This window comes from Pinus tabuliformis, chromosome 3_2, assembly GCF_031772625.1.
Source record: "Pinus tabuliformis cultivar Carrire ecotype Pingquan chromosome 3_2, CPIR1, whole genome shotgun sequence".
NCBI lineage: Eukaryota > Viridiplantae > Streptophyta > Pinopsida > Pinales > Pinaceae > Pinus > Pinus tabuliformis.
Window position 1 is genome coordinate 445879802 of NC_142302.1, and position 288358 is coordinate 446168159.

At 39.1% G+C, this 288358-nt stretch overlaps 1 protein-coding gene across 5 annotated transcripts; it reads right to left on the reverse strand.

Annotated features, from left to right (window-relative positions):
- Window positions 1–17814: 17814 nt before the first annotated feature.
- Window positions 17815–219244, reverse strand: LOC149181219 (uncharacterized). 5 transcript variants are annotated; one of them, XR_016257001.1, is made up of 7 exons: window positions 219047–219241; window positions 218731–218955; window positions 126677–126979; window positions 22736–22942; window positions 22020–22103; window positions 21571–21733; window positions 17815–18453 (listed from the first exon to the last, which is right to left on the reverse strand). XR_016257001.1 is itself a non-coding variant. In XM_089416501.1 (7 exons), the coding sequence occupies exons 1-6, from the start codon at window positions 219083–219085 to the stop codon at window positions 21623–21625; spliced, it is 969 nt and encodes a 322-aa protein (XP_089272627.1). In that variant the 5' UTR covers window positions 219086–219241; the 3' UTR covers window positions 17815–18453; window positions 21593–21622. The 5 variants fall into 5 exon arrangements, 4 of the variants coding, with proteins under 4 accessions (XP_089272627.1, XP_089272628.1, XP_089272626.1 ...); XM_089416501.1 differs by having other exon boundaries at window positions 21593–21733; XM_089416502.1 differs by lacking the exon at window positions 17815–18453 and having other exon boundaries at window positions 21405–21733; window positions 219058–219244.
- Window positions 219245–288358: the final 69114 nt, after the last annotated feature.

The following is a 288358-nucleotide window of genomic DNA, read 5'->3' on the forward strand; positions in this document are numbered from 1 at the left end:
TTCAACCCAAATCAATTTTTCATTTAGCAAAGCATCCAATTATTAACAATGTTTCTAATTATAAATAGTAATTGAAGATAGAAAAATATATGCAATGATAAAGGAGACAATAGCACAACCACAAGAGACACTAGATTAGTCAAAGACTAGGGGAAAACCTGGGGGAAAACCCTTTCAAATCTTCTTCTTATTAGATTGTCATAAAATGTTTCAATAAAGAGTACAATGAGCCCAATACATAATCATCCAACAAAGATTTACCCAATACAAATTAGAAGCAGACTTCCAGAATTACTATACAACAAAGATAAACCTTCCAACCTTCAGACATTTGCAGTCAACTATGGTCAGCTGTCAAATCCTAGCTTAGAACCCTATTCGCACTCATAAAGTTATTCTGCGAGCGAATGCGTATTCTGGTCACTCCCTAAGACACTGTAAGTGAGTGACAGTTGCTTCCCTATGGTAAAACCCTAGCTCAGAACCCAGTTGCACTCATCAAGTTGTTATGCGGGCCACTGTAGCTTCCCAGTCTCTCTCTGAGACACTGTAAGCAAGCGACTTGGCTTCCTGGATGTCAAACCCTAGCTCAGAACCCAGTCCCACTCATCAAGATGTTATGTGGGCAAATGTAACTTCCTAGTCACTCCCTAAGGCACTACGAGCGTGCAACTACAGTCGGATCTGACCTACAACAAGCATGCGGCTGAAAAATAGAAACCTTAAACACGTGTGAACTTCAGACCTGTAATTTCGGACCTTGCGCAAGCTTCCTCCATCATACCTGTATGAACCCAAACAATAGAAGAAGAGAAGAAGATGCTTGATGATGATGTTCAAATGAGCTTGAAGTCTCTTATATTTATAGGCTTCCATGGGGGTCCATTTGGTGTTGAGGCTAACCCATCCAATTGTACATGTGTGTGAGGTCGACCTGTCCCAATGTACATGAGTGGGTACATAAATTCAAAAACCAACTTCTGCTTGTCCAAATGAGGTGATATTTAGGTCGATTTTGGTCCTCTGAAAAAGAGGAATTCAATGGAATCATTTGAGTTGTCCAAGTTGGAATTTGATTTTAGTTGCATAAATTAAAAAATATAACTGGGAAAAACTACCTATGTTGTTGTTTGCTTTCGTCTTCTATTATTATTAAAAAATATCTCTTTTACATCTTGCATGGGTGCAGGCTTTTACCAGTGCACAGACTCCTACCCACTGGAGGCTACTATCGCCAATAAATATCCAGCTACTACTGAAAGGAAACCACTACTCCCTCTCACTTCTTGTGATCCACATTTCAAAAGTTTTCACATTGGGACCACCTGTAATAATCTCATATCTAGTATGCCACGTTTCATCAAAAAAATTTAGACTAGACCCACATAAAACACTATGTTCATGAAAATTGAATACAAAAATTAATATTCTTTTCAATTTTCTCACTGCAATGTAACTCAATACGTCAACCAAAACTCTGACTTCAATACCTCTACCAAAGTCTAATGGCAGAATACTCTCATATACAAAAACACAAGAAATCGACAAATCTCAACACACTGCATATATCTTTCACAATTCAGCTGACATATGGAATATATATATATATATATATATATATCATGACCCCAATAATAGCACTAGATAATAAGTAAATATCCAGTGAAGGATTTCCCGCAACCACAACTTGTTATCTCAATCACCCAACCTATGTCACTCTTTCTCAGTTCAAATATATTTGCAACAATAATTTGACAGTGTTGTATGGTTTATCATAGATTTATCACATGCAAAGACATCCCCTCCACTAAAGCTTATGCTCAATCAAGCCCAAAGAGGTCTCTAATACATGAAAAATTATGTTCATTAATCAAAAGTACACCAACCAACAATCTGCATTTAGTATTGCATACAATTTCTTTACAAGGTGTGAACTCATCAAATGAAAAACTCAAGACAGTATGATCATAAGAACATTGAATTCATAGGCAAACAACTTTAACCAACAACTTTGTCATATAAAACTTCTACCCTTACTCTGGAGAACAAGGCATTGATCTCTGCACACAACAATCTCTAAAAGCAAAATTGTGCACCCATTAATGGCTTTCAACCCATATAACAAGTATATTAATATGCAAACACTACCATACCTCTATCAATGCAATCCCTTCTCCAATACAACAACAACAACTCAAATCATCAAGCATACAAGGTCGCAAAGACATATCACAAGCATCAATGTATATATTTACGCATGAATACCAATCAACAATTGTTTCTAATCCCTGCAAAAATCCTCATGATAGTCTCTACAAAACAATATAAAGCACATTAACTATACAAGACTCTGCCATAAACCTCTGCAACCATGCTCATATGGACATCAATATCAACCCGATGATTCAACTCCTACAGTCGCACTAGATAGATCTAAGGAGTGTTCACTGCACAACAAAATACCTAACAATCATTATCACTATTATTGGGTGCACATACACTGACAAATATAAAGGAACCCTCCAACTATTACACAGGTTGGATCGATCAAAACTATAAAGGGTTCAATTCAGTTGATCCAAAAATATAATTATGTTCCAGAATATGTTCACTCATAACAGATCAAACAAAAACAAACCATCACATCACTTAATGCTCAATCAGATATGGGTCCTTGTGCGTCAGGGAAGTTTGACACAACACTAACAAATTAGACCATAAGCGTAGACCTAGTTAATCCAAGCCAAATGGTCATATACACGTTCTAACTCTTGTTCCAGAACAAAGAAAAACATAAAAGAAAATATTTGTGTGGATTCTCATTTCCAAAGCCAATAGATCTCACGAAATACACACACAAACTGATCAAACTCGGATATTTATAGTTTCTCCACCTTATAATTACCACAGGAAAAACCATTGGGAAATTTGATGGTTTTGCCCTTGGTTTTTTTCTAATTTCTTCACTTATAGGAATATCCATGGGGATAAACTTGGCTCCCAGAGAAGATCTCCATAGGCATAATATGGGAAACCTAGATGAAGATATAGTAACTTTTCTTTGTGCATAACTGTCTCCCAGAGAAGATGCCATTAGAGGATATTTCAACCTAAAAGTGGCCTCCTATGGAAAAATAATAAAATAATAGTTAAAATAATAAAATAAAAGTTATGCATTTTGGAGGGAAAAGAAGAAAACTATTTTTTTAATTGTATTTTTGGTTTATCTCCTTATAGTTTTACAAACTATTTTTTTAATTGTATTTTTGGTTTATCTCTTTACAGTTTTACTCAAATTTCAAGTGTAGACATTCGTTGGATGCAGAATTAAATTCAATGTCCAACGAGTACCAATTATGCATAACTTTTAATGTATATTCATTTTTTTAATCAATGTGGGCCTTCTCAAAAGTATGCATAATGGGTACTCATTGGATGTGGAATTTAATTCTACATCCAAGGAGTGCCTACACTTGAAATTTGAGCAAACCTAGAAAAAGATAAGCCAAAAATACACTTAAAAAAAGTAGTCTTTCTTCCTTTCCCTCCAAAATATTTACATGTACCTCTTTTTAAATTTAAGGGATTTTGATTGGTTTACATATTATGACATGAAAATTTCATGGGCATGTTTCGGCTGAAATTTCCTCTATTGAAAATCACCTCCTCTTTGCCCAGAATTTTGCCATTTTTCTTCAATGCTTCTCCAACAAATGTAGAGCCTTTGCAAACATCAGAAACACCTTAGTACCACATTATGATCATAAGAGATCATTTTTCCAGGCACTTTTGCATCCTCTTGCAACTCCTCTGCAAACATCAAAGCAACATCGCATGGTTATTGACTTGTTGACATCAATGCCAACCATGCTGCCAACACTCTCCCCCTTTGGTGTTGATGTCAACCTATTATTCTTCTTTGAATTATGTCCTCCCCCTTTTACATCAATGGAAAAGGGCAGATTAGCACCATGTTAACATAACAAGCTTGTTGTCCTGCTGATTAAGCTCCCCCTAAACATGGAGTTGAACTTCAATATGTTGCACACATCACACAAGCTTGGCCTTGTTGTCAGTGATATTCAAGGCAATACAAGGCTACATCATGAAATTACATGGCCAAAGCTGTAAACCAAAAGCATACATGAACAATAAAGTACAAGGCTACAACATTGCACACATATGTGCTTTAAATGACATAGTTATGGACTATTGAACCAAAGATTATAATGCCAGTGAGATGCATAAGATAAACAAGAATGTATCATCATACAACCGCCTCCCCTTGAGGTCATGCTACCTTTTCCTCTTATTTATCCTTTTTCCATATGATCCTCCTAATATGAGCATTTTGTTGGAGAGATTTAGGAAAAAGAAGAAGTAGAGATCATCCCCAAGTGTTGTCCAAAACATTCAAAGGAGTCATAGGGAAGAGGTTTGGTAAATAGATTTGCAATTTTTTCACTTTAAGGGACATATTCCAACTTTATTTTATGATCCAAGATTCTCTCTAAGAAAATGATATGTAATTGGAATGTGCTTAGTCTTCAAATGCATATCTGGATTTTTAAATATACTAATTGCACTGGTGTTATCACAAAAAATAGGCATACGTTATGAACAATCAACTTGAATATACTACAGATTTTGAATCATCCAAAGTAGTTGTGTACAACATGTTGTAGCTGCAACGTATTCATCTTCAACAGTAGATAAGGAAATAGAGCTCTGCTTTTTGTTGAAGCAAGAGACTAAGCACCATCCCAAAAAGAAGGCTCCACCATTGATACTCTTGTTATCATCAATGTTTCTAGCCCAATCTGCACCAATATATGCTTGAAGTGTAAAATATACATTCTTTGGATACCATAGTCCAAAGTCTAGAGTTCCCTGCAGATACTTGAATATTCTTTTGACTGTTTTGAGGAGAGTCTACTTAGGCTTTGCTTAAAAGCGCCCGACTATGCCAATTTGTTAAGTTATGGTATGTTCTATGCTTATAACAGTTTACTTCTTTTTCTTATTATATTCCACCGATTAGCAATCACATGTACATAAAGTGAAGTGCAGATAGAACATTAAACGATCGACAGAAAACAAGCCAAGACAAGAGACACAAGATGTGGCGGCTAGCCAGGGACAAACCCCAAAATGTGTGGGGAAACCCTTTGATCAAATCTTCTTTTATCTTCAATAATTCAGCAGAGAGAAATAGTAAAATAAATCTGATTCATATCAGCAGTAGCAAATCCTAGATCAGTAGCATCAGCATTAGCGGCTTCATTATCAAACTAGGGCAGACCATATCTCACAAACCGACAGTCGGATTGACTTCATTCCACCATCAAAAGTTTCGGCTTCCAGAGGAGGTTCAGATGAACCTACAACGCAGTTCAGATGAGGAGATCTTCTAGGCCACACAAGTCAATCTTTACTTCTGCAGTTGCAGCTTCAGTTTCAGCAGTTTCCGGCTTCAAACTAGGGCAGTCGATATCTTGCAAACCGTTCGTCGGATTGACTTCATTCCACCACCAAAAGTTGCGGCTTTCAAAGGAGGTTCAGATGAACCTACAGCGCAGTTCCAAAGAGGAGATTTTCTAGGCCACGCAAGTCAATATTTACTTCTGTAGTTGCAGCTTCAAATTCAACAGCTTCCGGCTTCACATGTGTGAGAGAGAGAGACCCATTTCAGCGCAGTAGAGAAGAGACTCATATCTGCGCAGTAGAGAGAGAGAGAGATGTGATGAGATGAGTGAGTCCAAATGAGGAAAAGTCCTCTTATATTTATACACAACGTTGGTGGGTGAATAGATGCGACTGTTGGGCTTCTGAGCCTACATGAGTTGTAGGTCGGCTTGATAATAATTCCATAATCAAAATAAATTCATATCTCCATGAATACTTATCGGAATCGGATGATCTTTATATCAATCCTACACCTCTCGACGAGAGGAATCTAATAAAAATATTATCAGCCATGAATAAGATGACCCACATGAAGTTTTGCCCTGGTTGCCAATTTTAACACTCCCTCTCAACCATGGAGAACTTCATCTGCAATCTGTCTATCGGTCGTTACTATTCATCCATCAAATGCACTGCCTTGTACAGCCTGACCCTTGCCCTGCTCTGCTCTATTTTACTTGTTCTGCTTTGTCTTGTTCTGCCCTGCACTGATTTGTATTGTTTTGTTCTGTTCAGCTCTGCTCTTGCATTGTTCTGTTCTACTCTGCTTTTGTCCGAATTATGAAGAAGAAGAAATGATCGAGGATGTATCATACTGACTCAAAGTCAGTCTCAGAGTATGTACCACTGGTCCCAGACTAGTCTCAACCAACCCAAAGTCAGCGTCATAGTGAGTACAACTCCAATGGTCCCAGACCAATATCATCCTCCACTGACTCAAAGTCAGTCTCAGAGTATGTACCACTGATCCCAGACCAGTCTCAACCGACCCGAAGTCAGCGTCATAGTATGGTACAACTCCTACCATTGGTCCCAGACCAGTCTCATTGATCCCAGATCAATGGAGGTCATCCTAGCATAGGGAGTACGGTAGTTACAACGATGCGTCCATCGGTACTACTATGGTCCCTAACTTCATTTCCCTGCTCATTGATCAGATGAGAGGTACTTCCCATGAGTCCCAGACTGCATGGGTAGGATGCCTCGACAGGAGAACTAATCAATCCTGTCCTCACAAGAGAACACATCAATCCTGCTACAATTTCCATGGAGAACACATCAATCCAGGCCTCACAGGAGAACACATTAATCCTGCTACAATTGCCATGGAGAACACATCAATCCAGGCCGCCATGGAGAACACATCAATCCAGGCCTCACAGGAGAACTAATCATCCTGCTACATAGGAGAGCGAGTCATCCTATTCCACAAGAGAGCGAATCATCTTGTCCCACAAGAGAGCGAATCATCTTGTTCTAGTGCGCACCACCAGGGGAGGGTGAGTCACCCTGTGGTCGTATGTTGCTCCAGTAATAACCGCAAGCCCTCAGAGCTCCCAGAGCTCGATGTATGCAACATGCAAGACCCTTGTACAAGGGTTTCTCGCCGACTCCAAGTCGTTTGGGAAAATCACAGATTAGATCTTTCCTCGGGGCTTTGACAAGGTGTATCAACCTGTACATCATCTTAAAGCGATGGAGCATCCTTGCTCATCAAATTACCATATCCCAGATGATGTCTATCTGCTGGAGCAATCGATGAATACGAGATTCCTCAATATCAAATCCCACCTCTGGTTGTTATAGAGAATCACAGTGGTATCCAATGTAAATCCAAACAGCTCACTGAAGAGCTTTCGCAACCAGACTGCCTCAGACAAGGTCATGCTAGCAACAATATATCTTGCTTTGGCGTTGCTCAAAGCCACCGACTTCTGCTTCCTGCTCATCCAGGATATCGAAGTAGATCCCAAGGTGAAACAGCACCCGAAAGTGCTCTTATGGTCCACCACACTGCCTGCCCAATCAACATCAGTATATCCAAGTAGTCTCACATCTCCGGCAGTATATCTTAATCCATGAGAGATTGTGTCCTGAAGACATTTCAGAAGATTCCTGGCATCAATCCAGTGAGGCTCAACCAAATATGAGCTCAACGTGTTGACTACAAAGCATATATCTGGACGGGAGTTCACTAAGAACATTAATGCTCCGACGAGTTGCCGATACTCGGTAGCATTTCGTAAAACAGGTCCAGCAGCACTACCGCTCAACTTCTTGAAGTGAAGCTCCATCGGAGTAGTTACAGGCTTGCAGTCCACCATTCCGAATCTTTCCAATATCTTCACCACATATTTTCCTTGAGATAGGAAAATTTCTCCTGGCTTTTGCCACACTTCAAGTCCTAGGAAGTAGTGCATCAGTCTTAGGTCTTTCATTTCAAATTCAGAAGCCATCTCCCTCTTACATTTGTGAATGAGAGGGTTTGCACTTGTTAGAAAGAGGTCATCCACATACAACACCAGTATGAGAGGCTTGTCATCTTCAACCTTAAAGTAAAGGTTAGGATCAGCTTCACTCCTAGTGAATCCCAGCTTCATCAAGTAGCTATCAATCCTCTCATACCATGCTCGGGGTGCTTTCTTCAGCCCATAGAGAGCTTTCTTCAACTTGCATACATGAGATTTTCGATCATAAATCTCAAATCCTTCGGGTTGCTCCACGTAGACCTCTTCTTTGATCGAGCCATGCAAGAACGCAGTCTTGACATCCGTCTGATGTAGGTTCCATCCTTGTGAAGCGGCAAGGGCTATGATCGAGCGGATGGTCGTATATCTGGAAACAGGTGCAAATATCTCATCATAGTCTATACCTTCCTTTTGGGAGAAACCTCGAGCAACAAAACGAGCCTTATACTTTTCCGTGCTTCCATCTGCTGCATGCTTTATCTTGTAAAGCCATTTGGAAGTAACAACAGTCTTGTCCTGGGGTCTGGGAACTATTTCCCAAACATCATTCTTTATGATAGACTCATATTCTTCGGTCATAGCATCCTTCCATACTTGATGCTTGACGGCATCTGAGAATGACGAAGGCTCATTTTGTATGATCGTGCTCATGATGGTCAGGTATCCTTGATACCTATTAGGTTTCTTACTTTCACGAAAGGTTCCTCGGGGTGCAGCATGTCCTTCAGCATCATCAAGTAACCCCTTAAGCCATGAAGGCCTCTTCCTAGAAGAGGAAGGCTCATATGGAGGAGGATCAATCGGATCCATGGGTTCTTCTACATCAGGCATTGATTCATCATCCTTTTCTTTCGGTTCCCTGGTGTCGGCTTCTTGAGAGCTCCTCAAAGTCGGAAGATTGATCACCTTGCTGAGAGCCATATCTTCGTCAAAGGTGACATCATGACTAATTATGACTTCCCTTTGACCGGCTACATAGATTCTATAGCCTTTAGTATTTTCACCATAGCCCACAAAAATTCCCTTCTTTCCAGATGCTCCCAATTTATTTCTTTTCTCTTTCGGCACATGAAAGTATACAGGGCTTCCAAAAATTTTAAAATGAGAAACATCAGGTTTCTTACCGGTGAATTTTTCTTCAGGAGTCTTGGAACCCAATGCTTGATGAGGGCATCGATTTTGTACATATACGGCAGTGTTTGCAGCTTCAGCCCATAGAAACTTAGGAAGACTTTGATCATGTAGCATGGCCCGGACAACTTCCATAATTGTGCGGTTCTTCCTTTCTGCCACACCATTTTGTTCAGGAGTATATGGTGTAGTAGTCTCCCTCTTGATGCCAGCCTCTTTACAAAAATCATGGAACTCATTAGATTCATATTCAGTCCCATTGTCAGTTCTTAAGATCTTGATATTCTTTTCGGTTTGATTCTCGATTAGGGCTTTGAAGTGTCGGAACCAAGGGAACACTTCATCCTTCTTTTTCAAGAAGTATATCCAGGTCTTTCGAGAATGGTCATCTGTAAAAGTGAGATAATATGAGTATCCTCCCAAGGAGTTCACAGGCATCATACCTGATATGTCTGAGTGAACTAGTTGTAATATATTGAAGGTCTTGCTTTGACTTGAAGGGAATGGTCCCCTTTTGAGCTTTCCTTCGGCACATCCCGGACATACACCTTATTTCTCTACTTGGAATTCAGGCATCCCTGTTACCATCTGTCTTACATCGGGTAGAGATTTGTAATGAAGGTGGGCAAACCTCCGATGCCAAAGTTCGGACTGAAGCGATGTGTCACAAGACATGACACCTAGCGGACTTCCATCGACCTGATATAATGAATCAACACTAAACCCAAGAGTAAAGGCATCTTTAACATTATTTTTCCATATACATACCTTGCCATTGCTGAAGGTTACCTTGTAGCCTCTGTCTTCCATTGCCAAGATGGACACTAGGTTTCTTTTGAGGTGAGGTGCATTTAATACATCCTAGAATTTCTAGCCTTCTTGAATGGTTGTCCTCTTCCTCGATCTCCAGCTCTCCTCTTACCTTTGCTGTTGAATTTGTCATTCCTTTGATTTGCCATCAGAGGGATTTTGATCATCGTCCTGGTGTGAGTCATTTCTTCTCTTTGCATGAGAAGAAAAGGCAACAGGAGGACCTTTAGGCATGGGCATTTCTTGCACTTCTTCCCTTGTTTCTTCTTGAATGCATCTAGCCATTAATTCCTCGAAACCAAGAATTACATTATAGTTCAGAAGAGTAGTCTTGAACACGTACCATTCAGATGGTAATCCTCCAAGAGTTGTGAGTGCCATTTCTCTGTCAGTAATAGTTTCCCCAATAGATAGGAGATCATTCTTGATCTCGGTGATTCTTAAGAAGTATGCTTGCATACTTTCATCTTTACCCTTCTTGATTTCTCTCAACTTATTTCTAAGAAACAAAACTTGATTTGCATCATTAACTTTAAATAAACTCACCAGTCTGTCGTAGATTTCCTTGGAGGTGTCTAGATCAGAGATGTAGGCCACCAAGCGCTTGTCGATAGAGTCCTGGATGATCTTCTTTGTTTTGAATTCTCCATTTTTCCATTTGTTCTAGGCAGCAGCAGATGCATTTGATGAAGGCTCAACAATATTGCCTCTTACATGATCCAGCACGCCTTGATCTTCAAGGGTTAGATCGATAGACATCTTCCATCCGTGATAGTCAGCTTTCTCACGGAGCTTGTCTTCGGCAGGAAAGAGTGTTGAGGACCCCATAGTTCTTTTAGGATAGCCTTGCCAATCTTCTCTTCAATGATTGCTCTTGCTCTTGCTCGGGCTTTGTCTTCACCTCAACTTTGATACCATGTTAAGTTATGGTATGTTTTATGCTTATAACAGTTTACTTCTTTTTCTTATTATATTTCACCGATTAGCAATCACATGTACATAAAGTAAAGTGCAGATAGAACATTAAACAATCGACAGAAAACAAGCCAAGACAAGAGACACAAGATGTGGCGGCTAGCCAGGGACAAACCCCACAATGTGTGGGGAAACCCTTTGATCAAATCTTCTTTTATCTTCAATAATTCAGCAGAGAGAAATAGTACAATAAATCTGATTCATATCAGCAGTAGCAAACCCTAGATCAGTAGCATCAGCATTAGCGGCTTCATTATCAAACTAGGGCAGACCATATCTCACAAACCGACAGTCGAATTGACTTCATTCCACCATCAAAAGTTTCAGCTTCCAGAGGAGGTTCAGATGAACCTACAACGCAATTTAGATGAGGAGATCTTCTAGGCCACGCAAGTCAATCTTTACTTCTGCAGTTGCAGCTTCAGTTTCAGCAGTTTCCGGCTTCAAACTAGGGCAGTCGATATCTTGCAAACCGTTCGTCGGATTGACTTCATTCCACCACCAAAAGTTGTGGCTTTCAAAGGAGGTTCAGATGAACCTACAACGCAGTTCCAAAGAGGAGATCTTCTAGGCCATGCAAGTAAATCTTTACTTCTGCAGTTACAGCTTCAAATTCAACAGTTTTCGGCTTCACATGTGAGAGAGAGAGAGACCCATTTCAGCGCAGTAGAGAAGAGACTCATATCTGCGCAGTAGAGAGAGATAGATGTGATGAGATGAGTGAGTCCAAATGAGGAAAAGTCCTCTTATATTTATACACAACGTTGGTGGGTGAATAGATGCGACTGTTGGGCTTCTGAGCCTACATGAGTTGTAGGTCGGCTTGATAATAATTCCATAATCAAAATAAATTCATATCTCCATGAATACTTATCGGAATTGGATGATCTTTATATAAATCCTACACCTCTCGACGAGAGGAATCTAATAAAAATATTATTAGCCATGAATAAGATGAACCACATGAAGTTTTTCCCTGGTTGCCAATTTTAACACAATTGCATGCATAATATCTGGTCTAATACCTATAAGATAGAGTAAAGTGCTAATCATAGATATGTATTCAGATTGATTAAATTTTGTGGAATCATTTTCTTTGTTGAGATTACATCCTGTTACCATGGGTGTATAGATAGGTTTATAATCTTCCATCCCAAATTTTCTCAAGATATCATTGAGATATTTAGTTTGAGAAAGGAAGATGCCATCCTTAGTTTGATGTACATGTAATCCAAGAAAGAATGTTAGCTCACCAAGTAGGGACATTTCAAATTCTTGTTGCATGGATACTGCAAACCCTTGACTCATTCAATCAAAATTTCTACCAAATATGGTATCATCAGCATAAACGACTACCTCCAAGACTTTATCCATGTTTGTTTTGATATATAAGTTTCTATATGTTGATCCTTTCTTGAAGCCCTATTGTTGAAGATATTTGTTAAGACGGTAGCACCAAGCTCAAGGAGTTTGCTTTAACCCATACAAAGCCTTCTTGAGTTTTCATATGAGATTCTTATCATTACCAAGTATAAATCCTTCAAGTTGATCAATATAAACCCCTTCCTCTAGATATCCATTAAAAAATGTGGATTTAACATCTAGCTAATATACTTTAAATTTGTGGAAGTTAGAAAATGATAGGAACATTATGATAGCTTCAAGGCGAGCCATGGGTGCAAATGTTTCTTCAAATTCTATTCCTTCATGTTGAACATACCCTTTGCAGACAAGACGTGCCTTGTTCTTGACTACTTTTCCATCTTCATTTAGTTTGTTCTTAAATACCCATTTGGTACCTGTTACATTTTTATTTTGTGGCCTTCGAACTAGATCCCAAGTATGATTTTTCTCAAATTGATTAAGTTCTTCATGCATGGCTTTAATCCATAATTCATCTTGACTTGCTTGATTTAAATTTGTAGGTTCAATTGTTGATGTCAAAGCCAAATGACTAGATGAACCAATGAACTCCCTTCTAGTTTACACTCCAACCTCTTTATCACCTAGTATTTGACTTTCAGGATGATTTTTCTGCACATACTTGGATGGAGTCTTTTCTGGATCGCTTCTTTGTCCTCTTCTTATGAGGCTTCATATTTTTCTTCCCCTACGATTTCTTTGATTTCATTGTCAGGATGTTCGTCATCATATTGTATATGCCTTTTGGGGCATACAAATCCTTCATCTATTGTAACATTTATACATTCAGTAATTTTATGAATCATTTTATTGTAACATTTGTAGTCTTTGCTTCTGGAGGAGTATCCAAGAAGTATTCTTGCATTTCCCCTTAGTTCAAATTTGATAATCATATCATCATTTATTTTGATATAACATTTTCTTACAAATATATTAAAATACTTTACTAATGCAGGTTTTACATACCACAATTCATGCGGTGCTTTGTCATTGTTAACCCTCACATGGGCTTTGTTGAGTATGTTGACTTTTGTTTGTACTGCTTCTCCCCAAAAGGTATGAGGCACTCTTTATTCATCAAGCATTACACGAGCCATTTTCAGAACAATTACATTCACTATTTCTGCAACTTTATTTTGCTGAGGAGTTTTGGCTATTGAGAATTGTCTTTTGATACCATTTTGATCACAGAAATCAAATAATTCATTTGATATGAAATCACCCCCTCTATCGGATCTGAGACATTTTATTTTTAGATCCATTTTATTTCAACCAAATCCTTGAATATTTTAAATTGCTCAAAGTCCTCATCTTTAAATTTTAGTAGACTAACCTAACACATTCTAGTGTAGTCATCAATTAATAGCATTAAATACTACTCACCTCGAGGATATTTTTTCTTCATTGGTCTACATAAGTTTGTGTGGATAAGTTTAAGAGGTCTTTTTGAAGATTATTCTTTTTCCTTGAATTGAACCGTTGATTGATTACCGAATTGGCAAGATTTGCAGATTTTATCTTTAGGTGGTATGATATTTGGCATGTCACGTACAACTCCCTCCTTTCTTAGTTTAACCAGTTTACTGAAATTGAGGTGTCCCAACCTCTTGTGCCATAGATAACTTTATTCACTCTTTCTCAAATAATAATGTTCACTGTCACCTTCTAATATGTATACATTATCTGGAATCCTGGTTGCTTTGATTATAGTTTTCCCTGTGTCCAATTCTTTGACCACACATCCTTTGGACCTAAATATAATTCATGTCTCTAGTTACACATCTGACTGAAAATCAATAAATTATGTTTTAAGCCATCTACAAACATGAAATTTTGAGCCTTGGTTTTACCTCTTAAGACCATCGATCCTTTGCCTTTAATAGTGGCATGGGAGTTATTACCAAAAGAAACATTTCCTTTCTTAACTTCATTAAAAGAAACAAATTTATTTATGTCACTTGTCATGTGTCTCGAGCAACCATTGTCAACATGCCATAGGTTCTCTTGATCCCTAACATATAGAGCTAAACCACACTTTTTTGAAGGAGTCTCCATTTTCCTAACTTTAGGAGGTTTTGTCTTTCGTTCATACTAATAAGAAGGTATCAATATGCTTTTGCATTCACTTTCCTCATGCCCAAAGTTATTGCATATAGAACATTCAAATTCATCCATAAGAGGAGAGAAATCATTATTAAAGGACTTCCTAACCTCTATTGAATTATTTAAATTATTCTTGTCTCTTGTTTCTTTGGTCTTGATAGTTTCGTATGCTGCATTGTGATGGATTTGTGACCAAAATTATGACAAGAAAACCAGTGACCATAGAAGAAATATGAGTACCTGGGAGTAGAGAATTTCCTTAGATGACTTGGCTCTTGATTGTAGAAAGAATTCCTCTCTAATATTGGATTGCTCCCTTGTTTTAAGTTTGTATGGATTGATTGATTATGCTTTTGTTAAGCCTAGTTGCCTTGACCATTGATTCCCTTTACAGTATTGGCATAACTCATTGGACCTATGCCTATTGACATCATAGGATCTGAGTTTTTGTTGTTTTGATTCTGAGATGCATTGTATCTAATACCTGTCTTGATTAATGGAGAACATTGTTCATTGATAATCTTCCCCAATGTTTCAAATTCCTTTGCAAACTTGAGATTTAGGTTTAGATGAGCCTTTACTTTCTCAAATTATTTCCTTTGACCTACTATTTATGATTCCAAATTCTCATAGTGCTTTTATTTCTCTTGCAATTGTTTCCTTAGTACTTCCTCTATTATTTTATCCTCTTCTAGAAAAACCTTTAACTTGGTAATTTCTTCAACAAGGCTATTCTCTTTATACATTTTGTTTTCCTTTTCTTTATCTTTGTTTATACTTCTAAGCCTGCCAATCTCTTTCAATGCATCAATTCAATCATTTGAATCACAACTATCTTATTCACTTTCTAGTTGATCATCAAAAGCCATGAGGATTTTTTATTCATGATTAGAGTCAAATTCATTATCTTCATCATCATATGAACATTCACTATCTTCATGGGAATAAAACCTCTTCTTTTTAGTGAAATTATTTTTGGCATTCTTCTTAGAAATGTTCTTTCCCTTTTCAAAATTGTCTTTGTATTGACATTTAGCAGCATAGTGTCCAACCCTTCCACAACCAAAACATTTAAATGGGAGCTTACCTTTGAACTTTCTTATTCCCTTTTGCAGCTTCCTGATGAAGTTGTCCCCCCTTCATCTGAGATATAGCTAGTGTTTTCAAGTTCTTGATTTTGTTTGTCTTTGCTTATATCTTTGAACACAACTTCTCTAACTTCTTATTGGTCCCCTTTTGTCCTCATTTCATAGGATGTCAAAATCCCATGGATTCTTTCCAGGGATATCTGGCTCAAGTCCCTTCAATTTCTGAAAATTTGGCATTGAACTTGGGAGCTAGTGATCTTAATATCTTCTCAACAATCGTAGAATCCTCAAACTTATCACCAAGACCCTTCATAGTATTTACTACTTCATCTACTTTGAGGAAAAAATTGGCAACACTTTCATCTTCATGCATTTTAAGAGTTTCATATTGAATTCTATGTGATTGTAACTTAGCACCATTTTCCTTTGTATCCCCTTCACATATGTTTACCAATTTGTCCCACATTTATTTTGTTGTGTTGTACTGCATTGCCTTCACAGATTATGATTTTGCAAGACCTCCCAGAATCACATTGACTGCTTTGGCATTGTTTTCGTATTGTTTCTTTCCTGCTTTATCTTTTGAGATTGATCTAGGGTATTGGTATCCACTTCCTACTACTCCCCAAACATCTGCTCCAAGAGATTGCAAGTAAGACCTCATTCTAATCTTCCAAAATGTGAAACTTGTTCCATTGAATAGATGTGGTTTGGTTAAGAAATCTTCATCATGGTTGCTCATTTTGTAGGATATTCCTTCTAGTGATCAAGCTATTTCTTGAAGGACATGGCTCTGATACCAATTGTGAGAAATAATGAGGGGGGCGGGGAGGCGAAGGTGAATCAATATTTCATACAATTAGTAAAGAGAAATTTACAATGTTAATAGACAACAGAGTTAAGCATATGTAAACTATGAGTAGCGTATAAAAGCATATGAATCATAAAGGCACATCAATAGACCAATAAAACACATCATCACCTAGAGACACTTGATTTTGAGGTGGAAAACCCAATTGGGAAAAACTATTGTTGTTGTTATATACTTCTTCTTCTATTATTATTAAAAATTATTTCTTTTGCATCTTGCACTGGTGCAATATTTTACTAGCGCGCATACTCCTACCTGTTGGAGGTTGTTACCTCCAATAAATTCTCCAATGACCACTGAAAGGATGCCACTACTCCCTTTGACTTATTGTGATCAACGTTTCAAAAAATTTCACACTAGGACCACCTATAATAACATTAGATTTGTTAGGCCACGTTTCATCAAAATGTTTCAGACTGGATCCACATAAAATAATATGCTCATAAAATTGAATACCAAAACCAATATTCTTTTCAATTTTCTCACTGCAAAGTAACTTAATACTTCAACCAAAAATATGACAATACATTTGCCAAACCTTATTGCAATAATACTCTCATATACAAGAACATAAGCAATCAACAAATCTCAACACACTTCTTACATCTTTCACAATTCAGCTGACATATGGAAGATATATCTCATGACTCCAATAATAACACTAGACAATAAGTAAATATCTAGTGAAGGATTTCTTGCAACCACAACCTATTACCTCAGTCACCCAACTTATGTCACTCGTTCTCTGTTCAAATATTTATGCAACAATAATCTAATAGTGTTTTATGGCTAATCATAGATCTATCACATGCAGAGACAACCGTACACTAAATCTTATGCTTTGTCAAGCTCAAAGAGGTCTCTAATCCCTGCAAAAATATGTTCATTAATCAAGAGTACACCAATCAACAATATGCTTTTAGTATTGCATACAATTTCTATGCAAGACGTGAACTCATCAAATGAAAAACTTAGGATAGTATGATCATAAGCACATCGAATTAATAGGCAAGCACCTACAACCAACAACTTTGTCCTATAAAACCTCTGCCCTTACTCTAGCTAACAAGGGGGTACTCTCCGCACACAACAATCTCTGAAAGTAATATTGTGCATTCATTGATGGATTTCAACCCCTACAATAAGTATATTAATATGAAAACATTGACATAGCTATGTCAATGGAAGCCCTTCTTTAATACAACTACAACAAATCAAATCATCAATCATACAAGGTCATAAAGACAGATCAAAAGAATCAAAGTATATATTTAGGCATGAATATCAATTAGCGATTGTTTCTAATCCCTACAAAAATCCTTATGATAGTCTCTATAAAACAAGATAAGGAACATTAGCTGTAGAAGACTCTACCATAAACCTCTACAACCATGCTCATATGGACATCGATCTCAACTTGATGCTTCAGCTCCTGCAGTCGCACTAGATAGATCTAACGAGTGTTCATTGCACAACATAATAACAACAATCATTTTCACTATTATCTGGTGCTCATACACTGAAAAATCTAAAGGAACCTCCAGAAATTACATATGTTTGATCAATAAAAAATATAAAGAGTTCAATTCAATCGATCCAAAAATATAATGATGTTCTAAAGGATGCTTAGTCATAATGGGTCAAACAAAAATAACCATCAAATTTCTCAATGCTCAATCAAATATGGGTCCTTGCACACTGGTGAACCCTGACACATCACTAACACATTAGATTAAATGCAAAACTAGTTGATCCAAGCTAAATGGTCCTACACACTTCCTAACTCATGTTCCAGAACAAAGAAAAACATAAAAGAAAACGTGTGGATTATCGGTGCCAAAGCCATATAGATCTAATGAAATGCACACACAAACTGATTGAACTCCTTATATATTTATAGTTTCTCCTCCTTATGATTACCAAAGGCAAAACCATTGGTTTGAAGATGCTCTAACTTAGGGAAAATTACCTCCTCTCTAACCAAAACTTTTCCATTTGTCTTCAATGCTTCTCCAACACCTGTAGAGCCTCCTCAAACATCAGATGCACCTTAGTAACACATCATCATCTTCATAAGACATCACCTTGCCAGGCACCTATGCATCCTCCTACAACTTCTCTGCAAACATCAAAATAACATCACATGCTTATTGACTTGTTGACATCAATGCCAACCATGTTGCCAACATGTGAAATGAATAAACCTATTGTAGAGAGAAGGGGAAGATTTTCCCCTTAATTTGTGGAAGACTAAATTTAGAAGACAACCTTGTTCTCTTTGATAAAACTACATAGAAAAATGAGGACGACCTTGTTCCTTTTGATAATTTAGTTTTAGAATGATCTTGTTGGTTTAAACCATGAACAAGTTGAAGGTTGGCCAATTGGTCAAGAAGGTTGGTAGATATATCATCTGGTAAATCCATGTTGATAGATGAGATAAGAACCAAGAACTAAAGATGTTGCTAATGCCTTTGAATTTACAACTAATCCCCAAGCCAACAAATATTTCTGACATCCAATCAATTAAATAAAAAAGATAATACTTAGCCTCATAGAAATGAACAAGAACCTGATATTGATCTTCCTAAAAACAATATTGAACTTCTCATGTTAATCATGATTTTGCCTTCTTAATTGTTGTTTTTCAACAAATTCATATAAGACATTACTTCATGTTTAGAGTAGTTTTTGTTCCCAAACTTTGGCACTTGAGTTTGTTAATTGATTTTTGATAGTTAAAGAGTTGCATAACTTTATTTGTATTGTTGTTCATATTTGTAAGAAATATTCTCCCACTTAAGAGTATGCTTTTTTATAAAGTTAAAAGTGCAAAACCAGAGGGGTGTAGAGTTTGTACATGTTGATAACTTAATATTGGCCCAATGTGATGCGGCTAGAAGGGTAGGTGTCCCCCTCCGAGTAAGGCCTAGTGTCTCCAAATAAATCAACCCTTACCAAGTCATAAGTTACTGCTAATATTGATATTGATTTACAAATTGTTGATACTAGTTCCACCCAATTTTATGATTAAAAAAAATCTCATATATATATATATATATATATATACAACTAGTACAAAGATTATTAAGCAAATTTACTCCATAACTGAATTTTATAAAAAAATTATGATTAAATTAAATATTTAATAACAAATAAAATTTCAAGGATTTGAATTAATCATTAACTTAGATATATATAAATAAAAAACTATATGTCATGTTTCTTGTTTGATTACACCTCAAGATATATTTAATTAAAATGTTTAATATAGAGTATTTTATATTAATATATAATATATAATATGTTTTACCATTTATAATGTGAGTACTATATTATTATATAGTATAATTATTCATTTATATTATACTTGTACATAATATTATAAAATTAATATATATTTAATAATTGTACATAATATTTTAGAATTAATATATATTTAATTAATAGTTATTAAGCTGTCATATATTTATTGAGTATTATATAGTTTTTTATGACAATTAGTTTATAATATGTATAAAAAAAAATTATTTTAAATTTTTAATAATAAGTTTTTTATTCATAATTATATTAATAATAATAATAATAATAATTGAATTTTAAGGTCACAGTCAAGTTAGACACTAAATTGATATTTGATAATTTGTATTTAACTTGATGTATGAGAATTTGTAGTTGTGAGATAAGAGATTCTCTGGTTAGTGATTTGACTCCTAAAGTTTTGGTAAGACATTAAATTGGTTGATGTTTGAGAACTCACCTCCATTTAGTGATTTGATTCCTAAAGTCTACAGAGGTGCAGATAATGTACCCTCTCTGGATTTGAACTTGTGAGGGTGTTGGCACCATACAATCATGTTACTAGCAGAAATTTAAACATAGATAGAAAAAATAATAATCCTTCCCTACAACCGCTTGAGATAATCTGAATTGAGCAACTACATTCTCTAATACATCTATCACAATTATATTTTATTTTGTAATATAATAAGTTATAACAAAAACATCCTCTAATACATTAACTACATACACATTTATCACAATTATATTTTATGTTGTAATATAATAAATTATAAAAAAAACATCCTCTAATACATTAAATACATACACATTTATATAATAATATAGTAATTTAAATATACCTTTTAATACATTGACTACATTTATATTATAATATAAAAAGATACGATAAATATTAATATTTTCTTTTATATCTATTCATTTATATCATATTAAGATTATATTATAAAATATTTTAATATATTGATAATAAATTATTTATTTTATTTTAGTATTATAGGTTAACCATAAATATTTATTATAATTTATTACTGTATATAAAAATCTAAATTTCTCATTACTTATTTAAAATTTTATTTTATAATTTTAATTATTTTAATTTATATTGCAGCTCATATATATATATATATATATATATATAATTTATTATTTTATTTATTTTATAAGTTTTTTAGATGATATATTGGTAGAAAAAATTTACTTTGACATTGAAAATGGAATAACGACAAATTATGCATGATCATTATAAAATTTTCTATTGGATTATTTTATGTTATATTGTTGAAGAGTTTGTCATTGATGTCAATGCAAGGGGGAGACCGCACCCTTAGGAATAAGCTCATTGCAAGCGCAGGTTGCATAGTTTTATTGGTTGAGGAGTTACTCATTTTGATATCAGTCACTTTGATCTTTGTCCTAAGCATCCAGACAACATGAAATGATACTATCAACTTTGATGCTTTATTCAGTTTTTGTCTTCGGTATTTTTCTGATTTGCAAGCATGAGGTTGATGGGCATAATGAACAGCTTTTGTTACTCTGTTTGGGAGATGATACCCTCAAAGACAGGACTCTCATATCTCGAGCACACACAGTTGTTGACTTGTTGAGAGCTTGGAATGTCCAACCTATTACAACTGAAGAACAACTCCCAACATTAAGGAAAAGCCCATAGTGACAATCATGTGGGATTAATATTCATTTATGCCTACTTCAGTATTGATCATATGTTTTCATAGGCTTTCCTAATATTTCAAAAGGGGAAGCATATGGTATATCTAATACGAGTATATTAGGTATATTAATGGAAACATAAATATGAACGGTTTGTAGTCAAGATGACAGGCTATACTCTATTGTACTACATTACTATTCATACATCAATTCATTTATTATTAAGACATATTTCATGTCTCTAAACACTTTGCTAACTTACAATTGGGTATCTGAGAGATGACCTGGCTTATAAGTAATAGCAACCGGTATCTCTAGTCTGTTATAAGAATGCCTAACATGACTGTAACAGCTTCTCCTTGTAAAACTACACTTTTTGGGTCCTCAACTACTCGAAGGACCAACTTTCCACCTCTCTTCGATGCCTGATTCACAAATGATGTTGTGTTATATCTCAAAACCAAAAATCAATTTGCATTGTATTGCTTGCAACTGAACCATTATGCTTTTCAAGAAATCTAATAAAATGGAAGCAGCTATCACTATAATACTATGCATTGACAATTATGAATCCTCAACATAGAACGTTAATTAAAGATAAACCTTTTAGAGAGGCTACTACTAATTATGGATAAACACACAGCTGAGACCCCCTTCATATGCTCAAATGCTGAGATCCCATCGAAATATATCATGGGAAATGCAGCTTACCTGATAAGCAACCAACTCAGTTTTTCCAAGCTTTTTGGCCCAATATGGTGCCAATGCACAGTGAGCACTTCCACACACAGGGTCCTAAAAGATGAAACCAAAACATGAGAAACAAACCAAAGTCAAGGAGACTTGAAAACAAGCAAACAAATTTACAAATTCAAAGATATAAAAAGGATGGGTCAAGCATTCATCAAATAAATAAAAAAAATTTGATGGAAGCATAGACACTGCATTTTTGAGGAAGAAAGTAACATTAAAATTTTCTTAAAAGCCACTCAGTTAACTCTGTGTAAATCTCAAACCTAACTTGACAATTGAAGTATTTTTTTACATTATTCTTCTACTCCCTTTTATAGATAAAGATGCTCTTTCATGCTTTAGAAGATAGGGTAATTTATATTACTAATTCAGGTTTTAATGAGTCTATCAGTCAAGACAACGTTGCTACAAAGGCAATGTGAATGATTATTGATCCCTACAAATAACTGACCTCTAGTATTAGAAGTTTTATCCTCAAGATAGAGAGAAGCACATGCACACGAACCTTACTTTGTTTCGAGGAGAATAGGAAAAGTAACTAAATTATGCCATAAATTCATGTTTCAAATTAATTTAAAAAAGAAATCCGGAGGAAAGATTTATTTTGTTTCAAATCCAAGAAATAAATTTTGAGGAAATTTAATCATTGCATGTTAACATTTCACAGTTGTTACCTCATTAGTACCAAGTTTTGGACAAAAAAACCGAGAAAAAATGTCAAAACCAGATTGCTTGGGAGCAAGTCCTGTCACAATGATCCCTCTACCACTGCATCTCTGAATTTCGTCAAATTCAGGCTGTAGATTTTCAACAAGTTCTCCTGAAGCAAGCTCAACCTTCAAAAAAATGATAAAGTTAGCCACCACGGCACCTAATATCTCCTGCCACCAACAAAATATAAGAAAGCATTACAAATTTCCATAACATCCAATAGATCTTGTTCTTGGTATTGCAATGTTTTAGGTATCAGAAAATCATTAAAAAATTGACAGTTTAATCCTACAAGTGTGTGTGCATTTGTATGTACATGCCAGATGACATAGACTTTCTCTACTTACACAGACAAACAGGGCAAGAGGTTATTTTGACATAGTGATGACATTTTATTTTTTCTTTTATGGTTTGACATTTGCGTCTCTTCCAGTAATTACTAATAGGCATAAATTTTTCAAAAGAAACATTAAGTGTGTGCATGTGTTCTTTAGCCTCCTCCATCCATGGATTTGAATATGAAAATGCAGGGTAATGGTAACTAAATACAATTTATCAAAGGATTCATGTTATGTACCCTCTGTTTGATTCCAAGTTACTCTTGTAACTTTAGAATTAATTTTATGAGAGACATGTGCAATGTGCACTCTTCAAAAGCTAGAACTTTGATGAAGTTTGTACAGTTGGTTATAAAGTCATGCTCGCCATAATCTTGAGTAAAATAAAAAAGTTTAGGATATGGAGCCTTTCCCATTCCCTCAACCCATTGAAAATCTGAAGGTTACCAAACATCCTAAGGGTATACATCAAAGTCATTTTAAGTCAAAGGTGCCTGAGAAGTCGAAGGAAGCTCATCCTTTGCAAAGTGTTTGTCATATCACAACATCCATAAGAAAGACATTTTCAAAAAAACAGTGGGTCAGAAACCAAGTAGAGAATAACAAGTAGGCGATCTTGTGCTGGTTGATAGGAACCCCATCCCTGTTAGGATCCATGGAAAAGTAGGGGTTGGATACTTTTATATTGCTAAACTTGATGGTGAACTCTTGCACTCACCAATGACAGGGAACTGCCTCACTTTGATGGAAACTAATTGAATTATCTGTAGTTAGTTGCATTCTATGTTGTGTGAGCATCCTAACTCTTGCATTTTCATATTGTTGTGTTGCATCATAGGCTATATTGCATTTAGATAGATTTATATTTTTTGTATGGATTTTTATCATATAAAACTAGGGTAATAACCAATACCTAGTGCACATGCTTCCAAACAAGTTGATTCGAGTGTAGAGGTAACAGGTCTAAGAGCCCAAGGATTGTTGGAGTTCTCATGAACTCCCCATTCGAGCATATGTATCATGCGCTCTACGGTGAGCTCATGTCCCCGAGTTGGAGCTACATGTTAACCATCAAAATGGGTAACCCCATAAAAGAAAATTTCTCCTACATTTGACAGCTAACCAACCAGCAACCGCTAACATTCACTTTTTGTTGATGATATGCCTTGTGCCTTTTCCATCTGCATCAACCACACACCTCTCACCATTTGGAACTTCCTCTTGAATGAAGGTGGGTTGCTATTCAAAAAGTACTTTGATCATTTTGCAATCAGGTGCTTATACTTGTTTGTTTGTTTCGGGAATTTAGTATGGATAAAGGGGTGATATGGAAGATTGACCGATCTTGACTGTAAATTTGTTCTTTCACCTTACTAGGGGGGTTAATTTTTAGCCCTAGTCTAGTGGGACCTCCCTTGAGGCCTTAGGGTTATAGGAGAGGCACTACTTCGAAGACCCAGATTGATATAGTGTGGTCATTCTCCTTTACACCATACTTGACACTTTCCATGTCACATAACAAACCTCTTATATGTCATCTTTATTCTTTAGGTCTAACTTTTCATTGGTTCATTGGGATTCAGAACCCTCTTATCCACATCCTTGAGTAGGGTCGGGAAACATTGCCTTGGAGGTTGATGCAACTAAAAGAATGGAAAAGCATATTATGGCCACAATGAAAGAAAAGGAAGAAAATCAAAATGCAAAAGATGGTCGAGACATAAATTAGTGCGTGGGCAAAAGCCTAGCATGAGCCCTACCCTACTCATTAGCCATCACTTGGTTCTTGAGCACTTGATTCTCCCTTTCATCAAAAGGAACCCTTGCATGTCCCAACCCTAATGAGTGATAAACTGTCTCATCTTAAGGGGTGAAATTAAATGCTACATCATAAAAAGCAAGCTCTAATCCTTGAGCTATGCATTCAAAATAAAAGCATTATTAAAAAGAAGTAAAAGGTGCACTAGAGGGGTGGAAAAAGCAAGCCGAGCAACATAACTCATGCCTCCACGATTGTTCCCTCCAATACATCTATATACTCATGATGTGGAGTCCCATTAGTTGGTCCCCTTGACCATGGCACTTTGCCATGAAGCCTTTCCCCTCCATTTCCACTCATTGACACTAATGCCTATTTGATTGAAGGGTTGACCTTGGAAATGCCACTTTCCCTTCAGGGTTGGAAGCACCTAATAGGGTTGACTATTGGCCACTCCAATCAAGGTAGTGAACACCTTTACAGGATTCGGTCTAGTTAGATATTGGAAATTGATCCCAGTTTGAAGTATTAATATGCCCTTAACATACAAGCTTGGTCCACTTAGATGCTTATAATGTTGAAATTTGACAGTTTAGGGAGAAATTCCCTCCTTTGGGAAGCCTTCCTCATCTAGAGAAGACCCTAGTACGCCTTGGAAGAATTTAATTTGCACAAGGAAAAATGATTATTTTAATCTGGAACCACATTGTCACAAAAATTCAAGTCAGCCTCAAGGAGAAATTGAGTCTCCTCAACCTCATATAAATACACCTCATGTCACTTCATTTGGGGACATCACAACACACACCTCTTCTCTTGATTGGTTCGTACTACATCTGAAATTGCAAGTCTGATCTCACACATGCGAAGGGAAGGAAGAATCTTTTGTTTGGTTCGTTGACTTTCTGTTGGGACAGTGTTGACCAGCCTTGACTACACTTTGACTTGGATTTGTTTGACTTGAATTTATCTCTGTTTTGGAAGGCCGAATTGATTGGGAAAGAGACAGAACTTTTATGGGCTAGTTGACCAACTTTGACCATAGACATTGACTAAGTTTGACCACATATCTTTTGAAGGTTGACTACATGTTTCATCTCTTCTTTAACCAAGTTTTTGAAGGCTACTTTGACAAGGTTTGACTACGGAAAGAAGGCTGAGTTTTTTCACTGTTTGACTGAGACTTTTGGAGGCTGATTTGACCGTTGACCATTGACTGGTTAGTGCTTCTTTTGTTGCTGTTGATTTTGACCTTGTATCTATATCTTCCTTGGAAGACAAAGGGATGAAAGTTGTTTTCATAAGAGGGAAGGTCCTTTCTTGGCCTATGGAATCTCGCATGAGGGATGCATTCACTTTGGGATCAAGAATTGAAGGACTTTGTAGAGTCAATGGAAGACCAATCTGAGCATTGGTACATGATAGCAATCATCAAAGTTAGCTATGGCACTGTAGATTGGCTCACCTTCATTATGAAGCCCTACCTAAAGTAAGGAGTATGGTTTCTGGAATGCCTGAGGTTCAAGCTAATCAAGACGAAGTGTGTCAAGGGTGTGCAAGTGGAAAGAAATCAAAGGGACCATTCCCTTCTAGCAGGAGCAAGACTAGTAATATTTTATATCTCATACATTCTAATTTGTGGACCCATGCCAGTGAAATCTCTTGGTGGCTACCTATACTATATAATCTTTGTAGATGACTTTTCATGAAAGACATGGATATTCTTCTTGAAACACAAGGACGAGGCATTTGATATGTTCAAGGACTTCAAGGCACTGATAGAGAATCAAACGGAGAAGAGAATCTAAGTATTCAGGTCTAATAATGGTGGAGAATTCACTTCGAACGAGTTCATTGACTTTTGCAAGAAATTCGGGATCAAGGAGACCATCATACTTTACAACCCTCAGCAAAATGGAGTGGATGAAAGAAAGAATAGGACCATCATGGAAGTTTCTCGAGCCATGTTGTATGATTAAAAGTTGTCGAAGTTTCTATGGGGAGAAGCTGCTAACACTGCAATCTATGTTCAAAACAAGACCCCTCATCAAGCCTTGGGTGACAAGACTCCCGAAGAAGTCTTCACAAGTGTGAAGCCAAATGTTGGACACTTGAGGATCATTGGATGCCTTGTATACTTTCATGTGTTAAGGGATAAAAGGAACAAGCTAGAAGCTTCAGGGAAGAAAGGTTCGTTTGTTGGATATTGTAAAAATTCTAAATCTTTTAGAATATATGTGCCTGGTCAAAGGAATATAGAGTTTAGTAGGGATGCGACATTTGACGAAGATGTTGCCCTTGGGAAAGCAAGAGACACTCTTCCGCCTCCCATTATTGAGAAGAAGGATGATGATATGGATCTATTAGAAGGTCCTTTCGTGCCTGAGCTTGAGACAAATGTTGTTGATGGTCCCTTGCAACCCATGGACTCCTTGGATCCTCCTCCCAAGTGATCCTCCTACCAGGAAGAGACCACTTTGGCTCTGTGACACTTTACAAGATGTTGAGACATGCTACTGCCAGAAACCTTTACAAAAAGTAAGAAGCCATGTCGATATCAGGGTTATGTTGTGGGTCATGGCTATCAACAACATTGTACAAGATGAACCACACACCTTTGAAAAATTGGTGAAAGAGCAGGTCTTGAAAGATGTTATAATAGAGGAATATGAGTCTAGACTCTATAATGAAGAATGATGTGTGGGAAGTAGTTCCAAGGCCCAAAGGAAAGTATGTTGTGACTTCAAAATGGTTGTACAAGATAAAGCATGGAGCAGATGGAAGTATCGAGAAATACAAGGCAAGGTTCGTGGCTAGGGGTTTCTCCTAGAAAGAGAGAGAAGATTATGATGACATTTTTGCACTAATTGCCCGCTATACTATTATTCGATCTATTGTTTCCCTTTTTGCTAGTCAAGGATGGACTTTTCACCAAATGGATGTGAAGACCGCATTTCAACGTGGCATACTCCAAGAAGAAGTATATGTTGAGCAACCACAGGGATTTGAAGTACAGGACAGGAAGACTCATGTGTGCAGGTTGAAGAAGACACTCTATGGATTGAAGCAAGCCCTAGGGCTTGGTATGCTCGCATTGATAGCTACCTGATGAAGCTTGGATTCATAAGAAGCAATGTCAACCCGAACTTCTACTTCAAAGTTGTCCACTGTATGCCACTGACTTTGCTTTTATATGTTGATGACTTATTCTTGACAAGTGGAGAGTCTCTGATTCTCGAGTGTAAGAGGAAGCTAGCCTCTGAATTGAAGATGAAAGACCTTGGATTGATGCACTACTTCTTGGGTTTAGAGGTGTGGCAGAGACCTGGTGAGATTTTTCTTTCACAAGGGAAATATGTTGTGAAACTGCTGGAAAGATTTGGAATGGTAGAATGCAAGTCCATGGCCACACCGATGGAGATGAACTTCAAGAAGTTATGTGGAGAAGTTGTTGGACCTGATTTGGAAAATCCCTTTGAGTATCGATAGTTGATTGGGGCACTCATGTTCCTTGTGAACACCCAACCGGACATATGTTTTGAAGTTAACACTCTGAGTCAATTTATGATTGAGCCTCTACATGCAAATTAGGTCGATGCCAAGCATGTGTTGAGATATTTACATGGGACGATTAATCTTGGACTAAGATATATTGCTGAAGATGTAAGGCTACATGGATATACCGATGTTGACTGGGACGAAAATGTTATTGACAAGAAGAGCACACAAGGGTGTTGTTTTAGCTTGTGATCTGCCATGATATCTTGTATGAGCAGGAAGCAGAAGTCTGTTGCCCTTAGCACGGTTGAGGCAGAGAATATTGTGGCTAGCATGGCTAACCGTGAGGCAATATGCTTGAGGAAGCTCTTTGGAGAGTTGTTCGAACAGGTTCTAGATACGACAGTGATATATTGCGACAACAAGAGTGGGATCTGATTGGCAGAGAATCCCGTGTTCCATGACAAGTCCAAGCATATTGAGATTGATACCACTACATCCGAGATATGGTGCAAAGTGGAGCAATGAGACTCCATCACATTTCAACTGATGAGCAGATAGCAGATATTCTTACCAAGGCTTTGACTAAAGCGAAGTTCTTGGTCTTCAAAGAGCAGCTTGGACTGATGGATGTGACCCTCCGGGGGTCACGGCTGATCGAGGACACTGAGCTATGCTCTTCTCCCCTATTTGAGCTCACGGGGAGGAATTGAGTCGAAGAGCTCCTGGGGTTGAGGGAACTCTGGACAATAGGATAGGGTGTGATCCTTACCCATTGCAATAAGTGTATCTCACCTATTATCACTGTAGGACATGTGTGTGATCTTTGTCATTTATGACAAGTGGGTATCTCCCCCTACCATCAAGTCTAGGACTGTTGAAATTCTAATGTTCTATGTTGTAACAATCACTTATTACAAAACTTCTTTATGCTGCAATATTAGATAAGCAATTGTAGATAGAACATAAATCAAATGCACAATAGAAGACAACCAAGAATACAATGAGACACAAAGAATTTAGGTCCAATGACCAGGGCAAAACCCATAAGGGGAAAACCCAACTAGATTCTTCTTCTATTAGAAATCAATTGTTCAATAGAGATACAGAGTACAATGAGAGATCAAGAGAATGAGTAAGTTCACCCAAATCTGAACAAGTTGTAGCATGAATATCACTGGTAGCAGCAACAGATGCACACACTGAATCAAACTTCCCTTCAACTAAATCAACACTAAAACATTGAATCAACCTTGGCTCACCAAGTTTTGTTGTTACTGTCCAAGTCTCTCTCTCACAATCTTCTTCAACTCTCTCCAACACTCTCTCAAGTTCGAATTCTTCTTTCACAATGCACTAGTGAGGGGAGAAAGAATGAGGCACATATATATAGGAGGAGCAACAAATCCATGCCATAAAGGAGTAACTCACATGCCAAGAGGAGTCTAACTCATGCACATTTAGGAAATGTAATGTTAGCGCAAGGAGCTACTCCTAGACTGCAAAAGGAGTAAGCCTTACACATCATGATTTCATTTCAAAATTTAAAAGGGTTTTTTGAGTGGTGAGATGACTTCTGAAGGATGTTTTGAAATGATTGTGTTCCTCTTTAACTTTCATGCATTTGGCAAGTTGTGGCAAGCATAAATTGCGTGGTTAAGTGAGTAATATAGGGGAGCAGAGGAAAAGTAACAGGTAGCTGATAATTATCCTAAGAAACTAAGACTTAAGACAGTAACTTCAACTACATAAAGCCTTGTAACAAACTCAGTTTTTTTGGTAAAGAAAATAACAGTTAGAAAGTGAGAAAGTGTATAAAGTATTTCACAAATCCTTTGTGAAACCTTCACTAACAATTTCTACTTGAACTAATATTATGATTTATAGGAGACTGGATAGTAGATAAGTCATCATTAGATCCTCTTAATGATTCACACTCATACTATACTAGCCGCTGTAATTTGTCGTTTAAAAGATTAAAACAAGTTTGGCAAAGGAGACAACAACTAAAAAGTAGAAAACATGTATAAAGTATATCACAAATCCTTTGTGAAACCTTCACTAGCAAGTTCTACTTGAACATATATTATAATTTACAGAAAATTGGATAGTAGATAAGTCATCATCAGATCCTCTTAATGATTCTCACTCATACTATACTAGCTACTGCAAATTTATAATTTAGAAAATTAAAAACAGGAGATAAACAAACCACACATTAGATATAACTTGAATCACAAAATCCTCCAGCATGAACTGCAGAAAAAGCTATTTTATTACACTGAGTCTTCAAGTGAACCAAAATCCAACCATGAAATGATATTTACAAAAGATATATATAGGGAGAGAGGCACCAACTCCAACTCTCCTAAATTGGTGGTTCCACTATTTCCTGATTACATGGGTGTCTTTCAGATATTAAAAACATTTCCCATCGAATTGCAACAGAAAGTACAGGTGTAGATGAGAAGAAGAGGAAGAATGACACTTTGCTGCTGGAAAAACTGACTCGCTGCCCCTTTTGCTGCTGAATTTTCTCTTTATGGTCTTGACTATTGAATGACCATATGGCTTCATTAAATACAACCTTCAACAACCACATAACTATCTCATATCCATCATCTTTCTTATCCATATTGTTATGGGTTGCTATCTTTTCAAAACTGGCCAGAGGTTTTCTGCTGACAGCTATATATTTCTGTTGAGACAGGTGCTATTGGAAATTCCAGTAATACCTATAATAGTGAAAAAAACTGGAAACACTTCCAACATTTTTGGTAGGATAACGTTTCCACTTCAAAACTTTAACAGAAATGCTTCGAAAATACCTTTCATTCCATGTGAGTTGCAGCCTCTGCAAGCTTATCCAAATTTGTTTTAATTCTAGCAGATTTAGACCTTGTGATTTTGGTCGTTTCTCCTCTAATGATGGCCTCTTTCTTTTTTGCTTCTTTTTGGATCTTTCTTCTTTTGGAAGGCTTCGATGGCTGGTCCATGGGAGCTTTACCTCTTTGCTTCTTCAAGGATCTTCTGATTTTTGCAATTGAAGGATCCTCAGTCTGCAACTTTGTTGGTTGTTCTTCTATAACTATTACTTCAGTCAGTAAACTAGGATTATTTAGGGCCTTTGATTTCAATCTGTATTTATTCTTTTCCCTAGTATGTCTCCTCCTAGTTCCAGAAACTAGTTTTAGCTCTTCTTTCTTGTTTTTACTTGTTCTTGTATACCCTGCTTCCTTCAGTATTTCCTCATCAAAATCAAGAAGCTGGTTTTCTTGTTGCTATTCACGTGCTTCCGGAATTTTAGGAAACACCTGCACTTTAGATTTCTCTTCAGCTGCAAGTTTTCTTCTCCGAGTTCTTGTGTAAACCTTAGGAAAAGGTCTAACAGGGGAAACCATTTTTGAGCTTTTTGTTTTCTGGGCAGAAGAGCTTTCACCTTGCTCCTTTCTCCTTTCAGATTCAGCAACTAAGGGTTTCTCTTTGCTGCTTTTGGCACCTCTGCTCACACTTTCCCTCTTTGTCTTTCTTTTGGAGCTTCCTTAAACTGATACAGTTGATGTCCTCTTTGTCTGAACCTGTGTTGAAGAAGATTTAAAAATTTCTTGGGGTTTTCGTGCAGGTTGACTTGCCTTGTAAAACAAGAAATGGTCCCAGGTTTGGTTTCTGTTTTTCAGTTCTTCTTTAACTAGAACATTGATAATTGCTTGACGATACAAGCTGTATTCTGATGCTTCCTGATGTGTTTAAATCCTGGCTGCCATTTTGGTCAGGCTCTTCAATATGAAATAAGGCAGATTAAGAGTCCTCATACCTGCAAAATGAAAAAGAAACCTCATATGGTAAAGAAAAACTACTGTATATCTTCTCTCACAAGTGAGAAAAATCTTAACCAGTTTGACTGTTTCTTCCCATTCTTTCTTAAGATAATTGTTGGGAATTCCTTTGGCCCAGTTAGGATCTCTGTATTCATCTTTGATAAAAGCGTTGAGATCTCCCCCTGTAATGAGCTATCCTTTAAACCACTTTTCTCCTTCCCGAGGAAGGGTAAAAGCCTCTACAATTGACTGTTCTGAAACCTGCAACCTGAGATCGAAGATAGTAGCTTCCTGTCCATCGAAAGTTTGAGCAAACTCTTGGGCTACACCTTGATGTGAGTCTCCTAACCTTGTGCAAAGTGGATACTAGCCTGCTTGAATAAACAACCTTCTGACCTTCGGATTAGCATCAACTAGCTCAGCTCCTTGAGGTTCGATTCTCTTAAGCTTTCCACCTTTCCTAGACTTTGGTGCCATAGAATATCTGCTTGCTAGTTATGAAGAATAGGTGTCAAAGTGTGGAAGCTTATCCAACAGCTGTTGCAACTATCTTGAATTAGGCAGCCTGAAAATCTGGGATGTGTTCTTAACCTCCTCAATCAGTGTCTCCTTAGCTGCACTTCAAAAATTCGAAATAGTGACATTTCCTTTACTTTTGAATATTTGAGATGAAGTTATGGTTCAATCTCCCATGCATATAATCAGCATGTAGTAGTAATGATGAAGTAGAGTTGCCTTGGAGAGTCCAGCTGATTTGCTACAGGTGGCTGTACAAGATTTTTTGCAAATTTGGCAATTTTCCTGCATTAATTCGAACAAGCCGGAAATTCTAGTAGCGCATCACGCGGAACAAAAATACGGCCATCGAAATTCAAACAATTGGCTGAGACTGACGCTGCAGACACGCTTAAAATTTTGGGAAACACAAGTTATTTAAGATGGGTGGGGTAGGCAATGACTGTAACTGACACCTAGCAAACACGATCAACCCAAACGATTAACCACTACCACTTGACTTGACTTGAAGTTTGAGACCTATCCAATCACGAAACCTCGTGATTTGGATTAGATATTCCGCCATTATGACACGCGGACAATCGAAAACCGTTGCGTTTTCGGCTTTATTTTAAAAACGGAAAACGCTACCAGAAATTTCGGTAGCATCGGAAAATTAAAAAAAAAAAAACAAGAAATAACACAAGAACGGAAAGATTGTCCGAAAAACAGGGGAGGCTGTCTGAACGAGAAAATCGAGCGCTACCAGAAATTCTAGTAGCGTTTTAAATTTTTTTGAGAAATTTACAAAATTAATCCTAAAAAATAAAAAAATTTAAAACCTACTCACGACTTAACCTAGAACTATGCTAACATGTAACTCATGCCATTAAGGAGGTACACATGCCTTTGTAACTTAATCTTTTAAAAGAGAGTGTAACATATGCATTAAAGAGTGCGTAAGAGGAATCTTTTATGACATGCTTTTATTGAGTGTAAGAGAATCTTCTATGACGTCCTTTAATGAGTATAAGAGAGTGTAAGAGCCATGATTGAGTGACTTGAATTTCTTTTTAATAATAATAATAATATTGATGATTAAGTCAAAATTGAACTATTAGGATTGATTGATGATCAGAAGGGATTTTCCATCAAAAATATTTGATTACCAATTGATGCAAGGTGATTTATTATCTTGAGACTTTCTAATTTTAGACTTTCTATATTTTAGAAATTATATTTTTAGACTTTCTATTTTGGAAATTATATTTTTAGACTTTCTAGTTTTAGAAATTCATCCCTAAGCTACGAAATTTTCAACACTCCCTCTTAGCTAGGGAGGAATTTCTTTCTGCAACAAAAGATCTTTGCTTTCTCTGCTCATCTCTGTTCATCTCTGCTCTGTATCATCTAGAACAATGATGTCTCACTCTAATGAAGAAGAATCATCATAGGGGAGCTTCAACTACCACCCTATATCCACAAACAATAGGGGAGATTAATCTATCACCCTATATTCACTTGGAGGGATTACCACTTGCCAACATATGACAATGATCTCACACAACCAAGTCTCATCTCTGCTTGGGGGGATAACCCACTTGTCAAGGATCTCGCACAACCAAGTCACATCTCTGCTTGGGGGATAACCCACTTGACAAGGATCTCGCACAACCAAGTCTCATCTCTGCTTGGGGGGATCCACTTGTCAACACATGACAAGGATCTCGCACAACCAAGTGTCATCTCTGCTTAGGGGGGTCCACTTGTCAACACAAGGCAAGGATCTCGCACAACCAAGTGTCATCTCTGCTTAGGGGGATCCACTTGTCAACACATGACAAGGATCTCGCACGACCAAGGCTCATCATCCATGACCACCCTCTCTAGGAAGGGTCGCATCTATCTATCCAAGCTTCTCTCTGAAAACCAATAACTTCTCTTTCAGCAAAAACTTGGTTAGTATGTCAGCTATCTGATCATCAGTCACAATATGATGGAGCCTCACTGCTCCTCTCTACACCATATCCCAGATATGGTGATATTTGATTTCAATGTGCTTGGACTTGTCATGGAACACAGGATTTTCTACAAGTTGAATCCCACTCTTATTGTCACAACATATTACTGTTGTATCTAGCACATGCTTAGAAATCTCTCCAAAGAGCTTCCTCAGACATACTGCCTCACAACAAGCCATGTTAGTAGCAATGTACTCAGCTTCAATTGTGCTAAGGGTTACAGACTTCTATTTTCTGCTCATCCAAGATATCATGGCAGATCCCAAGCTAAAACAACATCTGTATGTGCTTTTTCTATCAGCAAAGTTACCAGCCTAATTAGCATCAGAGTAACCATGTAGTCTTACATCTCCAACAGTATATTTCAATCCAAGATTGATGGTCCCATGCATGTATCTCAACACATGTTTTGCAGCAATCCAGTGTGCATGAGATGGTTTAATCATATATTGGCTCAGAGAATTGACTACAAAACATATATCTAATCTAGTGTTCACTAAGAACATCAGTGTCCCAGTCAGTTGTCGATACTCAGAAGGATTTGCAAAAAATCAGGACTTGCAGCTTCACCACACAGCTTCTTGAAGTTCATCTTCATTGGAGTATTCATGGATTTACATTCTATCATACCAAATCTTTCTAGCAGCTTGACAACATATTTTCCTTGAGAAATGAAAATCTTACCAAGTTTCTTCCATACTTCAATACCTAGAAAGTAGTGCAATAAATGAAGATCTTTCATTTCAAATTTAGAAGCTAACTCCCTCTTACAATGGAGGGTAAGGGGTTCTCCACCTGTCAAGAATAAGAATCAATATATAATACCAAAATCAAAGGCACACCTTGGACCGTTTTGAAGTAGAGATTTGGATCAGCATTGCTTCTGGTAAAACCAAGCTTCATCAAGAAGTTATCAATGCAGGCATACCAAGCTCTTAGAGCTTGCTTCAAACCTTAGAGGGCTTTCTTCCATCTACACACATGATTTTTCCGGTCATGTACTTCAAAGCCTTGTGTTTTCTCCACAAATACTTCTTCATTGAGGAAGCTATGCAAAAAAGCAGACTTCAAATCCATTTAGTGAAGGGATTGTTACCCACCACCTGTGGGTGACACCCTTAGGAGAATTTTTTCTCCTAGATCGTCTTCAACAAACAGCTAGCATCCCCTTGCAACCACCAAATAGCTCGATGTGCCATCATCTCTGCCACCTGAGTCGACCATTATGCACCCTCGCCCATCTATCATGATCGTATGTTTGAAGGTGGGCCTTCCAATCCCGAAGGTATGGCTTTCATTATGTAATTGGGTATTTTTTCTTACTTATCATTGAAACTTGTGGGCATGAATTATTGGGGGGATCACTTTTGGGCATGGATTGGTGAGCGCAGAAAGAATGGGATTGGTTTGTACTCTTGTCCTCTTGTCCAACTTAGTGGTTAACCTTGTATCCTAGTCCTGTGGGATCTCCTCTATTGGCTACTAGCTTTAGCGGTGACACTACATGGGAAACCCTGATTTTGGTTGCGTGGTCTCGCTTCCCGACATCACATACATCACTCCCCTCTACTCATTATAACCCCTTTTCACATATTTCCCATCCGGCTCCACATTTGTCCATTGGGTCCATAAGAAGTTAGCCTCCCCCTCCCCTTGTCCATGTTGAAGATTGAAGGGCAATGATGTATGTTAGGATTCTTCACTTCTTGATAACAATTTGTGGAGAACTTTTACAATTATCTTAGCTTGATCTTCTTCTTATTATTAGTGTGTGTTTCATCAAACTGCCACCAAAAATATAAAGACAAGAACACAGATGTTGGCTCTCTACCAAGGCTAAAACCTCTCTCTCTTAGAGAGGAAAACCCTTTGGTAAGTTTCTCTTATTGAAGCTTCTTATTGATCACTGCCAAACCCTAGACCCTTGACTAGGATGTCCTCCAAGCACAAGTCAAGTCCTTCCTCTTTTCTGCACTTGGTTCCCCGACACATAGACTTCCTCCTTCTAGCACTTTGTCCTCCTTCTTTGTTTCTTGTCTAGAGATAGACCTTCCTTGAGTGAGCCTTCTAGATGAGATGTTCCTCTTCTATCCTTTGCTCAAGTAGACTTCTTCTTTTGTTGACCAAACGAGATCCTTCTTGAGGTATGGGTGTATGACTGTAATGTTGTTCTGCTGCCCTAGTTTTCCCACGTGTGGAGGGTACCCTTAGTGAATTAGGGTCCTTTCACCTTCGCTAGAGAGAGAGACTTCTTCGCTTGACTTGGGAGGCCTTGTATGCCTAATATCTAGCCCAAACACTAACGTATCTTGCAATGAAATGCTATTGTTGTTATATCTGCAATCTTCCCTCTTCTACCTCGCACATGTGACTGTTTTTTGCCCTAGAAACAGTCCCTTTACTTCATTTTGACTTCCTTCCTCGCTTTGCTTGGAGACCCTTAGACTTGTCTTTTTCTTCACTTTCCTTGGTTGTCCTTCTTCGTTGATTTCAGAGGAGAGTTGCTTGACGTTATAGTGGAGTGGATAACCTCTATATATAGAGGATTGTCCCTCCTTTTAGGCCAACTAGAAGGCTGACATGCTATCTTTAGGTCGACGTGAATTTATTCCATTGTTTCGCTTCATTTGGAGGACGTTGCTGTATGGAGAGGACTTGGACTTTGCTTAGAGGTATTCCTTTGAATCTTATATAATTTTATACATAGTGTAACATGTCCTCTAAGGGTCTTACATAAATACATTGACTTTTGACTTCCTAGAAGCACTTAAACATGTGCTTGACCTACTTCATTGACATATATTATAAAAATAATATTTCTTTTCTTGAATAAATACAAATATCAAAAGTACATTTATGAAGACCGAACCTAGTTACATTTCCTTCAACAGTCCACACTTTGGGTTGGGCTTGAAATGATGCCCGGAGGTTGATGTAGCTGAAAAAAATTGAAGCATAATTTGGCCACTCTCAACAAGAAATGTGTTGAGAAATCTAGGGCAGCATAGTTATGGCTTCTTATTAAATTGATTTCTCATTTACTTGACAATTTCTTGTGATTAGTTCTTATTTCTTCTTTGTTATTATATGTTTATCATCAAGACAATTGTCAAAACTTCAAAAACAACAAGAGAACACCAGATGTAGGCACTCAGCCAGGGCATAATCCCTAAAGAGGGGAAACCCAGTCAAACTCTTCCTTGGTAGAATCAAAATCAAATTGAGACCATCCTAGAGCCTTGACCTAGACCTCTCTCCATCCATCAAGTTATCCTTTTAGTTACAGTCTTCTTCCAAAACAGCACTTCAAGAACAAGGGTTTCGACCCTTTCTGTCATCCTTTATTTTCGGCTCCCACGGTGATAGAAACTTAGGTCTTGCAAGACCTTGAACAAACTTCAGTATTCTTCCTTTATTCCTCTTTATAGGTATTTCTTTCGTATTGCTTATATGAACTTCTTTATTCAATAGAATTGCAGATTGAATAGTGCCATCTTCAAGGTCAAATGCTTCTTTATATATATAGTCTTCATAAGGTGGACATGTCCCTTCATGAGGCCAACTAGAAAGCTGCTTGAGGCCAACTTCTTGTGTTTAGGGCCAACTTGATGGTGGAGGGGTTAACATGACTAAAATAAATTTCTTTCTTTGATACAATGAACCCAAGAAGGGTCTTATACATCATGACATTGATTTTTGACATAAGACACAAATCCTAGAGCACACAATGGGTGCTTTTGACCTATTGACCATTGACCCAAGCATGAAACCCATGCTTTAATAAGTCAATTTCTTTTTACAATAAAAATTCCTTTTTCTTTCTTTTGACAAATACATTACGTAATGACTCAAGTACAATTATGAAGACCGAAACTAGTTAAATTCTTCAACACTCCCTCTTAACTAGGGAGGTATTCATAATTACATATATACTTAGGTATATGGAAGATCTCAAAATGATATGCTCTATGAGGAGTCACAACACACGCAGTGCTACAGATTAGATACTTAACTAAGGTGTGTTCCAAACTTTTACCCATTCTGGGTACCATCAAGCTTCAACGCTAACACCAACCCAAGGATCTAGGTGCATATCCAAAGTCGAAGCTCCAAGACCAACGCCACCCTCCCTACTTCGGGATCTAGACATCATCATAGGTCAGGCAGATGTCCCCCCAAGCATCTTGTTGCCCCAAGATTCTTTATCTCTCCTTATCAACTAAACTAGATATATCCACCAATCCAAGCGTGCTTCAAATGTTCAACCTACTTACGAAAAGAACCTGCACAATCACAACCCCAATCAATAATAAACTTTTAATATATATATATATATAGAGAGAGAGAGAGATATAGATAGATATATATATAGCACAAACCTTTGGGGCCTTTAATTATTCTAATGTTGCTTAAATCATCATCATATTATCCAAATACATCTCGTCAGAAGTTGTTTGAAGAATGTAACTAGGTACAGTGTTCATAAATTGTATTGAAGTCATAATGAAATGTATTTATCAAAAGAAAGAAAATGATTTTTTTTTAATATTATGACTTATTAAAACATGGGTTTCATGCTTGGGTCATCATGTTTTAGGTCAAAGTCCCCATTGAGGTCATCATGTTTTAGGTCAAAGTCCCCATTGAAGACTTCTAGGTCTTGTCTTGAGTCATTAGAGTCATTGTCCATTTAATGAGACCCTTGGGCTTTTGAAAAATGTAAAAAGAATTACTATTGAGTAAAATAAGTCTTTTGTCACCTCTACACCAAGTCGGCCCTTACCTGATCAAGTCGGCCTACATGAGGGTAATTCGACCCACAAAATAGGGTATATATACAGTGAAATTCCATTCATTTGGAGGACTCACTCACACAAGTTCGATATAGGAGCAGAAAAAGTGTGAAATTCCAAGAGAAGGAGAATTGTTGGAGAAGGATAAAAGTCAAAGCTTTTGGGTTGTCTCTTTCACACGTAAGAATTTTCTGGGCTATTTTCTGGAATATCGAGGTGTTGCTTCTAGGTCGAAGTTTCTGGGTCGAATTTTTGTTGCTGCTACTAGATCGAAGTTTTGTTGTTGGGTCGAAGTTTTGTTGCTGCTACTAGATCAAAGTTCTGTTGCCGGGTCGAAGTTTTGTTGCTGCTACTAGGTCGAAGTTCTGTTGCTGGGAAAGTCGAAAGTTTGTTGTTGCTAGATCGAAGTGTTAGGTCGAAGTTGTTGTTGGAAGGTTATCATTTGCAGAAGAAAGGAAAGGATGACTTGGTGATTGGAGTAAGTCTGTGTCTAGGTCAAGAAGTCTTGGATCAGCTCGGGAAACTATTAAGGGAAGTGTTGTTGACTGGGTTTTCCCCTAGATAGGGGTTTTCCTTGGTTGTATGCCTACATCTGGTGTCTTTGATCTTCGTGTTATGGTTATTGATAATTGCTTGGCGAACTAAGTTAAAATAAGAACGCTCTAAAGTTAATAAGAACATAAGTACATCACAAGTAATTATCATCCTAAAGAAAATCTTTCTGCCTTTCTGATTTTCCAACAGAAGCTTCCTTCTTAAATTTTCCAACAACACCAAACTCAACCTTAGCACTTTTCAATGTAACAAAGTTTTTTGTTTGCAACTTCATCAATCATGAGCAACTTGTATGTAGTGTTTTAGCTATTCTCTGATCTTAATCATTCTTATGATCTTTATATCAAGTTATCAACTCGCAGAGATTAACTTTTCAACCAAGCTCGCTCTCAACTAGGAAAATATACACTTTTCCTTTATCCAAGTTTCTTCTTCACAAGGGAATAAGTCATCAACAATTTTTATTCTTTCAGCCACACAAACTCTTTCTTTTGCATCATCATTACATCGGAGAACTTCAATCTTTCAAAGCTTCATTCCTTTAGGAATATTATCCTTTATATGGCAACAAGATCATTTATTTTAATCAATGTTTTAAGACTCCGACTCCGACTCCGACTCGGCCGAGGATCGACTCCGACTCCGACTCCGAAACGGTAATGACTCGGCCGGCTCGATTTCAATGACTCGGTCGTTGTAAAAAATACATTAAATATTTATTTTTTTTATAAAAAAACATAATTTTAAAGATTTTCATTCATGTTTCCAAACACACAGCATTATAATATAGATGGAAGACAACATATGATCAAAGTAGGCTCATGAACCAATCCATTATATCAAAATGGTACCCAATGGCAATACATAGTCAACTGTCATACATGATCGAAGACTCAAAACAAAAAACACATAACCAAGGAGGCTAGAAATGGCCTCTACAACAAAAGTAAACTGTGACGGTGACCAGACTCCAGTACTAGTACTACAGTACTACTGGCTAGTAGCTACTGTCAGAGGAGCCAAGATCATGTCGATCAATCTCTGGATCATCATCATCAGAGTCAGACAGGGGGCCCCATGGCTCCTCATCATCATCATCATCCCCAACTGCAACTGTAGAAGTGGTACCACTAGCAAGTTGTGCAACTGTAGCAGATGCAACCTGAGATAGAGTAGATATGCAGCTGCGCTTCTATCGTGGCTGAGCAGAGGAAGCACCTACAACTGGAGTCCTTGCTGGCTGTGAGACTGAGGCTGGTGGATTGGGATTTGCATTCAACTGAACAGGCTGAAGTTGAACAACATGTTCAAGTTCAACTGATGTCTCCATATCTATATCTAAATCAAGATCCTCATCAGGATCAAACTCTGCTGGACAACTCTCCACTACCCAATCTGATGTTGGATCAATGTCTTCCAACACAATGGGATCTGAATCAGGTCTTTTGTTCAGCAAATGGTTTCGTCTGAGCCGAAGGTTGTATTGGACATAAACTAGATCATTTAACCGTTTTTTATCCAAACGGTTTCTCTTCTTTGTGTGAATCCTCACAAAGACAACCCAATTGCACTCACACCCAGATGCACTGCAAGTTTGACTCAAAATATGAATTGCAAACCTTTGCAATTCAGGACAATGGCCACCAAAGGCCTCCCACCATTGTGCTGCCAAAAACATAGGAGTGTAATGAGTTAGCTCAACAAAATTACAAATTATATCTAACTTTCAAATTATAAACGATTTAACAAACTTAAAAAAAAAAGTAAAACTATTAAGATTTTGAAAATTGAAATTTTTGTTTACCTAGCTCATCTGCTTCTCTTGCAATATTTGCTAGGTTCTTCCCAAAGGTACCTGCTGCATTGCTGAAGATATTGGCCTGTCGGTGTATCTCCAACTGATCAGACTCCAATGGGATCATGCGTTCAATGCAATCAACCAGTCCATCTCTGACCTCCCCCCTCAAAGCTCCTGACTCCTTAGCTTTATAATGATACCGTGGGTTCAAAAAATACCCAGCTGCATGTATAGGGCGATGGAGTTGATTTTTCCATCTTTCATCAATGATTGCCCAAATGGGCCCATACTTTGCCACTCTATCCTTGTATACCGTCTTTATTTGCTCCTTTGCTTGATCCATAGCCTCATAAATGAAGCCCATAGCCAACCTTTCCCCATCCACCAACCGCAACACCTTAACTAGTGGCTCAGCAAGCTTCACAATCTCTGCTGCCTTTTTCCAAAAAGTTTCTTCATGGACTTTCCTTTTCAATTCTTTGCCTTCTGGTTTGTTAGACCAATTGCTTTGATTCCATTCATCACTGGAAAACATCTTTTGCAAGTTTCTATGTTGGGAAAGCATAGATTGCAATGTCAAAAAATGTGTAGCAAATCTAGTGATGGCAGGCCTAATAATATCCTTGCCCCCAGTGTGTTTCCTCATGAGGCTCAAAACCAATGTATGGTTGTAGATAAATTTTGTTATGCTTTTGGCATGATTTATAGTGTTTTTGACCCAATCTAATTTTCCAATATCCTCAAGCATGAGTTCTATGCAATGTGCAGCGCATGGGGTCCAAAAGATGGTCTTGTGTTTTTCCTCTAACAATTTACCAGCAAGAACATAGTTAGAGGCATTATCTGTGATGATTTGAACAACATTATCCACCCCCACCTCCTCAACAACCTGATCCAATAGCTGAAACAACAAGTGGCCATCTTTTATCTTACTAGATGCATCAACTGATTTTAAAAACATGGTTCCCTGTGGGCAGAAGACAAGAAATTTTATGATGGTACGGTTTCTTTGATCAATCCATCCATCTAACATGATGGTACACCCTGTTCTTGCCCATGAGTCCCTGAACTCTTGCAAATACTCATTAATGGATTGAATTTCTTTCTGCAAACGAAACCCCCTTAGCTCATGCATAGTAGGGCCTTTGAAGCCTTTTCCAGCAACATGTATGGCATCAAACATAGGCTCATAATATGGTGAATGAGCAGCATTAAAGGGGATATCAGCATCATACCACCATCTAGCTATGTAATCACAAGCAGTCTCCCTCAATTCTTTCTTCCAATGGTCATCTAAAGTGGGCTGCATTTGAGTTTTACTAACTTCAGGACCATGTGCATCTGATGGAGAGGAGGGAGTGAAATAACTTTTGATAGTCACATCACCCTTTTTCATTGACATTCTACCCTTTCCCTTATCTTGAACAGAACCAAAAGAGGGAGGAACATATCGGAAAGGGTTGGATGTATCAGTTTGAGGGATAGAGGAAGAACCCTCAAAATCATAATGGGGGTTGGCAGCCATCATTTTTTGTATCTCCCTCTTCCTCCCAATTTCAGCCTGTATGTCTCTTTGCCTAGCCTTATCTTCTTTAAATTTCTCAAAGCTGGCCAACAAATTCTTCCTAATCTCCCCAATTTCTGGTGAGGTACATGGGGTAATTTGGCCTCTAATCCCTGCCAAGTGTTGTTTCAGCCTATTAATGCCCCCAGGACCTTCCTTAATTTTCCTATGGCAAAATTTGCATTGCATTTGACTATCAACCATTTCAACATATGCCCAAGCAGGATCTCTTGCTCTAGGTGCCATTTTTTGACTAGGAAATGAAAGCAAACAATCTGAAAATGAAAAAAAAAAAAAAACCTTGATTCAATGTTCATTTATTTGACAAAAAACACTCTCTAAGATTTCTAGATATGCACCTAAAATTTACTAAGCAAAAACAGATTTATAGAGGTGAAAAAAATACCTCCAGGCACAAACTACCTCCTCAAGCTTGCTCCAAGAATCAGCTCCTCAATGTTGCTCCAAATGGCTGCCCAAGAAGCTCCTCACTCCAGCTACAATGCTCCTCCAAGACTCCTCACTGCTGCTCCAAAACAAGCTCAAGAACTGCTCACTAACTCTCAAAGAAGACTCTCACTCAAATGCATAAGATTGTTGTGAGTGAATGAGAGCACTTGGGTGTGTTACATAGGGTTTGGGGGGAGGAAATGGACCCCAAAAATCATTTAGCAAATTCATATACCTATTTGGAGTCCAAACCAACCAAAAAACCATTTAAAAATCCATTAAACTTTTATAAATCCGCTATAATACATGTTGTTGGGCGGTTTCTTGTGACTCGGCCGAGTCATAACGGAAACGGCCGAGTTGACCGAGTCATGGCTGACTCGGCCAGCCGGACCGTTCCAAAGGCCGTTTCAATGTTGGAGATTGTGGCTCGGATCAACCCGGCCGTTTCGGTTTCGAAACGGCCGTTTCTTAAAACAGTGATTTTAATGTCATCATCTTTCTCACAGCGCCCTCTTTCCATCATGCTCAATATTATTATCAAATCATCTCTAATTATGAACATCTTCAACATCTTGATGATTATGTACCTGCAAATCTTGAGCTACTTCTTAAACCTTGTAGGGTTTCCTCTTAAAGGACTCCCTCTGAATCTGCTACTTATTCTTAAGAATATACCTGCAAGCTTAGTTCTTCAAGGAAAATAGTTAAGCAACAAAGATAAAGCCATAAATAGAAAAACAAATAATACTTATCTTTTGTTAGAATATGGAAGCACCCTTTGGTGGGATTCCCTTTTTCCATCAACATTCTTATTTCTATATGTACCTGTAATATTCACTGACAAGTGCCACAGAGAAAAATGTACAAGTACAAGTTTTGAAATATACCCTAGATTAATTACAAGCCCTAGAAAACAAGAGCTAGGGATTTTAAGAGAACCAGTTAGGGTTATGTTTTTCCTCAAGGGTTTCTTTAGGATTTACCATCCCGAAATGTTAATAATAAAAACCCTAAACTTTTAATATATTACAACACTCTAATGCTTTTAATGTTAGATCTTTAAACTATACATACCTCAAGATTGCATACCTTTATCTTCCATGATTGAAGGATTGCCGTTATAGAGCTTGTTGCTTCTTCTTGCAAAAAGCTGGTGCAAGACAATTTGAACAGCTTCTTCTTACCGCTTCCTTGATTCTCTTCAATGGTGTAGATTGTTTCTTTTCTTCAAGACTAAGATTTCAAGGCTTTTATATCACTATTCAGGTTCGGACTTCCACAGGTCTGTGACTTCTATTCCATGTATCTCGACTTCTAAATTGTAGCTTGATGACAGGCCTTCCAAAGCAGGCCTAAAATAGTTCTTTCAAAGAGACATAATTCGTGCTATAGGCCTTGTTTCAAAACTAATATATGCTTATCAATGATAGAGTTTTCCTTAATAGGTCTAGATACCTATAAATGTAGACCTTAATCACAAATTGCAAGATTAAAGGACTGAATTTAGACTTCAAAACTGTGATCCCTTTTGGTTGATTATTATAACATTGTGGAGATTGCAATCTCTTTCATAAGTAACTTTTTTGGTGGTTGTAGCTTCATAACAGATTCTCCAAATAGACCTTTCAAAGCTTCTAAACAACTCAGCCTATATTCATTACTTTGTTGGCTTCAAGTACTACTTTTAGTTACCCTCAAGTATGCACAGACTTCTGCAATTTTTGGAATCCTGAGGTGACACAGTGTTCAGATTTTAATGGTGATTTCAGATCATAGAATCTATGCCCGGGACTGCACTCTTTCTTTCAAGGGACTCGGCCTTGAATGGGCAATCAATCTAGCCTTTCAGTCTTCTAAAACAGAGTTGTTATATTCATGAAATTCTCTTCGTCCTCCTTAATTCAGGTCTGCGGCCTAGTCACTGGAATTAGGGCTTATCAGTGTGCCCCAAATTTGTTGTACTTTCTTTTAGGAGCTCGGCCCTATAGAACTAGCTTCTCTTCCTTGTCTTAAAGTCCTTGTGACCTTCTAACTGCCCTCATACTGATGTCCTTAGCTCTAATTCCATGTTGAGAAATCTAGGGCAGCATAGTTAGGGCTTCTTATTAAATTTATTTCACTTTTACTTGACAATTTCTTGTGTGTAGTTCTTAGTGCTTCTTCTTTGCTATTATATGTTTATGATCAAGACAATTGCCAAAACTTCAAAGACAACAAGTAAACACTAGATGCAGGTTCTCATCCAGGGAAAAACCCCTAAAGAGGGGAAAACCCAGTCGAACACTTCCTTAGTAGAATCAAAATCAAATTGAGACCATCCTAGGCCCTTGACCTAGACCTCTCTCCATCCATCAAGTCAGCCTTTCAGTTAGAGTAGTCTTCTTCCAAAACAACTCTTCAAGAACAAGGGTTTCGACCCTTTCTGTCATTCTTTATTTTCTACTCCTACAGCCATAGAAACTTCGGTCTTGCAATACCTTGAACATACTTCAGTATTCTTCCTTTATTCCTCTTTACAGGTATTTCTTCCTTATTGTTTATACGAACTTCTTTCTTCAACAGAATTTCAGATTGAATAGTGCCATCTCAAGGTCAAATGCTTCTTTATATATATAGTCTTCATAAGGTGGGCGTGCCCCTTCATGAGGCAGACTAGACAGCTGCCTGAGGCTGACTTCTTGTGTTTGAGGCTGACTTTTTGTGTTTGGGGCCGACTTGATGGTGGAGGGGTTAACATGACTAAAATAAATTTCTTTCTTTGATACAATGAACCCAAGAAGGGTCTTATACATCATGACATTGATTTTTGACACAAGACACAAATCCTAGAGCACACAATCGATGCTTTTGACCTATTGACCATTGACCCAAACATGAAACCCATGCTTTAATAAGTCAAATTCATTTTAAAATAAAATTTCCTTTTTCATTCTTTTGACAAATACATTACATAATGACTCAAGTACAATTAATTACAAAGACTGACACTAGTTACATTCTTCAACAATATATACCATAAAATGCAAAAGATGGTCAAGACATACAAATTTAGCACATGGGCAAAAGCCAACATGAGTTCTACCCCCTATCATTATGGCCATCACCCGGTTCCTAGGGCCCCTATATGAGCCCCCCTATATCGTTAAGAAACCCATGACTGTCCCAACCCCTGGTGGGCGATGAACTACCAAACCTTAATGGGGTATTCATTGTTATATCACTCACATCATACTTGCATTCCTGGAGCCCCAAGCAGTTATAAAAGAAAAATCAATAAAAGTCAAAAGGCATATGAAGAAGGGTGGAAAAACAAAGGTCAGGGTAACTCATGTACCACGATTGCTCCCTCCTACATCTATGCACCCAAGTGTGGGCTTCCTCCATTATAGCTACCCTTGTACCGTGGCATGTGACTTGGAGCCTTCCCCTGCTACCCCACTCTGCTCCACCATTATTCCACATGACACCTTCCATTTGACGAATGCACCATTGACCTATCACCCCTTTAAAGGTTGAAATCACCTAATAGGGTTCTTGATTAACCTCCTTCTTGAACATGGGGACACTTGTACATTCTAAAGGCCACTATGGAAGGGCATGCCACCATGAAGTGCGCACATGGTTCCATGAATTGTAAGCTCATTTGCACAATTGCACTAATGGATTGATGTATTGGAAGGTGAGAGGATGAATTAGAACTTATACAGGATTGCAAATGGGTTTTCATCTTGGGGTTTGGTCTCCCTATACAGGTACCCCTTGTAATGTCCCAAATGAGATAAATTTGAAACAAGCAAAAATTTTCTCCAAATTCTAACTCAAAATTTCTTCAGATAAAAATTCTATTCATAAACAAAAGATTGCCATGTAAAATAGAGACAAACTGAGCACTGCAATCCATAACACTGAATAAGAAAAATCCTCAGCTTTATTATATTAGATAAACTGGGGTTTTACATGCACATACAACCCCACAGAGCTGAGATGAAAAGCGGGCCTCAAATAGATCTATAATAATGCTGCAAATCGGCCTTCAAAACAAACTGAAAAATCAATACACTGCAACCTGTGAACCCTAAATGGATTCACCAAGGGAAGAGATGGGTGCTCGAACACTCTCACTGAATCACCCGAGTCCTAGGGCTACTGCTAGAGTAGAGAACCGGGTTCTCAACCTCTCATACAAGAAACAATATCAAATCCAAGATGTCTCCAAATGACCTTCTCCTCCTCTTTTATAGATGTCATGGATAGATCTCCAAGCCTCTAGAAGCGTCTTATTTTATTATTATTCTAGAAGCTCCTCCATTGACTTTATCAAGTGACCCTTTAATTTTATTTTATTTCACTTAAGTCACTTTTGGCCCTTTTTCTCCAATTAATTATTTTTCCTTAATTAAATGGCTAATTAAAGTCATTTTTAACTAAGGAAAATGGCGCCCACCATACTCACTTCGGCCACTGGAAGTCTCTTCTCAACATTCCATCCTATAGATCTTCTCGTCTCGGTTCCAACGAGCTATTACACTGAGGTGTTCCATCAATTAATCTCCCCGGAATGCCACCTCGAGCATAATTAATTAAGTTATGCCCAATAATAATGTTGATTTTTGAAAGTTGTCAGAATGCGACGAAACGAAAGGCAAACTGTGCAGATGATGGAATATGCCAAGCGAATGCCATCAAATCCCATAAAAACTCCTCAAAACTCCATCGGGACCCCTGATGACATAAACCTACTCCACTAACCTAGCCATCCCGTATCTTGGAAATCCACCCTGGCTATGCTATGAAGAAGAATAAAAATGGGGACATGACAGTCCTCCCGCCCCAAGATTGCTTCCCCTCAAGCAATCCAAATTTGTGGACCAATCCGGTGGCCCGACACAACTGAGACCCAATGCTTGGATCCCATACGAACCACTGGGTGATGCTCTGCTCCTATTTCAACCCATCGTGAACGAACCCCTTAGTGCCTGCATCCTAGACCAATCTCTGATTGAACCTGTCGTCAATGAATCCTCCTTGATCCCAGTGAAACCAAGAACAAATATCAAGGCTCCATGGCTCCTATTTTGTTATAACTCCTACTAGGAATGCTACTCCATCGACCACGTACCAACTCATCACCTCTCTCCAATCCAACTCTTGGCATAAACCAAGGTCAATCTCATCATGTTGATGTTGTGCTGAGATACTGATGAGTGGCCAGCCTACATCCTACTGCCAACTGAAGCATGTAATATCCCTCACCTCTAAGGGCTCCTGCAATACAATGCCTCTGACTAAAAATGATACTCCATCAGTAGGGTACCAACTCATGATCTCTCACCAATCCAATGCATGGACTCATGTGCAAGGAATACATCTGCTATGCTAACACTGGTCCATGCTCAAAACCTGATGCTCTACCTGGACAATCAAAACATGTCCAAGAAATCCTACCTCTCTCCCTCTAATGGGAAAAAGTGGGCAAACTGTGCTGCAAGCCTTGTCTATGAACTCCTGGAGAGGGTTGTTGCCTGAATATGTTGCAGCTTTGCTAGCTGCCACTACATCTGTTTGCACCTCATCAATGGGTAAACCCAAAGATGGATGCACTGCCACCTCCCTCGATTGATAGGAAGCTCCATGCTCCTCCAATCCACCAATCTCCTGCAAAATTGTCCTATCATACTCCAGCGTCTCCTGAAGACATGTGTCTGTGAATATGGCCTCCCTGGAAGCTACTTGCACATTTGTCTACTCCACTCCAATGGTTGGCCCCAAGGGTGTTTGCTCATCCTCCATCAGGGGCTCAACATGAGCCACTAGCTGACTCTCCAACACTCGCCCATCCCACACACTGTGTGTCGTCTGTCTCATGCTCCTCTATGTGCTCTCTATGTTGAATCATCAGTCGCTCATGTACTCCCGGATCTCCTTCTCTCATGGGAACAATCAGTGCTCACTATACTCCTCTACCACACATGGATGCATATCTGGGCTACTGCCATCAACTCCACACGACTGCTCGTGCTCCTCAGAGGTATCATTGTATGAACCCATGGATTCATCCAACGAAGAGTCCTCATCCTGACAAACATAAAGAATATCTCCCTGCTCTACCACTGTCATCTCCTCAGTGTCACTCAAGCATGAGTGGTCAGGTCCTTTGCAGATGAAGCAAAGTCCCTTCCTCCTCAGCTCATTCTTGCTGCATGATCCACCAAACCTGAGCAGCTCCTCCCTGGTCAACTGTCTCCTGAATAGCCCAATGTTCTGCTCAACCAACCTTTCGGCTAGCTCATAAGCAGCAGGTGAGACCAACTGCTCTCTCCTCCAAACAGACAACAATCGAGACTGCAACTCCCGACAAATGGCATCACGACCTCTCATACATGATGATAAGATGGACTGCATGTGTGCTATGACTGTGTCAGGATGATGTTTCCTAATGCTGAAGAAGCATTGGAACATCTGCAAGATCAAACCATCACACTCTAGATCAAACATGATTTCATAAGTCCTAGTCATGGCCATAACTCCTAAAATCTCAAGCTTCTTCCCAAAGGTAGAGCCTGCACTGTTGTCCAAGTCTCAGAAAGTTTTCATCACTGGTCTAAAAACTCTCCTCATAACATCATCATTATAAGGAGCTATAGGGGCGGTTAGTTTTATGTGTTACTGAGACAAGATACAACCGGAAGTTTGACCCCTTCACGAGGTTCCTCCAAGGACTTGACCTGTATTAAGGCTAGCATGGCTGGTTTCAAAGCCCACAACTTCTTCCCCTCTAATTGACTCACTTTTAAAAGGAGGGCATCTAGTTCATCAAGTTTCAAGAGAACTTTCCATGTGACCCTCATGTGCTTCAAATCTGTCCCAAGAACAAAAATCTTGTGTCTTATTTCCTACCCCTTCTGCACATCCTTGGTTTGTTCTCTTTGAAGAATGGCATAGACCCCTTTTGAGAAGGGTCTGATGTTTGTTGCTGCTAGTTTATTAAGGGATTTTAGGAAGGTTTGATCCATGTTTAGCTGAAGAACGACAAGTACATCAAGTTGCTCTATTCACGTCTTGATTGTCAAACTCAACAAAAGTTCATAATAGTAAAAATTCCTTCTAAGATGAATGCAACCAACCCACTTCAGCATACATGACTATCAGTAAGACACCTCACTAGCATCTCCTAGGATAGTGTGGGACAACACCCACTCTGATATTCAACTCAAATATTCTGACCAGCCACTAGAACTTGTCATATACAACAATACATATGATCTACCCCACTAAGATACGTTGCAATTTAAAATTTTCTTTTCAGATATTTTGTTGACATCTGACAAAAGATATTTTGCTTTTGAACAATTTGCAAAATACCGATGGCAGAAATATATCTCAGCCTTCAGGGGTACGATCCAGATTTATTAACTAGATTAAGGGCACACATGAAATATGTCAGACAACCATCCTGGAAACCCTTCTTTGGACTGAAGAATAACCTTCAGTAAATGGACAACTATGTGCTCCCTTTTGACTAATATCCACTTTCAGTAATGTATTTTTCCAATCTAATAATTTGCTCTAGCTACAAATATTCTGCATAGTACTGATTATATGCTCAAAAAATTTTGAACCTAGCTTGATGTTTCTTAAATGAAAACCAAAATAGACAACCATCACCAAAATATATGCTCACCACAAAGATCTTTCAAACATGATTAAATGTAGCATTAACTCACAAGCATAGATTAGATAGACATAGCGGAACCCAACTTACTATGAGCACAAATCTCTTACAGCTTCCAATGACAGGAGTGGTTACAATTCAGGCTACCCATCGTACTCTGTCTCAATGCACACCACCATCTAGTGTTCCACAGCTAATCGCACTTCACTTTTCCTTAGCGGTCAATCCACGTAACACAACAACCTGCTAATCGCATACTAATTGATATGTCAGCGGCAAGAGTCTAATCACATAGCTACACGTTGCTTTGCTTCCTTGCACACTCTGATCGCCATTCACTGGCTCATGTATGCATAAGCTCTATTCACAACTTGAACATACCAATAATCCAGGTAATCGCTCTTTCACTGCAACTCCTCGAATGAACACATACTACAAGTCTCTTTATTTTATATGCACTCTGCTACAAGTGTTCCCTAAGCACGGTTTTGCATCAACTCCTCAACGATCACACTTCTTAGACTAGATCTGTGCATCATATTTGCTCGCAGAGTGTCAACGATGCATCACTCAATCATGAGATAGAATTCCTTTAGGTCTTTCTATCACTGTGGGTATTGACTAATATGATACTGCAATTATGCTGCTTGGCCCAGTTGTATTACATCGATCAGCGTGACATTGACCAATAGCCTAAGAAGCGATCGATCCCCCCACTTGTGTACTCAATCAACCATGCCCAATTTCCTCCGATCACACCAGTGCTCTGTCAGCTACCTCCTCAATTAACTCATCCGATATGCACAACAATAATATAGCTAAGTGTCGGTGCATTACAGGAATGATACGGCCCTTCGTTCTACGCTCTGATTAGCGGCTCCCACAAGAAATTCGGTCATGTAACTTCAGAGCTTTAAATTTGGTCTTCAAGCAATGATATCCGGCCCAATACTAAATCATACCTCGGAAATTCGATCACTGAGATCAATTCCTCACAGTGTTACACTTATCAATCTACTTTTGTCTCATTACTTGACGCACGACATTTCTAAACCAGTGCAAACAGATCATTCATTGGTCTCCTCCAATCGCAGTCCTCCAACGTGGCTCACTAATACAACTGCAGTCGAATCATGTCCTCAACTTCCTATGTGCTACGTGGTCATAAATTTCGGCCGCTGAAAATTAGATACTAGTCTTGCTCAAAACTCGGCTCGATTACAATTTAAAACTTAATGCACTCGCACAACAAGTTCTCACACAACACAAGGTAATCTTTATCGATCTCCGACACCATCGTGACAACAACATCGGCCTGATCTGGGGTGATACTTTGATCATGGTTCTTTGATCTAACGGGGATGCGGTCCTACTACGAGATCATTGCCAAGTTCTTCCACGAGCTCTACCCAATTTCCATACTTGGCCGTCAACAACTCTTGATTGAATCGACCACTTTCAAAAACGATTTTAATGGCCCCACTTGATGAAATTTGGAAAATCATACAATCCTTCAAATTTGGCCTTTCAAAAATAACCCACGAATGTGAACTGCAGTAAAACCCTCAGACTAGCAGGAGGACCAGCTCTGATACCAGTGTAATGTCCCAAATGAGATAAATTTGGAACAAGCAAAAATTTTCTCCAAATTCTAACACAAAATTCCTTCAAATAAAAATTCTATTGATAAACAAACGACTACCATGTAAAATAGAGACAAATAGAGCACTGCAATCCATAACACACTGAATAAGAAAAATCCTCAGTTGTATTATATTAGATAAACTGGGGTTTTACATGCACATACAACCCCATAGCGCTGAGATGAAAAGCTGGCCTCAAATAGATCTACAATAATGTTGCAAATCAGCGTCCAAAACAAACTAAAAAATCAATACACTGCAACCTATGAACCCTAAATGGATTCACCAAGGGAAGAGATGGGTGCTCGCCCACTCTCACTGAATCACCCAAGGGTTTCCGTCCTGGGGCTACTGCTGGAGTAAAGAACCGAGTTCTCAACCTCTCATACAAGAAACAACATAAAATCCAAGATGTCTCCAAATGACCTTCTCCTCCTTTTTTATAGATCTCATGGATAGATCTCCAAGCCACTAAGAGCATCTTATTTTATTATTTTATTATTATTCTAGAAGCTCCTCCATTAACTGTACCAAGTGACACTTTAATCTTATTTTATTTCACTTAAGTCACTTTTGGCCCTTTTTCTCCAATTAATTATTTTTCCTTAATTAAATGACTAATTAAAGTCATTTTTAACTAAGGAAAATGGCAAATCGCCCACCATACTCTCTTCGGCCACTGGAAGTCTCTTCTTAGCATCCCATCCTGTAGATCTTCTCGTTTCGGTTCCAACGAGCTATTACGCTGAGGTGTTCCATCAATTAATCTCCCCAGAATGCCACCTCGAGCATAATTAATTAAGTTATGCCCAATAGTAATGTTGATTTTTGAAAGTTGTCGGAATGCGACAGAACGAAAGGTAAATTGTGCAAATGATGGAATATGCCAAGAGAATGCCATAAAATCCCATAAAAACTCCTCAAAAATCCATCGGGACCCCTGATGACATAAACCTGCTCCACTGACCTGGCCATCCCCTATCCTGGAAATCCACCCTGGCTATACTATGAAGAAGAATAAAAAAGGTTACATGACACCCCTTCAGAGGGTCATATTGGCATTCATAGGGCATCCACTGAGAGCCATGGGCCTCAACTATAGAAGAGAGTAGATAGCCATGCCATGGGATCCTTCAACACCATTCACTTCTCGCTCGTGTCCCACTTATTTGATGATGATGGTGCACCTAAACCACCTTGCCCAGCTGGCTACACTCTTGCACCACACACTTGGTAGTTGATCCAGGGCCCAGATGAGGTTGTGTCTCACCATGGGAGACAAAGGGAGGGCTTGCATCATTGTTCCAGCCCTTGCAGATGGGATACATGCTTGTTCGATTCAGTTGGAGACCCATGAGGATGATTTTGTGCCCCCACAACCATTTAGGGATGCCACAGGTCATTTGCTTGGAGATCAAGGGGCCATCCCCTTCATCACTATTTTTGGAGCCCTTCTATTCATTTTGGCACATGTTGGACTTCATTTGGCCTTCCAACAGCCCTCCTAGCTACTTATCTATCATTTCGGCCCTCTTGAGAGGCTAATTATTCTTATTATGGAGCTATTTGGTGGGCTTGTCACCAAAGTGTTGTTATTTGCACATTATTTTATTGTTAGGGGCATCATTAGGCCTAATTTAGCCATTCGAACTCCTTAGAGGAGTGTATAAATGTAAGAGAGGATCATTTCACCTCTCATCATCACTTGGATTTGTATCTTTCTCTTCTTGAGAATTTTGCACTTCCTATTGATGGACGAATTGGGGGATTTCTAATGCATTTTGATGTTTGGGTTACTGTTATTCTATCTTGGAGCTTCTTTATTGCAAATATGAAGGATGGATATACTCTTTTTGTCATGTAATTTTCTCTTTCATGCGAAATTTTCTTTCTTAATTATATGTCTAATGTATGGAATATTGCATCATGATATTGCTCGTGCTCTAAATTAATGCGAAATCTTGAATTGCTTGGTAATCTTGATCTTTTGCATGCATTATTCATTTGGCAATAAGAGTGAATGTTCCTAGGGGTTGACTTAGGTAATTCAACCTTGAAACTCCATCTAGCTTTGCAAAACGAAGTGTAAATTCCTTGTGTGACTTAACTAGCACCTTCCTAAGCTAGAGAAGTTGCATATTGGACTCCTTGATGAAGCAAATGTCTAAAAATCAAATTTCATTCTTGAATCTATTCTCCCAATAGGCTAGGCACTGATCCTTGTCTTGGTGATCACATTAAACCTTTCTTTTCTCCTCTTCTTTCCCTTTTCTTGCCCTAACCCTTGTACTCTCTAGGGCCTAGTGCAAATTGCCTTAGGGAGCTTCTCTTCAAGTGTGATTTGGTCTACTGCGCTAGGGTTTTCTCTAGGGGTCTTCCAAGTTTCAACGAAATCCCGTGGCTAGATCCCGAGATATCCTAAGCCCTTCCCCAGCTCCATTATTGTCCCTAGGTGTCCTTGGTTAGTGGCATCTTGGAAAGTCTACTTGCCCAAAAACTCAAAGGAAGTTAATCATTCATTTGATTTTCCTCCATCCTTGCTTAGCCTACACATCCTCTCAAGAATCATTCAAACCCTAGGCCAAGCTAGGAATTTCCCAAGGCTCCCTTCTGTGGACCCATAACATAACTTTTCCTTATTCCACAAGTTCACTTTGGGAATCTTGTTTCCTTAGAGATCTTTAGGTCTAGGATATATCTTTGTATAGGAATATCCCTATTCCCTAGGTCTAAGTCTCACTATAAAGCCATTATTGGAGAACCCTTACCTTACTTCCAAAGCAAGCAACCTATCATTTGGATCTCTCCCTTACTTGGCCTTTGGAAATCACATTATACCTTATCATTAACCTATCTCTCCTAGCGATTTCCCTCATACCAGGACTCCTCCCATCGGTGAAAATCCATAAAGAGTGGGAGCATTGACTGAGGTACAGTGGGTCCTTGTCCCCTTGTAACCATCTAGTCTAGTAGAAGACCTTTAGGAACCCCTAGGACCCCCTACTAGATTTTTTGGTAACATTTTTGGCGTCAATGCCAGGGAGGAAGCAGGTCTACCTCCCTTGTGAATCATTGAGGAATTGATTCATTAACGACATTTCAAACATTCCTCTAGTGACTCCATTTGTTGTCCAATCCCCTAGTCTACTCGAAGGAGACAATATTCCTCCTTCAACTAGGGATACTGCAAGAAGGGGAGAAAGAACTCCATCACCTATTAGAACCAACCTTCTCCCCAAATTTGATAAGGTTGGTAATTCCACTCCCAATATGGAAACCACTTCTAATGCCAACCAAACTCAAAACCAATCGAAAGTCCCAAGGAGAAAAGGCACTTGGCTAGTGTTTTTGGACCTTTGAAATTAAGCAACAATCCGGAGCCTTTGCCTAAAAAATATCATGATTGGTTGCCCAAGTTCAAAGGGGATACCACTAAAAGCGCTCATGATCATGTTGATGACTTCTATTGGATGATTTCCCCTAGGGGAATTGAGGATGATGACAGGATCAAGATGTTGTTTGCCTTATCGTTTGAAGGATCGTTGAGGGAATGGTATCTTAGTCTCCCTCCAGGTAGCATACGTGACCCTGAACAATTTGAAGATGCTTTTATGAGGAGGTGGTCATTTGATGCCCAAGGGTCTTTCAATGTAGAAAAGTTTTACCTTATAAGGGAAAATAAGACATCAAGGAGTTCATCCAAAAGTTTGACAAAGTGATTAGAGACATCCCTAACAACCTTAGGCCTCCTGATGCAATCATCCTTGACAATTTCAATAAGGATGTGGGTGGTCATCTAACATATGCATTAAAAGATAAGAAACCTAAGAGTCTTGTTGAGGCCAAAGAAATTGTCATAGAGGTTGAACAAAACTTGAACATTTCGAAAATGGAGATGTTTGAGCATCCTAAAGCTAAGGTGGAAGCTAAGAAGAATAAGTCTAAAGATCAAAATGAGGAAACCCTTGTTGTAGTCCTTAAGAAGCTTGACAAACTATCTGAGGAAATGAACTCAAGGGATAGGCTTTACATGAATAAGTTCATCGCCCTTGAAAAGGCTCAAAAGTCAAACTTCATTCCCAAGAACAAACCTTTTCCTAGGAAAACTAATGATGAAGGCAAGCCAAGCTCATCCCAAGTTCCTAACACTTTAGCCCCAACTAATGTTGTGGAACAAGAATCATCTTTTGAGAGTGAACAAAGTGATGAAGAAGAAAGTGAAGATGAAGAAGGTGATGAGCAAGCAAATATTGTGGAATCCCGCGCCTTCAACATTATGTTAGGTGGCACATACAATCATCCTTCAATTAGTGAAGTAACCCTCAAAGAAGAAAAGGATGAGCTAATCCTCAATGTCGATGATAGTGGGAGGTTTAAAGGGGTCCAATATTCACGAAAGAACAAAGACACCCCCACAAGCTCCGAAGAACCTAACAAGAAAGAATCTCCTCCTAAGCAGTCTCCTCCAAAAGAACCTCCTCCTAAGGAGCCTTCAAAGAAGGATCCTCCCAAGAAGAACAAAGCCCAAAAGGATCCTCCAAAGGAGGAACCCAAGCATAAAACTAAAGGAAAAGAGGTTGAAATAGATGTTGATGTAGGCACTGCTCTAGGAAAGATGACTATGCAAGTTCCCTTAAAGGAGCTAGTGAAATCCACACACCAGCAATGGCAACCAAGAAGGATTTAGGGTTACAAGAAGAGGACAGGCAAATCATATTGCAAAATATACACCTCTCCAATACTAACCTATTCCATGAGCCATTTATGCTCACCTTAGCTATTAATGACCTCTAGCATAATTGTATGTTGGATTCAGCGGCTTCTGCAAATATCATGACTTTGAAAGTCATGAAACAACTCAATCTTAACATCACCCAAACATACAAGAATGTGTTTGGTTTCAACTCCCAACTTGTCGAAGTAGAAGGCCTCATAAAAGATCTCAAGTTATCCTTAGCCATGAACCTGGACATATCATTGCTCATGGATGTTGTAGTCATAGATATACCTGAAGTCTAGGGCATATTGTTGTCTAGGAAATGGGGTGCCACCATAGGTGGTCAACTTCAAATGGATCTATCTTATGTTACCATTCCACAAACCAATGGAACCCCCTTTATTCTCTATAGATAACCTTTATATCCAACTCATGTGGTGAAACCAGGCCCAATCCCATATTATAAGATCCTTGAGGGCGAGAAACCATCTCATGTCCTTCCATCTCAAGAGGTGTGCACCCTTAAAAGGCCAAATCAAAGGCAAAGCAAGAAATGGATACATAAGGAGTTCAAAGCTGGGGAGGTTGTGTTGGTTGACAAAAATCCTATTCTCGTCAATATTCATGGGAAAGTCAGTGATGATTACTATTACATTGCGAGACTTGACGACGAACTTTGGCCACAACCGGTCAAATTAAGTTGTATCACCCCTTTCCTTGATACTTGATATTGTATTATATGCATGTTAGGGTAGGATGCATTTCATGTTGAATTTCGCATTAGAACGAACATTATATTGTTAATTTAACATGTATTTTTTTCAACAATTGTATATTTAAATCTTCCAATGACAGTAAAATTAAAAACAGTGAACAATAGAAGAAAAGACAAGATAAGGCACAGAGGTTTGGCAATGCCAGGGCAAAACCCACTTTGGGGAAAACCCTTAAAATTCTTCTACTTCTTCTTGTCAAAATCAATGTTTAGTTGTAAAATTTTGATTTACAAATACAATAGTCAACCACAGTCAACCCAATCAAATTTTGTACAAAAAGTCAAACCCAGTCAAGCCATTGCCTGCAATTTTCGGCCTCCACCTCAGGCCTGCAATTCGGCCCTGCAATAGCTCAGTGAACGCAGGTCAAAGTCTCAATCAAACAACCTTCAAATAGCCCCGAAAGACTTGGTCAAAGTCAGCGCAGAAGATGGACTGGTCAACGTATCCAACAGGGGTCAAATTCTTGGTCAAATAGTGCCCCGACCTCCTTTAGCAGCTCAGACAACCTCAAAAGATAAGTTAGCCCAAAACAGAAAGAGAAAATGCTCCAAAACAAGTCTGAAATCCATCCTTGCTCGCACGCGTGAGATCTTGTGAATGGATGATGAAATGAGTGAGTGACAAATGATGATGCTTGTCTTGTATTTATACCCTTTTAAGGAGGCCAAATTCCTTCATGTGCACCAACTTGTCCAAGTGTAGGCTACTAGACCAAAAATAAAATTTTGTGAGATTTGAGCTCCATTTGCAAGGGTTGAGAAGGGTTGATATATCTTCTAAGAGGGCTAGAGAGAGGAGATTAGTGCTTTAGATGCCCTAAACATCAACACTCCCTCTCAGCTAGGGAGTAATCTCTAAAGAAGATCATCAACATAATAGGAATAGTTAAGCTCCAATATCCAAATCAACTGCTCCAAGAAGAAGAATCCACATGACACTAGGAAGATCTGTCTACCACAACCAAGTCCATGGCAGTCCTCAATGACCTTGGTAGAGATCAAGAATCCTAGGTCTCAATTGATCCTCACCACATATGATCCTCATCAATCAAGTGGAAGAACACCTGCATCCAAATACTTAGGATGATCAAACCTAAGTCTCCACAAAATCCTGTTAGCCAAGCAGATGTAAACCTCACAAGCATTAACTGAGTCTCACCGGCCCTCTCCAAGGGTAGCTTATAGGTAGGATGCAAGCTAGGTGTGTACTTGGCCAAGTCCATCTCTCCAGGACTACTAGCACACCTAGGAGCCTCATTGCTACTCCCCCTCTACCAAGTACATAGGACAGGGGAGAGCATGCTCTATGTTCTTGATCAGTTGTGGCCCCTCTCATGGAGGGACACATTTTCCTACACACCAAGTTGCTCTCTGAATAGAAAAAACTTTGTCTTTGTCAATGGCTTGGCAAGTATATCAGCAATCTGCTCATGTGTAGGTACATGCTAAAGTTTCACTGCACCACGTAGCACCATATCTCGAATGAAGTGATATCTGATATCGATATGTTTTGACCTGTCATGAAATACAGGATTTTCTGAAAGCTTAATCCCACTCTAGTTGTCGCAATATATAATAGTGGTCTTGAGCATGGTCCCAAATAAGTCTCCAAATAGTTTTCTCAACCATACAGCTTCACAACTGGCCATACTAGTTGCAATGTATTCGACTTCAATTGTACTCAATGCCATTGATGTTTGTTTCCTGCTCATCCAAGAGACCATAGCTGATCCCAAGCTGAAGCAACATCCGGAGGTGCTCTTTCTATCAACCACATTACTGGCCCAGTCAGCATCTGTGTACCCATAGAGTCTCAAATCCTTGTCAGAAGTATATCTCAAGCCATAGTTAATTGTGCCTTGCAAGTATCTTAATACATGTTTAGCCGCTATCCAATGAACATGATGTGGTTCTACCATGAACTAGCTCAAGGTATTGACTACAAAACGTATATGGGCCTAGTGTTGACCAAAAACATCAAGGCTCCAATCAAGATAGGACCAACAACATCTCCACAAAGTTTCTTGAAATTGGCTTCCATAGGTGTTGCAACGGACTTGCAATCAACCATTGCAAATCTTTCCAAGATTTTGACAATATATTTTCCTTGACCCAAGAAAATTTTGCCAAGCTTTTGCCATACTTCCAATCCCAAGAAATAATGCATTAAACCCAAGTCCTTCATTTCAAATTCAGCAGCAAGCTCCCTCTTGCATTGATCAATCAATGAAGTGGCCCCAGTCATAAATAAATCATCAACATAAAGGACTAAGATCAAAGGTGTACCTTCTTTGATTTTGAAATATAGATTTGGATCAATCCTGCTTTTCTTGAATCCCAGCTTCCTCAAGTATCCATCAATTTGCTCATACCAAGCCCTTGGGGCTTGTTTGAGCCCATAAAGAGCTTTCTTTAATCTGCATACATGTGTTCTTCTATCATGTGTTTCAAAACCTTGTGGTTGTTCAATATACACTTCTTCCTTTAATATCCCATGCAAGAAGGCAGTTTTTACATCCATCTGATGTAAGGTCCATCCTTGATAGGCAGCAAGTGCAATGATAGATCTAATAGTAGTATATCGAGCAACCAGAGAAAATATCTCATCATAATCAATTCCTTCCTTTTGAGAGAATCCACGTGCTACAAATCTGACTTTGAATTTCTCAATGCTACCCTCTACTCCATGTTTGATTTTATAAATCCACTTTGAAGATACCACTGATTTTCCTTTAGGTCTAGGGACCACTTCCCAAACATCATTTTTGATGATAGATTCATACTACTCTGTCATGACATCCTTCCATACTTGATGTTTCACTGCATCCTCAAAATTTCCTGGTTCAGATTCGACAAGGTTGCTCATGAGTGTTGCATAAGATTGGTAACTTGTGGTACTTCTCTCTCTCTGAAAGTGCCTCTTGGGCTTGTATGTTTTCAGCATCTTGTAAAGTATCTCTTAACCACAAAGGTTTTTTTTCTAAAAGAGGATTATTTGGAGGATGATCTAGCGAATCCATGGGCTCAATAGGCTCATTATCAAGTTCAATCACAGCCTCATCATCCTTCTTTTCATCAATAGGAGAGAGAGGTAGATCTATAGCTTTAGCAAGTGCAGCATCTTCATCAAAAATAACATCATGATTGAATTCAACCTTTCTTTTACTAGGTACATATATGCGGAATGATTTGGAATCTTCACCATATCCCACAAGTTCCCTTTTGACCTGAAGCCTCAAGCTTATTTCTCTTTTCCCTTGGCACATGGAAATAAACAGGTGTTCCAAATATCAGAAATGACCAACCTCTGGTTTCATACTTGTGAATACTTCCTCTGGAATCAGATTATTCAAGACATGGTGTGGGCATCGGTTTTGGATATATACAGTTGTATTGTCTGCTTCTCCCCATAGAAAGAAAGGTAGATCTTGATCATGGATCATGGCATTTGCAGCTTCCATAATTGTCCTATTTTTCCTTTCAGCAACACCATTTTGCTCAGGATTGTATGGTACGGTAGTCTCCCTTTTTATGCCTGCTTCCCTGCAAAATTCTTCGAACTCATTTGATTCATATTCTGTCCCACTATCGATTCTCAATATTTTGATAGATTTTCCTGTTTGATTTTCAATGAGAGCCTTGTAATCCTTGAACTTCTTGAATGTTTGATCCTTGGATTTCAAAAAATATATCCATGTTTTACGAGAGAAATCATCAATGAAGATAACATAATACAAATATCCTCCCAAAGATGCCACTACCATTAGTCCACAGAGATTAGAATGGATACAATGAGGAATTTCTCTTGACCTGTTTTCTCTTGACCTGTTTTTGCTTTAAGGGAACGGTGATTTGACAATTTTCCCACTTGCACATCCACAACATATTCCGTCACAGTCCACATGAATTTATGGCATCTCAATAACCATTTTACTCAAAATAGGCAACCCTCTATAATGCAATCGTGCAAGTCTATGATGCCATAATTCACACTGACTTTGATGACTATGAGATAGAGCCTGAAGAGGTTTGCTCCAAACTTTGTAAAGATAATCCCTCTTAATTCCAATGGTGAGGGCATTTTTCATAGGAGAGTTCTTGGGCCATATAATAACTTTTCCATTGATGAAGGCAGTCCTGAAACCCTTATCTTCCATAGCAAAGACAGAAAATAAGTTTTTCTTTAGACCAGGAACATATAGAACATCATGAAGGCTAATGGATTCTCCAAAATTCAGATGAAAGTTAACATTCCCATATCCCTTTACAGGGTGAGAGGAGTTGTCTCCAAGTATGGTATTCATATTCATATCTTCTTCAACCAAATTAGAGAGAAGTTCTCGGTATCCAGTAAAGTGCCTAGATGCCCCACTGTCCACCAGCCAGCTAGAGGCTCCCTCTGGAGATGCATTTGCAATAGCAGCAATAAGAACATATTGAGTTTGAGAATTGTCATACCTTTTAGTCTTCTCGGGAGGAGGTTTCTCTTCTACCATGCTTTCTCTTCTACCATGCTTGCATTTGCAGCTAGCCTTTGTCCCTTCTTCTTGTTGTTGAAATTATTGCCACAACCATTGTTGAAGTTTCCTTTGTTGCTTCTTCTGTTGTTGTTGTTGCCATTATTATTTCTTCCATCATTTCTTCTGTCAGGACAATCTCTGGCATAGTGACCATAGTTGTCACACCTGTAGCACTGCACCTTGGACATATCCTTGTTGTTATTGTTGGAATTTGAAGACAAATTTCTTGACTCCCAATGAGGAGGCTTCCCTTTTCCTTTTCCTTTCTTAGCATGGGCAGAGAAGGTTGCTTGATCTTCTTCTTCTTTGATAATGCCATGATTGATTCTCCTTGATTCTTCTTGAGTACCCCTGCCTAGTAACTCATTAAAATCAGGTATTGTATTTTGATTGTTGATGGTTTGAATGAACGATTCCCAAGATTGAGGTAAACCTCCAAGAGCTATTTGTACCAACGCTTCATCATCAATTTCTTTTGCCAAAGAAAGAAGCTCATCCTTGATTTGAGAAATCCTCATGAAGTAGGTTGTGATGTTTTCTAATTTTTGCAATTTGATATCTCTGAGTTCGTTTCTCAAAGAGATGATGTGACTCAAGTTCTTCTTCTCATACATATTGTTGACCACTAAGTGTCAACGACCCATAGCAGTACACCCCCTTTTTTTTTGCAAAAGGGATAGAACCTAATCGACGTGTTTGTGTTGTTCATCTATCATCATTAGCCTGATTTCCAAGATGATATAATGTAAAATCATTCTGCATGTATATGATGTAAATAATTTTAGCAGATCTGTGTCATGTATGTAATGACCTAGGTAAACCTACTTTTCTAGTGACGATCTACATTTTGAGAGGTTTTTTGTCTCACCGATCCATTCTCGGATGGTTGGCAGAGTTTTCCTCTAGTCTTACCCCAAATCTGGAATGGATTTTGTCGCAAAGATATTAGGTGAGTCCTAATGTTCTAGATCGAGTCTATGTAAAAGTGATTTGGGAATAATCCTAACTATTTGGTTAGATTATTTTATTACAAATTGCTTGGTCTGCTGGAGTATATTTGTATCGCAGAAATGGGTAGTCTATGAGGGTCTATTACAAATGGGTTTTCCCCCTTATGATGTAAAAAATATGAAAATCATTATGTAAAGTGCCTTGAGGGTTGGAAAAATAATTTATCCCCTCATAGGTTAATTAATTAAATTTTTTGGCCAAAAAATTAATTAAAATCCTAAGCCAGAAATTTAATTAATTCTAGGTCCTAGGTAAATTTAAATTCTCCAAAGGCAAAATTCATCATTCCTAAAAAAATAAATTTTAAAAGGTCCCGGGACAAAGGTAAATTAATTATTTTGCCAAATTTTAAACCTTTGATCCCTGGGGGTAAGTCAAAGTCAAATTTTTTGGGAAATTAACTCAAAAATTTTATTTTTGAGTTAATTAAAATGCATTTAAGTAAAAATTTTGATTTTCCCGAAATATTTAAATATTTCGACAAATGAGATTAAAACAAATTTTAATCTTCTTCAATGATCGAGATTGCTTTGACGAGGATCACTCGAACTAGCCATTGGAGGGTTTATCTTTAAATAGGAAGTCATTTGTCAGTTGATCCATCCGATCTCTAAGTCGTGTGCTTAGCAAGCTCTTGTGTAATATTTTTTCTGGATAATAAAGAAAGACTTTGGGGTTAAATTCTACTGGTGTTACTCTTCATGGGAATACTGTAAGATGTGTTGTTTTCATGCATAATTTTTTTTAAAGCCATTGATGATAGCTTTTGAAGACTGATTTGAGTACAGGTATCTTGCTCAGTTGTTGGGGTTTGAATAATAATTTAACTTTTGAACATAATAGCAAGTATCTCTATTTCTCTAAATTTTATTATTATTTTCTCGCTCTATTTTTTATTTGGATTGAGTTTTGCAGGGAAATCTTGATTTTAGATCCTCAGGTGTTAGGGTAAGTTTTTAGTTGGACCAGCCAACTCCCGATCTGTGCTTTTTGAAGAGCCCAGCGAAATTAATCTTGGGCTTATCATAAGTTTTTTTTCTTTATTGATGCATAAAGGGTTTCGAGTTAGCGCCTCCTTTAAAATTTAAAAAATTTAATTTTTGTGTGGAAAATTGATAGATCTGGCTGTTGAGAGCCTTAGATTATCAGATCTTGGAGCGGAGTTGGACTCATACTCCTCAGATCTGATAGATCTACCATTTTTTGTGCATAGATCTATAATTTTTCTTGGTTTTCTAACTTGGGTTTTTGGGGTTTTATTTATTTTTGTATATCTGGGTTCTAGGTGTTTTTGTTTTCGTTTTTTGCAGGTACAAGGTGCAGATCTGAAAGAGAATTTTAATTTGAAGCCAGATCTAGGCCCTGGAGGGTAAGATCTGGCCTCAATACCATTTTGCAGGGATATTGTTCAAAAGATTTTACAGTCTGAAGGGTTTCAAATTTTCAGAGGATTTCGTAAGTTTTGTGAAAGGAAATCTGAAGCAGGAACATATCATTTAAAAAATATAAATTTCTGGATTTATCTTGAGTTTTTTTTGGCTAGCATTCTTCTGCTACGTATTTTTTCCTTTCTCTGAAAAAATCCGATTTTTTTTTCTTTTTACCCTCCTCTTTGCTACCATTTTCAATGTCTCTGCCAGCTTACACGTAGCTAAACGTTGCCTTATCTCCATTTACCCGCGTTTCTCTGCAGTTTCGCTGCCCAAGCTCCTTCGAAACCCTCATCCGCTAATCATTCCTCTCCTTCGTTCCCTTGCAGCTTCTCCCATCATTTCTATCTTGCTCGAGTTCTCTACGGCTCCCTTTCTCCATACGCTATTCCTCATCTGCAATCATCTACGTCTTCCCTTTCCTCACTCTTTCCTAAACCCTCGCTCTCTCTGCAGCCTCCCTCACCCGCGTGCCTTCCTTTTTTGCTATCCCTCGCAGATCCACAACTCCTTCCTCCATCCAACACTACATCCATGGCCCTCCATTCCATTCCTCCTGCCTCACGTCAGCTCCCTCGACCTACATTTCTTCCCACCATCGCTCCTCCTCCATCCTTCGTCGTCAAGCAAACCTACATAAAAAAACCTCAAACTTTCGATTTATTTTATTTTATTTTGTTTCTTTACTTTATGCATTAGGTTTAGGTTTTTGTTTTGGATTTCTCTTATTTACTTTAGTTTAGTTTAAGTTTCTTAAGTTTTTCAATTAATTCAATTTTATTTTTCTTTACTTTTCGGTTTGTTTAATTTTGATTTCTTTTTCTTTTATCTTCATTTCTTTATTTTTTTATTTTGCTTTAAACATTTAAAAAAATTCAAAAAGCATTAAAAAAAATCTAAAAATTGAAATTTTTTCATTTATGTGACTTTAAAATTCCAAAAATAATTAGATCAAAAGAGGATTTGCGCTTTCACATTTAAAATTTTAATGTGGCCTATGGCCCATTAAAATTTCAATTTACTAACCCTTTTGATTTGTTTTACTTTTGTCACATTAAAAATTTAATTTCTTCATTTACCACATTAAAGTAATCGCCTAAGGAATAATTAAAATTCTAATTTAAAGTTCCTTGGTGTCTTTGGTGTTAAGTGTGAAATTTTATCTTTTTGTGGTAGTGATTTTTCTATTGTCAAATGCGATTAATGCTTTAAACATCATATTGACTATAAGAAATCGATAATTTTTTCTAGATCTGGTTCATTAAAGAAAAATCATTTAAATTCTAGGATTGTGAATTGCTTAGCATTTGAATTTCATGGTTCTTCATGGTATTTAGATCTTTCAAAATTTAATTGCTATACTATTTTGCATGTTAAAATCATTGTTTCTCCTGAATAGCTTGATTTTGTTTCTTCAAAAGGTTTATGGTTAATTGAGCAAGGTTTGTTGTTAATTGAACATCTAAGGCACTAGTCTAAAAATCATTTATATTTTTGTGGTTGTGTCTCAGTTAATCAGAACTTGTCTCATTTTCATTAAGCGATTCAACCTTAAATCTCCTAGAGCCTGTGTTCCACAGACTATCTTTATCCATTCACCTCAGGGACTACCCCCCTTGACTTGTCCAAGAGAGAGTCTAAACGGAGTGAGTAAGGATAGGAGTGACAGCCCTTACTCTAAGCGTTGTCTCGATGCCTAGACACTTTGTGCGACAACACATACCAACCAACTTGTCGTACATCTCTTTGGTTTTCTACACCTTAGGTATATAAGTAATGAGTCATGACATGATCCCTTAGGGAATCAATACTAATTTCCTTGTTGTAGTTTCTCCCTTCTTGAATTTTGTCTTGACACTAGGATTTGCATTGGAAGGTGGTTCGACTGCTTCCCCTGTCATATATTCTTTAACACAATTTTCTTCTAAAGTCACATCAACTTCGGTTCTCCATGCAACATAGTTTGTTGTATCATTCAACTTATGCTCGGAACTGAAGAATGCAGAGGACATCTTGGCCCTTGTTTTGATGCTTGTTCACCAATCAAAAGAAGAGAAGATCTATGTGCTCCTTACACTTTCCTTCACCTCACCTCTGCTACCATGTTAATTTAACATGTATCTTTTTCAACAAGTGTATATTTAAATCTTCCAACAACAAAAAAATTAAAAACAGTGAACAATATAAGAAAAGACAAGATAAGATACAAAGATTTGGCAATGCTAGGGCAAAACTCACTTTGGGGAAAACCCTTAAAATTCTTCTTCCTCTTTTCAAAAACAGTTTTTAGCAACAAAATTTCAATTTACAAATGCAATAGTCAAAGCTTTGACTTGTCAAAGTCGACCACAATCAACCCAATCAAATTATGTCCAAAAAGTCAAACTCAGTCAAGCCAATGCCTGCAATTTTCGGCCTCCACCTCAGGCTTGCAATTCGGCCCTCCAATAGCTCAATCAACATAGGTCAAAGTCTCGGTCAAACAACCTCCAAATAGCCCAGAAAGACTTAGTCAAAGTCAGCGCAGAAGATGCACTAGTCAACGCATCCAACAGGGGTCAAATTCTTGGTAAAACAGTGCCTCGGCCTCCTTCAATAGCTCAGTGAACCTCAAAAGATAAGTTAGCCCAAAACAAAAAGAGAAAATGCTCCAAAACAGGTCTAAAATCCTTCCTTCCTTGCTTGCACATGTGAGATCTCCTTGTGAATGGATGATGAAGTGAGTGAGTGACAAATGATGATACTTGTCTTGCATTTATACCCTTTTGAGGAGGCCGAATTACTTCATGTGTGTCGATTTGTCCAAGTGTAGGCTAGTAGACCAAAAATAAAATTTTGTGAGATTTGAGCTCCATTTGCAAGGGTTGACAAGGGTTGATATGTCTTCTAGGAGAGTTAGAAAGAGAAGATTAGTCCTCTAGTTGTCGTAAACATCAACACATATTCTTTTATCATGCTAGAATAGCAGCATTCAATTGCATTTAGAATTTAAAATTTTATTTCTTCTTGATTTTTTATGGCCTAACATAAGCATGGGCGATCATAAGACACCGGAAAATCATGTTGCCCCATGTGCTTAGTATTTGATGTGTAGGAAACAGGTCTACGGTCCCAAGAGATTGTTGGTGTTCTCATGACCTCCCCGTTCAAGTATGTTTATGCACTCTACTGAGAGATCATGTCCCACTTGGAGCCAGACGTTACCCACTATCTGAGTGACACCCTTAGGAGAAATTTTTCTCCTAGATTGTCTCCAGCCGGCAACAAGCAGCACCTTGTAGCCATTAGATAGTTCGATGTGCCATCATCTCAGCCACTTAAGTCGGCCATTATGCACCCTTGCCCATCTATCATGATTGTATGTTTGAAGGAGGGCCTTCCAACACCGAAGGTATGGATTTCATTATGTAACTGAGTATTTTTGCTTACTTATCATGGACACTTTTGGGCATGGATTGGTGGGGGGATTCAGCAAAAAGAATGGGCTTGGTCTGTACTCTTGCCCTCTTGTCCAACTTGGTCGTTAACCTTGTATCCTAGTCCCATGGGATCTCCTCTATTTTCTACTAGCTTTAGGGGTGGAGCTACATGGGAACCCCCGATCTTGGTTGGGTGGTCCTACTTCCCTGCATCACATACATCACTCCCCTCCGCTAATTATAACTCCTTTTCACATATTTCCCATCCAGGTCACAGTTGCCCATTGGGTCCACAAGGAGTTAGCCAACATAAGCTCTACCCGCTATCATTAAGGTCATCACCCTGGTTCCTAGGGCCCCTATATGAGCCCCCCTATATCATTAAGGAACCCATGACTGTCCCAACCACTAGTGGGCGATGAATTTCCCAACCTTAATGGGATATTCACTGCTATATCACTCACATCATGCTCTCATTACCTGGAGCTGTTGGAATTTCTAAGTCTGACACATTAGAAACCCTTCATGCACTTTACTGATTTATTCCTACCTACTTGTTCTATTAATTAACAAGTTTTTTACCATGTAAATACTGGAAATAAATAAAAATTCATGCTCAACACATACAGATCATCAACTAAAGGAAATAGAAACAAGCACACAAGTGACACCGTTGTTTTTGGACTAATGTCCCCGAAAAATCCTAATGCGGGAAAACTGGTGCAGCTATCTGAGGGTTTGATTTATTAAGCAATTTCAAAATACAATCTAGGTGCCAAATCCGGCTCACCCAACAGCGAAAAATCTCAGCAGTAGTACCTCTATACTCAGAAGCAGATATTCTGGCTTAAACCCCAGATAAACACTCCGGCAACTCCAATTTGCCCCACGAAACCCCAGCGTCAGCCTCTAGGGACTACATCAACCTCTCTCTAGCCCAGTGTCACTCTGGCTTGGCCTGCGTCAGCCTCTGGAGGCACTGCGTCAGTCCTCTGGCCCTCTGCGTCACCCACGCTGGCCCTCTGAGGCATTGCGTAGCCCCTGGCTGCCTCTACGTGAAACCTTGGCTACTTCTGTGTCCCTCTCTCCGGCTACTGCGCTGATCCTCTCAGTGTTATTTGTGCCTATCTACTTCTGTATTCACTGCCCCTCATCTGCAACTTTGATCACTCTCTCAACTTTCTCAGCAAACCCAGTCCCAAAAAGTTGAAATATTGATCTCTTGGTATGTTCTCCAAGTGACCCTCAAGCCTCCTCTTATACTTTTCTCGTTGATAAATCAACGGTCGAGATTAAGTCCCTAATCAATGGCTAAGATTAGATCTACCATGATCCGTGACTTTTGGACCATTCTAACATAGTTTTATATTAATTCACATTAATATTTTATTTTCCCTAAGTTTAGACTTAGGGACTCCATTAAAAATATTAATTATTTTAATATCTCCCAAACTGTTTATAATCTGCCCAAACCCTTTCTGGGTATTGGAGATCTCATGTGCCTTAGCCTCTCCACCAATTTTCGTGGCTAGAGCACATCCGATGCTACCCCAAATCAACAGGAACCCCGAGCAATTATAAAAGAAAAATCAATAAAAGGTAAAAGGCATATGAAGAAGGGTGGAAAAACAAAGGTTAGAGTAACTCATGTACCATGATTGCTCCCTCCTATTGAAAAGTATAACTAGGTTCAGTCTTCGTAATGACATGTGCAATTGTGATTTTATGTAATTGATGAAAAAGAGAAAAATAAAATTATTATTGCAATGCTTGTCTCATGGGTTTCATGAGAAAGGAATTTAATTTTAGTAATGGCTCCCATTGTGAGCCTCTAGGTTTTGTCATCTAGTCATAAAAGTCAAATTGAGTCAATGTCATGTATGAAGGACCCTTCTTGGGCATGTTACATTTTGTATGAGTCATTAGATAAGTATAAATAGCCCTCCAAGACAAGCACAAGCATCTCCCTTCAAGTTGGCTTCAAAAGGAATAATATTATCTCTCTAGATGACAAGTCGACTTATTATGAGGCTACAACAACTATAAATAGGGCAGCACGTCCACATTTCAGAGCAGAAATTTCGGTCAAGGTCTAAAGTTGATAAGAAGTGTGAAGGTCATCATTAAGGAGTCCTATAACCAACGAGAAGGAAGGAAGGAGCAGTGAAGTCTTTTAGCCTTGTTTTGGACTGTTTTTGGGTCAAATAAACTCCACACGTGTGAAGTAAAGGGATTGTTTCCAGTGCAGAATAAGCCAAAGTAATTGCATACTTCTAAGACAACCGAATTCAAGAAGAAGTCAAGCATAAGGGTAGCTGAGTTGAAGGAAGAAAGTCTCCTTCTAGAGCGAGGAAGATAAAGGGTCAAAGTTGGTCAAACACATGTGCTAGGGTTTCTGAAATAGAGACAAGGAGTGTAATGTTGAACCAAGGACCGAAAATCTGAAGTATAGCCGAAGTACAAAGAAGACAAGCAGTTGGATCAAGTGTTGACTTGGGCACGAAAGAGAAGTAGTGAAAAGGGAACTTATGTCTTGGTCTTGGATTGGAAAATAGGTCAAGGGTCTTAGTCTTGGTATTCGTCAATTAGAATCTCTATCAAAAGAAGAATTTGATCGGGTTTTCCTCTCAAGTAAGAGAGGTTTTGGCCCCGGCTTATAGCCTATATTCTGTCTCTTGTCTCTTTATGGTTCATGCATTGGTAATTGTTTGATGAAGAATAATACTAAACTAACATAAGTAAAAGAAGATCCTAATCTAAGAAGTAAAAAGCATTCACAAGCAGTTACTAATAGAAGAGAAATCACTTAACCTTGATGCCCTAGATTTTAAGGTGACTAAGTCAAGGAAGAGCATCTTATCAAGGGACACTCAAGGATCAAATCACAAGGAAAGCATCAAAGTGAAGATCATCTTGAAGTCAAGATCTATAAAGAAAGCATCAAAACCTTAGATTCCTACCACTGAAGACATCATCAAGAAGTCATCATTGATCTTCATCAACAAGACTTCACCATCAAAAGGGATCTCCCTCTTTGTGGGATCAAGGATCATTATTGAAGAAAACTATCTTCATCAAGGAGAAGTTTTCTATTCTTTATATCATCATCAACATCAAGGAAGCAACAAGGAGAAGGAGCATCCTATCAAGTAAGTATATTTATGTCCACATCTGAATATGTCAAAATGTCTTTTTTGCAAGGAAAGCAACAAATTGGTTGGGGCTTCAAACTATCTTGCATGGAAGAAAAGGATAGATCTGAATCTCATTGAAAATGAGGTTATGGAACATGTCAAAGGATCTATCACTAAACCAAGAAAGGAAGATGCTCAAGCTCTTGCAAAGTATATGAAAGGGGAAGTTAGGGCTCAAAGGATTCTCATAGAATCTATCAAGGATCCCCTCATCCCATATGTATCCAAACTCGAAACTTCAAAAGAAATCTATGACAAATTGGTAGAGTTGTATTCCGTAAGCACTGCTGGAGAAGTCATCTCATTAAGGAAAGAACTCTACAAGCTGAAGATGTCAAGGGAAGATGGAATAGTCTCATACTTTATGAGGATATTTGAAATCCAGGATCAACTACAAGATATGGGAAAAGTCATGTCTGATAGAGAAATGACTACAATTGTATTAAATGCACTACTAAAAGAGTGGGATACCTTTACTTCAAGTATTTATGGGAAGAAGGAAGCTACTCCATTCCAGGATCTATGGTCACTATGCAAAATTGAAGAATCTAGACTAAAGGCCAAATCTGATGTGGGAGCAGTTGAGCAAAATTAGGCATATGCTGCTATGACAAAAAGAAAGGGAAAGTTTGGTCCTCAGAAAAAGAAGAAGAACATGGCTAAAATACAATGCTATGGGTGTCAATAATATGGGCACTATAGGAAAGATTTTCCTAAGATCAAGAAGGACAATAACAAAAGAGGAAGAGAAGAAGCCCACATCACTGAGGAAGTGGAAGAAGCTGAAAAGAAGAAATCCAAGGAGGAGGAAGTAATAGATCTCCAGTATTGAAATAGTCTTCCTCACATAAGTTCTTTTCAAGTTCCGAAGTCTTTTGTTGTAAGATATGGCTATCATGATTTACTAAGTAAAATAATGGGATGTATCAAGGCATCATGGAAGCATTGAAAGGAAGAGCTTTGGACATCATAGAGAAGCATGAAAGATGGTTAGAATCTATGGAAGTCAATGATATAGCTCTTGGGAATCTCATTGAAAACTCAAGTGACAAGGTCATCTAGTACAAGGTTCATCATACATTTGTCAGAAGGAAACATCTGCCAATGGGGATACTTTAGACCCTCAAGATTCTCTGATGGAATCTTCATTGAAAGGTTCACCAATCATGAGGGGAAGCAAGTGTTTCATCAAGAATTCCAAACTTGTGGAATTCATGATATGTGGTATGATGACATAAAAGTGAAGCAGATCAAGGGATTGAAGCTATTTCAATCAAGGAAGTTGTTGCAGGAAGTCTAGAAGACCCAAAGGAAAAATGAGGTATGTGTGCTTACATTTGATATTGTGGAAGTCATGTCATATGATTGCAGATATCATGAACCAATGCTCTATCTTAAGAGCAAGATCAAAAGAAAGGATCTCCTCCCTCAAAGGGATGCAGGGATGCATGGATCGCACATTCACTAGATGAAATCAACATAATATGTCCTCATATGAAGTATGAGGTGGTTAACTACAATTGATGAACATTGATTGGAAGCTCCTGGGAATGAAATGTGTGAAGAAAGGAAGGAAGAGATTGTGGAATATGCAACCATGGTAAAGGAAATCAACATCCAAAAGACCAAGAATATTTGACTAGGATATCTCCATGGAAGATATGAAGACTCTGATGGAGTCTGAAAAAAAAAGAGACCCTTGACAATATATATCTTTGGGAGATGTGTCGATATGTATGCAAGATGTTGATGCAAACTAGAAGATGTCATGATGAAAGACCATCACAAAGGTAATTTTGATTTATATGTTCATTTCTTATTTTTGAACAAATATCTGGATGGGCTTATGCAAAGCTGCCAAGGGAAGATCTATGGATATATTCCAAATGTTGCAAACATCGGCATCAGGATAAAATCGGCAAGGGTCCGAAAAATGAAAAAATCGTAAAAGTCGGGAAAATATCGGTAAAAATTGGCAAACATCGACAAAATCAAGATACCATCAAAATATTGGTAAAAATCGGCAAACATCGGCTAGGCCAAAAAATCGTGATTTCGAGATAAAATTGGGATGTTATCGAGATGTTCGCAACACTAATATATTCCACCATCGATGCCTATGTAGTAGGATGAAAGATCCTTATGGAAACATGGCATGAAGAAGGCAGCATGGCATGAAGGAAGGCCAGATATGAACAAATGGATCACTTTCTGATGATGACATGACTGACTCATGAATGAAAGTGATGGATGGCTTGTGCCCTATAAAGAAGTCCCAAACATGAAGACTCTTAGATAACAAAAAGAAGTTCATGACATCGTGAGGAGTTCTTCAAGAAGCTGGTTGTCCCATCATCTCCACCTAAGGAGCTACTGTAGGTCCCTAATTAAGAGGGAACCTGAAAACAAGTTTCTTACATGGAAGAAACTTGGAAATTCCTAAGCCAAAAGGGAGCTTAGGTACATTCCTTCCATAGGAATAAGTATATTCCTTTATTGAAATATGTCTCCCTAATTAAGAGGGAGAGATAGACACATCATTCTTGTCTTCACTTGGGAAGACAGAATGGAGGATTGGATAAACATCTGGCATATGATGCTCTTTGAGGATGAGTTAAGGCATCCAAGATAAGAGTAGTCGTAGAGGACTGACATTCTTTGAAGACTAGGAATCCAAGATAAGAATAGTCTTGGTGGAACACACCCTGAGAACCCGGGTGGGGTATGTTCCGAGAGAGACAATGATGAGGGTGTCTATACATCATTAGTCTCGCCAACATTATGCTCAGATCTCGTGGATAGATAGAGTTGTTAGTCAAAGTCTTCCTATGTGACAATGCTAGTTGATATGATGCTATACAGATGGGTTACCAATCCGACTCTTCTTATGAGAAATTCTTCAGACTGAGAATGACCAAGTACCATTATGAATACCTCCCTAGTTAAGAGGGAGTGTAGAAAAGTGTAACTAGGTTCGGTCTTCATAATGACCTGTGTAATTATGATTTTATGTAATTGATGAGAAGAAGAAAAATAAAATTATTATTGTAATGTTTGTCTCATGGGTTTCATGAGCAAGGAATTTTATTTTAGTAATGGTTCCCATTGTGAGCATTTAGGTTTTGTCATTTAGTCATAAAAGTCAAATTGGGTCAATGTCATGTATTAACGACCCTTCTTGGGCATGTTACATTTTGTATGAGTCATTAGATAAGTATAAATAACCCTCCAAGACAAGCACAAGCATATCCCTTCAAGGGCTTCAAAAGGAATAATATTATCTCTCTAGATGACAAGTCGGCTTATTATGAGGCTACAACAACTATAAATAGGGCAACACGTCCACATTTAAGAGGAGAAATTTCGGTGAAGGTCTGAAGCCGATAAGAAATGTGAAGTTCATCACTAAGGAATCCTATAACCAGCGAGAAGGAAGGAAGGAAGGAGCAGCGAAGACTTGTAGTCTTGTTTTGGACTGTTTTTTAGTCAAATAACCTCCACACGTGCGAAGTAAAGGGACTGTTTCTAGTGCATAATAAGCTGAAGTAATTGCAGACTTTTAAGACAACCGAATTTAGGAAGAATTCAAGCCTGAGGGTCGCTGAGTTGAAGGAAGAAATTCGCCTTCTAGAACGAGGAAGATAAAGGGTCAAAGTTGGTCAAACAAATGTGCTAGGGTTTCTGAAATAGAGACAAGGAGTGCAATGCTGAACCAAGGACCGAAAATCTAAAGTATAGCCGAAGTACAAAAAAGACAAGTAGTTGGATCAAGTGTTGACTTGGGCACGAAAGAGAAGCGATGAAAAGGGAACTTGTGTCTTGGTCTTGGAATGGCAAAGAGGTCAAGGGTCTTGGTCTTGGTATTCGTCAATTAGAATCTCTATAAGAAGAAGAATTTGATCGGGTTTTCCTCTCAAGTAAGAGAGGTTTTGTCCTTGGATTATAGCCTATATTCTATGTCTCTTGTCTCTTTATGGTTCATGCATTGGTAGTTGTTTGATGAAGAATAATACTATACTAACATAAGTAAAAGAAGATCCTAATCTAAGAAGTAAAAAACATTCACAAGCAGTTACTAATAGAAGAGAAATCACTTAACCTTGATGCCCTATATTTCTCAACACCTCCTACATCTATACACCCAAGTGTGGGCTTCCCCAATTATAGCTACCCTTGTACCATGGCATGTGGCTTGGAGCCTTCCCCTGCTACCTCACTCTGTTCCACCATTATTCCACATGACACCTGCCATTTGAGAGATGTACCATGGACCTGTCACCCCCTTCAAGGTTTAAACCACCTAATAAGGTCCTTGATTAACCTCCTTCATGAACCTAGGGACACATATACATTCTAAAGCCCACTATGGAAGGGCATGCCACCATGAAGTGCCCACTTGGTTCCATGATTTGTAAGCTCATTTTCTCAATTGCACTAATGGATTTTTGTACTGGAAGGTGAGGGGGCACATTGGAACTTATACAGGATTGCAGGTGGGTCTTCATTTTGGGGTTTGGTCTCCTTATATAGGGTCCAAGCCCTCCAAAGGGTCATATTAGCATTTATAGGGTGTGCGTTGAGAGCCATGGGCCTCCACTATAGTAAAGAGTAGACAGCCATGCCATGGGATCCTTCAGCACCATTCATTGCCCGCTCATGTCCCACTTATTTGATGATGATGATGCACCTGAACCACCTTGCCCAGTCAGCTACACTGTTGCACCACACACTTGGCAGTTGATCCAAGGCCTAGATGGGCTTCTGTCTCACCATGGGAGACAAAAGGAGGGCTTGCATCATTGTTCTAGCCCTTGCAGATGGGATACATGCTTCTTCGATTCAATTGGAGGCCCATGAGGGTGATTTTGTGCCCCCACAACCACTTAGGGGTGCCACAAGTCATTTGCTTGGAGATCAAGGGGCCACCCCCTTCATCACTATTTTTGGAGCCCTTCTATTCATGTCACCAAAGCATTGTTATTTGCACATTATTTTATTGTTAGGGGCATCATTAGGGCTAATTTAGTCATTCGAACTCTTTAGAGTGTATAAATGTAAGAGAGGATCATTTCACCTCTCAGCATCACTTGGATTTGTATCTTTTTCTTCTTGATAACTTCACACTTCCTATTCATGGACGAATTGGAGGATCTTTAATGCATTTTGATGTTTGGATTATTGTTATTCTATCTTGGAGCTTCTTTATTGCAAATATGATGGAAGGATATCCTCTTTTTGTCATGTAAGTTTCTCTTTCATGCGAAATTTTCTTTCTTAATTATATGTCTAATGTATGGAATAATGCATCATGATGTTGCTTGTGCTCTAAATTAATGCAAAATCTTGATCTATTGCAGGCGTTATTCATTTGGCAATAAGAGTGAATGCCCCTAGGGGTTGACTTAGGTAATCCAACCTTGAAACTTCATCTAGCTTTGCAAAATGAAGTGTAAATTCCTTGTGTGACTTAACTAGCACCTTCCTAGGCTAGCGAAGTTGCATATTGGACTCCTTGATGAAGAAAAGGTCTAAAAATCAAATTTCATTCTTGACTCCATTCTCCCAATAGGCTAGACATTGATCCTTGTCTTGGAGATCACATCAAACCTTTCTTTTCTCCTCCTTTCCCTTTTCTTTCCCTAACCCTTGTACCCTCTAGGGCCTAGTGCGAATTGTATTAGGGAGCTTCTCTTCAAGTGCAAGTTCGTCCACTACTGCGCTAGGGTTTTCTTTAGGTGTCCTCCAAGTTTCAACGAAATCCCGTGGATAGATCTTGAGATATCCTAAGCCCTAGCCCCAAGTCCATTGTTGTCCCTATGTGTCCTTGGTTAGTGGCATCTTGAAAGTCTACTTGCCCAAAAACTCAAATGAAATTAATCATTCATTTGACTTTCCTCCATCCTTGCTCAACCTACACATACTCTCAAGGATCATTCAAACCCAAGACCAAGCTAGGACTTTCACAAGGCTCCCTTCTGTGGACCCATAACATAACTTTTCCTTATTCCACAAGTCCACTTTGGGAATCTAGTTTCCTTAGACATCTTTAGGTCTAGGATATATCTTTGTATAAGAATATGCTTATTCCCTAGGTCTAAGTCTCACTATAAAGCCATTATTGGAGAACCCTTACCTTACTTCCAAACCAAGAAACCTATCATTTTGGTCTCTCCCTTACTTGGCCTTTGGAAATCACATTATACCTTATCATTGACCTATCTCTCCTAGTGATTTCCCTCATACCGGGACTCCTCCCATAAGTGAAAGTCCGTAAATATTAGGGACATTGACTAAGGTGACAATGGGTCCTTGTCCCGTTGTTGCCATCTGGCCTAGTAGAAGCCCTTTAGGAGCCCCTCCTAGGACCCCTTGCTAGATTTTGTGGTAACAGGGGACCATCCTTGGCTAGCAGCTAGAGACACGATAAATCGGATGGTTGTATAACGGGCAACAGGTGCAAAGATTTCATCATAGTCTATTACCTCTTTCTGAGAGAACCCTCTAGCCACAAATCTAGCTTTATATTTTTCAATACTGCCATCCACACTATGTTTAATTTCATACAGCCATTTAGAAGACACAAAAGATTTACCTTGGGGTCTATGAACCACTTCCCATACGGCATTATGAATGATAGACTCATATTCTTCAGCCATTGCATCTTTCAACACTTGAGCCTTCACAACTTCTTCAAAAGTGCATGGTTCAAATTGAATAATGTTGCTCATGGCTACAACATATCTTTGGAACCAGCATGGTTTCTTGCTTTCTCTAAAGGTTCCTCTGGGAGCAACATGTTTATCAGCATCTAGAAGGGTGTCACAAGCCATAAAGGTATCCTTTTAACAGGAGGATCACATGGGGGAGGATCCAAAGATTCCATGGGATCCATGGGTTCATTAGTGTAAGAACCGATAAACATATGTACAGAAAACAGTAAGGAATTTAAAGCATGAACCTGTAATATTTTCTTTTGATCTGACAAAATCAATTAACGGGACTGTTGAGGTACCTACCTAAACTGCTGCAGTTGAAGATGCCTCCAGCTATGCTGCTACAGTTACCGAGAGACCAAATCCACCCAGCCAGACTGAGCAGAGCCTGGCTGATCAATCCAATAAGCTTCTCAACAGAAGCTGACTGCCCCCTGTGCCCAGAACCTCCGAACGCTCAAGCTCTTCCAACGGTTGATTCCCTTCCCTTCCAAATTCTTGCTTCTGGTTTTCTTCCAGGTTTAGCCCCCTTCTAAAAACTCTGCCTACCTCTATATGTAGCTTTCCTTGGCGGTGACCGCCGTCTTCACCAGCGATCCCATTGTTTACCATCATAGTGACAACTTTTCCTTTATGAACGTGAGTCATAATTCTTTACAGGTGTATTTATCTTATATTTAGGGTTTAGTTTAATTTAAATGCCTTAGGTTCATATTAAATTCTTTTAATATGACCATCACATTTGGATATACACGTACCATTAGAACATTTATAACGTTATATGTATATTTTTAACATAACACTTAGTTTTATTTATATTTGTTTTAATATAACATTTATAAACTTTATACTTGGACCCTTTTTTAATTAATTATTTATATCAATAATTAACCTTTATTTATTAATTTATTAATATAATTTTATCAATAATCTGGAACATATAATATGTATAGTCCTCTTTTAAGATCTAACCATGCATTACGCAATATTGATGAATGAGTAGAACTTCTATTCCAAGAAGTGTCATGGTATTTAGCACTTATAATCAATTTAGTATAAAATACTAGTGCGGTGTATGCGACACATGCATATGTAGCTATCATATGCATGTACCGTATACCTGCTATTATGCTTGCGTTCTTTGTATTTATAGATAGGTCATTACAATTAGCAAGATCAGGCTCAAGCTTGAGATCTTATTGTGCATCCAAGGCATCATCATGTCTTTCAACATTAGCAGGAGGAGGAGTGTCTATGGCTTTTCAAAGAGCTTTCTTACATGAAGCTTCCAACTTGGTACTCGTTTCCTTTGGCACATGACTGTAGATAGAGAATTCAAAGATCCTTAAGTGCCCATTTTGTTCTGGGTTGTTGAAATATATAACTAGGTTCAGCCTTCATAATGACATATGTAATCATGATTTTATGTGTTTGATGTAAAGAAGAATAAAATTATTATTGTTATTATTAACGCATGGGTTTCATTCTCAAGGTTATTTGATTTATAAGTCAAGCACCCATTGAGTGCTTCTAGGGCTTGTCATTGAGTCTACAAGTCATAAAAGTCATTGTTGTGTATGGAAGACCCTTTTGGGTATCTTACATATTGTAAAGAAAAGTTATTTGAGTCAAAATTAGAGTCAAAGACCCTCCAAGACCTTGTCAAACAAGAAGCAACAAGTCAACCTACAAGGTGACAAGTTGGCCTTATGAAGGGGCTATTTGACCTACCAGAAAGATTGTATATAAGAGAGCTCGACTTCATTTGGAGGATCATCAATTAGCTCACAAGAAGTTCGATCTAAAAGGAGATCAAGACCTAGAAGGAGCGAAGAAGAGGAGAATCCAAAGAGGAGAAAAATCGAAGCAAAAGAAGATATTTTTGGGCCAATTTCTCTCACGCGTGTGGACTGCAGCTAGGGTTTCTAAAGTAAAAATTGCAAACCTCAAAAAGAAGTCGAAACCTAGCATTAAAGGATCACTCTTTGTTAAAATTGGCAACTAGGGCCAAACTCCATGTGAGTCTTCTTATTTATGGCAGTTGATATTTTTCTTGGATTCCTCTCATCGAAAGGTGTAGGATTGATCTAAAGATCATCCAATTCCGACATGTATTCATGGAGATATGAATTTATTTGTGTTACTTGACAATTTGTCAAGGTCGGTCAGCAACCAAATTACCCCCACTCATCCTCAACATTGCACCATAAGTAAAGGTGGCCTTCAAGTCATTTGGTCACTCATCTCTTGTGATCTCTCTCCATTTGTTCGAGTTTTGGTGGTAGGAGAGATCTAAAGGAGAATATGCTGCCCTAGAGGAGATGCCCTAGCCCTAGACGTTGTCTAAAGAGACCTATACGCTGCCCTAAATTACAATCATGAGACATCTAGACGCAAGCCCTATAGACGCAGTCATGGAGGAGTATTATCACAGTGAAGAGAGGCTCCTACTCTGTCCTAAAGGAGGCTCTTCTATGCAGCAAGGAGAAGCTTTAAGGAAGTCTCTATACGCTGCCAAAGGAAGCTCCAAAAGAGCCCTAGCCACAGTCTTCTACACACAACTAGCCGCAGTGCTAATGGGAGGATACTAGTCTTACCCTAACCATAGATAATGAAGAGATATGGCTGCAGTCTTAGAGGAGCTCTAACAGTCAAAGAGAGCTTCAATACGCTGCTTAAAAGGTCCCTAATCCGCGGTCTAATCCTCAGCCTAATCCGCAGTCTCAAGAGGCATCTATCTGCCCTAGCCATAGTGAAAGGAGAAGGTTCCAGCCACCAAAAATGGAGGTCTCTAGCAACTATCAAATTGTGCCTTAAACCGCGGTCCAAACAAGGAGTTTAATCTATTGTTTAGTGATGCCCTAATCCGCAGTTATGAAGAAGCCTTATCCGCAGCAAAGGAGGGTTGAACAGCAATGAAACATAAGCCCTATACACAGTAATGAGGAGGCCCTAAATCCGCAATTAGGGGTGGACCTAATCGTTGTTCAAAGAGGCCCCTATGCGTTGTATAGAGGAGGCCTAACCGAGACCTAAAGTGCCCTAAACACAGTAGGCTATCAGCGTGAGAGTGACATGGTTCAGGCATCTCTTTTGTGACAGTATAAGGTTGGTTTCTTCTTGCAATAGGACCAAGTTAGAAGAGCATAGTATCAGACCCGTTGAGGTGTTATTGAAGGGTCAAGCAATAATGAATATGTTGCCTGAACTATGTTAGGCCGCAGGCCATAACACCACAGTCAAGCATTTCATATGAGTGTATGAGGACCTATATATGCCTAGATCTTCAACTTAATCTAGGAGTTGTCTTGTGAGATAATCTTGCTGAGATCTAAGGCCATCTTAGTGACTATTGGAGGGTTGTATGATGTTGTTGTAATATGAAATGGGCAAAGCTATTATCATGGGTTAGTATTACTGCGTTGAGGATTAGTCAGCTAGCAAGGTGCAGCATGGTGATGGAATCACCTTGGAGAATCAATTGAATAATGAGGATTGATAAGTATGCCTTCACCTGAGTTCGGAACTGCAGTCCTTGTCATCAAATCTACAACCTCATTATGTCTTTTTCATGGTGAAGATCTCTGATGTCTGATCTCTTATTTTGGCAACTCAAAGTGTTGACTTCAAATGTATTTGTACTATATCTCTCTGCTGAACTATCGAAGAATATAAGAAGAATTGATCAAGAGTTTCCCCACATTGGGGTTTGTCCCTGGCTGGTGCCACATCTTGTGTCTTCTTGTCTTGGCTTGTCTTCTGATGTTTATGTTTATGTTCTATCTGCACTTTACTATCATGCTGATGTGATTGCTAATCTGAATATTGTCATTGAGCTAAATTGAAAAATTGAAGTAAATTGCTCTTAGCATAGAACATAACCTAAAATTAACACTCTTGCAAGCCGAATTCATGAGAAGAAAATGCCAAGCAAAGCGAAGGAGAGAAGCCTCTTAATTCTGCCCTAATCAACTCACACATGCGAAGTAGCAGTGATTGCAGGAGACCAAAAATTGCAAACCGAAATTACAATCAAAGTTGCAGGCCCGAAATCTTGGTCAAAGGAGAAGTGGAAGCTACTAGAAGGCCAATTTGACTTGGGTTGACTTTGAAGTGCTTCAAGGAGAAGTTTGACTTGGTCTTGGAGGGGTCTTGGTCAAGGGTCATAGGTCTTGGAATTCGTCATTTGAAGTTTTATAAGAAGAGAAGAGTTCTTGTGGGTTTTCCTCTCAAGAGGAGAGATTTTGGCCTTGGCTGATGGCCTATATCTTGTGTCCTCTTGTCTCATTGTTCTTTATTGTTTGGTAGTTGTTTGATGATATGAACACTAAATATAATCAAGTGAAATAAGAAGCTAATCAAGTTAATACATCACAAGCAGTTATCAAAATAAGAGAAATCACCTAATCTAGCTTCCCTTAGATTTCTCAACATGGGTTATATGGTACGGTCGTCTTTTTCTTGATTCCAGTTTCCTTGCAGAAATCTTGAGCTCTTGTCCACTCAAGTCATGGGATGGATCAACATCTTCCTCAATCTTGATACAAAGGACTTGGTTCTCACATTCATCAAATGTACTTGTTGATACTAGAACATGAGCAAAAGCAATAGTAGAACAATAAATAAACATAATGAAAGTATACTTGGTGACGAGGCAAGTCTTTTTTTATTTTCTAGATGTAAGAGTGGCTCTGTCATTATCCTTGCACCAGCTTGCTCTTGAAGTTTACTCTTCCTACACTATTTTGCACCTTGATGATCTTTAGGATATGCTTTTATTGATTGCATCATCATCAAGAAGTTAGTGAAAGAATAATTCAAATACTCATGCAATAAGAATAACCAATGATCTATAAAGATAAATCTAAACAAGAGCAGTAACACAGAAAAAACATAAGACTTGAAAATACTTTTTTTTAATGGGGATTGAAGGAAGTTGTTAGCTCCCTCTTGATCCGACCTCTAAAAGTTACCATTGTCCATCAGTGATATGTCATTGGCAGAAGAAATGCATCTTCGTGAACGCCACTTGGAAAACTCCATCATGATGCACTCTAATCTTAGGGATTTTGAAAACCATCTTTTTCACATAAAGTAATGCTTTATAGTGGAGATGAGTGAACTTTCGATGCCACAATTTATATTGATGATTACTTATCATGAATCAATGGATGGATAGGTCTTCCATTGATTTTATAAATATCTTCAAATCTTGATCCCATAGTGAAGGAATGTAATAATAATTATACATATTGATGTCATTGCCTACAATGATATTAGTTATAATCCATTTTTGTGTTGAAATGTGTAACTAGGTTTAGTGTTCACAAATATGAAATGTACTTTTGATTCTTGCATATTGTAAAAAGAAAGAAAATGTATTATTTTTATTTTTGTAGCATGGGTTTCATGCTCAAGGTCTTTTATTTAGAGGTTAAGCACCCATTGAGTGCTTCTAGGGTTTGTCCTAGGGTCAAGAAGTCAAAAGAGTCATTGTCATATGAAGAAGACCCCATCAAGCACATTGTAACTTGTAAAAAGAATTATTTTTGTATTTAAAAGTGTCAAAATACCCTCCAAGACCAAGTCAGCCTGACAGCTAAGAAGTCGGCCTCATTAGGGCATGTTGTCCTCCTTGGAAGCCTATATATAGGAGGGAACTCAACCTCCTATGGACACTCACTCATCTTCTCATCATCTAAGCGAAGGAGAAGCAGAAGAAGGCTAGTGAAGAAGGAAGAAGGACGAAGGATGAAAGTTTGGCTTGTTTCTCTCTCTCTCTCACACACATGCAAAGAGGAATGCTAGGGTTTCGATGTTGCAAGATTGAAGTTGAGGAAATTGCAGAAAGAAGGTCGAAGGAAGGTCTATTAGGTCACCTACAAGCCCTAAAAGAAGGAGAAACCCAAGTGAAGCTCAATGGAAGCCTTAGAAGGCCTGAAACTACTCACACATGTGGAGGCAACAATTGTTGCAGGGGTCGAAAATTTCAGACCTGCAGTGGAGGCTGGAATTTTGTAGTTGGGGGTCGAAGTTGTGTAGGTGGAAGAGATTTGACTGTGTTTGACTTAGACAGAGGAAGCACATCATCATGGAGGTCATACTTGGGCTTAGAAGGGTATTGGCCTTGGTCTAGAGGTCTTGGAATTCATCATTTGAAGAATCTGTAAGAAGAGAAGAGATTTGCGAGTTTTCCTCTCAAGTGGAGAGGTTTTGGCCCTGGCTTGCAGCCTACATCCTGTGTTCTTGTGTATTGTTTATCTTCTTGTTTTGGTAGTTGTTTGATGATAAGAACAACATAATAATAAGAGAAGAAGTTAATAATTAAGAAAATTAAAAATACATCACAAGCAGTTATCAAGTTGAAGAGAAATCATCTTAATTGTAGCCCTTTAGATTTCTCAACATGGTATTAGAGCTAAGGTTGGCTAAGGGCATGATGAAGATCACTACATCCTTGAAGAAATCTTTGAAGCAGTGTTCTATGGTAGCAAGTCATCTCAAGCAAGGTATCAAGGCATTGTGGAATCTCCTATTATCCATCAAGAATAGTATGACCAAGACTTCTACAAAGGACGAAGGGTTATTCTCAGCACTTATAGGCACATTTGAAGATGAGAATATTTGGGTAATCAATAGTGGAGCATCAAGACATATGACAGGTGAGCACAAACAACTAAAGACCTTATCAAGAGGAAAATCTTCCTACTCTGTTGAACTTGGTGATAAGAAGAGATATCATGTAAGAGGAATTGGATCAACCTCGCTGGAGCTAGAAAATGGAGGAAACATCCATCTCAATAACATTTTGTTTGTACCAGGTTTGCAAAAGAACTTACTTTCTATTTCATGTCTAGAAGATAAGGGAGATAGAATCACTTATAGATGGAAAAGTTGTGGTTTTGGACAAAATCTCTAGCATCGAAAATGCAAAGATCATTGGGATTCATGAAGGAAGATTCTATAGATTGTTGACCCCTCTCTCTCATGCTTTGGTTCACATTGAAGTAAGTCCATTTGAACTTTGGCATAGAAAGTTTGGACACCTTCACTACAAAATCTTACCAAATCTAAACTCAATGGCGAATGGCATCCCTGAACTCAAGGAGGATCATTAAGGAGTATGCAAGGGATGTGCATTAGGTAAAAATGTTAAGAGACCATTTGGAAGCAGTGCTTGAAGGTCAAAAGAAGTATTGGATCTCATTCATTCTAATGGTTGTAGTCCTCTTGTCGCTCAGATTGTACAGTTGTTGAGTCTCAAACCTGCATCTTCCCTATATACCTTTTCAGCCTTCTTTTCCATTTACTTGATCCACCAAGCTGTCAAATCATTGCATATTAGTCTAAAAAGAGCTTATGAAATGGTTTCCTAACTATGTTTATGACTGCTGTTTGATTTAGATTTTTGTTCAATCAGCTGCAGAAACTTGTCACTTTCTGCAGCCAACTCAAGTTTCCGCAGCCATTTTGTTAAAGACTATGTTACAGGTGTCCAATGGAGAATTCGGCCACATGGGCAAGCTGCAAATGACATGTACATGGAGCGTGTCCCCTTGGTTCAACCGAATCACTCACAAACAGCCATGGTCAAAGACGGTCAAAGGAGGGGTCAAACCAAGAGTTTTGCGGTGGCACGGCTCTGTTTTGCCCACGTGAAGTTTTGCGTGGCAAGATCCTCAATCTACGGAGGTGTGCTAACACCTGTGGATCAATCCTTGAACCGAATCGAGCAGCCACCACTCCATGGATTTATCTGTCATGATTACCATACCGCTAGATCTCAGGCCGTGGAGATTTACGTGTCTGTTTGGCAGCGTAGAATCTAGGAATCAGTTATAGCATTTTCACTTATAAATAACGCGTTATCATACGCTGGATAGTTAGCTTTGATATGTAATCTTGACTGTGTTTTCCGAGCCCACTGTACCGTGCTCTATTTCTATGTTTTTACTGCACTTTAATATATGAGAAGACAGCATTCTTGAATTCAATTTGTGACTGAGTATTGATTGGCCGAGGTTGCAGAGGGCCCCTGTACACCAAGGCTCTGTATCTACTGTATAATTTCTTGCCTTCTTTCATTATGTTACTGCTTTTATAATTAGTTGCTTGTATATACTTCCTGATATTTATACTAACTGTTGTTTATCTTTTCTTTTATGCTTTCTCATGGTTGCTAGCTGATCAGTCTTTGTCTTTCAGGTTCTTGTAGGCAGCCCGGGCAAATTACATAGTTTTAATGACTACTGACATGAGATCATCTTGTCCTTTCTGCTGATTCATTTTCTGAGTTTTAATTCCAGCATTGTCATTTCTTTCAGTTTTTCTTTGCTTATTTACTTTTTTGCAACTTAGATATCATATTACTCATCTGTTTATGATTTCCTTCCTATAGCCAAGCGACTCAATTAGTGAGGAATCAAAATATTATTTGATGTAGTATGATTTAGTTTGCTTTCCTGCAAGATAGTGATTAAATTACTTATGTCATTTTCAGGAATTGAAATATGAATGAGTAGTTAAATCTTAGTTTCATTTTATGCAATTTGATTTCCTGCAATTTAGATATCATATTACTCAGCTTGTTTATGATTACTTCCTATAGCCGGAGCGAGTCGAAAGGTGAAGGGTCAGAATGTGGGTTGAAGTAGTGTGATTTAGTTTGCTTTGCTTTCAGTCTTTGAGTTGCTTTGAGTTCAGTTTTTATTTTCTTTTCATACAGCAGTAAGGATACTGGGCCATTGTCACTAGTTCACTGTTTTGGTACATTTATTTTCTTTTGAGAATTGATTTCATCACAGTCAGTTTGAAACCTTCTTTTTGAGAACTTTAAAGTTTGGAAAATCATTGTAGAAATCACCATTACCATCCATACTTGAATCATTGTAGAAATCACCATTACCATCCATACTTGACTTTCAATTTTGCCATCTCACACTAGGGAATCCACAGAAGATAAACCCAAAAACAAACCAAAAACTCAAAAACGACAAAGAACTAAGAAATCGGTTATCTTGCATATACAGTGCACTTCACTTCAGCAGTTTACGACTCCCGGATTGACATTTTAAATAGCAATTTAGGACACACTAAATTGACCAAACAACAGGCACGATGCGACGACTCAAGGCGAGGGTTGTCACTCTGATCCTCGCCTACTTCGTTCTAATTGTCTCCCAACAACAAGCTATGGGGGTAGTCCCTATGGAATGTAAAGATGAAGGATAAGTTGGCAACCAACAAGTCTGGGAAATGCCATTGAATGGCCTAGCCACTTGGTTGATTTTAGCAAGTTACGAGATTAGATTGAATTATTAATGAAACCAATGCCTTATGGAGTCAACCACTTGTTTTATATCAATTAAAGACCAAATGACTAGATGAACAACCGTTGCTTAAATGTTTAACTATCCTATATGTTATACAAATTCTATGACTCAGGTGAGATGCAAGATCTTGGTTTATTTTAATTAAATGCCTAACTAAGTGTATCCCTTGATCTTTATCTATATTGAGCCTAGTCTCTAAAGTAAGTGGCAGAGAGAAGTCAAGGTGAAGCAAGCAAGAGCTTAGTTAACAATCCCTCTCCTTCAAATTTGACGTACCTGGTGCTGCAGAAACTGTGGCTCTGACGACTAGAGAGCCTAGACTTCTCAAGCAAAGATGAAAGGGTGTTCCTATCTCTCTATCAACCAAGCTTATGCTTGGAGGTAAATTATTAATGCAAGGCTAGTCCTAGGATGTCAATGCAAGATGAGTTGAGTGCTTCTTAAAGTGAGATTGTTTAATGTTCCTTTAACTACTTAATTATGATTGACCTTTAGTTATGGAAATAAGTACTTAACAATGGTAAATAAGGGACAATCTCAACCACAAGAATTATGTGCCAGTTTTACAAATGCCAACAAGTCACAAGAGATAACCAATATGTATTCAATAAGATAGATGCTCTTCACAATGATTTACCAATATAGAATTGTCATTCACAATAGATATCCACTTTAGACATGAACCATAAATCTAACGACAATTAAAGCACTTATCCACTTAGAACAATTAGCCAATGACACAATACAAGATGCCAATGATAATTACTCAAAGGAGACAATAAGATTATCAATGTTCTTATACAATTAGAAATTTTCCAAATAATTGCAATTAGATTCCTCAATGCCAATTATTCGAGAGATATTCAATTAGATTAGCAAGTCCTCAAGTTAAGAACACTTAGATCTTTAATGTTGATGTGTAAGAGAATAAGAGACACCAATATCCAACAAACTCTTAGATTAACTTAATCAATCATTCAAACAAGATTATTGGATTATATGTTAAGTGCTTTAGGGAGTGAGATTATTAGTGTAAATTTGAAACTTCTTGAGATCATGCAAGACAACAATATGTTAGTGCCTTTGAAATAATAGAAGCAATATGACAATTAACCAAACAATAAACTCACTTAAATGCTAGCTATCCCCTCCACAATATGCAATTACTATTAATAGGGCATAAGCAAATGACAACATTTATGTTACTTATGTGCTTATGATATTCAGTGAACCACAAGAAACTGTATGACAGCAGCAAGATAACAGTGAGTTATTCTTATGCCAAATGTATCAAACAGTCCCAAATTATTTAATTCCTTGAGAGCACTTTAAATGAGGATGCAAACCATGAAAAGATGCTTATTTCACTGTTTATATCAGACTTTAGTAAAGCTTATGACAGTCAGCAATAAATCATTGAAACAAGCCAATTAAGAGTTACCCAATTTATGCAATAATTAGTTGATGAACTTAGGAAATTCATTAATGATTTTAGAGCATTCAAATCAGATTTTTTACCATTGTTAAGAGAAGATTAGATTGCTGTAGCAAAACAGTGAGGGTTATGAGGGTTTAAGAGTCAAACCAATTAGCGGGGAGGCAGGAGCGGGAGGGGTGCTATATAACCTCGATGGAACAATTGAAACAAGGTTCACCTGGGGACTGGGGAAAGCAATGAACAATCAAGCTGAAGTTTTATCACTCTGGCAAGGTCTGAAGATCACTATCTCCAAAGGCATAAAGCATCTGAACATCGTTGGTGATTCAATGGTTGTCATTCAAAAGTGTACAAGGTCCTCCAAGAACAGGCACCACATTGATTCTGAATCTTCTCCTATGCTTATAAGGATTATGATTCTTCTTAGAAAATTAGATGAATTTAATTTCTACCATGTAAAACAGGAGAATAATCGTGAGGCAGATTTTCAAGCCAACATCGCCGTTGCATTGGAACAACTAGTCCTGATCATTGATCAATCCAATCAGATATGTCATGTCCCGTAATTGATAGTATAATTAAAGCATTGTTGGGAGACAGTTGGAACAATGCAAGAGTTAAAGAGCATAGAACAAACACGTTCGAGTTATGTCTCAAGGAAGGGCAGGAATTTCTTGGGAGGTGGAGTAGGCAGATGAGAGGTATTAACTACAGCTGTAGGCTTTTGGAACTACGAACCATGCTGAAGACCAGGTGGAAACCCTTCAGATTGATATTAAATGGGAAGACAGATTCGACAGATAGCATATCATTTCGAATGTAATATGGCAGTGGAGAGGGCGGATGATCATGCCTTGTCTAATTTGCAGACAGGGAAGGATATTAAATGTGATAGGATGTGCGCTTCGATCGACAGGAAGCAAGGAATTATATTAAGGAACTGGGTGATGCAGATAAACCATAGAATAATTCGGGTGTAGGGAAGGATAGCCCACAAAATGGCTTCTGCAAACCTTAATGGTAGTGGCGATAGTGCAGAAGAAAAGGGAAATTCAAGCAATGAAAATGTGGCAGCCATGGTAGAGAAGACAGGGAAGCAAGTAATTCAGGAGTTACAAGGTCAAATGACGGTGGTTTTGACTCACCTTGTAAGGATTGGCAAGGATCTGGAGTTGCTTTAGAAAATAAAGGAGCATTTGAACACTGGAATGATCAACCTAAGTTTTAAAGTGGATAATATGGAGATAAAAGTGGAATCAACTACTGTTAGCATGCTCAAGGAGGTCTTCGAGTTGGGAGAAACGCCCAATGCCATTGCTTAGGCGGAAGGGGAGGCCGAACAGGAGCAGCACGGGTCTAAGTTGAACCTGATCTCTGGTCAACCTATTGAAGTGGCCCAGGAGGATAATCCCATGGAAAAGACAGAAAGCAGTGGGTAGTCAATCATTCCACAGTCTATATGTTTTGTCGTGTTGTTAAATTTTGCGGTGTCTTTTGTAGAAGCTATAGTATAAATTCTATAAGCAGTTTAGTTATAAATAATAGGGGTAGAATCAGTACTATGTGGATTTATATCAACAAATCTTTGAATCATAGCAGATTTTGAATGTAAGGGACTTGGCAGGTTTCCAGCTTTGATATATAAAAATGCTACACATTTCTTTGAAAAAAAGAAACATCAAACCAATTAGGCACTAGGCCTAGAAGAATACAAATCCACTTGCCCAATTCTTCTCCAATAGTTAGGCTACCTATAAACACAAGATTTTGAACAATTTCTCTGCAAAACACACAAAGTATTAGCTCAAAAAATCCAATGATAGTCAAACAGTGATGAAGAGAGACAAAAATGGCAAGGAAGAGGCTAGGAAGGGGGCAGCAAGGCCTATTAGCCTTGTGGCTAGGGCAAGGAGGCCAGTGGAGGCCACAACCAATGTTGCACGAAGCGGGGACAAAACGGGGACGTTTTTTTGGAAGCGGGGATGCGGAAGCATCATTTTCCAAAAATCTCGGAAGCGTCTACTATATATATATATATATATATATATATATATATATTTTCATTTATATTCAAAACAAACATCCCGAATACAAAATTAGTTGTAGAAGACATGAAAACATGCATATTTTTACATAAATTAAGATAGATATATGGCATCCATGATTCCATTGTACATCAATGATTAATTATTCGAGCATCAACCATCTATATTCTAGCAATTACAAACATATATCAAATTTTTAAGCATATTATAAAACATAAAACATTTAAACATATTATAAAACATAAAACATAGAGCATATTATGATTTATCTAGCAAGTGAGCAACTGTCAACATTTGTCATGTCCAAAATTCAAATAATAATGTTTACAAAATAGGTCACTTGGTCACTGCCAAGACAAAAAGGTTCAAATTCACAACAAGCCTACAAGTTTAATGATTAATCTATGACAAAAGTAGTAGATTGTGAATATATCTACTAATCTCATCCTTCCACCACGAAGAGAACGTGGTGGTGGGCCTCCACATGGTGGCAATGAAGAAGATGGTGCCTATGGAAGTTGTGGCACTGAAACTGATGAAGACGAACCCCCTGTTGTTGGTGCTAAACCATGGACTTAGGGACCAAGGGACCAGATGGAGGTGGCATCTCAACTCGATCATCATCATGCTGGAATCGCTAAAAAAATTCATACAAAAAAAACCACTAGTTAACAAAAAAAATTAAAAACAGGAATTAGAGAAATGCTTTATAAGCAAAATTCATACCACAATGGATATACCTAGATAAGAGCATCCTCTAATTGATCTAATTGCAACACGCCATCCTCCAAATTGGGCTCCTCTGGATCCCTGTCCCAAACCTTAAGGTCTTTATTAGTCTTTGCATCATCACAGTAATGGGACAATAATTGCAAGTTGTAATGAACATAAACCAAGTTCTTTGCCCGGTCTAAACTCAACCTGTTCCTTTTAACATTGTGGATGAAAGAATAAGAGCTCCAGCCTCCAACACCTCTCTGCAGAAGAAGTGTTTACCAACTGTGATAGCACTCATAATGCCAAAGTCTGTAGAAGTGGAATAGCACCTCCACGCATGTTCCACCACTCAAGAGAAGAAAATGTCTCTCGATCTCTAATTGCATGCATGCTCCCAAATGGACTAGTGCTAAGCATATAGTTGCTCAATTGTCTCCGTACGAAACGCGTTTCGAAAAAAACCAAAATGCATATCGGATAAACCGAAACACGGATCAAGAAAACCGAAATGTGGATTGGCAAAAACCGAAACACGTTTTGGAAAAAACTGAAGCACGTTTCGAAAAAAATTGAAACGTGTTTCGGAAAAAACTTAAACGTGAATCAGATCGTATGGTTCCAAAATGGCAGGAACCATATTTTTCATCCCAATCCACGTTTCGATTTTTCCGAAACGCGTTTCAGAGGGCGGATCACCCACAGATCTATATGGATCGCGAATCGGGCTTTTGATCGGGGGGGGCACATTTCCTACAACACTGGCCACAACAAGCCTCCTAGAGGTTGTGGCCAAGGGAGAATACCCCACAAGAGGCTGTCGCAAGCCCTAGAGGGGCTCAGGCTTAGGGAGAAAGTCCCTTTGGGACTGCGGCAAGGGGCTAGAGGCCTAGTTATCGCTACAGCAGGGGAAATAAGGGCTGACGGAGGGAGGAATAAGGGAGACGGAGGGAGAGGAGGCCACGGGAGAGGGAGAAAATGGCAGCGGAGGAGAGGAGAGGCCCTAGCAGGCCTACGATAGGGAATAGGAGGGAGGTCGAGGGCCTTAGAGGCACCTCCAAGCCCACGACAAAGGGAAAGAGGGTAGGCCAAGGCTCTCTGAGGCCTACGGCTTGGCCAACTAAGAGGGTTGAGGCCCTAAAATGCCCTCAAGGGGCATGCAGCTCACCAAGAACGCTGACAGCTAGGCAAGAGGGCCATGTTGGGGCTAGGAAGACTTGACGTTGGGCTTGAAAAGGCCCTAGAAAATTTGCAAACCTTCACAAAAAAATTATTTTGCTTTAGATCTTCATTATTGCTCAATTTCACTGCAAAATTCTTTGATGTTGGCCCTGCAATGTAATATCCCCAATTTTGATTTTTTATTTGAGGGGATTAATGGAGTTTATTAGGGAGGTGCTAAGCATAGCACAATTTTGTAATTTGGGCATTGGAGGCATTTTTGGTGTATGGGACTTAGGAGAAATAGAAAATTATAGCTCTAGTGGAATGTGGGGGCCACAAGAGAAGGAAATTCGACCCAATGGAGCAATTCGCACTAGTGAGAAGAGAGAGAGAAAGGAAGGGGTGCGAATTAGTGGAAGGTGGGGACCACCAAGGGAGAGAGGGCCAACAATTATAAATAGAGCTTGGAGGTCTCCATTTGGTACTTTTGATAATTTGACAATTTAACATTAGTTCTCTTGAGCTGCTTAGCCAAGACAACCGTGTTGTTCAACACAAGGAATTTCTGAGCAAGAATTCCACCCTCATTTTGGAGAACTTCGAGTGTCTCCCTAGTGAGGCAATTAGGGAGCTCAGTTCAGAGTTTCCATTGGGCACATTTACAGTCATTTCCTTCAGCTGGAGCAAGTTTCCCTTGGACACAGAAGAGAAATTGTGGCTCTTGGGAGGGCTAGCAAAAAGGGGAATTTGGGCCAGCCAATTAGTAGAGAATCCTTCCACAAAGAGGGCTGGAGTTTCTTGTCAATTCGCAGGTCTGTATGTGAGGCGTCTGGGAGAGCTAAGTTGCTTCAATTCTTAGCTTGCACAGGGGCTCACTGGGCATTGTTATGCAATCACTTGGGCAAGGAGAGTCTATGGTGTGGCTATGGAGGAATAAGGGAAAATTTGGGAAGGAGATTTTCTAGGAGAGATTTGGAGCATTTTGTAGCACATTTCATCTACAGCCAGTTTTGCTAGCCAGTTAGAGGTCCACGCACAAATTGGGGTCACCAGGGCACGTTGGACTCAGCCCAAACCCTTTCTGGGTTTTTGTGGGTTTTATGAGAGGAGCCTAGGATTAATTTTAGAGAATTTTTTGATGACTCCTAAGGGTAGAATTCCTAGTTGCATTCAGCTGTCAGCAATAGAAATTATTGGAGGAGGACATAGTTATTTTGGGGACAATTTCCACCACTTAGGTTCGCGATGTTGAAAAAATGTGTAACTAGGTTCAGTCTTCATTAGGATGAAATGTATTCTTGTATATATAAAATGAAAAAGAAATTATTATTATTATTGAAGCATGGGTTTCATGCTCAAGTTCTTTTATTTTATAGGTCAAGCACCCATTGAGTGCTTCTAGGGTTTGTCCTAGGTACAAGAGTCATTGTCATATATGAAAGACCCTACGGGCACATTGTAAATTGAAAAAGAAAATTTATTTTGTCTTGAAAAAGTCAAATTACCTCCAAGATCAAGTCGGCCTACATGAGTTGCCAAGTCGGCCTAAGTGAAGAGACATGTCCACCCTTGAAGGAAGCCTATATAAGAGGAACTCATCCTCCATTTGGATCATTCACTCACTCATCTCTCATACGAAGGAGGCAGCAAAAGGATGAAGAAAGAAGTGCGAAAAAGAAGTTGAAGTGTTTTGGGTCTATCTACTTTCCTCTGGGAATGCAAAGTTAGGGTTTATGCACTAGGCAAGTCTAGAAGTTCTATTCTAGAAGCAGCATGAGCTATAGGGCAAGCAAAGGTTTCTTAGCGTTTCCTACTAGCCCTAAGACTCAAATCAAGGCAAGCGAGGTCAAGGGGAGAGCAGCAACAAGGAGATCAAAGTCTCCTATTGAAGCAGTAGCAGTTGCAGAGTTGCTGGGGAAAAATTTCAGATTTACTAGGGAGGTTGAGGAAGACTTGACCTTGGAGGGTACTTGTCTGAGTCTAGGTCATTGTATTCTTCAATTGAAAGATCTAAAAGATAAGAAGAGATTTTACGAGTTTTCCCCTCAAAAGGAGGGGTTTTGGCCCTAGCTTGGAGCCTACACACTGTCATTGTTCTTACTATTTTGGTAGTTGTTTCATGTTTTGCATATTGAACTAAGAAAGATAAGCTAATAAGTAAAAAGTTCACAAAAGCAGTTATCAAGAAAAGAGAATTAACATATATATGTTGCCCTACTAAATTCTCAACACACGAGATATTTCTAAGTTTTTTGAGCTAGTGGAGTAGTGCCCGTGGCTAATTTCTCAGAATTTTTGGAGAAATTTGGAGGACTAAATCAGCAGTTCCTTTCCAGCAGCAGCAACAATTTTCTGGGTGGACGCAGATTTGGTAGTAGAATCATTTCCAGCATTTGGGTACCATCACATTCACCTAGGGTCTTGCCTTGCTTGTTGTAGCAAGCCCAGGTTCTTCTATTCCTACTCATTGTACTCCATATGATTAATTTAATAAAAAGGCTCAGCGTTTTGGGTGTTATTTCTGGCATAATCTAGTATTTCTGCATGTGTACAATTTTTATTGCATGTTTATGATTTCACTATTGTTGTCACTTAATATTTTCACAAGGAATATTACAAAATAGAATAAAGACTAGATCTTACCCTCAAGTGCCTAGATCTAGCTCAAAACCCCAGCAAATCCTTTAGAGTGGCTTGAATCTCACCTGCACAAATGAAAATAAAAATACCCAAAACCCCAATATATACAAAAATTTAAAATAAAACCCCAAACCCCAATTGCTGCAAAACAAGGGTTAGAGAAAATTTATTTACAAAAAATATTTACAATTATCTACAAGATATATACAAATATACAATGCTTGTGAAAATAAAATATTTTTTGAGAAATAATTTTTAGATGATATTGACAATGGATCAAATGTGTTTCAAAAGTTACGGTATTGCCCACAACCTTAGCGAAGTAAGAAAATCAAACAAAAACTTATGGAGCCCAAACAAGGTCGACTCTTCTCCAAAGTCTGTGAACTTGGAGCCCAAGGGCTGGTGTACCTGCAAACTCTATATATTTCTTTAAGCAAACTTGTTAAACATATGGTGAATCAGATCACCTAAGATAGACCCAAAATCTACCAATAGAATGTTCTTATCACCGACAAATGAATAAACAAGTTTATAGATAAATTAAGCACAATATAGGAAAACACATAGCCAGCGAATATCACAAATCATCGGCCAAAGAACACCATGAACTGAACCCCAAAGTCTTTTTATTATGAAATTCAAACGATCCCAGCAAATCAGTGGATCAACACCAGCGTTACAAAATTGCATAGACTAGAGTCAGATATTTCATCATGACTTGAGAAATAAAACGACTTCTAACTTATAAATAAATCCTCCAAGTGGAAAATAATGGTTATTTGGCTTGATCCCCATCAAAATAATCTCGACCGTTGATAAATATTTAATCATCTTTTAATTCTGCCATAAAAAATATTTATCTTGAAGGAATTTTCGAATTTCTCATAAAACTCATTTTTTATTAATCCAAAAATTGATATTTTGGATTAATTTCCTCAAAAATTTGACTTTGACTTAACCACCAAGATCCAAGGGCTTAATTTTTCTTTAAAAAAACCATTTTTGCCTTGGTGGGGGACCTCCAAAAATTATCTTTTTTTGACCCACGAAGTTTTTGGTCATTTTCCACTTGGAGAAATTAAGTTCTCTAAAAATAAATTTGACTCTAAATTAATTAATTTTTTGGCTTAGGATTTAATTTTATTTTTGCCAGAGAAATTAATTAATTGACACTTGAGGGGATTAATTATTTTTTCACCCTCAAATACTTTAACCATGGTGTCTAATTGCGAGGGACCATGCACTAGGATATTTTTTACATCAGATGATTACAAATTCAACCATCAAAGGAGGAGTACCCATTCATTATAGACACTCATAATATTTACCCAATTCTGCAACACAATATGATCTAATAGACCAAGTGATTAGTAATAAAATAATTTATCCAAATAACTTAAATTTGTTGGGTCCCTATAATAATAGTGATTACCCCATTACTATTGTAGTTATACCCCTTATTTATATTGTTATGCCCCTATTATCCCCATATTGTTATTTCTGTGCCCCATAGAATCCCTCTATTGTTATTTTTGTGGCTTTATATTATTATTGTTAGGTCGGCTGGATTATATTGTGACTCCTTAGACTCCTATATATAGAAAGGAGGTTTTGTCATTTGTATCATCCAATAATTGTTCATTTATGTAATGTAAAGGAGGTTTCCCCCTCGAAGAGGCTGAATTCTAAGGCGTTGATCTATCTTTTCTATCTTTTCTTGAGCTGGTTTCATAACATTTGGTATCAGAGCTTTGGATTCTAGGGTTTCGCTGCTCCAAACAGGTCATCGTGGCATTTTCGCTATAACTTTTTTTCTGTGACGTTTCAGAAGTCGCAAAAAAACCCATTTGAGAAGAATTGGCGCTAAACCTTGGGTCCGAATTTCAGAGCGTTTCGCGCGATATTTTCGAAGATATGATCTGAGGAAGTTGGTCTTTTTGCAGACTCCTGAATTACACTCAAAACAGGTGACCTGGGGAAAATCGTCATAACTTTCTCTCTGAGGATCGGATTGAAATATAGTAAAATGGTACAGAAAGAGGACGGATTGTAGTTTCTTGTGTGTGTGTTTCAGATTCAAAGGTTGAAACAGTGACTCGTGGCACGTCGTACAAGCTCGCTCTACTGAACTAGTCTAAAAGCAAGTCACTGTGGGAGATTTCACATAACTCTTCGTTGAAGAATCCAATTTGGCTCAGACTTATGGCATTGGAAAGAGGACATAGAAGGCTACTACAGGTAGCAATTTCAGAACTGGATGATCCGAAATTACAGAGATACATCAGATTCAATATCAGGCTTCTATAAAGTGAAAAAAGGTGTGTAGTTTTTTTTTTAAATTTTTGTGTAAGCTTGGTTTAACGGAATTCAAAGGGCATAGTAAAGCATTATTATTAGTAACTGATGCCCCGAGGAAAGAAAATGCAAACACCTAGTAAGGAACCTGAAAGCTCTAGCATGACTCATGAAGAAGAAGAAGAAATGCTACATGATATATCAAAATTACAAGAACAAGTGCAACAAATGTCACGCTCACAAAAGCTAACAGAAGCTAAGATAAGTGGCGTGGAATCTAAGATAAAGGACATGGAAGCTAAGATGGATGATTCGAAGATAGATTTGAAGAGAGACATGGCAGATTTGAAGATAGATTTGAAGACAGATATGGAAGAATTGAAGAAGTTGCTACAAGAAAAGGTCACTAATGGTGAAAAGGTAGTAAAGGAAACTCATGATGAGAACAAAAGAAATGTTAATCATGATTCCATAGACGCTAATGTTGGATCGAAGAATCACCATATTCCAAAAATCGATATGAGGAAGTTTGATGGCAAGGATCCCGCTACATGGATATTACAGATGGAGCAATTCTTCGATCTCAATAATGTGCAAAATGCACAAAAGGTACGTATGGCAACTGTATATTTGGAACCAAATCAGTTTGTATGGTATCAATGGCTTTGCTCTCGTAAAAAATTTATCACTTGGGCAATTTTTACGGAAGAATTGATAGCACATTATGAAGATACAAAAAGCAACACTTTTTTTAGCCAATTGATAAGTCTCAAACAAAAGGGTTCAGTAATGGAGCACATTGAGGAGTTCCAAAAATTGAACATAAGGGTAAAAGATATTCCAGAGGAGCATAGGATTGATGTGTTCATAGGGTCTTTAAAAGATAATATCCAACATGATGTTTGCCCTTGGGAACCTGATTCATTAGAGAAGGCATTCAGGTTAGCAAGAAAAATGGAAAGCAAAATTATGGCAACCAGGAAGCATACCACTCACAACTATAAAGACGGAAGTGTTGTTGCCCCTAGTCTTCCACAACCTATAAGGTTGACACCACAACAATTGGAAGAAAAAAGAGCAAAAGGGCTTTGTTACAGTTGTGATAGCAAATACACTAAAGGTCATAAGTGTGCTGAGAAGAAATTATTCTACATAGATTGTGAAGAGGAAGAAAAAAAGGAGCAAGAAAGGTCAAAAGAAGAAGATATACTCCAGGAACAAAGCCTAGATGAAGAACAAATAAATCCGACCATATCTTGTAATGCATTGGCGGGAATTACCACTCCTCAAACCATCAAGATAGAAGGACAAATCAAGAAGAAAAAGGTAATAGTGTTGATTGATTCAGGAAGCACCCACAATTTTATTCATTGTAGGGTAGCAAAAGAATTGAATTGCTTCCTATATCCAGCACCAGAGTGTCAAGTGATGATTGCAAATGGAGGAACAATAAATTGCTCTGGAAAGTGCCATAATATCAAGCTATCCATGGGAGAATATGTATTGACTAGCCCAATGCTTTCCATTCCAATGGGAGGTGCGGATGTTGTACTAGGAGTCCAATGGCTACAATCCTTGGGTACAATAGCTTTTAATTTTCAAGAACTTTTCATCAAATTTTCTATGGAAGGAAAGGAAGTTGAATTAAGGGGTATTGCAGGGAAACCGGAAAGATAATCAGCTCTAATGGTATGACAAAGCTTCTAAAAAAGGAGCAAAGAGGTGTAATTGCACAATTATGTTCGCTAGATGTTTCCACATTGGAATCATCTATTTCTCCAGATCTCCAAAAAGTCTTGGACAATCATTCCAAGGTATTTGAGACTCCCAAGGGTCTCCCACCTATGCGTGATCATGATCATGCTATTCATCTGATTCCAGGAAGTGTTCCTCCAAACATCAGGCCGTACAGATATCCCTATGTCCAAAAAAGTGAAATTGAACGTATGGTTGCAGAAATGCTAGAGGCTGGTATAATTCAACCGAGTCAAAGTTCTTTCTCAGCTCCAGTAGTATTGGTGCACAAGAAGGATGGATCATGGCGCATGTGTCCAGATTATAGGGAGCTCAACAAGCTCACTATTAAAGATAAGTTCCCCATTCCTGTTATTGATGAATTACTGGATGAATTGCATGGATCAATTTACTTCACCAAGTTGGATCTTCGTTCAGGATATCATCAAATCAGAATGAAGATTGAAGACATTCCGAAAACGGCATTTAGAACTCATGAGGGTCATTATGAATTTTTGGTCATGCCTTTTGGCCTTACCAATGCACCTTCAACATTTCAAGGTTTGATGAATTCAATTTTCAAACCATTCCTTAGAAAATTTGTGTTAGTATTTTTTGATGATATACTAATCTACAGCAAGTCTTGGAAGGATCATGTTGAACATGTTGACAGGGTGCTACAACTATTGGAGGAGAAACAATTATATGCAAAAAGATCCAAATGTTTCTTTGGAGTCCAGGAGGTGGAATATTTGGGTCATATTGTATCTCATGAAGGAGTTAAGGTAGACCCTAGCAAAATTAAAGCCATTAAGGAATGGAAAATCCCCACATCCATAAAGCATCTGCGAGGATTTCTTGGGTTGACAGGGTATTATCGCAAGTTTGTTAAGAATTATGGGAGAATAGCAGCACCTCTAACAACATTATTGAAGAAAGATTCATTTTCATGGACTCCGGAAGCAACAAAGGCCTTTGAACATCTTAAAGAGGCAATGTGCCAAGCACCGGTCTTAGCTACACCCAACTTCACAAAAACCTTTATTGTGGAATGTGATGCTTCAGGAAATGGAATTGGTGCTGTTCTAATGCAAGATGAAAGACCCATTGCTTTTGAAAGTCATCCAATCAAGGGAAAGTTTTTAAGCAAAGCTATTTATGAGAAGGAAATGTTGGCAATACTCCATGCACTTAAGAAATGGCGACCCTACCTAATGGGAGGACACTTCAAGGTAAAAACGGATCATGATAGCCTTAAATACTTTTTAGAACAAAGATTATCCTCTGAAGAGCAACAAAAGTGGGTCACAAAGATGTTGGGTTATGACTTTGAAATCATCTACAAAAAAGGGAAGCAAAATGTGGTGGCAGATGCACTCTCAAGAAAGGATGAGGATGTGGAAGCATTGTTGTGTGCCATTTCTATTATCCAACCAGATTGGATAAACGAAGCAAGGGAGGAATGGAAGAATGACGAAGAAGTGTGGGCACTTATTCGAAAGCTACAACAAGATTCCAGTACTTCTGATACATTTAGCTGGCAAAATGATTCGTTATGGTACAAAGATCGCTTATACCTCTGTAAGAATTCCCAGCTAAAACAAAAGATTCTTATGGAATTGCACACTTCTCCCTTAGGAGGGCACTCAGGATTTTTAAAAACTTACCACAGGGTTAAGAAGGAATTTTTTTGGGATGGCCTTAAATCAGATATTCAAAAGTTTGTGGCGGAATGTTTGGTTTGCCAGCAAAATAAAGTTGAAACAATTAAGACACCGGGTCTATTACAACCTTTATCCATTCCAAGCCAACGTTGGGAGGAGGTTTCAATGGATTTTATCACAGGTTTACCCAAGTCTGAGGGAAAGAGTGTCATCATGGTGGTAGTTGACAGACTTACCAAGTATGCACACTTTTGTGCATTATCACATCCATTTAAAGCCAGTACAGTTTCTACTGCATTTATGGAAACAATTCAAAAGCTACATGGAAACCCAAAGATTATTGTAAGTGACAGAGATCCCATTTTCACTGGAAATTTTTGGACAGAATTATTTTCTTGTCTTGGTACTCAGTTAGCTCATAGCTCATCTTATCATCCTCAATCTGATGGGGAAACTGAGATAGTAAACAAATGTTTGGAAGGATATCTTCGTTGCTTTGTATCTGATAAACAGACACAATGGGTCAAATGGTTGCCTCTGGCTGAATGGTGGTATAACACTTCCTTCCATACAGCAACAAAAATGACCCCATTTATGGCACTTTATGGGTATCAACCACCATCCATCACATCATATTTAAGAGAAAATTCTAAGGTTCAGGCAGTGGAACATCACATCGAACATCAACAACAAGTCCTCCAACTCTTAAAGGATAACCTCGTGTTGGCACAAAATAGAATGAAACAACAGGCAGATCAACATCGCAGTGAAAGAAGTTTTGATGTAGGTGATTGGGTATTCCTACGGCTACAACCATATAAGCAAATGTCCCTAAAGCAAGCTAAGAAGGATAATAAATTATCACCAAAGTATTATGGTCCATACAAGGTGTTGCAAAAGATTGGTACTATGGCATACAAATTGGAGCTTCCTGCAGCTTCTCGATTGCACCCAGTTTTCCATGTTTCATGTTTAAAGAAGGTTATAGGTGACAAGCTCCCAATTCAAACAATATTGCCAGAACTTGACGAGGAAGGAAAAATTATATTGGAACCGGAAGCAGTCACAGAAACAAGAACTCGACAGCTACGAAATCGATCAATTTCGGAGTATCTTATCAAGTGGAAGAACTTATCCGCTGAAGATTCCACATGGGAGGATGAGAATTTTATGCAGAAGTATCCAGAACTACTCAAGCGTTGAGGACAACACTTTTTTGAAGGAGAGAGGCATGTTGGGTCCCTATAATACTAGTGATTACCCCATTACTATTGTAGTTATACCCCTTATTTATATTGTTATGCCCCTATTACCCCCATATTGTTATTTCTGTGCCCCATAGAATCCCTCTATTGTTATTTTTGTGGCTTTATATTATTATTGTTAGGTCAGCTGGATTATATTGTGACTCCTTAGACTCCTATATATAGAAAGGAGGTTTTGTCATTTGTATCATCCAAGAATTGTTCATTTATGTAATGTAAAGGAGGTTGCCCCCTCGAAGAGGCTGAATTCTAAGGCGTTGATCTATCTTTTCTATCTTTTCTTGAGCTGGTTTCATAACAAAATTATTCCCAAACCACTTTTACAAAGACTCGATATAACACTAGGACTCACCTAAGATCTTATCAATAAATTCCACCCTAGTTTTGGGGTTTAAGTTGGAGGGAAAAACTATGCCAATTATATGTGTTTAGAAACACACATAATGCGGTGAGACAAAAAACCTCCTATGATGAAATTTGTTGCCAAAATCATAGGCTTACCTAGGTTGTTACATAATTAAATGATCATACTAGCATCAGTTACATTATAATTTGCAAAAATTGGGTTTATAATGACATAAGAACTAGTTGGCTGATGATTCTGATCTTTGAAAAAAATTGTACAACTGCTTCCTTGGACTTGTGACAAAATAGGTACAATAGGTCCTATGTCTAGTAAGTCTCTTGGAAGTCATCTATATTATATAACATTCATCGATGACCACTCAAAGAAAACTTGGATCCATTTGCTGAAGTCCAAGAATGAAGTATTCGACAAATTTGAAGAATTTAAAGTTGAAGTAGAGAACCTTACAAAAAGAAGGATAAAGGTACTTACATCTGACAATGGAGGTGAGTACACATCAAAGGAACTCATAGCTTTCTGTAAGGAGACTGGGATTAAGAGGTAGGTGATATTCCCATATAATCTTGAACAAAATGGAGTTGTTGAACGAAAGAATCAATCAATTGAGGAAAGTGTAAGAGCCATGTTACATGATCAAGACTTGCCTAAATTTCTGTGGGGTGAAGCAACAAAAATTGTTGTGTATGTTCAAAATCGAAGTCCTCACAGATCACTAGACAACATGACTCCTGAGGAAGCATTCACTAGGAAGAAACCAAGTGTAGACCATCTTCGAATATTTGGTTGTCCTTTCTATATTCACATTCTGAAAGATAAGAGAAAGAAGTTAGATCCTACAAGCATGAAGGGTATATTTGTTGGCTAAATGCATATAAGATCTACATAAAGGAAGGACACTGAATAGAAGTAAGCCGAGATGTGATCTTTGATGAAAGTATTGCATTCAAGAAATCAAAGGACCTCCCGATGGACTCTGATGATGAAGAACTTCCAATATTTGAAGAAGAATGCACTAGGGAGGAAGAGAATTCAAATCATGAAGAAGAAGGTCCCAGTGAACCTGTGCAACAAGTGATCATCCCTGAAAGCAGAAAGAGACCTAATTGGTTGAAGTCTACACTTCTAGATGCAAAAGGACATGAAGCAGCCAAAGGGACATTCAGGGAAAGTAAGAAGACCAAAATATATTTAGGGTATGCAGTTATGTTGCATGAAACTTCTAGGAACCAGACATTTCGGGACGTACCCGTACTCGAAACTCCAAAACTCGACCATTATGTAATCATCTATGAGAGTTAATATAGACTTGGTTTTCCTTCTAAATTGTTATCTATGGGTCTTATTCCCTTTTTTCTTGCAAGATAATGTATTATTCACTTATTTATAAATTTATTTTTATATATATAAACATATATGCCGTTTCAACCAACGTTTCGACTAACGTTTCCATTTTTGGGAGGTGACATTTCTAAACGTACTCGTTTCGGAAACTCCGAAACATTTCGGCGTTTCGTGCAACTTAGGTATGCAGCCTATATGACGAAGTTAATAGAAGCAGAACCATCCACCTTTGAAGAGGTTGTCAAACATCAAGAATGGAAATATTCCATGAATGAAGAATATCAATCAATAATGAAGAATGGAGTTTGGGAGATCATACTTAGGCCTGAAAACAAATCTGTGGTAACTTCCAAGTGGCTCTACAAGATTAAACATGTAGCAGATGGAAGTATTGATAAATATAAGGCAAGATTTGTGGCTAGGGGCTTCTCCCAACAAGAAGGCATCGATTATGAAGATACATTTGCACCTACAGCAAGGTATACAACTATACGTTTGTTGGTCTCTTTGGCAGCATCGATGGGATGGAACATCCATCAAATGGATGTCAAGACAGCATTCCTGAATGGTACTATCGATGAATAAGTCTATATAGAACAACCCTTGGGATTTGAAGTAAAAGATAGAGAGATTTATGTTCGCAGGTTGAAGAAGGCACTTTATGGCCTTTAGCAAGTACCAAGGGTGTCGTATGCAAGGATGGATAGATACCTACAAAGATTGGGCTTCTCGAATAGTTCTGTTGATCCGAATCTCTATATCAAGGTTGTGAAGGATGAGCACGTAATCATTCTTTTGTATGTGTATGATCTTCTCATGACAGGTGTGGAAGGTCGTATTCAAGAGTGCAAAAAGCAATTGGCAGCAGAATTCGATATGAAGGATCTAGGGTTGATGCACTATTATTTGGGATTGGAAATTTGGCAAGTTCTTGATGAGATTTATCTAGACCAAGGAAGGTATGTGATCGAGATGCTGAAAAGGTTTGACATGATGGATTGCAAACCTATGACAACCCCTATGATCATAAACTTGAAGAGGCTAAGAAATTCTGAATCAAGCCCTGTAGATTCGACAAGGTATAGACAATTGGTTGTCTCACTAATGTATTTGGTAAATACTTGACCATACATTTGTTTTGCAGTGAATATTCTCAATTAGTTCCAGGTAGAGCCCAAGCATGATCATTGGATAGCAACCAAGCATATACTGAGATATCTGCAAGGAACAATCCACTACTGCCTAAAGTATGATAAAAGGAATGATGTCCACTTGATTGGATATACAGATTCTGACTAGGGAGGCAGTGAGATGGATGGGAGAAGCACTATTGGAGGATGTTTTAGTTTGGGATCCTCCATGATATCCTAGATGAGTAGAAAGAAAGAATTGGTTGCTTTGAGTAGTGTTGAGGTTGAGTACATTGCAGCCTATGAAGTAAGCAGAGAAGTTGTCTGGTTGAGGAAGTTGTTGTTCGACTTGTTTGAAGGACCAATGGACCCTACGATGATACATTGTGACAACACCAGCTATATAAGGTTGTCTGAAGACCTAGTGTTCCATGGAAAGACAAAGCACATAAATAACAAGTATCACTACATACGAAAGCTGGTGCAAGATGGAGTGTTGCAGCTATAGTATATCTCCACTGATGAACAGGTAGCTGACATCTTGACAAAATCTCTTCCTAATAAGAAGCTTGTGTATTTGAGAGACAAGCTTGGACTGGTTGATATATCCTCCCTAGTTGAGAGGGAGAGATAGACACATCATTCTTGTCTTCACTTCGTGAAGAAATAATGGAGGATTGGGTAAGCATCTGGTTTCCGATACTCTTTGAGGATGAGGTAGGGCATCCAAGATAAGAGTAGTTGAAGAGGAAATTCCTTGAGGATGTGTTATTCCAAGATAGTAATTGCCCTAAAAGGACATACCTTGTGAACACCCAGGTGGGGTACATGCCTTAAGAGACAATGATGATGGTGTCTATCAGTCATTGGTCTTGCCAGCATTGTGCTATGATCTTGTGGAGAGATAGATTTGTTAGTCAAGGCCTTTCTATGTGACAATGTTGGTTGATATGATGCAAAGAGATAAGCTGAATTGATAGGTTATGGGATGGCTTACCAATCCGACTCTTCTTATGAGATCTCTTCAGTTTGAGAATTTCCATGTAACATTATGAATACCTCCCTAGTTAAGAGGGAGTGTTGAAATGTGTAACTAGGTTTGGTCTTCATAAATATGAAATGTACTTTTGATTCTGGTATATTGGGAAAAGAAAGAAAATTTCTTATCGTTATTTTTGTAGCATGGGTTTCATGTTCAAGGTCTTTTATTTAGAGGTCAAACACCCATTGAGTGCTTCTAGGGTTTGTCCTGTTGAAGAATCTAGGGCAATGTAGGTTAATGAGATTCTTCTAGTCATGATAACTATTTGTGAGGTGTTTTTAATTTTTCTTATTGGCACAAGTCTTCACTTGTTATAATTAGAGTGTGTCCTCTCAATTCATCAAATAGTTACCAAAGCAAAAGAGACAAGGACACAAGATGTTGGCTTTCTGTCTGGGCCAAAACCTCTCACTCTTTGAGAGGAAAAACAGCCCAAAATTCTTCTTATAGAGATTCCAATTGACGAATACCAAGACCATGACCCTTGACCTATTAGGCCACTCCAAGACCAAGACACCAATCCTCTTCTTTGTCACTGTTGAGTTCATCATCGTCACTACTGCTTCACCAAGGTAATCATTATTGCATTACAGTTGCATCATTGTTGCATCTTCTCCTAGATCATTGTTGCACTCTCACTGAGATCATCACCATGTCAACGAGGTCTCTATACTGAGATATGTATGTATATACCGAGATCTTCATCAAGATTATGACCAAGATCATGGTTACCACTATGCCAAGATCATGACTGTGTCTAGTATGCCGAGTGTATTATGCCAAGACTGTGACTATGCCAAGAGTGTATAACAAAGAGATCACCTACATCTTCATCATCACAACTATACCGAGATTGTGAATGTGTTCGTTCCCTACACCGAGGTCTCCATCATCACAACTATGCCGAGAAGGTTGAGACTATAATTACCCACTGTAATCACAGGCATCCGAGTTTTTCTGCCCTCCTGTAATGCGGATTTCAGACTTGTACCCATCCAAAGAATTCATAGAATCTGAGTTCCTGTACCTCACTGTATCCACTGTAATTACCACCGAAGATTTCAGAGACATCTGAGATCCTGAACTGAACTTATACGAAAATCTCAACAAAGTATTTGCAGTAGTTTCATCTCCATAAATGAGCCGATGTGTCATGCTGAATGGGTGTGTCACCATAGGTGAGCCGACATGACTGTATTTAATTCATTTTGTTGGCCAACATCAAGAGGATTATGCTTGTCTTTTTGGAGGGCTTTTCTAGATACTAGGTTGACTCATATATATTTTTCATATGCTCAAGAAGAGCTCTTCATACATGACATTGACTCTTTTGACTCAATAATAAATCCTAAGGCTCTCAATGGGAGCCACTAACAAATATGTTAGAAAATTATACATTACAGAGCAATGGAACACATAAAATATATTGCAGAAATATAAACACAAAAAATGGATAAAACAAGAGAGACACAGATATACATGGTTCACCCAATTTGGGCTACGTCCACGGAGAAACAGTGAGTCCTTCCTTTTATATTATCCAACAAAATGAAGAGATACAACCTACAGCAGATCCGTTGTAATTCCCTCTTTGCTCTCACACAATCTCCTCTCTCTTTCTCGCTCAAAATACAGATCTCCATAGCCGCAATACAATTCCCTCATATATAGCGAGGTGTAGCCTTCTAGGGCAAAAAACCCTAAATTAAACATAACTTCTACCGTCAGATCTTTGCCTAATGAACGGCCCATATTGACTCAAGGAAATTTTACATCTATTTTTAGCTTCGACGGTGTTACCCCCAATCCCCTGCCGGGGGGGGGAGCTCCAAATAATCGTCGCCCCCCCTTGGACCCCCCCTGGCGGCGTACATTTATTTCCGGCGTTTCCGCCACATTACGAACTGGGGTCCAATGCGGCAATACCTCTGAATAAAGAAGATAATCAGGATCCACACCCAACAATAAACCTCTTGCTCATGAAACCCATGCAACAAGGCATACAAAAGTAATTTTATTTCTTTCATTTCATCATTTACAAAGATCGTGTCATTATGAAGACCGAACCCAGTTACATTTTCTTCAACACTCCCTCTTAACTAGGGAGGTATTCACAATGGTACTTGGTCATTCTCAATTTGAAGAATTTCTCATAAGAAGATGCCAGATGATTACCCAATCCTTCCATTCTTTCTTCCCAGGTTGTAATGTTCCTAGGTAGGACTGTGAGTGATATTAAGAAAACAAATAGTGCAGCAGCATACAAAAATAAAAACTCACATTAGACATCCATGAAAACGCTGCCAATCAGGAACTGTTGAGCCATATTATTAAAATCAGAGGGCCAAATACAATATGAAATGGAATGGTGCATCTGGGCTTGTCCTAATGAACAAGCAAGACCAGCCCCAAGTGGGAAAATAGTTGAGTTGAAGGCTGCCCAGCTACTGCACCACTCTACACTACGTTGCCCTAGTAAACTGCTGCGCTACTGAACTTTGACCTACTGGAATGTGCCCAAAACCTGCCCAGAAAATTATATCCTTTTAGCCACGGACTCCTTAGACAAAACCCAAAAAAACCCAGAAGGGAATTTCGTTGGTTTTGACTTTGGATTTTCGGCCTCCTTGGAGCCTCTCCCCAACTTCTGCTACCATATTCAACTTGCAGGAAACAGCCTAAAAAACCCTCTGAAAACACCTCTAAAATGTTGGTTTCACCTATGCTATCCAACTCCTTGCTCTCGGATGGCTCTTGGCCAGGTCTCTATGCAATCCCTATGCCCAAAAATTCGTATAACTGATGCACTAGCCTAGCTGGCTGCAAACCCCAACAAAAATGTCCTCAACAAGCAGCGGCCTCGGCTCTCGGAATTCCCAGCAAGCAATGAACCTCCGTGCTGGCCTCCAACTTCTCCTGCGTGTTTCTGGCTACCCAGGAAATACGTAGTTCCCTCTCTACGTTGTTGGCTGAAGTGTGTGATTGTGCTGAACTCCCTGAAACTCCTGTGGAACGGCCTCCCTAGGGCAGGCATGGATGGTCCCCCGAAGAAGAGGTTGAATCTCTCACGTGAGAGATTCGTAGGTGAACAACTGGTAGACTCGCTAAGCAATAGAGCGTACAAACGAGTGTTTGTTTGGAAATGTTCAAGATGAAAACAAAATGAGAGCTGATCTCTCTTTATAACTCCTTGGGCCCCCTTATCCTCATGTGGGCCCCTCCATCCACCCATTCGATTTTCCCTCCAAGCATATCGAATGGCTAATTCGAACTTCTATGTGGGTGGCCCCCACATTCCACTAGTAGCTAAATAAAGTTGTTTTGACCCCTAAGTCCCTAAGTCGAAAGTGTGGGGCCCTCTTCCTTAGTCAAAAATGTGCAAAATTGTGTAGCAGCACCATGTTACTAATGTGTTTGAGAAGGGACATGACACAGGTGAAGACAAGAATGTTGTGTCTATCTCTCTCTCTTAAATAGGGAGGATATGCCCATTCCTATAAAGGAATGTACCCAAGTTCCCTCTGACCATGAACTCGCCAAAGCTCCCTCTCAATTAGGGACTTGTCAGAGCTCCCTCTTAACTAGGGACTCTCTTTTTCATCAGCAGCTTCTTCTTCGTGGGTCCTTTAGCGGCTTGACCAATTTCCTTGATGTCATGAAATTCAGTCGAGCTTCTTCCTTGTAGGGCATTAGCCATCGATCGCTTTCCTTCTTGGTTCGTCATGTCATTCCTTTCTTCAGGGAAAGTGGCCTTCTTGATACATATCTAGAACCTTCGTCATATGGCTACTTCTTCCTTATCATGTTTCTTTTAGGAATTTCCATCCTCCACATGAATGATAGTTGTACTTGTACTTACAACTCTTGTGCCAGTAGCCCTGCATGAACTCATCTAGATATTATTCAAGAAATCAAAACATAACATTAAATCAAATTGTACCTTTCAAGATGGCTCTTCATCATGACATCTTTCTGTAGGTATCAGCATCCTGCATACATGTTGACACATCTCCCAAAGATATCCATAGTCAAGGGTCTCCATCTTTTTCAGACTTCCATCAGAGTCTTCATATCTTTCTGGGAGATTTCCTAGTCAAATCTTCTTGGTCTTTTGGATGTTGATCGCCTTCATCAGGGTTGCATATCTCACGATCTCTTCCTTCCTCACACATTCCATTCCTAGGAGCTTTCAATCAAAGTTTCTTCATTGTGGTCAACCACCTCATACTTCATATGAGGACATATTATGTTGATTTCATCTAGTGTGACTTATGCCTTCCTACATCCTTTCAGAGGAGGAGATCATTTTTCTCTTGATCATGCTTCTCAAGATAGAAGTAATGATCCATGTTACCTACAACCATATGACATGACATTATAATATTAAACACAAGCATACATACCTCATTTTACCTTTAGGTCATCTAGGCTTCTTCCAACAGCTTCCTTGATTGAAAAGATCTTCAATCCCTTGATCTGCTTCATTTCTCATGTCATCATACCATCATCTCATGAATTCCATAAGTTGGATTTCCTGATGAAACACTTGCTTCCTCTCTAGATCAGTGAACCCTCCAATGAGGATTCCTTCAGAGAATCTTGAGGATCTTGTATATCCCCATTTGGCAGATGTTTCCTTTTTGTATGATGAGCCTTGTCCTAGATGACTTCATCATTTTCTTCAATGTCCAATGAGGTTCCCAAGAGCTATATCCTTCATGTTTGTCTGCCATGGATTTTGTCCTCCATGATTCCCATGGTGATGTCCCGAGCTCTTGTTTCTAATGCTTCCATGATGCCACGATGCATCTTATTATCATGGTCATATCTGTAACTAAAGATTTAGGAGCTTATGATAGGACCCTTTTGTGAGGGATACCATCTCAATCATAGTAGAGATCTGTTACTCCCTCTTTCCTTTGTCCCTTTCTTCAGCTTCCTCCATCTTTCCGGTGATATGAGCTTTCTTTTTATAATCTTTCCATAGCATTGTTCTGTCTTGTTTGAGGACCCTTTCCTTTCCTTTCTGCACATGTTTGAGTCCTTTAACCTTCAACACTTTTGCCATCAACTTGTCTTTCTCTATCTAGCATAGAGACCACAAATTGTCGACTGAGGTAACCTTCTTGTTCATGGACATTTGTTACCTTGCTTATCAGTTAGAACAATGATGATTATCTTCTTATCATCTCTCCCAGATCTCTCAATTGAGATCTCATGAAGATATTCCTTCATTCTTTGATACCTTCAATCAGATCTAAGTGATATGACCTTCTTCACTGCATCATCATTTCATATATCTCTTTTATGTCTCCTCTCCTGCTACATAGGGATGAGAGGACCTTTGGCTGATTTTATAAGAATCCTATGAGTCCCTTGATCCTTTTCCATGCATTCAAACAATGCTTGACCTTCAGAGATTTTTCCATAGATATCAATGACTTCTCTTTTCTATGAGGACTATGACAATCCTCCTTACTCCATGCAAGGACCTTCGATGACCCATCCAACCTATAGATCTTTGTGCACTCATGAAGTCATTTTACCAAATTGATTAATGAGAATACTTACTTGGCATGTGAAGATAAAAGCTTCACCTTGATCATGTTGAAGATGCACTGATGCTTCCTCTGGGTGATCTTCGATTTGATGTGATTTTATTGTAGATCCTTGCTTGAGTTGAACAACTGAAATCATTTTTCAAAGATCTCTTTTGAGACCCTCTTGCACTATCCAGCACCAAGCACCGAAATTGCTCCTGACTATAAGTTATTGAGATCGTTGTGGTATAACAGAGATTGTAGTGACACCAAATTTTTGGCTAGCGCCGTGGTTATTTCAATACTGAATAGAGAGACTGAATTAGCAGCGAAAATTGCCTTCTCTTCTTTTGACTATGATTACTTAATCATATTGTGGCACTGAGATGTCAATAGCATAGCACTGTCACTATGGGTAGTATGAGACTATGAAATCATCTTCAAATAAGGATCCAAATCAGTCTTACTGTAGGACTAAATTGTCTTGCTGTTGTAGGTTGTTTTCTTGATTATATAGACAAAAGCCCTTGTTGTTGTAGATTGTTGTTGTAGACTGATCCTTTAATTTTGATATAGGTTTTGAAACACAAATCCCTTCAACTTGCTTTGATGCCCTTCTTGAAAGCTTGAATGTCTCTTTGCTGCCCTTCCTTTGATTTCAGCACCTTAGCTCTGATACCATGTTGAAGAATCTAGGGCAGTATAGTTTAATGAGATTCTTCTAGTCATGATAACTATTTGTGAGGTGTTTTTAATTTTGCTTATTAGCGCAATTCTTCAATTGTTATAATTAGAGTGTCCTCTCAATTCATCAAATAGTTACCAAAAAAAAGGAGACAAGGACACAAGATGTTGGCTTTCTGCCAAGGCCATAACCTCTCACTCTTTGAGAGGAAAACCCGCACAAAATTCTTCTTATAGAGATTCCAATTAACGAATACCAAAACCATGACCCTTGACCTATTAGGCCACTCCAAGACCAAGACACCAATCCTCTTCTTTGTCACTGTTGAGTTCATCATCATCATTGTTGCTTTACCGGGGTAATCATTATTGCATTACAGTTGCATCATTGTTGTACCTTCTCCTAGATCATTATTGCACTCTCACTGAGATCGTGACCATGTCAACGAGGTCTCTATGCTAAGATATGTATGTATATACCGAGATCTTCATTATGACCTTGTCTTCATCAAGATTATGACCGAGATCATGGTTACCACTATGCCAAGATCATGATTGTGTCTAGTATGCTGAGAGTGTATTATGCCAAAAGAATGTGATTGTGCCAAGAGTGTATAACAGAGAGATCACTTACATCTTCATCATCACAACTATACCAAGTTGTGACTGTGTTCTTTCCCTGCACTAAGGTCTTCATCATCACAAGGATTTCAGAGCTGTACCCATCCGAAGAATTCAAAGAATCTGAGTTCCTGTACCTCACTGTATCCACTGTAGTTACCATCGAAGATTTCATAGACATCCCAAATCCTGAACTGAACTTATACGAAAATCTCAGCAAGGTATTTATAGTAGTTTCATCTCCATAAATGAGTTGACGTGTCATGTTGAATGGGTGTGTCTCCGTAGGTGAGCCAACATGACCGTATTTAATTCATTTTGCTAGCCGACATCAAGAGGATTGTGCTTGTCCTTTTGTGGGGATTTTCCAGACAGTAGGTTGACTCATATATATTTTTCATATGCTCAAGAAGAGCTCTTCATACATGACATTGACTCTTTTGACTCAATAATAAATCCTAAGGCTCTCAATGGGAGCCATTAACAAATAAACCTCTTTCTCATGAAACCCATGAAGCAAGGCATACAAAAATAATTTTATTTCTTTCATTTCATCATTTACAAAGATCATGTCATTATGAAGACTGAACCTAGTTACATTTTTTCAACACGTCCTAGGGTCAAGAAGTCAAAAGAGTCATTGTCCTATGAAGAAGACCCCATCGGGTACATTGTAACTTGTAAAAAGAATTATTTTTGTATTTAAAGGTGTCAAAATACCCTCCAAGACCAAGTCGGCTTGGCAGCTAAGAAGTCAGCCTCATTAGGGCATGTCGTCCTCCTTGGAAGCCTATATATAGCAGGGAACTCGACCTCTTATGGACACTCACTCATCTTCTCATCATCTAAGGGAAAGAGAAGAAGAAGAAGGCTAGCGAAGAAGGAAGAAGGACGAAAGTTTGGGTTGTTTTTCTCTCTCACTCACACGTGCAAAGAAGGAAGGCTAGGGTTTCAATGTTGTAAGATCAAAATTGATGAAAATGCAGAAAGAAGGTCAAAGGAAGGTCTATTAGGTCACCTACAAGCCCTAGAAGAAGGAGAAACCCAAGCGAAGGTCAAAGGAAGCCTTGGAAGCCTTGAAGCTGCTCACATGTGTGAAGGCAACAACTGTTGCAAGGGCCGAAATTTTCAGACCTGCAGTGGAGGCCGAAATTCTGTTGCTAGGGGTCGAAGTTGTGCAGCTGGAAGAGATTTCACTGCGTTTGACTTGGATAGAGGAAGCACATCATCAAAGAGGTCAGACTTGCTCTTAGAAGGGTACTGGTCTTGATCTAGAGGTCTTGGAATTCATCATTTGAAGAATCTATAAGAAAAGAAGGATTTGCGTGTTTTCCTCTCAAGTGGAGAGGTTTTGGCCCTGGCTTGCAGCCTACATCCTGTGTTCTTGTGTATTATTAATCTTCCCATTTTGGTAGTTGTTTGATGATTAAAACAACATAATAATAAGAGAAGAAGCTAATAATCAAGAAAATTAAAAATACATCACAAGCAGTTATCAAATTGAAGAGATATCAACTTAATTGCAGCCCTTTAGATTTCTCAACACTTTGATCGCTGCAAAAGAGGTTAATTTAGAAAACTATCATTCCATCTTTTTCAAAAGACATGATTCTTACCTAGAACCACTATTGTTAGTAAACTCTAATATCAAAATTACCAAAACCCATAAGATTACGACCTTTCTCATATAATGCGAGAGAGTCAAAATCCTCCTATCTTCAACATTCAATTTCTATCAATTGTTCTTTCATAACCTTCTATAGATTATACTACTTTTCAAGACAACACTTCCTTGCACATGCATAAACAGAAGTAAAACTACTTTTTACTTTTGCAAGCATCAACAAGTACCAAAACCACAACTATTAAACACATGCAACACCTTAATTACTACCTGCAAAATTACTATCATATCTTGGGTTCCTTGAAATCTTGAAAGAATGGTAGCAGCAAAATTTCAACTGTAAGATTTCAGCAGTAAATTTCAATAGTAAAATTTAACAGTGAGATTTCAGTAGTAAATTTCAGCAGAAAATGAGCAGCAAATAGAAGGAACAAGTGATATTTCAACAAAAATGGGCTGCAAATAGAAAGAACAAGTGATATTTCAACAAAAAATGGGCTGCAAATAGAGTGGACAACACTTTATATTTCAGCAAAAAATGGGCTATAAATTATTAAATAGAGTGGACAACACTTGATATTTCAGCAGAAAATGGACTGTAAAGAAAGTGGACAGCAAGAGATATTTTAGCGAAAAATGGACTACAAATAGAGTGGACAGCAAGAGATATTTCAGCAGAAAATGGGCTGGAACAACACTTGTCTTCAACAAAGCTCTGATACCATGTTGAAATTCTGATGTTTTATGCTGTAAAAATCACCTATTACAAAACTTCTTTATGCTGCAATATTAAATAAGAAATTGTAGATAGAATATAAATAAAATGCACAATAGAATATAGCCAAGAATACAATGAGACAGAGAATTTAGGCACAATGACCGGGAAAAAACCCACAAGGGAAAAACCCAACTAGATTCTTCTTTTATTATAAATCAATTGTTCAACAGAGATACAGAGTACAATGAGAAATCAAAAAATTCACCAAAATCTAAACAAGTTGTAGCATGAAGATCATTGGCAGTGGCAACAGATCCACGCACTGAATCAACCTTCCCTTCAATTGAATCAACATTGAAACACCGAAGCACTAAATCAACCTTGGCTCACCAAGCTTTCCTCTTACTCTCCAAATGTTTCTCTCACGATCTTCTTCAACTCTCTCCAACTCTCTCTCAATTTTGAATTCTTCTTTCACAATGCAAAAATAGTGAGGGGAGAAAGAATGAGGCACATATATATAGGAGGAGCAATGAATCCATGCCATAAAAGAGGAGTAACTCGCATGCTAAGAGGAGTGTAACTCATGCCCATTTAGGAAATGTAGCTCATGTCATTAAGGAGGTACAATGCCTTTGTAACTTATGCTTTTAAGAGAGAGTGTAACATGTGGATTAAAGATTGCTTAAGAGGAATCCTTTATGACATGATTTTATTGAGTGTAAGAGAGTGTAAGAGTATCTTCTATGACGTGCTTTAGATAGTGTAAGAGCATTAATGAGAGTGCAAGAGGAATATGCCATGTCAATAATGAGTGTAAGAGAACATTATTGAGAGTCATGATTGAGTGACTTGAATTTATTTTTAATAATAATATAATAATATCATAATAATAATATTGATGATTAAGTCAAAATTGAACTATTATGATTAATTGATGATCAAAAGGGATTTTCCATCAACAATACTTGATTACCAATTGATGCAAGGTGATTTAATATCTTGAGACTTTCTATATTTTAGAAATTCTATTTTTAGACTTTCTATTTTTAGAAATTTTGTTTTTGAGCTTTCTATTTTTAGAAATTCATCCCTGAACTGCCAAATTTTCAACAAGGACTTAGCAGAGTATACCCCAATATGCATCCTACCCACAAGTTGGGCTTGTTGGGACTGCCACCCATCTGGCCAATGGGTGAGGAGACTTGAGATAGGGTGTGATCCTTACCATTTATGGTAAGTAGTATCTCGTTTAAGTGATGAGATGCAGGTGTTCTACCACTTGACTCTTGAGGGTTAAGGTGGGAAGGATCAATGGAAAATAGGATAGAGTGTGATCCTTACCTCTCATGGTAAGTTATATCTTGCCTATCGTCTTTAGATATAGGGTGGAAGTCGGAGCTCCCTTATGATAATTCTTCTTCTTTAGATTCGAGATTGTTCAGCAGATGAGCAAAGATGATATATGGTATGTGTTGGAATTTCTAAGTCTAACCTGTTAGAAATTCTTTCTGCACTATCTGGTTTATTTCACCTACTTGTTTAATTTCTTAACAAGTTATTTAACCATATAAATACTGAAAATAAACACAAATGCAGTCTCAACCATCTACAAATCATCAACTGAAAGAATAGACAAACACACAAGGGACATCGTTATTTTTGGACAATCGTCCCCGGAAAAACCCAACTTGGGAAAACCGGTGCAGCAGTTCTGAGGGTTTTATTATTAAGTAGCTTTCTTGAGTACAACTGGGTGCCAAACTGGCTCACCTGATAGAGAAATCAATCTGGCAGTAATACCTCTCTTCGGAAGCAGATATTCGGCAAGTCTGCTCCACGAAAAACTCTCCAACGCCTCTCTGAGGCTTTGCGTCAGCCCTCCTAGCTTCTGCATCGGCCTAGAACCCTCTACGTCAACCTTCTAATGGTCTGCACAGGCTCTCTGGCCCTCTGCGTGGCTCCTGCTAGCTCTGCGTAGCCTCCTTTGCCTCTGTGCTGGTCCTTCAGCACTATCTCTGCCTCTCTGCTATGCACTCACTGCTCCTCGCTGCAACTCAGATCACTTGTTTGATTTCTCTCAGCAAATCCTGCTCCAGGAAATCGAACTAACTAATCAATCTTGGTGTATCTCCAACTAACCCTCAAGCCTCCTCTTATACTTTTTCTATTGAGTCTTCAACAGTCGAGATTAAATCTCTAATCAACGGCTAAAATTAGATTTGGCTTGATCCATGTCATTTAGAACCTTCTCACCTAGTTTTATATTAATACCCATTAATATTTTTATTTTCCTAAGTTTAGACTTAGGAACCCATTAAAAATATTAATTATTTTAATATCTCTCTAACCGGGTGGAATTTCCCCAAACCATTTCTGGGTCTTAGAGATCTCATGTGCTTTAGCCTCTCTGCCAATTTTCATGGCTAGAGCACATCCGATGCTACCCCAAATCAACAGTATGATACAACGATGATGATGACTGAACATTTAAGATGTGTTTCATAATGCAGTCGGAAATTCCTCCCTAGCTGAGAGGGAGTGTTGAAATTTGACAGCTCAGGGAGAAATTCCCTCCTTTGGGAAGCCTTCCTCATCCAAAGAAGACCCTACTAGCCTTTGGAAGAATTTAATTTGCATAAGGAAAAATGATTATTTTAATATGGAACCACATTGTCACAAAACTTCAAGTCACCCTCAAGGAGAAATTGGGTCTCCTCAACCTCATATAAATACACTTCATGTCACTTCATTTCAGGACATCACAACACAAACATCTCTTCTCTTGATTGGTTTGTACTACATCTGAAATTGCATATTTGATCTCACAGTGCGAAGGGAAGGAAGATTATTTTGTTTGGTTCGTTGACTTTTTGTTGGGGTAGCATTGACCGTCCTTGACTACACTTTGACTTAGGTTCGTTTGGCTTGAATTTATCTCTATTTTGGAAGGCCAAATTGATTGGGAAAGGGACCAAAATTTTCTAGGCTACTTGACCAACTTTGACCACAGTCATTGACTGAGTTTGACCGCAAATCTATTGAAGGTTGACCATAGGTTTTATCTCTACTTTGACCAAGTTTTTGGAGGCTACTTTGACAAGGTTTGACTAAGGAAAGACGACAGAGTTCTTTGACTGTTTGACTGAGACTTTTGGAGGTTGATTTAACCATTGACTAGTAGGGCTTCCTTTGTTGCTCTTGACTTTGACCATAATTGAGAGATTTGACTTTCGATCAAATTTGACTTTTGGGCTCATCTTTGATTGGATATTCGATTGGTATTTTGGGATAGTCAAGGCTTTGACCTTTGACTCTTTGTTGATGAACTTGAACATTGTATCTCTCTGCTGAACATTTGTGATAATCTAATAGAAGAAGAATTTGGAAAGAGTTTTCCCCCTTGTGGGGTTTTTCCCTAGTCTTTGACCAAATCGTTGTGTCTTTATTGTTCTTAGTTGTCTTCTATTGTGCATTTGGTTTAGTGTTCTATCTATAATTGCTCACTGTTTTTGGAATTGGATAAAGTTATTGCTAACTGAAGAAGAATTGTAATAAGTGATTGTGTTAAGCATAAAACACAGGAAAATTAACATATATGATGTTAGTCTCTAATGAATGGTTGCTTTCACTTGAGTTTATGTTGGTCTTATAAGGTGGTCCACAGTAGCCCATGACTCGAGGGCACCCACTCTATAGGTACCCATGCCTTTCAGAGAGGTTGATGGCTTAGCAAATGCATCATTGCCCACTTACATTAGAGCTTTGGGCAATATGATGACTCGAGCAACTAATGCACATCCCAGAGTACCCCCAGGACCCAGGATGTTGATCTTCTTTGGCCTAGCACAAAGGATTCTTTATGATTGCACCACTAGACCTAGCATGTGCCTAGGTTGGCCTTAACACTACCTGATGGGCAGGCCATGATTCAGAGCCCAAATGAGGATGGTCTTCTATGAGATGCCTAGGGAGGGCTTGTTGCACCTGATGGATCCCTAATACTGGATAGGAAGAGCACTACGTTGACCATTGGACACCCATAGAGATGACGTGTGGACACCCCAACAGGATTTCGGACCTTTGGAGCTACTTTGAGGTTGGATTTGAGGACTACTCCTCAAATGATGGATGACCATGATGCTTGGAGACATCTTCAACCTTCTCTTCACCATCACTCAACATATGGAGCCCAAAAAGCGCATGATGTCAACATAATTGAGGGCGAGCGGATTTATTTTGGCATAATTTCAAGTTGAGCTAGTGGGTTGGCGTGTAACCCAAGATTTACTTGTGTTTACTCATTATCAAACTTGTTTTAGGGGCTTCTTAGCTAAAATTAGGTGAGATAGACATCATATAAATAAAAGGTCATCTCACATTTTATTTCATCATGACTTGTGGACTATTCTAGCCCTCTTCGAGATTTCTGCATAGCTCTTGTAGCATGCTACACTTGTGGAGATGTGATCTTTTGGATATTTTTGCTATTGGAGACTAGTCATTGTTGTGGAGATGTCACTTTGGGATAATGAAGGATTGTTCATTAATATCTTGTGGGTACTTTTATTGTTGAATATCTCTATTGCTTAGTGTATGCAATATATTTGCTTGGGTTTCCATCTTCCTTGTCTAAATGAATATCTTTTTATGAAATTTTGGTGAAATGTTGCATGCTTTAATTAAGAATCTTGAATATCCCATGAGAACCTCCTAGAGAGTTTTTTCTCTGGCCTTTATCCCCATATTAAGTGATAGTGAGGGTTTTGAAAGTGAAACCCTAGTGTTTCCCCCCTTATTCCTTTCCAGGGTTTGACATCTCCATGGTAAATTTTCGCTTAGACTCCATCACCCAAGTAGTAAGCACTGGTTTCCACATAGATGGTAAAAATTTACTAAAACTTCATTTTTTCCTCTTCTCTCTCAAGTTCATCCCTTCAATGCAAGTCGCTAGGCCGAGGGAATAGCGCTGAATTCAACCTAGGGTAAAGTCATTAGCTGGTTTTGAGGCTCTTCTTGCTGGTTGGACCTTATAACATCAAAATCTTCCCTTTTGCATGGTTGGAATAGCCTCCCTAGGGCTGAAGTCAAAAACCATAGGCAATTTTGACCTAGGAAAACCCTAGTCTAGCATTAAAGCTCCAACTTAGGGCTTTTTGAAGGATTGTGGCTCCTTGTTTATCAAACCTATCTTGCAAGCCTTTTTTCATCTTATATGAGTAAATGTACCACTTTTGTAGCATTATACTCAAACCCTATGCTATAAGTACCCTTGGTAGGTTCCTTGTAGGGCACACTATTCCTTATTTCATTAGATTGAGCCATGTTCATAGTCTGAGTGCCTTACCTAAGCCCATCAAACCTAACACCTTTGAGCTATTACCTTAAAATATATATTAGGTGACTTGTACTGGGAAGCCTCCCTTGTGCTGAAGCTCCACTAGAGAGCAGGGTGTGGAGTGTCAAGGTGACAGTGGCCTCTGCCTCATTGTTGTATCTTGGTCTAGTGCTTGTCTTGTGAGGCCTCTCACAAGACCTGCTAGATTTTGAGGCAACATTTCCACTTATAGTTTAGTCTAGAAATTTTATTTTAGATCTTATACTAGGCTAAACGATTAATATAGCTTGTTAAAAATTTCCCTTTTAAATTTTTGTTTTAAGATTTTGCATTCCTACATTTAACTTAGTTCAGAAGTTTTGATTTCCAACAAGCCTATTTCACCTAAGACCTCAATCTTAGCCCATAAACTAGATTATTTTCACACCCTTGTGTGCTGGAAATCCTAACTTTAAAATTCTGATTGCATATCAAATAGTTTAGATGTTTTCCACATTCAAAAATTTAGTTTCGGCATTGTATTTTTCCTAGAAATTCTCATTTTCACATCATATGCAAAATTTTGAACTTAACATTCTAGAAACTCAATCTAGTTTTTGTTTTAGTCTAACTTTTGTTTTTGGCAATTGAATTATTTTAGAAAATAAAATTTTCAGAAACATTTCAGATCTGAAAATTGCATCTTAGTGGCATTTTGTAGCCTCAAGTATTAGGGAGTTAATTCCCAAATTTCCATTTCAAAATTAGCATTAAGAAATTCTACATTTTGCATCATTTCTCATTGCTGCAATTTAATTCCAGAATTTGATTTTTAAAACATTCACTTCATGTATATATCATTTACTTACTCAAACCCATTTCAAATTTAGCATTAAGAAATTCCACATTTTGCATCATTTCTCATTGCTTCAATTTAATTCCAGAATTTGATTTTTGGAACATTCACTCCATATTTATATCAATTACTTACTCAAAATCATTAAATTTCACATATAAACCTGGAATAATCTTTCACTAAGACATCTCAAGATTCAGATTTGAAACAAGTCAAACAACCCAAATTCACAGATCACAACAAGACTTGAAACTTATTTTGGAACCATCCCTTGTAAATCAATTTGAGAAATACTTCAACAATATTCCAAACAAGTCATTTGGTCCAATCCAATGTTTTTGGAACTGCACCAGAACCAGTGGAACCAGCTGGTCCAACCATTTGGGCCCAAAACTGGTCCAGTTCAGGTTTCGGAACTGGCATAGGCCAGATCAATACCAAACCAACCTATTTCACGAAACCGGCTGGTTCAAGACCAGTTCCGTGCAGTCCATATCCATGTGGGTCAGCTTAAAAAATTTGCCATTTTTTTTGTTTTTTTCTCATTTGGTTGGCCCACTTCTAATTCTCCCCTAGACCAGCCTGATATTGAATATTCAAGACTATGGCCCCAGTATTGCTATGTAGTTCATGGTAATGTTAAACTCTTAAAGGATCATTTAAATTAAATTTTTAACATTACCATGAAATGACTCAGGATGTTTGAGAGTCATTCCAACCTCATTGGATTTCATATGGGGAAAGTAGAATTTTAGATTTCACTCAAAATCCAGCAAACTTAACAATTTTTCAGGATTTCAAGATTGTGGGGATTGCAAGTTGTCATGTACATACTACAAAGGTATAGAACTAGTATTTAATCAAGAGCACCAAGCCCTCTATGTAATTTGATGTTAGTGGCATTGGTTGTTGAACTCCTCTATCATGACTCTACTAAAAATGTACCCATCACTCAAACAAAATCTTGACTTGACATGCTACATTTTTCTATCTTATTTTAATGCTTAGAGGGTTATATTGATGACGAAGATCTTAATACAAACAATGATTTTGATGATATGTAGATATTTGTTGTAGCATGATTTTTTTTTATGCTAGAGGCCATCTAGAGCCTATTTGTTGATGTATTTTTAGTTCAAAGATGGATTGCACTTGATGTTATTTTGGTTATGTGCACCCTTACATACTATATAAATGAGAACTTTTGCTTATTTCTATATAAATGGTTTGGTGTCATGTCCCTTCTCAAATACATTAGTCACAGAGTGCAGCTATACATTTTTGGCACAATTTTGGCTTAGGAGGACCCCACACTTAGACTTAGGAACTATAGGGGAAATTCAACTTTATTTTGCAGCTAGTGGAATGTGGGGACCACCCACATGAGAAATTCGAACTTGGTCATTCGATGAGCTTGGAGGGAATCAAATGGGTGGATGGAGGGGCCCACATGAGGCTAAGGGGACCCAAGGTGATAAAAGGAGGATCAGCTCTCATTTTCGACCATCTTGAACATTTGCAAACAAACACACCTTTGTACGCTCTGCTGCTTAGCGAGTCTACTGGTTGTTTAGCCACGAATCTCTCACGCAGGAGATTCAACCTCTTCTTCAAGGGACCATCCATGCCCGCCTTAGGGAGGCTGTTCCACATGAGTTTCAGGGAGTTCAGCACAGTGACACACTTCAACCAACAGAGCAAAAAAGGGAACTATGATTTCCTAGGCAGCGAAAAACACGCAGGAGGAGTTAGAAGCCAGCAAGGAGGTTCATTGCTTGCTGGGAGTTCCGGGAGCTGAGGAGGCTGCTTGTTGAGGACATTTTCACTGGGATTTGCAGCCAGCTAGACCAGTGCATCAGTTGTACGAATTTCTGGGCAGAGGGATTGTGCAGAGGCCTGTAGCAGCAATTTCGTGGGGCTTGGGAGAGTAGTTAATCTTGGCCAAGAGCCATCCGGGGAGAAAGGAGTTGGATAGCACAGGTAAAACCAGCATTTCAGAAGTGTTTACAGAGGGATTTGCAGGTTGTTTCTTGCAAGTCGAATTTGGCAGCAGAAGCTAGGGAGAGGCTCCAAGGAGGCCGAAAATCCAAAGTCAAAACCAACGAAATTCCCTTCTGGGTTTTTCTGGGTTTTGTCCAAGGAGTCCGGGGCTGAATGATATAATTTTCTGGGCAGTTTTTGGGCACATTCCAGTGGGTCGAAGTTCAGCGGGGCAGCAATTTACTAGGGGAGCGCAATGTAGAGTGGTGCAGTAACTGGGCAACCTTCAGCTCAACTATTTTCCCACTTGGGGTTGGTATTTTTTGTTCATTGGGACAAGCCCAGGTGCACCATTCCATTTCGTATTGTATCTAGCCCTCTGATTTTTAATAATATGGCTCAGCATTTCCTGATTGGCAGCGTTTTCATGGATGTCTAATGTGTGCTTTTATTTTTATATGTTGCTGCACTATTATTTGCTTAATATCATTCACATTCCTACATAGGAACATTACATTTGGATTCATATGGATGCACATTAACGTATATGATTTTCTTTAAAATTTGAATATTCTGTGTGCTTTTGGTCAACCAATTTTTCAGTCTGGTTTTTTACCGGTTCCAATGCGGTTCCAACCAATTCCTAGTCCACAAGGTTTTTTGGTTCGATCATCGGTCCGGTTTCAATCGGTTACCAATCCACAAGGTTTTTCAGTTCCAACCAGTTCCCAGTCCACAAGGTTTTCCAGTTCCGATAACATTGGTCCAATCAAACATCATTAATTATCATCATACTTAATTAGTCTTAGGGATACCCTCCTTGAGTCATAAGAACAAACCTAACGAGTGAGGAAGTTCTACTCAATGTTGCAAACATCAGCATCGGGATAAAATCGGCAAGGGTGCGGAAAACAAAAATATCGTAAAAATCGGGAAAATATGGGTAAAAAATCGGAAAACATCAGCAAAACTAAGATACCATAAAAATATCTTTAAAAATCGGCAAACATCGGCTAGGCCAAAAAATTGTGATTTCGAAATAAAATCGGGATGTTATCGAGATGTTCGCAACACTGGTTCTACTATGGTGACAATGGGTAGCCTTCCATAGTTACACAAACTAACACCTTGCAGTTGGGACTTTCACACATTAAAAAAGGTAGATTTTGCTGTAACAGAGTGCAGATAGTGAAATACAATGAAAGTGTCTATTTTCAAAAGCAGTTGCAGTAGATGATAAATTTTGATAGATTTGCTAGAGTGTTAGTGACTTAATAGAAAAAATGAGTGGAACAGAAACAGAAATTTGAATATTTCAAAAAAGCTATTTGAATTAAAACATGATAAGGATCTGCCTTTCTTGTAACCCATATAAAATTATTAAAATCAGTTGGCATGTCAATGTAAACGAGATCACATTTAAAGGTTAGCCTCTCAAAAGAAGAATGTTTTGCTATGCAATTTCCCATAAGTAGACAGCCATTTTATTTCTGATTTTGCCTAGTTTATATCAACAATATGTTATTTAAATACTGTGACATTTCAGGGTTAAGTTTCATATGGTAAGTAGTACCACAACATTATCGATTTATCAGACTACCGTTCAAGCTTCCCAAATATAGGACTGACTCCAAGTCAAAGGGCCTACCATCCTTATAAGCTTAGTAACAACTTATAAAGGATGCATTCAAAGTAGTCTGTAGTCCTATATTTTTAGGGAATGCATGGTAGACTCATAGATTTGAAGAAAACAAACGAAATTCATTTCAAGTAGTAAACTTTCAACAGGGAATTTATCATGATGCCACTTCGCATTCTATATCAAAAGAATTGTATTGCTTCAAATAATAGGGGGAACCATTTTGTAGAAGTTGGTTTTTCTTTTAAATTGTGAACAAAGAAAGGAGAATTTGCAAGCCTAGAAGTACAACTATGCAGACTTGTGTAACATAGGTGGGGTTTCAGTAAAAAACTGTAATAGTTAGAGTGCTATGGCAGACAGTTTGAATTGCAATCTGTTCAAAATGGGATATAATCCATCAGACACAAAGCAGTTCTTAGTACACTTCCACAGACTATCAATATTAAGCATTAAACATAATGCACTGTTTTAACTGTACCAAGGATTTTTTTGATGTACATGGATGTGGCTGTGGCTGTGTCAGAGAGAAGAAAAAATATTAGAAAGACAGGAAACTTACAATAAAATCATTGAATGTCGTCTTCTTAATACTCTCAACTGCAACGCCCCTTAGGGTGTTGGAAAGTAATGGTATCTCTGTAGAAACACAATCAAACACTGAAACCTGTGGAAAATTCAGCTCAATCACAAATCGCTCATTTTTTCTTCCCAAATATGTTGTTCTTTCATTTTGATTCAATCCTTCCACTTTAGTAGCAGTTAAAGTTCCAGATTTTGTGTGGAAGAGCACCGTGTTGCACTTTATAATAGCAGAAAAGAGAAAATGTGCAGATGCTAATGTTGCATGGCCACAAAGGTCAACCTGCCATAAAACCAGATAGACTTCATGAGAACAAAATTGAGAAGAGTATATGGAAAGTATACTTGCATTACAGCAGACAATATATTTCTTGTCAATCTGCAAAACATCCTATATATTTGATTATACTGAACATTACCCCAATTTAGTGCCCAAATTTATGTTGTGAATATCTAGGCTAGTGGCATATGCAAGATGTGAACATCTAGTGGAAGAGTTCAATCTTCTACAAGAACGGGAGCTAGTTATAACATTGCTCATGGATGTCAGGAATTAACTTTAACAATGATCAATAAAGAACAAAAGAATAGCTGGACATCAATTATGCGGAACCTTATATAACATCGATCATAGTTTTAAAAGCCAGCCCAGTCTGAACCGCAACCAGTCAAACCGGCTGGTTGGATAGGGCTAGGTGTTAAACCGGCCACCAATGCAAACCAGTGCAAACCGGCCTGTCCCATCCTGAACCAGTCATGCTGTAAAAGCCTAACTCCTAAACCCTAAACAAAAAACTAACTCCCAAATCCTAGCAATGTTGGCAATCAATGGTAATGTTAAATTCTTAAATTAAAAGGACATAATTGTTTTAGGATGTTTGAGAGTGGTTCCAACCTTGTCAAACTTCATATGGAGAAACTATAATTTCATATCCCACTCAAAATTCAGTAGACTTAACAGTTTTCAGGATTTTAGGATTGGTAGGATTGCAACAATTTCATTGAATTCTATCATGTATAAAAGTATGGGATTGGCATTTAATAAAGAGCACCAAGCCCTTTATGTACCTTGATGTTGTGGTATTGATGTTGGTGGTATTGATTGTTGAACTCCTTTACCATGGCCTTAACAAAAATGTACCCTTCATTGAAACCAAAGTCATTGGTTAGGCATGTGAAACATTTTCTACCATATTATAAGGTTGAGAAATTCGAGGAATCTGAGGAACCTAAGCCAGATGATGTTTATGTAGCTCTTGTTGATGATATTGATGACTCATGAGTTATAAATCATAATATTTATCAACAATTTGAAGTAGGCCAGTGGACCAATAGCTTGTAGCATGGTTTCTGGAATCTAGAGGCTATTCAAAGACTCAATGATTATGTACTCTGTTGCTGATATGTATTGCACTCAGTGCCATTTTGATATATTCACCATTACATGGTATATATATGAGAAAACTTTGCATATTTTCTCCCTAATGGTTTGGAATCTTAAGAGTAATTTTTCAATGAAAATTAATTATTTTATGTCTATTTTTAAAAACCGGTCCATTGAATCCTATTTGATCCAAGTCGATCTGGTTCCAATTTGAAACTTGGTTTGATAGGCAGTAGGATATCATATAGTACTTGTAAGAGAGCTCAAGAAAGAGGATATTAGTAGGATTTTTCTCATATTCATGCCATACTTCATCGAATTCCCTCCTTCGCTCACTGCATAGGTTCAATAGGAGATTCATATCAAGGGAATCCTCAGTCAGTTACTTGCAATACTTCCTATATTCATTCACATTCTCTTGAAGTATTTGGAAGTTTTCTTGATTTAAGCCCTCATTACTCTCTTGGTCATCATAAGGAAGATCACGTACCATTTTTTCATCACTATAATGATCTCGGCTTTCTTCCAAGTGACCTACCAGGGCAACATTTGTTGAAGAATCTAGGGCACTTAGATATAGTAGGATTCTTCTTTACTTGATAACAATTTGTGAAGCATTTTTTCAATTTAACTTGTTAGATTGATCTTCTTCTCTTATTATTATTGTATGTGTGTTTACTTCATCAAACTGCTACCAAAACACAAGATATTGTCTCTGCCAGGGCAAAACCTCTCTCTCTTAGAGAGGTAAACCCTTTTGTAAATTTCTCTTATTGAAGCTTCTTATTGAACAATGCCAAACCCTAGACCCTTGACAAAAATATCCTCCAAGCACAATTCAAGTCCTTCCTTCTTCCAACACTTGTATCCTGGCACTTCGTCCTCCTTCTTCCAGCACTTCGTTCCCCGGCACTTCGTCCTCCTTCTTCCTTCGACAACTGGTGATAGACCTTCTTTATGTGAGCTCTAGAAGAGATACTTGGTGAGATCTTTCACCTATGAAGATACCTTCCTTCTCTTGTCCAACCGAGCTTCTTCTTGATGTGTAGTTGTAGCCTTGATATGACAACGCTGCAGCCCTAATTTCTCGCACGTGTGGGAGGTTTCCTTGTATATTTGACTCCTTTTACCTTCACTTGGGAGAGCCTCTTCTTTGCTCTAGTGGGAGGCCATATAGGCCTAAGTTTCTAGCCCAAACAATGAGAGATATGAGACTGTTATGTTGTTGTTGTTATGGCCGTAGAGAGACCTCATTTTCTCGCACATGTGACTGTGATTCACCCTTAGAATAACCCTCTAAACTTGTTAGCTTGATCTTCTTCTCTTATTTAGAATAACCCTCTAAATTTCTCTTATTGAAGCTTCTTATTGAACAATGCCAAACCCTAGACCCTTGACAAAAATATCCTCCAAGCACAAGTCAAGTCATTCCTTCTTCCGACACTTGTTTCCAGGCACTTCATCCTCCTCCTTCCAGCACTTCGTTCCTCGGCACTTTGTCCTCCTTCTTCCTTCGACAACTGGTGATAGACCTTCTTTATGTGAGCTCTAGAAGAGATACTTAGTGGGATCCTTCACCTATGAAGATACCTTCCTTCTCTTGTCCAACCGAGCTTCTTCTTGATGTGTGGTTGTAGCCTTGATATGACAGCACTGCAACCCTAATTTCTCGCACGTGTGGGAGGTTTCCTTATATATTTGACTCCTTTTACCTTCGCTTGGGAGAGCCTCTTCTTCGCTCTAGTGGGAGGCCTTATAGACCTAAGTTTCTAGCCCAAACAATGAGAGATATGAAACTGTTATGTTGCTGCTGTTATGCCGGAAAGAGAGACCTCCTTTTCTCGCACATGTGACTGTGATTTACCCTTAGAATAACCCTCTAAACTTCGGTTTTGTCTTCTCCTTCTTCGCTGCACTAGAGGCTCCTTTTACTTCAACTTTCTTCACCCTTTTTCGGTCTTCCTTTTCTCACTGATTTCAGAGGTATCATTGCTTGTTGTTGGAGGAGTGGACAACCTCTATATATAGAGGTTTGTCCCTCCTTTAGGCCAACTTGAGGCCGACTTGGTGACTTTAAGCTGACTTCATTTTTCTTCTTTGGATTAGCTTCTTTTGGTGATGTCATTGCATGGAGGACTTGTGACTTTGCTTGGAAGTTGGAGAGATATCTTTGACTCTTATACAAATGTATACATAGTGTAACATGCCCTTAAGGTTCTTCAACATTTTCTTTTGACTCTTTGAATTACCTATAGCACTTTGACATGTGCTAGACTTATTTCAATGAGCAAGAAACTCATTGATAAATATAACAAAAATAATATTTCTTTTCTTGTATAAATAGTAAAATACAAATATCAAAAGTACATTTATAAAGACCGAACATAGTTACACTTTCTTCAACACTCCCTCTTAACTAGGGAGGTACTCATAGATCATTACAAGGTGTTTGGCTATTTTTCAATCTTGAAGAATTCACACAAGAGAAACCGGATTGGCAATCCATCTGTTATAGCATCATAGTAACCAACATTGTTCATAGCAAGGCCTTGACTAACAACGCTATCTCTAATAAGATCAGAGCACAATTTTGGCGAGACCAATGACTTATAGACACCTTAGTCATTGTCTCTCAAGGTACATACCCACCCGGGTGTTCACTGAGTATGACCTTCTAGGACTATTCTTGTCTTGGGTTCCCAGCCCTCAAAGAACATCGGTCCTCTTGCCTACTCTTGTCTTGGATTCCCTACACATCCTCAAGGAGTATCGGATGCCAGATGATTACCCAATCCTTCCATTCTTTCTTCCCAGGTGAAGACAAGAATGTTGTGTCTATCTCTTCCTCTTAATTGAGGAAGGCATGCCCAAGTTTCCTCTGTCAAGGAACTTGCTCAAGCTCCTTTGTAATTGGGAACTTGTTAGAAATCCCTCTTAGCTAGGGACTTGTCCATTCGTCAACAACTTCTTCTTCGTGGGTCCTTCAGTTGCTTGATTTTTTATGTCATGAAGTCTTTGTTTGAACTTCTTCTTGGTAAGGCACCGGCCATCGATCACTTTCCTTCCTGACTTTGTCATATCATTGCTCCCCTTGTGGAAAGTGGCCTTCTTGATATATGTCAAGGTCTTTCATCATCTGGCTACTCCTTTGTCATCTGACTATGCCTCAAAATATTTATCACATAGATGCTTAGTTGTACTTGCTTGTTCCCATACTTCGCTTTAGTAGCCCTTCATGACTTCATCCTAATATTGCTTCAACATCGAATAGTGCTTTTGCTGGATGGCTTCTTCATCATGACATCTTTGTAGATTTGAATCAGTTATATGTACCTTAATATCTCCAAGGCCTTCATAGGTGTCAAGGGTCTCTTGATCTTTTTCTTCCTTTGTCAAAGTTGTCATGCCTTCTTTCGGGAGATGTCTTTAATGGATCTTGTCAGATAGTGATTCTTTGTGACCATGGTGTTCTTCACATGCTTGATCTCTTTCTTTATTTGCTTCTTTTTGAATTGATTAGTCAACCACCTTATACTCCTTATAGGAGCACTTCTTCATGTTGACCTTCATTGCATTGTAGTACATGCCTTCGAGCATGTCATTGGTGAAAGAGATACTTTTATACTTGATCATGCTTTAGAACTATTCCCATGACCCAATAATATATATGATGACATGACTTAAACTTTGATGCATACATACCTCATCTTGATTCTGCTTTGATCATCTTGGCTTCATTTGATGGTTCTTCTTGATTGGTGTAGCCTTTCTTGCTTGCATATCATTCTTTCTTGAATCCCATGAATGGGACTCCCAATGAAACATCTGCTCTTATTTATGAACCTTCTTTTGAAGATTCTATCAAAGGATCTTGAAGACCCTTATCCTACAAATGTTTCTTCCTTTTGATGATAGAGGCCTTCTATGATTTTAATCATGATCAATTATTCTTTAATTGTGGATGAGGTCCTATAATAGTAATGCTCCTTCTACATGAATATCTTGAGCTATATCTACACCATGCTCCTATATTCTAGAAGATGCTACTTAACCATGCATTCTATCCTATCTCTATATGCTCCTATGCTACTCAAAACTTTGAAAGAAGAATTAAGTAAATAGGTTGACTTAGTCATAGTAGAGATCTCGAGGATCTTCGTTCTTCTGTTTCTTGTCTTCTTTCACTTCTTGAGTTATGTGAGCTTCTTCTCTTTTTCTCTTGTTGTTGTTGTCCTTCTTAAGTTTGGGACAATCCCTTTTGTAGTGTCCATATTCTTGACATCCAAAGCATTGGACTTTGGACATATCTCTATTGCTTGTTCTTCATGGACCAAATTTGCCAAATTTTCCCTTTCTCTTGGCCATGGTAGCAAATGCTTGCTCCTTTGATCCCACATCATCCTTGGCTTTGAGTCTAGTTTCCTCTATCTTGCATAGAGACCATAGTTCACTTAGTGGGGTAGCTTCCTTCTTGGCATATATGCTTGATGTGAAGTTGCCCCAATCCTCAAGTAGAGCATTGAGTACTACAATTGTCATTTCTCTGTCAGACATGACTTCTCCTAGTTCTTGAAGTTGATCTCTCATCTCAGAGATCTTCATGAAGTAGGGAGTTATTCCTTCCTTTGATATCTTCATCTTGTACAAATCATTTTGTAGAGATATCACTTCTCCAGTTGTGCTTACCGAGAATAGCTCAATTAGTTTATCATAGATTTCTTTTGATGTTTCAAATTTGGAGACATAAGGAATGAGAGAGTCTTTGATAGATTCTATTAGAATCCTTTGAGCTCTTGTCTCATCCTTATTGTACTTGGCTAAGGCTTGAGTTTGTTCCTTAGCAGGGATAGTGGTATTCCCTTTGATGAGGTCTAGAAGTTCATTCTCTTTGAGAAGTAAATCAGTCCTCTTCTTCCATGCAAGGAAGTTAGTGGTCCCAACCAATTTGTTGCTTTCCTTGCAAAAAGACATTGATGTATGTTCAAGAGGGGACATATATACTTGATAGAGTTTGAGATGTAGTGGACTTGCTTTCTTCTTGAAGACTTGATGGCTTGCCTTCTTGGATCTTGATGCTCTTCAAATTGCTTTCTTCAAATAGACTTGCTTGATGATGAGATTTGCTTGGAGAGTGATGACTTGTCTTGTAGTTCTTCTTCCCTTGAAGATGGTGTAGCTTGATGTAGGTCCCTTTTTGACTTGATCTTCTTGAAGGTGCCTTTATATGAAAGGCTTATCTTTAGTAGTCATCCTTGATGAATAGTAGATGGTAGACCTTCTTGTCCTTGATGTGTTTGAGACTTCTTGGCTTGATGCTTTTGTTGAAGTTTCTAAGTCTACTAGTTAGAAACCCTCCATGCACTTTATCTGATTTATTCCTACCTACTTGTTCCATTACATAACAAGTTATTTACAATGTAAATACTGAAAATAAACACTAGTGCATGCTCAACATATTACAGATCAACAACTGAAGGAAACAGAAACAATCACACCAAATGACACCGTTATTTTTGGACCAATGTCCCCGGAAAAACCCAATGTGGGAAAACCGGTGCAGCTATCTGAGGATTTTCTTATTAAGCAATTTCATAGTACAATCTGGGTGCCAAATCCGGCTTACCCATCAGAGAATTTCCTTGGCAGTAATACCTCTCAGTTTGAGACAAATGTCTCGGCTAAAACCGCAGATAAACCTTCCAGCAGCTCCTTAGCTCCAATCTACCCCAGAAACCCTAGTGTCTGCCTTTCTGAACTGCGTCAGCCTCTCTCTGCCCAGCACTGGCCCTACATCACCCTGAATGGGTCTGCGTCAGCCTCAGGAAGCCCTAGGTCAGCCTTCTAGCCCTCTGCATCACCAACGTTGGCCTCTTTGAAGCATTGCGCAGCTCACCCTGCATGAGCCCTGGCTACTACTACATCACTCTCTCTGGCTCCTGCGTTGATCTCCCGGCACTATCTCTGCCTCTCTGTCTCTCAGTACTCACTGCCCCTCAGCTGCAACTCCGATCACTTGTTCTATCTCTCTTAGCAAACCCCGCTCTATAGAATAGAATGACTGATCATCTGGTGTGTTCTCCAAGTGACCCTTAAGCTTCCTCTTATACTTTTCATGTTGACATATCAACGGCCGAGATTAAGTCCCTAATCAACGGCTAAGATTAGATTTGGCTTGATCCATGTCTTTTGGACCATTCTAACAAAGTTTTATATTAATCCACATTAATATTTTAATTTCCCTAAGTTTAGACTTAGGGACTCCATTAAAAGTATTAATTATTTTAATATCTCATAAACTGTTTAGAATCTGCCAAACCCTTTTTGGGTATTGGAGATCTCATGTGCCCCAACCTCTACACCAAATTTCGTGGCTAGAGCACATCTGATGCTACACCAAATCAACACTCCCTCTTAGCGAGGACTGTGCTCTTGCAATACTCCTCACTGAGTATCACTCTGATCATCCAACATCAGTCCCTATGTTGATGCTAAGCCTGTTGCCCAACATCCTCTGCACTGTTGCATCTGTACTGCAGCGCCCTCTACATCCCTGTTGTTGCTGGTCCTTTCTCTCAACACTGCATCTGCACTGCAACTCCTCTCATCATGCTGCATCGTGCCGCCCACTGCTGCACTGCAACTCAATTACTGAGAAGTAAGTAACTGATATCCCAACTCTGACCTCTACGTTGGGCTAGAGACCCTCCTGATGCTAAAGCTCCCTCTGCCGTTGACAAGTGCTCCCTCTCTGACCTCTGCGTTGCTGCAACAATTCCTTGCATCTCACACCGTTGCACACCTCTCTGTGCCATCCTGCACTGGTGCAACACTCACGTGCCTCTCACACTGCTATAGCCTGCTAGCCTCGCACTGTCTCGGAACTCCTGCACTGTAGCTCTCTCTACCGCTTCATCTGCATCCATCTCTACCCACATTAGCCAGTCCTACTACTCCTCTTTGGGGCTCTCGTAGCAAGGTCTAATCCAAGAAGCTGGGTACCTCGAGGATCCTGCCCCTAATCGCCTGTAGTCCGCCTGACTATAGCTCGATGTCTCCCCACTTCCGCTCAAGTGATGCGTGTGCAGTCATGGCACAATCATCGTTTGTCTCCACTTCCTTCTCTGCCCTTGCTAGTGTTGCCTTAGTCTCAGAAGACTCTCCCTTACTCTTCTTCCTTGGACACTGGGTCACATAATGACCTAGCTCCCCACAGTGGAAGCACTTGATCTTGGAGAGATCCTTCCTCTTCCGCTTTTCTTGCTTTCCCTCAGATGCTAGGGCAACATCTTCCTCCTCCTGCTTGACTTTGATCCCCTCACTGCTGCTTCCTGCCTTTGACTATAGTCTAATCTCTTCTTGGTGAAGAGCCACCCACATCTCATCCCAACGTGGAAGTGTCCCTCTGCCCACTATAGTCTGGACAAATACCTCCCAATCTTTTGAGACATCTTTCAGAGCTGTCCTCACCATCAATTCCTGATCCGACATGGCTTCCATAGCAGTCAACTGAGCTCAGATCTCATTCAGTCCTCCGAGGAAGGTGTCAATCGGTTCTCCCTTCTTCATCTGATACAACCTCAGCTGATTTTCCAGTAACATTCTTCTCTGCACAGAAGTATGCTGGTACAATTTCTTTAGGGCCTCCCACATCTCATATGCCGTTTCCTTCTTGGCAATGTGTGGTACTACATGGTCCTTGACCCCATCAAGGATGATGCTCTTGGCCCTCGCCATTGCCTCCTCGTACTTGTTGTTATCATTTGGGTCGAGAGGTGTAGGATTGATCTAAAGATTCCTCTTGTCGAGAGATGTAGGATTGATCTAAAGATCATCCGGTTCCGACAAGTATTTATGGAGATATGAATAAATTAGTATTTACTTGACAAATTGTCAAGGTCGACCAACAGTTAAATGTGTGGCGCACATGCCTAGTGAATCATATAAATACAAGAGAGGTTGATCCATTTTCTCATCATCTCATCTCACTCATTCTTCTCTCTCTCTCCTTAGCTTTGGGTTATACAAGGAGCAGCTCACACGTGGGAAGAAGGAGGATGCATTAGGGCAAGAAGGACGCTGAAAGGAGGATGCAGAAGGTCTCTTTGACCTGCGTTGACCAAGCGTTGACTCATCAAGGGTGCGATTTTGGTGTGGCTGCCTCTCCTAGGCAGGTCGCAGATTTTGGCACAAAAATCGAGGCTATCCGTCCACAGGGTTGTCCAACGTTGACTGCCCTAGTTTTGGGCAACAAGTTGACTTTAGTCAATAGCAGTTTGACTGTCTTTTTGGGGTTGTTCAAGGGTTGTTTCTTCAGGCTATTCAAGGGATAGTTGACCGGAAATTGACCAAGCATATTGGAGGTCAATTTCAACTCGTTTGACCAAGTTTGACTTCGTTGATCTAGGGTTTGCTGCTGCTAATATAAAATTACAGAATTCTGATTTTGTACAATTTCTCTCTGCTGAACTATTGAAGATAAAAGAAGATTTGATCAAAGGGTTTCCCCGTATTGGGGTTTGTCCTTGGCTAGCCGCCACATCTTGTGTCTCTTGTCTTGGCTTGTTTTATGTTGATCGTTTAGTGTTCTATCTGCACTTTACTTAATGTATATGTGATTGCTAATCTGTGGCTAATAAGAAGAAAAGAAGTAAACTGCTCTAAGCATAGAACATACCATAATTTAACATGGTATCAGAGTTGAGGTGAAGACAAAGCCCAAGCAAGAGCAAGAGCAAGAGCAATCACCGAATAAAAGGTTGGCAAGGCTATCCTAAAAACTTCATGGGGTCCTCAACACTCTTCCCCGCCGAAGACAAGCTCCGTGAGAAGTTTGACTATCACGGATGGAAGATGTCTCTCGATCTGACTTTAGAAGATCAGGAAGTGTTGGACCATGTGAGAGGCAATACTGTTGCGCCTCCATCAAATGCATCCATTGCTGCCAAAAGCAAGTGGTCCAAGGGAGAAGTCAAAGCAAGGAAGATTATTCGGGACTCTATCGACAAGCGCCTGGTGGCCTATGTTTTCGAGCTAACAACCTCCAAGGAAATCTACGATAGACTGGTGAGTTTATTTAAAGTTAATGATGCAAATCAAGTTCTGTTCCTTAGAAATAAGCTGAAGGAAATTAAGAAGGGCAAAGATGAGAGTATGCAACCATATTTCTTAAGGATCATCGAGATCAAGAACGATCTCCTATCTTTTGGGGAAGTAGTTCCTGACAAGGAAATGACTATCACAACTCTTGGAGGACTGCCACTTCAATGGTATATATTTAGGACTACTCTTCTCAACAATAATGTCATCCCAGGATTTGAGAAATTGATGGCTAGATGTATTCAAGAAGAGACCAGGATGGAAGAGCAAGAAATGCCCGCACTTAAAGGCCATCCCTCTGCTTTTTCTTCTCATGCTAAAAGAAGAAACACTTATGGGGCTAAATCCAAACGAAAGGGTGGAAGAAAAGGTCAATGTTACAATTGCAACAAAATGGGCCACTATGCGAGGTAGTGCCCTAATAAAAGGGACTCACACCATGACGATGACCAAAATCACTCTCAAGGCAATCAAAGGAATGGCAGGTCCAATGGCAGAGGTAAAAGAAATGCCAGAAATCAAGGAAGAGGACAACCCTTCAAGAAGGCAAGAAACTCTAGGTATGAATCTAATGTTGTTAACAATAAGCAAGATGAATATTGTCTACCAGCGGCCCTCTCTACTACTGCTCCCCCGGACTCGCTAGGAAATTGGCTTATTGATAGTGGTGCCTCAAGGCACTTCACTGACTACAAAGAAGCTCTCTCCAATCTGATAGAAAAGGAGACCAGCCTAGAAATTGTTCTTGGGACAACGCAAAATATCCCGTGAAAGGCGTAGGGAATGTCACTCTTCAATTGAATCAGGGTAATACAATTCATTTGCAAGAAGTCCTATATGTACCTGATCTCAAAAAGAACCTAGTGTCCATTTCGGCAATGGAGGACAAAGGCTACAAGGTAACCTTCATTGATGGCAAGGTATGTGTATGGAAAAAGAATTTTAAGGAAGCTTTCACTCTTGGGTTTCAAGTCGATTGATTATATCAGGTCGGAGGAAGTCCGCTGTGTGTCATGTCTTGTGACACATCACCTCAATCCGAACTATGGCATCGGAGGTTTGCTCACCTTCATTATAAAGCTCTACCCAATGCAAGACAAATGGTGACAGGGATGCCCGAGTTCCAAGTAGAGCAAGAAGGTGTATGTCCTGGATGTGCCGAAGGGAAGCTCAAAATAGGACCATTCTCCTCAAGCCAAAGCGAGACCTCCGATATATTGCAGTTGGTTCACTCAGACATATTTATATTACCTCACTTTTACAGATGATTATTCTCGCAAGACCTGGATATACTTCTTGAAAAAGAAGGATGAAGTGTTCACTTGGTTTCGTCACTTCAAAGCCTTAATCGAGAATCAAACAGAAAAGAAGATCAATATCTTAAGGACTGATAATGGGATTGAGTATGAATCCAATGAGTTCCATGACTTTTGCAAAGAGGTTGGCATTAAGAGGGAGACTACAACACCATATACTCCTGAGCAGAATAGTATGGCAGAAAGGAAGAATTGTACGATTGTGGAAGTTTTTCGTGTTATGCTCCATGATCAAAGACTTCCGAAGTTTCTATGGGCCGAAGCTGTGAATACCACCGTATATGTGCAAAACCGATGCCCTCATCAAGCATTGGGTTCCAAGACACCCGAAGAGATGTTCACTGGTAAAAAACCTGACATATCTCATTTTAGAATTTTTGGAAGTCCGATATATTTTCATGTGCCGAAGGAGAAGAGGAATAAATTTGGTGCATCTGGAAAGAAAGGAATCTTCGTGGGCTATAGTGAAAACACTAAGGGCTATAGAATCTATGTGGCTGGTCAAAGGGAAATCGAGATTAGCCATGATGTCACCTTTGACGAAGATATGGCTCTTAGCAAAGTTGACAATCTTCCTACTCAAAGGGGATCTAAAGAAGCTGACACCAGGGAACCAAAGGAAAAGGAAGATGAGATGATGCCCGATGTGGAAGAACCTATGGATCCTATTGATCCCCCTCTGCAAGAGCCTTCCTCTTCTAGGAAGATGCCTTCATGGCTTAAGGGGACACTTGATGATGTTGAAGGGCACGTTGCACCTAGGGGAACCTTTCGGGAAAGTAAGAAGCCGACTAGGTATCAGGGATACTTGACCATCATGAGCACGATCATCCAAAATGAGCCTTCATCACTCGCAGAAGCTGTCAAGCATCAAGTACGGAAGGATGCTATGACTGAGGAATATGAGTCCATCATGAAAAACGATGTCTGAGATGTGGTCCCCAGACCCCAGGACAAAGCAGTTGTCACTTCGAAATAGCTTTACAAGATAAAGCATGCAATTGATGGAAGTGTGGAAAAGTATAAGGCTTGTTTTGTCGCTCGTGGCTTCTCTTAGAAGGAAGGTATAGACTATCACAAGATATTTGCACCTGTTGCCCGATATACCACCAGCTGCTCGATCATAGCCCTTGTTGCTTTGCAAGGATGGAATCTACATCAGATGGATGTCAAGACCGCGTTCTTGCATGGTTCGATCAAAGAGGAGGTCTATATGGAGCAACTCGAAGGATTTAAGATTCACGATCGAGAATCTCATGTGTGCAGGGTGATGAAAGCCCTCTATGGGCTAAAGCAAGCACCCTAAGCGTGGTATGAGAGAATCGATAGCTACTTGATGAAGCTAGGATTCACTAGGAGTGAAGCTGACCCTAACCTTTACTTTAAGGTTGAAGATGACAATCCTCTCATACTGGTGTTGTACATTGACGACCTCTTTCTAACAGATGCAGACCCTCTCATTCACAAATGTAAGAGGGAGTTGGCTTCTGAATTTGAGATGAAGGACCTAGGACTGATGCACTATTTCCTAGGACTAGAAGTCTGGCAGAAGCCAGGGGAGATTTTCCTATCTCAAGGAAAATATGTGGTGAAGATATTGGAGATTCGCTATGGTGGACTGCAAGCCCGTGACTACCCCAATGGAGCTTGACTTCAAGAAGTTAAGAGGTAGTGCTGCCGGACCCATTTTACGAAATGCTACCGAGTACCATCAACTCATCGGAGCATTGATGTTCTTGGTGAACTCTCATCTGGATATATGTTTTGCAGTCAACACATTGAGTCAACATATGGTTGAGCCTCACCACTCACATTGGATTGGTGCCAAGAATTTGTTGAGATATCTTCGTGGCACAATCACTCATGGGTTGAGATACACTGCCGAAGATGTGAGACTACATGGATATACCGATGCTGATTGGGCAGGCAGTGTGGTGGACCAAAAGAGCACTTCTGGGTGTTGTTTCTCTTTGGGATCTACCTCGATATCCTGGATGAGCAGGAAGCAGAAGTTGGTGGCTTTGAGCACCGTCGAGGCAGAGTACATTGCTGCTAGTATGGCCTCTTGTGAGGCGGTCTGGTTGCGAAAGCTCTTCAGTGAGTTGTTTGGATTTACATTGGATACCACTGTGATCCTGTGTGACAACCAGAGCGGGATTCGTTTATCCACATTAATATTTTAATTTCCCTTAATTTAGACTTAGGGACTCCATTAAAAATATTAATTATTTTAATATCTCCAAAACTTTTTAGAATCTGCCAAAACCCTTTCTGGGTATTGGAGATCTCATGTGCCCCAACCTCTCCACCAAATTTCGTGGCTAGAGCACATTCGATGCTACCCTAAATCAACAGCTTCAACCTTGTAGTTGTTCTTGAGATGTCCTTCCTTGATGTGTCACCTTATGAGTGTTCTTGAGATGCCCTTTCCTTGATGTGTCACCTTAGCTCCGATACCATGTTGAAGAATCTAGGGCAATTAGATATAGTAGGATTCTTCTATACTTGATAACAATTTGTGAAGCACTTTTTCAATTTAACGTGTTAGTTTGATCTTCTTCTATTATTATTATTGTATGTGTGTTTACTTCATCAAACTGCTACCAAAACACAAGAAACAAGAACACAAGATATTGGCTCTCTGCCAGGGCAAAACCTCTCTCTCTTAGAGAGGAAAACCCTTTCGTAAATTTCTCTTATTGAAGCTTCTTATTGATCAATGCCAAACCCTAGACCCTTGACAAAAATATCCTCCAAACACAAGTTCGAACACTTTGTTTCTCGGCACTTCGTCCTCCTTCTTCCGGCACTTCATCCTCCTTCCTTCAGCAACTAGAGATAGACCTTGTTTATGTGAGCTCTAGAAGAGATACTTATCTTTGATACTTATGTTGATTTTGGGTAGCATCAGATGTGCTCTAGGCCTCAAATTTTGCAGGGAGGCTTAGGCACATGTATTCCAAAGAACCCAGAAACCGTTTTGGGAAATTCCACCCAGAGATGATTTTATTAAAATAATTAATATTTTTAATGAAGTTCCTAAGTTTAAACTTAGGAAAATTAAAATATTAATGGGTATTAATCTAATTGTGGGTGTAACTTCTAGAAAAAGACGGAGATCAAGTCAAAACGATCTGAGCCTTTGATTAGGAGTTAATCTAGGTCGTTGGTTGCCCAACAGGAAGATATAAGAAGGGGCTTGAGGGTCATTTGAAAAATACACCAAGAGAGATCAAGAAATTGATTTTCTGAAGTGAGAAGTTCTCAGGAGGAAAATTCAATTGAGGAGATTTCTTGCAATTGAGGGGCAAGGATAGCATCTGGAGAGAGATTTTCTCAGCCAGAGAATCATCAGCAGAGAGAGGCAGAGAGTGATCCAGTAGCCCAGACACAGAGGCTGACGTAGGGCCACAAAGGGCCACGAAGAGGCTGACGCAGGGCCACAAAGGGCCATGCCGAGGCAGTGCAGAGGGTGAAAGAGAGTCTGATATTTTGCTGAGGAGAGTCAGTTTCAGAAGCCGAGAGCCGAGAGGGTGAGAGCAGAGACTTCGAGCAGCAAATCGATAAGTAGACTGAGTGACGCAGAGCCTACAGAGGTTGACGCAGAGCTTGCGTGAGGACTGTGTAGAGCAGCATAGGGCCTACCAGAGGCCATTCATTCAGTGTCTAGATCAACCAAGATTTTCTTAGTGATTGTGTGAGGTAATCTCACAAATATTTGTGTCAGTATTTCTCTCTGTAACCCTATGAGGTATTCAAAGATGTATTCAAAATTTGCTACTGCTTAATAATAATAAACCCTCAGAGTTGCTGCACCGGTTTTCCCGCATTGGGTTTTTCCGAGGACATTTGTCCATAAATAACGGTGTCATGTGTTGTATTTTCTTTCTTGCTCAATATCTTGTTTCTGCTTATAATTTAATTAAGTGAACGCTGCAGTAGTATTTACTTTGATATTTACTGTAGAACACAGTAAATAACTTGTATGGATTAACAAGCAAGAGAAGTAACATCAGTTTGCTGCAGTAGGGATCCCTGTTATGGAATTTTCACATGGTATCAAAGCTGCAGGTGAAGCAAGAAGAGCACAGCCAATAGATCCAGCGCTAAGCAGAAGAAGGGAGTTCGAAAAAGTTGTAGGAGGCAGCAATTCGAAACCTCGGAAGGTTGACGCAATTCCAAGCCAGGTGGGAAAATTTTCGAGGCAGTCTCTCTCCGAGTGAGTTGATGGAGAGAAGGACTTCCAGTTCAAATTTTTTCCAGGGCAAAGGGAGCAGCGCTGAAGCCTCAACGTGAGAGAGTTGGTGGGACGCATATTTTCAGCAAGCAAATTGCTAGGCTGGAAAATGTTAGAAGGAAGAAGAGAAGCACCTTGAGGGAACTTTTCCTTAGCAGACTTCCCGTCGAGAAGTCCGTTTTCTCATTGGCTGAGCAGCAACAGTGAGAAGTAGAGAGGATGTTTTCGACATCTTTTAGCAGATATGGCAACCAGTGGCTTGAGGGATCAGGACAAGTTGGACGGAGCATCCAACTATGTCATCTGGAAGATTAGAATGTCCTTCCTGCTAGATGAGCATGCCCTCAAGCCGTACGTCGACAGCGTGGTGGCTGAACCTTCGGATGCAAATCCATTAAAGTACAGAGCTGAGATGGCGAAGGCCAAGAGGATGAGCTTGGATGGAGTCAAGCATCATGTGGTGTATCACATTGCTAGCAAAGGAACTGTTAAGGAAATGTGGGATGCCTTGGCCACGATATATCAGGGATCTTCCGAGCAACGGAAAATGTACTTAGAGCAGAAGCTGAGATCTACTCAAATGCAGAAGGGAGAAAATGTGGATCCATTCCTCACGAAGCTGAAGGAAACCCATGATGAGTTGTCTGTTGCGAGGCATACACCTCAGGATTCAGAGTTAGTTAGACTGGCCCTCAATTATGTCTCAAATGAGTGGCAAGTCTTTGTCCAGAGCATCCTGGGCAGAGCAGCATTATTGAATTGGGATGAGATGTGGGCAGCTCTAAAACAACAGTAGCTGAGAGACCTAGTCAAGGTCAAACTTGACGGAAACAGCAGCAGCAATGGATCGAAGCTCAAGGAGGAGGAGGATAATGAAACCCTTGCATCGAAGGGACAGCAGGGGCAACAAAGACGAAAGAAGGACGTCTCCAAGGTGAAGTGTTTCAGATGTGGCAAGATGAGCCACTAGGCATTCCAGTGTCCTCTGAAGAAAAAGGACAAGGATGAGAAGCACGATCCTAAGGTTGCAGCCATGAAGATCGAACAAGAGGAGTTCGCCATGACAGCCGAGATACCTCCAGGAGGGAGGTGGGCTGGTTTGGAGTTGTAGTTCGAAAGAGCCACAGATGGACAAGATCCTTGAGGAGTCCAACTCTTGGATCAATACCTTGCTATGGGAGCCCAAATCAGGAGTAGCAGGATGGACTAGTGTCGAATGGTGCCGAGGAGTGTCGGGGAGACAGTTGCAGTGCCTAGAAGCGCCAGAGACTTACCAACGCAAAGCAAATTTGGCAGTAATGCAGATGGCACAGAGCAGGGGTCAGCAGCAACACAATAGATTCAGAGGGTCAGTGCAGAGACTAGCAACAGTCAGTTCCAGCATTCACGTGGTATCATATTGAACACAATTAGTTCAGTAATTTTGGATGTTTTTTAGTTGCTTCTCTCAGCAACTAAGTTGCAGTACGGATGCAGTGTTAGCAGTGGCAATGCTAGCAGCATAGCAGATGCAACATTTGAGAGGGAGTTGTAGTACAAATGTAGCATTGGCAGTGGCAGTGTCAAAGGCAGCAATACAGTTACAGCAGCAACGCAGTAGTTGGTGGACAACATGTCAAACATCAACAGCGCAGAGGACGATGCTTCAGAGTCAGAGCAGTATGCAGCAACAGTATATTGCTAGAGCACATTCCTCGCTAAGAGGGAGTGTTGATTTGGGGTAGCATCGGATGTGCTCTAGGCCTCAAATTTTGCAGGGAGGCTTAGGCACATGTATTCCAAAGAACCCGGAAATCGTTTTGGGAAATTCCACCCAGAGACGATTTTATTAAAATAGTTAATATTTTGAATGGGATTCCTAGGTCTAAACTTAGGAAAATTAAAATATTAATGGGTATTAATCTAATTGTGGATGTAGCTTCTAGAAAAAGACGAAGATCAAGTCAAAACGATCTAAGCCTTTGATTAGGATTTAATCCAGGCCGTTGGTTTCCCAACAGGAAGATAGAAGAAGAGGCTTGAGGGTCATTTGGAAAATACACCAAGAGAGATCAAGAAATTGATTTTCTGAAGCGAAAAGTTCTCAAGAGGAAAATTTGATTGAGGAGATTTCTTGCAGTTGAGGGGCAAAGATAGCATCCGGAGAGAGAGATTTTCTTAGTCGGAGAATCATCAGCAGAGAGAGGCAGAGAGTGATCCAGTAGCCCAGACGCAAAGACTGACACAAGGCCACGAAGGGCCATGTAGAGGCAGCACAGAGAGTGAGAGAGAGTCTGAGATTTTGCCGAGGAGAGTCAGTTTCAAAAGCCGGGATCCGGGGTGTGAGACTGAGAGGCTGAGAGCAGAGACTTCGGGCAGCAAATCGATTAGCAGACTGAGTGACGCAAAGCCTAGAGAGGCTGACGCAGTGCCTGCGTGAGGACTGCGTAAAGCAACGTAGGGCCTGCCAGAGGCCATTCATTCAGTATCTGGATCAGCCAAGGTTTTCTCAGTGATTGTGTGAGGTAATCTCATAAACCTTTTTGCCAGTATTTCTCTCTGTAACTGAATAACCCTATGAGGTATTAAGAGATGTATTCAGAATTTGCTACTGCTTAATAATAATAAACCCTCAGAGCTGTTGCACTGGTTTTCTCGCATTGGGTTTTTCTGGGGACATTTGTCCAAAAATAACGATGTCATGTGTTGTATTTTCTTTCTTGCTCAGTATCTTGTTTCCGCTTATAATTTAATTAAGTGAAGGTTGCAGTTGTATTTTCTTCGATATTTACCGTAGAACACAGTAAATAACTTGTATGGATTAACAAGTAGGAGAAGTAACATCAGTTTGCTGCAATAGGGGTTCCTGTTGTGGAAATTTCACAACTTAGTGAGATCCTTCACCTATGAAGATACCTTCCTTCTCTTGTCCAATCGAGCTTCTTCTTGATGTGTAGTTGTAGACTTGATATGACAGCACTGTAACCCTAATTTCTTGCACGTGTGGGAGGTTTCCTTGTATATTTGACTCCTTTTACCTTCGCTTGGGAAAAGCCTCTTCTTCGCTCTAGTGGGAGGCCTTATAGGCCTAAGTTTCTAGCCCAAACAATGAGAGATATGAGATTGTTATGTTGCTGCTGCTATGACCGCAGAGAAACCTCCTTTTCTCACACGTGTGACTGTGATTTACCCTTAGAACAACCCTCTAAACTTCGATTTTGTCTTCTCCTTCTTCGCTGCACTAGAGGCTCCTTTTCCCCGACAATAGCGCCAAAAATGTGTCCACAAAATCTAGCATGCCTTGACGAGGGGTACCCTACAAGACTATTACTAGACCAAGAGACAACAATGGGGTAGTGGCCCACTGTCATCATAGCCAAAACCGCCTTCTCTTTATGGACTTTCACCAATGGGAGGATTCCTAATATGAGTTCACCTATGATAAATATTTTAAGTACAAAGGTATATGATGACCACTAGGCTAGGAAAGGCTCATCTTAAGTACAAGGTTCCAATCACCAAATGAAGGCAAATCACTGTTCCAAGAGAGGTCCAATTTATGAGGCACAAGACCTGGGGCTTGATTAGTGGGTAGAGTGTTGGGATGGCTAAAGGTCTAGGCAAGGACAAAGGGTTTCCAACAATGATTTTCAACAAGACAAGGCACATGAAACCCTCAAATGACCCCTAAGTTGAAGCAACACCAAACTAGGGTTTACCTAGGGAAAACAACTAGGGCAAGAAAGTTTATGGATAAAATTGAAGTGAATGCCTACAAAGAGGGTTGATTTTGAGGCAACCAACTATGTGTTTGGCATTTAGACTCTCCGATCCTGAAAATATTCCTTGCCTAGGAATTCACACTAAGCCCTAGCTTGGAAGCTTGGTCTTGAAGGGGCTAGATTAGGTTAAGAGGAAAAAGAAATAAAATTGATGGATGAAAAGTGAGTTTGATCACCAACAAGGTGGATCAATGCCTTATTCCTTGGGAGAATGGAGTCTATGAGTTGATTGGATGGCTAAAAGGAGGAAGGAGAATTGATACCCTAACATCAAGAACCTTGGCAATTACCTATGTAATGGACCAAGGAGTTTTATGGGAGAGCTAATGAAAGTTCACCACTAGATTATCATTCACATGTTATTCATAAATAATGCATGCAATAATGACATCTAGATTCTATCCAATTGATTTTCAATAACTTAGGGCATAATAGAAAACCATAGATTCAATATATTCCATACATTAGACAAAGAAAGATTTATCCAACAAAATGCTCACTTACAAGATAACATGCATGAAATTTCATCCATTGATCTAAGACAATAGCTCCAAAGACAAGCAAATTAGCTCCAAATATCAAAATGCATTCATAGACCCAGTGTTCCTCCACAAGAACAAAGAGGCAAAAATACTCAAGTCCAAGTGATGATGACTTCTAAATGATTCCTCTCCTGTATTTACATGAGCAGTACTAATGTCATGTTTAGCCTAAAATCCCCTAAAACAATAAATTATGTCACAATGATGAGTTAGGTCACAAGCCGACCTATTAGCTTAGACAAAAGCATAAGAATTTTCCCACAAGTTTGAGTTGTAGGGAAAAATATGTTGATGTCATCCATGTGTAAGGCTCTCTAGGGCATGCATTGATGGCTTAGGGTGCCAAGAGTGGTGTAGAAGCCATCTAAAATCATCCTCTAAGGGTTGGCCCTTAGAGCCCTATCAATCTCCCTCTGTGGACCCCAAATTTCATCTAGGGCACAAAGGTGGTCCCATGGGTCACCAAATGGCCATAGTGTCTTTCTTTGCTCCAACTTTGAGGGCTTCCAAGGTGGTGCTAGCCCTCCCATGTCTCAAGCTGCAAGACCATCCTCATTTGGGCCTTGGATCAACTGCCATCCCTCACAAAGTGCTAAGGCTGGTTGGGGGCAATGTTGGGTCCAAGTGCATCATCCTAAAAGTTGTCAAAAGTTAGGCAAAGTGGCAAAATGTTGTGGTGTTGGAGGTGCCCAAGGGTGTGCATGATGCTCTGCTACTACTTGGAGTGCCATGGCTCTTAATGCTCCACCTATGGGTGTCAATATGCTTCTCTAGAGGCCTAGGCCCCTGTTAAGTTGCCCAAGCCATGGTTGTGGAACCACATAATGATCACATCACAAAGTCTAGCAAGCAACAAATCATTAGGTACAATAATCATTTTTGCATCGGGCTATTTGACACTTCAAACGAGACTTCCGTTCCAGATTTGGGGCTTTGAACTCAAAATGGTGTTACCTCCCTATGTAGGAGTGGCTAAAGGACCACCATATTAGGTGCTTCTATCCCCCAAAGGGGAAATGACATTTCCTCAGTCCACCGTTAAATCGATAGGTGTTATGTGAACAATGATGGTAACGAAGGGGAGAAGACTCCATGGCCAAGTTCCATGGTCAAAGGGACCAACATGGTGGGGATCCACATCCTGAGTGTATAAATGTGAGGAGGAAACAATCATGGATGCATGAGTTACTAACCCGGCCTTTGTTTTTCCACCCCTCTTGTGTGCCTTTCATTTTTCCTTGATTTTTCTTCATAATACTATTGGTAGCTCAAAGGGTTAAAGCTTGCTTTGTATGATGTATAGCAATTGAATTACCCCTTAATGATGAGACAATTCATTGCCCATCGGGGTTGGGATATGCAAAGGTTCCTTTCATGATGTATAGGAGCAACATGGTGCTCAAGAACCGAGTGATGGCCATAAGGGGTGAGGTAGATCTCATGTTAGGCTTTCAACCACATGCTACTCTGTATGTCCCAGCCATCTATTGCATTTTAATATTCTTGCTTTTATTTTGTTTGTGGCCAATACATGTTTTTTCCTTTTCTTTTAGTTGCATCAACCTCCCAGGGCCAAATTTCAGGCCCTATCCAGGTATGAGGATGTATGGGTACCAAATACCAAAGAATCAATGGTCAATGGATCCCGAAGAATGGAGGTGGAATATAGGGCTTGTAATGTCAAATGGAAAGTGGTAAGTATGGAATCAGGATAGATGGAACACGCTATCTCAATCAAGGCTTCCCAAGTAGTGCCCCTCCTATACCCATTGGGCTATTGCAGGAGGTCCCACAGGACTAAGATCGAAGATTAACCCCCCAATTAAGGTGAGGGAACAAGATCACAATCAAAACCCCTCCTCCTTCCAAGTTACCCCATAATCCATGCCAAAAGCCAAGAGTACAAACAAGCATAAGCACTCGATCGCAAAATGAATAAAGTACCTTTTGATCGGAAGCCCACCTAAGTTCATGTGCTCCTCTAAGAGGGGTGGAAGACATATGTTTGATGCAATTGGCAGAGATATGAATGGCAGATCGTCTTCGGCTAGTGATGGCTACAAGGGTTGTTGGTTGGCTGACTGGAAGAGATGATGGGAGGAAAAAAAAATCGCAATAGGGTCACCCACTTTTAGTGGGCGACAATATGCAAAGATGATAAAAGAGAGAATAAACACTTACAATGTTGTAATTATAGAGCCTATCACTTCATCCATAAAAGAGTTCTATGATGCTACCCACTTCATCAATTCATCAACCCTACTTTGCCCTCCATAGGAGAGAAAACACCATAACACAAAGCAACATCAAGGTTGTATCTGGCGGCCAAGAAACAAATAAAACTATTCAAAGTCATTTGGAAAAACACCAAGTGCATTAGGTCAACAGGGAGCATTCTAATACTACGGAGAAGCAAAGCCCAAGGATCATTTTTGCAACTCCAATGTGATGAATTACAACATTAAAGATCAAATTAAGTTTATACTGAAACCTTGTCCCTTCACAATCTCGACATGGGAGTCGACAATAAAGAACACCACAACTGGTATCTCAGCTTCATAGCCTCCATGTCCATATCAAAATTGGGTTAAGATCAATCTTGTTACAATAATAACAAAACCAAATCTAACATTTTGAAGCCAAGTGAACCAAAAACGGATTCACAAACAACCTCTACTCTAAAATCATTCAAGCCTTTTGGGGCCTGTTACCCACCATCCGTTGGTGGTATCCATAGGAGAATTTTTTCTCCTACATGGTGCTCAGCTGGCAGCAAGCACCCCCTTGCAGCCACCAGATAGCTCAATGTGCCACTATCTCCGCCACCTAAGCCATCCATGTGGCCCTTGCCCACCTATTATGATCGTATATTTGAAGGTGGGCCTCCCGACCTCGACGATATGGCTTTTCATTGTGTAGTCGAGTATTTTTGTTTACTCATCATGGACACTCTTGGGCATGGATTAGTTGGGGGATTCGGCGGAAAGACTGGGATATGTCTGTACCCTTGTCTCCTTGACTCAATTTCATGGTTAACCTTGTATCCTAGTCCGGAGGGATCTCCTTTATTGGTTATTAGCTTTAGGTGTGGCACTACATGGGAAACCATGATTTTGGTTGCGTTGTCCCGCTTCCCGACACTACATACATCACCCCCCTCCACTCATGATAGCCACATTCACCATATTTCCCATCTAGGTACACATTTTCCCATTGGGTCCACAAGGAGTTAGCCTCCCCTTCCCCTTGTCCACACCTTGGATCGAGCCTAAAACAATGCCCCGGAGGTTGATGCAGTTAAAAATAAAGTAAAAAGCATAATTTGGCTACTCTCAACAGGAAATGTACCATAAAATGCAAAAGATGGTCGAAACACACAAATTTAGCACATGGGCAAAATTCATGCATGAGCTCTACACCTATCATTATGACCATCACCCTAGGTCCTAGGGCTTCTCATATTAGCCCCTTTACAACATTAAGGAACCCATGATTGTCCCGACCCCTAGTGGGCGATGAACTGCCCCACCTTAAGGGGGTATCTGTTGATTTGAGGAAGCATCAGATGTGCTCTAGCCACGAAAATTGGTGGAAAGGCTATGAGATCTCCAATACCCAAAAAGGGTTTGGGCAGATTCTAAACAGTTTGGGAGATATTAAAATAATTAATATTTTTTAATGGAATCCCTAAGTCTAAACTTAGGGAAAATAATATATTAATGTGAATTAATATAAAACTGTGTTAGAATGGTCCAAAAGTCATGGATCAAGCCAAAGTTAATCTTAGCCGCTGATTAGGGACTTAATCTCGGTCGTTGATTTGTCAATGAGTAAAGTATAAGAAGAGGCTTGAGTGTCACTTGGAGAACACACTAAGAGAGACCAATCAGTTCAATTTTTGGAGCGGGGTTAGCTGAGAAATTGAACCAGTGGTCTGGTGAGCAGTCAAGAGGGCAGAAGCCAGAACTGCCGGGAAAGCTGACGGAGAGGGCAAAAGAGGTGACGCAGAAATAACCAGGGTTAGCCAGTCTTGTGTCGAATCAGCGAGAATTTTGCCAGGTGAAGTGAGGTAAAACTCACTCAGATTTTCCGCCAGTATTTTCTCTGTAAAGGATTGCTAGATGAGCATCCTAGATTTGTATTCAGATATTTCTCCTGCATAATAATAAAATCCTCCCTTGCTACACCAGTTTTCCCACATTGGGTTTTTTGGGGGACTATTGTCCAAAATATTTGTGTCAATGTGTTCATTCTTGTGCATATGTTTGTTTCTGTATTACGGTGTGATATCTGCAGCAGTATTTATTTTAATGTTTACTGAAGTAATTTCATAAATAACTTATTGAGGAATAAGTAGGAAAAGTAAATCAGTTGTTGCAGTGATAGAATTTTCACATGGTATCAGAGCGAGTAATCAGAGACAAGAAGGGAAAATCAGTTATGGGTCGAGACCACGATGCAGAGGCATCCACATCAGGGGACTCACACATATTTTCAGAAGATTGCACAAGAGAAAGAGACTTCGATTTCTCTATGTTGGCTTCCAGGCTGGAAGAAGAAGTGGCTTGTATGACTAGTTCTGCATCATCAGAAGTGTGGTATATAGACAGTGGAGCTTCGTGGCATATGACGGGAATCAGGGAATATTTCTCAGACTTTCAGATCACCATGGGGAACAACGCAAAGTGTACTCCAGTAGTGAAGGGTACCATAGTTTTTCAAACAGAATCAGGAGAACAGTTCCGTGCTACAAATGTGTTGCATGTACCAGGATTGGGGATGAACTTACTTTCCATGTCGCAACTTCAAGGAAAGGGCTATGACGTCTACTTCATCAAGGAGAAGGTATACGTCAAACACCTGAGCTGGAAAAAGAAAGTGCAGATCGAGATCAAAAGTAATAGGTTGTATAGATTACAACTAGAATCACTAATGGAACTAATAGGCAGTCATGGAGACAAGGACTTGAATGAACTATGGCACAGAAGAATGGGTCAATTGCACCATGGAGCTCTGAGAATTGTTAGGAGCACTGTAACAGGAGTTTCGGATCTGAGTAGGGAATGAGATGATGTATGAAGGGGATGCGCTCTAGGAAAGTATGCTAAGGCAGCATTTCTTAGGAGCAAACACAGGGCCAAGAGTGTACTAGGATTGATACACTCAAATATCTGCGGACCTATGTCCGTCAAAGCTCTCAGTGGTGCCGAGTATTTCCTTACCTTCATTGATGACCACTCAAGGAAAACTTGGATTTATTTTCTGAAAACCAAGGACGAGGTTTTCTGTCGATTCAAGGAGTTCAAGGCTCTGGTGGAGAATCTAACTGGGAAGAGAATAAAAGTTTTGCGCTCGGATAATGGTGGAGAGTATGTCGATAAGGACTTCAACAATTTTTTCGCTGAGGGCATCAGAAGAGAGTGGACAGCTCCCTACAATCCAGAGCAGAATGGAGTAGTAGAAAGAAATAACATCACTGTTGTAGAAGCAGCCAGGGCCATGATGTATGATCAGGATATGCCAAAATTCCTGTGGGCAGAAGCATGCAAAACAACAATCTATGTTCAGAACAAGACTCCTCATCGGGCATTGGGCAAGATTACTCCAAAGAAAGTTTTCACATGGAAGACCCCTGAAGTCAGTGATTTCAGGATATTTGGGAGTTTAGCATATTGCCACATACCCGAAGAAAAGAGGAAGAAGTTGGATCAAACTGCGAAAAAGGGATATCTGGTGGGATATAGCGAGAACGCTAAGGCATACAGAATATATCTTCCAGGGTGTAGGAAGGTAGTAGTTTGACGAGATGTAAAGTTCACGGAGGACAGGGCTTTCAGAAGATCTCGTGAGATGCCTTCTGAGGAGCAGCCGAAAGAGGAGCCGCTGGTTAAGCCTCTTCAGCCAACAGAAGTAAAGAATTCTTCCTCAGGGTGGGAAGATTCTCAGGATGAGGAGCAGGAGCTAACTATCAGAGGAAGAATTAGCAGGGAACTTCGTCAGATTCTGCGAGATGCAGAGGACTTCATCGGTGCGTCAAGAAACAATAAGAGGGAGCGAAAACAACCAGATAGATATCAGGCATTAGTAGCTCAGGATGGAGAGCATGTCAGTTTCAAAGAGGCATCTCAACATCAGGTTTGGCTAGATGTGATGGTAGAGGAGTACAACTCCATAATGGTGAACGATGTCTGGGAGGTGGTGCCAAGGCCTCAAGACAGATCAACGGTAGGTTCAAGATGGATCTACAAGATCAAATACGCTGCAGACAGCAGTGTTGAAAAATACAAGGCCAGGTTTGTGGCTAAGGGGTATGCTCAAAAGGAAGGAAATGATTTTGAGGAGACCTTCGCCTCAATAGCCAGGTATACATCTATTAGGACCGTGATATCTCTTTCAGCTCAGATTGGATGGGAGATTCATCAGATGGATGTCAAAACGGCATTTTTGAACGAGGTAATAGAAGAAGACGTATACATTGAACAACTAGAGGGCTTTGAAACTCATGAGAAGAAGTCTCATGTATGCAGATTGAAGAAAGCCTTGTATTGGCTGAAACAGACACCGAGAGCATGGTATGGTCAAATAGATGGCTACTTGCAGAAGATGGGATTTGTCAAGAGTGACGCAGATCCGAATCTCTACTATCTGGTTGTAGAGAACAAGCCACTAATCTTAGTATTGTATGCGGATGATCTCTTTCTGACAGGATCATCCGGACTCATTGGGGACTGCAAGAAGAATCTAGCCACAGAATTCGATATGAAGGATTTGGGACAAATGCATTACTTCCTAGGGTTGGAAGTCTGGCAGCAGAAGGGAGAAATCTTCCTTGGGCAAGGGAGGTATGCCACAGAAATCCTGAAAAGATTTGGGATGGAGGACTGTAGACCCACGGTTACACCAATGATCACCAACTGGAAGAAGATTGATGCATCAGAAGACAAGGATGTCGATCCCACCCTATACAAGCAACTCATAGGGTCCCTGATGTATCTGGTCAATACCATGCCAGACATTTGCTACGTTGTCAACACCCTCAGTTAGTTCATGGTGGAACCAAAGAGGGCACACTGGGCAGCAGCCAAACACATTCTCAAGTATTTACAAGGAACAGTGGATTATGGGCTCCTGTACAACAAAGGTAAGGATATCAGTTTGAGTGGATTTACTGATGCAGATTGGGCAGGAAGTTCAGTGGATCGAAAAAGTATCTCTAGGTATTGTTTCAACATTGGATCAGGAATGACCTCCTAGTGCAGTAGGAAACAGAAGTTCGTGACTCTGAGCTCATCTAAGTTAGAATATATGGCAACAAGCACAACTTTGTGTGAGGCCATATGGCTTAAAAAACTGCTTGTGAACCTATTCAGAAGGAATATGGAGGCGACCAAGATCATGTGCGATAATCAGAGTTGCATCAAACTCTCTGAAAATCCAATGTTTCATGATAGGTCGAAGCATATTGATATCCGGTGTCACTTTGTCAAAGACTGTGTCCAACGAGGAGCTATACAGTTGAGCTACACTCCTACAGGAGAACAGGTGGTGGACATCCTCACCAAGGCCCTTGGAAGGACAAAGTTTGACTACTTCAGGAAAAAGATGGGGATGGTAAAGAACCCGTTTCAAAAGCAGAAATGGGAGTGATAGCAACACAGATGCAGAGGGATTTGCAGTGCGGATGCAGTGTTGGGAGAAAGGACCAACAGCAGCACAGATGCAGAGGGAGTTGTCGTACAAATACAGAGCCATGCGCAGCAGTACAGGATAGAGTAGTGCAGAGGATGTTGGGCAGGGAGGCTTAGCATCAGCACAGGGAACGATGCCAAATGATCAGGGTGACACTTAGTAAGGAGTACTACTAGAGCACAGTCCTCACTAAGAGGGAGTGTTGATTTGAGGTAGCATCGGATGTGCTCTAGCCACGAAAATTGGTGGAGAGGCTAAGGCACATGAGATCTCCAATACCCAGAAAGGGTTTGGGCAGATTCTAAACAGTTTGGGAGATATTAAAATAATTAATATTTTTTAATGGAGTCCCTAAGTCTAAACTTAGGGAAAATAAAATATTAATGTGAATTAATATAAAACTGTGTTAGAATGGTCCAAAAGTCATGGATCAAGCCAGAGTTAATCTTAGCTGTTGATTAGGGACTTAATCGCGGTCGTTGATCTATCAACAAGCAAAGTATAAGAGGAGGCTTGAGAGTCACTTGGAGAACACACTGAGGGAGACCAGTCAGTTCAATTTCTGGAGCGGGGTTAGCTGAAAAATTGAACCAGTGGTCTAGTGAGCAGTCAAGAGGGCAGAAGCTAGAACTGCCGGGAACTGTCAGAATTGCCGAAAAAGCTGACGCAGAGAGCAGAAGTCAAAACTATCGGGAACAGCCGGAACTGCTGGGAACTGCCGGAACAGTTGGGAAAGTTGACGCAGAGGGCAGAAGCCGAAACTGTCGGGAACTACTGGAACAGCCAGGAAAGCTCACGTAGAGGGCAAGAGCTGGAACTGCCGGAACTACCGGGAAAGCTGACGCAGAGGGCAAAAGAGGTGATACAGAAATAGCTGGGGTTAGCCAGTCTTGTGCCGGATCAGTCGGAATTCTGCAAGGTGAAGTGAGGTAAAACTCACTTAGATTTTTCGCCAGTATTTTCTCTATAAAGGATTGCTCGATGAGCATCCTAGATTTGTATTCAGATATTTCTCCTGCATAATAATAAAATCCTCCCTTGCTGCACTAGTTTTCCCACATTGGGTTTTTCCGGGGACTGTTGTCCAAAATATCTGTGTCAATGTGTTGATTCTTGTGCATATGTTTGTTTTTGTATTACGGTATGATATCTACAGCAGTATTTATTTTAATGTTTACTGAAGTAATTTCATAAATAACTTATTGAGGAATAAGTAGGAAAATTAAATCAGTTGCCGCAGTGATAGAATTTTCACAGTATCCACTTTTATACCCTACACATCATGCTCTCATCCCCTAGAGCCTCGAGCAGTTATGAAGAAAAATCAATCAAAGGCAAAAGGCATACAAAAGGCATATGAAGAAGGATGGAAAAACAAAGGTCGGGGTAACTCATGTACCACGATTGCTCCCTCCTACACTCATACACCCAAATGTGGGCTTCCCTTTTCATAGTTACCCTTGTACTGTGGCATGTGGCCTAGAGCTTTCCCTTGATGCCCCACTCCATTCCATCATTATATCATGTGTCACCTACCATTTAACGAGTCTACCATGGACATGTCACCCCTTTAAAAGTTGAAACCGCCTAATAGAGTACTTGGTTAACCCTTTTATTGAGTTTGGAGACACTTATACATGCTAAAGCCCACTATGGAAGGGCATGCCCCTATGAAGTGACCACTTGTTTTCCATGATTTGTAAGCTCTTCTACTCTATTACTCTAATGATTTGTTGTACTGGAAGGTGAGGGTTGCATTGGATCTTATAAAGGATTGCAGGTGGGTCTCCATTTGGAGTTTGGTCTTCCTATACAAGGTCCAAGCCCTCCAGAGGGTCACATTGGCACTTGTAGGGTGAGCGTTGAGAGCCATGGGCCTCCACCATAGCAGAGAGCAGATTGCCACTTCATGGATCCTTCAGCACCATTCATTGATTGTTCGTGTTCCACCTTTTGGATGAGGATGATGCACCTGGACCACCATGCCCAACTGGCTTCACGCTTACACCATACACTTGGCAGATGTTCCAGGGCCTAGACAAGGATATGTCTCACCATGAGAGACAAGGGAAAGGCTTATGTCATCATTCTAGCCCTTACAGATGGTATACAGGCATTATCGATCCACTTGGAGACCCATGAGGATGTCATTATGCCCCCACACCCACTTGGGGACACCACATTTGATTGCTTGAATATCAAGGGGCCACCCCTTTGATCACTATGTTTGGAGCCTATTCTCTCACCTTAGCACACTTTGGACTCCACTAGGACTCTTCAATGGCCCAACGACTCATTGTATTTCTATATTCCCTCTTCAAAGGCTTCATCTTTGTATTATTGAGCTATCTTGGTGGGTTTGTCTCCAAGTCATGTTAGTATTGTACATTATTTTATCATTTGGGGCTTCATTAGGCCATTTAGGCTATTCGAACTCCCTTATGGATTGTACAAATAGACGAGAGGCTCATTCATTCCTCTCGTCATCACTTGGATTGGATTAGTATCTCTTGAGATTTTCGCACTTGCTTTCTTGGACGAAATTTTGGAGTTTCTTGATGCACTATGATGTTTGGATTTTTGCTATTGTCTTTGGAGCTTCTTTCTATGCGAAGATGATGAATGGATATACTCTTTTCTCTCTTGTAAGTAAATTTCAATGCTATTTTGTCTTTCTTACTTGTCCAATGCATGAAATTTTATCATTGTTCTTGTATGGGCCCCAAAAAATGCGAAAATTTTCTCAAAGTCTTGAATAATTGATATTTTGCATGCTTTGCACACATATAGAGAGAGAGAGAGCGAATGTTCCTAGAGGCACCCTAGAAGGTTAACAAGCCTTGAAACTTCATCTCCTTTGCAAATCGAAGTATAAATCCCTAAATGACCTAGTTGTTGCACTTGGAAGGGCTAGCAAAGGTCATCTAAGGCTCCTTAGCATATGAAAATTCTCGATCTGGGTGTAACTTGGCTCCATCAATCCCAAGAAGCAAGGCACTGATCCTCGCATCCCTTTGGTGGTCAAAATAACCCTTCTTTTCTTCCTTTATTCTAACTCTAGGCTTAACCCTGGAAGGCATCCTAGGGCATCACATGAAATCATTTGCAACCATAAAAAACCCTTGAAAATCAGTCTATAACTGCGTTGACGTCTTCTTGAGGGGTCCTCCAATTTTGAGCTAAATCCGACGGTGGAATCCCAAGATATTGCAAGCCCTAGCTCGAAGACCATTCTTCTCTCTAGGCTCCTTTGGGTTAGTGTCTTCATTTGGATCACTACACTTAAATTCCCAAAGAAAATTTATCCATTGCTCTTATTCTTCTCCCTAACCCGGTCAAGTATGTTTGTTGTTGATCAACTTCACACCCTTGACCTAGTTTGGGCCCACTTGGGTTCTTTGTGGTCCCACAACATTGTGACTCAAATTCCACAACGATTACATAGAAACCACTTCTCTTTTAGGATTCTTAGGTCTAGGATACCTCTTGTTAAAGGGTATTCCCCAAACCTCAGCCCTTCATAGAAAGCCAATCACCTTGCTTCCAAAGCAAGCAAGCCAATTATCTGAGCCTCTCTTGTGAATAGGCTTTAGGAATCACTCCACCTCCTATCATTGATCTATCTATCCTCGTGATTCCTCTCATATCGGGACTCCTCCCATCGATGAAAGTTTGTAAAGAACTGGGAGCTTTAGCTGAGGTGACAATGGGCTATCGCTCCATTGTTGCCACTTGACCTAGTAGTTATTCTATAGGAATCCCCTCCTAGAACCCCTGCTAGTTTGAGCAGTAACATTTTTGGCGCCGTTGTCGAGGGCACGAGACATATATCTTATTCCCCATACGACAATATAGACATATCATTCCTGACAACTCTATTGGAAGAAAGAAGCCCTAGTTCTTCATTGAGCTCTAAAGATTAATGCTTGTAGGGTGAAGCAAGCATCTATCAAGGCACTTAGATTCACCCTGGCGACTCCATTTTGGTCTTATATGCAAAATCATGAAAAATGGTTGATTGTGATGAGGAAGGTATCCAGGACATTAGCTCCGAAGATGTACAAAGCCTGTGGGAAAGATTGGATTTGTGGGGCGAGCTTTGTGACCATCTAATAGTGCATGAGAACAAAGACTTCATACTCAATTTTTATAACAAGAGCAGGTTAAACTTCCACAGCATAAGGCAGGAGTATGAAGAAAGCCCTACATATTATCTCTTCTTTGAGCTTTCTTATTATACTGGTGCACTCAATTCCTTATCTCACAAGATCAAAGAAAAATATGACTCATTGCCCAATGAGGATTTGGATGACCAAGATGATCAAGAAAGCGAGGATAGTGAGGAAATTTCAATTGTAGAATTGGAAGCCAGTGGCAATGAGGTGGGAAACATCTCCGAGGAGGAGGATGACAAAGAGTTTGATTCTGAAAGCCACTGGATCCTGCAAGAAAGAATGGGCGAATATAGTAGGTCATGTAGGGAGTTAGTAGGGGAATATAATGCTAAGGACTTATTCTTCCATTTACACAAACAAGAGGAGAAGCTCTATAAAATGAAATGTGAATATAACAAGAACCCTACTGATGCTCTCCTCCTAGAAGCATTATACCAAACTCATGTAACGAATACCTTAGCTATTGTTCTCCAAGAGAAGAGGGAAGAAGAGGAATTCTACTTGCCTAACAGTAAGGATGATTTTGAGGAAAGCCAAGATGACCTTGCAAATGAAGAATTTTTGAAAGGTCTTGATATGGGAATTGATATGAATGATGACCCCATTGAAATCCACAAAGATGAACCTGATGATGTAGGGCCTCTCATTCAAGAAAAAAAACTAGAGGATATGGTTATTGTGGATCCCTATGATATCGACATTTTTGAATTCTTCTATATAGACAAGGGAAAATGGGATATCAACCATCATTTCAACAATGACCCTATTTATGATATTGACAAGGAAAATGAGGTTGAAATTGATTCCCTTCTTTTTCAAGACGCTACTCACAATGATATTCTTATTCACAACCCTGAGAAAGAGGATCATTGTTTTCCCATAGATAAAGAAGGTCAGTTGGAGGTAGTTGATCCCATCCATGATACCAATGATGACATTGACATAAGCCTTCCTTTCCCTTGCCCTCCTCAAAATCCCGACAACATAGCTATACTATCCATTAGTCCTCACCTTGCCCTTTCTCATAAGCCATTTCCCATTTCTAAGCTCGATGTTGGGAAAGAGCCGCTAATTGAATGTATCCCCCTTTCCCAAACATGCCCTCAGGATTATGAGCACACAATCATTGCCTCTAGCCCTCATGACTATCACATCGAGCAGCCTGTTTGTTGTGCCCTTCCATCTCCTTAATCCTCTTTCCCTTCCCATCATGACCTTGTAGCATCCTCTAAGCATAGCATTATGAGCAATGATTGTGATACGGAGTTCTTGAGTCTGTTCATTCATTCATCTATCCTATGCTTAGAAGGGAGTCTCCGTACTTCTAGATTGACTTATTTTCCCTCATTTAGGATCCCTTTCTACATCACTTAGACATCATATTTTCCCGCCTCCCGCCCACATCATCCCTCATGTTATTGTGTCTATGTTGGCTTTAGGATCTAAGTAATCAGATAGACAGACATCTTTATATTGATCTAATGATCTGTTGGTTGCTCTAGATCGATGATTACACTTAGTCCTTGTCTAAAATGACATGCATGTTAGGAAGGATGCATTGCATGCTAATTTTTCCCATTAGAACTAACATCATATGATATTATCATGATAGATTAGTTGCATTTAGATTAAAATTCCATTTAGAATAAATTTTATTTTCTTGTTGGTTTTATTGCCTAATACTAAGCATGGGTGATCATAAGACACCACAAAAACATGTTGCCCTGTGTATTTGGTCTTTGACGTGTGTAGGTAACAAGTCTACGGTCCCAAGAGATTGTTGGTGTTCTCATGACTTCCCCATTAGAGTACGCTCATGCACTCTTCTGAAAGCTCATGTCCTAGTTGAAGCTAGATGTTACCCATCTTTCGTGGGCGGTATCCATAGGAGAATTTTTTCGCCTAAATGGTCCTCAACCAACAGCGAGCAGCCCCTTACAGCCACCAGATAGCTCGATGTGCCACTATCTCCGCCACCTGAGCCAGCCATGTGGTCCCTTGCCCATCTGTTATGTTCGTATGTTTGAAGGTGGGCCTCCCGACCCCGAAGGTATGGCTTTTCATTGTATAGTTGGGTATGTTTGTTTACTCATCATGGACACTCTTGGGCATGGATTAGTGGGGGGATTTGGTGGAAAAAGTGGGCTAGGTCTGTACCCTTGTCTCCTTGACCCGATTTGATGGTTAACCTTGTATCCTAGTCCCGTGGGATCTCCTTTTTTGGCTACTAGCTTTAGGGGTGGCACTACATGGGAAACCTTGATTTTGGTTGTGTGGTCCCGCTTCCCGACACAACATACATCACTCCCCTCCACTCATTATAACCCCCATTCACCATATTTCCCATCTAGGTCCACATTTTCCCATTCGGTCCATAAGGAGTTAGCCTCCCCTTCCCCTTGTCAACCTTGGCTCGAGCCTGGAACGATGCTCCGATGGTTGATGCAACAAAAAAAAAAGTAAAAAGCATAATTTAGCCATTCTCAACAGGAAATGTACCATAAAATGCAAAAGATGGTCGGAACACAAATTTATCACGTGGGCAAAAGCCAAGCATGAGATCTACCCCTATCATTATGACCATCACCCTGGTTCCTAGGGATTCTCATATTAGCCCCTTTACATCATTAAGGAACCCATGATTGTCCCAACTCCTAGTGGGCGATGAACTGCCCCACCTTAAGGGGTTATCCACTCTTATACCCTACACATCATGCTCTCATCCCCTGGAGCCCTGAGCAGTTATGAAGAAAAATTAACCAACGGCAAAAGGCATATGAAGAAGGCTAGGAAAAGAAAGGTCGGGGTAACTCATATACCACGATTACTCCCTCCTACACTCATATACCCACGTGTGGGATTCCCTTTTCATAGCTACCCTTTATTGTGGCATGTGGCCTGGAACTTTCGCCTGATGCCCCACTCCATTCCATCATTATATCACGTGCCACCTAACATTTAACGAGTCTACCATCGACATGTCACCGCCTTTAAAGACTGAAACCACCTAATAGAGTCCTTGGTTAACCCTTTTATTGAGCTTGGAGACACCTGTACATGCTAAAGCCCACTATGGAAGGGCATGCCACCATGAAGTGCCCACTTTTTTTGCATGATTTGTAAGCTCTTTTACTTGATTACTCTAATGATTTGTTGTGCTAGAAGGTTATGGGATGCATTGGATCCTATATAAGATTGCAAGTGGGTCTCCGTTTGGGGTTTGGTCTCTGTATACGGGGTCCAAGCCATCCAGAGGGTCACATTGGCACTTGTAGGGTGAGCGTTGAGAACCATGGGCCTCCACCATAGCAAAGAGCAGATTGCCACTTCATGGATCGCTCAGCACCATTCATTGATTGTTCGTGTTCCACCTTTTCGATGAGGATGATGCACCTGCACAACCATGCCTAGCTAGCTTCACGCTTACACCATACACTTGGTAGATGTTCAAGGGCCCAAATGAGGATGTGTCTCACCATGAGAGATAGAGGGAAGGATTATGTCATCATTTTAGCCCTTACAGATGGTATGCAAGCATTATCGTTCCACTTGGAGACCCATGAGGGTGTCATTATGCCCCCACACCCACTAGGGGACACCGCATTTGATTTGCTTGTATATCAAGGGGCCAACCCCTTGATCACTATGTATGGAACCTATTCTCTCACCTTCGCACACTTTGGACTCCACTAGACCTCTTCAATGGCCCAACAACACATTGAATCTTCTATTTTCCCTCTTGAGAGGCTTCATCTTTGTATTATTGAGCTATCTTGGTGGGCTTGTCACCAAGTCATGTTAGTATTGTACATTATTTTATTATTTGGGGCTTAATTAGGCCATTTAGGCTATTTGAACTCCCTTATGGATTGTATAAATAGATGAGAGGCTCATTCATTTCTCTCATCATCACTTGGATTCGATTAGTATCTCTTGAGATTTTCGCACTTGCTTTCTTGTATGAAATTTTGGAGTTTCTTGATACACTATGATATTTGGATTTTCGCTATTGTCTTTGGAGCTTCTTTCTATGCAAAGATGATGAATGAATATACTCTTTTCTCTCTTGTAAGTAAAGTTTAATGCTATTTTGTCTTTCTTACTTGTCTAATTGCATGAAATTCTATCATTGTTCTTGTACGGGCCCCAAAAAAATGTGAAATTCTTCTCAAAGTCTTGAATAATTGATATATTGCATGTGTTGCACATAGAGAGAGAGAGTAAATGTTCCTAGAGGCACCCTAGAAGGTTAACAAGCCTTGAAACTTCATCTCCTCTGCAAATCGACATATCAATCCCTAAATGACCCAATTGTTGCACTTGGAAGGGCTAGCAAAGGTCATCTAGGGCTCCTTATGATCTGAAAATGGGGCACTTAGGCTTCTTGTCTAACTTACAAGAACCTCTTCCACTTCCAAAGATTTAAATATTCCCAAGTCTTATTGATTAACCAATGTGGAATTAAATGTGTGCTTGACAATATAAGTGTATGCTTATGTTTATTGTTGATTGTTTATGTGTTTTAAGTCTATTTGCTTGAATTGATATAACAGCAACTAAAGCAGCAGATATAATGCAGCAATGAAACAACACACATAAGACAGCAATTTAATGAGGAGTTCACCCAAAACTCTTGGGCTACATCTCCTTGAGCTCTAGTCAACTCGACTAGGCTCTCTGGGATTATGGCAGCAATCTTTTTACAAGCTCTCTGGCTCAACTCCACGGTTTAACACAGAAACAATGGGTTTAGAATGCCATTCTGTCCCCAACTCTGAAGCTCTCGGCCTTCTTGCTCTGGCTTTGGCTCTTAGGCTCTTGCGCTGGCTCTTAGGCTCTCGGCTCTTTGGCTCTAGCTTCTCGGCTCTGTCTCTCGGCCTCTGCGTGCCTCTGTGATCCGCTTGACCTCCAAGCGATCCTCGGCAACCTTCTAGCGACCTTGTTGCAGCTTTGCTGCCTGTCAATTGCACTCTCAGGCTTCCTCGCCCTTTCAGCTCTCTGCGCTGCCTGCTATTGCCTCTCAATTGTGCTCTTTGAATCAGCAACCCCTGCTTTGGCTTTTTTGCCTGTCGCACTCCCTGTCTCAACGCTACTTATTTTTCTTTATTCTGTCATTCTGTGGCTTTCTACCAATCGGCGCTGTCTGTTCATTTTTCCTCTCGGGCTCTCTAGCTTCCGGCCTCTGTTCACTCGAATCCCTCTTCTGAGCGTTAGAAATCATTGCATAACGTCTTTAGGGGAGGTGGCCACCTGTTCTGTAATGGAATGGACCATCGGTGCCCTTGAAATCCCAAAGAATAGCGTTCTCTGTTTACGCAGAGAAATACGCTAAAACACAGGAAAACTCATCACTTTGTCGTTTATCAGACTTCAAATATCCTGAATTCCACCTTATATTTCTATCGGGTCCGCCTGGAATCGCTATCGCGTATCACAAATACCCATGTTTCATGGTTTTCTTTTGTATTTTTTTAAAATACATTAAACATTGCAAAATCCCGTCAAAATGGCTTTAGCCAAATTTGAAACATTACATGTTTTCATTCGCAAACCCTTTCAGGTCCGTTTTCATCGCATCGCATATATCACGTGGACTCGGGATAAGTCACATGGCATGGCCTATGCCAACGCGATCCATCGACGCCGATATCGGCGATCGCGGTATCGCTTGGCCCGGGGTCCCTCCTCTACTTCGTGGAATCGCCGATTGCGATCCGCCGATTTCGGCAATCACACCATCACATCAGCCCGAGACCTTTGCCTTGGGTATACACCGCCTACCTCCGATCCGACCCGTCGATCTGATCATCGGAGGTCATTGATCGGGGGTGCCTTCTGCCCGACCTTAAGTCCTCCTCCTTGCCTCATGCGATGTGATTTTCCCTTACAGGGGTTTTTTGCCATTTTTAGGGGTTTTTGCCTCTTTTTCTAAGGAACAAAGGGCATCTTCTTTTAGCGATAACTTCTGCATCCTAAGTCCATTTTTCCCATTCAAGTTGCAGCAGATTCAAAATGAGACGATCTCTGCAATGGGGCTAGTTCCATGAACTTCCTTGGACTTTCATTTTTCCTCTGTGAGGAACGCTTAGACTTAGGAATCTATCCAAATCCATTTTGGATCACGCCTTCCCACTAAAAGAACTTTTGGTCTCCAAAAGATTGATATATTGATCTGAACAGTACCTGAGAGTAACAGCACCCTCTTCTTTCAGCCTCCATACACTTGCCTTGCATAGTGCCTCTGAACCAAAGTTTTTGACCAATTCCCTTCTTGGATGGGTTGGTCTTCTTGGGAAGAATTGTCTTCCTCCTTGCCTTCTTGCAGAACTCCTGCTGAAATGGTTATAGAAGGTAGTTTGGACCAATGTAGCATTAGTTATCGGGATTAAATCGGCACGGGGAAAAAATCGTAAAATTCGGGAAAAAATCGTAACATACAAAAATATTCATTTTTTTCAATTTTTTTAATATCTAAAACATCTACAACATAAAATAAATACATTGACACATAAATATGATAAAAGAACTAATATATAAGATGTTTAATATCATTTCTAGTGCCACATCACACATAACAGTGAATCATGTCTTGAATAGTAAGTCCTAACTCATGACTCCCAACTCAACCTCAAAATATCAACAAAAAATATAATAATATATCTCATATCATGAGTCATAATGTCATATACGATGAAATGAACCAAATAACTAAAGTCTAATACTATTGATTTCCTTTGCCCCTCTAGATGTAGATGTCGGTGGAGTTGGCAATGGACTCTGTTGTGCTCTAGACGCTGAAGAACTAGGAGCTACAGGAGGTAGACCACGTCCTCTACTGGTGACAGGGGTAGCTTGGGTAGGTTGTGTCACCTCCTCCTCCTCATTTTTTCATAAAAATTGCCGAAAAAAATACATGTTTTTATCAAGCGATAATATCGCCGATTTCAAAAACTCGCAATTTTACAATATAATCACGATTAGTGCAACACTGGTTTGGACTCTCTACCTTGACCATTGATCCAAGGTGGCTCAAACAAATGTGAAGTACACCTGCTCCACAAAACTTTCATTTGTACCTGTTTGAAAAGCTACCAACAACAACTGTTAACAACAACAGGCATACAGACAACAACTGGATGGACTAAACTCCTGCTTCAACAAAAGAAACAGATTTCACATCTTGTGAACACCTCCATGTCTTACATCTGCATACAAATGATGGACTAGACAACAAGCCCACAAAACATGCCTTTAAAACAAATGACCCTTCAAGTCAAGCATGTAGAAAAGGACCATTAGGACTCCTTTCAAAAGATGAACATTTCATCACTATCTCCATCTTGGAGACCAATTCAACTTTTGTTTCAAGTTAATATTGCATTACATGCATGTTTACAACAAAGCAATCAACCCTTCAAGTTAATTACACATACATGTTCAAATACAAGGAAAACATCAACATCCCTGTGTTCATGCATCTCATGCTCATGCATGCATTTCATCCTTCAACTTTCACTTAAGCACACTGTACTTTCGAAGCTGAAATGAAATATAATGTTGCAGCAACAAAGTGAGTCTCCTACTCAACCTTTTTCCATTCACCATCTTGGTAAAGTCCTGCAACTTGCATCTCATCAACAAAGAAATGCAAATAGATGCATCAATAGACATGCAATCCTTAATTGGAAAAGAACTCTAACCATTTCTTATCAATTCAGTTCAAAGGTCTTTCCTTTGTTTGCGCATCAGCATCAACATGTGAATCATTTTGAAGCACATCATTCATGGAAACTTCATTCCCATTTCTGCCATCTTCTCTTTCCACTTTCTTCAGCTTTGGTGGAAGCATTGTTGGATTCAGTGTCCAACATTTTGTAGCAAGATGTCCTTGCTTATGGCAGTAAGTGCAACACATGTGCATCCTCTTGACAGCATGATTTGCCTTGTCCAATGGACCTTTGGCTCTTTGCTTCTTTTCCTTCAAAAGTTTCTTGTATGTGGCCATTCTCTTCCAACATCTAGAAACATGATGGTTATCCAAACCACAAAAGGAACATGAAATTCTTTTCCCATGCTTATGTGGAAATTTACCATGCTTTGCGAAATCAAAAGGAATATAATTAGAACCAGATTTATACTTGCCTCTTTCACCTTTATTGCCTTCATGAGGAGGTGAAGCAAATGAAGAAGTGGCTCCCTTTGGAACACCATCAATCTCTTCAAGGTTGTTAGAGTTTCCACAACTCTCTGGTTCAAGTGTGTGCTTTTGAACACCTGCATCCCGCAAGTGATGTTTCAAGCTATTGCATTCCTCCTGAACACAATCCTCACACTCTGCAATGCAACCCCTTCTTGGAGCTATTTCAATGGCCTTCATGGCAGCTTTGGAACTCTCTCCATAAGACTGTCCATAGCCAAGACCCAAATACTTAGGCCTTTCCTCAACCATTATTGGTTCAACAATACCTTGTGCATGCTTTCCCAAGCCCTTTCCTTCATAGCCCATCTTGGACATTAGCTTGGAACCTATGCCTCTAGTATGTTTTTCAAAAGAACCAATATAAGCATTCTTAGAAGAATTTGAAGACAAACTGGAATGGTTTACCTCTTCTTCAAGCTGATACTTGACCAAGGCTTCTTTGGCAACAAAGAGTTGTGACTCCAACTCATGCATCCTCTTCAGGTTCATATTTGCAATATGAAGTTGCCTCTCCATTTCCTGCAGTCTGTCAGAAAGCAACTGCTTCTCTTCCTTCATGGAATTCAACTGCTCTCTAAGTATGCTGCTCTTCCTTCCATCCTCATACATTTCTCTCACCTTGTCCATCATGATGAACAAGTCTTGCTTCAAGTCTCCATCATAGAGTCTTGTGATGAAGGAGGAATTTGAGGATTCACTTGTAGAAGTTGTCATTACACCAATGAACAAAAGAACTTCAAACAAGATTAATAAAGTGTTTTATTACGCAACCTTTAGCAACAAACCTCTTGTGCTTCAAGGATTGCTTTGAGGTCCTTTGGAATAGAAGAATGCCTTCAACCCTTCTTCCTTCTTGTCCTTCTTGGACTGAGCTTTCAACAGCTTTCCCTTCACCTCTGCAAACTCAAAAAATAGTCAGTCTGCAACAAGCATACGTCAATCAGACAATCAATCCTTGACTGCCCAAACACCTTTCAGACAAGCAATCTTTGCTCTGTCAATCAAGCATTCTGATATAACCTCTTTTGAAGGTGGGTTTAATCAAACTTAGGCTCTGATACCACCTGTTTTGAAAATGGGGCACTTAGGCTTCCTGTCTAACTTACAAGAACCTCTCCCACTTCCAAAGCTTTAAATATTCCCAAGTCTTAATGATTAACCAATGCAGAATTAAATGTGTGCTTGACAATATAAGTGTATGCTTATGTTTATTGTTGACTATTTATGTGTTTTAAGTCTATTTGCTTGAATTGATATAAGAGTAACTAAAGCAGCAGATATAATGCAGCAATGAAACAACACACATAAGACAGCAATTTAATGAGGAGTTCACCCAAAACTCTTGGGTTACATCTCCTTGAGCTCTAGTCAACTCAACTAGGCTCTCTGGGATTATGGCAGCAATCTTTTTACAAGCTCTCTGGCTCAACTCCACGGTTTAACACAGAAACAATGGGTTTAGAATGCCATTTTGTCCCCAGCTCTGAAGCTCTCGGCCTTCTTGCTTTGGCTTTGGCTCTTAGGCTCTCGCACTGGCTCTTAGGCTCTTTGGCTCTGGCTTCTCGGCTTTGTCTCTCGGGCTCTGCGTGTCTCTGTGATCCGCTTGACCTCCAAGCAATCCTCGACAACCTTCTAGCAACCTTGTTGCAGCTTTGCTGCCTGTCAATCGCACTCTCAGGCTTTCTCGCCCTTTCAGCTCTCTGCATTGCCTGCTATTGCCTCTCAATTGTGCTCTCAGACTCAGCAACCCCTGCTTTGGCTTTTTTTCCTTTTGCGCTCCCTATCTCAGCGTTGCTTATTTTTCTTTATTCTTTCATTCTGTGGCTTTTTGCCAATCGGCACTGTCTGTTCATTTTCCCTCTCGGGCTCTCTGGCTTCTGGCCTCTGTCTGTTCGAATTCCTCTTCTGAGCGTTAGCAATCACTGCATAACGTCTTTAGGGGAGGTGGCCACCTATTCTGTAACGGAATGGACCATCGGTGCCCTTGAAATCCCGTCAAAATGGCTTTCGTCGAATTTGAAACATTATATGTTTTCATTCGCAAACCCTTTCGGGTCTATTTTCATCGCATCGCATATATCGCGTGGACCCGAGATAAGTCATATGGCATGGCCTATGCCGACACGATCTGCCGACGCCAATATCGACGATCGCGGTATCGCTTGGCCCGGGGTCCCGCCTTTGCCTCGTGGAATCACCGATTGCGATCCGCCGATTTCGGCGATCACACCATCGCATCGGCCCGAGACCTTTGCCTTGGGTATACACCGCCTGCCTCCGATCCGACCCGCCGATCCGATCATCGGAGGTTGCTGATCATGGGTGCCTTCTGCTCGACCTTAAGTCCTCCTCTTTGCCTCATGCGATGTGATTTTCTCTTACAGGGGTTTTTTGCCATTTTTAGGGGCTTTTGCCTCTTTTTCTATGGAACAAAGGGCATCTTCTTTCAGCGATAACTTCTGCATCCTAAGTCCATTTTTGCCCATTCAAGTTGCAGCAGATTCAGAATGAGACGATCTCTACAATGGGGCTAGTTCCAGGAACTTCCTTGGACTTTCATTTTTCCTCTGTGAGGAACACTTAGACTCAGGAATCTATCCAAATCCATTTTGGATCACCTTAAGATATGAAATTTCTTGATCTAGGTGTATCTTGACTCCATTAGGCCCAAGAATAAAGGCATTGATCCTCACATCCCTTTGGTGATCAAAATAACCCTTCTTTTCTTCCTTTATTCTAACTTTAGGCCTAACCCTAGAAGGCCTCCTAGGGCATCACACGAAATCATTTGCAGCAATCAAAAACCCTTGAAAATCGGTCTAGAATTGCGCTAGGATCTCCTTAAGGGGTCCTCCAATTTTGAGCTAAATCCGACGATGGAATCCCAAGATATTGCAAGCCCTAGCTCGAAGACTGTTCTTCTCCCTAGGCTCCTTTGGGTTAGTGTCTTCATTTGGATAACTGTACTTAAATTCCAAAAGAAAATTTCTCCATTAATATTATTCTTCTCCCTAAGTCGGTCAAGTTTGTTTGTTGTTGATCAACTTCACACCCTTGACCTAGTTTAGACTTGCTTGGGTTCTTTGTGGTCCCACAACTTTGTGACTCAAATTCCACAAGGATCACATAGAAACTACTACTCCTTTAGGATTCTTAGGTCTAAGATACCTCTTGTTAAAGGATATTCTCCAAATCTAGGTCTAGGTATACCCTCAGCCCTTCTTAGAGAGCCAATCACCTTGCTTCCAAAGCAAGCAAGTCAATTATTTGAGTCTCTCTTGTGAATAGACTTTAGGAATCACTCCACCTCCTATCATTGATCTATCTATCCTCGTGATTCCTCTCATATCGAGACTCCTCCCATTGGTGAAAGTTCGTAAAGAGTAGGGAGCTTTAGCGAGGTTACAGTGGGCTATCGCTCCATTATTGCCACTTGACCTAGTAGTTGTTATATAGGAATCTCCTCCTAAGACCCCTGCTAGTCTGAGCGGTAACATGGCCCAAAATAAATTCGACCAGCTAAAAGAAGCAGAGAAGTGGGATATATCTTATTTATATACCTAAAAAACATTGAGAAATCATGATGATGACAATGATGGCGATGGTAATAATCCAACACTTGCTAAAGAATATTATTGTGCAAGAGTTATGCCACTAAGCATTGTCAAAGTCTCCATTGAAATTGCAACCACAGTGGATTTCTATCTATATGTTTCTCCTCTTGAACTTTATCAATAACATCATCAAGTACACGAAGGTATTTAATAGTGTTCCCGAGAATATAACACGCCAGAATTCGCCAAAAACAGTCACTATCCTACATTGCAAACCTTGGATGTACGTATAACCTCATGCAAAAGTACGTTCATCCAAGTATCACAATTCACCAAGTGTCCATTATAAGTTTCGTCGTTCTTCAATTCCACGAGCATAGGACGACCTTGAGCTATCCTTAGTGTGACAAAGGAAGCTTCACTATCTCTCTTAAGGCAATAATGTTGTAGTCATTTTGGTTAGTAATTTAAGGTGACAAAGCCAACAACAAAGGATACCATTGTTGAACACACAGAAAAATAGACAATATTTAGATAATCGTGTGATGCATATTATTCACGAGATATACATATTAATACACAATTTTCTAGGTGGTGGTGGTAGGCAGTATGGAAAGCTAAATGCCCTCCAAAAGCTAAATTATTCATGTGATGCCTCATGTCAAAAAAAGTTTTGATTTGGGAGGTACTCCAACGAAGATTTATGTATGGGCGAGGCTAATGTTCATTATGTCAAAACAATTACGAAAGTGTTGGTCATCTATTCATGGATTGCCCTTTCTTCAACAAGTATTGCGGGTATGTAGCTCTGTGTTGGGTCACTCCATTCCTTGGACGGGGCTGGATCTTGAGGTTGCCTAGCTCTCTTGGAAGAACAACCCCAACAGTTCATTAGTTTTCTTGAAACTTGACAACTAATTAGATGAATTCACTGAAAAATCAAGGAAACTGAAAATTGAAACCAAGTTTAACTTTCACCAAGATACAAAGTTTCTTAACATTCAACATGTAGTGGAAAATACTTGAGATAAAAATAGATGCACACACATAAATTTGACACCAGTGTTTTACCCAGGAAACCCAAATGGGAAAACTTGCATTCATTGTTGTGGGCTTTTATTGATTGTTCTTTGAGCAAATAGATCTTTTATAAATACAGTATGTTCCTACCGAAGCCAGCAAATAGCCTCTGAGAAATTAATCTTAGCTTCAAATTGCTCTCAGCCTTGAGAAGATGCTCTTGGCCCTGCCTCTTGATCTCAGCCTACACACACAATTGTTTCTTGCTGGAACTAGGCTCAGCTTCTGCTCTTCGAATTCTGATCTTCGCTCCTCAACCAATGCGCTTTGCCAACAATAAAGAATCATCAACCTTTGTGCCTTTGTCTTTCTTGCCTTAATAAACTTTCGATTCATGCAAGGAGATGAAGTTCGAATTTCTGTTCACACAAGTGCAACGAGTTCCTTTTTCCAGTGAACTGGAGCAAGTGTTAGTTATGTTGAATTTCCATGACACAAGAATTTGGTTTGGGTCTTAAAATCTCAATCACAAACACACCCAAATGCCACAACACTTCTACTTTGCATAGAAGAAAACAATAGCAGTGAATCAACTAGTACACAAGACACAATTTTTCAACCCAACTTCGTTATATTACAAATCTTTAATACAACAGTCTAGGGCTCTTGTACCAGGGATCATGGCCCTTACAATCAGCCCTGATACAAGACAACTAGGGTTGGTATCAACAACAACTATTATGACCAATCTGCCTTGAAAAAATTACAACTGACCTACTTGCTGATGTAGCGCACTCCACAGCTCATTTCAGTCCACGTACCTTGAACATATTTGGTGGTCCTTTGCCTTCCAATCTGCAACTCCTCAATCTACCACTATCAATGAACACTGCTCCTTTATGTCACTGAACTTTAGCCCAATCACTCTGCCCTCTAATTGCTCCTTTGTCCTTTAAAGAGTCCAACACATAGGGACTTCACACAACTGCCCACTTTTACCTCTCTGCTGCTCCAATGAAGACAGATCTTAGGGCTTCGGAGGCTGTCCACTTATCACTAAATATGACCTATGCAACACAGTGAACTAGGGCTCAACAACTAGCCCTCTTGGTTGCCCTTTTGTTCTTCAAAGGTCAACCTTTAGAGCTCCAATCTTCCTGCCCACTAACATCCCTTATATTCCTTCACAGGAGGCTGAACTTAGGGCTCTTCTAGCAACTACCTTACAGCCCTCCAACCTGTACATGAACTGCTACCAAATCTATCCAATCTGGACACATCGACATAACAAACATCAACTTGGAAGACACCTCGCATACCTTTGCATAGGACGACTTCCTCTGCCTTCTCCTTCTCAACCCTATGCACAAACTCCTGAGAATTTCAGCCCTGGTTAGGGCTTACTGGTGGTCCACGTCAGCCCTCCAATTCTGGTTCAAAACTCAGAAAATTGTGCTATCCCTTCTCCTCTAAGCTTGTCCTCCTGCGCTATGTTTCTAGCAAACTTGACCTTCCTTTTCCTTTGTTCCAAACATGAAATCAGCTCCTAAACATGGCTCGGCCCTCCTGCAATAGACACAGAATTCTACATGGCCTGTTCACAGAAATTAACACCATAAACTAGCACAGAAAACAGCTCAGATCTGCTCCTCTTCCACTTGCCCACCACTCTATCTAGTTGGCCTAGTCCTATCACAAGAAAAGACATCAAACAGACTAGTCCTTTCTCCACTTCGGCTAGTCCTCTTCAAGGTTGCGGCTACCTCAGATGTTTCTCCTTATGATGTTTGCACTTGTGATGTGTGAAGGTGAGGTCTCATCTTGTTTCTTTTTATAGAGATCTTGGTGGGCTACCCTTAGCCACCAAGGGTCACCTCATAACACTAGGCCAACCTTGACAATTTGTCAAATCTCCATAAAATCACATGACAAAAATCTTTTCATCCAACCAATGCTACCATATTGATGCCTTTGGTGCCCCTTATTCCTTCAAGGGTGCCCCACACGCTCTCCATGGTCAAATCATCCAAAATCATGCTTGGTTTTGCACCCACAACTTTGGGTGCAAAACCCACTGCTTGGGTACTTCGCCCACAAAGTGCTTTTGTGGTGCCAACTCACACAAACCCAGTACCCAAGGTTGTGGAATACCTCCCAAGCTACAAAAATCAACGAGTTACACTTGGACTAGTTCTCAATTAACTAGCTCAAGTTGCTCCTTGTTTTCCTCTAGTTGTGAACCGAGTTAAGTAAGGACTTAACTTGTCCTCTCTTCACTTGTATCTGAAGTCTTAACTCGTCCTAACTGAACTTGTCTCTGCAGTCTTAACTCGTCCTAACTAGACTCGTCTCTGCCACCTCATCTTGTAGTCTAATTAAAGAAGACTCCAACGAACTGAAGCTTCAACACTCCGCATGCAATCTACCGATGAAGTGATCTCATGAATTCACATTCATACTAGAGAAAGACAATTCGAAGTCTTTATTGGCTAAGGCACAACCCTGAAGACCTTCCTTTGCTACATTTTCAACACTCCCTCTTAGCGAGGAAGGGATTTTGTACAACTCCCAACTTATCTCTGAAAACACAAACTTGCCTTTGACTAAGGCCTTCATCAAGATATCTGCAACCTGCTCATCCATGGGAATGTACAGCAGCTTTATTATGCCTTTCTGCACACAGTCTCTGAGATGATGGTACTCGATCTCGATGTGCTTGGAGCGGTCATGAAAAACTAGATTCTAAGAGAACTGAATGCAACTCCGATTGTCACAGTAAATCACGGTGGGCTCCAACTCCTGCCTAAGAACACCTACAAGCAACTTCCTCATCCAGATAGATTCACATGTTCCCATTCAGGCAACCATGTACTTGGCCTCTGCTAAACTGAGTGCAATTGATCTCTGCATCCTGTTGAACCAATGATGAAGATGCAACCTGAAGTTCTCTTCCAGTCTGTAGAGCTCCCTGCCCAATTTGCATCTGTGAATCCCTCAAGCCTCACTCCATCAACTTGTTTGTACCATAATCCATAATCTGCCATGCCTTTGAGATACCTCAAAACATGCTTTGCAACAACCCAGTGAACTCTGGTAGGATCCATCATGAACTGGCTCAACTGGTTCACTGCAAAACATATGTTAGGTTGTGTGTTGACTAAGTACATCAATGACCTGATGAGTTGCCTATACAATGTAGCATCTACTCGCTCTACTCTGCTAGCATCCACCTTCCTCCAGTTTGTGACTAGAGGTGTGGTCATGGGCCTACAATCCTACATATGAAACCTCCTGAGGATCTTTGTAGTGTACTTCCCCTACCCCAAGAAGATTTCCCCATCACCCTACCATACCTCCAGCCCAAGGAAATAGTGCATAAGCCCTATGTCCTTCATCTCAAACTCTCTTGCAAGATCTACCTTGCAATCCTAAATCAAGTTGTCTGCTCCAGTCAAGATAAGATCATCAACATAGAGCACTAGAATGAGCGGAAGCCCTCCAACCGTGATGTAGTGAAGGTTGGCATTTGCCTCTCCCTTAGTGAAGCCCAATCCTTGAAGGTACATACCAATGCAAGTGTACCATGCTCTCGGTGCCTATTTGAGCCCATAAAGATCTCTCTTCAACAAATAGACATGAGTGTCTCTGTTGAAGGTCTCAAACCCCTCTAGCTGCTCCATATAAATCTCTTCCTCAACCACCTCATTGAGGAATGTCGTCTTCACATCCATTTGGTGGATCTTCCACCCCGTCTCAGTTGCAAGTGCCAGAATCATCCCAATGGAGGAATAAGGAGCCACTGGGGAAAATGTCTCATCATAGTCGATGCCCTCAACCTGCGAGAAGCCCTTGGCCACAAATTTGGCCTTGTACTTCTCCACACTCCTATCTACTCCACGCTTCACCTTGTACACCCAACATGAGCCTACCACTGATTTTCCCTATAGGCGTGGCACAATCTGCAAGACATCGTTCTTGATGATGGAGGAATATTCATCCACCATGGCATCCCACCAAACCTGCTGAGAGGCTGCCTCCTCGAAACAAAAAGGCTATGAGTTTAACAACTCAATCATTAGTGCCATGTACCCAGTTTACCTTTGTGGTTACTTGCTCTACTTGAATGTAGAGCTAGGAGCCTCAACTCGCTCCTAGGCCTCCTGAATCAACCTCTCCACCCACTTGACTCTCTTGCTCCCGGTACTAGGAGTTACTGACTGAGTGGTTGCCTCCACTCGTCCTGGTCTCTCCTCCTCATTCTGTGAGTCTTTGTCATACTATTGTACAGCATGCTTGCCACCTGGCTAAGACTCAGTCTGTGGTACTAGCTGAGGCTCTTGCTTGGAAGCGAGAAGCTCCTCCTCAGACCCTCTAACCTACTCTCGCTCCAAGGACTCCCTCAGAGCTTTGTCATCTGCAAACCTCACGTCCTACCTGATAATTGTCTACCTGAGTGATGGTACATACACCTTATATCCCTGAAAGCATTGGAGACATATGCCCCGCCATTGTCACTCCTCAATGCTTTGATCTTCTTCTAGTCTAGTTTTCTACCAAGGCCTTAAACTTTGTGAACTTGGAGAAGACCCCCTCCTTCTTCTTCCCAAAGAAGATCCATGTTTTTTGAGAATAGTCATCTATGAAGGTGACATAGTTGTTAGTTTATCGATTTATGGTAGCACCGGACAAGTGTTCTAATCTCAGATGATGCTAAGAGGCTAAGGAACATGAGATCTCCAAAACCCAAAAAAAGTTTCGCGAGATAAACTTGGGAAACACCTTAATTAAATTATTTCCTAAGTCTAACTTCGGAAAAGTGGTAAATTAAATTTAATTAATTAAGGATGTTCGAGATTGCTCTAGAGACTTCGATTGATGAAGTTTAATTGATCTTAGTTGTCGATGGAGATTAAATCGTGGTCGTTGAAGACTCAACAAGAGATTATAAAAGCAAGTCGAAGGGCTTGGAGAGAGGATGAGTTGCATTAGAGTGATCATTGTAGCAAATCGAGCTACAAAGTTCGCAGAGTCAGTGAGGGTGCAGTTCAAGCCAAATAGAGAGCATCGAAGAGAGGGTCAACAAATAATTTGGGAGCAAGATTTTGGAGAATTTCCCAGTGATTTTCCGGTGCCAGAGTGGCAGGAAAAGGGAAGCTAAATACATTTGCAGAAGAGATCGTACAAGCAATGCGAATTGACAAAATCCCGAGAGCGAGTTGCCGGAAGAGCAACAGATCAACAGCTAGAGGTCGGATCTATTTTCGGAGGGCAGAGCGAGTGGTTTCTAATGACAGATGGAGGCAGGACAACTCACTTTGAGTCAGTTTCTAGGCAGTGTCAGTTATCTAGAGCCAGCAGTAGTTCCAGGCTGCAGTGCAAGTAGCCTATGTGGGGTTCGAGTAAGCCATAGGAGGCAGAGTTGATTAGCAAGGTAGATCTTTGATCTCTATATTATTTTCCAGTGTATTTTCCGAAAGATTGCCATTTGGGCATCCAGTTGTAAAATTCTCAAATTGTTGCATAATAAATAAACCCTCAACTATTGCATCGGTTTTCCCTTCGGGGTTTTTCCAAGGACATTAGTCCAAAAATATTGGCGTCATTTTTATTGTGTGTGTGTATCTATTTCCTAGTCCCTGATTTATTATTCCACAGCGTATTTTTATTGTGAAGAATACATCAATGATTTATTCGTTATTTTTAGTAAACTAATAAACTACTAACAAGTTGGAAGGATAAACTCCAGTTGGTGCATTCAAGGAAATTTCACATGATATCAGAGCATTATTGATCAAATCAAATGCTCAAAAGCGAAGGAAGCGAAATTGTGCAGTTTCAGAGGGAGATCTGAGCACAATAGTTCCAGATATGCACAAGCCATCTAAGCAGTGCGAATTGTTGAGGCAAGAAAATCAATTTCTAGTTCAGGATGAAGGGTTCAATTGGCCCCAGAAGCAGTAGCAGCAGTCAATGGATTTGTTGGGAAGAGGTTTCAGTGAGCATATCAGTGAATTGGTGGAGTATGTCTAGGCACAGAGATTTGTAGCAAGGGTTTACAATTGCAGATCTGCGTAGGGAAGGAAGAGAAAAGCACACACGAAGGGGAATTTCCAGGAAATTCTCAGAGGGCTTTCAAATTCCAATAGCAGAAAGAGGACCATAATTTCCAGTAGCAAAAGGTCATAGCAGACTTGTCAGTCTAGCTAGTGCAAGGTTCAGGGTTAGCAGTGTGTGTGCCAGATTCCAGAGAAGGATTTTTGGGAGGTAGAGCGAGTTACCCAGTAGAGGCAACAGGCAAAACAAATTCTGAGGACACTGGAAACAAGTGCAGAAGCAGATATGCACATTCTAGGGGGAGTGCATGTGGCAGAGAGAAAACCGACTTGTCGGAAGAAGGAGATTTCCGGCGTATAATTCTCCAGTATTCTCAGAGTTAGAGAAAGGTTGATTTTTCTACAGAAGGTGGCTAAAGCAAGCAGATCGAATAGTTAGACTACCTAGTATTTTTTCCCATAGGAAAATCTGGGTAGATCAACCCCGAAGGGAATATTTTAAAGCTTGTCGGCCAGACTAGCAGGGCCTAACCCCAAGGGCATCGAGGAGAATTGACCCTGTGACCTCCCAATCGACGAGGTACTTAACAACGGGGACTCGACCAGTTGAGCTAACCCTTGGGACTTGTCAGACTACGCAGTTAGCAGATCTAACACAGTAATTTCATCTCTAGTTGTTCGACCTATTTTCTAGAGGAGGTGTGAATAGCTTCAAAGGACAAGGGGGGCAGTATATTTTTCGAATCTATTTTCCAGTAGAATTTCTCAATGAGCAGTGCAAATTACAGGATCTAGTATAGGTTGCAGGATCCAATGCGAGCTGCAAGCAGAGGGGTGCGAGTTTGCAAAGGACATCAAGCTTGTTTCTACAAAAGAAACTGAGGGTTTCCAGAACAATTGGTTAGTTGGAAGAGTGATATTTCTCTAGTATTTGAGTTTCGAAGATTTTTGCAGCTTTCCAGAGATGGTCATACGAGATTGCCAGAAGAGGTCATGCGAGTTAGCGAAAATGTAGATCTGGGAAGCAGATCAACTTCCAGTTGTTGGAGACAGATGTCGGAGGGAGTGTGAGTTGTCTAGTGCGAGTTGCAAAGAGAAGAAGGGTCCCAGCCAAGGACAAGACTCAAAAGGAGATATAGTGGCACTAGACTCGAGAGGAGGAGTATGAGACTCCAGTGTGCTAGATGGGCAGGGTCCATGGAGGAGCAACAAGGAGATGTAAATTGTAATTAGGAGGGCTTGATCAATAGACCAGATTGAGTTGTTGTACATTCTTCACATGTATCAATATCTATGCTACAAGAGCCCACAATATTAAGTAGCAGGAGGAACAGTTGTGATATAGGAGGTTCACAAGTTCAGTGTTAGCAGGATGCAATCAGATAGACAGTAGCAAAGCTAGTTGCAATGAGTACTCGATAGACAGTTGCAGAACTAGTTGCAATGACACAAACAGTGCGAATTGGCCAGTTGCAAAAAGCAACGAGCAATTCTAGCCAGAGAGGTTTCCAGTTTTTCAGAGGAGGAAAGGAGGTCGAGTTAATTCTAATAGATGAAGTCAAGGGTGTTAGTTTTTGTAGCATCGAATGTGTTCTAGCCACAAAATTTGGTGGAGAGGCTAGAATACATGAGATCTCTAAAACCCAGAAATCGTTTCTGAAAATTCCACCCAAAAGTGTTTCAATTAGATTATTAACCATTTTTTAAATATTTCCTAAGTCTAAACTTAGGGAATATGGTTAATTAATCAGTATTAATTGAGATAAGGTGAGAATCATCTAGAAACTCAAAAGGATCGATCCAGAGATGATCCTAATCAGTGATTAAGTTTTAATCTTGGTCGTTGGTGCTCCAACATTGGATTATAAGAGGAGATCGATGTGGTGATGGAGTACATACCAGTGCAAATACTCAGTTGCCCAGGTAGTTCAATTTTCTCAATAGCAATAGCTCAGTAGAGAAGATAGAGCCATAGGGTGAGTAGCAAGTGGAAGAGGAGGGTAGTAGCATTCCGGAAGGAAGGTTTCCAGTTCCCGAAAGAGGCAAAGGAAGGAAGACCAAAATTCTCGTAGGGTCAGCGTAAGCTCTGCGCAGAGGGTGATGCGGGAGGCTCAACGCAGAGGCTAGGGAGGTAATTTCGGAGGTAGAAATTAGTTGTGGGGTGAGAGAAAATTCTCACAATAATTTTGCCAGTATTTTCCTCAAATTAGATTTCTAGTTGGGCATCTAAATTATTGTACTCGGAGTTGCTACTAAAGAATAATAATAAAAGCCTCATCTGTTGCACCGGTTGACCCACGTTGAGTTTTTCCGGGGACAATTGTCCAAAAATAATTGTGTCAAAATTCTTGTGTGTGCTAGAATTTCTCAGTTTTTAGTGTCTTATTTTCAGCAGTATTTTTATGGTGAAAATTGTAGTTGTGATTTTATTCGTTGTTTGTCGTAGCAAATAAACTACATAATTAAATTTTCAGTTAGAAGAATAATTTCCAATTGCTGCAATAGATAAAAAAATTCACAAAGGGAGGCAATACGAATTGGTCAGTTTCACAGAGCAAGGCATAGTTACAGCAAGAGACAGTCAGTCAGTCCGTGTTGCAAAGCCTACAGATTGTGTACCAGTGCCAAGAGGTGATCCAGAGGAAGAGTGAGTAGTGTCAATGAGTAGCAAGAGGCATAGTTACTACCGGAAACAGTTTCCGGAGACGATTGATTTTCCCGCAACATAACTATGCAATTCAGTTTGGCATGCAGGCAGGAGTGCGAGTTGTAGAGGAGAGGCTTTTCTAGAAGGAAACAAGATTTCCTAGTCATTATTCAGAGGGAGATCCTCACTGTTGTAGTATTTCGCAGCAGTAGTGCAAGAATAGCAGCAGCAGTGTGAGGTGAATCAGAATATGCGCAGTGTTGATAGACAGTGTTTGCCAGATTGACTTCTTCACAGTGATTTCCAATGAAAGGGAGTCGAATCTTAGATATGTGAAGAAAGGAGTTGCAACAAATGTCAAACATCAGCGATGTGGTCAATCCAGCTACAGGATGTAGAGAAGTATGATGGAGAGAACCCTTCCTCGCTAAGAGGGAGTGTTAATTTATGGATTTATGGTAGCATCGAACAAGTGTTCTAGTTTCAAATGATGCTAAGAGGCTAAGGAACACGAGATCTCCAAAACCCAGAAAAGGTTTCACGAGATAAGCTTGGGAAACACCTTAATTAAATTAATTTGCCATAATTAAATTATTTCCTAAGTCTAACTTAGGAAAAGTGGTAAATTAAAGTTAATTAATTAAGGATGTTCGAGATTGTTGTAGAGACTTTTATTGATGAAGTCTAATTCATCTTAGTCATCAATGGAGATTAAATCATGGTCGTTGAAGACTCAACGAGAGATTATAAGAACAGGTAGAAGGGCTTGGAGAGAGGATGAGTCGCATCAAAGTGATCATTGTGGAAGATCAAGCTACCTAGTTCGCAGAATCAGTGAGGGTGTAGTTCGAGCCAGAGGGATAGCATCGGAGAGAGGGAGCAGTAGATAATTTGGGAGCAATATTTCAAATAGTTTCCCAGTGATTTTCCAGTGTCGGAGTGCCAAGATAAGGGAGGTCGAATACATCTGCAAAAGAGGTTGTACAAGTAATGTGAATTGCCAGAAACCCCAGTGTGAGCTGTCCGAAGAGCCATAGATCAGTAGCTAGAGGCCGGATCAATTTCTGAAGGGAAGAGAAAGTGGTTTCCAGTGACAGAGGGAGGCAAGACAATTCACTTTGAGCCAGTTTCCAGGCAGTGTGAGTATCCAAAACCAGTAGCGCGAGTTCCAGGTTGCAATGCGAGCAACCAATGTGGAGTTCGAGCAGGCCAGAGGAGGCTGATTTGATTAGCAAAGATCTTTGATCTCCAGATTATTTTTCTAGTGTATTTCTGAAGGATTTCCAGTTGGGCATCCAGCTGTAAAATTCTCAAATTTCTGCATAATAAATAAACCCTCATTTTTTGCGTCTGTTTTCCCTTCAAGGCTTTTCGAGGGACATTTAGTCCAAAAATATTGGTGTCATTTTATTGTGTGTGCGCATCTATTTCTCAGTTCCGATTTTATTATTCCGCAACGTATTTTTATTGTGAAGAATGCATCATTGATTTATTTGTTATTTGTTGTAAACAAATAAACTGCTAACAAGTTAGACGGATAAACACCAGTTGGTGCATTCAAGGAAATTTCACAATAGTACCTGTCTCATGAGGGATGGAGAAGAGAAGGGCCTACTACCCACTACCGGTGGGTAGTATCCATAGGAGAAAATTTTGTCCTAGATGTTTCTCAGCCGACAACCAGCATCTCCTTGCAGCCATCAAATAGCTCAATGTACCATTGTCTTTGCCACCTGAGCCAGCCATGTGGTCCCTCACCCATCTGTTATGATCATATGTTTGAAAGTGGGCCTCCCGACCTTGAAGGTATGGCTTTTCATTGGTATAGTTGAGTAATTTTCCTCACTTATCATGGACACTTTGGGGCATGGATTGGTGGGGGGATTCGGTGGAAAGAGTGCACTAGGTTTGTACCCCTGTCTCCTCCACCCGATTTGGTGGTTAGCCTTGTATCCTAGTCCCGTGGCATCTCCTTTACTGGCCATTAGCTTTAGAGTTGGCACTACATGGGAAATCTTGATTTTGGTTGCGAGTTCCCGCTTCCCGACACCATATACATCACTCCCTTGCGCTCATTCTTGTTGAACAATGTAACTAGGTTCGGTCTTCATATTTATATTTGAGTCAAAGAATGAAAAAGAATTTTATTATTATTATTATTATGACTTATTAGAGCATGGGTTTCATGCTTGGGTCATCATGCTTTAGGTCAAAGTCCCCATTGAGGACTTCTAGGATTCATTCTAGGTCATTAGAGTCATTGTCCATTTAAAGAGACCCTTCTTGGGCTTTTGAATCATGTAAAAAGATTTATTATTGAGTCAAATAAGGTATTTGTCACCTCCACACCAAGTCGGCCTCAAGGAGATCAAGTCAGCCTCAAACTGGGTAATTCGACCTCACCTAAAGCCTATATATACAAGCAGTTCGATTTCATTTGGAGACATCAACTCAAGTAGTTCGATCTACATCAAAGAAGTGCAGAAAAGTGCGAAGTTCAAGGTGAAGAAGGAAGAAATACAAGTCAAAGGTTTTGGGCTATCTCTTTCTCTCTCTTATGCGAAGTTACTGGGCCAGTTGCTGGATCGAAGTTTTACTGCTAGAAGGGTCAAAGTTCTGAAAGTGTTGGGTTGAAGATTCTGCTACTGGAAGGTCGAAATTCTAGATTAGCTAGGTCGAAGTGTTGTTGTTGCAAGGTCGAAGATCTAGGTCGAAGTTGCTGGAAGGAGAGGCTGACTTGGTGGTTGGAGGAGGTATGTGTCTAGGTCGAAGAGTCTTGGATTATCTCATCTTAACTACTGAAGGAAGAAGTTTGACTGGGTTTTCCCCTAGATAGGGGTTTTTCCCTAGCAAAGTGCCTACATCTTGTGTCTCTTGTTCTTGTGATCTTCATACACATATAATTTGGTAATTGCTTGATGAAAGATAATATAAAAAAGATATAAAAGAAACCAATATAATTCACAAGTAATTATCAAGAAAGAGAAATCTAACCCTAACACTATTAGCCTTGATTTCTCAACATGGTATCATAGTTTAAGGTCAGGGAACACTGGAGATCACTCTATTGGCTTGAAAGAAAGGACTACTCCCTCTATGATAAGATACTTGAAAATGGGGCTCAACATTGCAGGAAGCTGGATCAAAAGGGTCATCTACAACTTATTCAACAAAGTCAAAGACAAAGGGTTTTTGGCTGCACTCACAGGTTCACTCAATGATGACAATGCATGGATTATTGATAGTGGAGCATCAAGGCACATGACAAGAGATAGAAAACAACTTCATACTCTATCAAAAGAACAATCTTCTCATGCAGTGGAATTGGGAGACAACAAAAGCTATGTTGTTAAAGGCCTGGGATCAACTTCTTTAAAGTTGGACAATGGAGCAAAGCTACATCTCAACAATATACTATATGTTCTAGGTTTGAAAAAGAATTTACTTTCAATTTCTTGCTTAGAAGATAAAGGTGATAGAGTTGCTTTTGTAGATGGAAAGGTTTTGACTTGGGGTAAAGATTCAAGCATCGATAAAGCTAGAGTCATTGGAATTCGTGAAGGAAGTTTATATAGAGTATTGACACCATCTCCTCAAGCCCTAGTTCACATGGAAATCAATCCCATTGAACTATGGCATAGAAGATATGGTCATTTACATTACAAGGTTATTCCCTCTCTCAACAAATTGGTAAATGGCATTCCCAATATTAAAGAAGATCGTGAAGGAATATGCAAGGGATGTGCCTTAGGAAAGAATACAAGAAAACCATTTACAAGCAGTGAAACAAGGTCTAAAGAAATATTGGACCTTATCCATTTAGATGTATGTGGGCCTATGTCTGACAAATCACTTGGAGGTCATCTCTATTATGTAACCTTCATTGATGATCACTCTAGAAAGACATGGCTCTATCTACTCAAAACAAAGGATGAAGTATTTGAAAAGTTCAAGGAATTCAGGTCTAAAGTAGAGACCTTAACCGAAAGAAGAATAAAGACTTTAAGATCTGATAATGGTGGAGAAAACACTTCAAAAGAAATAAATGCATATTGCAAAGAAGTAGGAATTAAGAGGGAGTTCATTGTTCCTTATAATCCCGAACAAAATAGAGTTGCGGAAAGGAAGAATAGAACACTTGAAGAATGTATTCGAACAATGATCTTTGATCAAGACATTCCAAAATTTCTATGGGGAGAAGCTGCAATGACTATTGTATATATTCAAAATAGAAGTCCTCATAGAATCCTCGATAATATGACACCTGAAGAAGCAACCATGAGAAGGAAGCCTTGTGTGGACCATCTCTGAATCTTTGGATGTCCCGCCTATATCCATGTTCCAAAGGACAAACGAAAGAAGCTAGATTCTACAAGCATTAAAGGGATCTTTGTTTGCTACAATCTTTCTTCAAAACCACACTGATTGGTTCGAAACGCGTCGACAAATGATGTCTCATGTGATCTTCGCCGAAAAATATTTTTTGTAAACTTGATATGGATCACAGAAGCCTAAACTCTACTAGCATATAGAATCTACATCAAAGAAGGAAGACACATTGAAGTAAGCAAGGACGTTATATTTGATGAAAATCATGCCTACAAAAGATCCAAAGATATTCCTATTGATTCTGATGACGAAGACATACCTCTATTCGAAGAAGAAGAGCACCACAACAATCCTACTACAAATCAAGAAGGAGGACCAAGTGAGCCTATTCAACCTATGATCATACTTGACACAAGGAAAAGGCCAAATTGGTTAAAAGTTACTCTTGAAGATGCCGAAGGACATGGAGTTGCAAAAGGAACCTTTAGAGAAAGTAAAAGACCAAAAAGATATTCTAGCTATGCTACATACATGACAAAGCTAATAGAAGTTGAACCAACTACATTTGAGGAAGTTGCTCATCAAGAAGTATGGAAGAAAGCTATGCAGGAAGAATATCAATCCATCATGAAGAATGGGGTTTGGGAAATTGTTCCTAGACCTAGTGACAAATCAGTTGTCACTTCCAAATGGATCTACAAGATCAAACACGCTATTGATGGAAGCATAGATAAGTACAAAGCCAGATTCGTTGCTAGGGGTTTCTCTCAAAAGGAAGGCATAGACTATGAAGAAACCTTTGCACCTACCGCAAGATATACTACTATAAGATCTTTGGTTTTGTTGGTTGCAACAATGGGATGGAATATCCATCAAATGGATGTGAAAACAACATTTCTGAATGGGACCATAGATGAAGAAGTATATATTGAACAACCTAAAGGATTTGAAATAAATGGCAAAGACACTCATGTGTAGACTCAAGAAGGCCCTGTATGGTTTGAAGCAAGCTCTTAGGGCATGGTATGCAAGAATGGATGCATACCTTCTAAGAATTGAGTTCATCAAAAGTTATGTTGATCCAAATCTCTATATCAAGGTTGTGGCTAATGAACCAATTATTATTCTACTATAAGTGGATGATATATTTATTATAGGTGTAGAGCAAAGGATACAAGAATACAAGAAGATGATCACAGTAGAATTTGAGATGAAGGATCTGGGTCTAATGCATTATTACCTAGGATTGGAAGTATGGTAGAAACCTGGGGAAATCTATTTGGGGCAAGGAAAGTATATAATCAAGTTGTTGCAGAAATTCGATATGATGGATTCCAAGCCCATGACTACTCCCATGATCACCAATCTCAAGAAGTTAAGAAGCTCCGACTCAAGTCTCGTAGATCCTACCTCCTATCGAAAATTGGTGGGTTCTCTGATGTATCTAGTAAACACTAGACCGGATATATGTTTTGTTGTGAACATTCTTAGTCAATTTCAGTTGGAGCCTCGTCATGATCATTGGATTGCTGCCAAGAATATATATTGATATACTACGAGGTACTATTCATCACTACCTAAAGTATGATAGCAAGGAAGTTAAGCTGGCAGGTTTTATAGATTCTGATTAGGGTGGCAGTGAGACCGATGGAAGAAACACTACTGGTGGATGTTTTAGTTTGGGGTATGTGATGATTTCATGGATGAGTAGAAAACAATACCCTGTTGCTTTAAGTAGTGTTGAAGCTAAGTATGTGGCTACATGTGAAGTGGGAAAGGAGGTCGTATGGTTAAGGAAGCTTCTGTCAGATTTGTTTGAAAAATCTCTAAGTCCTACAGTGATAATTTGTGATAATCAAAGCAGCATTGAGATGTCTGAAGATCCTGTGTTCCATGCAAGGACAAAGCATATCAACAATAAGTACCACTATATTAGAAATTTGGTATAAGATGAGATCGTGAAGGTACAGTATGTTCCAACTGATGAACAGGTAGTTGATATGTTGACAAAGTCTCTTCCTAATAAGAAGTTTGAGTATTTGAGAAGCATGCTTGGTTCGGTGGATATCACTGATTTCGTTAACGAAATATGTTTGGAAGAGACTTGATGAGGCATCTTATGTGATATAGAGTGCCTGGGAGGACATCTGGCCGACATATGTATTGATGTCTAGATCTCAAAGAGGGATGGTGGTGTTGGTCATGGAGCTCTAACCTTGGATATGCACCTAGATCCCTGGGTTGATAGTTAACAAGACTAAAGGTACCCAGACTGACTAAAAGCTTTAGTCCATCTTAGTCCCACCAAGATAGATTGCCCTGGTCAGGAATCTAGTCTGTGGCACCTTGTGTGCCAAAGTTCTTTGTAGTTCTTGTGTTTTGAAATCTTCCTTGTGCTTGTATATACATGTGTGATTTATGAATACCTCCCCGGTTAAGAGGGAGTGTTGAAGAATGTAACTAGGTTCAGTCTTCATATTTATATTTGACTCAAATAATGAAAAAGAAATTTATTATTATTATGACTTATGACTTATTAAAGCATGGGTTTCATGCTTGGGTCATCATGTTTTTGGTCAAAGTCCCCATTGAGGACTTCTAAGATTTATTTTGTCATTAGAGTCATTGTCCATTTAAAAAGACCCTTATTTGGCTTTTGAATCATGTAAATGTTGATTTTTGGTAGCATCAGATGTGCTCTAGCCATGAAAATTGGTGGAGAGGCTAAGGCACATGAGATCTCCGAGACCTAAAATCATTTTGGGAAATTCCACCCGAATGGAGAGATATTAAAATAATTAATATTTTTAATGAGACCCTAAGTCTAAACTTAGGAAAATTAAAATATTAATGTGTATTAATATAACATGGGTGAGAAAGTTATAAATAACGAGGATCAAGCTAAATCTAATCTTAGTCGTTGATTAGGGACTTAATATCGGCTGTTGATTAGGGACTTAATCTCGGTCACTGAATCGTCAACAAGAAAACTATAAGAGGAGGCTTGAGGGTCAGTTGGAGACACACCAAGACACCAAGTTGATCAGTCAATTTGATTTTCTGGGGTAGGGTTTGTTGAGAAATCGAGTTAGTGATCTATTGCAACAAAGGGCAGTTCGGCAGGAGGCCGAGAATACATATCAAAGAGGAAGAGAAAGTGCCAAAGAGACAGAGCAGAGCCTAGGAAGGCTAACACAGAGGCAGCAAAGGCTGACACAGAGGCAGCAAAGGCTGACACAGAGGCATCAAGGGTTGACGCAGAGGTTGAAGAGGCCCCGCAGAGGACGTAGAGGGCCAAGAGGCTGATAAAGAAGCCGCAAAGGTTGACACAGGCAGTGCAGAGAGCTGCAGAGCTGACGCTAAGGTGATTTCGTGGGCCAAACTGGGAGTTGATCAACTGACGCAGAGTCGTAGGAGGGTGACGCAGTCCTTGGACGGTGATGCAGTTCTAGAAGATAGCTTGGAGCAGCTTTCGCTATCCAACTGAGGAACAGTAGAAGTTGTTGTGGGGCCAATCATTTGGTTGTTGATTAGCCAGAATCTCTGTCTCCGGAGAAAGGTACTTCGGCCGAGGATAATCTTTGAAGGGTGAGCCATTTCTGGCACCCTAGTTGTATTCATAAAACTACATAATAATAAAACCCTCATATCTGCTACACCGATTTCCAACATTGGGTTTTTCTGGGGACGATTGTCAAAAAATAACGGTGTCCCTTGTGTTGTCTCAATTTATTTCAGTTGTCGATATGTATATTTGTGAAGGCTACAATTGTGTTTACATCGATGTTTATGTTATTAAATAACTTGTTAATGTAAAGAACAAGTAGGAGATAGTAAACCAAATATTGCAGTAGGGGTTTCAGATGTGTTAGATTTAGAAATTTTCACATGGTATCAGAGCGATTGCAGATCACAGGAGGACTGAAGACGCCAACAGAAGAAATCTGAAAAATTTGCAACAGAAGATGGTGGGATGTTGTTTCTGTTTATGTAGAACAATGTCTAAGGAGACGAAACCAAGGTAGAGGGAAGCACTACCTCGATGGATTTCTAGCCAAAAAATCCAAATCCGAGTTGCAGCAGCAAAGGAGAATTGGAGAGGAGTGATTCGACAGTTGGCCGATTTCTAGGAGGGAAGTCGAGACTCAGAGGGAGTCTAGAAGAGGAGCAGAGATGGCAGTGAACGGATTGAGGGATCAAAACAAATTGGACGGGGCTTCCAATTTTTTCATCTGGAAGGCCAAGATCCTGGCAATCCTAGATAAACATCGCATCAAGGACTATGCCTTGAAAACCGTAGTTGTCCCAGTTGACCTGAATACTAATGAGAAGTATGAGGAGGCCGAGGCGAAGGCAAAACGCATGATCCTAAATGGGGTCAAAGATCATGTCATACCACATATTGTTGAGAAGAACACAGCAAGGGAGAGCACATGAGATCTCCAAGACCCAAAAATCGTTTGGGGAAATCGGCTGGAGAGATATTAAAATAATTAATATTTTTAATTAGACCCTAAGTCTAAACTTAGGAAAATTAATATTTATGTGTATTAATATAACATGGGTGAGAAAGTTCTAAATAACGAGGATCAAGTCAGATCTAATCTTAGCCGTTGATTAGGGACTTGATCTCGGTCGTTGAATCGTCAATAGGAAAAGTACAAGAGGAGGCTTGAGGGTCAGCTGGAGACACACCAAGACACCAAGTTGATCAAGCAATTCGATTTTTTGGGGAAGGGTTTGCTGAGAAATCGAGTTAGTGATCTATTGCAATGAGGGGTAGTTCGGCAGGAGGCCGAGAATACATACTAGAGAGGCAGAGAAAGTGCCAAAGAGACAGCGCAGAGCCTAGGAAGGTTGACGCAAAGGCAGCAAAGGCTGATGCAGAGGCAACAAGGGTTGACGCAGAGGCTAAAGAGGCCAATGCACAGGATGTAGAGAGCCAAGAGGCTGACGTAGAAGTTGCAGAGGTTGACACAGAAGCCACAGTGGCTGACGCAGGCAACGCAGAGAGCTACAAAGCTAACACTAAGTTGAAAAGGCTGCGCTAAGGTGATTTCGTGGGCCAGATTGGGAGTTGATCAGTTGACGCAGAGCCATAGGAGGGTGACACAGTCCATGCAGGGTGACGCAAAGTCGTAGGAGGGTGACACAGTCCCTGGAGGGTGACGCAGTTCCAGAAGATAGCTTGGAGCAACTTACGTTGTCCATCTGAGGAACAGTAGAAGTTGTTGTGGGGCCAATCATCCGGTTGCTGATTAGCCAGAATGTATGTCTCCGGAGAAAGGTACTTCTACCGAGGATAATCTCTGAAGGGTGAGCCATTTCTAGCACCTAGTTGTATTCAAAAAACTGCATAATAATAAAACCCTCATATCTGCTGCACCAGTTTTCCCGCATTGGGTTTTTCCAGGGACGATTGTCCAAAAATAAAGGTGTCCTTTGTGTTGTCTTAGTTTATTTCAGTGGTTTATCTGTATATTTTTGAAGGTTGCAATTGTGTTTACTTCGATTTTTATGTTATTAAATAAGTTGTTAATGTAAAGAACAAGAAGGAGATAGTAAACCAAATATTGCAGTAGGGGTTTCTGATGTGTTAGATTCAGAAATTTTCACAGTAAAAAGGTTTATTATTGAGTCAAATAAGGTATTTGTCACCTCCACACCAAGTCGGCCTCAAGGAGATCAAGTTGGCCTCAAACTGGGTAATTCGACCTCACCTAAAGCCTATATATACAAGCAATTTGATTTCATTTGGAGACATCAACTCAAGTAGTTCGATCTACATCAAAGAGGTGCAAAATAGTGCAAAGTTCAAGGTGAAGGAAGAAATGCAGGTCGAAGGTTTTGGGCTATCTCTTTCTCTCTCTTCTGCAAAGTTACTGGGCCAGTTGTTGGATAGGAGTTTTAATACTGGAAGGGTTGAAGTTCTGAAACTGTTGGGTTGAACATTTTGCTACTGGAAGGTCGAAATTATGGATTTGTTGGGTCGAGGTGCTGCTACTGCAAGGTCAAAGTTGCTGGAAGGAGAGGCTGACTTGGTGGTTGGAGGAGGTCTGTGTCTAGGTCGAAAAGTCTTGGATTTCTCATCTTAACTACTAAAGGAATAATGTTGACTAGGTTTGCCCCTAGATAGGGGTTTTGCCCTAGCAGAGTGCCTACATCTTGTGTCTCTTGTTCTTGCAATCTTCATACACATATAAATTGGTAATTTCTTGATGAAAGATAATAAAACAAAGTTATAAAAGAAGCCAATATAATTCACAAGTAATTATCAAGAATGAGAAATCTAACCCTGACTCTACTAGCCTTCATTTCTCAACAATTCAAACCCCATTCATCATTTTTCCCATTTGGGTCCACATAGGGTTAGTCTCCCCCTCCTCTTGTCCACACCTTGGGTCAAACCTAGAATGATGGCCCGGAGGTTGATGCAACTAAAAAGAAAAGAAAAAGCCAGTACAATATCAACACATACAGATCATCAAATACTGAAAATAAATACCATGTAAATATTGAAAATAAATACAAGTACAATATCAACACATACAGATCATCAACTAAAAGTAAACAAGAACACAAGTGACACCGTTGTTTTTGGACTAATGTCCCCGGAAAAACCCAATGTGGAAAAACTGGTGCAGCTATTCAGAGGGTTTTATTATTATGCAATTTCAGAATACAACCTGGGTGCTAGAAATGGCTCACCCAACAGAGAATTCCCTCGGTAGTAGTACCTCTCAGTCGAAGACAAATATTCTGGCTAAAAACACCAAATGAATGATCCCACAGAGACAATGCAGCTTCTGCTGCTCTGCGTCACCCTATCCGTCTCTCCAGCTCCCAATTTGTCCCACAAAATCTTCCCAGCGCTGCCTCTAGGCCTACGTCAGCCTCTCTGGCCTAGCATCAGCCTCTCTGAGCTCTGCGTCTACTTTTGGAGCCTCTGCGTGGCCTCTAGCTGGCTCTGTGTCCCTCTCCCGGCTCTGCGCTGATCCTCTTGGTACTAACTCTGCCTCTCTACTATGTATTCACTGCCCCTCAGCTGCAACTCAGATCACTCACTCAATTTCCTCGGCAAACCCTACCCCAGAAAATCGAGTTCTTGATCTCTCTCGGTGTATTCTCCAACTGACCCTCAAGCCTCTTATACTTTTCTCGTTGGTCCATCAACGGTCAAGATTAAATCTCTAATCAACAACTAAGATTAGATTTGGCTTCATCCATGACTTTTGGACCATTCTAACCCAGTTTTATATTAATACCCATTAATATTTTATTTTTCCTAAGTTTAAACTTAGGAACTCCATTAAAAATACTAATTATTTTAATATCTCCCAAACTGGTTAGATTTTGCCCAAACCATTTCTGGGTCTTGGAAATCTCATGCGCTTTAGCCTCTCCACCAATTTTCGTGGCTAGAGCACATCCGATGCTACCCCAAATCAGCACTCCCTCTTAGCGAGGACTGTGCTCTAGTAATACTCCTCACTGAGTATCACCCTGATCATCCAGCATTGGTCCCTGTGTTGATGCTACACCTCCCTGCCCAACACCCTCTGCACTGTTGCATCCTGTACTGCTACCCATGGCCTTGCCACTGCCACTGCTGCATCTATATGACAACTCCCTCTACATCCGTGCTGCTGCCCATGACCCTGCCACTGCCATTGCTACATCTGCACTGCATCCCCTTCTCCTCACGCTGCATCGTGTTGCCCATAGCACTGCCACTGCTAAATGCTGCACTAAAACCCAGTTACTGAGAAGGAAGTAACTAATCCACCCAACTCTGACATCCCTATCAGGCTAGAGACTCTCCCGATGCTGAAGCTCCCTCTGCAGCTAACAAGTGCTCCCTCTACTGACCTCTACACTTCTGCAACAACTCCATGCATCTTGCACTGTTGCACACCTCTCCGTGCCATCCTGCATTGGTGCAATACTCTTGTGCTTTTCACACTGTTGCATTCTACTAGCCTCTGCTATGTCTCGGGACTCCTGCACTGTAGCACTCTCTGCCACTCCATCCACGTCCGTCTCTACTAACATCGTCAGTCCTGCTAATCCTCTTCAAGGCTCTCGTAGCAAGGTATAATCCAAGAAGTTGGGTACCTCAAGGATCTTGCCCCTCATCGTCTGTAATCCGTCTGACTACAGCTCAATGTCTCCCCACTTTCTCTCAAGTGGCACATGAGCACTCAAGGCACAGTCGTCATCTGTCTCCACTTCTTTCTCTGCCCTCGCTGGCGCTGCCTTAGTCTCAAAAGCCTTTCCCTTGCTCTTCTTCCTCGGACACTGCTTCGCATAGTGACCCAGTTCCCCACAATGGAAGCACTTGACCTTGGAGAGGTCCTTCTTCTTCCGTTTCTCCTGCTTTCCAACAGATGCTAGAGCCGCATCTTCTTCTTCCTCTTTCTTGATTTTGAACCCTTGATTCTGACCCCTTTTCCACTACTCCCTGCCTTGGTCACCCATATGATCTCTTCTTGACGAAGAGCCGCACACAGTTCCTCCCAATCTGGAAGGCTTGACCTGCCCAGTATGCTCTGCACAAATACCTCCCAATCCTCTGAGACTGCGTTCAATGCAGTCTTCACCATCAATTCCTGATCCAGCATGGCCTCTATGGAAGTTAGTTGATGACGGATCTCCTTCAATCCACCGAGGAAGACATCTATCTGCTCTCCCTTCTGCATCTGGTATGACTGCAGTTGATTTTCAAGTAACATCTTCCTTTGCACGAAAGTATGCTGGTACAATTTCTTCAGGGCCTCCCACATTTCATTTGTCGTGTCCTTCTCGGCAATATGCGGCACCACATGATCCTTGACCCCATCAAAGATGATGCACTTTGCCTTGGCCATTGCCTCCTCGTACTTCTCATTTTCAGCTGGGTCAACTAGGATCGCTATCGTTTTCAAGGCGAAACGCTTGATGCGATACCTGTCTAGAATGGACAAGATCCTAGCCTTCCAAACTACGAAGTTGGAAGCTCCATCCAATCTATCCTGATCTCTCTACCCATTCACTGCCATTTCACTGAACCTCTTTCGACTCTTCCGAGTCTCTCTACTTCCCTCCTGGAAGTCCTCTGATCGACTCCTGTTGAGTCTCTCAACTTCTCGTCTGGAAGTTCTCGGTTTGACTCCCTCTGAGTCTCGATTTCCCTTCTGGAAACCCCTCTGCCAATGTCGAGATGCCCCACTCCGATCGTTTTTGCAACTGCACCATTGATCTGGATTCCTTGGCTAGAAATCCTCAACAGCAACTCCCTCCTCTTTGGTCTTGCCCTATTATGTATTGTTTTGACCACAGTACCCCACCAGCTTCGCTCCACAAATTACCCACAGCCTCCTATGCCCCAACAATCTGAAGGTCTGAGCTTCTAAGCTCTGCGCAATCTCGGCACCGGCAAAATCTACACCTCCTGGCGATAGCATCGATCCTTCCTAACTGAGAAAGATGACCGAGCAATGTGTAGGTTAGGTTTGCTCCTCTTTACCTCTACGCTGATCCTCCTCCTGGCTCAAACTAATGATACAGGCCCTCTGCGTCACCCCTTCCTTGTTGCTTTCTGCTAGGAACAACTTCTGCCACTTGGGACAATTGTTTGTGCTACTACTGCTCTGCTCGGCTAATGCCTTCAGTGATCCGGTGATCTGCAACCACGCTCTGATACCATGTTGGAATTTCTAAGTTTAACATGTTAGAAATTCTTCCTGTACTATCTGATTTATTTCTTCCTACTTGTTCAATTACTTAACAAGTTATTTACCATGTAAATATTGAAAATAAATACAAGTACAGTATCAACACATACAAATAATCAACTGAATGTAAACAAGAACACAAGTGACACCATTGTTTTTGGACTAATGTCCCTGGAAAAACGCAATGCGGGAAAACCGATGCAGCTATTCAGAGGGTTCTATTATTATGCAATTTCAGAATACAACCTGGTGCCAAAAATGGCTCACCCAACAGAGAATGCCCTCGGCAGTAGTACCTCTCAGTCAGAGACAAATATTTCGGCTAAAAACACCAGATGAACGATCCCACAGCAACAATGCAATTTCTGCTGCTCTGCGTCACTCTAATAGGGACTGCATCACCCTATCCGGCTCTCCAACTCCCAGTCTGTCCCAAGAAATCTTCCCAGCGCTGCCTCTAGGCCATGCGTCAGCCTCGCTGGGCTCTGTGTCTACTTCTGGAGCCTCTGTGTGGCCTCTAGCTAGCTCTGTGTCCCTCTCCCGACTCTGCGCTGATCCTCCTAGTACTAACTCTGCCTCTCTGCTATGTATTCACTACCCCTCAGTTGCAACTCAAATCACTCACTCAATTTCTTCAGCAAACCCTGCCCCAGAAAATCAAGTTCTTGATCTCTCTCGGTGTATTCTCCAACTGACCCTCAAGCCTCCTCTTATACTTTTCTCGTTGGTCCATCAACGACCGAGATTAAATCTCTAATCAACGGCTAAGATTAGATTTGGCTTGATCCATGACTTTTGGACCATTCTAACCCAATTTTATATTAATACCCATTAATATTTTATTTTTCCTAAGTTTAGACTTAGGAACTCCATTAAAAGTATTAATTATTTTAATATCTCCCAAACCGATTAGATTCTGCCCAAACCATTTTTGGGTCTTGGAAATCTCATGCGCTTTAGCCTCTCCACCAATTTTTGTGGCTAGAGCACATATGATGCTACCCCAAATCAACAATTGATTCCATGGCTTGTAAGCTCTTTTACTTGATTATTCTAATGATTTGTTATATTGGAGGGCAAGGAAACAGATTAAATCTTATGCAGGATTGCAAGTGGGTCTCCATTTGGGGCTTGGTCTCCCTTACAGGATCCTAGCCCTTCGGAAGGCCACATTAGAACTTTTAGGGTGAGCGTTGAGAACCATGGGCCTCCACCATAGCAAAGATTACTTCATGGACCCCCAACACCGCTCATTGATTGCTCGTGCTCCACCTTTTGGATGCGGATGATGCACTTTGTTCACCATGCCTAGTCGGCTCCACACTTGCACCATACAATTGGTAGAGGTTCCAGGGTCCAGATGAGGATGTGTCTCACTATAGGAGACAAAGGCAAGGCTTATGTCATCTTCCTAGCCCTTACAGATGGTTTACAAGCATTTTTTATCCACATGGAGACCCATGAGGATGTCCTTGTGCCCCCACACCCACTTGGGAGCACCACAATGACTTGCTTGGAAAACAAGGGGCCAACCCCTTGTCCACTATGTTTGGAGTCCATTTTCTCACCATGGCACACTTTGGGCTTCATTAGGCCTCCTCAAAGGCCCAATGACTCATTTTATTGATCATTCTGCCCTCTTGAGAGGCTTATTTTTATGTTATTGAGTTATCTTGGTGGACTTGTCACCAAGGAATGTTAGTATTGCACATTATTTTATTATTTGGGGCTTAATTAAGCCAATTAGGCAAATCGAACTCATTAGAGATGGTATAAATAGATGAGAGGTGATTCATTTTTCTCATCATCACTTGGATTTCGGTTTAGTAGCTACTTGGAGAATTTTGCATTCCCTTTTGGAGGACGAGTTTGGTTTCATGGATGAATTTTGATGTTTGGATACTATTCTCTTGATCTTGGAGCTTCATTCTTGTCATGATTTGATGATTGGATATACTCTTTGTACATGTAAGTGATCTCTTTTTCATGTCTACTCTTATATTTATCATATCACATGAATGTTATTGGGATTTTCGCTATCTAGGTCTGAAATTTACTATTATTCTTTGCGAAATTGTGGAAATTTTGATCTTTTGAAGCGTTGCATCATTGCATGTGTCATGTATGAATGGGTGAATGTTCCTAGAGGTTATTTTTTTTGAATATACCTTGATAAGTCATCAAACATTGCACATTGAAGTATAAATTCCTTGGGTAGTTGCTCCCATGCCTTGATTTCCATGCGAAGTTGCTTAAAGGCCTCCTTGATTGGGTATAGTCTCTCCAAATCACAAATTCACCTTGACTCCATCTCTCCCAAAGGCAAGGCACTGATCCAACCATTGGTGGTCACTTAAAAGAATATCTTTCTCACCTTCTCCTTCTCTTTCTAGGCCTAGCCCTAATAGGTCACCTAGGGCATCCAACGAAATTTATTGTAGCCATCCAAACACCTCAATTTTTGGTCCACTACTGCGCTAGGGTTATCTCTAGAGGCCCTCCAAATTTGAAGCGATTCTGACGATGGGATCCCGAGATATAGCAAGCCCTAGCTCAAAGACCATTTCTTGCCCTAGGTTTCCCTTGGCTAGTGTCCTCATTTGGATCATTGTATTCAATCCTCAAAAGAAAATTTGTCCTTTGATCCTCTTCTCTTCCCTAATTAGGTCAAGCCCCTCCTTGGTTGATCAACTCCATACCCTTGACCTAATTTTGGGTCCACTTTGTCGTGTGTGATCCTGCAACTTTACAACTCTAATTTCACGAAGATCACATAAAGAACAATTCTCCATAAGGAACCTTAGGTCTAGGAAGCCCCTTGTTAAGGCATATCCTCCAAACCTAGGCTTAAGAATCCTCTTAGCCCTTCCTATGGATCCCATCACCTTGCTTTTGAAGTAAGAAAGCTATCTAATTTGAGCTTCTCTTGTGAATAGGCCTGAAGAATCACACTCTATCCATTCATAGATCCATCCTTCCTAGTGATTCCCCCTATACTAAGTCTCCTCCCATCAGTGAAAGTCCGTAAAGAGCAGAGAGCCTTAGCTGAGGTGACAGTGGGCTATCGCCTCATTGTTGCCCCTTAACCTAGTAGTTTCTCTATAGGATCCCCTCCTAGGACCCCTGCTAGTTTGAGCGATAACATTTTGGCGTCGCTGTCGGGGTCACGAGATGTGTCTTTTTCCCCAAACGACATTATTGATATATCATTTGGCGACTCCATTGGAAGAACGAAGCCCTAGTTCTTAATTGAACTTCAAAGTCAATGCTTGTAGGGTGAAGCAAGCATCTCTCAAGGCATTTCAAGTTCACCCTGGCGACTCCAAATATAGAATCTTATAAAAATTTGCATGGAAATAAATGGATCATTGGAGAGGCCTATTTTATATGTTTCAAGATGATGACCCTCGACCCAATGATCATGAGGAGTTTGATTCCCCTCTTGATGAATCTCTTGGGAGCCATGAAATTGAGGAGCCTTCCCAATGCCCTGAAAGGGGGTTATGGTTCTTCCCAAGATATGATGATTGTAGTCCACCTTGTTCCTCCCTCGATAATCAAGATGATGTGATTATGGATGTGTATGAGCCTTCTATCTCTTCATGCCATGAGGAGGATATGCCCAAGCTTGCTATTCATCGAAAATTTATGAGCTTGGTTCTTGAGTTCTCCATATGCTCGTTGCAAGAAAGGTTGCACGAGTTGGATTCTTATCTTCCCTCCTCATCCATGACCCTTGATGCATGGTCCTCAAATGTTCCCACCCCCCACCCTTACCATTCATCAAGCAAATCTTGCAATGGGAAGAGTGATATTTGGGTCCCCTGCCTCATGATGGTTCATAAGGGAAAATGTTTTTATATTGATTTAATAATATGTTGGTTACATTGGCTATATGATTACACTTAGCATTTGCATAATGTAACATGCATGGTAGGTTAGGATGCATGGCATGTTGATTTTCTCATTAGAACTAACATCATATGATATTATCATGATACACTAGTTGCATTTAAATTAAAAATTGCATTTAGACTAATATTTTATTTCTTATTGATTTTATTGCCTAATACTAAGCATGGGTGATCAATAAACACCACAAAAACATGTTGCCTCGTGTGCTTTGTCTTTGATATGTGTAGGTAACAGGTTTGCGGTACCAAGAGATTGTTGGTGTTCTCATGACCTCCCATTCGAGTAGCTTTGCGCACCTTTCCGAGAGCTCTTGTCCCAGTTAGAGCCAGATGTTACCCACTACCTATGGGTAGTATGCATAGGAAAAAAAATCTCCTAGATGGTCCTTAGCCGGCAGCCCCTTGTAGCCACCAAATAGCTCGATGTGCCATTGTCTCAGCCACCCAAGCCAGCCATGTGGTCCCTCGCCCCCCTGTTATGATCGTATGTTTGAAGGTGGGCCTCCCGACCCCAAAGGCATGGCTTTTCATTGGTATAGTTGAGTAATTTTCCTTATTTATCATGGACACTTTGGGGCATGGATTGGTGGGGGGATTCGACGGAAATAGTGAGCTACGTGTGTATCATTATTTCCTCCGCCTGATTTGGTGGTTAGCCTTGTATCCTAGTCCCATGGGATCTCCTTTATTGGCCATTAGCTTTAGGGTTGGCACTACATGGGAAATCCCGATTTTGGTTGCATGGTCCCGCTTCCCGACACCATATACATCACTCCCTTCCACTCATTCTAACCCCATTCATCATTTTTCCCATCCGGGTCCACATGTGTCCACTAGGTCCACATAGGGTTAGCCTCCCCCTCCCCTTGTCCACACCTTGGGTCGGGCCTGGAACGATGCCCCGGAGGTTGATGCAACTAAAAAGAAAATAAAAAGCATAATTTGGCCACTCTCAACAGGAAATGTACCACAAAATGCAAAAGATGGTCGGGACATACAAATTTAGCACATGGGCAAAAGCCAAACATGAACTCTACCCCTTATTTATGGCCATCACCCTAGTTCCTATGGGCCCTAGATGAGCCCCCTCCACATTAAGGAACCCATGATTGTCCCACCCCTGGTGGGCAATGAAATGCCCCACCTTAAAAGGGGGTATCTACTGCTATATTCTATACATCATGCTCTCATCCCCTGGAGCCCCGAGCAATTATGAAGAAAAATCAATCAAAGGCAAAAGGCATATGAAGAAGGGTGGAAAAACAAACATCGAGGTAACTCATGTACCATGATTTGCTCCCTCCTACACTCATATACGCAAGTGTGGGCCTCCCTCATCATAGCTACTCTTGTACCATGGCATGTGGCCTAGAGCATTCCCCTGATCCCCACTCTGTTCCATCACTATATCACATACCACCTACTACCTGATGGATGTACTACGCATATGTCACCCCAATTAAAGGTTGAAACCACCTGATAGGGTCCTTAATTAACCCCCCTTATTGAGCTTGGAGACACTTGTACATGCCAAAGCCCACTATGGAAGGGCATGCCACCATGAAGTGCCCCATTGATTCCATGACTAGTAAGCTCTTTTACTTGATTATTCTAATAATTTTTTGTATTTGGGGGCAAGGGGAAGCATTGGATCTTATGCAGGATTGCAGGTGTGTCTCCATTAGGGGCCTAGTCTCCCTATACGGGGTCCTAGCCTTTCAGAGGGCCACATTGGCACTTGTAGGGTGAGCATTGAGAGCCATGGGCCTCCACCGTAGCAGAGATTACTTCATGAATCCCCAGCACCACTCATTAATTGATTGTGTTCCACCTTTTGGTTGAGGATGATGCACCTAGTTCACCATTGCCACCCAACTCCACACTTGCACCATACACTTGGCGGATGTTCCAGGGTCCAAATGAGGATATTCTCACTACAAGAGACAAAGGGAGGGCTTATGTCATCATCCTAGCCCTTACAGATGGTTTACAAACATTTTTTATCCACGTGGAGACCCATGAGGATGTCCTTGCACCCCCACACCCACTTGGGAGCACCACGGTGACTTGCTCGAAAAACAAGGGGCCAACCCCTTGTCCATTTTCTCACCATGGCACACTTTGGGCTTCATTAGGCCTCCTGAAAGGCCTAACGACTCATTTTATTGATCATTTTTCCCTCTTGAGAGGCTTATTTTTATGTTATTTAGCTATCTTGGTGGGCTTGTCACCAAGGGATGTTATTATTGCACATTATTTTATTATTTGGGGCTTAATTAGGCCAATTAGGCAAATTAAACTCATTAGAGATGGTATAAATAGATGAGAGGTGATTCATTTCTCTCATCATCACTTGGATTTGGGTTTAGTAGCTACTTGGAGAATTTTGCATTCCCTTTTGGAGGACGAATTTGGCTTCATGGATGAATTTTGATGTTTGGATACTATTCTCTTGATCTTGGAGCTTCATTCTTGTCATGATTTGATCATTGGATATACTCTTTGTACATGTAAGTGATCTCTTTTTCATGTCTACTCTTATATTTATCATATCACATGAATGTTGCTGGGATTTTCACTATCTAGGTCTGAAATTTACTGCTATTCTATTAGAAATTGTGGAAATTTTGATCTTTTGAAGCATTGCATCATTGCATGTGTCATGTATGAATGGGTGAATGTTCCTAGAGATTATTTTTGTTGAATATACCTTGATAAGTCATCAAACATTGCACATCGAAGAATAAAATCCTTAGGTAGCTGCTCCCATGCCCTAATTGCCATGCGAAGTTGCCTAAAGGCCTCCTTGATTAGGTATAGTCTCTCCAAATCACAAATTCACCTTGACTCCATCTCTCCCATGTGAAAATTTATGAATCTACACATCAGAATCCTACTGTAATCACTGGTTTATCATCTCCTACTTCTTTTTACTTTCAACAAGTTATTTAATTATTTAAATAGCGATGAAAGCACTATTGCAGACTACACATACATACAGATCATGAACTGAAATAGAACAAGACAAATACACAAGGGACACCGTTATTTTTGGACAATCGTCCCCGAAAAAACCCAATTCGGGAAAACTGGTGCAGCATATAGAGGGTTTGTATTATTAAGCAAGCAGAATTTGAGTACAACAGGTTGCCTCTCACACCGGCTAACCTTTCAGAGATATTATGGTAGCAATAAATACATACGAGGGTTTACCTCGTTCTCCAAGTCTCATTTGATCCACTGAATGGCTGACTTCGGCAAGCACTGCAAAAATCCCTGCACAATTTGCTATGTGTGGGCCAGTGTCTTGCCTCTGGGAGACTGCATCACTTCTCTATTGGATTGATTTGCCCTCAGAAGCTTCAACTTCAGCCCTCCCGACTTAGAACATCGAACTCCTAGCAAAATCTCAAACTTCCCTCGATTATCTCGCATTGCCATTGCGAGAACCCTCTTGGCCTGCGTGAGCCCTTTCCTGGGCTGTGTAGGCCTCTGTGCTACCTCTCTGATGCTACTGCTGCCTCTCTGCTTGGTACTCGTTGGCTCGGAACTCCCTTCCGATCCAACTCTCTACTACTGCCCCTCTCACTGCAACAAATCACTTGTTCGATTTTCTCAGCAAACCTCGCCCCAAAAAAATCGAACTGACTGATCTCTCAAGTGTATCTCCAACTGACCCTCAAGCCTCCTCTTATACTTTTCCTGTTGATGAATCAACGACCAAGATTAAGTCCCTAATCAACGGCTAAGATTAAAACAGACTTGATCCTTGTCATTTAGAAGTTTCTCACCCATATTCTTATTAATACCCATTAATATTTTTATTTTCCTAAGTTTAGTCTTAGGAACTCATTAAAAATATTAATTGTTTTAATAACTCCTCATCCGAGTGGAATTTCTCCAAACGATTTATGGGTCTTGGAGATCTCATGTGTTCTAGCCCCTCCACAAAATTTCGGAGCTAAAGCACATCTGATGCTACCCAAAATCAACATCTCAAAGGAAAGGCACTGATCCAACCATTGGTGGTCACTTAAAAGAATATCTTTCTCACCTTCTCCTTATCTTTCTAGGCCTAGCCCTAATAGGTCACCTAGGGCATCCAATGAAATTTATTGTAGCCATCGAAACACCTGAATTTTTGGTCGACCACTGCATTGGGGTTATCTCTAGAGGTCCTCCAAATTTGAAGTGATTCTGATGGTGGGATCCTGAGATATAACAAACCCTAGCTCAAAGACCAATTCTTGCCCTAGGTTTCCCTTGGCTAGCCTCCTCATTTGGATCATTGTATTCAATCCTCAAATGAAAATTTGTCCTTTGATCCTCTTCTCTTCCCTAATTAGGTCAAGCCCCTCGTTGGTTGATCAACTCCATACCCTTGACCTAATTTTGGGTCCACTTGGTCATGTCTGGTCCCGCAACTTTACAACTTTGATTTCACAAAGATTACATAAAGGCCAATTCTCCATAAGGATCTTTAGGTCTAGGAAGCCCCTTGTTAAGGCATATCCAATAAACCTAGGTTTAAGAATCCTCTTAGCCCTTCCTAGAGAGCCCATCACCTTGCTTTTGAAGCAAGCAAGCTATTTAATTGAACCTCTCTTGTGAATAGGCCTTAGGAATCACTCCCTATCCATTCATAGATCCATCCTTCCTAGTGATTCCCCCTATGTCGGGTCTCCTCTCATCGGTGAAAGTCCATAAAGAGCAGGGAGTCTTAGCTAAGGTGGCAGTGGGCTATCACTCCATTGTTGCCCCTTGACCTAGTAGTTGCTCTATAGGATCCCCTCCTAAGACCCCTGCTAGTTTGAGCGGTAATAGGGCCCACATACATTTGAATGTACCAACTCCAAAATCCCTTTGTCTTTGTTGTCTCGGCCCTGAAAAGATGACTTGGCATACCTACCAAGTGTGTAGCCCTTGCACACTTCATGCTAGTCAATACTGCATTGTGGTAGCCCTATGGCTATCTGCTAAAGAATCATCAACGCCCCATGATGCAAATGCCCCATGCATTTATGCCAAAGCTCCCCCGCGTCTCTGCCATGCTCACACCCTACCTTACTGCTCAAGGATGTGTCTGTCTCAACCTAGAGCTTGTAAAGGCCCTTCACCCTCACACCAATCTGCGTCATTGCTCCAGATTCCAAGTGATTGAGGTAGGCCTTTCCTCTGCTAAATATGACATCATAACCCTTGTCCTCTAGGGTGGAAACAAAAACAAGGTTCTTTTTAAGGCCTGGAACATAGAGGACATCCTTGAGATGGAGAGAGCTACTAGACTCCCTCTCAAAACTGACAGTACCTACGCCCTTGGTCAAGTACCTGCCATCATCTCCTAGCTCAATGTGAAACTGGATGTCCTTCTCCTTCAACTAGATGAAATATTCCTTGTTCCCGGTCATGTGAAAGGATGCTCCAAAATCAATATACCACACATTGTTGCCCACTGAACTTGCCATGCAAGCTATCAATGAGAATCTTTCTCGAACTGCGAAGTAAAACCATCTACCTCGGCCGATGTTGCCACATGATCCTTATTACACCCCTTCTTTCGGTTAGGACACGTAGTGGCATAGTGTCTGAACTAGTGGCAAGAGAATCATTTGATCTTGCTCAGATCTTTCTTCTTCTTCTCGCCCTTCTGACTGGACTCGACCTTGCCTTGGCTCTTCTTGCCCTTGGCCTTGCTTCCTTTGCCTGCCAAGGCAAAGTTCTCCTCATCCTCTGTCTTCACTGAAATTCTAGCTCTCGTCCCCCTTCGAATTTCTTCTTTGACGCAATGTCCACATAGCTTTTCCTAGTTGGGAAGATTCTCTCTACCACTAACTGCATCCTAGAAATTCTCCCAAGACTTATGAAGTCCCAGTAGCGCAAGACTCACAAGGTTGTTCTCTGCTACAATCTCGCCCACTCCAGCGAGCTCATCCCGAACGTAGGTGAACTTGGAAAGGTACATAATGATGGGCTCTCCTTTTCTCATCCAGATATTTCTTAGCTTGTCCTTTAAGGCAAGCTTCCTAACATCACTAGATCCCTGATACAAAGCCAAGATGGCTTTCCACATATCATTTGTTGTCATCTTCCCATGGAGATGAGGGATAATGTGGTCTTTTACCCCCTCAAGAATGATCCTCCTAGCCTTGGTGTCATTCTTGTTATGTTGGATCAACTATTGGGCATCTGCGGGTGCAGTTTGTGGGTTCTTTGCAAAATCTAGCACCCCATTATCTTCCAACACTACTGAGATCTACTCCCTCCATGAGTAGAAGTTAGAGGCTCCTTCTAAACAGTGATCTGCCCTTAATCCTTGGAACGACATTCTGCTATCCAAAAAATATTGCTCTTCAAACTCTAGCGCAAGCCTACTCACTGAGTAGCTTCATTCACTAACTAAACAATCTTGGTGTTGGTTTTTATACTGAGCATGGCTCTGATACCATGTTAATTTTCTTGAAACTCTACAACTACTTAGATGAATTTACTGAAAATCAAGGCAACTGAAGATTGAAACCAAGTTTAACTTTCACCAAGGTAAAGAGTTTCTTAACATTCAACATGAAGCGGAAAATACTTGAGATAAAAACACAGCACACACATAAATTTGACACCAGTGTTTTACCCAGGAAACCCAAATGGGAAAACCTGCATTCGTTGTTCTGGGCTTTTATTGATTGTTCTTTGAGCAAACAGAACTTTTACAAATTCAGTATGTTGTTACAGCAGCCAGCAAATAGCCTAAGAGATTAATCTCAGCTTCACAATTGATCTTGGCATGCTCCTAGATCACTGCTCTCGGCCTTGAGAAGATGCCCTCAACCTTGCCTCTTGATCTCAGCCTGCACACACAATTGTTTCCTGCTGAAACTAGGCTCAGCTTCTACTCTTTGAATTCTGATCTTCGCTCCTCAACCAATGCACTCTGTCAACAATAAAGAATCATCTATCTTTGTGCCTTCATCCTTCTCTTGCCTTAATAGACTTTCGATTGACGCAAGGAGACCAAGTTCGAATTCTTATTCACACAAATGCAATGAGTTCTTTTTGCGAGTTAACTGGAGTAAGTCTCAGTTACACTTGGACTAGCTCTCAGTTAACTGGCTCAAGTTGCTCCTTGTTTTCCTCTAGTTGTGAACTGAGTTAACTGAGGACTTAACTCGTCCTCTCTTCACTTGTCTCTGAATTCTTAACTCGTCCTAACTGAACTTGTCTCTGCGGTCTTAACTGGTCCTAATTGGACTTGTCTCTGCCACCTCATCCTGTAGTCTAATTGAAGAAAACTCCAACGAACTGAAATTTCAACACTATGCATGCAATCTACTAATGACCATTCCAGTGAACTGGAAATCAACTCATCACACTGAAGTCTATCTCATGAATTTCCATTCATGCTAGAGCAAGACAATTCAAAGTCTTTACTAGCTAGGGCACAAGCCAGAAGACCTTCATTCGTTAGATTTTCAACACAGTCGCCCTTTTAAAGTCCTTCCACTCATTATTTGTTGGGGGGTCTGGTTGGCTAGAAATAGGGCGGTCTTTTTGGACAAGACCCAGTCCCTCTTCATGCTGCTGATGAGGTGCTGGCTATCCTAAGCCACTTTCTACAGGAAAAAGGAGTTGCTGCCCCAGGGTGATCATTCTGGAAAATTTTGACACTTCAAAGCCATCGGGTTTCTTTGATGGCACCTCTATCAATAGTGGCCAGAATTGTGGAGGAGGGTTCCTTTTATTCCTATTTCCATCTCACAGTATCAAAGTTAAGATGGGTTTAGGTTACGGGACAAACAACAGAGCTGAACTCCTCACATGCAAAAACATGCTCCTGTTTGCAAGAGAAAAAGGCTACTCGCATCTTCACATATTCAGGGATTCCATGCTATCTATAAATTGGCTAAATGTCATTATTTCATGCAGGAATACCACCATTCTGCCTGTACTTGAGGATATCTTTCGCATTACTGAGACTTGCTCATCTAATTCATGTTCATGTTCTCATATTTACAGGGAGAGGAACCATGACACTGACCGCCTATCAAAAGATGGTCTCGTTTTGGAAAAGGATTTTTGGGTGATAAAGTAACAAATTAATGATCAAATATTTTAATACACTCATCGTCCATACAGGGTACAGGTTGCAGCTCTGGTTGATGACAGTGTGTGACTCACTGGGTTTTCTCCTATCTTGCATCCACATCCTTCTGTTTTTGTTTGTTTGTCAACATCAGTGCTTTCAGCTGGCAGCTTTATGTCACAGTCTACAGTTATCAGTTTTTTTGGGCAGTTCGGGTATTCTGGCTGGTCCATGCCTAGTTGGTTCAGCTCAAATCATAGTTGTTTTTGGGACTGCCTGGTTTTCTCTGGGTTATCAGTTTTTCTGTAATCTCTATGTATCTCTCATGGACAGTACAGCTCTTTTTTATTTTTCTCATATATGCCAGATATGGTGATGTTAAGCATTATCTGTTTAGATATACTGGACTTTTTTCTCGCAAGACAAATATGTAAAGCAGTAACTGAAATTGCAGGAATACACTCTCAGTAGTGTATATACAAAAATGTAACTTCATCATTTTATATGAATGAAATTATGGGTATCTTTTCTCAGGAAAAAAAATACACATTTTCTGACCCTTGGTTTCATATTCCAAGAGGTCTTTTGGACTTCTCATGATTGTTGGCCTTCAGTTGAGGCTTTTCGCCTTCCAGTCAAATGAAAGTGCCAAATTCACATAACCCCAAAGGATTATGTTTCTAACCGATGTCATCATCCACATCAATGAAACACATGTTGCTTTATAGCACATCGTTTTAGGTGATGATTTGAAGATCCCTCCCTGATCTCAAATTATGATTGACATCTGATTACGAATAGTCATTAACTCAATTGATATGATAGGAATAAGTATTGGATCCAATCCACTCTTTTTGTATAGGATACAATCAACGCAATCAATTAATTGATATTGATTAGGTACTTAATGCTTCTTTAGTTGCATGCATTACCTTGACAGTGATGTTCAAAATGCACATTCGTTGTGCAAACTTTTCCATATTTCTCTATTCAATTCTAGTCAACTTTCAGAATTCCAAATTATATACTCATGTTATGGATAATTATTTAGTCATTATTTCCTTTATATCGTGACCACAACAAATCTCTATAAGACGATCTTCCATACCCAGAGCAAATGAACATATATAAGAATATGGAGAGGAACAAATTTCTGTCAACGAAGGGTTTCATTTAACATATGAACTACATGAAACAACTGCTATATTTTGCACAGCTGAAAATCTGATTACAGTAAACCTTTATTGCATTTCTAAAACAAATAGCCTTCAAAAACCTGTAATGCATGAGTGTCAAGTGCCATTATATAAAGGTACCCCCTGCCATTTGAAAAGCAGTGAGACTAATGATTTTACAATTATATGATGATTTACTACTTAGAGTGGGAATGAGTCTCAGTGTATGTCAAAAACCAGAGCTGGTACCCATGACACGTAACTTGTCCTTGAAATGCAAAGTTATGGAGAGGAAACAAGAGTTGTTCATTAGTTTCATTTTCTGCTAGGGGGAGACGTTCAGCACCAGTTTAAGGAGTTCGAAAAAAATAGATTTTTCCAAGTCTCCGCTTATGAGAATTTCCTGGTCTAGTTAACTCCAAGTTTGGGGATAAATAAAGTTTCAGTAACAAGGCTTGGCTATTCTGTCATCCGGGCAGTGAGCATTATTAAACTCATAAAAAAGCAACTCCAGAAAATACGAGGTATCTTCCCATGTTACCGACTCCTAAGACGTGATCCCATGGAGGTACATAGTTACATGCCTTTGAGTAAAAGTGGTCCGATGAAGAGGAAGAAATAGGCTCACAGGAAAACTTCAAATCTGTCTTAAAAGTTTGTTGACCCTGTTATTAGGAATTTTTTGTCCCTGCTCCTGTAAGAGGTTGGCTTTAACTCCATTAACTTATAAAATGTAGGCGGACACTTGAATTTTGTCCTTTGCATCAAATCTCTCATTTAACTCGATAAGCGTTTTCGCCATATTTCATTTTCCTCTATGGGAAACAGCACGAAAGGGGTGTCCGGAAATGGTTACTGCAAAAGTCCAAAAAGTTTTGGAATCTGGGGGTAGAGTACTAGACTTAGGAAGCTAGGAACTATAAAATTTTATTTCAATTAAAATCTATGATCTATTGAAAAAATTCATAATTTGATTCAAACAAGCACAAAACAATATAAAAGAACCCTGGGCAATTCTTATATTGGAATTTAAATCCCTTAAGCATCAATTGCCCTTCCAGGTATGATCTAATAATCACCCTATGAGTGACCTCAGTTAAAGATTTATTGAATAAAGGTATTACAGACTCGTGCTGGTGTGTGTGTCTATGTTATTTAAGCAACGGATCGATCAGATTGCAAATACACAGACACTTGAAATGGAAAGATAGCAGAAAAATATAGTAAGCAAATACAAGAACACAAGAAATTAATAAGGAGTTCACCCTATCCTCCAGGGCTACATCTCCGGTCTAGCTCTCAGTGGTGGCCTTATTTTATTGTGTCTTAAGCAGAGAATTACAATGCAGGAGCTCAATGTGAGTCACCTGAAACGGAAATTTACTTGGCAGGGTGGTTCTTGGATGCCCCAAGCCACTAGAGTACACAGACTCATTTTCCTACCAACTCTGTGACCTTCTGGTCTACAATGGAGAGAGCCCAATGTGGTGCTCAGTCCAGACAGATCCTCTCTAGGATGGCTTGAATCTCTCAAGCTCTCTGGTGCTTGATGCTGCCTTTGGTCAGCTCGGCCCTCTGTCTTCCATTCTGCTTTTGCTTCACTATCTTCTTCTCTGTGTTTCGTCCTCCTCTTGGGGTTCTGGTCCCTTTATCTCCCTCTCTGTTCTCTCCTCTGTTCATGGCTTTAAGGCCATCCGTTCCCATGTCTGTTCGGTTCCTCTTCCGCCTCTGTCGAATCGCCTTCTGCAGCTGCGCTTGGAGTTCCCTGTTCAGCATCATCATCAGGCTCACAGGGAGTGGCCACATGTCCTCCTGTAAATGGCGCCAGCCTGCTTCGTCGGTTCAAGTCCTCGGTTACATTGTGGAATGAGTCTTCCTCCACCATGGCAGTCAGAGTGGACCTCAAATCTTTACAAACAGCGGCTTATTCCCTCGTTAAATCTGGCCTGGTCATCAGGCGCAATATCAACCGTCTGATCTGGATCCCCCAAATCCAACGCCATCCGCTCATTTTGCACAGTTGACTTGCTCGACCGTTAGCGCGCGATGAGCGGCGGTTTTCTCTCTCCTCCGTTTGCCACGCGTCGATCGCTGAGTGGAATCGCTCCGCTCCCATCCAAAACCGCTTACCGTTCAAGGAGCCTGATGAGCCCCAATTTTTGGTAACAAATTGGGCTCATTTGGCCTACTTACCTTGCTCAACCCTTCATCTTTTATCACTTATGCATTCATTTCTTGGTATATTCGTGTTATTTGTAGGAAGAAGGGCAGGCATTATATCTATGTGGCTAATACATGATGATTTCAGGTTTTTTGGCATTAAAGGGAGCAAAAACCACGCAGAAGGAGACAAAGAGACAGCAAAGGTGGCATTGCAGGTTTATAGGGAGGTTGTCTACAGCCTTAAATAACCTCCCTCGTGATCTCCACCCTAACTCCGAGCTCCAACAGCTCTCCCCACCGAGCTTAAAGGCAGCCAACAGGTTCTACAGGAACAGCAGTTTACAGCAGTTTAACTTTCAGTTGGACAGCCAAGCTCCACGTATTGAGGCAGCCAGCTGGATCCTCATCATGTATAAATATTAAGGCCGTGGCCTTTGATAGGAGCTTTTTGAACTTTTGAACTACTGTTGCAATTTCTAAGCACGAGCTACAGCTCGGTTTTTGCTCTTTGTAAGCCAGTTTTGGCATGTCATTAGACTCATGATTATTCAATAAAGACAGGCAGCTTTTGATTCAATTCTGAGTTTTTAAGGGAGCTATAGCTCTCAGGTTAGGGCCCAACCTGAGAGCAATAGACCTCCTCTTCCTTGTATTGTTACTTGTCTTTCTTTTTAGCACTTTATTCCTCTGTTTTGACATGCATTTAGAAATTACAGTCTGCTGATTTGATTTCTTTTATGTGATTGAATAGGATTAGTTTACAGTTCAAGTGCTTTTAGTTGTTTAGATTAGAGTAGGAGGATCAGCATTTACTAGAGTTCCAAGAAAAGGCTGACAGTGCACTCACTGCCATCTCTGTTTAGAGATTGGGGGTGTAGACCATACCAGCCACCAAAAACGCAGTCATACACTTTCATTCAAGCTGCAACACAGTCATTTCAATCGTAGATCCATCCATGCATTCTGATCTTGAGCAGTATTCCTTCATTCCAACTCCATGCACGATTTTTCTCTGAAGTATACATTGCTATTCGTTGATTTAATAACACAGTTAGGATAGGTTGATGAATTCTTGGCTTTGTGCAGATTTGTTTCCTTTACACTGCGTTGCATCACTCTGTTACCTTCTTCTTCTTCTCAACCACGCCTAAAGTCACCTACCCAACCTCTGTTCAGCTCGTTTGCCTTCCAACACTTTTACTGTTCACGTAGCTCCATCTTTTCGGACTTTTCATTGCTTCCACTCTTCTATCCACCAACCAACTGTACCCACTCTTTCCTCATCTCATATCTCTGTCCCTGAGCCATCATAAGCTCCCTTTCCATCCTACCTATCCACCCATACAACTCCTCCACTCCTCCATCACCCAACACTCCAACCACAGAACATCCTGTAGAAGGTAGCAGACTTCCTGTAGAAATCCCAAGCTTCCTGTAGGATCCCCTGCAGACATCCTGTAGAAACCTGTAACCTCGGTTGCTGAGCACCTGAACGTTGTGGACTTCTGTGGAATGATGTTTTGGATCCTCTGGAACCTTTCCTAGCCCTCCTGACCTTTCCCAAGCTTTCTTTCCCTTCGAACTATCCCCGCACAGTCAAACCCTAATAAGAAACAAAATCATAATAACTCCAACCACTAAAGCAAAAATACAAAAACAATGTTCTTTTCAGTAGAAGTAGCTTAAATTCATGCATCTCATATCACTAGAAGTAATGGCATCATTTCTAGAAGTTTGCACTCCCACCATTGCATCATAGAGATTAGACTAGTCAGATTAGGGTTTACTAGGGTTTCCCTGTTTTGTTGGCTTTCAGTTCATTATTGCAAAGTAGGTTAATTTCCTTTGAGATAGCCTTCGTCCATCATTTATAAAGCTTCTTCTGAGAACATATAGAAGTTGGCTTGAGCCCTAGCGGACTTGTGCCAGCTGACCAAGTGACAGTTGCGACAAGAGCTAGTACTTGTGCATACAGCACCGTCGCTTCCAAGTTTGTTACGAACTACCGGGTTGATAAAATTAGAGATAGGAAGCTCCAGGAGTTGTAGCATTATTGCTACAATACTGGAGCCCACCAGAGCCCCCAATCAATACCACCGTTTTGGAGCGGGTCCCGCCTTGTCCTTTAGCTCTTTCGCCTTTTGTCCTTCGGTTCTCCAGCTCTCCACGCGACCGAGTGCTCGGGGCTCTCCACCTCCATTTCCCGATCTGGGCCTCCCAAGGGCTAATTCAGCCTCCCAGGGGCTAATTCGACCTCCCGCGCAGTCTCCATGGGCCTCGGTCAGTGCGCTTTGACCGAGGTCCTCGTCGTTCCATGCTGGCTGCCACTGCCACTGGTTCAAGGTGTTTTTGATCGCTGTTTTGGAATTCTTTGATGTTTGTCCCGACCTGATACAGTCATGGTTTCTTTGACAGTTCTTTATGGATCCAATTTGGATCATGACCTTCCCACTGAAAAAGCTTTTGGACCACCAAAAGTTGGTTTTCAAGCATCGACTAAGTGAGGGTATTGTTTTCTCACTTGCCCAATCTCAATCCACTTTGCACTGCTTGGCTTCGAACCTTTGAGCCCAATTCTGAGGTACTCAACATCTCCCCTGCGCATTGTCCTCACCTTCCTGTCCAGCACTGCGTCTTCCTGCAATTCATTAAGATATTCAAGTAGCAGATCATCAATAGAAGGCAATTGACTCTACTCGTCAGGGTCCTCAATCATTGAAGGTTCAAACAATCTCAAGCAATTTGCATTTACGACTGAGTAGATGTGCATGTAAACTGGTAAATCAAGGCGAAAAGCATTTTCACCAATCTTCTCAAGTATCCTAAAGGGTCCATACCTGATAGGCTTTAGCTTTTTACCTTCACCTTGCATCCTGTCCTTACTGATATACAGCCAAACTTGGTCACCAACTTGAAAACTATGCTCCATTCGATGCTTATCATGCCTAGCCTTGTACTTGGCTTGGCCCTTTTCTAGCTATTCCTGTATTGCTTGGTGGATCTTCTAGATCTGTTCAATGAACCTAGTTGCCCTATCCACATCATTGTGTTCATCCACCATGGTATCTTTACCAAAGACAAAATCCAAAGGAGACCTTGGTGTGAAACCAAAACAGGTCTCAAAAGGAGATCTCTGTGTAGAAGAATGCTTTGCTCTGTTGTAAGCATGTTGCACATAACACAAGTGTTCAGCTCAAAGCTTAGGATGTTTGCTGCAATATCCTCTCAATAACTGGATCACTGTCCTGTTAACTACTTCTGTCTAGCCATCTATTTGTGGATGAAAAGCTGTGCTTTTCTTCAGTTTGGTGTCCATTACTTCCCACAGACTGGACCAAAATTTCCCCACAAATCGGGTGTCTCGATCAGATACAATGGAAGTGGGTAATCCAAAATGAACCCATACATGTTCAAAGAACAATTTTGCAGTCTGCTCAGCTATAATCTGTTTATTACAAGGTATCAAAATACACATTTTGCTGAACCTATCCACAACAACATATAGATAATCATGACCTTTCCTAGATTTAAGTAGTCCTCCAACAAAATCCATGGAAACACTTTCCCAAGGGTGAGAAGGAACTGGAAATGGAGTGTACAAGCCTAGTTTTCTATTGCTGGGCTTGCTTTTAGCACACATAGCACACCCTCTTACATATCTAGACACTGTCTCATTCATTTTCGGCCAATAACAAAATCTTTGCAGCTGTGCAACTGTTTTACTTACCCCAAAGTGACCTGATATCATAGAAGTGTGTGCTTCCCTAATTATCTTTATCCTATCAGTTTGTGGAATGCAGAGTTTCCCACAATGGTATAAGAGTCGGTCCTTCACATGATAGTCCAATTCTTCTACTCTTTTGCCTTGACTCAAAGTTGCATATACATCTTTAAAGTCCATATCCTAAGCATATTATTCAATGTAGCTTTCATGTAGTACAGAATTATACTTAAGTATGGTAGATGCATTTATAATGGGTCTAGACAACATGTCTGCAACTTTCTTATGTATGCCCTTTTTATATCTGATGACTAAATGAAACTGTTGTAGAAAACCCATCCATCTGTAATGTCTTGATTGTTGCAACTTAGTTTGGGAGTGTAGATATTAAAGTGGTTGATGATCAGTATGTATTACTGTCTTTTTGCCCATTAGGTAATGTTTCCACTTTTTCACACTCTGAACTAATGCATACAATTCTTTATCATATGTAGGATAGTTAACTACTGCAGGATTAAAAGTCTCAGAATGATAACATATGGGTTTACCGTGCTGTGTCAACACTGCTCCCATGGCATAGTCACTGGCATCAGTTTGGATCTCAAATGGTCTTTGTAGATTTGGCAGTGCTAGTACAGGTGTTGTACTAATCTTTTCTTTCAAGGTGTCGAAGGCTTTCTGATGTTTTCCTCCCCACTGAAACACCTTGTTCAATCCTGTTAAAGCATGTAAGGGAGCTGCAATTGAGGAAAAGTTAGAAATGAACTTCCACCAATATTGTGCTGCTCCTAAGAGGCTTCTCACTTCTGTAACAAACCTGGGTTTAGGCCAGTTCACAATGACTGCCACTTTAGAGGGATCTATTTTCAATTCACCTCCCCCTACTATATGATCCAAGTAGTTTAGAGATGTTTTGCCAAATTCACATTTTGGGAGTTTAACATAAAGTTTTTCTCTTTTCAAAACATCTAGTGTCTGCTTAACATGCTTTAAATGTTCTTCTCACGTTTTACTAAAAATCAAAATGTCATCTAGGTACACAATAACAAAATCATCAAAAAAAGGTCAGAGTACATCATTCATTAATCTCATGAAAATAGCAGGAGCATTAGTTAAGCCAAAAGGCATAACCAGCCATTCATACAATCCCTATTTTGTTTTGAAAGCAATCTTCCATGCATCTTGCTCTGCAACTCTAACCTGATGGTATCCACTGTGCAAATCCAACTTGGTGAAATAAATAGCTTCCTTCAATTGATCTAAAAGATCATTTATGCGAGGAAGGGGATAACGATTTTTTATTGTTATCTTATTCAGTGCTCGGTAGTCAATGCACATTCTCCACGAACCATCTCTCTTTCTCACCCAAATGATTGGTGACCCACATGGTGATGTGCTAGGCCTGATGAACCCTTTCTCAAGCAACTCCTACACCTGCTTCTTGATTTCAGCATTCTCCAAAGCAGACAACCTGTACATTCCAATGTTAGGCAATGGACCATCTTGTTGCAAAATAATATCATGTACTATTCCCTTTTTGGGTGGCAGACCTTTAGGTTCTTGAAATAAGACATCATACTCTGAAACAACCTTTTCTATATCAGCTTGCTATTCAGCATTACAGCCCTCAAATATATTGGTTTTATCAGGTTTCTTTTCTTTTACAACCATCAGTGAGAATTGTTTGCATCAATTTATCATTATTTTCATCTGCCCAGAGTTTATGAGAGTATAATTATTCTTGAGCTTATGGGCTCTTACAAAGTATTCGATTCCATCTTTAACAAGTAGATACTTGTTCTCAGTTCTATAGAAAATAGCCTTTCTATCATACAAGTAAGGACTTCCTAAAACAATTCCACATGTCCAAAGGAATTATGTCTAACTCCACCTCATCTACAAATGCTGACCCAAAAGAAAACTTGAGTTTGCACTGTCTAGTCACTTGTAGTTGTGCTTTATCATTCAACCATCATAATGGGTATGGTTTCTTATGAGGTATAGTTGCTAATCCCAATTTCTTTACAATTGCTTCAAAAAATAGATTTACTTGTGAGCCACTATCAAACAAAGTATCAATCTTTTGATTTTTGGAAATAACTCGAATATGGAAAAGCTCATGTCTTTTTCTCTCATTTTTTCATCAATAACAGATTGAGCAGAATTACTAGTAGATGCTTCAAAATTCTTAGCTTTTATACCTGTGGCTACAATAGTTGTTTCATCTCCTGAATCTGACCCCAAATCTTTTTGAATAGCTACAGCGGTCTTCTTCTTCTTGCCCTCAGACTTCTTAGGTCTCAGCTCTAGATGCAAAATCCAACAATGCTATCATCATGCCCATCCTTTTTACAGTGAGTGCATGAAGCTTTGCTTTTCTATGTAGTGTTAGCCTTCCTTGCTTTCCACTTCTGCTTTCTTTTCTCCTTGCTCTTGCTTGCAGTGGGTTGGGATGGTCCCCCAACTTCTGGATTTCCATTCTTTCCTCTAGCTTCTAGATAAGTAGCTTGTACAGATACCTCATCTATACTAGTGGGATTAAACATGAGGATGGTATGTCTCATGTAGTTGTGCAGACCACCAACGTACTTTAAAAGAGTCTCTAGTGAGTCTAATGAGATACCCAGCATCAATGCTCTCTTTCTAAATTCTTGAGTATACCCTTGCACATTTTGTCCTTTCAACTGTCGAAGAGTTTGCCAACTCATCATGGCTTGTTGCATGTAGCCAATGGATAGAACTGCTTTTAATTGCAAAAACAAATTCACTCCAGACAGAGATAGTCTTACCATGTCTTTTTATATCAGCTTGGGTTCTACCTTCCCACCAAACCAAGGCAGTGCCTCCTAGGCGTAGGCTTGCCAGCTAAATCTTACTCTTGTCTGATTCTATGTTATGTACCTTGCAATACACATCAATTTCTCTAATCCAATTGTCCAGCTTTTCAGCATTTAGCTCTCCATCATATATAGGCAAATCAAATTTAACATTTAGCTTGATCAAAGATGCTTTCTTATTATGCACAGGGTTATTAGGAGGTGTGAGAAAGCTTTCCTCTTTCCCTTTTCCTTTGGAGTGGTCATGGAAGTGAGACTCATCTTCTTCTTTATCTTGTTTAGAACCTGAGGAGTCTTCATCCTTATGCTTTCTAAAGTCCCTATACATTTCTTCTACCATAGACTTTATAGCTAGGAAACTTTCTATGAATTGAGGGTCTGGCCCCACACAACCTTCCTCTGACATTGTCTTCCGAGGATAGACTCTCCCAATTTCAAGATTAGTTTCCACCAACTCTCCTTCTTCTAATTTGAGCTTTGATCTAGCGAGCATTCAACAGCTAAACCAACACAAGCTTGTCTAACCTTACAGCCTAGGGCTCTGATACCATTTGATCTAATAATCACCCTATGAGTGACCTCAGTTGAAAATTTATTGAATAAAGGTATTACAAACTCATGTGTCGGTGTGTGTGTCTATGTTATTTAAGCAACGGATCGATCAGATTACAAATACACAGACACTTGAAATGGAAAGACAGCAGAGAAATACAGTAAGCAAATACAAGAACACAAGAAATTAATAAGGAATTCAGCCTATCTTCCAGGGCTACATCTCCGGTCCAACTCTCAGTGGTGGCCTTATTTTATTGTGTCTTAAGCAGAGAATTACAATGCAGGAGCCAATGTGAGTCACCTGAAACGGAAATTTACTTGGCAGGGTGGTTCTTGGATGCCCCAAGCCACTAGAGTACACAGACTCCTTTTCCTACCAACTCTGTGACCTTCTGGTCTACAATGGAGAGAGCCCAATGTGGTGCTCAGTCCGAACAGATCCTCTCTGGGATGGCTTGAATCTCTCAAGCTCTCTAATGCTCAATGCTGCCTTTGGTCAGCTCAGCCCTCTGTCTTTCATTCTGCTTTTGCTTCACTGTCTTCTTCTCTGTGTTCCATCCTCCTCTCAGGGTTCTGGTTCCTCTGTCCCTCTCTCTCTGTTCTCTCCTCTGTTCATGGCTTTAAGGCCATTCGTTCCCATGTCTGTTCAGTTCCTCTTCCGCCTCTATCGAATCGCCTTCTGTAGATGCGCTTGGAGTTCCCTGTTCAGCGTCATCATTAAGCTCACAGGGAGTGGCCACATGTCGTCCTGTAAACGGCGCCAACCTGCTTCGTCGGTTCAATTCCTCGGTTACGTCGTGGAATGAATCTTCCTCCACCGTGGCGGTCAGAGCGAACCTCAAATCTTTACAAACAACAGCGTATTCCCTCGTTAAATTCGGTCTGGTCATCGGACGCAATATCAACCGTCCAATCTGGATCCCCCAGATCCAACGCCATCCGCTCATTTCACGCGGTTGACTTGCTCAACCGTTAGCGCACGATGAGCGGCGGTTTTCTCTCTCCTCCGCTTGCCACTTGTCGATCGCTGAGTGGAATCTCTCTGCTTCCATCCAAAACCGCTTAATGTTCAAGGAGCCCCCGATCAATACCACCGGTTTCGGAGCGGGTCCCACCTTGTCCTTTAGCTCTTTTGCCTTTTGTCCTTCGGTTCTCCGGCTCTCCACGCGACCGAGTGCTCGGGGCTTTCCACCTCCATTTCCCGATCTGGACCTCCCAGGGGCTAATTCAGCCTCCCGCACAGTCTCCATGGGCCTCGGTCAGCGCCTCGTCGTTCCACGCTCGCTGCCACTGCCACTAGTTCAAGGTGTTTTCGATCGTTGTTTTGGAGTTCTTTGATGTTTGTCTTGACCTGATACAATCATGGTTTCTTTGACAGTTCTTTATGGATCCAATTCGGATCAAGGTAGCTCCTATAATTTCTCAGCAGTCATTGCTCATAAATAAGAGGGAGCCATGGAACCACTATGTTAGAATCTCCATGACTATTATTCTAACCAAATTTTGATTTTTTTAGCTTACACTATGCCTCATATAATCACTGTGCTCCGAGGATGGTCTCCAGCAATATGGGAACATTGCAATAAAATGTACCCTGCTTACGACAATTTAGAAGCTACAGGTGGAGTATCTAATTCCCTGGAGTCAACCAGGACTTGCAACCAGCTGCAATAGCTTGAAACAGCCTGCCTCCATAGGCATAACAGGCCACAAAAAGTGAAACATGTCTTTGCATATTTAAACCTTGGTGGGTTATGTAACAACCCCACTTTACATTTAACCAAACCCCGTTGACCTAGCCAGTTTTAAACACAAACCAAAACTTTGAATTCAAAATTAAATAAGCAAATCACAGGACGAAATGAAAAAGTTTGCTGACCTCTACTAACGGGGTGAACCATCTCAAATCAAACTCTTCGACATTGTCCAGAGCAACTCCTTTTTGTGAGATAGAGGAGGAGCTTCGGCTTCTTCTTAAGAAAGCAGTCTCTGAAAGATTGAACTCATTGGCAACTTTCTGCATCCACTCTGCATCTTTGTTCTCTTCCAGTAAACACACAGCAGCGGGATTGCCCTGGAATGGTTTGTCTGTGAATGCATCGATCTGCAGTTGCCAATAGGAATAAAAAAGTATATATCAGTAGTTGGTTTCAGACGGGTGATCAGAACGAGTGAAATGAAAAAGCAACAGAGACCACTGCGTAACGAATTGATCCCAGCCCATCTTCTGCCATCTCCGAAAGCTAAAATTGGCGCAATTCAATTCTCAAATTAATTTGAGAAGTTTTGTAGTTGCTCCTCGTGGACATATGATTACGAGGATGCATGACATTTGCGAAGTCAAAAGTTATCTTTATTGACAAAGTCAATCGTTGTTGTGTCCAGAGGCGTTATACAGGAGAAAATGTCCGTGAGATGTTTAGGAAGCTTCATTTAAATTAAAAAGGGAAAAATAATTAAAGTAATTTAATTAATTTGTTTTATTGTGATTTAATTATTTTCTCCCGTGAGATGTTTATGAAGCTTCAATTAATTTAAAAAGGGAAAAACAATTAATGTAATTTAATTAATTTGTTTTATTGTGACTTAATTTTTAATGGTGAAGTTATAAATAATTTATTAAAAGAGATTTATAGTAGAGAAAAACAAAATTATTTTAATTTTCACAAAGTTAAAATAGTTTATGGGACAAATTGTTTTTTCATCTTGTTGATGTATTTGGCCTTTTTCCTGTGAAGCCTCACAATAAACTCTTCGCTAAATAAATTATTCCAAGAGCTAGCTATCAGAATATCTGCCAACTTTCTGTGTTGTCTTTGAAGGTCTCGCATTCTAAAATGAAATGTTTTTATGTTTTCACTTTTCCCAAAGAACAAAAAATACATACTCTTTCCTCCCACACTTCTTTTAGCATTTTCCAGCACTCTGTTTCACAATGGAGTTGACGAAAATTAGTCTTTAACTGAGCAATAAGAATTTTGGATCTCCAAAAAATATTGGTCTCTATGTACGCTTTTTGTTGATGATTATGAGTGGGATTAAACACTTGAATATAGTACTCTTTCTTTCTCTCTAGCTCCTTATCCCAAGTACGCTTGTGGAACTTATCCATAACAAAAGCTTTTATCTCTTCACTGTTTATGGGACACTTGTTCAAGCAAATACCCCATTTACTAAACCATTTGTTATTTTTTTGCATCCAAATCTTTTTTCTTTTGCACAATATGTCATTAAAGACAACCTTAGGCCATCTACCCTATTCCATTTGCTCAATTTTTTTTAAATAACTTATCACTTGCACCATAGCAATTGTTCCAATAGGAGCAACCCATGTTTCACTTAACAAGATAACATAAGGAACTGCACTTTTAATTTTGAAGTTCTATGTAATCAATCGCTTCTAAATTTTCTCAATTTGTTTCCACTGCATGTCGGATGTATTGATGGCCCACAGTTCACAACCATAGAGAATCACAGGAATCACTCGAAGCCCAAAAAGAGTTTGAGTGGTTTTCAAGTCCCATAATTTTGCCTCTCTACACCTATTTTGAAAAGCATAAAATGTTTTCCAACCCCCCAAAGTTCTTTTTTTTTACAGTAATCCCAACTTAGATTTTTATTGAAGTCAATTTTGAGGTATTCATAATCCGCAACTTCTTCTAGAATGTTGCTTTTAAAGTAGAACTTATGTTGGTTATGTTGGTTATATATATTATATTAAGCTTTGAGGGTCAGTTTAATTGGTGGAGTCTCCTCGTAAAAAATGCATTTTATTTGAGAGGTCATATGTTCAATTTATTTTTAGACATTCTTGAGGTTAGACTTCGTGGTTGAGTCGGCATGAATTTATTTCTTTGGATGGATCTTCCTGGTACAAATATTCATGGACGTAGTCGTCACCTATCTCTGGCCCTGAACCACATAGAAACAAATAATAATAATAATAATTAAAAATCTTAAAAATACATATATTATATTAAAAAATAAATAATTATGATTTATATTTGTAATTATGATATTTTAATGGAAGGTTGGAGTGGGGGGTAATTTTTCACCCTGAGGAAGAAATAAAGACACAATTCACTTGGGCAGAACTACCAAAAATCAAGTAGAGCTTCTTGCTTTATGGCAAGATCTAGAAGTGGCAATTGCAAAGAAGATTTCCCATCTGATAGTCTTTGGAGATTCCATGTTGGTAATCCAAAAAATCATTAAAGCAAGAGAAACTCCAAAAAATGATTGTCCTTCAATGATACTCAAAATTTGGATGCAAATCCGAAATTTTGAAAAAATTGAGTTTTATCACATCAAAAGGCACCATAATCAAGTTACGGACTTGCTAGCTAACAAAGGTGTAATCCTTGATCAAGGTGCAACCCTCGATTATGGTGCATTGATGATGGATTATGGTTCTCCAATCATAATAGATACACCATGAATCAAAGTCATATTTTGAAATGGGCTTTAATATCTCATTCCATCAAGGTATGGAGAATAAATAACCTCGAATTAAGGTTTGGCAAAGCACTAATTAGTCGCATAAGGAATAGTTTATGTGAAGTCTGGAATTGATGGCTAGCTCCTTTAATGCATTGCATCTTGTTGGATAAAGTTGTCATTGATGTCAATAAGATGGCAACTTAGGTGCTTAGCAAAGTACAGGTTGGAGCCTGGTGGATTGGAGATCGGTGTCTCTATCTAAGGTTGGACCCCTAAATTTTATTATACTTGATTTATTGTAAAAAGATGATTGGAGTCCTCAATATGTCTGATTAATAGAATTATTTATTTTGTATTGTTCATTTTGTGTTCAGTTTATAAGTGATCTAAAATTTGTAAAATAACAATTGTAAAAGAAATATTTATTCACCCTCCCTCTCAGTATTTCCAACACATCTAACCTCCTTCCAGTTGTGATATCGAGAAGGAAGATCCCATGCTCCATGCTAGGTGGAGGATTTGGCTACTCAATTCAATATCTTGTGCTACAGTCGAGCACGATCTCATATTAGAGGTGATTCAAAGATGGCAAGTCTTGTCAGGCAAGTGCAGAGTCAGGTAGTTGGAATTGAATGGGAGGAGAGGGAAGGAGATAAAGGTGAACTAGGAGAGATGACTTATAAATGGCGATTGTGGGTCTTGGAATTCTCGTTTGGAAAATGCAATTCTAGTAATATTCGCAAGATGGAGCACTTTATACAGTTAGAGAGTAGGGAAATTATGAAGGACCATATGTCAGGAGTAGCATCTTTCATAGCTAAGCAAGGTGACATGGCATCCATGGAGGCTCACTCCCAATCTGTTCTCATTTTTGAACAGCTTGAGTCATTAACGAGTGCAGTTGATCATTTATAATTGTTAGTGGATAAGCTGACCTTCAAAATTGATAATATTGAACTTACTGTAGAGATAATAATCTTAGGCATTCTGAAGGAGGTATTTGGCATCATGAACAATCTTGCTTAGGGTGCTCGAGAAGGGAATCACCATCAAGAGGAAATTAGGGGTCGTCCTGTGCATGAGGACTCTCACCCTCAAGTGGAGTTGGCTCAACCAGGACAAGAAGGAACTTCTGAAAATAGGAAAGACAGTAGTGGTTAAAGTTTTAATGGTTTTATATGAACTGCAAGTATGTACTGTACAATGGAGTCTTCTGGAGACTCTTTAAAATATATGTTGTTAGGAGTATAGTTAGTACTTGGCCAGGTAGAAGCAGGGTTATTTTTGTAACTCTTTGGAATAATGAAGATCTGGATGTAACTCTGAATGTAAAGGTGTTGCCCTGTTTTCAGTTAAATCAATGTAATATATGTGTTTCCTTTATAAAAAAATATGATATTTGAAATTTCCTATTTAAATTTAATTAAACAACAATATAAATGAAGTGGCTAGTAAATGTAGATAGGTATCAATTCATAACAAGTAATGCAGAGAAACTTAGTCCCTACTACTTAAATGGAAATTATGCTTTCATAAAAAGTGCAAATTGATATATGAAATGGAAAAATTAATTGTCAAGTAATGAGCAAGAACTTGCATAAATTCTAGTGGGTCACTGGAAAGTTTGCACATTTATATTTTTACTCCTACTTATTAAGGTGTTAAAGAACACATAAATAATGGTGTGCAGTAAATGTTGATAAGTATATTTATTTACATCTTGTTACTATCCAATTTCTATGGTGGTCAGATATTAAATATGTTATTTACCTTAGTATGAACTATTTTCAAAAAATTTAACTTTGCAAGTGCATCCAAAAATTTGAGTAAAGACTACAATAAGACTTTAAGTTCATGGTCCGATCAAATGTTTGAAAAATAATTTTTGCAATAATATTGAAAACTAAATATTTGTTTTTTAAATTAAACATTATAAGTTGCATTGTTCAATGCTAAACTAATAGGGACGTAAAGATTACAATAAGGTCTTTAAGTTTATGGTCCAATCAAATGTTTGAAAAACCATTTTTCCAATAATACTGAAAAATAAATATTTGTTTTTCAACCTAAACATTATAAGTTGCATTGGTCAATGCTAACTAATAGTTTAGAGTTCTCTTGGCAGGGACTAATAAACATCAAAACACTTATTTCATGATATATCTCACATTGCTAAAATTAAAAAAACCATCTTCTTAATTTGTAAATAGGCTTTGTTACAATACCATGGCTTATCAATACCACGTGCCTAAAACCATAACTCATTTAGTGTGACACTTGTTCATACAATATTTTTTTAACTGATCAATTTAATTAAAATGACAAAAAGGACTTAAATACTTTGAACATAAATTTGACCTTTTGATTTGTGAATACTACTAAAAAAGATTGTAGAATATTCCATGGAGGGTAAATCCCGACCATCCACCTAATAATTATTGATAATTAAATTAAAATTCCATAAGCTCTATTCCAAAATAGATATTCCTATAGACATAATTAATAAACATATAATTATAAATAATAATATTTTTACATATAGAAGAGTGAAATATATCAAACATAAGAACAATAATAAATTAAGATCTATTTACCATATAAATTAAAATATTAATAATTCATAATAGTAATTATGATATTTTAAAACTTCGTATTTAAATTTAATTAATAAATATTTAAAAACTTAAGAAAGAAAGAAAGAAAATTATTTTAACGTCCATGAGGCTAAAGATAGTCTATGAGATAGATTACTTCTTCATCTGGTTGATGTATTCCACCCTTTTCTTGTGAAGTCTCACAATAAACTATCCCAGCTTCTCGACAAATCCCTCGCTAAATAAGTTATCCCAAGAGCTAGCTACCAGAATATCTGCTAACTTTCCTTGTTATCTTTGAAGGCCTTACATTCTAAAATGAAATGCTTTTTTGTTTCCACTTTTCTGGAAGAACAAAAAATACATACTCTTTCTTCCCATACTTCTTTTGGCCTTTTCCAGCGCCCTGTTTCACAACAGAGTTGATAAGAATTAGTCCTTAACTGAGCAATAAGTATTTTGGCTCTCCCATAAATATTGGTCTCTATGTACGCTTTTTGTTGATGGTTATGAGTGGGAATAAACACTTCAATATAGTACTTTTTCTTTCTCCCTAGCTCCTTATCCCAAATACGCTTGTGGAACTTATCCGTAACAAAAACTTTTATCTCTTTATTATTTATGGGACACGTGTTCAAGCAAATACTCCATTTACTAAACCATTTTTTATTTTGATGCATCCAAGTCTTCTTTCTTGTGCACAATATGTCATTAAAGACAACCTTAGGCCATCTGCCCTATTCCATTTGCTCAATTTTTTTTAAATACCTTGTGACTCGCACCATAGCAATTGCTTCAATAGGAGCAACCCCTATTTCACATAACAAGATAGCATAAAGAACTGCACCTTAATTTTGAATTTGTTTGTAATCAAAAGCTTCTGAATTTTCTCAATTTGTTTGCACTGAATGTTATATGTATTGTTAACCCACAGTTACAACCACAAAGAATCACCGGAATCACCAGAAGCCCAAAAAGAGTTTGAGTGGTTTTCCAGTCTCATAACTCTGCCTCTCTACACTTATTTTGAAAAGCATAAAATGCTTTCCAATCCCCCAAAGTTCTTTTCTTTCTACAACCATCTCAGCTTAGATTTTTGTTGAAGTCAACTAAGGTATTTTGTAATCGCGACTTCTTCCAGAATGTTGCCTTCAAAGTAGAACTTATGTTGGTTATGTTTTCTTTTTTTAGAGAAAACCACTACTTTCGTTTTGCTAATATTGACTTGCATCCTCACCCTTCTACAAAAATGCTCAAGGGATAGTAAGTGCTCTTGCAAACTAAGAGCAGATTTACCAATCAGAATAAGGCCACTTGCATACAAAATAAGCCTTATAACAAACTTGCCCAAATGGATACCATCATCCTTTTCCAAATTTAACCACTCCTCAAGCTTGTTGATATATAAACCGAAAAGGGTAGGAGACAATGGGAAACCTTGCTTGACCTTGATATCACTTTTAAAACTTTCAGAAATTCCTGTTGAAGTTCTAATTTTGACTTTCACCTCTTCATAAAGCCTATGCACAACTCCTCTCAAATGTTTAGGCACCCCAAGTTCCTCCAATCTGTGCCATAGCTTATCCCTAGGAACCGTGTCAAATGCTTTTGTAAAATCAACGAAGCAACAAAATGCTTCTTCCTTTTTCTCCCAAACTTTTTCAATGGTGTGCCTTAAAGTTATACAATGATCAACTGTGGAATGTTAAGGTCTAAAACCCGCTTTCCCTTTAGCACACTTGTCTCTTTCTTCTACCCACTTGTTGATTTTATTTTCTAGCATGCTTCCAAATAACTTTGAAAACAAGGGGTTTAGCATTATGGTCCTATAATTGGAGGGATTATTAACATCATCACTCTTGAAAAGATGTATTGCTAGACTAGTTGTCCAATCTATGGGGAACCCATGTTGTCTGATGTTGTTGAAAATTTTCGTAATGTGAGGTACAAGAATCTTTAAGCCCCACTTTAGATACTCTACTTGGAGTTCAGCTAAGTCTTTTTCTTTTCCAACACCCAACTTACCCATCTCTACCTCTTGCACCGTGAAGAGTTTAGTATCAATGTTTATCAAGGGGGGAGGGTCAACCTTGGGATCCTACTCATAGAGTTGTCTTGCATAGTCAAACCATTTAGAAGTTGTAATACTATTTTCAGTTTGCATCTTTCTCGGTTGGAGCTCCTTCCAAAATAATTTCGGGTTATTTTTCCCAAGGAAGATTAGTTCTTCCCTCCTTGAAACCATGAAATCAACCTTTTTCTTTCTTAATATCTATTTGTAAGCTTTGAGCTTTATGTTATCGTTGTTTGACTCTTTCCACATTCTCCTTGCCTTTTTGCATTCCTTGTCAAACCAAGCATTAATAAGAAAGCAATTTGTTTCAGACTTTTTAATTTTTTCTCATTTGCACTCTGCAAGTGCGCTTTGAATTAAATGTGTTAATTTGTGACTATGAAGGTCATGAATTGAGATTTTCTCCTTCTCAAAAAGCCTCTCTAGTGTCATTTTGAAGGCATTGTAATTTTCTAGAGTCAAAAGAATTCTGCCCTTTGGGAGATTTTGTTGAACACACTGATTTTTTTACTCTATTTGCTTCTTTCCAGTCCAAGAGAAACTTTAATAAATTGGCTTGTGATCTGTTATTAAGTCCCAAAGTTGATCTCCAATCAAAACTTCCTCCATTTTCTCACACAAACCATGCGAGCAAATTACATAATCTACTACACTTGCTCCATTGTAAGTATTGCAAGTGAAATTAACAGACTTTGCCCATCTAGTCAAACCATTACAAATGACTAAATTCAAGGCCCCACATAGAGTAAGCAATTGTTAACCAAAGAGATTGTAGCCCTTGCCCTATGAAATTCTTTCCCACTGATGATTACTCTCTTATGTAAGCCAAATAGGGTCGCAGTCTTCTTTACAACAAAGAATGTTGGCTTTCTCACTTGCAGTCATAGCATTCAAATCACCCACTATAAGGACTTAACCTATATGAGAATATGTTGCAATATCTGTTTTTAAAGTTGCAAAGGGATCTTTGTGGTCAAGACCTCTACTTCTGTAAATTTTTGAAACTTGCGGCGCAAAATAGCATGCTACAATTCTGATGTGATTTCCATTTTTTGATATTTTAAAGAAAATTAATTGTTTATTTGAGTCTTATTTTTCTAACTGAATGAGACGACCTTCTTTTTCCATCACTAATACCATGATACCCCTGTGTCCTTTTCCATTCCCTGTTGCCTTTTTCCACACAACTATCTTCTAGTATCCTTCAAACAAAGGTGTCTTGCACCCTTCATGTTCATGTATTTCTATGAGGCAAATTATGTCTTTATCTTCCGCAATAGGCCCTAACCCAGGTCCTCATCTCCATGGGTAACCTCTGCAGTTCCAACAAACTAAACTTAAGGAAACTTGGGTATGACTTGATTGCTATTTATTTTGACATGCAAGACGCACAATTGAGTCTTTGTCCCTGCTTTCCCATACTGACCTTGCTTCTTGATTTCCTGTTGAAGAATTTGTTGCCTCTTTTTATTACCATCTTGTTGCTCTGTTTTGGAAGCAGGTCCAAATCACGCTATCACAACTTTACCTTTATAAATCCATGCTCTCTTGCCTTCATCTCTTGCTGCCCTAACCTTTGACATTTCCTCCCTCCTTTTCTCCTGTTGTCTTATAGTTAAGTCTTCTTCTAGAAAAAAAAATGAGAAACAATTAAGAGATGATTCTTGCTTATAATGATATATTTATCATGCAAGCTAGGCATGATGAATTTTATGGTCTTAGCTCTCTCACCGTTAAACTTACCCACCCTCCATGCTTGGCATATTCATCCTTGCCATAGCAAATTGTCTTTTAAGAAGTCCCTTGCAAGGTCAAGAGTACACTCCATTTTCCCATAATCTTTGACCCCTTTAATAATTATGTTTGTTGCTCTATTTTGTATTTCCTTGATTTCTATATATTGCATTTTGCCAACCCCAATGTTTGTTTCTCCTTTCGTACTAGCAGAATTGCTAATAACTTGAGCCCAAGTTTTGGAAACTTTTGTGGGGTCTCCTTTCTTTTCTTCTCTTGCTTTCTCTTCATGGTTATCTATTTGGGCAACCACTTTCCCTTTATCTTGGGATGGTTTCACATTCACCACCTCTATACTTTCCACTACAGGTTTCTTTATGTTTTTCACACCCGCCTTTATGTGTTGCCATTCTGTCTTCCCTATCAAGAGAGATTCCTGTAGCAATGTCACTTGTTCTTTCAAAACTTTACTTCTTTCTACTAAAACCTTGTTTTCAGTTGTTATTATATGAATTTTATGATCTCTTTCCTGCTCTTTAGCTTCTAAAACCTCCAACCTTTATTTTACATTTAAAAATTCTTTCACATAAAGATCAAATGACCAGGTGAGAGGTGTGGATGTGATACTATAGCGATCATAATCATGAATGACATTTATGTTGAAAAATGTAACGTCTTCATTTAATGTATTTGAGTCATCATGAAATGTACTTGTCAAAAGAATAAAGAAAATAATTTTTATTATTGTAACAATGACTTATTAAAGCATGGGTTTCTTGCTTGGATCATCATTATATTAGTCAAAGTCCCAAGTGTGGACTCCTAGGATTAATATTGAGTTTATAGAGTCATTGTATATTCAAAGAGACCCTTATTGGGATTTTGAATCATGTAAAAAAGTTTAGTATTGAGTCAAATATGATTTACGTATCCTCCACACCAAGTCAGCCTAGAAGAGATCAAGTTGGCCTAAGGACACCTATTCAATCCCCCTTGAATCCTATAAATAGAAGCAAGTCGAATTCAATCTCATTTCAAGCAAGTTCGATATCTCTAAGGAAGCCGAAGAAGTGTGAAGTGGGTCTAAGGAAGCCAAAGGAAGTGTGAGTTGGGTGGAGTCTAAGGAGAAGAAGAAAAATGAAATGTTGGTGCCTCTCTCTATCTTTGTTTCGTGCCCTAGTTTGGGAAATCAAAGTCTTCCAAGTTTCGCTGATGCCGGAAGCTGCCTGATGTTGGAAGTTTCTACGTAGTCGAAGTTGCTGGAAGAGAGGTCAAAGATCTGGGAGGCTGACTTGGTGTGGAGGGAAGATTTGGTCTTTGTCTATGGTGAAGAGTCTCAAAGAATACTATTGAAAGGAAGAAAATTTTGACTGGGTTTTCCCATCGAGGGGGGGTTTCCTTGGCATAGTGCCTACATCTTGTGTCTCTTGTTTTTTGATCTTCATACAAAAATAATATGGTAATTTCTTGATGAAATATAAGATAATAAAGAAGTAAAAGAAGCCAAAAATACTCACAAATAATTATCAAGAAAGGAGAATAAACCCTAATCTATTAACATTGATTTTCCAACATGGTATCAGAGCTAAGGTTAGGAAAATTTGAAGATCACTTTGTTGGCATGGATTCTCCCTCTTTGATGAAATACATAAGAATGGGTATCAACATCGTTGGAAGTTGGATCAAGAATGTGATCCATTACTTATTCAACAAGGTCAAAAGTCAAGGATTCTTGGTTGCTCTTGCAGGTTCTCGTAATGATGACAATGAATGGATCATTGATAATGGAGCATCAAGACACATAACAGGAGAAAGTAAACAACTTCATACACTACCAAGGGATCCATCTTCTCATGGAGTGGAATTGGGTGACAACAAAAACTATGTTGTTAGAGGCCTAAGATCAACATCGTTGAAGTTGGAAAATGAATCGAAGCTGCATCTCACTAACATTCTATATGTTCCAGGTTTGAAAAAGAACTTTATTTTTATTTCTTGCTTAGAAGATAAAGGGGAAAGAGTTGCTTTTTTGACATAAAAATATTGGTTTGGGGAAAAGACTCCAACATTGATAAAGCTAGGGTTATTGGAGTTCGTGAAGGAAGCCTTTACAGAGTCATTACACCACCTCCTTAAGCATTGGTTCATATGGAAATCAGCCCCATCAAACTATGGCATAGGAGATATGGTCATCTACATTATAAGGTCATCCCTACTCTTAGTCAATTGGTTCATGGTATCCCCAATATGAAGTTAGGTCATGAAGGTGTGTGCAAGGGATGCTCTTTGGGAAAACATACAAGAAAACCATTTCCGAATAGTGAAACTAGGTCTAAAGAGATATTAGACCTCATCCATTCTGATGTGTGTGGACCCATGTCTGACAAATCACTTGGAGGTCATCTCTACCATGTGACATTCATTTATGACCATTCTAGAAAGACATGGCTCTACCTTCTCAAAACAAAAGATGAAATATTTTATAAGTTCGAGGAGTTTAGGTCTAAAGTGGAAACCCTAACCAAAAACTCTAAGGTCTGACAATGGTGGGCAATACACTTCTAAGGAGTTGATTGCATATTGTAAGGAATCAGGTATTAAGAGGGAGCTCATTTTTCCTATAATATCGAACAAAATGGATTGGCCGAAAGAAAGAATAGGTCAATTGAAGAATGCATTCGAACTATGTTCCTTGATCAAGACCTACCAAAATTCTTATGGGGAGAAGCAGCAATGACAACCACATATATTCAAAATAGAAGTCCTCATGAGAGTCTTGATAATACTACACCAGAAGAAGTATTCACAGGAAAGAAGCCGAGTGTGGATCACCTCTGAATCTTTAGAAGTCCAACATATATCCATGTTCCAAAGGACAAGCGAAAGAAGTTGAACTTTACAAGTATCAAGGGAATATTCGTTGCATATAATCTTTCCTCAAAAGCATATAGAATCTACATAAAGGAAGGAAGACACATTGAAGTAAGTAGGGATGTCATATTCGATGAAAATCAAGCATACAAGAAATCAAAGGATATTCCTATTGATTATGATGATGAAGAAGTCCCCATATTTGAAGAAGAAGAAGTTCATCATGAAAACCCTACTACAAATCAAGAAGAAGAATAAGGACCAAGTGAGCCTATTCAATCGGTGGTCATTCCAACCACAAGGAAAAGACCCGACTGGTTAAAAGCCACATTAGAAGACATTGAAGGACATGAAGTTGTGAAAGGAACCCTCAGGGAAAGTAATAGATCGAAAAGATATTCTAGTTGTGTTCCATATATGATGAAATTGATTGAAGTTGAACCATCTACATTCAAGGAAGTTGCGAATCAAGAAGTTTGGAAGAATGCATTGCAGGAAGAATATCAATCCATCATGAAGAATGGGGTTTGAGAAATCATTCCTAGACCTAGTGACAAATCAGTTGTCACATCCAAATGGATCTATAAGATCAAACATGTTGTTGATGGAAGTACAAACAATTACAAAGCAAGATTCCTTGCAAGATGTTTCTCTCAAAAGGAAGGCATTGATTATGAATAAGCCTTTGATCCCATAGCAAGGTACACTATCATTAGATCTTTGGTTTCATTGGCTGATACAATGGATTGTAATATCCATCAAATGGATGTGAAGACTGCATTTCGGAATGAGACCATTGATAAGGAAGTGTATATCGAACAACCCGAAGGATTTGAAGTTATTATTAGGGAATCTCATGTTTGCAGACTTAAGAAGGCCCTATATGGTTTGAAGGAAGCACCTAGGGCATGGTATGAAAGGATGGATGCATATCTACTTAGAATTGGGTTCGTGAAGAGTTCTGTTAATCTGAATCTCTACATCAAGGTTGTGAATAATGAGCCCGTCATTATTCTACTATATGTGGATGATCTATTCATCACATGTGTGGAGCGAAGAATTCAAGAATGCAAGAAGATGTTGGCAGCTGAATTTGAAATGAAGGATCTAGGACTGATGCACTATTACCTGGGTCTAGAAGTATGGCAAAGACCCAGGGAGATATATTTGGGGCAAGGAAAGTACATCATCAAGTTGTTGCAGAAATTCAGGATGATGGATTCCAAGCCGATGACTACTCCTATGATCACCAATCTCAAGAAGTTGAGGGGCTCTGACTCTAGTCTCATGGATCCTACCTCATATTGACAGTTGGTGGGTTCCCTAATGTATCTGGTAAATACTAGGCCATATATATGTTTTGCAGTAAACATTCTTAGTCAGTTTTAGTTGGAGCTTCATCATGCTCAATGGATAGTTGTCAAACATATATTGAGGTATCTTTGTGGCACTATACATCACTACCTAAAGTATGATAGTAAGGAAGTCAAGCTAATTGTCTTCATAGACTCTGATTGGGGTGGTAGTGAGATTGATGGAAGGAGAATTACCATAGGATGTTTTAGTTTGGGAGCTATTATGATCTCATGGGTGAGTAGGAAGAAATATCTCGTTACTTTAAGTAGTGCTGAGGCAGAATATGTGGTTGCATGTGAAGTAGGAAAGGAGGTTGTTTGGTTAAGGAAGCTTCTGATAGATTTGTTCGAGAAGTCTTTGGGTCCTACTATGATTAATTGTGACAATAAAAGTTATATTAAGATGTATGGAGATCCCATGTTTCATGCTATGACGAAACATATTAACAATAAGTTCCACTTTATTAGGAACTTGGTGCAGGATGGGATCGTGAAGTTAGAGTATGTGTTATGAAACCAGCCCAAGAAAAAGATAGAAAAGATAGATCAACACCTTAGAATTCAGGCTCTTCGAGGGGGCAACCTCCTTTACATTACATAAATGAGCAATTCTTCGATGATTCAAATGACAAAACCTCCTTTCTATATATAGGAGTCTAAGGAGTCACAATATAACCCAACGGACCTAACAATAATAATATAAAGCCACAAAAATAACAATAGAGGGATTTTATGGGGCACAATAATAACAATATGGGGACAATAGGGGCACAACAATATTAATAAGGGATACAACTATAATATTAATGGGGTAATCACTAGTATTATAGGAACCCAACATGCCCCTCTCCTTAAAAAAAGTGTTGTCCTCAACGCTTGAGTAGTTCTGGATGCTTCTGTATAAAATTCTCATCCTCCCATGTGGAATCTTCAGCGGATAAGTTCTTCCACTTGATAAGATACTCCAAAATTGATCGATTTCGTAGCTGTCGAGTTCTTGTTTCTGTGACTACTTCCGGTTCCAATATAATTTTTCTTTCCTCGTCAAGTTCTGGCAATATTGTTTGAACTGGGAGCTTTTCGCCTATAACCTTCTTTAAACATGAAACATGGAAAACTGGGTGCAATCAAGAAGCTGCAAGAAGCTCCAATTTGTATGCCATAGTACCAATATTTTGCAACACCTTGTACGGACCATAATACTTTGGTGATAATTTATTATCCTTCTTAGCTTGCTTGAGGGACATTTGTTTATATGGTTGTAGCCGTAGAAATACCTAATCATCTACATCAAAACTTCTTTCACTACGATGTTGATATGCCTGTTGTTTCATTCTATTCTGCGCCAACACGAGGTTATCCTTTAAGAGTTGGAGGACTTGTTGTTGATGTTCGATATGATGTTCCACTGCTTGAAGCTTAGAATTTTCTCTTAAATATGATGTGATGGATGGTGGCTGATATCCATAAAGTGCCATAAATGGGGTCATTTTTGTTGTTGTATGGAAGGAAGTGTTATACCACCATTCAGCCAGAGGCAACCATTTGACCCATTGTGTCAGTTTATCAGATACAAAGCAACGAAGATATCCTTCCAAACATTTGTTTACTATCTCATTTTGCCCATCAGATTGAGGATGATAAGATGAGCTATGAGCTAACTGAGTACCAAGACAAGAAAATAATTTTGTCCAAAAATTTCCAGCGAAAATGGGATCTCTGTCACTTACAATAATCCTTGGATTTCCATGTAGCTTTTGAATTGTTTCCATAAATGCAGTAGAAACTGTACTCGCTTTAAATGGACGTGATAATGCACAAAAGTGTGCATACTTGGTAAGTCTGTCAACTACCACCATGATGACACTCTTTCCCTCAGACTTGGGTAAACCTGTGATAAAATCCATTGAAACCTCCTAACAACGTTGGCTTGGAATGTGTTGGAAATAATACTGAGAGGGGGGGTGGGGGGGGGGGGGGGGGGGGGAGGGGGTGAATCAGTATTAGCAAATCAACCACTTTTCAATTTTCATATTCTGATTCATATACGCTACTTCAGTTAAAGATATCCGCGTATATACGCGACTGTGTTAAAAGAAACTAGCGTACGTCCACTAAACTTTATGATTTAGTTAGTTCATCTTCAGTTAATGCATCAGAACATTATTAACCATATGAACAGTAAACATAACAGATCATCACACATAAAGAGCACACATGAACACCATGATATAAGGTGGAAACCCAATGTGGGTGAAAACCACCTGCTGCAATTTGTTTCTATCTTCCTTTAATAAGAAACTTCTTTTACAATTTACTGGTGTAGTCCTTTACCAGCATGCAGGCTGCAACCTGCAGAAGGCTACAACCTTCTTAGCTCTTGTACTAGTCGATCCATTTACTAGTACGTAGGCACTGGCCTACTGAAGGCTCCAACCTTCACTCGTTTTCCAGCTACTCCAGGAAGGGAGCTACAACCCCCTGGCTCTTGTACTGGCCGATATGTTTACCAGTATGTAGGTGCCGGCCTACTGAACTCTACAATCTTCCCGGGACCACGTTTCATACATTTTCATACTGGATCCATAAAACAATCACCATTGCAATACAATCATCAACTACACCTGCATCATCAATCTCTGAATCACCCAATACTGAAACCCTATCAACAACACAGAACAGACAACATAACTCTGCAACAACAACCAGATCCAACTGCAACTTCAAATATCATACTTCATACTGTATACGCTACTCAGATAAACCCAACCTGCGTGTATACGCGCTTTTACCAAAAACAACCCGCGTACAGATCTGCAAATTCTAACTTATAACTTTGCAGCTATTTCAGACATCAGAACATAACATTTACATAATAAAAATGCGCCAATAATTCAGATCTAGTCTATCCATAATCAAACCATATAATCATAAACATTCCAAGCCTTAATATCCTGATCCATCATCCATCATCATCCGCATAGGTGCATCCTTGATTCAGATCAAGCTAAGCATCACAAACCCATAACCAGCATACTAGATCTCACACTTCATCAGATATTCATCACCTTCTCACCTCCCCCTTGGCCTAATGATCTTCTCCTTATATAGGTTTAGGCTTCTCTCAATACCATGGCCCAAAACCATGTTGAACCAATACCTTGGACCCAATACCTGGGGTCAACATTTCGGACCAAATACCATGGACTAATACCAAAATACCATGGACCAAATACCACGGACCAAAACCATGGTTTCCAACCTGTACGCGCCTTTCCTTCTGTGAACCTGCGTGTGTACGTGTACGCGCCTTTTGTTCCGCTAACTCGCGTGTATACGCACTTTCATCAAGGTTAACCCGCGTATACATCTCTCTTTACCTGCTGCACTATGATCTGTCATTTGAGTGAGTTGCCATCAAGGACAACACTTGTATCATACCTCTGAGTGAGTTGCCATCAAGGACAACACTTGTATCATAATGCCAACAATCTCCCCCTTTGGACTTGATGGCAACAACCACACCAAGTCACTCTCCCCCTTTGACATCAAGGGAAAAGGGTGGACCAAGATATTCTCTTCCTTGGTATACCTTCTGTTGTCCATACTCCCCCCTGAGTACATGCTGAAGTTTCTGATTGAGCTCCCCCTTTGTATATGCCAAGATGTACCAATCCGTCCATGCTCTCCCTGAGCACATGCAAGGTCTGCAAAAGCATAACATGACTCTATACATACATCAATCTCCCAATCAAGTGGGAATGCACCATTTTGACTCATCCACCCAACCAAGTGGGGATATACCAAATGTTTATACATGACTCATTACATCATCCATCCCATGCATAGTGGGGTAACAAAATATATCATATGACTCACAAAGACCAAGGACCTAAACAAGACCATGATAGTTATCAGCAACTATCATACACCATATGATCTACATTATAAGCATCTGTCACTAGCATCTAGACTTGTAACCTGCAATTCATTCTTTTAGTCAAGCAAGATATGTCAATAAGAATCATCACCAAAGACTTCTAACCATAATGCCAACAATGCATTATTTGAAGTATACGCTCCCCCTGAACTTGTGCCATGCCATCATCAAAACAGTGACGGAATCATATCAGACTTCTGTACTGTTGCTTTCCTTCAGAACATCATATACGCGATTGTGCAGCATATAACTCGTGTATATACGTGACTTGTCTTCATGAAACCTGCGTATGAGATTTAGAACACTGATGTTCCACACTTCCAGCTTCCTCTGAATCTGTCATGTCTGTGTACTCTGCTATGCCACATCTTTCTCGCTGTACTTCCTTTTTCTTCCATATCTTCAACTGTGATGATGTTTTCTTCTTTTGGTTTGGTGTCAATAATCTTCTCCTACATTCTTTCGCTATATGTCCAGGCTTGTTGCATGCATAACATCTTACATGTTTCATATTCCTCCTAAAACAGTCAATGGCTTTGTGACCAAACATATTGCAAGCAAAACAATATCCCTTAAAGAACCTGGAATGTGATGATCTTTCTATTTGACGGTCTTGAACCATTCTACTTCTGCATTTGGCTGCAACATGTCCAAGATTATGACATACATAACATTCAACATTATTCATTGGAGGAAATAATCATCTATCACTTCCAAAGTTAGCAGTAAAAGATTTTCTTTGAGGAATTCCTTTCCTTGGCTGTTGATGGGGTTGTCTTCTCATCTCCTTGTTGATCATTTTTGATTTCTCATTAGAGTTCCTTGCCTCACCTTGTGAGCTAGATTCACCTTCAACAGATTCATAAAAGCCAATACCAGTTTTGATAGTAGGGGATCTTTGACTACCAAGAATGTCATCCAAAATCTTAGTACTATCTTGAAATCGTAATAGTTTATCTTTTTCTGCTAATTTACCTTTCAAGATATTTACCTCAACTTGATGTTGTTCTTCCTTTTCCAGACATTGCTTCGTCAAAGTTTCTTCAGACTTTATTCCTTCTTCCACTTGTTGCCTTAGTTTGAGAATCTCATTTTCTTGCTCTTCATTCAGCACCTGCAGCATTTGTCGTACTCTGGAGGCACATTCCAACTGAGCTTTTAAGCTGATAATTTCTTCTTTGAGGGCACTCTCCTGTTTGCTAGGTAGATCTTGTTGATCTATGATTTTATCTGATGCTTCATTTACTTGTCCATCTTCAATCTGAGGTGATTCAGGATCTAAATACTTGCTTTCACTCAATAGCAGGCTGTCATTGTTCCTTTGAGTTGTCTTCTTCTTTTGACGCGCTTTCTTTCCCATTGTTCTACGAATCTCCTTCAAGCGATCAAGCTTCTATCGAAGGACCTGCTCTGATACCAATTGTTGGAAATAATACTGAGATGGGGGAAGGTGAATCAGTATTAGCAAATCAACCACTTTTCAATTTTCATATTGTGATTCATATACGCTACTTCAGTTAAAGATATTCGCGTATATACGCGACTGTGTTAAAAGCAACTAGCGTATGTCCAGTAAACTTTATGATTTAGTTAGTTCATCTTCAGTGAATGCATCAGAGCATTATTAACCATATGAACAGTAAACAGAACAGATCATCACACATAAAGAGCACACATGAACACCATGATATAAGGTGGAAACCCAATGTGGGTGAAAACCACCTGCTGCAATTTGTTTCTATCTTCCTTTAATAAGAAACTTCTTTTACAATGTACTGGTGCAGTCCTTTACCAGCACACAGGCTGCAACCTGCAGAAGGCTACAACCTTCTTAGCTCTTGTACTAGCCGATCCATTTACTAGTATGTAGGCGCCGGCCTACTGAAGGCTCCAACCTTCACTCATTTTCCAGCTACTCCTGGAAGGGAGCTACAACCCCCTGGCTCTTGTACTGGGCGATATGTTTACCAATACGTAGGTGCCGGCCTACTGAACTCTACGATCTTCCCAGGACCACGTTTCATACATTTTCATACTGGATCCATAAAACAATCACCATTGCAATACAATCATCAACTACACCTGCATCATCAATCTCTGAATCACCCAATACTGAAACCCTGTCAACAACACAAAACAGACAACATAACTCTGAAACAACAACCAGATCCAACTGCAACTTCAAATATCATACTTCATACTATATACGCTACTCGGAAGAACCCAACCTGTGTGTATACGCGCTTTTACCAAAAACAACCTGCGTACAGATCTGCAAATTCTAACTTATAACTTTGCAGCTATTTCAGACATCAGAACATAACATTTACAGAATAAAAATGCGCCAATAATTAAGATCTAGTCTATCCATAATCAAACCATATAATCATAAACATTCCAAGCCTTAATATCCTGATCCATCATCCATCATCATCCGCATAGGTGCATCCTTGATTCAGATCAAGCTAAGCATCACAAACCCATAACCAGCATACTAGATCTCACCCTTCATCAGATATTCATCACCTTCTCACCTCCCCCTTGGCCTACTGATCTTCTCCTTATATAGGTTTTGGCTTCTCTCAATACCATGGCCAAAAACCATGTTGAACCAATACCTGGGGTCAACATTTCGGACCAAATACCATGGACCAAATACCACGGACCAAAACCATGGTTTCCAACCTACGTGCCTTTCCTTCTATGAACCTGCGTGTGTACGTGTACGCGCCTTTTGTTCCGCTAACTCGCGTGTATACGCACTTTCATCAAGGTTAACCCGCATGTACATCTCTCTTTACCTGCTACACTATGATCTGTCATCTGAGTGAGTTGCCATCAAGAACAACACCTGTATCATACCTCTGAGTGAGTTGCCATCAAGGACAACACTTGTATCATAATGACAACAGAATGGATAAAGGTTGTAATAGACCCGGTGTCTTAATTGTTTCAACTTTATTTTGTTGGCAAACCAAACATTTCGCCACAAACTTTTGAATATCTGATTTAAGGCCATCCCAAAAAAATTGCTTCTTAACCATGTGGTAAGTTTTTAAAAATCTTGAGTGCCCTCCTAAGGGAGAAGTGTGCAATTCCATAAGAATCTTTTGTTTTAGCTGGGAATTTTTATAGAGGTATAAGTGATCTTTGTACCATAACGAATCATTTTGCTAGCTAAATGTATCAGAAGTACTGGAATCTTGTTGTAACTTTCAAATAAGTGCCCACACTTCTTCGTCATTCTTCCATTCCTCCCTTGCTTCGTTTATCTAATCTGGTTGGATAATAGAAATGGCGCACGACAATGCTTCCACATCCTCATCCTTTCTTGAGAGTGCATCTGCCACCACATTTTGCTTCCCTTTTTCGTAGACGATTTCAAAGTCATAACCCAACATCTTTGTAACCCACTTTTATTGCTCTTCAGAGGATAATCTTTGTTCTAAAAAGTATTTAAGGCTATCATGATCCGTTTTTTCCTTGAAGTGTCTTCCTATTAGGTAGGGTCGCCATTTCTTAAGTGCATGGAGTATTGCCAACATTTCCTTCTCATAAATAGCTTTATGTAAAAAGTTTCCCTTGATTGGACGACTTTCAAAAGCAATGGGTCTTTCATCTTGCATTAAAACAACACCAATTCCATTTCCTGAAGCATCACATTCCACAATAAAGGTTTTTTTGAAGTCCGGTGTAGCTAAGACCGATGCTTGGCACATTGCCTCTTTAAGATGTTCGAAGGCCTTTGTTGCTTCTGGAGTCCATGAAAATGCATCTTTCTTCAATAATGTTGTTAGAGGTGCTGTTATTCTCCCATAATTCCTAACAAACTTGCGATAATATCCTGTCAACCCGAGAAATCCTCGCAGATGCTTTATGGATGTGGGGATTTTCCATTCCTTAATGGCTTTAATTTTGCTAGGTTCTACCTTAACTCCTTCATGAGATACAATATGACCCAGATATTCTACCTCTTGTACTCCAAAGAAACATTTAGATCTTTTTGCATATAATTGTTTCTCCTCCAATAGTTGTAGCACCCTCTTAACATGTTCAACATGATCCTATAGATTAGTATATCATCAAAAAATACTAACACAAATTTTCTAAGGAATGGTTTGAAAATGGAATTCATCAAACCTTGAAATGTTGAAGGTACATTGGTAAGGCCAAAAGGCATGACCAAAAATTCATAATGACCCTCATGAGTTCTAAATGTTGTTTTCAGAATGTCTTTAGTCTTCATTCTGATTTGATGATATCCTGAATGAAGATCCAACTTGGTGAAGTAAATTGATCCATGCAATTCATCCAATAATTCATGAATGACAGGAATGGGAAACTTATCTTTAATAGTGAGCTTGTTGAGCTCCCTATAATTTGGACACATGCGCCATGATCCATCCTTCTTGTGCACCAATTCTACTGGAGCAGAGAAAGAACTTTGACTCGGTTGAATTATACCAACCTCTAGCATTTCTGCAACCATATGTTCAATTTCACTCTTTTGGGCATAGAGATATCTGTATGGCCTGATGTTTGGAGGAACACTTCCTGGAATCAGATGAATAACATGATCATGATCACGAATAGGTGGGGGACCTTTGGGAGTATCAAATACCTTGGAATGATTGTCCAAGGCTTTTTGGAGATCTGGAGAAATAGATGATTCCAATGTGGAAACATCTAGTGAACATAATTGTGCAATTACACCTCTTTGTTCCTTTATTAGAAGCTATGTCATACCGTTAGAGCTAATTATATTTCCATGTTTCCTTGCAATACCCCTTAATTCAACTTCCTTTCCTTCCATAGAAAATTTCATGAAAGTTCTTGAAAATTAAAAGCTATTGTACCCAAAGATTGTAGCCATTGGACTCCTAGTACAACATCAACACCTCCCATTGGAATGGAAAGCATTGGCCTAGTCAATACATATTCTCCCATGGATAGCTTGAAATTATGGCACTTTCCGGAGCAATTTATTGTTCCTCCGTTTGCAACCATCACATGACACTCTGGTGCTGGATATAAGAAGCAATTCAATTCTTTTGCTACCTTACAATGAATAAAATTGTGGGTACTTCCTGAATCAATCAACACTATTACCTTTTTCTTCTTGATTTGTCCTTCTATCTTGATGGTTTGAGGAGTGGTAATTCCCGCTAATGCATTACAAGAAATGGTCGGATTCATTTCTTCTTTATCTAGGCTTTGTTCCTGGAGTATATCCTCTTCTTTTGACCTTTCTTGCTCCTTTTCTTCTTCCTCTTCACAATCTATGTAGAATAATTTCTTCTCAGCACACTTATGACCTTTAGTGTATTTGTTATCACAACTATAACAAATCCCTTTTGCTCTTTTTTCTTCCAATTGTTATGGTGTCAACCTTATAGGTTGTGGAAGACTAGGGGCAACAACACTTCTATCTTTATAGTTGTGAGTGGTATGCTTCTTGGTTGCCATAATTTTGCTTTCCATTTTTCTTGCTAACCTGAATGCCTTCTCTAATGAATCAGGTTCCCAAAGGTGAACATCATGTTGGATATTATCCTTTAAAGTTCCTATGAACACATCAATCCTATGCTCCTCTGGAATATTTTTTACCCTTATGTTCAATTTTTGGAACTCCTCAATGTGCTCCATTATTGAACCCTTTTGTTTGAAACTTATCAATTGGCTAAAAAAAATGTTGCTTTTTGTATCCTCATAATGTTCTATCAATTCTTCCGTAAAAATTGGCCAAGCGATAATTTGTTTACGAGAGCAAAGCCGTTGATACCATACAAATTGATTTGGTTCCAAATATAAAGTTGCAATATGTACCTTTTGTGTGTTTTGCACATTATTGAGATCAAATTGCTCCATTTGTAATATCCATGTTGCGGGATCCTTGCCATCAAACTTTCTCATATCGATTTTTGGAATATGGCGGGTCTTCGATCTCACATTAGAGTCTATGAAATCATGATTAACATTTCTTTTGTTTGCATCATGAGTTTCCTTTACTACCTTTTCACTATTAGTAAGTATTTCTTGTAGAAAATTTGTCAAATCTGTCTTTAAATCTGCCATGTCTCTCTTCAAATCTGTCTTCAAATCTATCTTCAAATCATCCATCTTAGCTTCCATGCCCTTTATCTTAGCTTCTATTAGCTTTTGTGAGAGTGACATTTGTTGCCCTTGGTCTTGTAATTTTGATATATCATGTAGCATTTCTTCCTCTTCTTCATGAGTCATGCTAGAGCTTTCAGGTTGCTCAGTAGGTGTTTGCATTTTCTTTCCTCGGGGCATTAGTTACTGATAATAATTCTCTACTATGCCCTTTGAATTCCTTCAAAATAATTTTTCAAACCAAGCTTAAGCAAAAATTTTAAAAAATCTACACAGCTTTTTTCACTTTGTAGGAGCTCGATATTGCCTCTTATGTATCTATGTACTTTCGGATCATCCAGTTCTGAAATTGAGACATGTAGTAGGCCTCTATGTCATCTTTCCAATGCCACCAGTGTGATCCAAATTGGATTCTCCAAGGAAGAGTTATGTGAAATCTCCCACAATGACCTGATTATAGACTAGTTCAGTAGAGCGAACTTGTACGACGTGCCACGAGTCAATGTTTTGACCTTCGGCTCTGAAAAATATATACAAGAAACTACAGTCCATCCTCTTTCTGTACCTTCTAATGAAATTTCAATCTGATGCTCAGAGAGAAAGTTATGACGATTTTTCCCAGGTCACTTGTTTGGAATGTAATTCAGGAGTCTATAAAAAGACCAACTTCCTCAGATCATATCTTTGCAAATATAGGGTGAAAAGCTTTGAAATTTTGACCCGAGATTCAGTGTGATTTATTCTCAAATGGGTTTTTTTTAGCTTCTGAAACGTCGTAGAAAAAAAGTTATAGTGAAAATTTCACGATGACCTGTTTGGAGCAGCGAAACCCTAAAATCCAAAGCTCTGATACCAAATGTTATGAAACCAACTCAAGAAAAAGATAGAACAGATAGATCAACGCCTTAGAATTCAGCCTCTTCGAGGGGGAAACCTCCTTTACATTACATAAATGAACAATTCTTCGATGATTCAAATGACAAAACCTCCTTTCTATATATAGGAGTCTAAAGAGTCACAATATAACCCAACCGACCTAATAATAATAATATAAAGCCACAAAAATAAAAATAGAGGGATTCTATGGGGCACAATAATAACAATATGGGGACAATAGGGGCACAACAATATTAATAAGTGATACAACTACAATATTAATGGGGTAATCACTAGTATTATAGGGACCGAACAATATGTATCAACATATGAATGGGTAACAGACATACTAACAAAGGCTCTTCCTAATAATAAGTTTGAATATCTAAGGAACTTGCTTGGTTTGGTAGATATTGTTGATTGGATTGATGATAAGAATGTAGAAGAGATTTGTTGAGGCTTTATGAAGAATTTCCAGGGAGGAAATTTGTTGATTCTTGGGTCCCGAAGTTGGAATGGTGGCATTAGTCATTGAGATATGACACACACCTAGATTTTTGGGTTGATGGTTAGCAAGTAATGTTGATGGTACCTAGAGAGGCTGAAAGCTTGAGTCCATCTTAGTCCCACCTGGATAGATTGCCTTGGTCAAGAATCTTGTCTATGGCATTGCGACGCCTAAATTGTTGAGAGACCAATGGATAGATTGCCCTGGTCAGAAATCTAGTCCATGGAATTGTAGTGCCTAAATTGATGAGATACCAATGGATAGATTTCTCTGGTCAGGAATCTAGTCCATGACATTGCGGTGCATAAAGTTCTTCATTATTCATATAGTTTGAGATCTTCCATTGTATTTGTATATAATGAATACCTCCCTAGTTAAGAGGAATTGTTGAAAAATGTGACGAAGTTCGGTCTTCATTTAACGTATTTTAGTCATCATGAAATGTACTTGTGAAAATAATTTTTATTATTGTAACAATGACTTATTAAAGCACAGGTTTCATGATTGGGTCATCATTATATTAATCAAAGTCCCCATTGTGGACTCCTAGGATTAATATTGAGTATATAGAGTCATTGCGTATTTAAAGAGACCCTTCTTGGGCTTTTTGATCCAGGTGGATGTTGGTGGCCACCCCCTATCCCACTTGGACCCCCACAACTGTCCATTTTAGTTTTTCAGTTTCCATAATTGTTGTTTTTAGCAGTTTTTTTGGGTCCTGAACTTCCGGATCCGTTTTGAGGCCCTAAATGACATCTTTTGGGAAATCTAAGAGCAACATGGGTTCATGGACTGATATTTCTCTTCCCAAAGTTGTAGTGCTCGAATAGATATTTTTAACGATTTATTATACGCGTCAAATGAAGATCGTATGCCAAAGTTACGACCCCGGAAAGTTGATGTACCAATTTACCCAAACGGGGCCCACAGTTTGGCGTTTCATCTTCTATGGTTAGGTTTTTGGATGTTAAAGGTTTTCCATTGTTTCTCAACAATAAACAGGCCTTCGAGCCTCATTGTAACACAGTTCAGAGGCATGTAGCTGCCACATCTCTTCTCAGAGATAAGCTACCATCACCTTAGCTGGTTTATTTCCATTATGTTTGTAAGCATATTTCAGTATTTTACATTAATGAAATAAAGTATTATTTCTGCTGCATCTTTGTGTTTATGGTTATCTCTATAATTTATTGCATTCTTGTTTAAATCTGGATCACTTTTGAATCGTGTAAAAAGGTTTTGTATTGAGTCAAATATGATTTATGTATCCTCCACACCAAGTTAGAAGAGATCAAGTCGGCCTAAGGACACCTATTTGACCTCCCTTGAAGCCTATAAATAGAAGCAAGTTGAATTCATTTGGAGCATCTCATCTAAAAAAAATTCAATATATCTAAGGAAGTCAGAGAAGTGTGAAGTGGGTCTAAGGAAGCCAAAGGAAGTTTGAGTTGGGTGGAGTCTAAGGAGAAGAAGAAACATGAAATTTTGGTGCCTCTCTCGCCCTTCGTTTCATGCCCTAGTTTGGGAGATCAAAGTCTTCCAATTTTTGTTGATGCCGAAAGCTGCTACATAATCGAAGTTGCTGGAACAGAGGTCGAAGATCTGGGAGGCTAACTTGGTGTGGAGGGAAGGTTTGGTCTTTGTCAAGGGTGAAGAGTCTCAAAGAATACTATTGAAAGGAAGAAAATTTTGACTGGGTTTTCCCCTTGAGGGGTGTTTTTCCCTGACATAGTGCCTACATCTTGTGTCTCTTGTTTTGTGATTTTCATACAAACATAATATGGTAATTTCTTGATGAAAGATAAGATAATAAAGAAGTAAAAGAAACCAACAACACTCACAAGTAATTATCAAGAAAGGAGAATCAAACCATAATCTATTTACATTGATTTTCCAACATTTTCCTCTAGGCTTGTTGTTGCCAAATGCTTGCAGAGGGGACTTGTTTGAATGCTTATTGCGAAGGGCATGAGTACTTTCCCTTTGAGAGGGTTTTTTCCTTGTCTACTCCAATTTTAGATGAGCTAGTACTCGTTTTAGAATTCCCCGATAATGTTTGGAATTGACTCAAACCCTTTTTCTAAACATGCAATCAATACTTGACATATCATATTAAAAAATTAAATTATTGTATCTGTAACTGTATTATTATCAGGTTAATAAAAATGAAAATATTTCGATGTGAATATGTGAAATTTATATATAAGATAAATAAAATTATAAAGAATTAACATAGTTTCATCTTAACTTAAAATCTATCGAAAAACATTTCCTCAAGTTTTGCACTGAAAAAGATGTTTATAGTTTGGGAGATTTGATCTTTGTAGGCCTTTGGTAGATCGAAGTTAACATGACAAAGGAGTCATGCTTGAACAACAGAAGTTAGAAATAGATCATGGGTTAACCCATATTTCACCCATTCCACGAATTTTGAATTTAAATATCAAAGCATTAATTCTCAAGTTAATGACATTCATAATTGGATGTCTAAACAAATCTCCATGGAGAAGGTCGCCCGAACATTCCTTATGTCAAGTAGATGGAATACAATATGTCAAATGATTTATATAATCAAGACTCAATGGAATATATTAATTCCTTGGCCACACAATGTCCTGGACCGAAAGTCTTGTCTAAATCTATTAAACATCTGGCAAACCCTGGTAGTGAATTGCAAGAACATATGGGAGATAGTATTATTACTTCAGGAAGTTAATCCATTCACACAAGTAATGGGAATGTCGACCCTAGTTAAGCATTCAATCTATTGCAGGATATCATTAGATCTCCTCAACCTCTGTAGCATGCAAAGGTCACTTGCAGGAGCATGGTGAGATTTATGCTTGGATTTGGCAGCCTTGTTATTCAATGCTATCGAGAGCTGATCCATAGGAAAGTTTTCTTATAAATGGCACTGTATTGTTCTTTAGTTATACTCCATGCTACTATTGAGTGTTTTTAGAAGAGATTAGAGGAGGTTGTTATCATGTAAAACCCAGAGTGTAGAGCACATCATTATTGTAATGGAGACGTGGGTGACCATACACAAGAGGACGAGCAATCCAAATGCAATAGGTGTTTGGCGAGGTTACTAGAATCGATTGACGTATTGTTGCATGCCCTTGAATTGAAAAATCTAGCGGAAGACCAAGAGCGATGAACTTTATAACTACTTATATACAATAAACTCGAATTGATACAAGGGAAGCTCGAGCATTTTTAGGCTGACATTAGGAAGCACCTGGTCACTCTAGACATCAAGGTGGCAATTATGGAGGAAAGACTCAGCGATAGTGCTTAGGTAACTTTGGAGGAAAATTTTAGAGGTGATGTCGTGTTCAACATTGGAGAGGAAGGAACCAACAATGAGCTTGACATGAAAAAGGCCAGGCATTGTGGGGATGGATGAACAACTAGAATGGCAGGATAGAAATTGAGCTTCATGTGACACAAGGAGATGGGGAATTTGGACCTTTTTTGCTTATGTTGAAATTTGTTTATGTTATGGAAGTTTTTATTGTTATTAGGAGTATTCTGTCGTGACTATAACTGACACCTCTTTAGAACAATAGGCAAATGCTACCATAATAGTAGGTTTTCATTTTTGTGGATCTCTGATAGTAATGTTTTGTTGAAGCATGAAGACAATTGTAAAGGACCTAGCCCATAATTTAGTCCTTTTATTTAATACAAATGCTAACCATTCCTTTCGAATATATATATATATATATATGTGTGTGTGTGTGTGTAAATAATAATAAATTAAAATAAATGTTACCATATAAATTAAAATAATAATAATTCATAATAATAATCATGATATTTTATAACTTCATATTCAAATTTAGTTAATAAATATATAAAAACTTAATAATTACAATAAACCCTTTTTTAAAACTATGTATATTAATGTATATGTAACTATATTAATTATGAGGGGTTTAATAATAAAAAAAATTAGATGTGAATATGTGAAATTTATATATAAGATGAATATAATCATTAAGAATTAGCATATATTCATTTTAACTCCACGTCTACCAAATACCAAAAGGAATTAAATGTTTATAGCTTGGGAGATTTGATCCCCTTGGTAGATCTGAAGTTAAGAAAACTGTATGTTGGTTAACAGTCTAAGTGCTTATTAATCTACATATTGTAGTTTTTCATTAAAAGTCAAAACTAATTGAATTTCAATTTTTGTTGAAATTTTTTCCAATATTATCTAAACTTCATTGAATTTTGATTATTAATTTAATTTTTTGAAAATTCATAAAAAAGTTACTATTTTTTCTTTTAAGATAATAATAATAATAATATATGTGTAGTTATTATATTTTAAAATTTCTACTTTAATTTAATTAAACAACTATATAAATTAAATGGTTGGTAAATGCCAATAAATATGAATTTATGATAAAACATCAAAACACTTATTTCATAGTAAAAAAAAATCATAGATATACATTAAAAGAATGTAACAAGATTCACTATGTCAAATAGACATCTCTATCAACATAATTAATAAACATATAATTATAAATAATAATAATTATATATATATATATATATATATATATAAGAAATATATTATTATTATTAATATTATTATCCATTTTTAAGGTCACAGCCAAGCCACACACCAAATTGGTGTATGAGACCCCCTTGTTTGTGGAATAAGGGATCCACCTTCGCGCAACGATTTCACTGCTAAGTCTACAAAGGTATACATACTCTACCCCCCTCTGGTTTTGAACTTGTGACCTCTGAGGAGAAAACACATGCTCTTAATCGTTAGGCCCACAAACAATAAAAATTAAAAATAATAATAAATTAAAATCAATTTTACCATATAAATTAAAATAATAATAATTCATGATAGTAATCATAATATTTTAGAGCTTTATATTTAAATTTAATTAATAATGTATAAAATCTTAATAATTATAATAAACTCTTTTTCTAAACTATACACACCTACTCAATGACATATCATATTAAAAAATTAAATTAATGTATATGTTACTATATTTTTTGTTAGGGTTTAAAAAAATATTTTGATGTGAATATGTGAAATTTATATCTAAGATCAATAGAGCATTATATTTGCTTTTGACTACGGCTTAGATGAATATATTCTATGTTCAACTTTATATATAAACTATTTTGTAATCATCTTATTGATTCATATTTTGAAAATCTTATTTCCACGTATATTGGAACATAATGAAATAATTGTTCTTTCAACCGAATTCTATGGCATTGTCAAGATTTTTGCAACTTCCATCACTATCATTACCCCCAATACTTCTTTTCGCCCATTTCTATGCAATCGTCATATGGATTCATATCCAGTGGACCACCTTCTTTTCGCCCATTTCTATGCAATCGTCATATGGATTCATATCCAGTGGACCACGACTACTGGCGTACATCTGATGCACGAACTGAAGGTGGTTGTTGGTCGAAGTTGTAAACATTATTCAAACCCACATGATAGAGCCCATGTTGGACAATCCTCAACATTTTGTCTGTCATGCCAACAACCTGTACATCGGGCATCACATTGATCCTCTTTCAGTTGAAGAAGAGGTGGATTTGGGCCAAGCTTAATTCTATGATCTCTGGGACAGACGTGGCCTCCCAAGCATTCAAAGCCAATTTTGCCATGAAATTTGCAGCTAGACGTAGCTATGACGCAAAAATACTCCCAGTATTTGGAGATTTTTCATAAATTCTCATCGACAGAAATCTATGTTAGGTCTCTTTTTAAAATCCTCTGTTGAATGATATGATTTAATTTACTAGTACACTTTGTTGTAGAGTGCCTGAGGGCTTATAATATTTAGAATCGATGGAGAAAGGTACATCCCAGTCCAACAGTAATTGCAACAATTCTTTTGAGTCTTCTTCTAATTCTGGAGGTTCTAGCTACTTATCCTTACGTACAATGCATGTGGGATCTTTCCATTGTAGACTTCATCGTCAGAGCTGCAACAACCAGGTGTGGACATGGACTAAGGCCAAAACTGCCCATAAGGAAGTTTCTGATAAAGCTAATGCAAAGAGAGAAGTAATGCAAAGAGAGAAGTTGCTTAAATCCCATGATGTTAAAAAAAAATACAATATTTGTATCTTACAAGTAGTGGTTAATTAGCAGTAGCATTAAATCATTTAAAGTTGATCATGGATCTATAATGAGGTAATAAATAGTAAGATATGGAGTTATTGATGGCCTTCTCGAAGTTAAAATATAAAAATAAAGAGTTTATGTGTTACTTTCTTGATTTCCAATTCATCGAAATTACCTTGAGATTAAAGAAAAATAAATGGAGCACAGACCTTCAAAATCTAATTGGTATGTTGTTTGAAGTGTATTACCTGTTATTTTTCTATATTTTAAGCTATAACATATTTTCTTACTTTCTAATTTTCTATTAATAGCTTAAATTATAATAATAATAATAATAATAAAAGGTTACCCTTCAACAAAGAATAACATTTCGATGACAAAGTAATAGCAAATGGAAAATTAAGAAAAGATTGTCAAAACCATATTATACAGTGAATAAAAATTGGAAAATTTTAAATATTTTAGACATTTCATGTATATTAATCAACTTAATTGTTTGACATGGTTTATATATATTTTTAAAGCCATTGAAGTCATCAAATGCATTATGGATGATAAAGCTTATTTGTTTCCGATGAAAACCACCTCAATGATGAAAAAACCATCTCCTTAGTGTTTTTAATAAGAATGGTTATAATAGGCACTAGTGTCTTAAAGCCTTCCTTAAGGTTGAAAAAGGTCCTAAGATTAAAAAAGATATTAAAGATCGGTTTTCAGGGGTGCGTTTTCCGTTTATCCAAGGAACCACTGACAAGATTGTAAATATCCTAAAGAAGCATAAGATTCCTTCAACATTTAGGCCTTAAACACTATATGAAGCTCCCTAATATTAGTGAAGGACCTTGTGCACCCTAAAGATGGGAAAGGTGTTTATGTCATCCCTTGCTCCTATGGGACTCCGTACATTGGTGAAACTGTCCGCTCAATTAATTGGAAGATTCATGAGCATGCAACTGACATCAAACATGGAAGGTCCTGCTCCTTCGCTTTGGCAAAACATGAAAAAAAGACAAAACATCACATCTGCATTGAAGAGGCTAGGGTCATTGCAAGGATTGCTCATTTTCATCACGATAAGTTTAGGGAGGACTTGGAAATTGAAAGAGGCCTATTAATCTGAATATAGACGATAGTTGGAGTATTAGAAAGTGTTGGATTCCTACCTTGTCTTCCTAAGTTTTTATTTATTTATTTTTATTTTATTTTTTAATCAGAATTTCTGGTATTCCTTTATTTCATATTTATTTACTATTCACATTTGTTTTTACCATATTTTTGTTTTGTTTTTTGTATAGCCCCTTCCTTTTGATTTAAATAAGAAATTGAGTTAATTCAATTTATAATTATATTTATATTTCATTTTTTCATTTTCTTATTACTATTTTTAGTTTTATGGTTTAGAATAATTAAGTTTGACTTTTTTATTTTTATTTTATTTATTTTTTCATTTTCTTATTAGTATTTTTTAGTTTTTTTTGTTTGTTTGTTTAGAATAATTAAGTTTGTCCTTATTATTATTGGACCTTAGTTTTGATTAAAATAATATTAATAATAAAATTATTTTTATTCTTTATTTACAGCTAATATATTACTTTATTTAAATTAAAATTGTGTTTCTTAATTAGTGATGATGACGATAATGATGATTAACATTCACTAAGACCAATGCGGTCTATCGGACCTCAAGGAAAGAGAGTTTAATTGTCATTCTTCAAAATCTTGTTTTTGTGATCAAGGAGAAGGGAAAGAAGCACTCCAAGATCGCTATAGTTGGGTTGGCTTAATAAGTCAAGAAGATTGGAGGTGTGGCTGATGATAGGGAATTGAGAGCGGATGTGGGCACGACTCACGTAGTCTAAAAGGAAGTTCTTTACATCTTCCACCTTCTTAGTATCACAAATTTGACATATTATATCGTCCTAGGGAGTCTTGGGAGTAGACCACCATCTGGTCTCACTTCCAAGATCATGAGAATTAGTCCTTGTCCTGGCAATGTTCATTTTCTTCTTAGTGCTAGTCAACATAGAGAGATAGTTATAATTATCAAGGGTGGGGTTGATCATCTCCTTATAGTATCTTAGCTTTCTTTTACTCTCCAGTTCCTTATCCTCCCACATCTTGTCCTTAAAATGGGAGATAATAGTATCTTTCATAATATCCTTGCTTCCCATGATGATCTCCTCCTTAATCTCCCAAAGGTTGAGCCAAGACTGGGCATCCTTATGCCACCTGCGCTTGAGGCATAGGTGGGGGTTTTGACTATAGTTATAAGCAATTTTTGGGAGCCTGTTGGATTCCATGTTGTAAAGCTTCTTCTTATACATTAGATATCTAAACATAGTTGTACTTTGAATGGGGGACAGGCCAACTTCGACCAAGAGGATAGAATAAGGAGTATTTCCCTTGATCTTGAGGTTATAGGTTATGAATTGATTTTGGATCATCTCAATCTTTCTCCATGACTCTCTAGATATACTGCAACCCCAAACTTCACATCCATATAAGATAAAGGGGTGATGAGAGTCTCAAAGAGGAACCTTTTTTACTCCAAATGTAAAGATCGACCGACTTACAATTGTTTTCAAGCTCATAATAAGTTTTCCCTCCTCCAATAATTATTTTCTCGATGCTATAATTCCAGTTGAGCCGATGAGGAAAGTCAATACCCAAATATTTATAAGAAGAAACCTTCTCTAGAAAATGGTTATCATAGATGAAACTACCATGGGTGATATTTTTATATTTAATGATCATGACTTTAGTCTTGTTGGTATTAACCGTCATACCCATCTTAGAGCAATAGACATGAAGAGTCTTAAGCTGCTTGTCTAGGTCATCATGGATTTTTGCAAGAAGAATGATATCATCAGCATAGAGGAGAAGAGTAATGATTATACTAGCGAGCTCGGTGCCCTTGCAACCCGCAGTTTCCAGACACTCTTCTAGCTTATCGATGTAAATACCAAAAAGGGTAGGGGAAAGGGGACACCCTTACTTAACCCTGATATTGCATTTAATATCTTTAGACCACCCTTCGTTGGTCTTAAGCTTGGAAATGACAGTCTCGTAGAGGCGGATCACAACAATCCTCAGTTCAGGAGGAACCATGATCTCTTCAAGTCTCTCCCAGAGCTTATCTCGAGGGACAATGTCAAAAGATTTTCTAAAGTCCACAAAACAACAGAAGAGATCGGTTTTACTATTGTGACATTCCTTTGCAATGATCCTAAGAGTGACAAGGTGGTCGATAGTCGAGTGATGTCTCCTAAAACCAGCTTTCCCTTTAGCCCTTTTACCCTGGTTCTTAAGCCAAAGGCTAAACTTCTTTTCTAAAATGAGCCCATAAAGCTTGGTTAGGATGTGGCTAATCATAATGGTCTTGTAGTTAGAGGGAATGCTTTTGTCCCCATTTTAGAAGATACGCACAATAAGGCTTTGCGTCAAATCTTAGGGAAGCCATGTTTTACAGCCAAATTGAGAAGCTTGTGGAGATGAGGAATGAGGATAGATCTTCCCATTTTAAAGACCTCAACTTGGTATCCTTCAATATATTTAGCTTTCCCATTAGTGAGCTTATTAATCCCAGACTCAACGTCTTCCAGAGAAAATATATCTTCCATAATAGGAGTGTCTAAGATGCTACCCATGGTGCATACAATTCTTAAGATAGTTATCCCAATTTTCTAAGGGGACAGAATGATTATCTTTAGCTTTATGAACAAGCACATTCCGCCAAAACTTTCTGGGTGCAACTTTAGAAAGGTGGAGAAGATGCTCTTGTCTCTTATTAATATAAGACCTCTTCTTACTCTTGATGAGAGCTTTGTATATACTTATATTTTGGAGCTTAATGATTTCATTAGGGGCGTCTCTGATCGCTTTCCTAGAAATTTTACAGTGTTTGTCATACCGAGGATTGGAAGTTCTATTATTATTCTTATATGAAGTCTCATTAGAGAATTTGCTAATGGTAGTGGAAAGGGTGGTAGTAAAATGGTAATAGATTTGATCAATGCTATTATTATAAGTTAGTGAGCCTAAATCCCTATCTAAATCCCTTAAGAAAAAGCCGACATTACTTCTATTGAAGCGAATGTGTATTTTTCTTTCATTGGTCCCCTGCATGTGGGTGGTATGCATAACAAGATTGATGGATAAAGACAAAGGTTCGTGGTTAGATTATCCCAAGAGCTAGCTGCCATCATATCTGCATAACTTTCCCTGTTGTCTTTGAAAGCCTCACATTCTAAAATGAAATGTTTTTCTGTTTCCACTTTTCCAGAAGAACAAAAAATGCATACTCTTTCCTCCCACACTTCCTTTGGCCTTTTCCAACGCCCTGTTTCACAACGGAGTTGATGAGAATTAGTCCTTAACTGAGCAATAAGAATTTTGGCTCTCCAAGAGATATTGGCCTCTATGTATGCTTTTGGTTGATGACTATGAGTGGGATTAAACACTTCAATATAGTAATTTTTTTTCTTCCTAGCTCCTTATCCCAAGTACACTTGTGGAACTTTTCCATAACAAAAGCTTTTATCTCTTTGTTGTTTATGGGACACGTGTTCAAGCAAATACCCCATTTACTAAACCATTTGTTATTTTGCTGCATCTAAGTTTTTTTGTTCTTGCACAATCTATCATTAAAGAAAACCTTAGGCCATCTACCCTCTTCCATTTGCTCAATTTTTTTTAAATACCTTATGACTTGCACCATAACAATTGCTTCAATAGGAGCAATCTTTGTTTCACTTAACAAAATATCATAAGGAACCGCACTTTTAATCTTAAATTTGTTTGTAATCAAATGCTTCTGAATTTTCTCAATTTGTCTCCATTGGATGTCGGATGTACTACTGGCCCATAGTTCACAACCATAGAGAATAACCAGAATCACTAGAAGTCCAAAAAGAGTTTGGGTGGTTTTCCAGTCCCATAACTCCGCCTCTCTACATCTATTAACAAAAGCATAAAATGCTTTCCAACTCCCCAAAGTTCTTTTCTTTCTACAACCATTCCAACTTAGATTTTTGTTGAAGTCAATTTCAAGGTATTTGTAATTCGCAACTTCTTCCAGAATATTGCCTTCAAAGAATAACTTATGCTAGTTATGTTTTCTTTCCTTAGAGAAGACCACTACTTTCTATTTGCTGATATTGACTTGCATCCCCACACTTCTACAAAAATGCTTAAGGGATAGTAAGTGCTCTTGCAAACCAAGACCTGATTGAACAATCATAATGAGGTCATCTGCATACAAAAGAAGCCTTATAACGTACTTGCCTAAATAGATACCATCACCCCCTTGCGAATTTAACCACTCCTCAAGCTTGTTGATATATAAATCAAAAAGGGTAGGAGATAGTGGGCAACCTTGTTTGACCTTGATATCACTTCTAAAACTTTCAGAAATGCCTGATGAAGTTCTAATTTTGACTTTCACCCTTCATATAGCCTATGCACTGTTGCTCTCAAATGTTTAGGAACCCCAAGTTCCTCCATTCTGTGCCAAATTTTATCCCTAGGAACTGAGTCAAATGCTTTTCTGAAATCAACAAAGCAACAAAAGACTTCTTCCTTTTTCTCCCAAACTTTTTCAATGATGTGCCTTAGAGTTATACAATGATCAAATGTGGAATGTTTAAGTCTAAAACCCGCTTGCCCTTTAGCACGCTTATCTCTTTCTTCTACCCACTTGCTAATTTTGTTTTCTAGCATGCTTCCAAATAGCTTTGCCAACAAAGGGTTTATCATGATGGTCCTATAATTGGAGGGATTATTGACATCACCATTCTTGAAAAGAGGTATTGCCAGACTGGTTGTCCAATCTGTGGGGAGCCCTTGTTGTATGATGTTGTTGAAGATTTTTGTAATGTGAGGTGCAAGAATATTTGAGCCCCACTTTAGATATTTTGCTTGGAGTTCAAGTAAGTCTTTTGCTTTTCCAACACCCAACTTCTTGATACCCATCTCTACCTCTTGTACCGTGAAGAGTTCAGTATCAGTGTTGACCAGGGGGGGGGTCAACCTTAGGAACCTGCTCATAGAGCTGTCTAGCATAGCCAAACCGTTTAGAAGCTGTAATATTATTTCCAATTTGTATATTTTTCGGTTGGAGCTCATTCCAAAATAATTTGGGATTATTTTTCCCAAGGAAGATTAGTTCTTCCCTCCTTGAAACCATGAAATCGGCCTTTTTCCTGCTTAATAACTGCTCGTAATCTTTGAGCTTTATGTTATCCTTGTTTGACTCTTTCCACATTCTCCTTGCCTTTTTGCATTCCTCGCCAAACCAAGCATTAACCAGAAAGCAATTTGTTTCAGAGTTCTTAATTTTTGCTCTTTTACACTTTGCAGGTGTGCATTGAATTAAATGTGTTAATTCATGACTACGAAGGTTGTAAATTGTAATTTTCTCCTTCTCGAAGAGCCTCTCTAGCGTCATAAGTAGCAGCACGTTTGTCGTACTAAATTTATATGGCATTTGTGGATATCTATGTGTCCAATTTGCAAAGCATGTACCGAAAAATTTCTCCGTGACCGGACTTCGGACTCTATCTATGCTAACTTACAATTACATAGATTTATTTTAAATTTTGATTTAATATGAGTTGAGATATCCAATTTCTTTACGTGCAAATTTTTTTATGTATAGATATTATCTAAATATTTTATATAATTATTTAATTTTTTTTGTTAGATTTTTTATTTTGGCCAACCTAAGCAAAATTTCAATTTCAACTTTATAATAGACAAATAACATTATACATCATAATGAACTGTAAAATAAACCTCTCGACTCAACAATCTTTTTTAGAAAATAAATAGTAAATATAAATACACTATACAAAACCCACAAAATTTATCAAAATTTATCGTTATAAGTCTTCCATATCTAAATATCTAGTAAAACAAAACAACAAAGGTTATAACATCACCAAACATCGTTGGTAGAAGACGAGAGAGTATAAATGTGACTTTGTGGCTGGTAGTAATCTAAAAAAGGTGTTATTAATCTTTTTGAAAATAAGAATTATAGCAATTAATTTATCATTGAATTTATTTTGATTATAAATATTTAATATTTTTAATATTTTTTTTTTTAATTTAATATATCTAATGTATAGATTGTTAATAGCATAATTATTTTTGAATAAATGAGAAGTTACAACTAAAAGCATATATTATTTATGAGATTTTTATTTTATTTTATATTTTTTATTAAAAATAATTATATTTCATGGTAAAATCTTGTATTTTTTTTAATTCATTGTTTTTTTTCTTAGGAAATATATTTTAGTGGTAAGAAAATATTTGCATATTCAAATATATTTGGCAGAGGCTAAGCCGTGATGAAACTCTTGTTAAGAATTAATATAGATTAATCTTAATTCCAAGTCTATTAAGCGCCAAAAAGAATCAAATCTATTCAAAAGCTTTCTTTCAATTTTTGCACTCAAAAATATGTTTGTAGCTTCAGAGTTGTGATCCCTATAAGGGCTTGGTAGATTTGAAGTTAAGATGGATCTATGATAGTTATTAGTCCAAGTGCTTATCTATTTTCCAAGTGGATCTATTTTTCATTAAAAGTCAAAAATATTTTCATTTTCATTTTTGTTAAACAATTTTCTAAAGTTATCTAAACTTCATTGACTTTTGATTATTAATTTTATTTTTTTCGAAAAAAAAATTGATACTATTTTCTCAAGTTTAGATGATAATAATAATAACAACAACAATAATAATAATAATATATATTTGTAATTATGATATTTTAATTTTTTCCATTGAAATTTACTTAAACAACTATATAAATGAAATGGTTGGTAAACAATGATAGGTATCAATTCATAATGAATATCAAAACACTTATTTCATGGTACATCTCCTATTGTTAAATTTAAAAATATAGTAAATACACAATTAAAAAAAAGTAACAAGATTCACCTCACTTTTATCATGGACATTCTTAATTTGTAAATAGGCTTTGTGACAATATCATGGGTCAATACCATGGCTTATTAATACTACATGCCTAAAAAATCATCACTAATTTCATTTGACACTTGTTCATACGATTTTTTTGTAATTAATCAATTTAATTAAAATGGCAAAAATGACTAAAATACTTTGGAGATAAATCTTAACTTTTGATTTGTGAATACTACTTAAAATATTCCATGAAGCTTAAATCCCTACCATCCACCTAATAATTATTGATAATTAAATTGAAATTCTAGAAGCTTTATTTCAAAATAGGTATACCTATAGGCATAATTAAAGACTTATTAAGAATTTGCATAGATTCATCTTAACTCGAGATCTAACAAGCGTTAAAAGGAATTAAATTTATCAAAAAACCATTCCTAAAGTTTTGCACTTAAAAATATGTTTATAGCTCGGGAAATTTGATTCCTATAAAGGCTTGGTAGATCCCAAGTTAAGATGAATCTATGTTGGTTATTAGTTCAAGAGCTTATTAATCAACATATTATAGTTTTTTTTTTTTTTTTAATAAGTCAAAATGATTTGAATTTCCATTTTTGTTGAAAAAAATTTCAATGTTATCTAAACTTCATTGAATTTTGATTATTAATTTTAATTTTTTGAAAAAAAAATGATACTATTTTCTCCAAATTGGGAAGTACGATGATATGACTAAAGAACTTTTTTTTTTTGGTAGGTAAGCACCCAAGGGGGATTTGAACCAGTGACCTATCACAAGGAGTGCCTTAACAGTGCACCCATTCACCGTCAATCCAAAGCCCCGTGGGCTAATATGACTAAAGAACTTACTTCTAAGAGGAATTGCTAAAAAAAATTACAAATTACAAAAATATTTTTAAATGATCAACTAATTTTGGGCCATATTAATTCTGGATCTACCAAGCGCCAAGAGGGATCGAATCTCTTTTACAAATTAAAAAAAAATATTTTTAAATTATCAGCTAATTTTGGGCCATATTAATTCTGGATCTACCAAGCGCCAAGAGGGATCAAATCTCTTTTCACTTTAAAAAAGATTTGTATTTCAAGAGATTTAATCCCTCTCGGTGCTTGATAGATCCTCAATTAAGATGGGTATACGATGGTTTAATTATTAATTATAATTATAAACATGATTATTAATTCTGTTTTTATATTTCATTTTATTTTTATTTTTATGTAATTTTCCCAGTTAAATTTTTTTCTTGATAATTATTAATTATTATTTTTTATTTAATTTGTATTTTTTTTACCTAGTCAAAATGTTTATAAGACATTACATTACATTACAACATCTCTACCATATTGGGTTGGAGAGCGCCTCTCACCACAATAATAAATTTAACTTGCCACCTTGTCTGAGATACAATAGTCAATTACATTAATGAGAATAAATTTGCCTAGACTTCTTGATGTCAATTGCCTCAACCTTTGACTTTCCGTTGAGTCACATTTTCCATTGTCATGGTGTGCACCTTGATCTCCATGGTAAACTTCACATTCAACTTTGGCATACTCTAGGAAGTAATGGAAGAAGCTATCATATTATCTCTCAACATGATGCCACTTGTCATTGTTTCACATGCCCTCCTTGCTCTATTCACTACTTATTTGTAACACACTATCCTTTTCCCCTTCCTCTATGCACCTAGAATACTACAAGGCAATGCCTTGTATATTTGTGGTGTCAACATTGAATGCTTATATTACTTAACTTCCCTTGCACTATTCTCAGTACCATTCCTCTTTAATATAGTGAAATGATCCCTATATGATATAATCATAATACGTAGTTCTAAAAGTGGTAATCTATTGAAACACCCAGATGGGGTGACTAAGATGCGCTAAGTGGGAGGGTGCATGGACACCATCCCATCAAGCACTCATGGATGAGGAGGTGGTAATGCGTCCTCCTTGATGTCAACAACAAGCCATCATGAAATTGCATGAATGATCATTTGACATCACTCCAATTTGGTGTCAAAACCCTCTAGAATCAATATTGGTTTATGGTCGCAATCAAGTGGAAATCAATAGTAGTTATGATATTGGGGTATGGATTTATGGAGCTTCCATCAGGTTCATTCTCAACCTATGAACCCCTACAAAGCACTCATAATTTGCAGGTGCAACCATTTGTTCCAGGAAGTGGTCATAATTTGCATGAGTCATATGTTAATTCATAATACAGGGCCTTATAATATGGTGAGATATTAGCATTCATGGTCTATTGTTCTTCAATTATGATAATGCAACGAGAGGTTACCTTTGGGGATACTACTTTAAGTCATGTCAAGTGGATGAATTTATCTCTATTGTTTCCTTTGTTTTTTTGGTGTTCTCCTTCAGTGCATATCCCAGACATTAGTTACGATGTTTCTTCTTTTCTTTGTTGTTGTGTCAACTCTTGTCCCATCCCTTGGACCAATGTAGTCAAATCTAGATGGGTTTCCCCTTTGCTTTGGATTTATTTTTCTCATCACAATCTTTCTCCTTCGAGTTTTTCTCTAAACCAATCCATCCATGAGAGAATCCCTCATCTCCCAAGTTTCTCTCCTCCTTGGCTTTCATCTCTCGACTGGACATTCATCTTTTGGGAAGTCCACGTTATCCTTGGTTCGAGATTATAATGCCTCATCAACATGCTCAAAGCTAGTGAGGAATGGCCTACTATAGAGAATAGGAAGGCTCTCAAGCCCAATAAAGAGCTAAATCTTCAATGCATTTGTATCACACCCACACTCCACTTAATATTTAGGACAAAAATGAAATGGTGGAACATGACATTGTAAGAGAGCATGGATGTTTGACAGGTACTAAAGTGGTTGCAGAGGTAGCAAACTTGACACAGGGCACTCTAAAGGAAGATATAGCTAATACATGTATAATGTCGATATCTACTGGCATTTGAAAATTTTGTTAGGCTTTGTATTACTGGATTGTAATGAGGCCAAGGATAAAATATTCCTCATGTTGGGTGAGTTACAACTTTCCATGAAGAACCTAGAAAAATTCTTGAATCAAATTGAAGACCATCTGGGCCTTCCTCTCGATCCAATTTGTTTGCTATGTGGCAACAAGAAGCCAATCATAGTGGAAGCACTAGTCTCTTCTATCTCTAAATGATGGGTCATAGTTCTTCTCATTTATTTAGTTCCTTTTGTTGGTTTTTTATTTACATGTTAGAGGGTATATTAGGCTATAAAGACCTACAAAATAGTCTTTATGTGTTTTTTCATATTTTCATAATTTTAATGTTTGCTTACAAGAGAAACAAAGATGAAAATTCCTTTACTTTAGCCATGAGTGTCTACTTATAAGAAATGAGATGAATTTTCATCTCCCATGTGACTCTTTGACTTCCCTCATGACCCTTCAACTTCTATGTGACCTTTGGACATCTTTGCGACCTTTTGACTTTTACATGTATTTTCATTTTCTTTTCATTTTATAATTAAAAAATGTATCATTTCAAAATTATGACCAAAATCATGAAAAAATAAAATACATCCATGTATAAATTTGTAGCTCTAGCACTATGATATGGATCTCTTTTGTGACATAATTGTACCATGATTTGTACGCAGATGCTAGCTCTCAATCATATCTCATTCTTCCCTCTAAAGCATCTGGCACTATTGTCCTTGAGTCTACCTGTATCTTGTTCCAAAGAAATGTCAGCTTAGTGTGCAACTTGACTAGGTCAAAAACATGTTGAAGAAAAATATCTTTAGTTACTTCTAAGTCTTCTTGAATAATTGCATGCTTTATGCCATCCAATACCTCCTTTGGTTCTTGCTTGATGTTTTCTCTTGGCTTCACCTCCCCAAGTACACCAACATAAGGTATCATGTGTACTCAAATTAGATCCTCCAATCTAGTATGCAACTTCATATAGGCTGATATAATGTTAGCTACACTTCTATTTAATCGATCACAGGTTTTCACAAGTATCTTCATTTCCACTTTATTTATCTCAGCCTCGACCCTGCCTTTCTTGGGAAATTACGTTGGTGTGTTTCAATATTTGTTGCCACATTCTTAAATGAAGTCTATAGCCATGTGAACAAGTTTCAATATTCTCACCCTTTCCCATAACACCTTTTGTATTTCAAACAAAGTTGTCGCTACTTTGTACAATTTAATCATTTCTTCGTATACCTGCTTCATAATATCTTCTAAATCCTTTAATTATTCAAGGATTTTATATTGCAAACCTTCTCTACTGGAGCCTATAGAGGACACACTCTGATTTTCTATAAGGAGTTGTTCTTTATGTTACCTTGCATTGGAAAATTATTTCTTTAACCTATCAACTTTGAGAATGAGATAATCAGTATTCCTCTTTGTAGTTGTTGCGAGAGCCTTTCCTACTGAATCTATTGCTTTTGGATTGGTTCTCATGTCTGTAATGATCTCCTTATCCATGTTGATGGATATTGGACAATCCTACTCATTTTGGAAATATTTCCTCCCATCTTTAGTGGATTTAGGTTTTAATTGATCAAAAGTGAAATTGGAAATATCCAAGATCCTTTCTTTTCCTGGTGCTAGGATACCCATTTCGCTAAGTGGGAGATGTCCTGTAGTTGGAGGCCAGATGTTCAAAGTGGCTACAATTGGTTCCGCTTCTACGTCAATTGATCTATCCTCCTTTGTGTGCTCATCAACTAGCTCTTGGGTGATTATATCTTCTTCTGATTTAGTTACTATTTCTTCCTCCTTTTTTTTCTTTCTCTCCTCTTCCTCAAGTTGCTTCCTTCTTTGTTCTTCCTCTCCCTACTACTTATTTAAGGCTCCTTCTTCTTTATTTTTTCTCTTTGCTTCTCTTTTCTTTCTCATTGCCCCTTTCCTTTGTCTTTCTTTTTCCTCTCCTAGTTTTGTTTCTTCTTCATGTTTCCTCTTTTGTGCCTCTTCATGCTCTTTCTTCTTCTTTTCTTCTTCAATTGCATTCTTACCATCTCTATCAACTTTTAGTTTCTTATTTCTTTCCCTTTTAGCTTCTTGCTCTTTTTTTCTCTTCAATTCAATATTTTCTTGAATGTCCATCTCCTCATGCGTCTAGGACATTTGCTACATTGGAAGGACCTACTTCTTTGCCTACTTTGATTTTTCTGGTGTTGTTGTAATGATTCTTGACCTTGTCTTCATCTTCCCAAGAAACTGAGGCATATGCCTATGTGTATCTGACTTTTTCACAATGTTATGTAGCTATGCCTCTAGGATCATATCAGTGATATCCTATTTCACCAAACTTAAGGCGCTATAGTTCTTTCATTTCTTCTTCTACTACCTTCATGATCATGATCCTATGTGTAGACGAGAGATTGGCCACGGGGACTTCCAGATAACCTTGTTAATAAATCATAACCAACTTCTTGCATCATGTTGTAGTTATTTAACACCCTCCAAAATTTTGGATTACACTCAAATTTGAGAGCCTTCCTTAGTCTTTTATGTTATCGTTGCAAACATTAGAGCTCACTTTATGAGATTTCTCGCAGTTCTTTGGTCCCTTTTGCATGTTGTGTTATTTGTCATCTTTTTGAATGTTTGACTGTCGCACAATGTTTTCGAGCCTTTTCTGACAGTTTCAAAGGTTGATATTTGTGTATATGAATTTTCCCAACCATGTAAACATTTGTCGCATCCATACACAAAGTCTTGAGCACTGCCACACAAGTGTCCTCACAGTCATCCTAAATCCTATCTTTAGTGTCGTGTTTGTTGTATTTTTTCATGAGGCAGTCACATGGAGGGAAATGATTTGCATACATGTTCCGATGATCTATGTTGTCATGTCGCCAGAGTATGCTAAGTGTGTGATCATAGTCAAGGCTCATCATAGCTCATCACCCATCCCACACTTAGCGATTTTCGGAAAATCTTCCCGACTGAGAAAATTAGCTTCACTGGGCCCAGACTGAACTATGCATTGCGTAGTATCAACCCTCTACATTGTGACCTTGCTGCTTGGAACTGCACAATGCATAGTCCCTGTCCTCCAGGGCTATTTTTTTGCGCAATTCCTGAGCTCAGCTCCTGATCTTGACCTCCAAAATTGCGTAGTTGTGTCTCCCAGTCTCCCTTGAATTGAGCACTTCACGTATTTCACCCTCAATCTCTTCCATTGTTTGCTAGAACTACGTAATGCGTAGAAGCCCAACCTCCCTTGGCACCCAAAACTGCTTAGATACTTCTCTTAGTGTCCTTTCCATCAGTCGGACCTCATTTCCTCAAGAAACTGCCCAGTTTTATCCTTCAAGCCTCCCTGAGCTATGCATTACGCAGTCTCAGTTGCCCAGTCCCCCTTGCCTCCTAACACTGTGTAGTTTTTCCTCCCAGGGCCCCATCCTGCAGCCTGCACTTCTTGTTTGAACTGCACAATTTTTTCCCTTAGTGGGGACTGCACAATTTCTTCCCTCAGTGGGTACTGCATAATTTTTTCCCTTAGTGAGGATTGAGAAAAAATTTCCCTTAGTGAGGACTAGGAAAATTTTTCCCCCAATGGGGATTGCACATAAATTTCCCTCAATCTAGCCTAAGTTGTGCAATGTGCAATCTCAGTGATCAATCTTTACCCTTGGCTGCTTCAACTACGCAATTGCACATTCACTGCGCTTTCTCTCCTAGCCTATCACCTAGTCCCAACCCAATTCATGAATCCAAATGCTCTATCTTAGCCTAGGGGTTGTCAGACTGATGTCGTCTCGTCATGAGTGAGTTGCAAATGCAGGTACTCTCTTACACCATGACAAGATGATGAAGAAGGAGATGTAGAAGGGGAGCATGTAGAAATACATCTTTATAGTCGAAACATGCAAGTTCACCTATCAAAGCAAAGAAAAGGGACACTAACTAGTGACCACAACTCAAGACTTAATATCATCACGGACTCCCATCATCAAGCCATGAGGAGATGGAAGACAAAGTGTTCTCAAGAAGACATCAAAGATATAGGAGCAGCAGTGGCTTAACATTGCCACATCATCAAGCAGTCCATGTCAGCAGTGGCATGTCATGTTATGTCATGAACTGTCATATGCCATATCATCATTGTGGACTATGTGTATTGTATTCAAATGTATTGTAAAGTAGAAGTCCAAAGGTCACACATGAATATGTAGAGTCATGTAAGTTGAAAATTCATAGGAAGTTGAACAGTCATGAGGGTAGTCAAAGAGTCACAAAAGGGAATCATCGCCCCTTGGTTATATATACCCCTTCATTATATGAGCAAAGGAATTTTTCACCTTGGCTCCTCCCGAAAGACATTAGAGAGAGATCAGCTAGTTCTTTAAGGAGCAGGGATGTTAGGTCCCTATACTACTAGTGTAACATTATTGTTATTAGTGCAACCTCCTTATTGAATTTTTGTGCCCATGTAGTCCCCATATGTTATTATTGTGCCCCATAGAAGCCCACTATTGTTATTGTTGTGCCCTTACAATATTATTATTATGTGGGATCTGATTATATTGTGACCCCTTAGACTCCTATATATAGAAAGGAGATCTTGTCATTTGTATCATCAAAGAATTATTCATTTGTGTAATTTAAATGAGTTTTCCCCCTTGAAGAGGCTAATTTTGAAGTTTTGATCTATCTCTTCTTCTAATTTTGTGAACTGGTTGCATAACATTTGGTATCAGAGCTTTGGATTCTAGGGTTTCGCTGCTTCAAACACGTCATCATGGAATTTTCGATATAAATTTTTTTCTATGAAGCTTGAGAAGCTGAAATTAAAAATTAGTTCAGCTGAAATCTTGATGAACCTCGTGTGTGAATTTTATATCTTGTCTCGTTATATTTTTGGAGTTATGATCCGAGGAAGTTAGGGTTTTTGCAGGCTCCACAATTCCATCTCAAACATGTGACCTAGGGAAAATCGTCATAACTTTCTCTCTGAGCATCGGATTTAAATTTCATAAAAAGCGACATAAATAGGACAGAATTCAGTTTCTTGGGTATCATTTTCAGGGCTTAAGGTTGAAACAGTGACGTGTCACTCCGTACAAGTTCTCTCTATTGAACCAACCTATAATCAGGTCATCGTGAGAGATTGGGCATAACTCTTTCTTGAAAAATCCAATCTCTACCAGACTTGTGGGGTTATAAATAAGACTCATAGGGCTACCAAAGGACGTAATTTCAGATCTTGAAGATTTGAAATTACATAGATAGAACATATTCAATATCAAGATTTTACAAAGAAAGAAAAACGTGTGTATTTAAAAAAAAACTACATAACTTTTGTTTGAAAAATCAGTTTGGAGTGATTTAAAGGTCATAGTGAAGCATAGATATCATTGTTATATTTCAAAATGACTTGAAGCAAGAAAATAGAAACACCTAGTAAGCAACCCGAAATCTCTACCATGAGACATGAAGTAGAGGAAGAAATGCAACATGATATATCAAAATTACGAGACCAAGTGCAACAAATTTCGATCTCACAAAAAGTAACAGAAGCTATTGAAGATAAGATCAATGCTTTTATATATGACATGGAATCTAATATCGATGGTATAGAATAAAAATTTAAAGGCAACATGGAATATTTTAAGAAAGACAGGGAAGGTTTGAAGGAAGGTTGGACAAAGTTGCTACAAGAAAGGCTTCCTAATGACGAAAAGGTAGTAGAGGAAACTCATGATGAGAACAAAAAAAATGTTAATCATGATTTCATAGAATCTAACGTTGAATTGAAGATCCACCATATGCCAAAGATAGATATGAAAATTTTTTATATCAAGGATTTGATAATTTGGATACTATAGATGGAGCAATATTTTTGATCTACATGATGTGCACATGTCACAAAAGGTACGTATTGCATCTTTATATTAGAACAAAATTATTTTGTATGGTATAGAGGGCTTTGTTATCATAAACCACTTGTCACCTGGTCAATTTTCATGGAGGAAATGATAACACATTATGAGGATACAAAGAGCAACACCTTCTTTAACCAATTGATAAATCTCAAACAAAAGGGTTCAATGGCAGAGCACATTGAGGACTTCCAAAAATTGAATATAAGGGTAAATTATATTTCATAGAAGCATAGGATTTAAGTCTTCATAGGGACTTTAAAGGATAACATCCAACATGAGGTTCGCCTTTGGGAACCTAATTCATTGGAGAAGGCATTTAGGCTGGAAAGAAAAATTGAAAGAAAAATTATGGCAAAAAGGAATTCTGCCACTCATAACTATAAATATGGAAGTGTTGTTTCTCCTAGCCTTCCAAAACCTATAAGGTTGACACCACAACAATTGGAAGAAAAAAGAGCAAAAGGGATTTGTTATAGTTCTGATAGAAAATACACTAAAGGTCATAAGTGTGTTGAGAAGAAATTAATTTAATAGATGGGGAAGAGGAGGAAGTAAAGGAACAAGAAACTTAAAAAGAAGAGGATATACACCAGGAATCAACCCTAGAGAAAGAAGAAATGAATATGACCTTATCTTGTAATGGATTGACAGGAATTACCTCTCCTCAAACTCTCAAGATAGAAGGAAATATCAAGAAGAAAAAGGTAATAGTGTTGATTGATTTGGGTAGTACCCATAATTTTATTCATTGTAAGGGAGCCAAGGAATTTAATTGATTCCTATATCCAGCACCAGAGTGTCAAGTAATGGTTGCAAATGGAGGAACCATAAATTTCTCTGGAAAGTGCCATAATATCAAACTATCCATGAGAGAATATGTCTTGAATAGTCAAATGCTTTCCATTCCAATGGGTGGTTCTAATGTTGTACTAGGAGTCCAATGGTTACAGTCTTTGGGGATGATAGTTTTGAATTTTCGAGAACTTTTCTTGAATTTTTTTTGGGAAGGAAAAGAAATTGAATTAAGGCATATCACAGGGAAATTAGGAAAGATAATCATTTCTAATGGCATGACAAAGCTTCTAAAGAAATAGCAACTGGGTGTGATTGCAAAATAAGGTTCACTAGAGGTTCAAACGGCGAAATCATCTATTTCTCCTCATCTCCAAAAAGTCTTGGACGATCATTCTAAGGTTCAAGCAGTGGAATATAATATCGAGCATCAACAACAAGTTCTCCAACTCTTAAAGGATAACCTCACTTTGGTGCAAAATTGAATGAAACAACAGGCATATCAACATCACAACAAAAGAAGTTTTGATGTAGGCGACTAGTTATTTTTACAACTAGAACCATACAAACAAATGTCCCTCAAAAAAGCTAAGAAGGATAATAAATTATCACCAAAGTACTATGGTCATTACAAGGTGTTGCAAAACACGAGTACTATGGCATACAAATTGGAGCTTCCTGCATCTTCCTGAGTGCACCCAATTTTCCATGTTTCATGCTTAAACAAGGTTATAGGTGACAAGCTCCCAGATCAAAAAATATTTTCGGAATTTGTCGAGGAAGGAAAAATCATATTGGAACTTGAAGAAGTCACGAAATCAAGAACCCAACAGCTATGAAATCGATCAATTTCAGAGTATCTCATCAAGTGGAAGAACTTACCTGCTGAAGATTCCACATGGGAGGATGAGAATTTTATACAGAAGCATCCATAACTACTCAAGCGTTGAGGACAACAATTTTTTGGAGGAGAGGGGCATGTTTGGTCCTTATACTACTAGTGTAACCCCTTATTGTTATTTTTTTTTAATGTGGTTCACGAACACCCTGATCAGTGAGTGATCGCTACGTCCACGAAACAAGCTAGGCTAATCACCCCTCGGCCTACTGGCAAGACCTAACCCCAAGGGCTTTGGGCAGAATCGAACCTGTGACCTCCCGATGGCGAGGCACGGTTTTTGACCAACCGAGCTAACCCTTGGGGCTGCCCCTTATTGTATTGTTGTTCCCATTTAATCCTTGTATTGTTATTATTGTGCCCCATAGAAGCCCACTATTGTTATTGTTGTGCTCTTACAATATTATTGTTATGTAGGTTATGATTATATTATGACCCCTTAAACTCCTATATATAGAAAGGAGGTATTTTCATTTGTATCATCGAATAATTGTTCATTTTTGTATTGTAAAGGAGGTTTTCCCCTTGAAGAGGATAATCTTGAAGTCTTAATCTATCTCTTCTTCTATTTTGTGAACTAGTTGCATAACAAGGGAGTGGCTCCAATGTCCCAATATTGGGGCTAGTGATGTACATTGTCAACATGTGTCTTGGAAATTTTTCTTAATAACAAAAGCCTTTAAGGCCAACACATTCTTCATGCATGGACTATGGATGTTTGTAAGACTATTCTGTGGACATTTGTATTTCATGTTTTCTTTCACATGTGCTAAGATAGTTGAAATATTTTAGTTATTTTAGTGCTTATCTTCTTGCGAATGTGTTGTAATGGTTGTTATTATTGTCCAATCCTCGTGGGATATTCCGCGGGATATTAGACATATATTTCCCTGTTTGTTGGTTGTAAATATTGTCGCATCCGTTGTGGACTATTATGTTGGATGTTTGACAGGTCCTTCTGGTTCATGTGTGTCTCTTCTTGGGTGGTACTATTACCTCTCACTTAGAGGATCACCTTTATTCCCCCTTTGCAGTAGAAGCACCTTGACATTGTCGCAACTGCACACTCACCAGGTACACTTCCCTCGATTTTTGAAGACATCATTCCATCCCTCTCTTATGTTGATAGTTAGAGCTAAGGCATATCTTTGATATATATGGCAACCAGGCCAATATTCCGGATGAGGCTCCTACACCAAATGGTGTGAGGTCTAATTGGGACTTCACATCAGGGAGACCCCTTGGTTGATGTATTTCCAACATTGTCAACAAAATGGTGCTAGAAGGAGGGCCAGATGACAAGCTGAGCCCATTAGATCTGGTTTGAATCTCTTATCTAAAATGGCTCATACCCAAATCGTACTCCTGGGGTGTTTCTCCAATTTTTCCCTTTATCAATTTTCAATCCCCAATGAGCCTCTCGGTCACTTGTCCCAGTGAAAGTTTGATGGTGAGGATGGAACATCCATAATCGAGCACATTTCTAATTTTCCTAAATTTTGTGAATCTTACAAAATCGATGCTGAAGATTTTTCTTGTGTGCTTTTCTTCCTCACCCTTGAAGGTCGTGATAATTGGTGGTGCCATACCTTGCCACCTAATTCCATCCATTCCCTTCATCATTTCCTTAGGGATATCTGTTATGAAACTAGCTCACAAAAATATAGAAAAGATAGATCAACGCCTTAGAAATAAGCCTCTTCGAGGGGGCAACCTCCTTTACATTACACAAATGAACAATTCTTAGATGATTCAAATGAAAAAACCTCCTTTATATATATAGGATTCTAAGGGGTCACAATATAACCAAATACGACCTAATAATAATAATATAAAGACACAAAAATAACAATAGTGGGATTCTATGGGGCACAATAATAACAATATGGGGACAATAGGGGCACAACAATAACAATAAGGGATTAGACGACAATAGTAATGGGGGAATCACTAGTATTATAGGGACCTAACATGCCCCTCTCCTTCAAAAAAGTGTTGTCCTCAGCTTTTGAGTAGTTCTGGATGCTTCTGTATAAAATTGTCATCCTCCCATGTGGAATCTTCAATGGGTAAGTTCTTCCACTTGACGAGATACTCTGAAATTGTTCGATTTCGTAGATGTCGAGTTCTTGTTTCTTTGACTGCTTTAGGTTTCAATATGATTTTTCCTTCCTCATCAAGTTCTGGCAATATTGTTTGAACTGGAATCTTGTCACCTATAACCTTCTTTAAGCATGAAACATGGAAAAGTAGGTGCACTCGGGAATCTGCAGGAAGCTCCAATTTGTATTCCATAGTACCTGTCTTTTGCAACACCTTGTATGGACCATAATACTTTGGTGATAATTTATTATCCTTCTTAGCTTGCTTGAAGGACATTTGTTTATATGGTTGTAGCCGTAGGAATACCCAATCACCTACATCAAAACTTCTTTCGTTGTAATGTTGATCTGCCTATTGTTTCATTCTATTCTGCGCCAAGGTGAGGTTATCCTCTAAGAGTTGGAGAACTTGTTGTTGATGCTCGATGTGATCTTCCATTGCTTGAACCTTAGAATTTTCTCTTAAATATTATGTGATGGATGGTGGATGATATCCATAAAGTGCCATAAATGGGGTCATTTTTGTTGCAGTATGGAAGGAAGTGTTATACCACCATTCAGCCAGAGGCAACCATTTAACCCATTGCGTCAGTTTATCAGATACAAAGCAATGAAGATATCCTTCCAAACATTTGTTTACTATCTCAGTTTGCCCATCAGATTGAGGATGATAAGATGAGCTATGAGCTAACTGAGTACCAAGACAAGAAAAAAATTATGTCCAAAAATTTCCTGTGAAAATGGGATCTTTGTCACTTACAATAATCTTTGGGTTTCCATGTAGCTTTTGAATTGTTTCCATAAATGCAGTAGAAATTGTACTCGATTTAAGTGGATGAGATAATGAACAAAAGTGTGCATACTTGGTAAGTATGTCAACTACAACCATGATAACACTCTTTCCTTCGGACTTGGGTAAACCTGTGATAAAATCCATTGAAATCTCCTCCCAACATTGGCTTGGAATGGATAAAGGTTGTAATAGTCCTGGGGTATTAATTGTTTCAACTTTATTTTGTTGGAAAACCAAACATTCCACCACAAAAATTTTGAATATCCGATTTAAGGCCATCCCAAAAAAGTCCTTCTTAACCCTGTGGTAGGTTTTTATAAATCCTGAGTGCCCTCCTAAGGGAGAGGTGTGAAATTCCCTCATAATATTTTGTTTGAGTTGGGAATTCTTACATAGGTATAACTGATCCTTGTACCATAACGAATCATTTTTCCAGCTAAATGTATCAGATGTATTAGGATCTTGTTGTATCTTTTGAATGAGTACTCACACTTCCTCGTCATTCTTCCATTCATCCCTTTCTTCGTTTATCCAATTTGGTTGGATAATAGAAATGATGCAAAGAAATGCTTCCACATCCTCATCCTTTCTTGAGAGTGCATCTGCCACAACATTTTGCTTCCCTTTTTTGTAGATGATTTCAAAGTCATAAACCAACATCTTTGTGACCCATTTTTGTTGCTCTTTTGAAGATAATCTTTGTTCTAAAAAGTATTTAAGACTATCATGATCTGTTTATACCTTGAAGTGTCTTCTCATTAGGTAGGGTCACCATTTCCTAAGTGCATGTAGTATTGCCAACAGTTCCTTCTCATAAATAGCTTTGTGTAAATACTTTCCTTTGATTGAACGATTTTTGAAAGCAATGGGTCTTTCTTTTTGCATTAAAACAACACCAACTCCATTTCCCGAGGCATCACATTCCACAATAAAGGTTTTTGTGAAGTCTAGTGTAGCTAAGACTGGTGCTTGGCACATTGCCTCTTTAAGATGTTCAAAGGCATTCGTTGCTTCTGGAGTCCATGAAAATGCATCTTTCTTCAATAATGTTGTTAGAGGCGCTGCTATTCTCCCATAATTCTTAACAAACTTGCAATAATACCCTATCAACCTGAGAAATCCTTGTAGATGCTTTATGAATGTGGGGATTTTCCATTCCTTAATGGTTTTAATTTTTCTAGGGTTGATCCAGGTGGCTCTAGACAGAGACAGAAGTCCCAAAGGACTTAGAAAGGGGCAAAATCCAAAGTGGCCAGATTGTTCCCGAACCAGCACCAGATTGAAGTGCTCATCGCCCTGATTCCAACGACGCAAATGACACTCAAATCCGAGCTCTTATGAGGGAGAACGAGGCAGTCAAAGTTTTGGTCAAAGTTGGACTATGGGCCAGGTTTAAGTGTCCTACAATTTGACCGACCCCGGGGCATGAAACCTAGCTCCTGAAAGTGGGCGAAATTGTCGCCTCTTTAATTTGTCTAATAACCCTTATGTTAGAAAAAATCGAAAAATTGATCTATTTGTAATAAAAATAAAAATATATATATAAATGAGGTGGCGGGCCACCACCCCCGCCACCCCAAACTATATTACAAAAAATTTCAACTATTAAAAGGTCGACGGGCCATGACCCTCGCCAGTCCAATCCACCGTATAAACAAAACATTAAATGGGGGTGGGCGGGCCACCTCCGGTGGACCCAACGCACACCCCAACTACCCGCTACTAAAACATGACATCACATTAAACGAGGCCGGTGGGAGTTGAACCCACGGCCGGTGGGAGGGCCGGCCTTGCCCACACAGCGGCCCAATGAACCAAAAAACCTCCATTTAATTCAATGCAATACATCACCCTTTTGAATAGCGTCAATCTGAATTTAATACATATGTTGCGGAGGTTATGGGGTGGGCCACCCAATGCGGACCCGACCCCCAAAACGATTATATGTGGTTTTTTTTAAAAACGAGAGATGGTTTAATATGGAGGTGTTGGGGTTTGACCACCCGACCTCCTCCTTATAACTCAGTGTTTATACCAATCCACCCAAACATCCACATTGTAATATTCACCCACAAACATTATATAAACCCTCATTTGATTAGTGCACGAGGCCAAGGCGCAGCATGGAAACCGAGACACACAATTTTTAATTAATTTATTGTAGGTGGAACCATGAGCCAGAGAAGAGGCAGGTAGAACCATGATTGGGCGAAATTCTCAGGAGGATGAAATTTTTGCATTGTCCAAATTGGACAAATTTTATGTCGATCTTACAACTCTCAGTGACATGAATCTGACGGTGCAGTTAATTTCCTAATCTGAGCAGCCGATTTGCAGATGACCCGGAGGAGGGAATCTTTGAGGAATCTAGGGGGAATCTAAAAGTTTCCTTAAACCCCAGATTTTCATTTTCTCAGAATTCAAAAATTTGATAGTCGATTTTGCACTATTTGACGCCATAAATCTAATGGTGTATTCAGATTTTCCATTTTATCATTTCATTTTTCGGCCACTTTTTAAAGTGGAGTGTAGGTGTCAGCATAGTGGAGTGTAGGTGTCAGCATTCAATGTGTGAGCAATCATTTCCATGAGATCCGACGCCGTGAGATTGATGGTATGGCCATCTTCAGTAGTTTGATATCCAGATTTTCAGATGGCCCCAGGATGTGGGGTATATGCAGTATGTTCATGTACTTGTTTTTGCTATGAGATGCATTGTGCTGCATAGATCCCTATTTGATGTTTGATGTGGGATCTTGTTTTCTTACTTGTTTCATTATTCCTGCTTGATGTGATGCGAAATCATCTGTGGGATATACTTGTTTTCATGATTCATCATGTTTTGTTTGAGATCCCTTTGTTGTTATGTTGATCGGATACTCATGTGTCACCATGTATGTTTGCATTGAGATCCCTTTTATGCCATGTTGGTGGGATGCTTATTATCATCATGCATGAGTTTAGGTCATACTGATAGGAGTCCTTTTTGAATGAGAGTTCCTACAGCGAAACATCTCTTGGAGCCACTCCTGTGTGAGGGCATTTTCTTTGTATGATAGCGATGTCACCACCTATGTACATCATCACTGTTGACAACACTTAATGTAGCGGCCTACCCCATCTTGACACCGGGGCCCGGAGACAAAGTCCCTTTTGGACGAACTCTGTTATCAACATCTTGTGTTTTATGCTGTTGATAATCTTCATGCTCCTTCTTCTTTACAACATGCATATATGTTCAATTATGCTATTTTAAATGCAATTCTAATCACATCACAAAAGAAAAATATCTTGGTTAAATCCGGGAGTTGAGTCAACTTGGATCAAGGGTCTACCTTAACACCTTCATGATATACAATATGACCCAAATATTCCACCTCTTGTACTCCAAAGAAACATTTGGAGATTTTTTCATATAATTGTTTCTCCTCCAATAGTTTGAGCACCATGTCAACAAGTTGGACATGATCCTGCCAAGACTTGCTGTAGATTAGTATATCATAAAAAAATACTAACACAAATTTTCTAAGGAAGGGTTTGAAAATGGAATTCATCAAACCTTGAAATTTAGAAGGTGCATTAGTAAGGCCAAAAGGCATGACCAAAAATTCATAATGACCCTCATGAGTTCTAAATGTTGTTTTTGGAATGTCTTTAGTCTTCATTTTGATTTGATGATATCCTGGACGAAGATCCAACTTGGTGAAGTAAATTGATCCATGCAATTCATCCAATAATTCATCAATGACAGGAATGGAAAATTTATCTTTAATAGTGAGCTTGTTGAGCTCCCTATAATCTGGACACATGTGCCATGATCCATCCTTCTTGTGAGCCAATACTACTGGAGCAGAGGAAGAACTTTGATTAGGTTGAATTATACTAGCCTCTAGCATTTCTGCAACCATACGTTCAATTTCACTCTTTTGGGCATAGGGACATCTGTAAGGCCTGATGTTTGGAGGAACACTTCCTGGAATCAAATTAATAGCATGATCATGATCACGAATAGGTGGGAGGCCTTTGGGAGTCTCAAATACCTTGGAATGATTGTCCAAGACTTTTTGGAGATCTAGAGAAATGGATGATTTCGATGTGGGAACCTCTAGTGAACATAATTATGCAATTATGCCTTGTTGTTCATTCTTTAGAAGCTTTGTCATTCCGTTAGAGCTGATTATCTTTCTCGGTTTCCTTGCGATACCCCTTAATTCAACTTCCTTTCCTTCTAAAGAGAGTTTCATGAAAAGTTCTTCAAAATTAAAAGCTATTGTACCCAAGGATTGTAGCCATTGGACGCAAGTAGAACATCAACACCACCCATTAGAATGGAAAGCATTGGGCTATATAATACATATTCTCCCATAGGTAGCTTGATATTATGGCACTTTCCTGATCAATTTATGGTTCCTCCACTTGCAACCATCACTTGACACTCTGGTGCTGGATATAGGAAGCAATTCAATTCCGTGGCTATCTTACAATGAATAAAATTATGGGTACTTCCTAAATCAATCAACGCTATTACCTTTTTCTTCTTGATATGCCCTTCTATCTTGATAGTTCGAGGAGTGGTAATTCCAGCCAATGCATTACAAGATATGGTCGGATTCATTTCTTATTTTTCTAGGGTTTTTTCCTGGTGTATATCCTCTTCCTTTTATGTTTCTTGTTCATTTTCTTCCTCCTCTTCACAATCTATGTAAAATAATTTCTTCTCGGCACACTTATGACCTTTAGTGTATTTGCTATCACAACTGTAACAAAGCCATTTTGCTCGTTTTTCTTCAAATTTTTGTGGTGTCAACCTTGTAGGTTGTGGATGGCTAGGGGTAGAAACACTTCCATATTTATGATTGTGAGTGGCATGCTTCCTTGTTGCGATAATTTTTCTTTCCATTTTTCTTGCCAGCCTGAATGCCTTCTCCAATGAATCTAGTTCCCAAAGGCGAACCTCAGGTTGGATGTTATCTTTTAAAGTCCCTATGAACACATCAATCCTATGCTCCTCTGGAATATCTTTTACCCTTATATTCAATTTTTGGAAGTCCTCAATGTGCTCCATCATTGAACCATTTTGTTTGAGATTTGTCAATTGGATAAAAAAAGTGTTGCTTTTTGTATCCTCATAATGTGCTATAATTTCATTCGTGAAAATAGCCCAAGTGACAATTTGTTTATGAGAGCAAAGCCATGAATACCATACAAACTGATTTGGTTCCAAATATAAAGTTGCAGTGCGTACCTTTTTTGTGTTTTGCACATTATGGAGATCGAAAAATTGCTCCATCTGTAGTATCCATGTTCCGGGATCCTTGCCATCAAACTTCCTCATATTGATCTTTAGAACATGGTGGGTCTTCGATCCAACATTACAGTCTATGAAATCATGATTAAAATTTATTTTTTTCTCATCATGAGTTTCCTTTACTACCCTTTCGCCATTAGTAAGCATTTCTTGTAGAAACTTCGTCAAATCTGTCTCCAAGTTTGTCTTCAAATCTTCCATGCCTTTCTTTAAATCATCCATCCTAGCTTCCACGCCATCCATCTTAGCTTTCACACCATCCATCTTAGCTTCCACGTCATTCATTAGCTTCTACACCTTTCTTTAAACCATCCATCTTAGCTTCCATGCCATACATCTTAGCTTCTACGTCTTTCTTTAAACCATCCATCTTAGCTTTTGTTACTTTTTGTGTGAGTGAAATTTGTTGCACTTGGTCTCATAATTTTGATATATCATGTTGCATTTCTTCCTCTTCTTCATGAGTCATGCTAGAGCTTTCAGGTTGCTTACTAGGTGTTTTCATTTTATTTCTTTGGGGCATCAATTACCGATAATAATGCTTCACTATGCCTTTGAATTCCTTCAAACTAATTTTTCAAACCAAGCTTATGCAAAAATTTAAAAAAAACTACACACATTTTTTCACTTTGTAGGAGATTGATATTTAATTTGATGTATCTTTGTAATTATCGATCTCCAAGGTCTGAAATTTCTTCCTGTGGTAACCCTCTGAGCCATATTTCTAACCCTGCAAGTCTGATCAAGATTGGATTCTCCAATGAATATTTATGCCAACTCTCCCACGATGACCTAACTATAGACTGGTTCAGTAGATTGAACTTGTACGACGTTCCACGGGTCACTATTTCAAACTTAGCTTCTAAAAATGATACCCAAAAATACTACAGTCCTTCCTCTTTCTGTAACTTATTATGAAAATTCAATCTGATGCTTATAGCGAAAGTTATGACGATTTTCCCAAGGTCACTTGTTTGGAATGTAATTCGGGGGTCTGCAAAAACCCTAACTTCATCATATTGTATCTCTGAAAATATAGCGTGAAAAGAGCTGAAATTCAGGCCCAAGGTTCAGACCGATTCCGTCTCAAATGGGTTTTTTTTTAGCTTCTGAAACTTTGTAGCGAAAAAAATTATAGAGAAAATGCCATGATGGCCTGTTTGGAGCAGCGAAACCATAGAATCTAAAGCTCTAATACCAAATGTTATGAAACCCACTCACAAAAATATAGAAAATATAGATCAACGCCTTAGAAATAAACCTCTTCGAGGGGGAAACCTCCTTTAAATTACACAAATGAACAATTCTTAGGTGATTCAAATGAAAAAACCTCCTTCCTATATATAGGAGTCTAAGGGGTCACAATATAACCAAAGCCGACCTAACAATAATAATATAAAGGCACAAAAATAATAATAGTGGGATTCTATGGGGCAGAATAATAATAATATGGGGACAATAGGGGCACAACAATAACATTAAGGGATTAAACGACAATAGTAATGGGGAAATCACTAGTATTGTAGGGACCTAACAATATCCAACAAGCCTTTGATAGGTATAATTACCAAGATGTGTGTAGAAGAATCAATCTCTTAAGAATGAAGCCTAATGAATCAGTTGAGAAATTTTTTGATCGATTCCTTCACATTTGCTATGAAATTCCGAAAGAAGATTTGAATTGGGAATTATTGAAACAAGAGTTTGAGCACTTGGTTATTATCGCTTCATGCGGTGAACCTGAACCCCTTGATTTTTCTGCTTCCCCAACTCTTGTGAATCATGATAAAACTCTAATTTCAGAGGAGGAATTTACTGTTCCTTTTGTTCTTTGTCCTCCTCCTTTTCCTATTCTGATAGGGTTGCCTCTCTATGATGGTAACGAAGTTTAAAAATATGCAAATCAACATCCTAATCCATCTTCTTATTCTTCTTCTGTTTCTCATGACTCAGACTTGACGGAAGAAATCCCTGAATGCCTCATGAAGCCCAAAACGAAGACTAACTTCCCCATCCCGCAACATGATAACTATAGCCTCCAATATGATCAAGATTTTTGTGATCCTCTATCATCTACATGCCTTGACTCTTTGTATTGTAATTTTCTCAATCAATCTGTTCCACTAGTTGGTATTTCACACTCTCTTGATTGATGAGCACTAGTATTGTAGCAAGGATGTTGCAACTCCTGGGGCTACCAAATTTACTTCATCAACTCGAGGTTCGTACAAACTTGGAGGTGACAATGTTGTATACAAAAACAGATGCAATGGGTCCACTCTTTTTCACTGTTGAGCTCGGCCGATAGACCACTAGGGTTTCTCAAACCAACCTTCTATTGATTAAAAGAAGTCTGATTACCAATTGAGAGAGGAGACTTTTACCCTAATTGAGAGAATTTAAATGTTGCTTACTACAGTAATGAAATACTAAAAGAAATGCCTACAAAACACATAACTCATATAGCTATTTGTTGATATACCTTGCTTGCAAAAGAACTCTAATTTAACATATGTGAAGTCTTAACTAGCCTAAGCACGAAGTTTGATCTAACAAACACTTAACTGTTGTGTGCATGAATAAATATAAAGACCTTTTTCTTTTTATCTTTTTGTAAGAATGTAAATGCTAATTTTTTTTGGTTGCATGGTAGGTGAGATAGGTGTAGAGGGAGATGAGTGCAATGGTTCAGATGGCTTGGGAGGCAAGCAGGGGTCTACTCCTAGCTTTAGTGATGATTTTTTCACAATTTGGGCTCAAAACAAGCCACCACAGGTTTTCCTACAGGATCCCTTGTTTTCCTACAGGAACAAGCCGAAAGCATAGGGAGTGGTTTGAAAGGTGGGATGGAGCTTGGAGAAGGTGAGTAAGGAGGAAATAAGGCAAGGGAGTGGTAGGCACTCAGTCAGAACTCAAAACAAGGCTTTACGATGGTTGGATTTTCTCAATAAGCAATGAAAGTTTTCCTTGTAAAACGATAATTCAAATTGAGAACTTAGTGGCTTTGGACGATCATGGTTGGATATGGTTTGGCTGAGGCTAATGATATGAGGTATTCTTGCAATGTAAAAGCTCCTGCAACATATACATCATTGTTGGCATTTATCCATAAGTTCATCTCAAAACAAGAAGGGTTTACTAAAATAGAAGAAAACATAATTTTCATCATTTATTTGCCAAGTTCATGCACGAGAATGCTTGAAACCATTATGAAAGAAACATGAAATTTAATGCAAGACCTAATATATCATAAATGTCAATTGCAACCTATCTTCTAAAACTGAAAGATGATGACCTAATTAGCAGAAAAACCCTAAATTTCATAAAAGACCATGATTCTCTCTTTTTTTTGGCTGAATGGGAATTGTTCCTCGAGCCATGGTCCCTAAAAGGGAGGAATGAGGTAAGATACACTTGTTTTCAACCTTTGTTGAACATTTTCTTATCTCTATAATGCTACTGTTAGAGCTCTTCACAAATGAAAGCAAACTAATCAAATCTATCAATACTTGTAAATTAACAACACCAAAATCAGTTTAACAACTAACTATGAGATAACCTAAACATACATATACAGTAAGAGGAACATCTGCTGCTAAGGTTGGGCCCTAACCCAAGAGCTTCATCCCTCTGAGTCAACTCAATGTTGGATCAAGGGAATGTTGCTCATTTTCATTAACATATCAAAAATACATAAAAGTGTTTGGTCACAATCCTTCAACTCGAAAAATTCTTAGCTATCTTGCACAAAAAATATGAATCCTAATGAGGCTCTAGGCCTCTTTATTTATACAACTGAAGTTTACAACAACTTCCTTAAATATAGGGAGGTTTGGCTCCCAATCTTGAGATTAATTGGTTCTTAACTGTCACTAGCTTGGTTGCCAATGATCCTCATGACTCGGCTACTTGCAACTCCGAGCTAGTGTGATTTGATTGAGGGATCTTTGAGTGAGTGAGGAGTTAAGGAGGGAGATCCTATCTCCTATAATCTCTCCTGCTTGTCTCATTCGAGTTCCTACACCCTAATTAGCCAAAATTTGCTCCAAAAACCTGCAAACTTGCAACTAATGCACATTAGACCACTAGACATGACATATTACTTTTACTCATCTCATTAAGAAAAATATAATTAAAACATGTAAATAATTATGAGAAGAGTTGATTTTAGTAAGCTGGAGGTGCATTAAGGTCCATATATTTTACCCATTGATGAGCCTCATCATCACCCCTTACTGAAAGTGTTGCTCATCCTCTGAGAAACTCAATCTATGTCCATGTCCTTTATCAATTAGGTGGGTTCCCTGACATTCCATGCTTCTATTGTATTCTCTTCCTCCTGTGAATAAAACCCTGCATTCTTCTCTATCTCCTCCCACTGCTTTCCTTCTTCTTCTTCTTTTCTTCCTTCCAACACACCTAAAAGCAATGGTGGACTAAGCTTCAATCCAATCCAATTGACTTTGAGTCTTTATAATGCTTTCTTATACATTGGGGTTTTATTTAGTGCCTCCCTCATTCTGTCAGGAGAATGATATTCTCTAATTTTTAGGTTGTAAGGTAAGGTGTTCCATCTCCTTTGGCAAGCTTGTTGGCTATCATCTCCTAGTAGTATTAGCATGTCTTCAAAATGTGTGAATGCATGTTCTTGTACAACAAGGTACCTTGGTGCAAGCTTGGGATCATTTTCAATGAGGTTGTGAGTGTTGATGACAACCATTGAGTTAGACTGTTCTGCTATGATCATAATGGGTTTTTCTTCTTCTTTTGCCAATACCTTTTTCGTTTCTGTAGCTCTAGCCTCCTCATGATACATCCAAGATGCCAAGGCCATTAATTGTAAGATTTGGATTCGGGTCCCACACATTTAACCCTGTCAAAGATAAATTGTGTAAATAGAAATCAGATATATTTGCTCTATCCTCTAGGGTGCTTTGATCATAGAGGTCAATGAATTGTCTGTAGTCTTGGAAAAGCGTAGTTCCTCTTTGTTCTAGGGTATTTATTTGGAATTGTAGCCATTGTTCCTTCAGGTATAAGGCATATGACTTTGCTGGCATCCTGCACTAGATTGCCTCCATGGATAAACTGACCATAGTTTCCAATTGTTCTTCCTTTTCTTGTAGCTGCTTCCTTAACCATGTGTTCTCAGCCTCTAACTGAGATTTCATTATTGCTTCTCTGTCTCTTATGCTACTTAGTTCTCTTCCTATTTCTTGCAATTTATCTTCCATGTCTTCAAAATGTTTGACTGCCTGTTCTTATACAACAAGGTACCTTGGTGCAAGCTTGGGATCATTTGAAATGAGTTTGTAGGTGTTGATGAAAACAATTGGGTTAGACTGTCCTGCTCTAATCATAAGGGGTTATTCTTCTTCTTTTTCCAATACCTTTTTCATTTCTATAGCTCTGGCCTCCTCATGATTCATCCAAGATGCCAAAGACATTAATTGTAAATCCCTTAGCTTTGGATTTGGGTCCCACACATTTAAATCTGTCAAAGCTAGATTGTGTAGATAGAACTGAGATATCTTTTCTCTATCCTCTAAGGTGATTTGATCACAAAGGTCAATGAATTGTTTGTAGTCTTGGAAAGGCATAGTTCCTCTTTGTGCTAGGGTATTTATATGGAATTATAACCATTGTTCCTTGAGGTATAAGACATATGAATTTGTTGGAATCCTGCATTGGATTGCCTCCATGGATAAACTGGCCATAGTTTCCAATTGTCCTTCCTTTTCTTGTAGTTGCTTCCTTAACCATGTGTTCTTAGCCTCTAATTGAGATTTTCCTTATTGCTTCTCTATCTCTTATGCTACTTAGTTCTCTACCCATTTATTTCAATTTCTCTTCCATGTGGCCTACATCATCTACCCTTTTTGATTTAACAATTTTCATCCACCTATGTGTCCTTGCCCTGTCTTTTTCAAGTCAAAAGAATAGAGGAATGGCAAACTTCTGTGATATTACCCTACTTCCTTTAATGAATCTGTAGTAGAATCTGAGGTTTGGCTGTGGGCTAGGTTCCTTCAATTCCTGGGCCTCTTCCTCTGTTTCTTCTTGAGTAATTCTTTCTTGGTCTCTTTTTTGTGTTTCCTGTAGGTTTGATAGGGTTTCTTGTAGGATTGTCTCTACTTCTTGTAGGTCTGACTGTGTATCCTATAGGAGATCTTTTCCTTTTGTTGAGGTTGACCTTGTGACAGGCCTCCTAACATAGGTGATTGGAGACTTGGGAGAAGCTTGTTTTGATGTTCCTTCTCCTTCCTTTTTCCCTAGAGGGATTGCTTTCTCTTGTTGTTTTGGTGAGTCCTCCATGACAACTAGAGTTTTGGTAGGGGTTTTAGGTCTCCCTTGTCTAATCCTGGTGCTCTTTCTTGTCCTGAAGTAAAGTGGAGTTTTTCTTTGTCTCTTTCCCTTTGATTTGATAGGTGTACTTAGATAATTTAGAGTAGCTGCTGCCTCTTTCTCTGTAGGCTTTGGAGACACTCTTGGTGATTCTTCGTCTTCCCTGCTCTGAGTTGCAAACTTTTGTTCATCCTTTTATCCTTCATCCTCTTTTCCTCTTCCTTTTTCATCCTCTTCTTTGTCTCCTTTTTCCTCTTCCGCCTCTTCCTCTATTTCTTCATTCTTATAAATTGTTTCTTCTTTTGTTTCCTCCTTTGTTTCTTCTTCATTTTCCTCCTCTGTTTCTTCTTCCTTGACATCCTTTGTTTCTTATTCTCCCTCACTAGCAATAGGGATTTTGTCATACTCAATGGCTTGAATTGCTCCTTCTTCCTGCATGTCTGCAAATGTTGTCCATGCAATAGGGATTCTTTAGTTGTGTAGAGCATCTTCAAGGATGAGTTTGATCAATCCATGATGGGCTAGTTGTTGATGCTTTGCCTCGTGTACCTTGATGCTCATGTCTATCATGGATTGTAACAAAAAATAGGTTATACTCAGTCTGTTATGAGGAGGTATGTTCTCTCCAAATCTTAGTTCTTGGAGGAGTCTAAGTTCATATCCATAAAATACACTGTATCTACCTTCACACGAGATATATTTGATGATGTGGTAATTGACTTCATTCCAAGGGTATGGAATGCTCTCCCTTCTAACCCCATTTTTGTCTTCAATTGGTTCTTCTCCTTCCAAAAGGAAACTTTTCTTTGCAAGGGTGTTGCTAGTCTTCTCCTCTTTTCTAGTTATCCTTCTTATAACCTCAGGGGTAATTGTTACTGACAAAACCTTCACTACAGCACTAGCACTGGATCTAGTGAGGGGTATGAGTGACATGGAAAATTCTTTGGCCACATCATCATCATATCCTCTCATCTTCTCAAAGAACCCCATCCATTGATGCCTTGTAAAAATTTCCACTACAGGAGGATGCTGGTGGATTCTTGCTGTGTTGGTGGGTTCTCTTTTATTGAAACCTCCTATTATATTTACCTAATAATTCTTGAGGTTTGGGTGGATACAATTCAAGATTTCTGGTAGGTGAGGAAGTTTTGGAGTTTAACCTTTATTGACATGAAATGTAATCTTTCTATCCTTATATGCACTATGAATTATTAATCGATTTGAGGATTTCCTCTTTTTAAATGGAAAATATAGAAGGTATGGCTCATACCACCCTTTTCTATGTTCTGGTGATGATAACCCTTGATTTGATTGCCTTTAGTGCCCATTGATAGCTCTGTATTCTAATATCCATATATCCTGTAGGTTTCCTACTTTCTATAGGTGTTGACTGTTCTCTGTAGGTGCTATTTCAGGAATGCCAAGAGTAACCTCTTCATTCGATGACTCCTCAAAGTTATCTCTACCTTCTTCGTATGGGAGTCAATGTTTATTTCTATTTATGGATGATTGTGTTAGCTGGCCGAGTACAAGTACCTTCTTTTGGACCATTTGTCCCATTACTGGTTCATCATATCACTTTGCCTCGTAATCATCTCCCACTCTTATTCTCTGTAACTTAAATTTTTTTGGATTCATTCCCCTTTTTCCTTTGATTTGACCTTGCCATGTGTGTAGTGGACTAACCCTTTTCTTCTCGTTATCTGACTAAGGGTGGCCAAGTTAACTGGCCACCTTCACTTATAAAATCAACTCCTACATTATTCCTATAGTTTTAATCATATCGTACATATGAGGGAGTATTGGTAAGATGACATACTTGTGGGTCCTTTGCTTCGTTGATGATGCATGCTAGAGAGTGGTGCCAATTTGTTGGTCTTTTTGAGCTGCATATTTTCAACTGTATATTTTCTCTTTTGATGACTTGTTCCTTTTGATGATGTACAGGTGTTGGAACTTGTTGTTGCTAATCTTCCTACTGTTGCTAAGTTTTAGAGGAGATTTCTCATCCTTGTAGTCCTTGTGATGAAGATGGATACAGTTTCTGTGGTCTCTTTTGAGAGATAGGCTACTACAGGATTTCCCACAGGATGTCCTGCAACTGCCTTTCCCTTAAAATCACGCATTTTTCCTCAGCTTTGAAGTAGAAGGGGTGTTGAAATGAGTGGAGAATAGGATTATGGAATGGCAGGTGAGGGATGTTACTTTTGGGTATGCTTCCTTTTTCCTTTTTTTTTTTTACTTTTTTTTTTCTTTTTTCTTTTCATAATTTTTCTTTGAACTTGATTTCTTTGATGGATATAGGGGCAACATGGCTATGAAAGGTATTGGTTGTGGTGTGGTGAGGTAAATGGGTATTTTTTTTTTACATTCAAACACATACTTGTGTCACCACCTTGCCATTGGACTACTCTTCTTGTGGCTTTCAATACCTCCTGTAATTCCTACAGGAAACTCTTATAGTATTATAGGGAATCCCATAGAAAACATAGAACTGTTTGAAATGACCTGGAGTGGAGTATAGATGGAAGACTAGGGGATAATGAAGGATATGAGATGGGTGAAGTAAAAAATAGTTTTTGTAGGTCTTGTTGTCCTCTATATGTTGTGCTTATCTTCCTCTTGCAGACATGCAAAACAAAATTGTCATCTTTGTATCTTTTTCTCTTTTTTTTTTGAAAAATAACTAGTCTGCCTCCAAGGAGGTTTTCATCCTAGTTGCCTGCCCTAGGTGCCTCAAAAGAGGTTTTCACCCAGAGATATTTTATTCTTATATATATATATATATATATATATATATATTGAACACTCTTGGGCCGCCTCAAGAGGTTTTCAAACCAAAAGTTGTACTCAGGTGCCTCATGGAGATTTTCACTTGAGTCGTTTTTTTTTTTTCAAGGACTTGGTGGGGTGGAAGTTGAGACTTGCTTGACCACCATGATTGTCTTGTTGATGCTATTGATGAATTCCTGCTTTGATAAGGGCTTTCTATAGATTTTTAATCTGTACCAATTGACAAGCAACATCATATCCGATCAATGGTTCTTATTTGAACAACACCATTATCATGACACTTTTCTAGTACATAAGGCCCTAACCATCTAGTCCTTAACTTGCCATTGAAATATTTGTACCAGAAATGATACAGCAAGGCCCAATCACCTTCTTGAAACTGTTTGTCTTTTATATTCTTGTCATGCTAGATTTTCCTTTGTACTTGAGTCACTTCTGTGTGCAGGAGGGCCTGCATCCTAAATTCATTTAACCCATTCATCTGGAACAATCTTTCCTGTTGTGCCCTTGTCATATCTAGATCCATTTGTGCCCTTGTGATATCTTCCCTTAGGCCAGCTCATAAGGAGTGCAGTTAGCGGTGGTCTTCCAGGTGGTATTGTAGGCCTAGGTGACCTCAACTAATCTGTCTGCTCAATCCTTTTTGTCGTTGTTAATCACCTTGGTCAGAATGCATTCCAATGATCTGTTGGTTACTTCCATTTGCCCATTAGCCTGTAGGTGGTAAGGGGTTGATTTTTTGTGCTTGATCTTGTGATGAATTAACATATTTTCAATCATGTGAGATGTAAATTGACTGCCTTGATCAATGACCAACTCCCTAGGGTACCCAAACTTATAAAACACATTCTCCATTGATAATTCAACCACTTTTTCTTCTGTTGCTACTTTGATGGCTTTGGCTTCAACCCATTTTGTTAAGTAGTCAGTGCACACAATGATGTACTGCTTTTGTCTGGATGGAGGGTCAATGGGCCCAATGAAATCCATGCCCCACTTTTCAAATGGCTCGAAAGTCACTTGAGGTTGTAGAGGCATTTCATCCCTTAGGGTAGGTTTCCCCATCCTTTAGCACTGATCACACTGGCTAGTATACCTCCTTACATATTGGTGAAGAGTGAGCTAGTAATAACCATCTTGTAGTACCTTGAATGCTGTTCTTTTTGCTACAAAGTGACCTCCACAAGGACCATCTTGACAGGCCATAAGGATGTCAAAGACTTCCTCCTCCCTGATGTTGGGTTGTGTTATATTCTTTCCATGACTAGCCCATGTAGTAAACTGGGGGGTAAGAGGGGGGGGGGGGGGGGGGTGGGGGCAGAGCCCCCCCTTCGTTGCGCCGATTGCATAGCGGAGGGGTCACAGGAGGTTTGAGGGGTGCAAGTAACCCCACTCTATGGGGTTCAGGGCAGTGCCCTAGAAAATTTTGGTTTTGGAACCTATGTTAGGTTGGGCGGACCCACCTATGGTTTTGTGCATGATTTTCGCACTTGTTTTTGGACGCGATGGTTTTCGGTCCATGGTTTTGGATGCGATGGTTTTTGGGCCATGGTATTGGATGCTTCGGCATGTATAAATATGTATTGTAACATTTAAAGGAACAATGATGAAAAATCAAGCTGGTAGTCCCAGTTTTGGGATCCAGGGGAAATCTCTGTGTATATGTGTTTTATGTGTTATGCTCTTGCATTGTTTATTTTATGTGTTTTAGAATTCGTATGCAGGTAATTTCCTGTACAGGGTTAAAACCTACATTTGAAATTAGAGTTGTTTTGGCTTCAAGGGGACGCCTTTGTTGCTGAGGGGTTTCGCTCGGGCCTGTGGTAGACTTTGTTCAGTGGGAGATCTGCGAGATCGATCATGGTGGTGAAAGAAGATGGCGAGCAGTGGAAAGATAGAGATCAAGAAATTTAATGGTCAGAGTTTTGAGTTGTGGAAACTCAAGATGGAAGATTTGTTGGTGGATAAAGATCAGTGGATCGCGGTAGATCTGAGTACTAAACCAACGGGAGTGTCTGATGAAGAATGGAAGAAGTTGGATCGGAAGGCAAAGAGCACAATACGATTGTGTGTCTCAGATTCAGTATTGATGAATGTATCAGGGGAAGCTATGGTGAAGGCTTTGTGGGACAAGTTAGGGACTTTATACTAATCTAAGTCTCTAGTGAATAAAATGTTCCTATGGAAAAAGCTATATAACCTGAGGATGAAAGATGGAGACTCGGTGATAGAGCATCTGAATGCATTTATTACTGTGGTAAGTCAGTTATCGTCTGTTGATATCAAAATTTCAGATGAAGATAAGTGCATTAGTTTGTTGTGTTCTCTACCAGATTCGTGGGATAGTTTGGTTATTGCAATAGGCAGCAATGCAACTGCCTTGCAGTTTGATGAAATAGTCTCATCCTTGCTAACGAAGGAGATGAGACGGAAAAATATGGAGAGCCAGAATGGTGATGCCCTGTCTGTATGAGGATGGTCCCAGAACAGAAAAAAATAAGTCATCAAGTGGGAGATCTAAATCTAGAGGGAGATCTAAATCTCCAGGAAAACCTGTAAAGGTGGTGTGATGGAAATGCGGAAAGGAAGGGCACTACAAAAGGGACTGTAAATCTAAATCTCCTGACAAAGAAAAGGGATCTGATGATGCTCCTTCTGTAGAGGCGAAAACCACCTTAGATGAAGGTGGGGATGTGTACTTGGATTCTTTAAGTACAGATGTAGATCATGAGGCATGGTTGATTGACTCAGGTGCATCCTTGCACTTCACTCTCCATAGAGAGTGGTTCTGCTAGTATGAGAAATATGATGGTGGTGATGTCTTCTTAGGGGATGATAGGAAGGCTAGAATCGTTGGTCGCAGAAAAGTAAAGTTGAAGTTGCAAGGTGGAAGGGTTAAAACACTTCTGGGTGTCCTACATATTCCTGCATTGGCTAGAAATCTGATTCTTGTAAGCAAGCTGGATGATGCGGGGGTAAAAACAATGTTCAAGAAGGATACTTGCAAGATGGTT

What these genes read in the sequence shown, in the direction of transcription:
- LOC149181219 (XM_089416501.1), bottom strand. Translation starts at nt 219,085, where the DNA reads ATGGCAGAAGATGGGCTGGGATCAATTCGTTACGCAGTG. An exon ending in GATCAATTCGTTACGCAGTG is followed by an intron (nt 218,956 to 219,046) that starts GTCTCTGTTGCT and finishes TGGCAACTGCAG; the next exon opens with ATCGATGCATTCACAGACAA. An exon ending in CTGAGTTGGTTGCTTATCAG is followed by an intron (nt 21,734 to 22,019) that starts GTAAGCTGCATT and finishes TTTGTGAATCAG; the next exon opens with GCATCGAAGAGAGGTGGAAA.